The sequence below is a fragment of the Doryrhamphus excisus genome, linkage group LG4 (genome assembly GCF_037039965.1).
Source record: "Doryrhamphus excisus strain RoL-2023G ecotype Guam linkage group LG4, RoL_Dexc_Guam_v1.1, whole genome shotgun sequence".
In the NCBI taxonomy this organism is placed as follows: domain Eukaryota; kingdom Metazoa; phylum Chordata; class Actinopteri; order Syngnathiformes; family Syngnathidae; genus Doryrhamphus; species Doryrhamphus excisus.
In genome coordinates this window covers 16,773,911-17,060,801 of record NC_136360.1, presented here as the reverse complement: position 1 = coordinate 17,060,801, position 286,891 = coordinate 16,773,911, and the positions used below count along the sequence as shown (strand labels likewise).

Below are 286,891 nucleotides of genomic sequence, written 5' to 3'. Positions count from 1 at the left end.
GTAGACCGCATCCTCGGCATCATATGGTTTCTCTTTGCTCCGCATTTGTGTGCAAAACTTCCTTTTAGCGATCAACAGTAGGTGCTATACTACATTATTCACATATCTTAAATATCCCAGTTGGTTGTTCTATGTGTTGTTTCGAAATACTAATACGTTGATGTTGGCATTGAATTGAGCTTCTTTGTTTATCGTTGGCCCAAATTGTCTGGTGAGACTATTTTGTTTGCTGAAAAACCACATCAACTCAATTCTGGGCGGTGTATTAAAAAAAAAAATTAAAAAAAGAACAAAAAATACGAAAAAAAAAATCACTGAACAAAATATTTTTTTTATTTTTTTTATTTTTGCTTTGTTTGGCTTGCTGATTCTTTTTGAGTTTCTTGCTCAGCGTGGCGCGTTCGTCCAACTTAACGATGATTAGCTCTAGTTCCTTTAGTCTAGATATTTGTTTCCTGAGAAAGGCGATCTATGACTACTGTGTCTTTATTTGCTCTGTACAAATAGATGATCTATCGATATATATATATATATCTATATATACATAGTCTACATTTGTTTTACAATATCTACTGTACTTATCTGAGTTGTCACTGTTCTTTAGTTGGAGCTTGTCTTTTTCAACTTATTATGAAGTGGTGGTTCAGTTACTTAGAAAAAAAAAACTTGTGAGGAAACTGTTAAATTGTCGTCATGTTGCTTGTGGAGAAAAAAAAATAAGGTTTGGATGAACTTTTCGTTATTACCTACCGCGGCAAAAAGAAACCGAACAAAAAGCTTTGAATATAAAAAGCGTATTTGGAACCTACTTCTCTAATTTATTTACTTTCTATTTATTTCTATTTATGATCTATTTATGAAGGGGTTAATTTATCTGTGTATTTATGTATTTATTTGTTTCATTGTCTGTGTATTTGCGTGATTCTGGTACAGGGAGTGGGGGCGTTTCTGAGCAAAAGGGAACAAAGCGACTAGTGGAGAAGCTCTTCCAGTAGTCCACTGCACTGAGAGAACTTTTAGTACGTTTGTGCTTTGTACCAATATATCAAAACGATCATATAAAAAAACTCTAAAAGTCAGGAAAACTGAAAAAAAAAGTGTGTGGAGCGTCGGCGGAGAGGGGGAGGGGGACGCTCTTCCCTTATTACTAGAAACAGTTACTCGCTATGCATAACCTAGTTATTAATAGTTCAATTTGCTATTGCTTTTTTCTTGTCTTGTTCAAAAATGAAAATCTCTTTCGATCTTTTTCCAATGACGTTTAGTCTTAATAGAATGTTATAAACAGTCGTTCTGGTTCAATATAACCTGTGATAAGTTTGTGTAGTTCTCGAAAGCCACTTCGTCCACACCCTCCCTCCACTTACTACCGCTTTGTGATGAAACCTTTATGCAAAAATGTTCTTTTTCACGACACTGATTGGAACGTTCGGCTCACCGAGGCTCATCCCAGGTTGCACTGGACTAAAGATATTTTTAAAATTGCATACCAACAGATGTTTAAAAATAGAAACTCTTATTTACAAGTACTCTGGAGGGATGAAAAGAGGATTGTACCGATTCTATATTTTATATACTCTAATATGATATATATTATATATTTTGAAAGGTAAAAGGTAGAGTTCCAGAGTTTGAAATATACACAATTGGATTCTTTTGTTCACAACGAGGTGTGTGTGTGTGAGAGAGAGTTTCTTGGACTAAGGCTGCGTTCACACTTGGGGTTATGTACTCTGGTCCAGACAAAAATTTCACCAAAAGCTTCCAAACTATACTTTTAAAGAGCTTATGAAACATCATGTGGCACAATGGTCTGCTGGGTTGAATATGTAAGGTAGCCGATTAATATATTCTACTGTTTTTACCGGCTCAGATTTCGCCAAAAGCTTCTAAAATATACTTTTCAAGAGTTTATGAAACATCATGTGGCACATTGTTCTGCTGGGTTGAATATGTAAGGTACTGATTAATATATTCTACTGTTTTGCCTGCTCAGATTTCACCAAAAGCTTCTAAATTATACTTTTCAAGAGTTTATGAAACATCATGTGACACAATGTTCTGCTGGGTTGAATATGTAAGGTACTGATTAATATATTCTACTGTTTTGCCTGCTCAGATTTCAGCAAAAGCTTCTAAAATATACTTTTAAAGAGCTTATGAAACATCATGTGGCACAATGGTCTGCTGGGTTGAATATGTAAGGTAGCTGATTTATATATTCGACTGTTTTTACCGGCTCAGATTTCGCCAAAAGCTTCTAAAATATACTTTTCAAGAGTTTATGAAACATCATGTGGCACAATGGTCTGCTGGGTTGAATATGTAAAGTAGCTGATTAATATATTCTGTTTTTACCAGCTCAGATTTCACCAAAAGCTTCTAAAATATACTTTTAAAGAGCTTAAGACATATCACGTGACATAACTGAAATGTTCTAAACCTAAATGCTATCTGCTTGATGGAATAGATTGGTTACTTTTATATTCTGCTATATTTGCCATATTTATTTATTTACCATAAGCTTGTAAAATATACATTTAAAGAGTTTTTGTGACATGTTTCCTGATGTAACTCAAATATTCCAAACCAAAATACTGTCTTCTGGGTTGAATACATGGTCTACGTTTATATCCTGACATATTTATTATCTCAGATTTCACCTAAAGCTTGTAAAATATACTTTAAAAGAGTTTTTGTGACATATTTTGTGACATAACTCAAATATTTCCAACCAAGCTGATCCAGTAACCATCTCAGATTTCAGCAAAAGCTTCTAAAATATACTTTTTAAACGCTTTTGTTACACATTATGCGATGTAGTCCAAATATTACAAACCAAAATATTGTTTTCTGGGTTGAATACATGGGCTACTTCTATATCCTGCCATATTTATTGCCTCAGATTTCAGCAAAAGCTTGTAAAATATACTTTTAAAGAGCTTTTGTGACATTTTATGGGACATAACTTAAATATTTCCAAACAAGCTGATCCAAGCTGTTCTAGTAACCATCTCAGATTTCAGCAAAAGCTTGTAAAATATACTTTTAAAGAGCTTTTGTGACATTTTATGTGACATAACACAAATATTTCCAAATAAGCTGATCCAAGCTGTTCTTGTAACCATCACAGATTTCAGCAAAAGCTTGTAAAATACACTTTTAAAGAGCTTTTGTGACACATTTTGTGACATAACTCAAATATTTCCAACCAAGCTGATCCAAGCTGTTATAGTAACCATCCCAGATTTCAGCAAAAGCTTGTAAAATATACTTTTTATGGGTTTTTGTTACCCATTATGCGATGTAGTCCAAATACACCAAACAAAAATATTGTTTTCTGGGTTGAATACATGGGCTACTTCTATATTCTGCCATATTTATTGCCTCAGATTTCAGCAAAAGCTTATAAAATATACTTTTAAAGAGCTTTTGTGACATATTTTGTGACATAACTCAAATATTTCCAAATAAGCTGATCCAAGCTGTTACAGTAACCATCTCAGACTTCAGCAAAAGCTTGTAAAATATACTTTTAAAGAACTTTTGTGACATATTTTGTGCCATAACTCAAATATTTCCAAACAAGCCGTCTCAGATTTCAGCAAAAGCTTCTAAAATATACTTTTTTAAAGGCTTTGGATACACATTATGCGATGTAGGCCAAATATTCCAAACCAAAATGGCTTTTTCTGGGTCGGTTAGGAATAGGTTACTTTGATATTCTGATATTTTTACCATCTCTGATTTCACCAAAAGCTTCTGAAATGTACTTTTAAAGTGCAGTCACACACACACATGGAGGGGGGGAGGGACTTCCTGTCATTTGTGTGTCACATTTGAGCTCAAGTCAATCGAAGCGGTGCACACCAGGGTTGGGGTGGCAGCACCATAACGAGCAGAGTTGCTTTTTCCGAACCGAGTGTGAACGCACCCTAATTGAAATGCACACACAAACACCTCAGTCATCATTACCATCTGTACGCCATCACACATACACGAGCAGACCCCTCCACGCCCCCGTCAGGGGGGGGTTGGAACTTATGCAACAACCCCGGTAGAACGTTGTTCTCACGTCTGAACTCATTTCCTTCCCTCTTTGATGATGACCTTTCACCTCCCGTCATGGTTGTACGTGTGAGAAGAAGTGCATGATGGGATGCATGATTCTTTATGAGTGTGTGTGAGTCTAAGCCACCCCACCCCGGCCCCCGCAAAGGCCCCCGCCATCCCTGTAGCGCCCTCTAGTGAGTGCCAGTCGGACCCAGTAGTGGAGGAGGGAAGGTGATCAGAGGAACTCGGCTCTTCTTCTCGTTGCTTTTCTTTTTCTTTCCCCCTCCTGAGACGTGTTTGTTTACTATCCGATTTAAAAAAAAATCTATAAATCCTTAAAGACAAAAAAAGATGAAAAAATGTCGGTTGAGCCTCGTGATTGCGGCTCTCTCTCTTTCTCTCTCTCTCTCTCTTTCTCTCTTTCTCCCTCTCTCTCTCCTGCTTATGTTATTACTTAACAATTATTACGATGATGATGATTATTATTCTGGTTATTTATGCTATTATTCTTAGTATTCTTATTCTTATTATTAATCCAATTACTGCGATGAATGACTTCATGTTATCCTTGCTAGTTTAGGTCATTTCTGAAACTGGAAACAAAATAGAAATCTTGCTGTAAATGTTTGTTTTTTCTTTTTCATAAAACTGTTGTGTTTGAATTATTTGTACTTTTGAATGTTGGGACAATAAAATGAGGTGTCAAGAGCTGGGATGTCTCTAGAATTTGCTTTTTAATTTTATACACCACCAGCACGACGGATGTAAAGACGCTTATGTATATCTTATGTTTATGTTTATGTTTATTTCAGACATGAAAGGAAAACAAAACACAACCATAGCAAGATGACGCATCACCTCAATCAAACTACAACTATGAAGTAAACATTAAACATAACATAACTTTGAGCTGTTATTTCCAAATGCCCGCAAGGCATGCTGGGTAGTCCAGCAATATGAACAAATATTGGCTATAAAGAGCATGTTATAACTCCCCTTTGTTTACTTCACTGGCCGCCACCTCAAAGTATTTTTTAAATATTGGGAGGAAGCTACCCAGCATGTCTTGCGGCAGGAATATAAGGGTGGGGTTTTTAGGCATGTGTAATGTTGCGGTGGGTAGGCTACTTTGTGTGTTGCATGCCTGATGCGGCCTGCGGGCGCAGTTTGCCCACCCCTGATCTAAATCCTACATGTGTTGACTGATTTTATGTGCATCACTATTTGCTTTATATTTATTATTGTTTATTTGATCTAAATACTTGTTGACTGAAAAAATACTTTATTTATCTAAATATGATATCTAAATTATTTCTTTGATTTTATTTTTCTAAATTACTTTTTCCCAAATGAATTTTTGTTTAATTTTATTTTATTTAAGTAAAGCCTTCATATGTTGACTGTTTTTATGTCAATAATAACTGTTATTTTATTCATTTTTTATCTACATCCTTGACTGATTTTATGTCCATCACTATTTGTTTTATATTTATTATGGTTTTATTTGATCTACATACTTGACTGAAAAAATATTTTATTTAGTTTTATTTATTTAAATATATATCTAAATTATTTCTTTGATTTTATTTTTCTAAATTACTTTTCTATTTATCAAATTTACCAAATGAATTTTTGTTTAATTTTATTTAATTTTATTTTATTTGTTTTTATGTCGATAATAACTCTTATTTTATTTTTTTTTATCTACATCCTTGACTGATTTTATGTCCATAACTATTTGTTTTATATTTATTATTGTTTTATTTGATCTACATACGGGTATAAAAAAATACTTTATTTAGCTTTATTTATCTAAACATATATCTAAATTATTTATTTGATTTTATTTTTCTAAATTACTTTTCTATTCATCAAATTTCCCAAATGAATTTTTGTTTAATTTTATTTCATTTAAGTAAATCTTTCATATGTTGACTGTTTTGATGTCAATAATAACTTTTATTTTATTATTTTTTTATCTACATCCTTGACTGATTTTATGACCATCACTATTGTTTCATATTTATTATTGTTTTATTTGATCTAAATACTGCATGTTGACTGAAAAAATACTTTATTTAGTTTTATTTACCTAAATATATCATATCTAAATTATTTCTTTGATTTTATTTTTCTAAATTACTTTTCTATTAATCAAATTTCCCAAATGAATTTTTTGTTTATTTTATTTAAGTAAATCCTTCATATCTTGACTGTTTTTATGTCGATAATAACTCTTATTTTATTTAGTTTTTGTCTACATCCTTGACTGATTTTACGTCCATCACTATTTGTATTATATTTATTATTGTTTTCTTTGATCTACATATTACATGTTGACTAAATTATTACTTTATTTAGTTTTATTTACCAAAATATATATCTAAATTATTTATTTGATTTTATTTTTCTAAATTACTTTTCTATTCATCAAATTTCCCAAATGAATTTTTGTTTGATTTTATTTTATTTAAGTAAATTCTTCATATGTTGACTGTTTTAACACTTATTTTATTTATTTTTTTATCTACATCCTTGACTGATTTCATATCCATCACTATTTCTTTTATATTTATTGTTGTTTTATTTGATCTCAATACTGCATGTTGACTGAAATATTACTTTATTTAGTTTTATTTATCTTAATATATGTCTAATTATGTGTTTGATTTTTTCTAAATTACTTTTCTAGTCATCAAATTTCCCAAATGAATTTTTATTTAATTTTATTTTATTTAAGTAAATCCTTCATATGTTGACTGTTTTTATGTCAATGATAACTCTTATTTTATTTTATTTTTCTACATCCTTGACTGATTTCATATCATCACTATTTGTTTTATATTTATTGTTGTTTTATTTGATCTAAATACTGCATGTTGACTGAATCATTTTAGTTTTATTTACCTAAATATATGATATCTAAATTATTCTTTGATTTTATTTTTTTAAATTACTTTTCTATTCATCAAGTTTCCCAAATGAATTTTTGTTTAATTTTATTTTATTTAAGTAAATCCCGTATATGTTGATTGTTTTTATGTCGATAATAACTCTTATTTTATTCATTTTTTATCTACATCCTTGACTGATTTTATGTTGAGAAATCTACATCTTGCCTCCATTTCCGTTTCTCCAAAATGTACATAACAATACCTTTGCTTCTTCCCATTCCTCATGGGACATAAACCATCCCACGCCTGAGTATAAAATATACATGCAATTTCTACCACATCATCTTGTGATTTTTACCAATTTCTCTGCTTCATAAAGGAAGCGAGGAAGAGGAAAAGCATTGAAGGATCAGTATTCAAAGGAGAAATAGGAAGGTAGTAATGTCCCGTAATGGCACCTATAAAACCCAAATCACACCAGAGAGTATTACCGAGCTTGTGGAGGAAATGATGGCTGTTAGAAAATGATATGTCCCGACATGCTTCTTCGTCTTCCCTCTCGCTTTGTTAGAAACTTAATGACCTGCCACTCTCATCAAGGTCGACGTCAAAGTAGAGTCGACGCGAGTCCGCTTCCTTTAGGCTCAGACGGCCCTGGCAGGTTCACACTGATGACTTCCAAGGCCTATTTTTACTCGGCTGGTACTCAAACCCGCAAATGGAAATGAGGCACAGAAAATGTGTCTGAAAGGAAAAGATGCTCGCCTTGTTCCGTCACCTGGTCCAACCATATGATAGGCCCTCTTAGCTTCTATATAAACCACTTTTTATTATCAAATGAATTTTTGTTTAATTTTGTTTTATTTAAGTAAATCATTCATACCCGCAAATGGAAACGAGGCACAGAAAATGTGTCTGAAAGGAAAAGATGCACGCCTTGTTACGTCACCTGGTGCAACCAAATGATAGGCTCTCTCAGCTTCTATATAAACCACTATTTTATTATCAAATGAATTTTTGTTTAATTTTATTTTATTTAAGCAAATCATTCATATGTTGACTGTTTTTATGTTGATAATAACTCTTATTTTATATTTTTTTATCTACATCCTTGACTGATTTGATGGCCATCACTATTTGTTTTATATTTATTATAGTTTTATTTGATCTAAATACTACATGTTGACTGAATAATTACTTTATTTTGTTTTATTTACCTAAATATATATCTAAATTATTTCTTTGATTTTATTTTTCGAAATTACTTTTCTATTTATCAAATTTCCCAAATGAATTTTTGTTTAATTTTATTTTATTTAAGTAAATCCTTCATATGTTGACTGTTTTTGTGTGGATAATAACTCTTACTTTATTCATTTTTTATCTACATCCTTGACTGATTTTATGTTCATCACTATTTGTTTTATATTTATTACAGTTTTATTTGATCTAAATATTGCATGTTGACTGAATAATTACTTTTAGTTTTATTTAGCTAAATATATATCTAAATTATTTCTTTGATTTTATTTTTCTAAATTACTTTTCTATTTATCAAATTTCCCAAATGAATTTTTAATTTTTTATTTTATTTAAAAAAATTCACTGATGACTTCCAAGGCCTATTTTTACTCGGCTGGTACTCGAACCCGCAAATGGAAATGAGGCACAGAAAATGTGTCTGAAAGGAAAAGATGCTCGCCTTGTTCCGTCACCTGGTGCAACCATATGATAGGCCCTCTCAGCTTCTATATAAACCACTTTGCATCTGCTTTGGTGAGAGCGGATCACACTCGCGCCGTGGTGTGAATGTCAGCATCCTGCCGCGCCGTGATGCGCAAGGCGGCTCTGCCAAAATGACAAGTAAGAGGCGGCACAGGCGGAAGCATATTATTTCATAAGGAGCTACTTGTCTTTGGCAAATCTTCCCTGGTCTAAACTGCAGCAGGGGAGCTGTACTGCTAGTTACGACTTCAATGGGACACCTCTTTTCACCCTCGTGTCTGCTTTATTCATTTCATACCGTCTCATGCAGGGGTCTCAAACTCCACTTACCGGGGGGGCTTGGAGCTGGAGTCTGGCTGAGGCTTGACTGGGTAAAGCGTTCACAAAAACGGTTTTCACGTATCGAAAAAAATACAACTTTTATTGGAATCACTTGTAAGCCGTGCCAGATTTTATGATGATATTTTGGATGCTAAAACAAGCAGGCGAACGCAAGCCAAGGAAAAATTTTAGCAAAAGTGGATGTTAAATAGCGCTGCACGGTGGTCGGGTGGTTAGCATCCTCACAGCTAGGAGACCAGGGTTCAATCGCATGTGTGGGTTTTCTCCGGGTACTCAATTTTCCTCCCACATTCCAAAAACATGCTAGGTTAATTGGCGACTCCAAATTGTCCATAGGTATGAATGTGAGTGTGAATGGTTGTTTGTCTATATGTGCCCTGTGATTGGCTGGCCACCAGTCCAGTGTGAACCCCGCCTCTCACCTGAATAGGCTGGGATAGGCTCCAACACCCCTGCGACCCTCGTGAGGAAAAGTGGTAGAAAATGAATGAATGGATGTTAACCAAAAAACATTATGTTAAGCAAGGTACCACTGTATATGCAAATGAATGAATGGATGTTAACCAAAAAAACATTATGTTCAGTGAGGTACCACTGTATATGCAAATTAATGAATGGATGTTAACCAAAAAAACATTATGTTCAGTGAGGTACCACTGTATATGCAAATTAATGAATGGATGTTAACCAAAAAATGTTATGTTAAGCGAAGTACCACTGTATATGCAAATGAATGAATGGATGTTAACCAAAAAACATTATGTTAAGCGAAGTACCACTGTATATGCAAATGAATGAATGGATGTTAACCAAAAAACATTATGTTAAGCGAGGTACTACTGTATATGCAAATGAATGAATGGATGTTAACCAAAAAACATTATGTTAAGCGAGGTACCACTGTATATGCAAATGAATGAATGGATGTTAACCAAAAAACATTATGTTAAGCGAGGTACCACTGTATATGCAAATGAATGAATGGATGTTAACCAAAAAATGTTATGTTAAGCGAAGTACCACTGTATATGCAAATGAATGAATGGATGTTAACCAAAAAACATTATGTTAAGCGAAGTACCACTGTATATGCAAATGAATGAATGGATGTTAACCAAAAAACATTATGTTAAGCGAGGTACCACTGTATATGCAAATGAATGAATGGATGTTAACCAAAAAATTTTATGTTAAGCAAGGTACCACTGTATATGCAAATGAATGAATGGATGTTAACCAAAAAACATTATGTTAAGCGAAGTACCACTGTATATGCAAATGAATGAATGGATGTTAACCAAAAAACATTATGTTAAGCGAGGTACTACTGTATATGCAAATGAATGAATGGATGTTAACCAAAAAACATTATGTTAAGCGAGGTACCACTGTATATGCAAATGAATGAATGGATGTTAACCAAAATACATTGTGTTAAGCGAGGTACCACTGTATATGCAAATGAATGAATGGATGTTAACCAAGAAAACATTACGTTGCGCGAGGTCCCACTGTATATGCAACCATTCACACCTATGAACAAGTCTTTTTTGAACACACACCCCACCATGCCCAACTCCCATTTTCCCATTTCATCAAACCCCACCCAGGTGTGTTTCCCATGATTCCTTTGTGCCACGGCTGATGGATGCGCTGTCAGTGCTGGTGAATCCTGGGTAAGCAGGTGACACAAATGGCTCTAATAAGCCCTGGATCCCATTCAGGAAGTTGTGATGTGCTAACAGCACTGCTCTCCCGGGAAGTTTGCTCGTTCCAAAGCAATATTTCCAGTATTCCTGAATCACACTGTTCTTGCTCAAGGGCAACAATCTGCTGTCTTGTTGCCCGTGTTTGTGGCAACGAGCAACAACACCAGCATGGATCCAACCCTGCTTCTCTACACGTCTACAAAGTACAGATTGACTCATCTGATCATTTGACAACAGCTGAGCCTGTGGCTTGTTGACTAAGATATTATTAGCATTCCTTAACATGAAGCCTGACGGTCCCAATTTTTTAGTTTAGAGAGGCAAGACGTGAATGAAAATGCTAAATCAAGAAAAAAATCACATTTATTAAAAACACAAAATATTTTAAGCCCTTATTTCTATTGTAATTTCCGGTATATTAGCCGCTAATTTCTTTACTTCAGTACTACTACCAATCATTTAAATACTGTTCCGCTTGTGAGTCAGTGATGAAACGGTAGCTCTTTTTTTGGCAGGAGCCAATCACGAGCGAGCGGCAAACTCACAACAAGCTTGTCAACCCACTGAAGTCATCACACAGAAACTTAACATTCAAAAGGGTAGCTAAGAAATATACAAGCAATTTAACTTATGTTTACCGTATTTTCCGGACGATAAGTCACACTATTTTTCATAGGTTGGCTGTTCCTGCGACTTATACTCCAGAGCGACTTATAAATAAAAAAAGTGTTTATGTTCCATAAACACTGGACACCTTTTGTGTTCATGTTTATTTTTTGTGTAGCTTTTGTAAGCATTGTGTTAGCATATCTTACACCTATTCAGCCTGTTCTCTATTCTTTTATTGGTAGAACTTGCCTTCCAAGAGGACGTAATGTCTGTTTTGGTCAAGTAGTTTGGAAAATTAATTACCCGCAAAAAATGCCACTTATACTCTAGTGCGACTTTTGTATGGTTTTTTTTCTACGTAATTATGAATTTTTGGCCTTGTGCGACTTTTACTTTGGAGCGACTTGTAGTCCGGACTACGGAATTCCAGAATGCATAAAAAAAACAGAACCAAAATTGTGACATACAATTTTGAGGTTACCCAAAAAAAAACACGCTAACTGGGGCGGATGCTAACCAAGGTTCCACTTTATTAAGACAAAAAATACCATAAATGTTGATATATTAAAGACAAAAATATGTATTATTTTTTATCGTAACATGAGAAATAAATAAATCAAATAATGACTTCTTTTGGGAGAATTTTCGGCTAAAAAAAGTTATAAAATTATGAAAATAGTCATAATATGAGAATAAAGTCATAATACTACAGGAAAAAAAATTATCATATTTATAAAGATTTACAAAAAGTAGTATTGTATTTCCGGCCATAGTAGTTTCATAAAAAATATATATTTAGAATGAGGTCATCTTTACTTTTCGTATTTGCACGTATAAGAAGTTGAGGTTGAGATGAACGTATCTCATTTTGTGCATCATGCAGCAGAAACATGCAAGCGAACAGGACCAGCAGATGGTGTGTAAATAATGTATACGCTCACACGGGAACATCCAAGTCTGTCTGGTTTTGGTTTGATGCACCAGCCTCGACTCCCACACAAAGTGACCCTGTAATTGTAAAAGAGCAAAGCGGTATGTTCACATTCGCCAAGAACAAGATGATCCAAGGTCAAAACATGGTTAAGTTCTTCTTACCTTCCTCTAACCAGCAAAAACGACGGATTTGTGCGAGCTGGCAATTTAGCCAAAGATTCTTTAGCGAGTTATTCTTCTTGTTTTATTTACATGACGACACCTGGTGATGAATTTCTGTCTTTTCCGGAGGGAACGCGGCCGGTAGAAAAGACCGAATCACTGTTGCAGAACAGCACTCCTGCTGCCTGGAGCTGCTTGGGATTCAATATCTTTCACAAGGGCACTCCATTCTTCTCATCTCCAGGGCCTTCTCTTGTCACAGCATGATTTCACAAACTCCCCCAAAACATCCCATCACACAAGCGATACTACAATGGTAATGGTAATACTATAGTAGTAAAGGGGTATCTTGGTTTTGGAAGGAAAGTCGGTAGAAAAAGCGGTAGAAAATGAGTGGATGGATGTTAACCAAAAAATATTATGTTAAGCGAGGTACCACTGTATATGCAAATGAATGAATGGATGTAACCAAAAAACATTATGTTAAGCGAGGTACAACTGTATATGCAAATGAATGAATGGATGTTAACCAAAAAACATTATGTTAAGCGAGGTACCACTGTATATGCAAATGAATGAATGGATGTTAACCAAAAAACATTATGTTAAGCGAGGTACCACTGTATATGCAAAAGAATGAATGGATGTTAACCAAAAAACATTATGTTAAGCGAGGTACCACTGTATATGTAAATGAATGAATGGATGTTAACCAAAAAACATTATGTTAAGCGAGGTACCACTGTATATGCAAATGAATGAATGGATGTTAACCAAAAAACATTATGTTAAGCGAGGTACCACTGTATATGCAAATGAATGAATGGATGTTAACCAAAAAACATTATGTTAAGCGAGGTACCACTGTATATGTAAATGAATGAATGGATGTTAACCAAAAAACATTATGTTAAGCGAGGTACCACTGTATATGCAAATGAATGAATGGATGTAACCAAAAAACATTATGTTAAGCGAGGTACAACTGTATATGCAAATGAATGAATGGATGTTAACCAAAAAACATTATGTTAAGCGAGGTACCACTGTATATGCAAATGAATGAATGGATGTTAACCAAAAAACATTATGTTAAGCGAGGTACCACTGTATATGCAAAAGAATGAATGGATGTTAACCAAAAAACATTATGTTAAGCGAGGTACCACTGTATATGTAAATGAATGAATGGATGTTAACCAAAAAACATTATGTTAAGCGAGGTACCACTGTATATGCAAATGAATGAATGGATGTTAACCAAAAAACATTATGTTAAGCGAGGTACCACTGTATATGCAAATGAATGAATGGATGTTAACCAAAAAACATTATGTTAAGCGAGGTACCACTGTATATGTAAATGAATGAATGGATGTTAACCAAAAAACATTATGTTAAGCGAGGTACCACTGTATATGCAAATGAATGAATGGATGTTAACCAAAAAACATTATGTTAAGCGAGGTACCACTGTATATGCAAATGAATGAATGGATGTTAACCAAAAAACATTATGTTAAGCGAGGTACCACTGTATATGCAAATGAATGAATGGATGTTAACCAAAAAACATTATGTTAAGCGAGGTACCACTGTATATGCAAATGAATGAATCGATGTTAACCAAAAAACATTATGTTAAGCGAGGTACCACTGTATATGCAAATGAATGAATGGATGTTAACCAAAAAAACATTATGTTAAGCGAGGTACAACTGTATATGCAAATGAATGAATCGATGTTAACCAAAAAACATTATGTTAAGCGAGGTACCACTGTATATGCATATGAATGAATGGATGTTAACCAAAAAACATTATTCCTTCCTACTCCATTTTTGGAGATGTGGATCTTTGAATTGTAGCGCAGTGTATGACATATTCCAATGTAACCAGTATGCATGTCCAAAATAAATTGAACCAATATCATTTTGGAGCACATTAACAAAAATCGAGATACCACTGTATTCTCCCCCCAAACAGCTTTGCTTTACGACTCACACAATCGTACATCGTCTTGCAATTCCCTTGTTTATGCTGTGGTTTGGTTTTGAATACGAAAATAAAGACCAGGATGTTGCCGACCTTGGACAGCTTCACAAGCAGCAATGACAAGTATCTAAGAGGCGTGTGTTTGCACCTACAAGTGGATTGTTTACCAATAGTTGTCCAAAATGAGGTATTGTGGTGATAGCGGCTTTGGCGCCATAATGGGTTTGCAAGGATGCATCAAAGATGAATGCTGACACACATGGATTATAGCTGCTTTTGAAATACATACTATAATAATAATAATAATAATATACAGCATATCGCACAATTTCCATATTGTAATACTATTATATAAGGTGTGAGCTATACCTTCCCTATACTATGAAATGTTATTTGCCATTATTTTATGTTTTTGTGATGCAAATTTGAGCAAGAAGGGACACAGAAAAGAAGAAGAAAGAGAGAAAAAATAAACTAAAATAAAGTAAAAATAAAATAAAATAAAATAAAAAATTAATTTAATTTAAAAAGGGGAGGCAATAGAGAGAGACAAAGACAGTAGCAATAAAATAAAATAAAATAAAATAAAATAAAATAAAATAAAATAAAATAAAATAAAATAAAAATTTAATTTAAAAAAGGGGGTAATAAAGAGAGACAAAGACAGTAGCAATAAAATATAATAAAATAAAATAAAATAAAAATTTAATTTAGTTAAAAAAGGGGGGCAATAGAGAGAAACAAAGACAGTAGCAATAATAAAATAAGATAAGATAAGATAAGATAAGATAAGATAAGATAAGATAAGATAAGATAAGATAAGATAAGATAAGATAAGATAAGATAAGATAAAATAATTAAAAGGGGGTGGGACAATAGAGAGAGACAAAGACAGTAGCAACAACAATTCCCATTACAACAACAGTGACAAACAGGTCTGCATCATTTATTCATTTTGTACTGCTTATCCTCACGAGGGTCGTGTGGGGGGGGGGATGGAGCCTATCCCAGCTGTCTTCTGGCGAGACGCGGGGTACACCCTGGACTGGTGGCCAGCCAATCACAGGGCACAAAAAACCATTCACACTCACATTCATACCTATGGACAATTTGGAGTGACAAATTAACCTAGCATGTTTTTGGAATGTGGGAGGAAACCGGAGTACCCGGAGAAAACCCACGGGGAGAACATGCAAACTCCACACAGAGATTGCCGAAAGTGGGATTGAACTTGGGTCTCCTAGCTGTGAGGCGCTAACCACTCGTCCACCGTGCAGCCCAGGACTGCATCAGTTAAATGTCAATGATGGCTAAGGGTCACAATGAAGACTTACCAATGTTGTATACATCGATTGCCAACAAGAAGCAACTCCATAATGGAAGGTAGTAGTACAAGTACATCATTTTATTTCAGCATAGATCTCCTTTAAAGGCTTCTCTTCCTGCTTGGACCTGAAGAGCAGCCATAGTGTGATGGCATCCCAGGCCTGAATGGTTTCTGTTTGTGATGATCCCAGGCTGCCCCCCCCCTCCTGCCAGGATGTTTGGTTTTTGGCGTCTGCGACAGCGTCAGCCTCCGTGTCAAGCACACTGGCGCTATTTGTTGCTTCGCTGCTGATGGCTGTGATAATGGTGGCAGCAACAGGGAAAGGTGGTGGCGGTGTTGGCTGGTCTTGGCAGCACACGTCCTGCTGTTAGCTCAGGGAGACTGTTCTGGTTGCCCTGTAGTGGTTCTGGTTGCCCTATAGTGGGTTAGTATAAAAACTAGTACAATGGTTCATTGTTAACTAGAATGTCAAATCCATGGACATCATGTAAATTCAATGAATTTATATCAGGTGCCCAAAAATAGTAACAAATACGTACATTTATAGAGAAAATTGGACATGTAGAAAACATGTCACATGCATGTGTTTCCGTGTGGACAAAAACGATGAAACCATCAAATACATAAAAGCCCCTGAATCATTTTTGTTGGTTTTAGTGAAGAAATTAGTAATAAATTAATATTAATACATTTGACTATTAATAAATTAAATTTATTTTTTAATATTAATAAATTAATATTAATGAATTTGAATATTATTAATTTGAAAATTGAATAAATTAATATTAATAAATAAAAAATATAAAATTAATAATTTTGAACACATAAGTTCGTTTTAGGGGAGACATTAGTAATAACTTAATATTAATAAATACTAATATTTATAAATATTAATAAATTAGTATTGATACATTAATATTGATACATTAATATTAATAAATAAATACATTACAAACACAAGTTGTTTTTAGGGGAGAAATTAGTAATAAATTAATAATACTAATATTAATAAATTTTAATGTGTATAAATTAATATTAAATTAATTTTGATAAATTGAAAATTTAATAAATCAATAAGTTACAAACACTTAAGTTGGTTTTAGGGGAGAAATTAGTAATAAATTAATATTAATGAATACTAATATTATTAAATGTTAATGTTAAATTAATATTGATACATTGATATTAATAAATAAATAAATTACGAACATGTAAGTTGGTTTTAGGGGAGAAATTAGTAATAAATTCATAATGATGAAGAAAAATATGAATAAATTTTAATATTGATAAATTAATAAATTACGAACATGTAAGTTGGTTTTAGGGGAGAAATTAGTAATAAATAAATATTGATAAATACTAATATTAATACATTTTAATATTAATAAATTAATATTTATCAATTAATATTAATAGATTAATAAATTACGAACATGTAAGTTGGTTTTAGGTGAGTAATTAGTAATAAATTAATATTAATAAACTGTAATATTAATAAACTTTAATATTAATAAGTTAATAAATGATGTTGATAATTAATATTGATAAATTAATATAAAAAATGTAATAAATTATGAACACATAATTTATTTAACCCTTCCATCCCCACCGTAATGAATTCATCACCAACCAATAAATTCAACGCCATTTTCCAACCGTCCATCCAAAACTTGGATGATATGATATTCTTATCATGCTAACGGACTGCAGTGAAAAAAGTCCTTGAGGCATCGGAATAAAGCTGATGGATTTTTGCACACTATTTTCTGTCGGCGCACGTGTGTTGTTGTGTGCGAGCTAGCAGCACCGCTAAAGCCACATACTGTACGTGCGAGTGGGTGATTTCAGCTCGCTGAGTCCACCACCCAACCATCTGTCACGACGGGGGCCACCGCGTTCTGAAGCCAATCATCTCCTTCCAACAGCTTCTAGGATCCTCGCTCCACTTTCCAGCAATGGTCTGCCACGCCAAACACACACACACACACACACACAAACAATCGCAACGTCTGCCACATGCTGCTATCAGCAGACGCACTGACTCACACTCGCAAACTTAACTATCGCACAAAAGCGGGTCCTTTTGGAAGCGCTTGGAGAAAAATCTGGCTCTTTCTGCAAAGTTGCTGCCTGTTTGGAAGTTCACAGTGACGCCGCCTGCTTGCTCATCAGTTGGAAAATGTGCCTTAAAAGTACTTAAGACCAGTCTTTTTGTGTTTTCATTTCCCAGAAAATAATTCCCGGTGTTGACAAAAGTATTAGGACACTTGGCCACGAGTGATGAATAAAATAACACCATTATTGCTAACACACAAGACTATTTTGGGTTCGTTTGGAGCTGAAAAAAAGACAATCGCACAACAAATCCAACTGCACAAATCAGCACAAATGAAGCACTAACGACACAGTGATTATTCAATTGGGATGCAGGGAATAAATCTTGCTCCTTACGAGGGTCGCGGGGGTGCTGGAGCCTATCCCAGTTGTCTTCGTGCAAGAGGCGGAGTACACCCTGGACTGGTGGCCAACCAAACACAGGGCACATATAGACAAACAACCATTCACACTCACATTCATACCTATGGACAATTTGGAGTCGCTAATTAACCTAGCATGTTTTTGGAATGTGGGAGGAAACCGGAGTACCCGGAGAAAAGCCACGCATGCACGGGGAGAACATGCAAACTCCACACAGAGATAGAATTGAACCCTGGTCTCCTAGCTGTGAGGCCTGTGTGCTAATCACTCGACCACCGTGCAGCCTCATATTAATATTATTCATTCATTTTCTACCGCTTATCCTCATGAGGGTCAGGGGTGCTGGAGCCTATCCCAGCTGTCTTCAAGGTGAGAGGCGGGGTACACCCTGGACTGGTGGCCAGCCAATCACAGGGCACATATACAGTGAAGAAAATAAGTATTTGAACACCCTGCTATTTTGCTATTTCTCCCACTTAGAAATCATGGAGGGGTCTGAAATTTTCATCGTAGGTGCATGTCCACTGTGAGAGAGATAAACTAAAAAGAAAAATCCAGAAATCACAATGCATGATTTTTTAACAATTTATTTGTGTGATACAGCTGCAAATAAGTATTTGAACACCTGTGTATCATCTAGAATTCTGACCCTGAAAGACCTGTTAGTCTGCCCATTAGAAGTCCACCTGCACTCCATGTATCATCCTGAATCAGATGGACCTGTTTGAGGTCGTTAGCTGCATAAAGACACCTGTCCACCCCATACAATCAGTAAGACTTTAACTTGTAACATGGCGAAGACCAAAGAGCTGTCCAAAGACACCAGAGACAAAATTGTACACCTCCACAAGGCTGGAAAGGGCTACGGAGCAATTACCAAGCAGCTTGGTGAAAAAAGGTCCACTGTTGGAGCTATCATTAGGAAATGGAAGAAGCTAAACATGACGGTCAATCTCAATCGGAGTGGAGCCCCATGCAAGATATCACCTCGTGGGGTCTCAATGATTCTAAGAAAGGTGAGGAATCAGCCCAGAACTACACGACAGGACTTGGTCAATGACCTGAAAAGAGCTGGGACCACCGTTTCCAAGGTTACTGTAGGTAATACACTAAGACGTCATGATGTGAAATCATGCATGGCACGAAAGGTTCCCCTGCTTAAACCAGCACATGTCAAGGCCCGTCTTAAGTTTGCATATGACCATTTGGATGATACAGAGGAGTCATGGGAGAAAGTTTTATGGTCAGATGAGACCAAAATAGAACTTTTTGGTCATAATTCCAATAAGCGTGTTTGGAGGAAGAAGAATGAAGAGTACAATCCGAAGAACACCATCCCTACTGTGAAGCATGGGGGTGGTAGCATCATGCTTTGGGGGTGTTTTTCTGCACATGGGACAGGACGAGTGCACTGCATTAAAGAGAGGATGACTGGGGCCGTGTATTGTGAGATTTTGGGGAACAACCTCCTTCCCTCTGTCAGAGCATTGAAGATGGGTCGTGGCTGGGTCTTCCAACACGACAACGACCCGAAGCACACAGCCAGGAAAACCAAGGAGTGGCTCCGTAAGAAGCATATCAAGGTTCTAGCATGGCCCAGCCAGTCTCCAGACCTGAACCCAATCGAAAATCTTTGGAGGGAGCTCAAACTCCGTGTTTCTCAGCGACAGCCCAGAAACCTGACTGATCTAGAGAAGATCTGTGTGGAGGAGTGGGCCAAGATCCCTCCTGCAGTGTGTGCAAACCTGGTGAAAAACTACAGGAAACGTTTGACCTCTGTAATAGCAAACAAAGGCTACTGTACCAAATATTAACATTCATTTTCTCAGGTGTTCAAATACTTATTTGCAGCTGTATCACACAAATAAATTGTTAAAAAATCATGCATTGTGATTTCTGGATTTTTCTTTTTAGTTTATCTCTCTCACAGTGGACATGCACCTACGATGAAAATTTCAGACCCCTCCATGATTTCTAAGTGGGAGAAATAGCAAAATAGCAGGGTGTTCAAATACTTATTTTCTTCACTGTAGACAAACAACCATTCACACTCACATTCATACCTATGGACAATTTGGAGTCACCAATTAACCTAGCATGTTTTTGGAATGTGGGAGGAAACCGGAGTACCCGGAGAAAACCCATGCATGCACGGGGAGAACATGCAAACTCCACACAGAGATGGAATTGAACCCTGGTCTCCTAGCTGAGAGGTCTGCGCGCTAACCACTCGTCCGCCGTGTAGCCCAGTTCAAATCATAAATGCACAAACAGCACAAACAAGTTGGTAAAAAAAAAACATAGCAGCACAAACAACAATATCAACAGTGACCTCACAGCTAGGAGACCCAGGTTCAATTCCACCCTCGGCCATCTCTGTGTGGAGTTTGCATGTTCTCCCCGTGCATGCGTGGGTTTTCTCCGGGTACTCCGGTTTCCTCCCACATTCCAAAAACATGCTAGGTTAATTAGCTAGTATATGTACCCTGTGATTGGCTGGCCACCAGGACCTATCGTGATTGAGTGATTAATTCCTATACATTTCTTTCATATGCAGTCACTGAAGGTAAATGAAATAATAAATACATAATAATAAAAACATAACTCAACTAAACTGAGCATAAGGAACTTTCATGGTTTGGTTTTTCATTCCGGTATTCCGGACGTTACATATTCTGTCCACTCTCACCAGCGTTAAATAATGTAGTCTTTTCACCTCATAGTACGAGATCATATAAGACCTTGGTTTGGAGGATTGCACACACACACACACACACACACACATGTTAACAGTGCCGTGTGTGCCATTCATAAATACTGCAATTTCACTCCTGAAAAATAGATCTCCTCCCGCCTGTCACGCCATCTTTTCATGAATCTTTTCATCCTATACGTATGGAGAGCGAGGTCCTCTCTGGCGGTGGTGTTCAACTGGTGGGTCGGGACCCCAAAGTGGCTTGGAGATGGGTCGCAGACAGGAAGTAAATAGATAAATATTTGATTTTGTGATCTTTTTTATATTTCATTTTCCGTTTTTTTTGTATACAGGAGGTTTTCGTGTTCTTCCTGGTTTTCCTTGACAGGCGATAAAAAAATAATAAGAATGAGAATAATAAATGCATTTGCTTGATTTGATTGAAATAAAAGTAAAAAAAAATGTCTTATGCATCACTGCCATTGGCTGGCCACCAGTCAAGGGTGTACCCCGCCTCTCCCCAAAAAGTCAGCTGGGATAGGCTCCAGCTTTCACCCCAGACCCAAGTGAGGAGAAGCGGCTTAGAAAACTTTCAAAGTTATTAATTTTATGTTATGTTATATGTTTGTAATTCATTATTTTATTAATTTATAGATATGGAACTATTAATATCAATTAATATTAGTCCAGCTCCAAAAATGGGACCTTACATTTAATTTATTAATTTATTAACTTATATTAAAATGTATTAATATTAGTATTTAGTGATATTAATTTATTACTAATTTCTCCCCTAAAACAACTTGTGTTCGTAATTTATTAATTCATTAATATTAATTTATTAATATTAGTCCAGCTCCGAAAATGGGACCTTAGATTTAATTTGGTAATTTAGTAATTTAGTATTTATTAACATTAATTTATTACTAATTTCTCCCCTAAAACAACGTATGTGTTTGTAATTTATTAATTCATTAATATTAATTTATTAATATTAGTCCAGTGCCGAAAACGGGACCTTACATGTAATTTAGTAATTATTAATATTCATTTATTACTCATTTCTCCCCTAAAACAACTTATGTGTTGGTAATTTATTAATTCATTAATATTAATTTATTAATATTAGTCCAGCTCCGAAAACAGGACCTTTCATTTAATTTAGTAATTTAGTATTTATTAATATTCATTTATTACTCATTTCTCCCCTAAAACAACTTATGTGTTGGTAATTTATTAATTCATTAATATTAATTTATTAATATTAGTCCAGCGTCGAAAACGGGACCTTTCATTTAATTTAGTAATTTAGTATTTATTCATATTTATTTATTACTCATTTCTCCCCTAAAACAACTTATGTGTTTGTAATTTATTGATATTAGTCCAGCTCCGAAAACGGGACCTTACATGTAATTTAGTAATTATTAATATTCATTTATTACTCCTTTCTCCCCTAAAACAACGTATGTGTTGGTAATTTATTAATTCATTAATATTAATTCATTAATATTAGTCCAGTGCCAAAAACGGGACCTTACATGTAATTTAGTAATTATTAATATTCATTTATTACTCATTTCTCCCCTAAAACAACTTGTGTTGGTAATTTATTAATTCATTAATATTAATTTATTAATATTAGTCCAGCTCCGAAAACAGGACCTTTCATTTAATTTAGTAATTTAGTATTTATTAATATTCATTTATTACTAATTTCTCCCCTAAAACAACTTATGTGTCTGTAATTTATTAATATTAGTCCAGCTCCGAAAACGGGACCTTACATTTAATTTAGTAATTTAGTATTTATTAATGTTCATTTATTACTAATTTTTCCCCTAAAACAACTTATGTGTTTGTAATTTATTAATTTAATAATACTATATGTATTGTATTAATTGTATTACTATTAGTCCAGCTCTGAAAACGGGACCTTTGGTTATTTTTTCGATGTCCTTTGCGCTCCAATGCAAAAACAACAAAACCCCAAGACCCCAGCTACCAGGGGTTCCAATCTGTCCATCCACGTTTGTTGCTCGTTTCATCGAATTTACTTTCTTCTTCGACCTTTTCCATGAGAAACGTCTGTGGTGCAAATGACGGTGCATGGTATGATTCCCGCTGTCGGCAAATGTAACCATTAGCGCTTATTACTTTTCACTGGAAGGGGTCCAACTTGTCCACTCCTTTTAGCAGCGGGTTAATTAGAATTCAGCCGAGTAGTGCACTTCACCGATGGAGCACACTAAAATCTTTGACCCACCTGATTTGCACTGTGTGTCCACTAACGGTATAATGGGCTAGGAGTGCTGAACCACTCATCTGCTGTAAGTGCTGCCCATTAAAACTTACAGAGACCGCATCTAAGTCAATGTGATCCGTGAAAGACATAACAGACACTCACATTTAGATCCATTCACAACATAGTACTTTAGTCACAACCCATTTTTCCCTTTTTTTGAAGCATTCCAGAGCTTCCATGTGATGTTGAAATAGGAAAAGAGGAAGGAAATACACTTCTAATAGCATACAAAGCAGCAGTGTTCAATATCCCGCTGTAAAAGGTGATGATGATACCCGTGGCTGCGTGGATCAGACATTTTGATGAGACGGGCGCACCCCCCAGTTTGAAAACCGCTGTCTTTGTGAATTACAAAAAAAAATATGTACATAGCAGAGAAATGGTACCTTTCTTCAAAATTAAAGCATTTCAACTTCAAAATAAAACAAAAAATTAAATTGCAACAACTACATAACCAGTTAGTCTCCAATTTAGTCATAACCTATTTTTCTAGTTTTATTTTTAGAAAAACATAAATTGGACAGGGCGGCACGACGGTCTAGTGGTTAGCGCACAGACCTCACAGCTAGGAGACCAGGGATCAATTCCACCCTCGGCCATCTCTGTGTGGAGTTTGCATGTTCTCCCCGTGCATGCGTGGGCTTTCTCCGGGTACTCCGGTTTCCTCCCACATTCCGAAAACATGCTAGGTTAATTAGCGACTCCAAATTGTCCATAGGTATGAATGTGAGTGTGAATGGTTGTTTGTCTATATGTGCCATGTGATTGGCTGGCCACCAGTCCAGGGTGTACCCCGTCTCTCGCCCGAAGACAGCTGGGATAGGCTCCAGCACCCCCGCGACCCTTGTGAGGAAAAAGCGCTAGAAAATGAATGAATGAATGAATAAATTGGACATAAATTGGAGACTAACTGGTTATGTACTTGTTGCAATTTAAGTTCGCAAATTTTTGTTTTATTTTAAAGTTGAAATGCTTTAATTTTGAAGAAAGGTGCCATTTCTCTGCTACGTATTTTTTTTGTAATTCACAAAGAGAGTGGTTTTCAAACTATGAATGAATGAATAACCCTAACCTAACCCCTAAACCCACCTAGTGCCATCTGTTGGATCCTGTGTAGTAGTTGAAATGCTTTAATTTTGAAGAAAGGTACCATTTCTCTGCTACTTAATTTGTTTTGTAATTCACAAAGACAGTGGTTTTCAAACAAAAAAAAAATAATTCTAGTTTTTTTCTGTTTTTTCTAAAAAAAATTGGGTTGTGACTAAATTGGAGGATAACTGGTTATGTAGTTGTTGCAATTTAAGTTCGCAAAATTTTCGTTTTATTTTGAAGTTGAAATGCTTTAATTTTGAAGAAAGGTACCATTTCTCTGCTAGTATTATTTTTTTGTAATTCACAAAGACAGTGGTTTTCAAGCTGAAAAAAAATGTTAGTTTTTTTCTAGTTTTTTCTAAAAAAAAAAAAAACTAAAAAAATGGGTTGTGACTAAATTGGAGGCTAACTGGTTATGTAGTTGTTGCAATTGAAGTTTGATACATTTTTGTTTTATTTTGAAGTTGAAATGCTTTAATTTTGAAGAAAGGTACCATTTCTCTGCTACGTAATTTGTTTTGTAATTCACAAAGACAGTGGTTTTAAAACTAAAAAAAAATAATTCTAGTTTTTTTCTAGTTTTTTCTAAAAAAAAAAGATGGGTTGTGACTAAATTGGAGGATAACTGGTTATGTAGTTGTTGCAATTTAAGTTCGCAAAATATTCGTTTTATTTTGAAGTTGAAATGCTTTAATTTTGAAGAAAGGTACCATTTCTCTGCTAGTATTATTTTTTTGTAATTCACAAAGACAGTGGTTTTCAAGCTGAAAAAAATTTTTAGTTTTTTTCTAGTTTTTTCTAAAAAAAAAAAACTAAAAAAATGGGTTGTGACTAAATTGGAGGCTAACTGGTTATGTAGATGTTGCAATTGAAGTTTGATACATTTTTGTTTTATTTTGAAGTTGAAATGCTTTAATTTTGAAGAAAGGTACCATTTCTCTGCTACGTAATTTGTTTTGTAATTCACAAAGACAGTGGTTTTCAAACTAAAAAAAAATAATTCTAGTTTTTTTCTAAAAAAAAATGGGTTGTGACTAAATTGGAGGCTAACTGGTTATGTAGTTGTTGCAATTGAAGTTTGATACATTTTTTTTATTTTGAAGTTGAAATGCTTTAATTTTGAAAAAAGGTACCATTTCTCTGCTACGTAATTTGTTTTGTAATTCACAAAGACAGTGGTTTTAAAACAAAAAATAAATTATAGTTTTTTTTCTAGTTTTTTTTCCAATTTTTTTCTAGTTTTTTTCTAGTTTTTTCTAAAAAAAATTGGGTTGTGACTAAATTGGAGGCTAACTGGTTATGTAGTTGTTGCAATTTAAGTTCGCAAAATATTCGTTTTATTTTGAAGTTGAAATGCTTTAATTTTGAAGAAAGGTACCATTTCTCTGCTAGTATTATTTTTTTGTAATTCACAAAGACAGTGGTTTTCAAGCTGAAAAAAAATTTTAGTTTTTTTCTAGTTTTTTCTAAAAAAAAAAAAACTAAAAAAATGGGTTGTGACTAAATTGGAGGCTAACTGGTTATGTAGATGTTGCAATTGAAGTTTGATACATTTTTGTTTTATTTTGAAGTTGAAATGCTTTAATTTTGAAGAAAGGTACCATTTCTCTGCTACGTAATTTGTTTTGTAATTCACAAAGACAGTGGTTTTCAAACTAAAAAAAAATAATTCTAGTTTTTTTCTAAAAAAAAATGGGTTGTGACTAAATTGGAGGCTAACTGGTTATGTAGTTGTTGCAATTGAAGTTTGATACATTTTTTTTATTTTGAAGTTGAAATGCTTTAATTTTGAAAAAAGGTACCATTTCTCTGCTACGTAATTTGTTTTGTAATTCACAAAGACAGTGGTTTTAAAACAAAAAATAAATTATAGTTTTTTTTCTAGTTTTTTTTCCAATTTTTTTCTAGTTTTTTTCTAGTTTTTTCTAAAAAAAATTGGGTTGTGACTAAATTGGAGGCTAACTGGTTATGTAGTTGTTGCAATTTAAGTTCGATAAATTTTTGTTTTATTTTGAAGTTGAAATGCTTTAATTTTGAAGAAATGTACCATTTCTCTGCTTCGTACTTTCTTTTGTAATTCACAAAGACAGTGGTTTTCAAACTATGAATGAATGAATAACCCTAACCAAACCCCTGAACCCACCTAGTGCCATCTGTTCAAACTTGTGTAGTACTGCACAATGTAAGGATACAGTGTGATACCGGACTACCGGACTATGTTTCCAGTCAAACAACAGCAAGAACCTGAGCAGAATGCTGCACGCATGGTAGTACTGCATGGCGTACTGCACGCCGAGGTGCGAACAAGGCTGCGTCCTCCCGTCAGCACATTTGCAAAGACGAGAGCAGTCGTCTATTTGTGTCGTCCGACTTGTATCGAACTGCTATCTGATTCACTGACCTTCTGCCTGCCTCATGCCTTGCTAATGTAATCTACCGCCACCGCCACCGCTATTGCTGCCTCATGGCGATCCCTCTCAAGTGTTATTTTTCTTTGCTCTTACCACGCATGTAAACACAATACCAACACATACCAACTGGACACACAAACACACACACACACACACACACAACACAAAGGAGGATAAAGTTTGTCTTTCATAGAACATAAAGGCACATAAACACACCTAAGCAGCGTGGATTTTGTATGCATGGCTGCCCTTCCCTTAGCTGTGGCCACCGTTGCTAGGCAACCAGTCATTCCAGTTGTTGGAGCGGACCTGACATTAGGGAGAGCAAATTGACCACAGGAGGCTTTAATCTGCCGTCAAACAGCAGCTGGCACACACACACACACACACAAACGCACACACACACACACACGCGTGTGTCGGCTGAACTTTATTTCAACATTTATTCCTCACATCCGTGTCGTTCGCCGTGTGGCTGTCAGGCTCTTTATTGGCCGACATTGGATTCCTTCCTGGCTGAGGACATTCATTTTGTCCTCAGTCGACACTTGTTAGGGTACGTCCGTGGCAACAATCGCGGCCTGAGACAGATAGCTAGATAGCGGCTTCATGCAGCCATGAAGGAAACGTGGCTGTCATATCATCACTCAGGGTGGGGGGAACTTTACATTTCCAGCGAGCCTTCGCACGTTGCTGACTTTGCTCAATCAGACTGCAACACTCTGTTTCTGTGTCGTGTACGTCATTTTCCTAGTCGTCCATCTTGAATATTTGTACAGCTCCTTGATGTAAATAAAACTACAGTAGATATGACATCATGAACCATCCTGGCTAACCCAAACCCTGGTCTCTACCCACTTCCTCATTAGTTTTGCAGTAACCACTCTACTCGTTACCTCATCGTCAGCTCCTCAGTAACCACTCTACTCATTACTTCATCGTCAGTTCCATAGTAACCACTCTACTCATTAGTTCATCGTCAGTTCCACAATAACCACTCTACTCATTACTTCATCGTCAGTTCCATAGTAACCACTCTACTCATTACTTCATCGTCAGTTCCATAGTAACCACTCTACTCATTACTTCATCGTCAGTTCCATAGTAACCACTCTACTCATTACTTCATCGTCAGTTCCATAGTAACCACTCTACTCATTACCTCCCCGTCAGTTCCTCAGTAACCACTCTACTCATTACTTCATCGTCAATTCCATAGTAACCACTCGACTCATTACTTCATTGTCAGTTCCTCAGTAACCACTCTACTCATTACTTCATTGTCAGTTCCTCAGTAACCACTCTACTCATTACTTCATTGTCAGTTCCTCAGTAACCACTCTACTCATTACTTCATTGTCAGTTCCTCAGTAACCACTCTACTCATTACTTCATTGTCAGTTCCTCAGTAACCACTCTACTCATTACTTTGTCAGTTCCGCAATAACCACTCTACTCATTACCTCATCGTCAGTTCCTCAGTAACCCCTCTACTCATTACCTCATCGTCAGTTTCTCAGTAACCACTCTACTCATTACCTCCCCGTCAGTTCCTCAGTAACCACTCTACTCATTACTTCATCGTCAATTCCATAGTAACCACTCTACTCATTACTTCATCGTCAATTCCATAGTAACCACTCTACTCATTACTTCATCAGTTCCTCAGTAACCACTCTACTCATTACTTCATTGTCAGTTCCTCAGTAACCACTCTACTCATTACTTTGTCAGTTCCTCAGTAGCCACTCTACTCATTACCTCCCCGTCAGTTCCTCAGTAACCACTCTACTCATTACCTCCCCGTCAGTTCCTCAGTAACCACTACTCATTACTTCATCGTCAGTTCCGCAGTAACCACTCTACTCATTACCTCCCCGTCAGTTCCTCAGTAACCACTATTCTCATTAGTTCATTGTCAGTTCCGCAGTAACCACTCTACTCATTACCTCATTGTCAGTTCCTCAGTAACCATTCTACTCATTACCTCTTTGTCAGTTCTTCAGTAACCACTCTACTCATTGGTTCCTCAGTAACTACTCAAAATGTATGGCCCTTAGTTTCTTAGTAAGTACTTATTCGGTACTCATTAGTTCTCAGTAACTACTCTAAATTTATGAGCCTTCACTCCTCAGCAGCTCCTCTACTCGTTAATTCTTTGTTAGTTCCTCAGCAACTACTCTACTCATTACTTTATCAACAACTAATCTAAATGCATGTCTTAAATCCTCAGTAACCACTCTAAATATATGTGCCTTCTTATACCTTAGTTCCTCTGTAACTACTCCCTCCATTAGTCTCAGTAACTACTCTAAATGCAGGTGCCTCAATTACTAGTGACTCGGTGCACAGCCGCCTTCCCTTCCCTTGCTCATCCAGTCAGCTGTCAGACTGGTTGAGATGCATTCGAAGACTTGTGCTGAGTGGGACATTTCACATTCTTTAAAAATATATATATATTGTAGAAAAAAAAATCACCACTCTCGACAAAGAGAGCCGCAGGTTGCAGACTCCGGGACAAGTCCATACTTCTACCTCACATTTTGCCTCAAATTTTCAGTGATTAAAAAAAGTCACAATAAACATTTCTTTTTTAAAATCAGCCGCGAGCAACAACTGGCCCCCAGCCGCACTTTGGACACCCCTATGGACTCTCACATCGCCATGGACACAGTAGTTTTCGGAAGCGTGATAACTCGAGTAACATGTTGAATATATTCTTGGCCAGACTCCTAAATGCGCTGCAATTAGCGAGCATTTGACCGTTTGACTTCCTACCTGAACGATCCGTCTTAAATGAAGCTGCGATGCCATCTGATATCATTGTCAGCAATAACATAATAATATGAGCAATAACCCATTCACCCCTGGGATATATCAATCCTAATGCATCTATTAAAGTCTGCCCGGGACATTATTATGATTAGTCTTTTTTTTTTTTTTTTTTTTTTTTTTTTTTCAAAAAAAATGAGGCTGGAACAGAGCAAAATCTGAATATGAATAGAGAAATATTGACATGATTATCTGCTGTCAGCGCTCGTTAATCACAGCTAACTGTGCTAAATGTGGTATTAATCACAGTCCTTTTTTTCCTGGACATCCTCACCTTGATGCAAAAAGGCCTCATATTTATATCCATTAGCGTCATTGGAAGGGGGGGGGGGGGGGGTTGGCGAGTTAAACGGGGACAATTGGCATGTTGACCAAACTTGCTTTTTAATACTAATATTGTTATGTAAAAAACAAAAAAAAAAGCTCCACTATTGGCCTTTTCACCTGAAGGAAGATAACTGGACGAACACCCCCCCCAAGTGGTCAGCGCAGTTATATCAGTGCCCCCCCCCCCGTATGTTTGCTCCTGAAATAAAGCAACAATACAATTTCATTAGTGAGGAATGTTCGTTCATTAGCAGGCTGGAAGTCGACTGAAAGAGCATGGAGGAAGCCATTATGCTATTGATGAGAAGCCAAGCCACACCAAGAGGTGTGGGTGTGGTGATAAACACGTTAAACGTTAATATTAGCGTTGGCCATAATGTACATTTCTTTCAAAATGTTGATATTTGCAGAAAAAAAAATTGTGCCATTTTTATGTTTCCTCTCAAATGTGACAAATCTTATACTATATTGACAGTTACTATGGTACACATTATGTCATTGTATGGTCATATCACCTGGTACTTCGGTATGGGACAAAAAATTTTAAAAATGTAAAAATTAAAAAATAATTAAAAAATTAAAAAAAAATTTAAAAAAATAAAATAAATTAAAAACATTTTTTAAATTTTTTAAAAAAAATTTAAAGAATTTTTTTTTTTTAATGATTAAAAAAAACCTTATACTGTATTATGGAAAGCAGGAAGTGAACAAATGTAACAATTACTAGAACTACTTACTAGTAATTACTAGAATTACTAATTAGAATCACAAATGTTCAAATTGTTGAATTAACACAGGCGGCAATTGGGACGCCTAATAGAGGCATTACGGGGGGTGCAGTGGTGCGGGGGCACGCTGATTAAGTCACAGAAGCAGGTGTGGAGTGGAATGAAACATGACCTGAGCCACGCCACGGCGGCACGCAGGCCTTCGCGGGGGCTTGGATCAAGTGCCAAAAAACACACAAAAAAAACTTAAACTATATATTTGGAAAGCAAGAAGTGAACAAATGTAACAGTTACTGATTGTAAAAGTACCAGATGGAGGGGTAGGATTTAATAAGCTTTGCTTCTTCCTACTCCTTTTGGACATGTGGAACTGTGAATTATGTGATTATGGGATGCCCTCAATTGTAATCTGATGCATGTTCAAATGAAATTAAACCATTACCATAATTGATTATTTTATTAATAATGTGTTTATGGCCATTTTTTCAACAATATTTCATTCTTTTCAGCCATTAATTTACCCAGATTACTATTAAATTCTTCCACAACAGAATAAATGGACAGTAGTGGAGTTATTCAGATCATTAATTACGATTAATCACCCATTCCAACTCACGGCCAGTCCAGGTTGTACATTTTTTTGTGATATTTTAGGATAGTGACGTGTTGTATAAGTGCAATTAACTCATGTGATTAATCGTGGACTCGCATTAATCATATGTCGGTTGAGAGTAGACCAAGTGTTTGTTGAGAGCCTTGACTCCAAAACATTTTGGTACACATTTTGTACACAACTGTACACCAGGGGTGTCCAAAGTGCGCCCCAGGGGCCATCTAAGACCCATGAAACCCCCGCGGATGAATGTGTGAAACAAGTGTGTGAGGGAGTCGGGTACAGTCATGATGTGCTATACATATTGACAGTTACTATGGTATATCACCTCGTACTTCGGTATGGGACAAAAATAAAACAAAAAAAATTATTTTTTTTATTAAAAAAAATTAAACTATATTAGGAAAGCAGGAAGTGAACAAATGTAACAGTTACTGATTGTAAAAGTACCAGATGGAGAGGTAGGTGTGATTAATGGTGGACTCATATCATATCATATCATATCATATCATATGCCGGTTAACAGTAGACCACAAGTGTTGTTTGCTGAGAGCCTTGATTCCAAAATATTTTGCAAACCGTACACCATGGGTGTCCAAAGTGCGGCCCGGGGGCCATCTAAGCCCCATGACACCCCTGTGCATGGAAAGGAGATGAATGCAACACATCAACAAATGTATGAGAGGGAATTGGGTACAATGGAGGTCACAACCGGCACACAGCAGCTGCGTAATATGCCTTATTGGCCACCGGGGGCAGCGTTAAGTGGCATGTGGGGGCTGTTTTCCTTGTAGATTGTTTTTTATTAGCCCTACTTTGCATACAGCAAAAATGTATTTATTATTAATGAGATAGCTACGTTGTGTTGTGATATAGCATGTTCGATACCTGATTCATTTTCATATATGATGACTTGAATTTTCCTCGTCGAAAGTTTGTACACCCGCGGTCTCCAAGGTCATCAAACGTGCATACATCGCTGAATGCGCGTGTGAGCGCTGTGTCCTGCGGGGACTGCGGGGTTGTTAGCCTACTAATGGGGGCCATATGGTGACAAAACAAACACAAACTGTTCCCCCGCTCTGCTCCTAATAAGGTCAGGGAGAGGCTGGTCTCATTCAGCCGGATCCAGGGGCAGAAGGGAAGGTGCCCGAGGTGGCGGGATGATGACGGAAGGTCAATAACCCGCAGCCTCTCGTCTCCTCGGCAGCCTGTATCGGGATTTCTGGGATTTAGCAGAAATGATTTATTATCCTGAAGGAAATGTTTTTTTTTCTTTTTGTCTGCATTTGTTTAAAAGCTTGGAGGGAATAGAAGATGAATATGATCATCAACTCAGCTCACAACCAGATAGGACAGCTCTAGTTTGTCTAGTCTTAGACTAGAGCTGTCCTATCTAGTCTTTGCTTCATCAGATTCAATAGTTCATGTTCACAACCAGATAGGACAGCTATCATGTGTTGAGTCTAGTCTTTGACTAGAGCTGTCCTATCTAGTCTTTGCTTCATCAGATTCAATTGTTCATGTTCACAACCAGATAGGACTGCGCTAGTCCAGTTACTCTTGTCCTCGACTAGAGCTGTCCTATCTAGTCTTTACTTCATCAGCTTCAATTCTTCATGTTCACAACCAGATAGGACAGCTATCATGTGTTGAGTCTAGTCTTTGACTGGAGCTGTCCTATCTAGCCTTTGATTTATCAGCTTCAATAGTTCATTTTCATAACCAGATAGGACTGCGCTAGTCCAGTTACTCTTGTCCTCGACTAGAGCTGTCCTATCTAGTCTTTACTTCATCAGCTTCAATTCTTCATGTTCACAACCAGATAGAACAGCTATCATGTGTTTGGTAAGTCTAGTCTGAGATTAGAACTGTTCTATCTAGTATTTTCTTCATCAGATTCAATAGTTCATAACCAGATAGGACAGCTATCATGTGTTGAGTCTAGTCTTTGACTGGAGCTGTCCTATCTAGCCTTTGATTTATCAGCTTCAATAGTTCATGTTCACAACCAGACAAGACAGCTCTAGTCCAGTTAGTCTAGTCTTAGACTAGAGCTGTCCTAGTATTTTCTTCATAAGCTTCAATAGTTTGTGTTCACAACCAGATAGGACAGCTATCATGTGTTGAGTCTATTCTTTGACTAAAGCTGTCCTATCTAGTATTTTCTTCAGCAGCTTCAATAGTTTGTGTTCACAACCAGATAGGACAGCTATCATGTGTTGAGTCTAATCTTTGACTAGAGCTGTCCTATCTAGTATTTTCTTCATCAGATTCAATAGTTCATAACCAGATAGGACAGCTATCATGTGTTGAGTCTAATCTTTAACTACAGCTGTCCTATCTAGTATTTTCTTCATCAGATTCAATAGTTCCTAACCAGATAGGACAGCTGTTATGGTTTGAGTCGAGTCTGAGACAAGAGCTGGCCTATGTAGTCTTTGCTTCATCAGATCCTACTCACAAATAGATAGGACAACTCTAGCCTGTTCAGTTTTTCTGTTACGTCCCAAAGGTGTTTAGGGCCGAAATGGGGCATAACAAATGTTTTGAAAAAAAATAGCAGGCAAGAAAAAGGTAGCATACTAGCAGGTCAATGTAAATAAAGTATTTAATTCCAGGAGCAACAGAAAACAACCCCCACTAAACTGGGGACGAAAACAAAAAGCAATCTTCAACACCAAGGTGTGAAAGAAACATAAATAGTTCACACAAAAATGGCTGAGCACACAGCAAATAGCACACAACAAATAGCAACACTTCCAGGAGAGCAGCCTGGGATCTGCCTCCTATATGCCGGCTCCTCCTGATTGGCAATCAGACACACCTGGGATGGATCTTTCAGGTGTGTCACCACTCTGCATAGAAAAAACACACACACACAAAAGCATCCCACACATTTTTGATTCATCAGTTCACTCTTACAACTAGACAAGAGCTGTCCTATCTAGTCCTTTAGCATAGAAAAAGGTGAGGAATTCTTCTCAGATGAGAGGCGAACATTTTCTAAAGAGGGCGCTAATGTTCCTTTGTGGAAATACATATAAATTAGTAAAGAAGTGAAATTTTACCAAAATGTTCTGTGCAAAATGTTCCATTTTGACTTTGTGAGGCCTCCTATATGCCGGCTCCTCCTGATTGGCAATCAGGCACACCTGGGATGGACATTCCAGGTGTGTCACCTCCTACTTCGGTACGGGACAAAAATAAAACATAAAAAAATAAAAAAATAAATTGAAAAAAATTTTTTTTTTTAACTATATTAGGAAAGCAGGAAGTGAACAAATGTAACAGTTACTGATTGGAATAGTACCAGATTTAGGGGTAGGTGTGATTAATCATGGACTCGCATTAATCATATGGCAGTTAACAGTAGACCACAAGTGTTGTTTGCTGAGAGCCGTGATTCCAAAACATTTTGCAAACTGTACACCATGGGTGTCCAAAGTGCGCCCCGGGGGCCATCTAAGCCCCACTCTGCCGAGAAAAAAAAACACACACACACACAAAAGCATCCCACACACTTTTGATTCATCAGTTCACTCTTACAACTAGACAAGAGCTGTCCTATCTAGTCCTTTAGCATAGAAAAAAGTAACAAATTCTACTCAGAAGAGAGGCAAACATTTTCTAAACAGGGAGATAACGTTCCTTTGTGGAAATATACGTATGAAGTAAGAAGTGAAATTGTACCAAAATGTTCTGTGTGCGGCGGTCGAGTGGTTAGCGCGCAGACCTCACAGCTAGGAGACCAGGGTTCAATTCCACCCTCAGCCATCTCTGTGTGGAGTTTGCATGTTCTCCCCCGGTGCATGCGTGGATTTTCTCCAGGTACTCCGGTTTCCTCCCACATTCCAAAAACATGCTAGGTTAATTGGCTACTCCAAATTGTCCATAGGTATGAATGTGAGTGTGAATGGTTGTTTGTCTATATGTGCCCTGTGATTGGCTGGTCACCAGTCCAGGGTGTACCCCACCTCTTGCCCGAAGACAGCTGGGATAGGCTCCAGCACCCCCCGCGACCCTCGTGAGGAAAAAGCGGTAGAAAATGAATGAATGTTCTGTGTGAAATGTTCCATTTTGACTTTGTTGTGGAAATAATTTGGCTTTATTTTGCCTGCTTTGTTGTACATTTGAACAGCATTGATTGAGCTCAGGCTGGTAAAATTAATAAAAAAAAGGAGACCATCTCGCTTGTATGGAAGGAGAAGAGCCATTAGGAAATCTCCCCCCCAGAAGCATGGAAACGTTGGCACCAACCCAACAGCCAACATCACCAATCACACACAACTTGCTGACTCCATCAATTCAATGTAGTCTATTTCCCATTGAAGAAAAGTGACCCAGTATTATTGTAGCGTATGCTTTAGCCGTAGATAGATGACCAGCTGCTCTGCCTTTTTGATGCTCATCTTCTCTCTCATTCTTCTCTCTTTTCTCTCTTTCTCCATCAAACCCTTCTGGGTACCAATTAGAGCTCAAAGCTGCTGCAGTGTGTGTGTGTGTGTGTGTGTGTGTTTCACAACATGTGTGATACCACCAACCCAGACAACAAGCTATAGGCTACCTGTCAACAAGCACTTCAATGCTCACCATCTGCTCGTGTTGCAAAACGCTCCTCAATTACACAAGACTGGTGAAAAATTATATTTTTTTTACTGATATAATATCAAATTGCTGAGTGATAGTCAGCTGATTTTTTTTCAGCTGACTATTTGCTAATCCATAACATGAGTGACAGGGACGTGCATCTCCAATGGCCGTGTTTTGACACGACAGTAGATAGTGGGGATCATGCTTAGAGACCGTCTGCCAATGGCAAATAAACACACACAATTTAAGCGCCCATAAAAATAGAAATATACAGTCGTCCCTCATTTATAGAGATTAATTGGTTCCATACCCAATCACGATCAATATTAATAAATGCAATATTTTCATAATTAGAGACCTTCTAACAAGCACATAATAATAATTATATTATATATTATTATATATTATATAATAATAATGGGGCGGCACGGCGGTCCAGTGGTTAGCGCGCAGACCTCACAGCTAGGAGACCAGGGTTCAATTCCCACCCTCGCCGGTTTCCTCCCACATTCCAAAAACATGCTAGGTTAATTGGCGACTCCAAATTGTCCATAGGTATGAATGTGAGTGTGAATGGTTGTTTGTCTATATGTGCCCTGTGATTGGCTGGCGACCAGTCCAGGGTGTACCCCGCCTCTCGCCCGAAGACACCTGGGATAGGCTCCAGCACCCCCCGCGACCCTCGTGAGGAAAAAGCGGTAGAAAATGAATGATATTATTATTATATATATATAATATAATAATTATATAATAATAATAATAATAATAATTATTATTATTATTATTACAATTATATTATAATTACAATAATAATAATTATTATTAATAATAATAATTTTTATTAATTATTATTATTATTATTATTATTATTAATAATAATAATAATAATAATTATTATTATTATTATTATTATTATTATTATTATTATTAATAACTATTATTATTATTATTATTATTATTATTATTATTATTATTATTATTATTATTATTATTATTGGCTATTTGTTCTACAAAATGAACTTTTTGTACTGATGCACCACGGGTTGTGTAATAACAATAATAATATATATAATAATATAATAATAACGGGTTGTGTAATAATAATAATAATAATAATATATTATTATTATTATATATTGTTATGATTATTATTGTATAATATATAATAATAATATATTATATATAATAAATATAATAAAATAATTATTATTATAATTATTATAATAATAGTATAATAATATAATAATGATAATATAATAATAATTATAGTTATATTAATATATGATATATAATATATATTATATTATAATTGCAATAATAATTTTTATTATATTATATATATTATATTATATTTTCATTATTTTATTTTATTATATTATATATAATTATTGTTATTATTATTTATAACGCACTTCACATCAAATAAATGATCTCAATGTGCACATGTAGCAGATTGCATGACACTTTTACAGATCCAATAATTCCAGATGGACTGGTATGTGTAAAATATATATTCTGCCCCCCCCCCCCCGTCAATATTGTTAAATCAATGCGGCCCGCATGTCGAAAAGTTTGCCCACCCCTGAACTAGCCTAATGAAAATGCTAGAATGCAGTTTGTACTTATTGGAAGCTACACCGTATGAATATAACATAGCTTATTAATTAACTTTTTGCACTTCATTATGTCTCCCAAGTGTAAGGCAGACTCTTGTGGTGGAAATACGGCGCGGGAAATGAAAAGCCATCACGGCAGAAGTGAAAATGAACATCATAGCTCTGAGAGAGGAGAAATACTCACCGATATTGGCGCCACTTTTGCTTCAACTACCACCATCATCATCATTAAAGACAAAGAGCGATGTTAAAGCATCTGCGCTAATGAAAGGGACAATAATAACGAAGAGCAGGTGTGTTGCTATTGTTGCATTTCTTCTGCAGCTTCTTCTACTCCCCAATAAGCCACACAGAGAAGTTACGTAAGGGCTTCTACTGTTTCATTATTACTCTTTCCTTCAATTAATGAAACATAATGAATTTAATGTGTGCTGTGTTTACAGAGTGAATAGCTTAGGAGTTTAAATAGCTTCAAGAGCCAACTTCCACCAAAAACATTCCAACACTGAAGCCGTGAAACATCAGATTCAATAGTTCATAACCAGATAGGACGGCTATCATGTGTTGCGTGTAGTCTTTGACTAGAGCTGTCCTATCTAGTCTTTGCTTCATCAGATTCAATAGTTCATAACCAGATAGGACGGCTATCATGTGTTGAGGCTAGTATTTGACTAGCGCTGTCCTATCTAGTATTTTCTTCATCAGATTCAATAGTTCATAACCATATCGGACAGCTATCATGTGTTGAGTGGAGTCTTTGAATAGAGCTGTCCTATCTAGTATTTCTTTCATCAGATTCAATAGTTCATAATCAGATAGGACAGCTATCATGTGTTGAGTGGAGTCTTTGACTAGAGCTGTCCTATCTAGTATTTTTTTCATCAGATTCAATAATTCATAACCAGATAAGACAGTTTTCATGTGTTGAGTCCAGTCTTTGACTAGAGCTGTCCTATCTAGTATTTTCTTCATCAGATTCAATAGTTCATAACCAGATAGGACAGCTATCATGTGTTGAGTCGAGTCTTTGACTAGAGCTGTCCTATCTAGTATTTTCTCCATCAGATTCAATAGTTCATAACCAGATAGGACAGCTATCATGTGTTGAGGCTAGTATTTGACTAGCGCTGTCCCATCTAGTCTTTGCTTCATCGGCTTCAATGGTTCATAACCAGATAGGACAGCTATCATGTGTTGCGTGTAGTCTTTGACTAGAGCTGTCCTATCTAGTCTTTGCTTCATCAGATTCAATAGTTCATAACCAGATAGGACGGCTATCATGTGTTGAGTCTAGTCTTTGACTAGAGCTGTCCTATCTAGTATTTTCTTCATCAGATTCAATAGTTCATAACCAGATAGGACAGCTATCATGTGTTGAGTCTAGTCTTTGACTAGAGCTGTCCTATCTAGTATTTTCTTCATCAGATTCAATAGTTCATAACCAGATAGGGCAGCTATCATGTGTTGAGTCTAGTCTTTGACTAGAGCTGTTCTATCTAGTATTTTCTTCATCAGATTCAATAGTTCATAACTAGATTTGTACAGCTGTCCTATCTAGTATTTTCTTCATCAGATTCAATAGTTCATAACCAGATAGGACAGCTATCTTGTGTTGAGTCTACTCTTTGACTAGAGCTGTCCTATCTAGTATTTTCTTCATCAGCTTCAATAGTTTGTGTTCACAACCAGATAGTCCAGTCTTTGACTAGAGCTGTCCTATCTAGTATTTTCTTCATCAGCTTCAATAGTTTGTGTTCACAACCAGATAGTCCAGTCTTTGACTACAGCTGTCCTATCTAGTATTTTCTTCATCAGATTCAATAGATCATAACCTGATAGGACAGCTATCATGTGTTGAGTCTAGTCTTTGACTACAGCTGTCCTATCTAGTCTTTGCTTCTGCTGGACATAAAGGGGTTGTCAACTTAAGCGGGTTCCACTGTCCACGACCTCACAAGTTTGTCAACACAAGCAGTCCAAAGAACCTCCTCAAAGTAATCTGTCAGCATTCCAACACTTGATTCACTCCAACGACTTTGGCTCACTCCCTCGCTTGCATTTTTTTTCTCGTGTTTTTGGCTAGCCGTGCATTTTCACGCTGAGTAGGCGACACTTCCTGTCTTCTCCATCCCCACGGCGACCGCTCGCATTATGGACGCTACTCTCAGTGGAGGGTGCACTCAAAGAATGCCCTTGTTATTGGAAACCCTCTCAGGATGAATAATGACAGACATCAGGTTGCCAAATGTCCCGTGCAGGACACCGTAGGCATTTTCTCTGCTAACAGGAGAACAACATCTGGTTGGCAGATCAACGCCATGCTGAGTCGGCAGTCTAGGAAAAAAAAGGTCTTAAAGCTGCAGCTGGCTATTTTCAACATTTTTCATTTAAATATAGTGGTGGGAAATATTATGGGATAGTTAGGGATGGGATTACTATATTATTAAATATTATGTGTGTGTGTTTGTCACGCTTAAATGTTTCAAATCATCAAAAAAATATATAATAAAAAATATATAAAAATTATACAATAATATAAAAAAATTATATATATATATATTATATAAAATATATATTATATATATATATATTATATATTATATATATAATAATATAATAATAATAATAATAATATAATATTATATATATAATTAAAAAATAATATATATATAATATATTATAAATATATAAATTGTATCTATAATTATATATATATATATAATTTAGATATAAATATTGACTAATATTTAATTTTTTGATGATTGAAAACATGAATGAAACATTTTATTATCAAGCAAGAACAAGAAAGCAGCAAAACAGCCCCAGACCATCACACTACCACCACCATATTTGATATTATATATATAATGTATTATACATAAATTATATATATATATTTATATTCATATATATAAAATGTTTGTCCCACTTAAATGTTTCAAATCATCAAAAAATATTGAATATAATATATTATATATATATAAATATTGACTAATATTAAATCTATTTTGACATTGTATTATCAAGCAAGAAAAAAAGCAGCAAAACAGCCCCAGACATCACACTACCACCACTGTATATATATATATATATATATATATATATATATATATATATATATATATATATATATATATATATATATATATATATATATATATAATTTTCAAATGTTTCAAATCATCAAAAAATATATAATATATATATATATTAGATATATAAATTATATATAATTTATACATAAATATTGACTAATATAAAAAAATAATGATTGAATACATGAACGAAACATTTAATGATCAAGCCAGAAAAAAAGCAGCAAAACAGCCCCAGATCATCACACTACCACCACCATATTTTACTGTTGTTATGATTTTCTTTTTCTGGACACTTTTACACCGGATGTAATGGGACACACATCTTCCAAAAAGTTAGTTTAGTCAAACCACAGAGTATTTTCCCAAAAGTCTTGAGGATCAAGATGCCTCCTGTTCTTTTTGTTCAGCAGTGGTTTTGGTCTTGGAGCTCTGATGCAAATGAGGCCTGCATTTTTTTTTTGATGTTGTTGTGGGGTCTTTTGTAACCTCTTGGATGACTCGTCGCTGTGCTTTTGGAAGGTTCACCACTGTTCCACGTTTTCGCAATGTGTGGATAATGGCTCTTATGGTGGTTTGCTGGAGTCTCAAAGCTTTATAAATGGCTTTATAGTAACCTTTTCCAGACTAACAGATCTCAATTAAAATTAGATTTTTTTATCCTTAATAATAAAAAGTTGTAATTGACTAATATTTAAATTTGTTTAATGATCTGAAACATTTAAAGGTGACACACATATAAAAAAAAAATAAATCAGGAACGCCTTTTCACACCCCTGTAAGTAACCAAATGGTACTTTGGCTGATTTCAATAAAATGTATGGCTAGGCGGCAGCTGTGCAAGGCAGCAATACATCAAATTTTGCTGTGCATTGGAATAAAATTGTGTACACTGATTTTTTTTTTCCACTCTTCTCCATTTTGCTCTCAATGGAACCGTTAACGGCGAGTCTGTGCACTCGGAGGGACACTCAGCCTCATGCAAATTTGCCATATGAAGGCATAAAATTGCAACGCTTTCATTTTAAAGCCTCGACACTCATCAAAAAGTTTGCCGTGATGCTGAAAGTCAAGGCGAAGGAAGAGCGCGTATGACCCCGGTGTAAAAAAAAAGGCGGGCGAGACGTACCAGAAAGCTGTCACAGCTTTAATGGCTTCACTGCCAGCCTCGTTTAGTCATTGTGAGGATTAATATTAGCCTCTTTGCTACTTCACTTTGTTTATCCTCGTGTCTGACAGGTCAGGTCCGGTCGTATGTGCTAAAGGCCGCCGACGACTGACATCCTGTCTCGGCAATCTCACGCACATGAAGTCACTCTCACTAGCCCGGAAATTTAATACAAGTCAAAAGTGCAAGAGGATCGTTACGTGTTCCGTACGGCTAAGTCTTCGGGGGAAGGATTGTGTAGGGAGGAAGTGACATGAATGGAAAGGAGGCAAGGGAGGGAATAAGGGTGCAAAAGGCAAATAAGTAGAAGTCATCTGGAGCAGTATTCCATCTTTGGAAAATCATGGAAAGTCCATATTTGTGTATTACTGGCAGTGATGTCTTCTCATCAGTAAACCAGCTCTAATCCGGCTTCACTATAACTACCAATAAATGGGGGGGTCCAAAGAGCCGACATTTGTGGACCGAGGAACCCTCAAAACGTATAACTTAACTAGAAAAGTTTAGTTTTCAAAATAAATTTTTAAAATGATTAATTTTATTTATTTTACTTTAATTTAACAGTTGGAGTCTAATGCACCTAGGGAGACTCCATCGCTGCCCCCCACCCTCTGGAATTCTTTGCCCCATTCACAGCGTGCTTGCCACCACTTTCCCACCTCCAAAAAACACCTAACCCCCCCCCCTTTTTAATGAGTTTTTAATATCTAAATTTTTATTCCGCTTTTAGCCTTGATTTTTTTTAGTTCTGAATGAATTTATGAATGTTGTATTTTAATGCATCTTTTACTCTGTTTTTTACTCGACTCTATTTTTATCCACTGTAATGTGTCTAAGTATTTTGAAAAGCGCTATACAAATAAAATGTATTATTATTATTATTATTATTATTGTTCACCAGAACACAAATTTAATTTTTATAGAATAAGTTGGAAAAGACTTTAACGTTGTAAAATGATTTGCAACAAACCAAACCAAAAATAATGTTGTGATTTTTGAAAACTAGATTGGGTAAAATTTTATGATATTATGGGAATAAGTATGAGAATTTTAAGCAAAAAAAAATCAATAGCAAAAATGGAGAAAAGGAAGAGAGAGTATAATATATATATATATATATCATTCATTTTCTACCGCTTTTTCCTCACAAAGGTCGTGGGGGTGCTGGAGCCTATCCCAGCTATATATATATATATATAATATATATAATATAATATAACATAATAATGTTATGTCATAACTTAATAACATAACATGTTAGAATTATGTTACAACATAACATGTTAGAATTATGTTATAACATAATATAACAACATAACATAACATAACATAGTATAACATATAACATAACATAGCATAGCATAGCATAGCATGTTATAATTATGTTATAACATAACAACATAACATAACATAACATGTTATAATTGTTATAACATAACATAACATGTTATAATTATGTTATAACATAACACTATATAACATAACATGACATGTTATAATTATGTTATAACACAATATAACATAACATAACATGTTATAATTATGTTATAACATAACATGTTATAATGATGTTATAACATAACATTCTATGAGCAGGGCACCTAATGGTGTATGCAATGACAACAGCAGGATTTTTTTCCATTATTTTCGTCCTCCCCAAATCAAGCTCTCCCAACCCCTGCACCGCTTTGCCGCCATCTTTGCTCTAATAATCGTTGTAAACAACCGACAGCGGACAGATGATCTGCACTAAATTGAAACTCGAGTTTCCTCCAATTCCCCGTTTGCCCTGCTCAGTCTTTGTGTCCGTCCACCGTCTCCATCCACCCCCCCTAAGGCCACGATGCTGGTGTCGGGCGTACTGTTTATGAGCACCCCCACTGGAAAGCCACTGATAAATGTCACTGTCTGCAGCGAAATTAAACATTTAGTGCTGTAGTCCTTGGAAAGGGCTTAGGGACAACAGTCCACCAGCATATCCTTGGGATTTTTTATTGCCTTTGTTTTTCTTTTAATTAAGCGAGATCTAACAGAGTATTAGTATCCGTCCTGTGCTCTTGGTGTTTTTACTCTTCCTGGAGAGTTCATGAAGAGCACCAGTGGGGTGCCTTTACACTTGTCATGGTTCCTTTACTTAAAACAAACACGGCGTGTTTGGACTGTTTGGACTGTTTGTTTGTGTGAACACGATCGTCTCTCGTTTGATGCCCGTCAGTGGTGGTTTGGCAAATGGTGAACATTAAAATAAATTCAATATTTAGGATGTAGGTGTATCGTGATCCCCATGAGCAACACAGTTGAATTGTCGCAGGGATATAAACAAGGGACATTTGTGGTTGTTTGGGGGGTTTTGAGACCCCCAAAATATGGGCAAATATATTGTACAAAAAATATTTTCATAAACTCCAATTGTACAAAGAAGATTTTTATTTTTATTTTTATTTTTATTTTTATTTTTATTTTTATTTTTATTTTTATTTTTATTTTTATTTTTATTTTTATTTTTATTTTATATATATTATATTTTTTAGGTCTGCATGCTAACCACTCAACCACAGTGCAGTCCTTTATATTTTTAATTTTAATTTTAATTTTAATTTTAATTTTAATTTTAATTTTAATTTTAATTTTAATTTTAATTTTAATTTTAATTTTAATTTTAATTTTAATTTTAATTTTAATTTTAATTTTAATTTTAATTTTAATTTTAGAATGTGGGAGGAAACCGGAGTTCCCCGACATTTGTGGTTGTTTTGGGGGTTTTGGGTATTTTTATTTTTATTTTTTAGGTCTGCATGCTAACCACTCAACCGCAGTGCAGTCCTTAATTTTAATTTTAATTTTAAACCTGTTTTTGGAATGTGGGAGGATACCGGAGTTCCCGGACATTTGTGGTTGTTTGGGGGGTTTTGGGACCCCCAACATAGAGGCAAATAGATTGTACAATAAATATTTTCATAAACTCCAATTGCATGAAAGAAGACATCAACTTGACATGAGGTTTTATTACAGTTGCTCTTGCATAACATGTTTTGGTCCAAAGTAGTCATTTTACAATATATTCTCCCTTTTGGGGGTACAAAACCCCCAAAAGGCAGACACACAATGGAGGCATTGTTTCATGCTTACGGTAAATCTCATGTCGACACATTTTGACTTTGTGGCAACTGAGTGACGACTGCTACGTGATCATCAAGTCCTCCTCCGATATGAATTGGTACACCCTAAAAAAATGTCCTCTAAACGCCCATTCTCGCTAGCTTGACGTTGGCACATTGTCTGCACTGAAAGGATAACGGTCCACCGTTTCCAAATTGCCGCGGTCCCATCATCTTGAGGTTGGGTCGTTTCGCAAAATTAAAAACAACAAATTCCCGAGTTAGACAAGAAAAGTCTCAAATCTTAAACCGCTTTTAATCTCCTTATTTCTGTCCGTCCCATTCAGAGGGGGGGGGGGGGGGGGGGGTAGATTGAATGTGATTATCCTGACTGCAAAAAAAAAGTCCGGTAATTCCTCCAGAGGGCCACGAAGCTAAGAGAGTTAATTTGACAGAACAAGTAAAGAATAATCTGCGGCTTTAAGAGCATATAAGGAAGATACTCGGGATAAAGCGGGCATTACATCAGTCCTGTGAGATTCTTTAGGCATGGGGGGGGGTGACAAATAGCCATCCGTGAAGACACTGCAAAGACAGTAAAATGTCGCATTTCTCCTCTTGACTGCACAAAAAGGGAGGAAAAGACTTTATTTGTCAGCTGGAGGAGAAAAAGCCAAGAAAAAGGTCTTTCTATTGTAAAAGTTTCAGGCTATTTTCCCCTTGAAGTGTTCTGAGAAAGAATACGCCTTATTAGCTTCTGCACACAAAAAAAAGCGTTATTTGGATATGCAGTGAAGCCGAAAGCAGACTTGGCGTTTAAGGCTGCTTCATCCCTCCGTCTCACTGAGTGATTACTCCTGTCAGGACTTCAGCAGACCACACACACACACACACACACACACACACACGCCTCAACGACCGTAAAACACCTGTCCCCTCCAAAACGCCAGAGACAGCTCTCATCGTGCTTCTCCGCCGCACCTCCATATCTGTAATTCCGAGGAGAAAAGGGAGCCTCTTTAAGACGTGAGCCCATAAAAGGCCGGCGCTGACTGAACCATTAAACGACCCCCCCGGGGTGCTGGGATGCATCTGCAGACCACAGATTCTTTACAACTCGAATACAACAACCATCATGACTGCATTTCCAAATGAAAAACTGAAACTAAAACTAGACACTGCTTATATATTTATACTTTGTACATTACATACAAAACCCGAGTTCGATTCCACCCTCGGCGATCTCTGTGTGGAGTTTGCATGTTCTCCTCGTGCATGTGTGGGTTTTCTCCGGGAACTCCGGTTTCCTCCCACATTCCAAAAACAGGTAAAAAAAAATTAAAATTAAAATTAAAATTAAAATTAAAATTAAAATTTAAATTTAAATTTAAATTTAAATTTAAATTTAAATTTAAATTTAAATTTAAATTTAAATTAAAATTAAAATTAAAATTAAAATTTAAATTTAAATTTAAATTTAAATTTAAATTTAAATTTACATTTAAATTTAAATTTAAATTTAAATTTAAATTTAAATTTAAATTTAAATTTAAATTTACATTTAAATTTACATTTAAATTTAAATTTAAATTTACATTTAAATTTACATTTAAATTAATTACAGTATTATATTATTAATACTAATATGAAGAACTGCACAGCGGTTCAGTGGTTAGCACGCAGACCTAAAAAAATAAAAATAAAAATAAAAAATAATTACAGTATTATATTATTAATACTCATATGAAGAACTGCACAGCGGTTGAGTGGTTAGCACACAGATCTAAAAAAAATTAAAATAAAAATTAATTACAGTATTATATTATTAATACTAATATGAAGAACTGCACAGCGGTTGAGTGGTTAGCACGCAGACCTAAAAAAATAAAAATTAAATTACAGTATTACATTATTAATACTAATATGAAGAACTGCACAGCGGTTGAGTGGTTAGCACGCAGACCTAAAAAAATAAAAATAAAAATAAAAATTAATTACAGTATTATATTATTAATACTCATATGAAGAACTGCACAGCGGTTGAGTGGTTAGCACGCAGATCTAAAAAAAAATAAAAATAAAAATTAATTACAGTATTATATTATTAATACTAATATGAAGAACTGCACAGCGGTTGAGTGGTTAGCACGCAGATCTAAAAAAAATAAAAATAAAAATTAATTACAGTATTATATTATTAATACTAATATGAAGAACTGCACAGCGGTTGAGTGGTTAGCACGCAGACCTAAAAAAATAAAAATAAAAATAAAAATAAAAATAAAAATAAAAATAAAAATAAAAATAAAAATAAAAATAAAAATAAAAATAAAAATAAAAATAAAAATAAAAATAAAAATAAATTACAGTATTATATTACTAATACTAATATGAAGAACTGCACAGCGGTTGAGTGGTTAGCACGCAGACCTAAATAAAAATAAAAATAAAAATAAAAATAAAAATAAAAATAAAAATAAAAATAAAAATAAAAATAAAAATAAAAATAAAAATAAAAATAAAAATAAAAATAAAACAGTCCAGGGTGTACCCCGCCTCTCACCCGAAGACAGCTGGCATAGGCTCCAGCACCCCCGCAACTCTCGTGAGGATAAGCGGTAAAATGATTGTTACACAAGATGAGTTCGGAGTCCAAGATGCTCTGCCAAAATACTTAGGTCCAGTCATTAGGTCGAGACATGACCAGATAAGGACTGAATTCTGGAAATCCACGTCGTTGCTATTGTTCATGAAGCCTATATAAGTGCTGTATTAAATAAACACGAGGACCCTTTTGTTATGTTATGTTATGTTATTATCTGTAACTGTTGTGCAACTCTTATTGTGCTATGTGAGTGTATATGTCCAGAATCCTTCCAGTAGACGCTATTATCCTTAAAATGCACCAAGCTAACAGACTGAATCCAAACATGTAACAATGATAGCTAACAGGGCGAATCAAAATTTTGAATCACGGGCCGTTTCTATCATATCGTTGACATCGGCCATTCCGAGTGAGCGTGAAACGTAATATGTCAGACTGATATGTTTTCAAACCGAAAAGGCTCATCAGTCTTTCCTGCGGCATAAACGTGTTTGTTGAAGCTTTGCTAAAAGTCGGCGTGTGCATTTATCAGAGTTTTTTTTTTGTTGACTTGCAAGCAGCACAAACACAACGCCTCATCCCGGGGAGACGATGGATGCATGATGGAGTGCTCCGCTCCGCAACCTGGCACCCGTGTGAACAAATTGATTTTTGTGACAGATTAAAAAAGATCAAATCGGCCATAAGAACCAGACGGAAAGTGCTAAATAGAGCACAATAAGTTTTTATATGTATTCTTTCCGCTTATTATTCCCGCTTAGGCCATCCATCAACGCTGATGGGCCAAAGGCCACACTATCACTTTATTTTGTCAAATATCCTCCCAAAAAAAAATAAAATAAATGCATGTTTTGAGATTTTGGCCACTCTGTTATGTGAGGACACATCTTTAATCTTGTGTGTCCGATTCAAAGTGCAGCTAAAGCTAAAAGGTCAGCATGAGATGGAGAACATTGCCTTGTCATTAGCATCTATTGCTAACACAAAAAAACAACACACAAATTATATATCAAGACATTGTCTTAATGTGTGTGTTTGACCTCCACACGCCTGTATGCACTCCCTATGACGAATACAAAGATAACGAGACCTGGATCAAAGCATCATGTGGTCTTCTCTAAATTTTCCGATGGAAAATAGCGACTGTCGGATTACGATTACGTGATTCATTTCAAGCACTTTTTACTTTCTTCAATTACAGGATGGCAACACATTTGTTACAGATAACTAGGTCTGTTCAATGAGTCCAAAATTAAATCAGATTAATCACAAATTAATTCATCATAATTAATCACCATTTTCAACAATGCTCATTTTCACTTCTTTTATTAACAAAAATGATGATGTACAGTATGTTTAAAACATTCATTCATTTTCTACCACTTATCCTCACGAGGGTCGCGGGGGATGCTGGAGCCTATCCCAGCTGTCTTCAGGCGAGGTACACCCTGGACTGGTGGCCAGCCAATCACAGGGCAAATACACTACCATTTAAAAGTTTGGGATCGCTTGCAAATTTTTTAGTTTTCCAAAGAAAAACACATTTTCATGCATTTCACAAACATTTGTATCCATTTCACAAACAATTAATAGATTATTAGAAAACCCATCTAAAAAGCTCTTACCATGCTGTTAACTACTCCCTTCTGTTTTGTGGTGTGTTATTAAGTCATTCAATTCCAGCCTCCCCTCCAGTATTGGCCATTTTAGATCGCTCTTTTAAGGCACATAGAATATTGTGTTTTAGGGCTACAATACCGCTCAAAAGTTTGGGATCACTTGCAAATTTCTTTGGTTTCCAAAGAAAAATATTTTCATATATTTCACAATTTTTTTTTCCATTTCAACATACATACAACATTTGTATCCATTTCCCAAACAATGAAAATGAATGAGATGATTTTCAAAGAAGGATGTACATTTTTGCATAGAGGCCTACTATCAACAACTGTCAGTCCTCTGCATCAATCTCCTGGTATGGCTGCTAATCCAAGTTCATCATTTTATAAGGCTAATAGATGATTAGAAAAGACATCTAAAAATCATAACTAAAACTAAAATCTCTTACCATGCTATTAACTACTCCCGTCAGAGAGCAACACAAACTGGGTCTAACAAGGACAGAAAAATGCTGCACAATTGTGCAAGAAAAAAGAAACAAGAATTATTCCATATGATCAGTGTCAAAATCGATCAATTTCACTCATGGATGATTGGTATCAAAATCGGCAATATAAATCCCTCGTATTTACAAAGTCATAATCAGATTTTCCGTGCTTCAACTACAAAAAATTTCCAATTATTGACTTGGAATCCTATATCGTGGAAATTAATTTATTGCTGGCAGGTCTGTAACCAATTAATTAAACCAGGGGTGACTGTAATCATGAAAGACACAAAAATGTTAGCAATAGCAAAAACTGGGTCTAACAAGGACAGAAAAACGATGCAAAATCTATTAATAAATCATGCTGGAAAAGCCATCTAAAAATCTAAGCTAAAACTACAATTTCTTACCATGCTGTTAAGTACTCCCTTCAAAGAGCAGCACAAACTGGGTCTAACAAGGACAGAAAAACGCTGCACAAATATCTGAGTGTGTAGTTTAAGACAAAGACGCCTCACAGGTCGTCACCTGGCAGCTGCACTAAATAGTAGCCGTCAAACACCAGTGTCAGTATCAACAGTGAAGCGGCCACTTCAGGATGCTGGACTTCATAGCAGGACTGCCAAGAAAAAGCCCTAAAAATTCCCAAGTGATCCCAAACTTTTGAGCAACAAACAATCATTCTCATGAACATTCATACCTATGGGCAATTGGGAGTGGCCAATTAACCTAGCATATTTTTGGAATGTGGGCGGAAACCGGAGTCTCCGAGGGTGATGGACCCAGAGATGGCCGCGGATGGGATTGAACTCGGGTTTCCTAGCTGTGAGGCCTGTGCACTAACCACTCATCCGCCATGCTAAAACAGTGCTTCTCAAATAGTGAGGTGCCCCCCCCTAGGGGGACGTACGGGGAACTGTTGGGAACTGCTAACTGAAACTTTGGCTTTTATATATATATATATATATGTATACAGCAACTATATACTACTACTATATATACTACTACTACTATAGCAAACTATATGTCATCGCTTCCACAGATTCTTACACTTTGATTTGTACTTAGAAAAGTTTATATCAGCCCCTTCCAAACTTCCAAAGGGATAAATCTGTATTATTATTATTATTATTATTATTATTACTACATGAGTATTATGAAGCAGTCAAATCGGGATGATTAACTTCAGCAAAGCGGTTAAGGTCAGCAAAGAGGAGCTGTGTCTAAGACTATGACCCAACGTCTAACGACGTAATTAAGCAGTAATTAACCCAGGCCAGGACATGCAGCCCTTAATGACAAGTACTGCGTGGAAAGAAGTCCAAGGGATTGTGGGAGTTCACTCACTCCACGACCAATGAAAGAATGGGCGTACTTTCCCCAACGTGTCTCCACTTGATCCATCTATCAGGCTCAGCACACACACACACACCCCCCCCCCCCCCCCTTTCAGTTTGACGCATCTTCTCCTCTGATCTTTTTAACTTTGTCCGATTTTGGATGAAGTAAGAAGGGATGCAAATGGGAGCGTTTGTCGAATCTCTCAAATGCTGCTTGATGTTCTGTCACCGTTTTATCATAGGATTTAGCGAAGGAACACGCTGGACAAACGACTCTCTTGGCTTTTTGCTGTAATTGGACCATCAAACATCCGCGCTGCAGCAACACAACACACACACACACACACACATTAGAGCTTTTGTCACAAAGCAAGATGAGAGCACAATGTGTAACTGCTTGCCTTAAAGCTTTAGAAGCAATTTGGGAAGAAAACTCCAAGTCTCAAAAGTCCTCGAGTGTTTTTTTTTTTTTTTACTACAAGAGCTTCGAACATGGAGAGTCTGTGACGTCTGATCCAGACAAAGTGTGACGTGGGAGTGGAGCAGGGCAGGAAAACTAAAAACTAAACTAAAGCCTGACTATAAACTAAGCTGACACGCACTCATCATGAGCAGGTCACATTCCCGATCCCTAATGATTTATTTGATTCGTAATTAAGAAAAAGGCGTCAAATACTTGTTGAACGATTGAGAAAGAGCCGTTCCTACGACACGTTGTATGGTAAATTTTAGCATAAGTCAGAACTCATATACCATAATTGACTCTTGGGTTATCCGGTCTGTGGACAAAGACGCGAAAGACATGCAATCCAGTAATCCCAACACTAAGTACTAGAAAATAATTCCTTACTGTTATCCGAGTGTTTTGATTCTGGTCTTCCAGCCAAAGCAACGGAAACATAATAAAATCCTGCACACACAGTGTATTCATCACAGTTCTCCGATGAGTCTTGTGTTTATGGACTAAAATTCAGTTTTTAGTTCATTCATGGGCGTTCCTAAAATGGAATGTCGGAAAGCAAGGCCCACCAATACGGGAAAGTCCAAGGACCACCGGTTTACAGAAACATTGAATTAAATCTCAAGAGTGGTGCTGATGATTCCAGGACTTGTTACCGATCATAATTGACTACGTCATTGGATCGCCCAATACAGGAAAGTCCAAGGACCACCGTTTTAAAGAAACATTTACTTAAATCTTAGGAGTGGTGCTGACGATTCCAGGACTTGTTGTTAGCGATCATAATTGACTATGTCATTGGATCGCCCAATACGGGAAAGTCCAAGGACCACCGTTTTAAAGAAACATTTACTTAAATCTTAGGAGTGGTGCTGATGATACCAGGACTTGTTGTTAGCGATCATAATTGACTATGTCATTGGATCGCCCAATACGGGAAAGTCCAAGGACCACCGTTTTAAAGAAACATTTACTTAAATCTTAGGAGTGGTGCTGATGATTCCAGGACTTGTCGTTACCGATCATAATTGACTACATCATTGGATCGCCCAATACGGGAAAATCCAAGGACCACCGGTTTAAAGAAACATTTACTTAAATCTTAAAAGTGGTGCTGACGATACCAGGACTTGTTGTTAGCGATCATAATTGACTGCGTCATTGCATCGCCCAATAAGGGAAAGTCCAAGGACCAGCCAATGAAGACTATTTGATTTGATCAATTCACTGTTGTACTTATTTAATTTTATCCCAGTATTTTTTCACTCCAGAGTACTGAAACTAAGGTATTAGTTCGAATACCTCAAGTTTATATGTAGATAGCATACATTCTGGTTTTGGCAACAACAGCAACTGCTATTAAAGTACCGGCCAGCCTTCATTTAGTGGAGATAATCTCCCGTGATCATCTGCAAACCAATACATCAACACTATCAGTGTTTTCTTGGGGAACTATTTTGCTGATTTATCTTCCAGTCCAGCTGTGGGACTACGGAGTTGATCATGTGGATCGTGCAGAGACTCCCAAACGACTCTCAGCTAAAAACCCAAATAAGAATATTATACTTCCTCCCTGACATCAAAACGTACGTTTGTCCATTCGTTCCGACAAACAGATGGCTTGATAATCAATAGCTTAGAGTCTACTCTGGTTGTCAACCCGGTAAGAACTGCGACTGAATTAGTGATGGGAAGTGATCGATTTTTGAAGAAGGTCTAGGAACTGATCAAACACTGGATACAAACCGTAAATCCGCATCAAAGATCCATCAAGTTTCCATCTGTCCGTCCATTTTCTATGCCGCTTATCCTTACTCGGGTTGTAGGGGTATCCTGGAGCCAAACCCAGCTGTCCTTGCTCAAGAGGCGGGGTACACCCTGGACTGGTGGCCAGTCATAGCTATGGACAATTTAGAGTTCAATCAACCTATGAACATGCATGTTTTTTTGGGAATGTGAGAGGAAAGTACCGGGGGAAAATCGGGAGAAGTTGCCAACTCCACACGGAGATGCCCAACGGAGATTCAACCTAAGTTCCCATGAATAAAAATGTTCTGATGCTATAAAACAGCAGGCTCAGGTGTTTGTGAGGGAGGAGGTGTACTTCAATTTTCAATCCGCAACGTCCCATTTTCGATACATCTCATAAAATGCTGCACAAAGAAAGCTGCACCACGTCAGCTCGGAGAAGCGTTGCTGAGTAAACAGGAGCCAAGACGGATTAGGAAGCTTCAGGCTGATGAACAGTTTGGCCAACGACTGGGCCCGCCGCCACAGGACCTTCTCATCTGTCTTGCTGGAAATGGGACTTTGCTTTTCAGTCCTTAGCTCCTCCAATCAACGGCGGCGGGTGGGCAGATCCCCTGGAATGTACCACGCTGGTCTTGGGTGAAAATGTGACTAATCGGGCCGGCACTGTGTGTTAAGTCTTGGTTTGGTTCGGTTGGAAGGAACTTTGCTGCATTGGCAAACGTAATAACTGCCCACAAACGTAATACAAATCTGCAGTTTGAATGTAATAATTCCGCAAATGTAATAAAATTTGCCTATTGCAAACGTAATACTGAAATTAATTACATATGTGGGAAAGTGAAAATCTGTAAATGTAATAACTTCCCACAAATGTAATATGTAATACTGAATTTAAAATTGAAATTGAAATGTGAAATTATTACTTTTGTTTGTGGGCGTACATGTGCGTTTAGTTACAGTATATTATTGTATATGTAATTTTGTGTGTATATGGGGAAGAAATAATCAAAAGAAATAATATAATAGTAATAATCATTTTATTAAAACAATTGCAATTATCACAATTATGTTATCTTTTTAATTTAAAATACATTATAATTTAATAATTAAAGATTCCTTTAATTTGTACAAATGATACTCTTTGAATAATATTTTTTCCACAAAAAAAGAAAAAAGGAATTATTAAATTGCTATTAATTGCTATTAATTAAAAAAAATGTTTGTGGGCGTACATATGCGTTTAGTTACAGTATATTATTGTATGTGATTTTGTGTGTATATGGGGAAGAAATAATCAAAAGAAATAATAAAATATAATAGTATTTTTTTATTTAATTTTTTTTTATTTTTAATTTAAAATAAATTATAATTTAATAATTAAAGATTCCTTTAATGTATTCAAATTATCCTCTTTGAATAATATTTTTTCCACATTTTGTTTGTGGGCGTACATGTGTGTTTAGTTACAGTATATTGTATATGTAATTTTGTGTGTATATGGGGAAGAAATAATCAAAAAATAAATAAAATATAATAATGGTAATAATTTAAAATAAATTATAATTTAATAATTAAATATTCCTTTAATGTATTCAAATTATACTCTGAATAATATTAAATATTATTAATAATATTGAATAATAATATTAAAAGAAGAAAGAACAAACAACCACAAATATTATTTTGTCTTATATTACATTTGTGGGAAGTTATTACATTTACAGTTTTTCACTTTCCCACATATGTAATTAATTTCAGTCTTACGTTTTCAATAGGCAAATTTTATTACGTTTGTGGGAAATGTATTACATTTGCAGGATTGTTACATTCAAAGCTGCAGATTTGAATTACGTTTGTGGTTTATTATGTTTGCGGGTGTAACAGGGTGTCGATGCTAGTAAACGGAAGGAAAGACTAAGTGGCTATCAGTGTCTCGGTTAGTTGTGCTGTGTGAGTGTGTGTGTCCAGAAGCTGCAGATTTGCATTTCGTTTGTGGGAGGTTATTACGTTTGTGGGTGTAACAGGGTGTCGATGCTAGTAAACGGAAGGAAAGACTAAGTGGCTATCAGTGTCTGGGTTAGTTGTGCTGTGTGAGTGTGTGTGTCCAGAAGCTAAAGCTTATAGCTGCAGATTTGCATTTCGTTTGTGGGAGGTTATTACGTTTGTGGGTGTAACAGAGTGTCGATGCTAGTAAACGGAAGGAAAGACTAAGTGGCTAGCAGTGTCTGGGTTAGTTGTGCTGTGTGAGTGTGTGTGTGTGTCCAGAAGCTAAAGGTTATAGCTGCAGATTTCTTTTACGTTTGTGGGCAGTTATTACGTTTGCGGGTGTAACAGGGTGATGATGGTAGTAAACGGAAGGAAAGACTAAATGGCTAGCAGTGTCTGGGTTAGTTGTGCTGTGTGAGTGTGTGTGTCCAGAATCTAAAGGTTATAGCTGCAGATTTGTATTACGCTTGTGGGTGTAACAGGGTGTGGATGCTAGTAAACGGAAGGAAGGACTAAGTGGCTATCAGTGTCTGGGTTAGTTGTGCTGTGTGAGTGTGTGTGTCCAGAATCTAAAGGTGTAATAATATTATCTAACAGAATATTTGACTTACATCCCGTTATATGTGTTTTCGTTATCAGTGTTTTCGGTCCAGACCAGAGTACCAAACCCCGAATGTGAACGCCCCCCAAGAGAGAGAACTAATGTACTGTATGTTGGGCAGTGACAGCCGGAGAATGTCAGCATTGAATCCGTCCCCAGCTCCCATTTTTACCCTTTCATTTCTCCCGTCTTTCCCGACTCAGTTTGGTCAATCCCTGTTCAAGCTCCCATTCCCTTTTCAAGAGATGAAGCAGTCTGGCTTCCCAACAGACACCAAATCTGTGTTTGTTGCTTCAGCTTCTGCGGTTCTTTGCATCTCCCTCCAATTTCCAATCAGCACTGGGCAAACACAACAAAGCGCCACATCCAAGCGCGGCGCCGACGACAATATTAATGACGACGCCAGCGCATTGTGACAGACGGAAGTTGATGAAAAATGCACCAACAACGGCCGTCACCTCCGCCGCCGCAAACGCAAACATTCCCAACTGAGCCCTCGGCGGCGTCTCTGGCACGGCCACAGTGTCATCGCCGTGTGCGAGCGCCACACTCCGTCACGCTGCCTGGCAGCCGGCCTATCAAATTTCAGCAGCCCATTTCCTGGTGTGATGGAATCCCGCCTGTTTCTCCCGTTTTTTTTTGGAGCGCTGTCCCTCCGCCACGCGCAACTGCGGCAGGCACGGTCAAGATAAGTTGTAGCGGTGTTCTGGCGGACGATGCTAATACTCCTAAACACCTCGGCGGCTATTGGCACCAGTGGATTAAAAGTCATTAGAACATGTGGCGGCTTTTGTGCGTTCAGCTCATTTTTTTGGCTCACGCACATCAAAAGCTAATAGGATTTCCAGACGGCAAAATGCAAATTGTTTGCCTTTGAAGCAAAAGTTAAAAGAATTTATAGCATTGAAGCGGTAAGAGTCCGAAATAATAAGACTAGCTTGGCTCCTAGCGCATGCTAACCGTATTCCCAGTTGACTTTCATGCCATGTAAACATCACACAGATGGATGGAGCGTTAATACACACGATTCCTGTTGACCTTTTGTATCCGATTCCTTTTTTAATTGGGTTAACAACTAAATAAGTAAGTAAGGAAGTAAGTATGATGTAGCGCGGGGTGATTTTAGGGCTCTGACTAAACACCGCAAAAGAATGGTTCTTTGGGAGTCTGAACTGGTGTGAATGAGACACGGAAACAGGTGCTTGCAATGAAATCATATATTGTGAACAAAGGGAACAAAATGACAAACAAAAGTAACAGACATGGCCGGTGAAATGGAAAAGCTTACCGCAAAGTTGTTTTCTGTAGGTATGGATTTCAAAAAAAGAGGGTTGTGAGCATGCAGCTTGTTGACCAACCACAGCAGGATCCGCTGATTACCTGCACCTGCTGGCCCTTTAGTGCTTCCTTGTAGCACAGACAGCGAATCAGGGGGGGGCCTACCGTCAGCTGACCAAGTCATATGGCTGCTCCTCATTAGGGTGGTGGCAAGACATGGGTTACAATGAGTAAGGAAATCGAACAATGCACAACGATGCGTGAATTCAAGAAACAATACAAGCAGTTGATGTTTGCTAAATACAAGGATGAAGAGTCTTCAACCAGTCATGATGTGCTATATATATCACTATATTGACACTTACTATGGTACACATTATGGCATTGGATGCTCATATCACCTCCTACCTCCAGGGGTTTTTGTGTATTGGGGATTGTGTAAAAAATTAAAAAAAAATGTAATTTAAAATATTGTTTTTAATTTAAAATAAAAAATTCTAAAATATAAAACCAAAAATGTAATTATATTAGGAAAGCAGGAAGTGAACAAATGTAACAGTTACTGATTGTAAAAGTACCAGATGGAGGAGTAGGATTTAATAAGCTTTGCTTCTTCCTACTCCTTTTGGCTCCAGCATACACCCCAAGTGAAGATAAGCGGCTTAGAAAATAGATGAATGGATGAGTCTTATTAATCACTGTTTTCAAAGTTATTAATTTTAGATTAATCACCAGAAATACCTGTGAAATATTCCAATTTTTTATTGTATTTAATGAACAAAAAGATAATAAATATTATAAATAAATCTAAAAGTTAAACACTTAAATAAAAGTGTAAAAAAATAATAATAATTGAAAATAAATAAATAAACTTAAAGGGCGGCACGGCGGTATAGTGGTTAGCGCGCAGACCTCACAGCTAAGAGACCAGGGTTCAATTCCACCCTCGGCCATCTCTGTGTGGAGTTTGCATGTTCTCCCCGTGCATGCGTGGGTTTTCTCCGGGTTCTCCGGTTTCCTCCCACATTCCAAAAACATGCTAGGTTAATTGGCAACTCCAAATTGTCCATAGGTATGAATGTGAGTGTGAATGGTTGTTTGTCTATATGTGCCCTGTGATTGGCTGGCCACCAGTCCAGGGTGTACCCTGCCTCTCGCCCACAGACAGCTCGGATAGGCTCCAGCATCCCCCGCGACCCTCGTGAGGAAAAAGCGGTAGAAAATGAATGAATGAATGAATGAAAATAAACCTAAACTGTATTATGGAAAGCAGGAAGTGAACAAAAGTAACAGTTACTGATTGTAAAAGTACCAGATGGAGGGGTAGGATTTAATAAGCTTTGCTTCTTCCTACTCCTTTTGGACATGTGGAACTGGGAACTGATTATGGGATGCACTCAATTGTAATCTGATGCATGTTCAAATGAAATTAAACCATTACCATTACCATATTATTCTGCTTCCAACCGATGGTACCACCTGACTCTATCCAGGCCACCTTCGGCCGAAGGAACCTCCCCTTTTATTCTTCTTATACAGTAGCAACCATTCCTACCCACATTCATACGGACGATTTGGAGTCGCCAATGAAGCTAACATGCAAACAGAGATTCCCAAGCGGAGAATCCAACCCAGGTTCATAAATTAGAATGCTTCATTTGGATGTGACTTTTGGATGTGACTTTTCCTTGTCTGGAAAGTGGCTATACCATATTTCCTCATCACAATAGAAGCCGTATCCCATCCTCAGATGAAGTCGAATAAAAGCCGCCATTAAGAGTAGTAACTGTAATTCCCTCAGTTATAAGTCATAATCGTTATTGTTCACATTCAACTTACATAAATACATCATCAAGGACTGCACGGCGTTGAGTGGTTAGCAAGGAGACCCGAGTTCAATTCCACCCTCGGCCATCTCTGTGTGGAGTTTGCATGTTTGCATGGGTACTCCGGTTTCCTCCCACATTCCAAAAACATGCTAGGTTAATTATCCAGGGTGTACCCCGCCTCTCGCCCGAAGACAACTGGGATAGGCTCCAGCACCTTTTGAGGATAAGCGGTAGAAAATGAATGAATGAATATTATTTATTATAATATACTATACTATATTATAATATAATTATTTATTATAATAAATATAATTAATATACATATTTATATTATTTCATAATTATTTTTAATTATTATTATAATTATTATGATATATAAGATATTTTATAATATACTATAATATAATTATTCATTCATTCATTCATTTTCCTCATTCTTTTTCTCACCAGGGTCGCGGGGGTTGCTGGAGCCTATCCCAGCTGTCTTTGGGCGAGAGGCGGGGTACACCCTGGACTGGTGGCCAGCCAATCACAGGGCACATATAGACAAACAACCATTCACACTCACATTCATACCTATGGATAATTTGGAGTGGCCAATTAACCTAGCATGTTTTTGGAATGTGGGAGGAAACCGGAGTACCCGGAGAAAACCCACGCATGCACGGGGAGAACATGCAAACTCCACACAGAGATGGCCGAGAGTGGATAATATAATTATTTATTATAATAAATATAATGGGCGGCACGGCGGTCTAGTGGTTAGTGCGCAGACCTCACAGCTAGGAGACCAGGGTTCAATTCCACCCTCGGGCATCTCTGTGTGGAGTTTGCATGTTCTCCCCGTGCACGCGTGGGTTTTCTCCGGGTACTCCGGTACTATGGACAATTGTCCATAGGTATGAATGTGAGTGTGAATGGTTGTTTGTCTATATGTGCCCTGTGATTGGCTGGCGATCAGTCCAGGGTGTACCCCAAAGTGTACCCTCTCGCCCAAAGACAGCTGGGATAGGCTCCAGCACCCCCGTGACCCTCGTGAGGAAAAAGCAGTAGAAAATGAATGAATGAATAAATATAATTATTTATATAAATATATGAATGAATGAATTTATCGTCTATAAAACCAGAATCCTTTTTGTTATTGACTATGACTTGTTCAGTGGTCTTTTTTTTATTTTTATTTTCTATGCTCTCTTGGTGCGAAACGAGGTTCCGAGGTCAGTGAGTGTCGCCCGGTTCATACTGTAAAGCTCTAAAGTAAATTGACTCGAAATCAGCTCTCGTCCCACGTCTGCAGCCTCCTTGAACGTGGCCTTTACCTCCCGTAAGGCACTCCACATAATAGCATCAGCTGCAATGCCTAAAATATAAAACACAATTTGTCTCTGATGATTCCATTAATTTCTAAGTGCTAGAGATTAAATTGAATTACGTTCCTGGACTTCAGGACAGGTGCCGGTTTTACTGTAAATGGACCCCGAAGGCAGTAATGCCATTACTGGCTGATTCTGCTGGGACAAAACAGTGTTTGCCTTCGCCCTCGCTCGGCCCACAGGACCGAAATACGTCGTGTTTTTTTTTTTTTTTCAAAAGCCACGCTCATGTTGCCGTCCTTGACCCTTAAATGTTATGTTATTCCTGGGTGCTCCATCTGAGGCGATAAACAGGTGGACTGAGGACACCCGGGGATCAATTTCCTGTCAGTGCACCAGCGACACTTACTGGAAGAGCGAATCTATAACTTTATTTTCATCTCGGCGGTCTTTGAGGTGAATCGTGTCCATCAGGCGGGCCGGATTCTGCAAAGGTTGTTGAGTAAAGATAACGTTGAGCTGATATCAGTGTGCTGCATATTTTTGCAGAAATATAAGATAAGCGGATTTTAAAAGCCAAAGCAAATGCCACAAGCGTCAGTACCTTTCGCTAACTTGTGCTGTGGAACCCGTTTACTTCGACGCTGACTCATGTTGACATACCAAAACCGAAACCAGCCTTTGCTAGCACGTTTATTCGTGACTCTGTCCAGAAACATCAGGAAGATGGCTGATAGTCAAGGATTTAACAACCTATGGCCGTAAATGAACTAAATTACAGTACATACAGTACATACAGTACATACAGTACATACAGTACATACAGTACATACAGTACATACAGTACATACAGTATACAAGGCATTCAGAAGACCAACTCAAAGACACTGCCAATCATTGTTAGAATAAAATGTAAATAGAATGAATAATGTTAGTTATCACCCTTATATCCATTTGCTTATACAATACAAAGTGTTTGAATGTGCTGAAGAAGAAATGTTCCCGTGACCCTGATCAGAGACCCCCAGCGACCCCCCAGGTCCTGGAGGTGACTGGATGCACCAACAGCGACCCTGCAGATGTTCATGTTAATCCTGCAAGAATGTGTCAAGATAAGAACTCATAAAACAATAAAAGTAATTACTCTCACATATACACAAACTCATAGACAAACAAATAGCCTCACTGTAGGGATGTTATTTCATGTCAACAGGGCTCTAACAATGGTAGAAACTGTATTTATAAGGTTGTCCTGTGCGATAAATAATAAATAATAATATTTAAAAAATAATAAACGCAAAATAAAAAATAATTAAATAAATAAATAAATAAACAAAAAAATTAAAAAATTAAAAAAATTAAAAAATTAAAAAATTAAAAAATTTAAAAATTTAAAAATTTAAAAATTTAAAAATTTAAAAATTTAAAAATTTAAAAATATATTTCACAAGGAATACTACTGGAACCAATTAAGGACGTTGGTGACTATAGGGGTGTTATTTTATGTCGCGAGGGCTCTAGTAATGGTAGAAACTGCATTTAGAAGGTTGTCCTGTGCTGTAAATAATAAATAATAATATTTAAAAAATAACAAATAAAAAATAAAAAAATAAAAATAATAAATAACAAAAAAAATATTTCACAAGAAATACTACTGGAGCACGTTAAGCACGTTAAACGAGGGATTGTAGTAATAGTTGGGTATTATCGTAAGAAAAACTCCATAAATAACACCATAAAATAACACATAAGTGGCGGGGGCTAAATGGGGGTTCCACTGCATACTGGTGCTTCGCCACATGATTGCCACGGCATCCCTGCTCGATGCCCATTACACTTTGCAACCCTGGTGTTATTTCTTTATCGCAACCTTACACGACCTTGCAGTTGTTCTTGCTCTCGATGCTGGATTTCGGGCAAACGCCACTGTTTCCAAAATCCCTTTCCGAGGCAACACATACACCGGGAGGCGGCCCCGGGCGCTGGTTGCTTAATTAGCTGTTGCCTCAAGGATAGACCCATCATTTGGGCGTCTTACTGTTTACATTTGGAAGATCAAGTCAAATACTGTACACGTTTTTACGATTTACAGTATGGGAAAAAATTGCTTCAGTTTTTGGTTTTCATGACGGATTGATAACAGGAAGTGAGTATACCACCAAATGCAAATATAAGGCATTTTAAAGACACATTTAAAGATGTCAGTAATGTTACTGTAATGTTTGATGAGACACACAGGCACCAGACTTGATCGCCAGAACAACAGGCTTTTATTTCAGCTGAAATAAAATTTAAATGACCGCACAATTATCCCAAATAAAAACATACAAAACAAATAAAAATAAAAATAAAAATAAAAATAAAAATAAAAATAAAAATAAAAATAAAAATAAAAATAAAAATAAAAATAAAAATAAAAATATTATAAATATTATAAATATTATAAATATTATAAATATTTATTTATTTACTATATATAATATTTTAATAATTTAAAAATATACAAAACTAATAATTATATCAAATATAATATAATAATAAAAACACAGGCCACAATGCGACACACCTACCTACCTAATCCGCTAGGGGTTGGGTGACACCCGAAACTCTTTGTTACTAAGAGTAACACATTGGCCACTTGGTGGGACGCGTCATCTGTTCCTGACAGTTACATTAAACACAGCAGCAGGCTAATCCAGGCATCTTACTTGTTTACATGTTTCATGTTGTTGTTCTCTCTGATTTACGATTTACAGTATGAGAGAAAATTGCTTCAGTTTTTGGTTTTTGTGACGGATTAATAACAGGAAGTGAGTATACCACTGTACTTATTATGCATTAAAAGCCTATTTTGTTGTCTCTTCCGAACTTGCCTTATTCCCTGGCGGCTTTAACGGATCTCCGCACTTCCTCCTTATGGGTTCCATTTTCCTGAGGGATACCTCGCCACTTAGAAACCGACTATCTCTTATCCGACCATCTGGCAAGCCCGGTCTATACATAGATATGAATTTATTTACGCACTCGCACACACACACACACACACACACACTGGCGGACAGACATGCATTCCAACACAAAACAGAGCAACAAAAATGCCACTAAACATTCTAGTTTTGTCACACACACACTCAGACACAGACATGCTCACACACTTGCATTCAGCAGTCACGCCTTTCTGTAGGAGTCTCCTCTGGGTGCTGCGTCCAAGGTGAGCGCGCCGGCTGGCAGCTCCTGAGGAGTTGGTAGGAACAGATAGCTGAGCGAAGCTATTAAAATACGGGCAGGAATTTCCCTTATCTCTCCCACTGAGGCAGCTTGCGCCGCTTTGTGCTATTATGGAGATAAAATGCGCAGGGCTCGGAATAAGGGGGAGGCGGGGGGAGGGGTGGGGGGGCGAGGTTGGGGAAGGGGGGAGGCGTTAGAACGTCAGATTTATGGAGCTAGGGAAGCTTAAGGTTATTAAATTGGAAGATTACTGGACTGCGAAATTGTTGAAGTTTTTACGTGAAGTTGGGGGATTTAAGCGGTTTTAAACAGCACAGCATTAAGACGCCGGAAATGTACATTATTCGTAATTCATTTGTACCCTTCCATTCTTTTAACGACGGATTTATAGTCCAGCATCTTTCCTTTCCGTCGGTGGGCACAAATTCCGCATGCAAAATTATATGAATGAATAAGTCATGCTGTGTCGTTAATACGTGGCGAATACGGCCTATTATTAGTCTGAAAATTACCATATTTTTGCAAATGTCACATATTTTTGGCATAAATTACGAATTTTCAAATTGCTAAATCATTTAAAATGCAAATACAAGGCATTTTTAAAACACATTTAAAGATGTCAGTAATGTTACTGTAATGTTCGATGAGACACACAAGCACCAGACTTGAGTGTCGTTACTACGTGACGAATACGGCCTATTATTAGTCCGAAAATTGGCATATTTAAGCAAATGTCACATATTTTTGCAGAAATTACGAATTTTCAAATTGCTAAATCACCTAAAATGCAAATATAAGGCATTTTAAAAACACATTTAAAGATGTCAGTAATGTTACTGTAATGTTTGATGAGACACACAAGCACCAGACTTGAGTGTCGTTAATACGTGACGAATACGGCCTATTATTGGTCCGAAAATTGGCATATTTAAGTAAATGTCACATATTTTTGCAGAAATTACAAATTTTCAAATTGCTAAATCCCCTAAAATGAAAATAAAAGGCATTTTAAAAACACATTTAAAGATGTCAGTAATGTTACTGTAATGTTTGATGAGACACACAAGCACCAGACTTGAGTGTCGTTAATACATGACGAATACAGCCTATTATTAGTCCAAAAATTGGCATATTTAAGCAAATGTCACATATTTTTGCAGAAATTACAATTTTCAAATTGCTAAATCCCCTAAAATGAAAATTAAAGGCATTTTAAAAACACATTTAAAGATGTCAGTAATGTTACTGTAATGTTTGATGAGACACACAAGCACCAGACTTGAGTGTCGTTAATACGTGACGAATACAGCCTATTATTAGTCCAAAAATTGGGATATTGAAGCAAATGTCACATATTTTTGCAGAAATTACGAATTTTCAAATTGCTAAATCCCTTAAAATGAAAATAAAAGGCATTTTAAAGACACATTTAAAATGTCAGTAATGTTACTGTAATGTTCGATGAGACACACAAGCACCAGACTTGAGTGTCGTTAATACGTGACATATACGGCCTATTATTAGTCCGAAAATTGGGATATTTAAGCAAATGTCACATATTTTTGCAGAAATTACAAATTTTCAAATTGCTAAATCCCCTAAAATGCAAATATAAGGCATTTTAAAGACACATTTAAAGATGTCAGTAATGTTACTGTAATGTTTGATGAGACACACAAGCACCAGACTTGAGTGTCGTTAATACGTGACGAATACGGCCTATTATTGGTCCGAAAATTGGAATATTTAAGTAAATGTCACATATTTTTGCATAAATTACGAATTTTCAAATTGCTAAATCACCTAAAATGAAAATAAAAGGCATTTTAAAGACACATTTAAAATGTCAGTAATGTTACTGTAATGTTCGATGAGACACACAAGCACCAGACTTGAGTGTCGTTAATACATGATGAATACGGTGTCACGCCCTGTGCGGGTTTGTGCGTGACAGTTTGTTTGGTTTCTGTGTTGGACTTCCTCTTTTGCCTCGTTTGCCTTTGTTGCCGTGGATACCCACACCTGTCCCTAATTTGTCCTTGTATTTAGTTCAGGTGTGTGCATCTCCCCTTTGTGGGATCATTGTTTGTTGTCCGTCAGCAAGTTGTGTTGCCTTATCTTCTGCTGCTAGTATTGCCAGAATAAATATTATTTTACCTGCATTTGGTCCTGCTCTCTGCATCCTGGGGTCACACCGCAACATAGACATGCCCCGCCGTGACATACGGCCTATTATTAGTCCGAAAATTGGCATATTTAAGCAAATGTCACATATTTTTGCAGAAATTACAAATGTTCAAATTGCTAAATCCCATAAAATGAAAATAAAAGGCATTTTAAAGACACATTTAAAGATGTCAGTAATGTTACTGTAATGTTTGATGAGACACACAAGCACCAGACTTGAGTGTCGTTACTACGTGACGAATACGGCCTATTATTGGTCCAAAACTTGGCATATTTAAGTAAATGTCACATATTTTTGCAGAAATTAAGAATTTTCAAATTGCTAAATCACCTAAAATGCAAATATAAGGCATTTTAAATACACATTTAAAGATGTCAGTAATGTTACTGTAATGTTTGATGAGACACACAAGCACCAGACTTGAGTGTCGTTAATACGTGATGAATACGGCCTATTATTAGTCCAAAAATTGGCATATTTAAGCAAATGTCACATATTTTTGCAGAAATTACAAATTTTCAATTTGCTAAATCCCCTAAAATGAAAATAAAAGGCATTTTAAAGACACATTTAAAGATGTCAGTAATGTTACTGTAATGTTCGATGTGACGAATACGGCCCATTATTGGTCTGAATATTGGGCTATTCAAGCAAATGTCACATATTTTGGGATGCCGTCATCTGTTCCTGACAGTTACATTAAACACAGCAGCAGGCTAATCCCGGCATCTTACTTGTTTTCCATTATACTTTCAGCTGCCGTCAGGTTGACGTCTAAGATGCGATCGGACACTAAATACAGAAATGCCCATGCTGGTTCAGACGCTACCATTAAATAGTTTTTCTGTTATTGGTTTTTACACTGAAATGTGCGCCACACTCTGAAAAACCTGCCTGTGTGGTTTCCAATTACAAATTTACAATTTACCACCATCACAACTTTCCTCCTACCTGGTGTGTTACACTTGGCCAAAAGTCCAATGTTTTTTAAAGCAGAGCTAATGGTGATTCGAACAAACAAACAAGCCTTATTCACGACTTTTTTCACATGAACGAAAAAGGCTAAAATAAGTAAACAGGCCATTTATAGTGACTTATTATGTCTACTATATTGGGTAACATTAGTGTGAAGGTGACTATAGGGGTGTTATTTTATGTCTGGAGGGCTCTAATAATGCTAAAATCCATATTTAGGAGGTCGTAAATGTGTTTCTATTCTTGAGCTAGAAAAATATTCCATTAGTAAATAAGTGAAAATTCACTCATCAGGGTTGGAACCAATTAACCTCGATGAACGAGGGATTACTGTACTACATGCAGTACATTGAAGGCTATAAAATGTTTTAAAAAATTAAAATTATTATTTTTTTAAATATCACAATGCTAGCACTCATGCTAGGTTAGCCTATTTAATGAAAAAAAAAGGTTTCGGACCTCGACAATGCTCATAACTTCGTAACCACGAAAAAATTTCTGTCCGTTTTCTGGCAAGTCTCCCATCACTGCTATGCCTCTAACTTTTACGTGAACCTGTTTTATTTATACGAATCGATGCACTGATGCCTGGAAAATATCACCGACTTCCCATTTGTATTCTTGAATGTACCCGTTGCCTTTTCCAAAGCGAGGTACCGCATCGCACCGCCGTGCACATCAAACGCGTGCGAACATGTCTCCCGACTGCCTGTACGCCCAAAAACACACGAGCCTACAAAGTACACTTTTCATACCCTGCAAGTAACTTTAAAAGAATGTTTCACTTCAGATCCACGGCAACATGAATCACCCACATGGTTTTCATCGTTCTTCATCTTTCCTCCATGCTGGTCACATTCTGGTCAGGTGACTCTCTGGCTGGCGAGTGTCTGCAGAGATGTTGGTTGTCATGACAATAACATTTGCATTACACATGTTGTATATACTATGTGGTATGTGAGGTCAATGCGAGGTGGCAGCCCCCAATGCACTTCACAACCAATCAGGAAGCATGATAGCAGGAAGTTGTTGAAAATGATGAACTTCCTTTGCATCAGCTGAAGGGAAATGCTGGCGGAATTGTGAGTGTGGTTTTAGGGTTCTAAGATATTAGGGTGCTATTGGCCACAGGATTTTAAGATCGGCAAGGAAAAGCCTTAAAGGATGGCCCTTTAAGGATGGCCCTTTAAGGCTGACCCTCTAAGGCTGGCCCTTTATGGCTGGCCCTCTAAGACTGGCCCTCTAAGACTGGCCCTCTAAGGCTGGCCCTTTAAGGCTGGCCCTCTAAGGGTGGCCCTTTGAGCTGGCCCTTTAAGGCTGGCCCTTCAAGCTGGCCCTTTAAGGCTGGCCCTTTAAGGCTGGCCCTCTAAGGCTGGCCCTTTGAGCTGGCCCTTTAAGGCTGGCCCTTTAAGCTGGCCGTTTAAGGCTGGCCCTTTAAGGCTGGTGCTTTAAGGCTGGCCCTTTAAGCTGGCCCTTTAAGGCTGGCCCTCTAAGGCTGGCCAGTTAAGCTGGCCCTTTAAGGCTGGCCCTTTAAGCTGGCCTTTTAAGGATGGCCCTTTAAGGCTGGCCCACTAAGGCTGGCGCTCTAAGGCTGGCCCTCTAAGGCTGGCCCTTTAAGCTGGCCCTTTAAGCTGGCCCTTTATGGCTGGCCCTCTAAGGCTGACCCTTTAAGGCTGGCACTTTAAGGCTGGCCCTCTAAGGCTGACTCTTTAAGCTGGCCCTTTCAGGCTGGCACTCTAAGGCTGGCCCTCTAAGGCTGGCCCTCTAAGGCTGGCCCTCTAAGGCTGGCCCTCTAAGCTGGCGCTTTAAGGCTGGCACTCTAAGGCTGGCCCTTTAAGGCTGGAACTCTAAGGCTGGCCCTTTAAGCTGGCCCTTTAAGGCGGGCCCTTTAAGGCTGGCTCTTTAAGGCTGGCCCTTTAAGGCTGGCTCTTTAAGCTGGCCCTTTAAGGCTGGCCCTCTAAGGCTGGCCCGTTAAGCTGGCCATTTAAGGCTGGCCCTTTCAGATGGCCCTTTAAGGATGGCCCTTTAAGGCTGGCCCTCTAAGGTTGGCCCTCTAAGGCTGGCCCTTTAAGGCTGGCCCTTTAAGCTGGCCCTTTAAGGCTGGCCCTCTAAGGCTGGCCCTTTCAGATGGCCCTTTAAGGATGGCCCTTTAAGGATGGCCCTCTAAGGCTGGTCCTTTAAGCTGGCCCTTTAAGGCTGGCCCTTTAAGGCTGGCAATTTAAGGCTGGCCCTCTAAGGTTGGCCCTCTAAGGCTGGCCCTTTAAGCTGGCCCTTTAAGGCTGGCCATCTAAGGCTGGCCCTTTAAGGCTGGCCCTCTAAGGCTGGCCCTGTAAGCTGGCCTTTTAAGGCTGGCCCTCTAAGGCTGGCCAGTTAAGCTGGCCCTTTAAGGCTGGCCCTTTAAGCTGGCCTTTTAAGGATGGCCCTTTAAGGCTGGCCCTCTAAGGCTGACTCTTTAAACTGGCCCTTTAAGGCTGGCACTCTAAGGCTGGCCCTCTAAGGCTGGCCCTCTAAGGCTGGCCCTCTAAGCTGGCGCTTTAAGGCTGGCACTCTAAGGCTGGCCATTTAAGGCTGGAACTCTAAGGCTGGCCCTTTAAGCTGGCCCTTTAAGGCTGGCCCTTTAAGGCTGGCTCTTTAAGGCTGGCCCTTTAAGGCTGGCCCTCTAAGGCTGGCCCGTTAAGCTGGCCATTTAAGGCTGGCCCTTTCAGATGGCCCTTTAAGGATGGCCCTTTAAGCTGGCCCTTTAAGGCTGACCCTCTAAGGCTGGCCCTTTAAGCTGGCCCTTTAAGGCTGGCCCTTTAAGGCTGGCCCTTTAAGGCTGGCCCTCTAAGGTTGGTCCTCTAAGGCTGGCCCTTTAAGATGGCCCTTTAAGGCTGGCCCTCTAAGGCTGGCCCTTTAAGGCTGGCCCTCTAAGGCTAGCCCTGTAAGCTGGCCCTTTAAGGCTGGCCCTCTAAGGCTGGCCCATTAAGCTGGCCCTTGATGGCTGGCCCTTTATGGCTGGCCCTTTAAGCTGGCCCTTTAAGGCTGGCCCTTTAAGGCTGGAGCTTTAAGGCTGGACCTCTAAGGCTTGCCCTCTAAGGCTGGCCCTTTAAGGCTGGAGCTTTAAGGCTGACCATTTAAGGCTGGCTCTTTAAGGCTGGCCCTCTAAGGTTGGCCCTCTAAGGCTGGCCCTTTAAGCTGGCCCTTTAAGGCTGACCATCTAAGGCTGGCCCTCTAAGGTTGGCCCTCTAAGGGTGGCCCTTTAAGCTGGCCCTTTAAGGCTGACCATCTAAGAGCTTTAAGGCTGACCCTTTAAGAGTGGCCCTTTAAGGCTGGCCTTCTAAGGCTGGCCCTTTAAGCTGGCCCTTTAAGGCTGGCCCTCTAAGGCTGGCCCTTTATACTGGCCGTTTAAGGATGGCCCTTTAAGGCTGGCCCTCTAAGGCTGGCCCTCTAAGGTTGGCCCTCTAAGGCTGGCCCTATAAGGCTGGCCCTTTTAACCTGGCCCTCTAAGGCTGGCCCTCTAAGGCTGGCTCTTTAACCTGGCCCTTTAAGGCTGGCCCTCTAAGGCTGGCCCTTTGAGGCTGGCCCTCCGAGGCTGGCCCTCTAAGGCTGGCCCTTTACGCTGGCCCTTTAAGGCTGGAGCTTTAAGGCTGACCCTGTAAGGCTGGCACTCTAAGGCTGGCCCTTTATCTGGCCCTTTAAGGATGGCTCTTTATGGCTGGCCCTCTAGGGCTTGCCCTCTAAGGCTGGCCCTTTAAAGCTGGAGCTTTAAGGCTGACCCTTTAAGGCTGGCCCTCTAAGGTTGGCCCTCTAAGGCTGGCCCTTTAAGGCTGGAGCTTTAGGCTGGCCCTTTAAGGCTAGCCCTTTAAGGCTGACCCTCTAAGGCTGGCCCTCTAAGGCTGGCCCTTTAAGCTGGCACTTTAAGGCTGGCGCTTTAAGGCTGGCCCTCTAAGGCTGGCCCTCTAAGGCTGGCCGTCTAAGGCTGGCCCTTTAAGGCTGGCCCTTTAAGGCTGGCCCTCTAAGGCTGGCCCTCTAAAGCTGGCCCTCTAAGGCTGGCCCTCTAAGGCTGGCCCTTTAAGCTGGCCCTTTATGGCTGGTGCTTTAATGCTGAACCTTTAAGGCTGGCCCTTTAAGGCTGGCCCATTAAGGCTGGCCCTTGAAGGCTGGCCCTTTAAGCTGGCCCTTTAAGGCTGGCCCTCTAAGGCTGGCCCTCTAAGGCTGGCCCTCTAAGGCTGGCCCTCTAAGCTGGCGCTTTAAGGCTGGCCCTCTAAGGCTGGCCCTTTAAGGCTGGCCCTCTAAGGCTGGCCCTTTAAGCTGGCCCTTTAAGGCTGGCCCTTTAAGAACGGCCCTTTAAGAATGGCCCTTTAAGCTGGCCCTTTATGGCTGGAGCTTTAGGGCTGACCCTTTAAGGCTGGCCCTTTAAGGTTGGCCCTCTAAGACTGACCCTCTAAGGCTGGCCATTTAAGCTGGCCCTTTAAGCTGGCCCTTTAAGGGTGGCCCTCTAAGGCTGGCCCTTTAAGCTGGCCCTCTAAGGCTGGCCCTTTAAGGCTGGCCCTCTAAGGCTGGCCCTCTAAAGCTGGCCCTCTAAGGCTGGCCCTTTAAGCTGGCCCTTTATGGCTGGTGCTTTAATGCTGAACCTTTAAGGCTGGCCCTTTAAGGCTGGCCCATTAAGGCTGGCCCTTGAAGGCTGGCCCTTTAAGCTGGCCCTTTAAGGCTGGCCCTCTAAGGCTGGCCCTCTAAGGCTGGCCCTCTAAGCTGGCGCTTTAAGGCTGGCCCTCTAAGGCTGGCCCTTTAAGGCTGGCCCTCTAAGGCTGGCCCTTTAAGCTGGCCCGTTATGGCTGAACCTTTAAGGCTGGTCCTTTAAGGCTGGCCCTCTAAGGCTGGCCCTCTAAGGCTGGCCCTTTAAACTGGCCCTTTAAGGCTGGCCCTCTAAGGCTGGCCCTTTAAACTGGCCCTTTAAGGCTGGCCCTTTAAGGCTGGCCCATTAAGGCTGGCCCTCGAAGGCTGGCCCTTTAAGCTGGCCCTTTAAGGCTGGCCCTCTAAGGCTGGCCCTCTAAGGCTGGCCCTCTAAGCTGGCGCTTTAAGGCTGGCCCTCTAAGGCTGGCCCTTTAAGGCTGGCCCTCTAAGGCTGGCCCTTTAAGCTGGCCCTTTAAGGCTGGCCCTTTAAGGCTGGCCCTTTAAGAACGGCCCTTTAAGAATGGCCCTCTAAGGCTGGCCCTTTAAGCTGGCCCTTTATGGCTGGAGCTTTAGGGCTGACCCTTTAAGGCTGGCCCTTTAAGGTTGGCCCTCTAAGACTGACCCTCTAAGGCTGGCCATTTAAGCTGGCCCTTTAAGCTGGCCCTTTAAGGGTGGCCCTCTAAGGCTGGCCCTTTAAGCTGGCCCTCTAAGGCTGGCCCTCTAAGGCTGGCCCTCTAAGGCTGGCCCTTTAAGGCTGGCCCTCTAAGGCTGGCCCTCTAAGGCTGGAGCTTTAGGCTGGCCCTTTAAGGCTAGCCCTTTAAGGCTGACCCTCTAAGGCTGGCCTTCTAAGGCTGGCCCTTTAAGCTGGCACTTTAAGGCTGGCCCTTTAAGGCTGGCCCTCTAAGGCTGGCCCTCTAAGGCTGGCCGTCTAAGGCTGGCCCTTTAAGGCTGGCCCTTTAAGGCTGGCCCTCTAAAGCTGGCCCTCTAAGGCTGGCCCTCTAAGGCTGGCCCTTTAAGCAGGCCCGTTATGGCTGAACCTTCAAGGCTGGCCCTTTAAGGCTGGCCCTTTAAGGCTGGCCCTTTAAGGCTGGCCCTTTAAGCTGGCCCTTTAAGCTGGCCCTTTAAGGCTGGCCCTCTAAGGCTGGCCCTCTAAGGCTGGCCCTCTAAGGCTGGCCCTCTAAGCTGGCGCTTTAAGGCTGGCCCTCTAAGGCTGGCCCTTTAAGGCTGGCCCTCTAAGGCTGGCCCTTTAAACTGGCCCTTTAAGGCTGGCCCTTTAAGGCTGGCCCTTTAAGAATGGCCCTTTAAGAATGGCCCTTTAAGGCTGGCCCTCTAAGGCTGGCCCTTTAAGCTGGCCTCTTTATGGCTGGAGCTTTAAGGCTGACCCTCTAAGGCTGGCCATTTAAGCTGGCCCTTTAAGCTGGCCCTTTAAGGTTGGCCCTCTAAGGCTGGCCCTTTAAGCTGACCCTCTAAGGCTGGCCCTCTAAGGCTGGCCCTCTAAGGCTGGCCCTTTAAGGCTGGCCCTCTAAGGCTGGCCCTCTAAGGCTGGCCCTTTAAGCTGGCCCTTTAAGGCTGGCCATCTAAGGCTGGCCCTTTAAGGTTGGCCGTCTAAGGCTGGCCCTCTAAGGCTGCCCCTTTAAGCTGGCCCTTTAAGGCTGGCCCTTTAAGCTGGCCCTCTAAGGCTGGCCCTTTAAGCTGGCCCTTTAAGGCTGGCCCTCTAAGGCTGGCCCTCTAAGCTGGCGCTTTAAGGCTGGCCCTCTAAGGCTGGCCCTTTAAGGCTGGCCCTCTAAGGCTGGCCCTTTAAGCTGGCCCTTTAAGGCTGGCCCTTTAAGGCTGGCCCTTTAAGCTGCCCCTTTAAGGCTGGCCCTTTAAGGCTGGCCTTCTAAGGCTGGCCCTTTAAGCTGGCCCTTTAAGGCTGGCCCTTTAAACTGGCTCTTTATGCATGGCCCTTTAAGCTGGCCCTTTAAGGATGGCCCTTTAAGGCTGGCCCTCTAAGGCTGGCCCTCTAAGGTTGGCCGTCTAAGGCAGGCCCTTTAAGGCTGGCCCTTTAAGGTTGGCCCTTTAAGGATGGCCCTTTAAGCTGGCCTTTTAAGGCTGACCCTCTAAGGCTGGCCCTCTAAGGCTGGACCTTTAAGCTGGCCCTTTAAGGCTGGCCCTTCAAGCTGGCCCTTTAAGCTGGCCCTTTAAGGCTGGCCCTCTAAGGCTGACCCTCTAAGGCTAGCCCTTCAAGCTGGCCTTTTAAGGCTGGCCCTCGAAGGCTGGCCCTCTAAGGCTGGCCCTCTAAGGCTGGCCCTCTAAGGCTGGCCCTCTAAGCTTGCGCTTTAAGGCTGGCCCTCTAAGGCTGGCCCTTTAAGGCTGGCCCTCTAAGGCTGGCCAATAAAGCTGGCCCTTTATGGCTGGCTCTTTAAGGCTGGCCCTTTAAGGATGGCTCTTTAAGCTGGCCCTTTAAGGCTGGCCCTTTAAGGCAGGCCCTTTAAGGCTGGCCCTTTAAGGCTGGCCCTTTAAGCTGGCCCTTTAAGGCTGGCCCTTTCAGGCTGGCCTTCTAAGGCTGGCCCTTTAAGCTGGCCCTTTAAGGCTGGCCCTTTAAGCTGGCTCTTTAAGGCTGGCCCTCTAAGGCTGACCCTCTAAGGCTAGCCCTTTAAGCTGGCCCTTTATGGCTGGAGCTTTGAGGCTGACCCTTTAAGGCTGGCCCTTTAAGGTTGGCCCTCTAAGGCTGACCCTCTAAGCTTGCGCTTTAAGGCTGGCCCTCTAAGGCTGGCCCTTTAAGGCTGGCCCTCTAAGGCTGGCCAATAAAGCTGGCCCTTTATGGCTGGCTCTTTAAGGCTGGCCCTTTAAGAATGGCTCTTTAAGCTGGCCCTTTAAGGCTGGCCCTTTAAGGCAGGCCCTTTAAGGCTGGCCCTTTAAGGCTGGCCCTTTAAGCTGGCCCTTTAAGGCTGGCCCTTTCAGGCTGGCCTTCTAAGGCTGGCCCTTTAAGCTGGCCCTTTAAGGCTGGCCCTTTAAGGCTGACCCTCTAAGGCTTGCCCTCTAAGGCTGGCCCTTTAAGCTGGCCCTTTAAGGCTGGCCCTCTAAGGCTGACCCTCTAAGGCTAGCCCTTTAAGCTGGCCCTTTATGGCTGGAGCTTTGAGGCTGACCCTTTAAGGCTGGCCCTTTAAGGTTGGCCCTCTAAGGCTGACCCTCTAAGGCTGGCCACTTAAGCTGGCCCTTTAAGCTGGCCCTTTAAGGGTGGCCCTCTAAGGCTGGCCCTTTAATGTGGCCCTCTAAGGCTAGCCCTCTAAGGCTGGCCCTTTAAGGCTGGCCCTTTAAGCTGGCCCTCTAAGGCTGGCTTTTTAAGTTGGCCCTTTAAGGCTGGCCCTCTAAGGCTGGCCCTTTACGCTGGCCCTTTAAGGCTGGCCCTTTAAGGCTGGCCCTTTAAGCTGGCCCTCTAAGGCTGGCTTTTTAAGTTGGCCCTTTAAGGCTGGCCCTCTAAGGCTGGCCCTTTACGCTGGCCCTTTAAGGCTGGCCCTCTAAGGCTGGCCCTTTAAGCTGGCCCTTTAAGGCTGGCCGTCTAAGGCTGGCCCTCTAAGGCTGCCCCTTTAAGCTGGCCCTTTAAGGCTGGCCCTTTAAGGCTGGCCCTTTAAGCTGGCCCTCTAAGGCTGGCTTTTTAAGTTGGCCCTCTAAGGGTGGCGTTCTAAGGCTGGCCCTTTAAGCTGGCCCTTTAAGGGTGGCCTTCTAAGGCTGGCCCTTTAAGCTGGCCCTTTAAGGCTGGAGCTTTAAGGCTGGCCCTCTAAGGCTGGAACTCTAAGGCTGGCCCTTTAACCTGGCCCTTTAAGGCTGGCCCTTTAAGGCTGGCCCTTTAAGGCTGGCCCCCTAAGGCTGGCCCTTTAAGGCTGGCTCTCTAAGGCTGGCCCTCGAAGGCTGGCCCTCTAAGGCTGACCCTGTAAGGCTGGCACTCTAAGGCTGGCCCTTTATCTGGCCCTTTAAGGATGGCTCTTTATGGCTGGCCCTCTAGGGCTTGCCCTCTAAGGCTGGCCCTTTAAGGCTGGCCCTTTAAGGCTGGCCCTCTAAGGCTGGCCCTTTAAGGCTGGCCCTCTAAGGCTGGCCCTTTAAGGCTGGCCCACTAAGGCTGGCCCTCTAAGGCTGGAGCTTTAAGGATGTCCCTCTAAGGCTGGCCCTTTAAGGCTGGCCCACTAAGGCTGGCCCTCTAAGGCTGGCCCTCTAAGGTTGGAGCTTTAAGGCTGGCCCTCTAAGGCTGGCCCTCTACGGCTGGCCCTCTAAGGCTGGCCCTCTATGGCTGGCCCTTCAAGGCTGGCCCTTTAAGGCTGACCCTTTAAGGCTGACCCTTTAAGGCTGGCCCTTTAAGCTGGCCCTTTAAGGATGGCTCTTTATGGCTGGCCCTCTAGGGCTTGCCCTCTAAGGCTGGCCCTTTAAAGCTGGAGCTTTAAGGCTGACCCTTTAAGGCTGGCCCTCTAAGGTTGGCCCTCTAAGGCTGGCCCTTTAAGCTGGCCCGTTAAGGCTGGCCCTCTAAGGCTGGCACTCTAAGGCTGGCCCTTTAAGGGTGGCCCTCTAAGGCTGGCCCTTTAAGGCTGGCCCTCTAAGGCTGGCCCTTTAAGCTGGCCCTTTATGGCTGGCCCTTTAAACTGGCCTTTCAGGCTGGCCCTTTAAGGCTGGAGCTTTAAGCTGGCCCTTTAAGGCTGGCCCCCTTTAAGCTATCCCTTTATGGCTGGAGCTTTAAGGCTGGCCCTCTAAGGCTGGCCCTCTATGGCTGGCCCTTTAAGGCTGGAGCTTTAAGGCTGGCCCTCTAAGGCTGACCCTTTAAGGCTGGCCCTTTAAGCTGGCCCTTTAAGTCTGGCGCTTTAAGGCTGACCCTTTAAGGCTGGCTGTCTAAGGCTGGCCCTCTAAGGCTGGCCCTCTAAGGCTGGCCCTTTAAGGCTTGCTCTCCAAGGCTGGCCTTCTAAGGCTGGCCCTTTGAGGCTGGCCCTTTAAGGCTGGCCCTCTAAGGGTGGCCCTTTAAGCTGGCCCTTTAAGGCTGGCTCTCTAAGACTGGCCCTTTAAGGCTGGCCCTTTAAGCTGGCCCTTTAAGGCTGGCCCTTTAAGGCTGGCCCTTTAAGGCTCGAGCTTTAAGGCTGGCCCTCTAAGGCTGGCCATCTAAGCCTGGCCCTCTAAGGCTGGTCCTCTAAGGTTGGCCCTCTAAGACTGACCCTTTAAGGCTGGCCCTTTAAGCTGGCCCTTTAAGGCTGGCCCTTTAAGGCTGGCCCTTTAAGGCTGGGTCTCAAAGGCTGGATCTCTAAGGCTGGCCCTCTTAGGATGGCCCTTTAAGGCTGGCCCTTTGAGGCTGGCCCTTTAAGGCTGGCCTTCTAAGGGTGGCCCTTTAAGCTGGCCCTTTAAGGCTGGCACTCTAAGACTGGCCCTTTAAGGCTGGCCCTTTAAGCTGGCCCTTTAAGGCTGGCCCTTTAAGGCTGGCCCTTTAAGGCTCGAGCTTTAAGGCTGGCCCTTTAAGGCTCGAGCTTTAAGGCTGGCCCTCTAAGGCTGGCCATCTAAGCCTGGCCCTCTAAGGCTGGTCCTCTAAGGCTGGCCCTTTAAGGCTGGCCCTCTAAGGCTGGCCCTCTATGGCTGGCCCTTTAAGGTTGGCCCTGTAAGGCTGACCCTTTAAGGCTGGCCCTTTAAGCTGGCCCTTTAAGGCTGGCGCTTTAAGGCTGGTCCTCTAAGGCTGGCCCTCTAAGAATGGCCCTTTAAGGCTGGCCCTTTAAGCTGGCCCTTTAAGGCTGGCCCTTTAAGGCTGGCCCTTTAAGGCTGGCCCTTTAAGGCTGGCCCTCTAAGGCTGGCCCTTTAAGGCTGGGTCTCAAAGGCTGGGTCTCTAAGGCTGGCCCTCTTAGGGTGGCCCTCTAAGGCTGGCCCTTTAAGCTGTCCCTTTCTGGCTGGAGCTTTAAGGCTGGCCCTCCAAGGCTGGCCCTCTAAGGTTGGCCCTTTAAGCTGGCCCTTTAAGCTGGCCCTTTAAGCTGTCCCTTTCTGGCTGGAGCTTTAAGGCTGGCCCTCCAAGGCTGGCCCTCTAAGGTTGGCCCTTTAAGCTGGCCCTTTAAGGCTGGCCCTCTAAGGCTGGAGCTTTAAGGCTGGCCCTTTAAGGTTGGCCCTCTAAGGCTGACCCTCTAAGGCTGGCCATTTAAGCTGGCCCTTTAAGCTGGCCCTTTAAGGGTGGCCTTCTAAGGCTGTCCCTTTAAGCTGGCCCTTTAAGGCTGGAGCTTTAAGGCTGGCCCTCTAAGGCTGGCCCTCTAAGGCTGGCCCTTTAAGGCTGGCCCTCTAAGGCTGGCCCTCTATGGCTGGCCTTTTAAAGCTGGAGCTTTAAGGCTGGCCCTCTAAGGCTGGCCCTCTAAGGCTGACCCTTTAAGAGTGGCCCTTTAAGCTGGCCCTTTAAGGCTGGCGCTTTAAGGCTGACCCTTTAAGGCTGGCCCTTTAAGGCTGGCTCTCTAAGGCTGGCTCTCTAAGGCTGGCCCTCTAAGGCTGGACCTTTAAGGCTTGCTCTCTAAGGCTTGCCCTCTAAGGCTGGCCCTTTAAGGCTGGCCCTCTAAGGGTGGCCCTTTAAGCTGGCCCTTTAAGGCTGGCCATCGAAGGCTGGCCCTTTAAGGTTGACCCTCTAACGCTGGCCCTCTAAGGCTGCCCCTTTAAGCTGGCCCTTTAAGGCTGGCCCTTTAAGGCTGGCGCTTTTAGCTGGCCTTTTAAGGGTGGCCCTCTAAGGCTGGCCCTTTAAGCTGGCCCTTTAAGGCTGGCCCTCTAAGGCTGGCCCTTTAAGCTGGCCCTTTAAGGCTGGCCTTCTAAGGCTGGCCCTTTAAGGCTGGCCCTTTAAGGCTGGCCCTTTAAGGCTGGCTCTCTAAGGCTGGCCCTCGAAGGCTGGCCCTCGAAGGCTGGCCCTTTAAGGCTGGCCCTTTAAGGCTGACCTTTTAAGGCTGGCCCTTTAAGCTGGCCCTTTTAGGCTGGCGCTTTAAGGCTGGCCCTCTAAGGCTGGCCCTTTAAGGCTGGCCCTGTAAGCTGGTCCTTTAAGGCTGGCGCTTTAAGGCGGGTCCTCTAAAGCTGGCACTCTAAGACTGGCCCTTTAAGGCTTGTCCTTTAAGCTGGCCCTTTAAGGCTGGCCCTTTAAGGCTGACCTTTTAAGGCTGGCCCTTTAAGCTGGCCCTTTTAGGCTGTCGCTTTAAGGCTGGCCCTCTAAGGCTGGCCCTTTAAGGCTGGCCCTGTAAGCTGGTCCTTTAAGGCTGGCGCTTTAAGGCTGGCGCTTTAAGGCTGGCCCTTTAAGGCTGGCCCTTTAAGGCTGGCTCTCTAAGGCTGGCCCTCGAAGGCTGGCCCTCTAAGGCTGACCCTGTAAGGCTGGCCCTCTAAGGCTGGCCCTTTAAGGCTGGCTCTCTAAGGCTGGCCCTCGAAGGCTGGCCCTCTAAGGCTGACCCTGTAAGGCTGGCACTCTAAGGCTGGCCCTTTATCTGGCCCTTTAAGGATGGCCTTTTAAGGCTGGCCCTTTAAGCTGGCCCTTTTAGGGTGTCGCTTTAAGGCTGGCCCTCTAAGGCTGGCCCTTTAAGGCTGGCCCTGTAAGCTGGTCCTTTAAGGCTGGCGCTTTAAGGCTGGCGCTTTAAGGCTGGCCCTTTAAGGCTGGCCCTTTAAGGCTGGCTCTCTAAGGCTGGCCCTCGAAGGTTGGCCCTCTAAGGCTGGCGCTTTAAGGCTGACCCTTTAAGGCTGGCCCTTTAAGGCTGGCTCTCTAAGGCTGGCTCTCTAAGGCTGGCCCTCTAAGGCTGGCCCTTTAAGGCTTGCTCTCTAAGGCTTGCCCTCTAAGGCTGGCCCTTTAAGGCTGGCCCTCTAAGGGTGGCCCTTTAAGCTGGCCCTTTAAGGCTGGCCATCTAAGGCTGGCCCTTTAAGGTTGACCCTCTAACGCTGGCCCTCTAAGGCTGCCCCTTTAAGCTGGCCCTTTAAGGCTGGCCCTTTAAGGCTGGCGCTTTTAGCTGGCCTTTTAAGGGTGGCCCTCTAAGGCTGGCCCTTTAAGCTGGCCCTTTAAGGCTGGCCCTCTAAGGCTGGCCCTTTAAGCTGGCCCTTTAAGGCTGGCCTTCTAAGGCTGGCCCTTTAAGGCTGGCCCTTTGAGGCTGGCCCTTTAAGGCTGGCTCTCTAAGGCTGGCCCTCGAAGGCTGGCCCTTTAAGGCTGGCCCTTTAAGGCTGACCTTTTAAGGCTGGCCCTTTAAGCTGGCCCTTTTAGGCTGGCGCTTTAAGGCTGGCCCTCTAAGGCTGGCCCTTTAAGGCTGGCCCTGTAAGCTGGTCCTTTAAGGCTGGCGCTTTAAGGCGGGTCCTCTAAAGCTGGCACTCTAAGACTGGCCCTTTAAGGCTTGTCCTTTAAGCTGGCCCTTTAAGGCTGGCCCTTTAAGGCTGACCTTTTAAGGCTGGCCCTTTAAGCTGGCCCTTTTAGGCTGTCGCTTTAAGGCTGGCCCTCTAAGGCTGGCCCTTTAAGGCTGGCCCTGTAAGCTGGTCCTTTAAGGCTGGCGCTTTAAGGCTGGCGCTTTAAGGCTGGCCCTTTAAGGCTGGCCCTTTAAGGCTGGCTCTCTAAGGCTGGCCCTCGAAGGCTGGCCCTCTAAGGCTGACCCTGTAAGGCTGGCCCTCTAAGGCTGGCCCTTTAAGGCTGGCTCTCTAAGGCTGGCCCTCGAAGGCTGGCCCTCTAAGGCTGACCCTGTAAGGCTGGCACTCTAAGGCTGGCCCTTTATCTGGCCCTTTAAGGATGGCCTTTTAAGGCTGGCCCTTTAAGCTGGCCCTTTTAGGGTGTCGCTTTAAGGCTGGCCCTCTAAGGCTGGCCCTTTAAGGCTGGCCCTGTAAGCTGGTCCTTTAAGGCTGGCGCTTTAAGGCTGGCGCTTTAAGGCTGGCCCTTTAAGGCTGGCCCTTTAAGGCTGGCTCTCTAAGGCTGGCCCTCGAAGGCTGGCCCTCTAAGGCTGACCCTGTAAGGCTGGCCATCTAAGGCTGGCCCTTTAAGGCTGGCTCTCTAAGGCTGGCCCTCGAAGGCTGGCCCTCTAAGGCTGACCCTGTAAGGCTGGCACTCTAAGGCTGGCCCTTTATCTGGCCCTTTAAGGATGGCTCTTTATGGCTGGCCCTCTAGGGCTTGCCCTCTAAGGCTGGCCCTTTAAAGCTGGAGCTTTAAGGCTGACCCTTTAAGGCTGGCCCTCTAAGGTTGGCCCTCTAAGGCTGGCCCTTTAAGCTGGCCCGTTAAGGCTGGCCCTCTAAGGCTGGCACTCTAAGGCTGGCCCTTTAAGGGTGGCCTGTAAGGCTGGCCCTTTAAGGCTGGCCCTCTAAGGCTGGCCCTTTAAGCTGGCCCTTTATGGCTGGCCCTTTAAGCTGGCCTTTCAGGCTGGCCCTTTAAGCTGGCCCTTTATGGCTAGCCCTTTAAGCTGGCCTTTCAGGCTGGCGCCTTAAGGCTGACCCTTTAAGGCTGGCTGTCTAAGGCTGGCCCTCTAAGGCTGGCCCTCTAAGGCTGGCCCTTTAAGGCTTGCTCTCCAAAGCTGGCCTTCTAAGGCTGGCCCTTTGAGGCTGGCCCTTTAAGGCTGGCACTCTAAGACTGGCCCTTTAAGGCTGGCCCTTTAAGCTGGCCCTTTAAGGCTGGCCCTTTAAGGCTGGCCCTTTAAGGCTCAAGCTTTAAGGCTGGCCCTCTAAGGCTGGCCATCTAAGCCTGGCCCTCTAAGGCTGGTCCTCTAAGGCTGGCCCTTTAAGGCTGGCCCTCTAAGGCTGGCCCTCTATGGCTGGCCCTTAAGGTTGGCCCTGTAAGGCTGACCCTTTAAGGCTGGCCCTTTAAGCTGGCCCTTTAAGGCTGGCGCTTTAAGGCTGGTCCTCTAAGGCTGGCCCTCTAAGACTGGCCCTTTAAGCTGGCCCTTCAAGGCTGGCCCTTTAAGGCTGGCCCTTTAAGGCTGGGTCTCAAAGGCTGGATCTCTAAGGCTGGCCCTCTTAGGGTGGCCCTCTAAGGCTGGCCCTTTGAGGCTGGCCCATTAAGGCTGGCCCTCTAAGGGTGGCCCTTTAAGCTGGCCCTTTAAGGCTGGCACTCTAAGACTGGCCCTTTAAGGCTGGCCCTTTAAGCTGGCCCTTTAAGGCTGGCCTTTTAAGGCTGGCCCTTTAAGGCTCGAGCTTTAAGGCTGGCCCTTTAAGGCTCGAGCTTTAAGGCTGGCCCTCTAAGGCTGGCCATCTAAGCCTGGCCCTCTAAGGCTGGTCCTCTAAGGCTGGCCCTTTAAGGCTGGCCCTCTAAGGCTGGCCCTCTATGGCTGGCCCTTTAAGGTTGGCCCTGTAAGGCTGACCCTTTAAGGCTGGCCCTTTAAGCTGGCCCTTTAAGGCTGGCGCTTTAAGGCTGGTCCTCTAAGGCTGGCCCTCTAAGACTGGCCCTTTAAGGCTGGCCCTTTAAGCTGGCCCTTTAAGGCTGGCCCTTTAAGGCTGGCCCTTTAAGGCTGGCCCTCTAAGGCTGGCCCTTTAAGGCTGGGTCTCAAAGGCTGGGTCTCTAAGGCTGGCCCTCTTAGGGTGGCCCTCTAAGGCTGGCCCTTTAAGCTGTCCCTTTCTGGCTGGAGCTTTAAGGCTGGCCCTCCAAGGCTGGCCCTCCAAGGTTGGCCCTTTAAGCTGGCCCTTTAAGCTGGCCCTTTAAGGCTGGCCCTCTAAGGCTGGAGCTTTAAGGCTGGCCCTTTAAGGTTGGCCCTCTAAGGCTGACCCTCTAAGGCTGGCCATTTAAGCTGGCCCTTTAAGCTGGCCCTTTAAGGGTGGCCTTCTAAGGCTGTCCCTTTAAGCTGGCCCTTTAAGGCTGGAGCTTTAAGGCTGGCCCTCTAAGGCTGGCCCTCTAAGGCTGGCCCTTTAAGGCTGGAGCTTTAAGGCTGGCCCTCTAAGGCTGGCCCTCTATGGCTGGCCTTTTAAAGCTGGAGCTTTAAGGCTGGCCCTCTAAGGCTGGACCTCTAAGGCTGACCCTTTAAGAGTGGCCCTTTAAGCTGGCCCTTTAAGGCTGGCCCTCTAAGGCTGGCCCTCTAAGGCTGGCCCTTTAAGGCTTGCTCTCTAAGGCTGGCCCTCTAAGGCTGGCCCTTTAAGGCTGGCCCTCTAAGGGTGGCCCTTTAAGCTGGCCCTTTAAGGCTGGCCATCTAAGGCTGGCCCTTTAAGGTTGACCCTCTAACGCTGGCCCTCTAAGGCTGCCCCTTTAAGCTGGCCCTTTAAGGCTGGCCCTTTAAGGCTGGCGCTTTTAGCTGGCCTTTTAAGGGTGGCCCTCTAAGGCTGGCCCTTTAAGCTGGCCCTTTAAGGCTGGCCCTCTAAGGCTGTCCCTTTAAGCTGGCCCTTTAAGGCTGGCCTTCTAAGGCTGGCCCTCTAAGGCTGTCCCTTTAAGCTGGCCCTTTAAGGCTGGCCTTCTAAGGCTGGCCCTTTAAGGCTGGCCCTTTAAGGCTGGCTCTCTAAGGCTGGCCCTCGAAGGCTGGCCCTCGAAGGCTGGCCCTTTAAGGCTGGCCCTTTAAGGCTGACCTTTTAAGGCTGGCCCTTTAAGCTGGCCCTTTTAGGCTGGCGCTTTAAGGCTGGCCCTCTAAGGCTGGCCCTTTAAGGCTGGCCCTGTAAGCTGGTCCTTTAAGGCTGGCGCTTTAAGGCGGGTCCTCTAAAGCTGGCACTCTAAGACTGGCCCTTTAAGGCTTGTCCTTTAAGCTGGCCCTTTAAGGCTGGCCCTTTAAGGCTGACCTTTTAAGGCTGGCCCTTTAAGCTGGCCCTTTTAGGCTGGCGCTTTAAGGCGGGTCCTCTAAAGCTGGCACTCTAAGACTGGCCCTTTAAGGCTTGTCCTTTAAGCTGGCCCTTTAAGGCTGGCCCTTTAAGGCTGGCCCTTTAAGGCTGGAGCTTTAAGGCTGGCCATCTAAGGCTGGCCCTCTAAGGCTGGCCCTTTAAGGCTGGCCCTCTAAGGCTGGCCCTCTGAGGCTGGCCCTCTATGGCTGGCCCTCTATGGCTGGAGCTTTAAGGCTGGCCCTTTAAGGTTGGCCCTGTAAGGCTGACCCTCTAAGGCTGGCCCTTTAAGCTGGCCCTTTAAGGCTGGCGCTTTAAGGCTGGTCCACTAAGGCTGGCCCTCTAAGGCTGGCCCTCTAAGGCTGGAGCTTCAAGGCTGGCCCTCTAAGGCTGGCCCTCTAAGGCTGGCCCTTTAAGGCTGGCCCTCTAGGGCTGGCACTCTAAGGCTGGCCCTCTATGGCTGGCCCTCTATGGCTGGCCCTCTAAGATTGGCCCTTTAAGGCGTGCCCTTTAAGCCTGGGTTTCTAAGGCTTGCCCTCCAAGGCTGGCCCTTTAAGCTGGCCCTTTAAGATGGCCCTTTAAGGGTGTCCCTCTAAGGCTGGCCCTTTAAGCTGGCCCTTTAAGGCTTGACCTTTAAGGCTGGCCCTCTAAGGCTGGCCCTCTAAGGCTGGCCCTCTAAGGCTGGCCCTTTAAGGCTGGCCCTCTAAGGCTGGCCCTCTAAGGCTGGCCCTCTAAGGCTGGCTCTTTAAGCCTGGCCCTCTAAGGCTGGCCCTTTAATGCTGGCCCTCTATGGCTGGCCCTTTAAGGCTGAAGCTTTAAGGCTGGCCCTTTAAGGTTGGCCCTCTAAGGCTGACCCTTTAAGGCTGGCCCTTTAAGCTGGCCCTCTAAGGCTGGCCCTCTAAGGCTGGCCCTCTAAGGCTGGCCCTTTAAGGCTGGCCCTCTAAGGCTGGCCCTCTAAGGCTGGCCCTCTAAGGCTGGCTCTTTAAGCCTGGCCCTCTAAGGCTGGCCCTTTAAGGCTGGCCCTCTATGGCTGGCCCTTTAAGGCTGAAGCTTTAAGGCTGGCCCTTTAAGGTTGGCCCTCTAAGGCTGACCCTTTAAGGCTGGCCCTTTAAGCTGGCCCTTTAAGGCTGGCGCTTTAAGGCTGGCCATTTAAGCTGGCCCTTTAAGGCTGGCCCTTTAAGGCTGGCCCTCTAAGGCTGGCCCTCTAAGGCTGCCCCTTTAAGCTGGCCCTTTAAGGCTGGCCCTTTAAGGCTGGCCCTTTAAGCTGGCCCTCTAAGGCTGGCCCTCTAAGGCTGGCCCTCTAAGGCTGGCCCTCTACGGCTGGCCCTCTACGGCTGGCCCTCTAAGGCTGGCCCTCTATGGCTGGCCCTTTAAGGCTGGAGCTTTAAGGCTGGCCCTTTAAGGTTGGCCCTCTAAGGCTGACCCTCTAAGGCTGGCCCTTTAAGCTGGCCCTTTAAGGCTGGCCCTCTATGGCTGGCCCTTTAAGGTTGGCCCTCTAAGGCTGCCCCTTTAAGCTGGCCCTTTAAGGCTGGCCCTCTATGGCTGGCCCTTTAAGGTTGGCCCTCTAAGGCTGCCCCTTTAAGCTGGCCCTTTAAGGCTGGCCCTTTAAGGCTGGCCCTTTAAGAATGGCCCTCTAAGGCTGGCCCTTTAAGCTCGCCCTTTAAGGCTGACCCTTTAAGCTGGCCCTTTAAGGCTTGACCTTTAAGGCTGGCCCTCTAAGGCTGGCCCTCTAAGGCTGGCCCTCTAAGGCTGGTCCTCTAAGGCTGGCCCTCTAAAGCTGGCCCTTTAAGGCTGGCCCTCTAAGGCTGGCCCTCTAAGGCTGGCCCTTTAAGCTGGCCCTTTAAGGCTGGCCCTTTAAGCTGGCCCTCTAAGGCTGGCCCTCTAAGGCTGGCCCTCTACGGCTGGCCCTCTAAGGCTGGCCCTCTAAGGCTGGCCCTTTAAGGCTGGCCCTCTATGGCTGGCCCTTTAAGGCTGGAGCTTTAAGGCTGGCCCTTTAAGGTTGGCCCTCTAAGGCTGACCCTTTAAGGCTGGCCCTTTAAGCTGGCCCTTTAAGGCTGGCGCCTTAAGGCTGGCCCTTTAAGCTGGCCCTTTGAGGGTGGCCCTCTAAGGCTGGCCCTTTAAGCTGGCCCTTTAAGGCTTGACCTTTAAGGCTGGCCCTCTAAGGCTGGCCCTTTAAGGTTGGCCCTCTAAGGCTGGCCCTCTAAGGCTGGCCTTCTAAGGCTGGCCCTTTAAGGCTGGAACTTTAAGGCTGGCCCTCTAAGGCTGGCCCTTTTAGCTGGCCCTTTAAGGCTGGCGCTTTAAGGCTGACCCTTTAAGCCTGGCCCTTTAAGGCTGGCTCTTTAAGGCTGGCCCTCTAAAGCTGGCTCTCTAAGGCTGGCAGTTTAAGGCTGTCCCTTTAAGGCTGGGCCTTTAAGGCTGACCCTCTAAGGATGGCCCTTTAAGCTGGCCCTTTAAGGCTGGCCCTCTATGGCTGGCCCTTTAAGGTTGGCCCTCTATGGCTGGCCCTTTAAGGTTGGCCCTCTAAGGCTGGCCCTCTAAGGCTGCCCCTTTAAGCTGGCCCTTTAAGGCTGGCCCTTTAAGGCTGGCCCTCTAAGGCTGGCCCTTTAAGCTTGCCCTTTAAGGGTGGCCCTCTAAGGCTGGCCCTCTAAGGCTGACCCTTTAAGCTGGCCCTTTAAGGCTTGACCTTTAAGGCTGGCCCTCTAAGGCTGGCCCTCTAAGGCTGGCCCTTTAAGCTGGCCCTGTAAGGCTGGCCCTCTAAGGCTGGCCCTTTAAGGCTGTCCCTTTAAGGCTGGCCCTTTAAGGCTGGCCCTCTAAGGCTGGCCCCTTAAGGCTGGCCTTCTATGTCTGGCCCTTTAAGCTGGCCCTTTAAGGCCTGCCCTTTAAGGCTGGCCTTTTAAGGCTGGCCCTCTAAGGCTGGCCCTCTAAGACTGGCCCTTTAAGGCTGGACCTTTAAGCTTGCCCTTTAAGGCTGGCCCTTTAAGGCTGGCCTTTTAAGGCTGGCTTTTTAAGGCTGGCCCTTTAAGGCTGGGTCTCTAAGGCTGGCCCTCTAAGCGTGGCCCTTTAAGCTGGCCCTTTAAGGCTGGCCCTTTAAGCTGGCCCTTTAAGGCTGCCCCTCTAAGGCTGGCCCTCTAAGGGTGGCCCTCTAAGGCTGGCCCTTTAAGCTGGTCCTTTATGACTGGAGCTTTAAGGCTGGCCCTCTAAGGCTGGACCTTTAAGCTGGCCCTTTAAGGCTGGCCCTTTAAGCTGGCCCTTTAAGACTGGCCCTTTAAGGCTGGCCCTTTAAGCTGGCCCTTTAAGGCTGGCCCTTTAAGGTTGGCCCTTTAAGGCTGGCCCTTTAAGGCTGGCCCTCTAAGGCTGGCCCTCTAAGGCTGGCCCTCTATGGCTGGCCCTCTAAGGCTGGCCCTCTATGGCTGGCCCTTTAAGGCTGGAGCTTTAAGGCTGGCCCTTTAAGGTTGGCCCTCTATTGCTGACCCTTTAAGGCTGGCCTTTTAAGCTGTCCCTTTAAGGCTGGCGCTTTAAGGCTGACCCTTTAAGGCTGGCCCTTTAAGGCTGGCTCTCTAAGGCTGGCCCTCTAAGGCTGGCCCTTTAAGGCTGGCCCTTTAAGCTGGCCCTTTAAGGCTGGCACTTTAAGGCTGGACCTTTAAGGCTGGCCCTCTAAGGCTGGCCCTTTAAGGCTGGGTCTCTAAGGCTGGCCCTTTAAGGCGGGGTCTCTAAGGCTGACCCTCTAAGGGTGGCCCTCTAAGGCTGGCCCTTTAAGCTGTCCCGTCCAGCCATTGGGGCAGATAGTATTGTTGATCTAAATGCCCTTACATGCTAGACAGGTTTGCTCTGTGTCAGGAAAGGTGTTGGCTACAACTTCCCTGTACCATGAAATTTTATTTGCCGTTATTTGATGTTTTTTTATGCCATTTGGAGCGACTGGACCGGAGCAAGAAGAAGAACAGAAAAGAAGAGGAGAGAAGAGAAAGGTGGGGTCGGGGGGGGCAGTAGAGGGAGAGACAAAAACAGCAGCAACAAGAATTCCCAAAACAACAACAGTGACAAACAGAACAGTTAAATGTCAATGATGGCTAAGGGTCACACTGGAGATGATATCAGTGAAATGAAACAGTCCAACTTACCAGTAGCAATAGTAACGATGAAGACATGACCCATGATAGTAAACACAATTGCAACCATACGGTTACAGTAATTAAAATCTCACTGCTTGACATCATTATTACTGTAATAATAGCATACAAATACTATATAAACATCAGGGATAAGATAGTAGATTGTATAGAGAAGCACCCATGTGCTGTGAGTGCCCATATGGAGGTGTGTTGTGTATGTGAATGCGAGTGTGTGAATGTGTAATTGTCACTGAGAATGACAAAAGGAGAGAGACTGCCTTCTACCACCCAGCAAACCCCGCCCCGCGCAGCCAGGTCAAGCCCCCACCGCCAGAGATCCTCCGGCCCCGTGGGTGTGGGCAAAGCCAGGGCCGACTCCCCAAGACCCGCCCCCGAAGCAACTCCCCGAAGAGACCAGCAAGAGGCCATGGAGGAGCAATCCCAACCGGCAACAGGGCGCCAGCAGGCCGGAGGAGAGCCGCACCCCCGAGACCAGCGGGAGACCATACCCCACTAGGGCAGAAGGGCATCGAAGGCCACACACCCGTGGGCACAGGGGCGCCCCCGCCGGCCGGAAGGGAGCCCGTCCACGGCCGGAGGGACCGCCCCCCACACACCCCCAGGAAGCAGAACCAGGCCCGCCCCAGGCAACCCCAGGCCTGACCACCGACATAGGACCGCCCCGGCCAGGACAGAAGAGGCCCGGGCACACTGCCCCATGGAGGACCGGGCGGTAGAGATGGAATGCCCTACGCCAGACCCCCGCAGAGCCCCCCCCCCCGTATATCTATATGGCCATATACCCACATACACACCCACACACACATATACATATATATATATATATATAATTAATATAATAATAATATAATATAATATAATTATAATAAAACTAATCATTATTTAAGTATTTAAAACAATAAATACATAAAATAAACTCAAACACATGCACACCCCATCCACTCAATACACACACATGCAAGCACATGCTGTGGACGTCCCCGGGTGGGGCGTCCGGGGCATCACAGGGCGGGGGACCCAGGGGTCCCAGACCCACAACCAGGCCCCGAGCCCAGGGAGGTACGAACCGCCAAGGCATAGCACCCCCAGACTCCCCTCGACCACGGCATCAGGGCTACGGCAGTGTGGCAGACAAAGGAGCGGGTGAGGGGAGGAGGCCCGCATATGAGCAAGCGGAGGGGGCGAGCAGGCGAGTGGTGAGGCGCTCCACTGGGCCGGCCGACACCCGCCGGGCAGCTCACCCCCGTGAGGGAGAGCCATAGCTCCAAGTCACGGGGAGGCCAAGCACCAGAGCCGAGGAGTTAAGACCAGCGCAAGGCCACCGACGGACCCCACCATCCACCGGGAGGGCCAGCCCCCCCCCGCCCCCAGAACCAGCAGCGCTCCACCCACGTACCAGAGAACCATCCCCGACGAGCCCTAAGGCAAGACTGGGGATGGGCAAAGACAGGGACAGCGATGCGGCAGAGCATAGGACCAGTGGCAGCAGACACCCAAACGCCCGGAAGAGCACCGCCCCCCCAGCAGGCCCCACCCCAAGGAGCATGCTCCCCATCCCCACACGCCACCCAGGCCCCCGTCCCCATGAGCAGGATCAGGCCCCCTCCCAACACACAGCCCGGTCCCCGCAGCAGCCACCACAGCGCAACAACCCCAAGCCACCACCGTAGACTTCCGGCTACCAGCAGCGCGGACCCCACCGCCTGGAGGCCGGTGAATGCCCCCCCCAAGGGCACGTTGGCGCCCGCGACCCAGGACAGACCCAGGGAGGTAGCGCCAACCATGACACCAGGGCAAGCCCCGGCGTCAGCTGGTTCCAGCGGGACCCCCAGGAAGGCCAGGCAGACCAGACCAAAATATCCTGCAGCCCAGGGCACCCCGAGCGAGCCGCCAAGCCCCAGCAGCCAGCGGGCCAATTGTGGGGGTAGGCAGTAGGCTCTCCGGTCCAGCCCGCTACACCTGTATGTGTGTAGATGGTATTGTGTAGATTGTGTAGATTGTGTGTTAAAAATAGGCCTGCCCCGTATGGCTGACCTATGTGTGTGGTGTATGTGTATGTGTGTGTGTGTGTGTGTGTGTGGAGGGAAGCTGAGCAATGGTGGGTCCCATGCCTGCCCAGATCCCCCCCAGAACTGAGTGTCTAAGGTGCGGTTAAAATTGAAGGGTGACCAAGCCAGAGGAATGCCGAGGACAAAAGGGCATCCGCAAGGAAACCCTTCGCCCCCGGCAAAACCAGTTGCAGGCCACCCCCCAAAGTCCTACATGTATGTGAGGTGGTGCAGTGCAGCAGGGAGGATCGGGACCCCACACACGCCCACCCCGCACTACCGGCCAACCGAGCTGGGCAAGCCAGCCGCCCGGAGCAAGCTCCGGGCCACAGGACCAACCACGAGCCCCACCCAGCCCTCTAAGGCTGGCCCTTTAAGGCTGGCCCTTTAAGCTGGCCCCTTAAGCTGGCCCTCTCAGGCTGGCCCTCTAAGGCTGGCCCTCTAAGGCTGGCCCTCTAAGGCTGGCCCTCTAAGGCTGGCCCTCTAAGGCTGGCCCTCTAAGGCTGGCCCTTTAAGCTGGCCCTCTAAGGCTGGCCCTCTAAGGCCGGCCCTTTAGGCCGGCCCTATAGGCCGGCCCTCTAAGGCTGGCCCTCTAAGCTGGCCCTCTAAGGCTGGCCCTCTAAGGCTGGCCCTCTAAGGCTGGCCCTCTAAGGCTGGCCCTTTAAGGCTGGCCCTCTAAGTCTGGCCCTTTAAGCTGGCCCTTTAAGGCTGGCCCTCTAAGGCTGGCCCTTTAGTCTGGCCCTTTAAATCTGGCCCTTTAAGGCTTGCCCCATAAGGCTGGCCCTCTAAGGCTGGCCCTCTAAGGCTGGCCCTCTAAGGCTGGCCATCTAAGGCTGGCCATCTAAGGCTGGCCGTCTAAGGCTGGCGCTTTCAGGCTGGCGCTTTCAGGCTGGCGCTTTCAGGCTGGAGCTTTCAGGTTGGCGCTTTCAGGTTGGCGCTTTCAGGTTGGCGCTTTCAGGCTGGAGCTTTAAGGCTGGCCCTTTAAGGCTGGCCCTCTAAGGCTGGCCCTCTAAGGCTGGCCCCCTAAGGCCGGCCCTTTAAGCCTGGCCCTTTAAGGATGCAGCTTTAAGACTGGAGCTTTCAGGATGGAGCTTTAAGTCTGGAGCTTTAAGGCTGGAGCTTTAAGGCTCCAAAAAAGCACTGGCAACATAAAAACACACGAAAAATTTTGCACCAGCAGCTGATAATGGACTGTGTGGATAAGTGTCACATTCTGCCTATTTTGGGTCCTGCAGGGACCCCTGGTGAGGGTGTGGGAGGTTTCCCGCACCTCCTGGACCTGAAAAGTGTCATTGAAGCAACCTGAAAAAATGAATTCCCAACAGGACATGGAAAAATAAACCCCTGGGAGAAGTGTGGTTTATGACATTTTGGGGTAAGAAAGAAGGTTATCATTTTAGATTCTGTGACCCACAACTCAACACAGAATGCACATTTAAAGTATTTTCCCACATGTACTACATAGTGTACACAGTATACTTATTGAAGTCGACTGACTGATTGAAGTATTTGATGTAGTATTTAATGGTCTTCATTGATTTCCATAAATTCTCAACTATTTTACAAGCCACGTCTCTGAGTGAGCTCGCATGGCTCATTAACCATAGGGATCCTGGTTCGAATCCTGCATCCTTCAGTCCTAGTTACTGCTGTTTCCTTGAATACCGGATCTGGTTGGGCACCCCACGTGTCAATGTACATGTATGTAAAAGAAAATGAAAAATAAAGAACATTATAGAGAACATTTTCAAGTGTTTGAACGTTAAGATCTGTAGACCTCGAGGATATTTGACTATTACTTTGTACTTGTATTCTGCTTATCCTCTCTACGCACTCATTTGCACAATCTCCTTCCATCCACCATTGAGTGGAAGGAGACGCCGCACACCCCCAGCTGGGATCTGAGGCTTGGAGAAGGTTTTTTTTTCTCTCAGCTGGCCAGCCGACTTACTGGTCTGCATTTATTTGGTAGGTTTATGTATATCTGCATTGATGTGTTTTGCGCCGCTAAAACCACTTCAGGAATGTTAATGCATGAATTTGCATTTACCAGCTTCTTTTTAAACAAACTCTTTTATTAAGTGTATTCACTGACATTTGTGGTGCCCCCTGCGGTACGATACCTGAAGTTTTATAACCTTTGGACAAATAGTCAATGACTCTGAGACAGTTTGTTGCAAAGACGTTTTGATTCATGGTGGCCATATTTGTCAACCAATCTTGCATAGGCTTTACACATACGTGCTTGTCAGTGTCCTAAAAGTGTGTACTAAATTTCACAGTAATTCGACTAAACCACACAAAGTTTTGTTTCGTAAAGTGCAATTTGAGGTCAATACGACTTATGGACGATTTGAAGTTTTGCTTCATGGTAGCCATGTTTTTCAACCAATCTGGTGCAAATTTGACACACGTGTGCTCATTAGTGCCCTAAAGTGTACCAAATTTCACAGTAATTCAACTAAACCTCCCAAAGTTTTGTTTCATAAAGGGCAATTTGAGGTCAATCCAATTTATGGACAATTAGACGTTTTGCTTCATGGTGGCCATGTTTTTCGACCGATCTTGTGCAAATTTGACACACGTGTGCTCATTAGTGCCCTAAAGAGGTGTACTAAATTTCACAGTAATTCAACAAAACCACCCAAAGTTTTGTTTCGTAAAGGGCAATTTGAGGTCAATCCGATTTATAGAGAATTAGACGTTTTGCTTCATAGTAGCCATATTTGTGAACCAATCTTGCACAAATTTGACACACACATGCTTGTCAGTGTCCTAAAGGTGTGTACCAAATTTCACAGTAATTTGACTAAACCACCCAAAGTTTTGTTTCGTAAAGGGCAAATTGAGGTCAATCCGACTTGTGGACAATTAGACGTTTTGATTCATGGTGGCCATGTTTGTCAACCAATCTTGCGTAAATTTTACACACATGTGCTTGTTAGAATCCTGAAGGTGTGTACCAAATTTTACGGTAATTTGAATAAACGACCCAAAGTTTTGTTTTGTAAAGGGTAATTTGAGATCAATCTGACTTATGGACAATTAGAAGTTTTGCTTCATGGTAGCCATGTTTTTCAACCAATCTGGTGCTAATTTGACACACATGTGCTTGTTAGTGCCCTAAAGACGTGTACCAAATTTCACAGTAATTCAACTAAACCTCCAAAAGTTTTGTTTCATAAATGGCAATTTGAGGTCAACCCAACTTATGGACAATTAGACGGTTTGCTTCATGGTGGCCATGTTTTTCAACCGATCTTGTGCAAATTTGACACACATGTGCTCATTAGTGCCCTAAAGAGGTGAACTAAATTTCACAGTAATTCGACTAAACCACCCAAAGTTTTGTTTCGTAAAAGGCAAATTGAGGTCAATACGACTTTTGGACAATTGGACGTTTTGCTTCATGGTGGCCATGTTTTTCGACCAATCTTGTGTAAATTTTACACACACATGCTTGTCAGTGTTCTAAAAGTGTGTACCAAATTTCACAGTAATTCGACTAAACCACCCAAAGTTTTGTTTCGTGAAGGGCAATTTGAGGTCAATCCGACTTATGGACAATTCGACATTTTGCTTCATGGTAGCCATGTTTTTCAACCAATCGTGTGAAAATTTTACACACACATGCTTGTCAGTGTTCTGAGCGTGTGTACCAAATTTTACAGTACTTCGACTAAACCACACAAAGTTTTGTTTCGTAAAGTGCAATATGAGGTCAATACGACTTATGGACGATTTGAAGTTTTGCTTCATGGTAGCCATGTTTTTCAACCAATCTGGTGCAAATTTGACACAAATGTGCTCATTAGTGCCCTAAAGTGTACCAAATTTCACAGTAATTCAACTAAACCTCCCAAAGTTTTGTTTCATAAAGGGCAATTTGAGGTCAATCCAATTTATGGACAATTAGACGTTTTGCTTCATGGTGGCCATGTTTTTCGACCGATCTTGTGCAAATTTGACACACGTGTGCTCATTAGTGCCCTAAAGAGGTGTAGTAAATTTCACAGTAATTCGAAAAAACCACCCAAAGTTTTGTTTCGTAAAGGGCAATTTGAGGTCAATCGGATTTATGGAGAATTAGACGTTTTGCTTCATAGTAGCCATATTTGTGAACCAATCTTGCGTAAATTTTACACACATGCGCTTGTTAGAATCCTGAAGGTGTGTACCAAATTTCACAGTAATTCAACTAAAACTCCAAAAGTTTTGTTTCATAAATGGCAATTTGAAGTCAACCCAACTTATGGACAATTAGACGGTTTGCTTCATGGTGGCCATGTTTTTCATCCGATCTTGTGCAAATTTGACACACATGTGCTCATTAGTGCCCTAAAGAGGTGAACTAAATTTCACAGTAATTCGACTAAACCACCCAAAGTTTTGTTTCGTAAAAGGCAAATTGAGGTCAATACGACTTTTGGACAATTGGACGTTTTGCTTCATGGTGGCCATGTTTTTCGACCAATCTTGTGTAAATTTTACACACACATGCTTGTCAGTGTTCTAAAGGTTTGTACCAAATCTCACAGTAATTTGAATAAACCACCCAAAGTTTTGTTTCGTAAAGGGCAATTAGAGGTCAATCCAACTTATGGACAATTAGACGTTTTGATTCATGGCGGCCATGTTTGTTAACCAATCTTGCATAAATTTTACACACACACGTGCTTGTCAGTGTCCTAAAAGTGTGTACCAAATTTCACAGTAATTCGACCAAACCACCCAAAGTTTTGTTTCGTAAAGGGCAAATTGAGGTCAATCTGACTTATGGACAATTAGAAGTTTTGCTTCATGGTGGCCATGTTTTTCGACCGATCTTGTGCAAATTTGACACACATGTGCTCATGAGTGCCCTAAAGACGTGTACCAAATTTCACAGTAATTCAACTAAACCACCCAAAGTTACAGTGGGTGTTTTGTAAAGTACATTGAGTTCAATTGAGAAATTTCAAGTCAATAGGACGTATTGAGGTCAAACAGTGCTACTGCGTGGTGTTGTCATAAGAATAATAGCACAGGCAATACAGTAGGGCACATGTTTTGAAAAACAAGAGTAAAAAAGCTGAAGCTTTCATGATCAACAAAAAAGTTCTGGGAGATACGCTGCTTACTGACTTGTTTTTATGAAGAAATAGTATATTATTACGAATGTAGCAGTTCCATAACTTCATCCATGCAGTACCCCACTGAGGATGGCTCCTCTTGAGATACACCCACTGTGTGGGGGGGTGAGGTATATACAGTATAGGGAACATATGCGAGCGCCCGGGGGCCCTGAATGAACTCACAGCGTCTTCATAACAAATTGTTTTTGATAATTACCCCAAAAAGCAGAATATAATCATTATGGCTAACAAATGACTTTGGTAGGACACACAGGCAGGAGTTGCCATCCGCGATGGCGCCCAGCGTACGCTCTGTGCTGGGACTCTGCCTGCATGTCATTTATTTCCTGCAGTATCTGCTTCCAGCACACTCATGCGTACCAGCCAACGGGCTCCTTCTGTTCCTTTATCAAGCACGCTGATATTCACTCACTGCCGTGCAAAGGGAGTAAACAAGCGCACACGTGCACGCGCTCGCTAATGCTCACAAAGACCGCGGCAGGTAGAAAAAGTCAAAGGAGTGAAACGTGTGGAAATTGCAGTTCGAGCTCTTGGCTCCCCCATTTTAAAGCAGCAGCGACTCCCTGGAGCTTTGCTGATAGCCATCTGTCTGTCAGCAATGCTGACATTACTGAAGTACAACAGTAACCGATGGTGTTTTTATCATTACTATTATTATTTTTCCTGTTGTCACTAGGTAAAATAATAATAATAATAATAACTATTATTATTAATAGACTGAAATAACACCCCTACAGTCACCTTAAACTCCTATTATTTTTTATTTACAGTAAATTGCGCAACTCTAATGCACAGGCTACGGGATCAATGCACCACCGCTAGCATAGCAAGCTACCAAGCTAACTAGTTCTTCTAGTTCTTCCACTTCTCCCGATTTACATTCTCTCAATTTGAATTACAATTGTGGAAGTGGTAAAAATTCTACAGAAAATTTGCAGTTACGTCGGAACACAGGCTGCACGGTGGTCGTGTGGTTAGCACGCAGAGCTCACAGCAAGGAGACCCGAGTTCAATTCCACCCTCAGCCATCTCTGTGTAGAGTTAGCATGTTCTTCCTGTGCATGCGTGGGTTTTCTCCGGGTACCGCCGACATTTCTAAAACATGCTAGGTTAATTAGCGACTCCAAATTGTCCATAGGTATGAATGTGAGTGTGAATGGTTGTTTGTCTATATGTGCCCTGTGATTGGCTGGCCACCAGTCCAGGGTGTACCCCGCCTCTCACCTGAAGACAGCCGGGATAGGCTCCAGCATCCCCCGCAACCCTCGTGAGGATAAGCGGTAGAAAATGAATGAATGAATAATAATAATAACACATTTTATTTATAGGCGCCTTTCAGGACACTCAAGGTCAAATCTGTCTGAATAAATAAGTTTTAAGCTGGGATTTAAAGGTGGTAACCGAGTCTGAAGTTTTTATATGTTCTGGGAGGGCATTCCGGAAAGCTCTGAATCCCAGACTGGATTGCCGGAAAAACAGGCTTTTGTTGAAGATAATGCAACAAACGTAAGGATCCACTGTACATTATAGTACGGCTACGTCGGTGTCGCCTATCCTGTTCTTAACCCCGTCCCAAACACGAACACATTTGATGGTGAAGTCAATAGCTCCCTCTTAAGGTGACGGCTTCCCAGCAACCACCCCCCCCCCCCTTCAGTACCCGAGGTGCCATCATTCAAGCCCACTTTTAAGAGATAAATTTCTGTAAAATCCTCTCACTTCTGCACCTCTGCCTCCACTTTCAGCCCTCAATCCATCACCGTCCCCCTGATCAATAATCAATCTGCAGGGGCCGAGGCCAGTGGCCCGGTGCCATCCGTCTCCATCGCCAAACACGGAGGTGAGAGGCGGGGAAGGCACCGGAGTTGGGGGCGAGGGACAAAAGAGATGGGAGAGGAGGAGACAGAGTTCAATTCATCCCCAATCCGTGGTCAAGTCTGGTCTGCTCGTATGGATCATCATTTGGAGAGGTGTAATTGCTGGTCAAGGGTGGGGGGGTGCTGCATCAATAATGTTTCTACAGGACACTTCAGCGCGCCGCCCAACCCCCAGGAAATCCAATCCAACCATGGAAAAGTGGCTTTTTAGGACATTTTTAGATTCGATTTTGGGCCCCCAATAAGAATTTCTCACACTTCCTGGCCTAAAAAACGACTGGCAACCTAAAAAAAAACACAAAAAAAATATTTAGCGCCAGCTAAATGGACTGTGTGGATAAGTGTCACATTCTGCCTATTTTGGGTCCTGCAGGGACCCCCTGGTGAGGGTGTGGGAGGTTTCCCGCACCTCATGGACCTGAAAAGTGTCATTGAAGCAACCTGAAAAAATTTATTCCCCAACAGGACCTGGAAAAATAAACCCCTGGGAGAAGTGTGGTTTATGACATTTTGGGGTAAGAAATAAAGTGCTCATTTTCGATTCTGTGACCCACAACTCAACACAGAATGCACCTTTAAAATCATTTTCCCACACAGGGCCATGTACGTTTGGATTTTTTATCTCCTTTAAAATAATATAAATAATTACATTTATTATAATAAATCTTTATATTATAATATATTAAAATATACTTTATATAATATAATATATTATAATACCTATAATAATAATTAAATAATATATAATTAAATTAAAATAATAATTAAATTATATAATTATGTATCTCCTTTAAAATAATATGAATAATTATATTTATTACAATAAATCATTATATTATAGTATATTAAAATATACTTTATATATTATAATATATTATAATACTTATAATATACTTAAATAATATAATAATAATTTAAAATAATAATTGAATAATATAATTATGTATTTAATTATATTTATTATAATATTAATTCTAACATATTATTAGATAATATATTATAATAATTATTATTACAATCAATAATAAACATAATATAATTTTTGTATAATAAAAAATTATATTATAGTTTTGCTTGGTTTGACTTCAAAGTTGAAAATATATTAAATAATTAAAATACTTAATAATGACTGAAATAAGTGTACAAAATAAAACTAAATCAAAATGTAACAATGACTTTAAAGTATAAAAAAATAATAAAAATACAAAAATAAAAATGACTAAAAATACATAAATAAATATAAGAGTAAAAAAATACTGACAAAAAACAAGTAAAAATCTGCTGGAGCCTATCCCAGCTGTCTTCGTGGTACACCCTGGACTGGTGACCAGCCAATTACAGGGCACATACAGACAAACAACCATTCACACTCACAGTAATAAATATTATAATAAATAATATATAATAATGTAATAAATATTATATTATATAAATAATATATTATAATAATTATTATTACGAATAATATAAATAATAAAAATAAAAAGTTTCATTTAAAAACTGCATTTTGTGTACAGGTGTGTTGTCACTGCCTAATATTTACATGTCTTTGATGATCTGAACGTGTGCCAAACCCCAAAATAAGAAACCAGGAACGGGGCCCAGCACTGTTTATAAAGCAGAAAAGCCACTGCAGATAGAAATGCATTGCGTTGCATTGCAAGTAAGATCATGTGATTTGACTACGAAGCCACATCTACTGCATAAAACATGTTGTGTATGTGTCTTTTTTTTTTGCAGTAGAAAAGAGATGTCTAAAGTTTGCACATCGTTGACCCGTAGGTCCTACTGTATGGTAATATGCACCTTAATCACCCCCCCCCCCGGCCCCCCGCCTCGTCCCTCTCCATATAATATACATACACTTTACAATATGTGGTATGCAAATGAAGTCTTAACACACATTAAAATCATTCCGGCCTCCCCCGAAGCCCGGCGTTCCCAGTGTTCCTCATCAATGCTTTCTGCTGAAACATACCATTTGCAATATGCACTTAATGACTTGTTGAAGGCTGAGAATGAATCCCATTCTACACATAATTGTGTGAAGGCTTCCTGGGGGAGCTGGAGCGTGTGTGTGTGTGTGTGTGTGTGTTTGCAAGTGTGGGCGAGCGAGAGAGGGAGCGAGTGAGTGAGTGAAGGCTCTTTAATCTTCATTTGATGACTCTGGAAGAGAAGGGATGCTGGAAGCGCTGCGAGATGAGGAAAAATGGCAGAAGGAAAGATGAAGGAGGAGATGGCGGTGGCGTAAAAGAGTGAGAACAAGAGAAAACACACTGTGGGGGGGGGGGGGTATAGCATGGAGAGACCGGTGCACGGATGGGAGGGTGAGGTAACCGATGGCGACCGTATGTTGGTTCTGGTTACTCGTTACTTTCCCCAAAACTAACTCAATTAGTAACAGAATGACTAACTCGCTGACTACTTACCCTAATCCCTCCAATAGTAATATTGCACTTCCCAGCTTCACTCTATCATGGTTCTTAAAAAATGTATAAATTCATAAATCAGGCTGTTTCGTGGTTGAATATGTCCAATTATTACTATAACTATTACAATCATTATAATAATTATTATATTTTTATTTTTATTCAAATATGCATATTAAGCAAATTTTACACCACTTTTACCTAAATTAACTCATTTGCTACCCAAAACCTATTTCTATGTTTTTATATGTTTTTTTCAACCCATGGCCTTGTGCGATTTATACTCCGGAGCGACTTATGTATGTTTTTTTCTACCAAATTATGCATTTTTGGCCTTGTGCGACTTATACTCCGGAGCGACTTATGTATGTTTTTTTTCTACCTAATTATGCATTTTTGTCCTTGTGTGACTTATGTATGTTATTTTTCTACCTAAGTATGCATTTTTGGCCTTGTGTGACTTATGTATGGTTTTTTTTCGACCTAATTATGCATTTTTGGCCTTGTGCGACTTATACTCCGGAGCAACTTATATATGTTTTTTTCTACCTAATTATGCATTTTTGGCCTTGTGCGACTTATACTCCGGAACAACTTATAGTCCAGAAAATACGGTAAATTACATGCAAAAAATGTGACTTATACTCCAGTGCGACTTATGTATGTTTTTTTTACCTAATTATGCATTTTTGGCCTTGTGCGACTTATACTCCGGAGCGACTTATGTATGTTTTTTTCGACCTAATTATGCATTTTTGGCCTTGTGTGACGTATGTATGTTTTTTTTTTCTACCTTGTGCGACTTATACTCTGGAGCAACTTATAGTCCAGAAAATACGGTAAATATGGCTAAGTTTGTGTCAAAGGTGCATATTACCATACTACTGATTACTACAGAGGAGAAAAAGCTAGAAACAAAGTGATAGAGTCAAATCTTTCTTTGACCTCACTGAAGGTCCACAAGAAAACAGTAGTTACTGAGGAACTAATGAAGAACTAATGAGAAGGTAATGATGAACTAATGACTAAGGCGCATCACTGTAGAGTAGTTACTGAGGATCTAATGATAAAACCTAATGAGGAAGTCATGAGTAAAGTAGTTCATGAGGAACTAATAAGGAACCAATGAGTGGTTAGGGTTAGCCAGGTTTGTTCCGCAATAGCTACTGCAATGTTGCCTTGCTAGTGTTACCTTTTCTTTTTGGTATGTACTATGTTTTTACAGTCCTAGACCACAATTTTTTTGTGTGCCTTGAAAAATGAATGAAAATCCTAAAAATATGTAGTATTCTACACTGGACGCTACGTCTCAGTGATCATACTGGAATGGTCGATGAGATACACAAGCAGCAGACTGTTTGAATGACCTCAAGACAGGCACTAACACGGGTGATGTGTTCACACACGAGTATGTACATATGCGTATTTTGTGTTATTATACTACTGTATTGGGTAATAGGAGTATAAAGGTGGCTATATGGGTGTTATGTCATGTCTAAAGGGCTCCAAATTCATGGCACTAGAAGCAGTTACCCGCGATAAACGAGGGATTTTTGCAGCGCTTCAAGCCTGATTAAGTGTCAAAGGTGGGGAGTACTGTCGCGCCCCCCATGCAATTTAACTATTGAGTGAAGGTTTCTAATCACTGACTCGAAATTCACGGCCCTAGAAGCAGTTACCTGCGTTAAACGAGGGATGTTTGTAGTGCTTCAAGCCTGATTTAGTGTCAGAGGTGGAGAGTACTGTCGCGCTCCCCATGCAATTTAACTATTGAGTGAAGGTTTCTAATCACTGACTTGAAATTCACGGCCCTAGAAGCAGTTACCTGCGTTAAACGAGGGATTTTTGCAGCACTTCAAGCCTGATTAAGTGTCAAAGGTGGGGAGTACTGTCGCGCTCCCCATGCAATTTAACTATTGAGTGAAGGTTTCTAATCACTGACTCGAAATTCACGGCCCTAGAAGCAGTTACCTGCGTTAAACGAGGGATGTTTGTAGTGCTTCAAGCCTGATTCAGTGTCAGAGGTGGAGAGTACTGTCGTGCTCCCCATGCAATTTAACTATTGAGTGAAGGTTTCTAATCACTGACTCGAAATTCACGGCCCTAGAAGCAGTTACCTGCGTTAAACGAGGGATGTTTGTAGTGCTTCAAGCCTGATTCAGTGTCAGAGGTGGAGAGTACTGTCACACTCCCCATGCAATTTAACTATTGAGTGAAGGTTTCTAATCACTGACTCGAAATTCACGGCCCTAGAAGCAGTTACCTGCGTTAAACGAGGGATGTTTATAGTGCTTCAAGCCTGATTCAGTGTCAGAGGTGGAGAGTACTGTCGCACTCCCCATGTAATTTAACTATTGAGTGAAGGTCACATCACTGACTCGAAATTCACGGCCCTAGAAGCAGTTACCCGCGATAAACAAGGGATTTTTGCAGTGCTTCAAGCCTGATCAAGTGTCAAAGGTAGGGAGTACTGTCGCACTCCCCATGCAATTTAACTATTGAGTGAAGGTTTCTAATCACTGTGACTCCAGTCATGATAAATATGTTGTTATAAGCTGACAGAAAGTTGGTTGATGAGCAAGTAGAAACTTCTAGAAGTCGCAGAGTGGTTGGACAACACGCGAGACGTTGTGGAACAGTTTTGGGAAGGCCCTCCCTTGTCGTCAGAACCATAAACAGCACGCTTGGAGCGGTTTGGCACGGAAGAAGCGCATCAAACAACCCTCCGACCCCCCCCACTCCGACACGCTCCAACATCGTGTACAAAGTTGTCCCCGAAGAGTGGAGGCATTCCAACTGTGAGTGTTGCACACTGTCACATTGCTGCACACTGACTGACACTGGAGGAGATGAAAATGTGCTCACGCTGTGTCGGCACAGCTTGACGTCCATTATTCCATAAGACTCATTTGAAGCCGGGAGCACGCACGTGCACGCACCGCCGGCCGTACACAACACCGGGCAATATTTGCCGTCACGGCGTGAAATAAAGCAGTGGAAAGTAGGATTGCACTCGTCTTTCAGTCGTCCTCCACTGACGTTCCCGAAACTAAAAACCCACTTGGGTGACTTTTCCTACGCTAGATGATTCATGTCGGCGACTAAAACGCGTATTTAACATATGATGGCGGGGATGTGTGAGCGGCTGACAGCAAGGGGGCGATGATAGGTGGCGGTTAAATGGAGGTGGGGGGGGGGGGTGAGTGGGTGAAGGGCGCTCCAGAACCAGAATGATGAAGGGACCCTTCGAAGGACAGATGGGAATGAGATTGGCCAATCAATACCATCCAAGGGTGTTTTGTTATTAACGCATACAGAGAGGAGACCCCATTTAACACTCATACACACACACACACACACTCATATACACACACACATTCACACGCACCATTACTCATAATGACACTAAAGTGCCTTGAATTAATGTCCTGGTGACCTTTATACCAGGTATGACTTGACTACACCTAACCTTACCCTAACCTTTGCTCTTCCCCCTCATGGCTTTATTTACTGGGGTCCTGTAGGTCCTGTATATGCTATATGCTATATGCTGTATGTTATATGCTGTATGCTATATGCTATATGCTAATTGCTATATGCTATATGTTAATTGCTATATGCTATATGTTATATGTTATTTGCTATATGTTATATGTTATATATTATTTTCTATGTTATATGTTATATGCAATGTTATTTGCTATATGCTAATGCGATATGGTATGTTATTTGCTATATGCTATATGCGATATGGTATGTTATATGCTATATGTTGTGTGTTATATGCTATATGCGATATGTTATATGCTATATGTTGTGTTATGTGGTATATGTTATGTTATATGTTATATGTTATATGTTATATGTTATATGTTATATGCTATATGCAATATGTTATATGTTATATGTTATATGTTATATGCTATATGCTATATGTTATGTGTACAGTGGAACCTCAGTTTTCAGTATTTCGTATAGGAAACTCGTATAGGAAACTATGTAAATCCCATTAATCTAAATAAAAAACCCAAAATATTAACAGAAAAATACATTTAAGAGAATAATTATAATCTTGCATGCAAACAAAGAAAAACAATGCAATATACCATATTTTCTGGACTATAAGTCGCTCCAGAGTATAAGTCCCACAAGGCCAAAAATGCATAATTAGGTCGAAAAAAACATACATAAGTCGCACTGGAGTATAAGTGGCATTTTTTGCGGGTAATTTATTTTATAAACTACTTGACCAAAACAGACATTACGTCCTCTTGGAAGGCAAGTTCTAACAATAAAAGAATCAAGAACAGGCTGAATAGGTGTAAGATATGCTAACACAATGCTTATTCAGATACACAAAAAATAAACACAAAAGGTGTCCATTGTTTATGTAACATAAACACTTTTTTCATTTATAAGTCGCTCTGGAGTATAAGTCACAGGAACAGCCAACCTATGAAAAACAGACCATAGTCAACCACAACTATCTTTAATATTATATTTGTATGCCTACTCATTATTTTGTGTATATATCGAGCTTGACGTTGGGGTTGTTTTTGTTCCTTTTGTTAATTAATTTTTTTTAATAATAGGAATAGGAAATAAACGTCCCCAGACCACGGTCGGATGAAATGTGACGAGCATTAGTCGACATTTTCACTTCTGTGGGTTACGATGAATTCTAGCGTGTTTTCGAGCAATAAGCATGCACGAGCGGAGTTGAGGAAGTAAATGAATTCATCTGTTAATTAGAGTTGATGGTCTTTCCAACACCTGAAGCGTTATTATTCACGCAAGTGGCTCTGTCCGGGAGCCGAGAAAGCTGTAAAATCACGGCCGTGACCGTGGACTTTGTTCATTTATATTCATCCCCTTCCTCTTCTCTGTGGGTTTAAGTGAGACGCAAAAGCCGAGACTCTAAATTCAGTCCAGAGTAAGCGCCATTGTTTTCTTTTGAGCTGTTATCTATTTGTTATTCTGACCGTAAACCAAATTGTGGCTGTGAAAATGAAAATGGGTTTTATGTATGGAGTAATAATCCAAATGGATTTCTCTCGTTCTGCCTGGCAGCAGCCTGTGGCTATTTATCTGGCCCGGTCTAATTATTCATCAGTGGACGGAGAAACCAGCAAAGCCTCTTCTGGCGCATTCGCCGCCGTTGCGGTTGTTCTGTCCCGACACCGTGTCCATATCGGTCAGTACGGGGGTGTCCAAAGGGCGGTCTCAGCGCCATTTATGGTCTGTAGCTGTTCTTTTGTTGTGCTGCGGCATATTCTAAAAATTTACTTTGTAATACAAAAGAAAAAAATCAGCTTTTAGGGGCAAAATTATGTAATCTAACGAGGAAAATGCATATTTTTACAAGAATAGTTCTGCCATATTATGAGGAAAAATAATTGTAACGTTATGTTTTAAGTGGTAATATTGGGAAAAGATTTTTGGAAAATTAATTTACAGAAAATATTTATACATTTTTTTAATACCTTTAATGAAGTCAAAATAACATGGGAATAAAATCATAATTACCAGAGGAAAATAAAGAAAAAAATGTTAAATTGTTGGAAAATAAAAAAAAAAAATAGCTGCAAATTTCAGAGAATAAAAATCAAAAAAGTTTCAATTTTAGGAGAATAAGTCTGGAAATCTTTGTTACCACATACAAACAAGATAAGTTAGAGCTGCAACTTTTGGAAAATTTGAATTTTTAATATACGGCAATAAAGTCATAACGTTATGAGAAGAAAATTTACAAGAAGAAAGTTGAAATGGTTGGAAAATGGAAGAAAAAAAACAAGAAAAAAACATTTACATGAATCAAATTAGTTATTTTGGATGTATTTTTTGGTTGCAAAAATTATTACATCTACATTTTTTATTAGTTATTCTAAAGTCAAAATATTATAGAAATAAATTCATAATTACAAGAAGAAAATTCACAAGAAAAAAAGTTGAAATAGTTGGAAAATTTGAAAAAAAAGAAATGGAAAAATAGCTGCAAATTTCAGAGAATCAAGTAAAAAAAAAGTAGAAATTTTAGGAGAATAAATCTGGAAATCTGTTTTTTTTTCAGCTGAATATTACCACATAAAAAATTAACGTTGTAACTTTTGGAAATTTTGAATTTTTAATATACGGCAATAAAGTCATAACATTATGAGAAGAAAATTTACAATACAATAAAAGAGTTGAAAAGGTTGGAAAATGGAAGAATTTTTTTTTTACATGAATCAAATTAGTAATTTTGGATGTATTTTTGGGGTTGCAAAAATTATTACATATACATTTTTTATTAGTTATACTAAAGTCTAAATATTATGGAAATAAGTTCATAATTACAAGAAGAAAATTCAAAAGAAGAAATTGGAAGTAGTTGGAAAATTTTGACTAAAAATTCAAATTGCATGTTGAGTGTGACAGGGGGTACTGTCATACTCAAAAAGAATGACAGGGGGTACTGTCATACTCAACAAGCACCATCAAATATTTTAATAGTTAGGGCATAAAAAAACCTGTTTCAGACCTTCTGAATGCAGGTTTTAAGAGCCCCATAGACATTAAATAATATGAATAAACTCAAAATATTAAGAGAAAAAATTCAGTCAGTAACAAAAGTTACAAAATATGTAATATTATGAAAAACAAAAAACAAAAAAATAAATAAAGTAGTAAATATTTTTGGGTGGCAGAAAACATATATAAATTTCATATAAGTTATAATTAAGTCAAAATATTATAGGAATAAAATTATCGTTACAAGAAGAAAATTCACATGCAAAAAGTTGAATTAGTTGAAAAATATAAATAAACCAACAGCACAAATGGAAAAATCTACAGTAATTTTACAAGAATAAAGTCAATAATATTATACAAGAATAAATTTAATATATGTCATGTTATTTTACAATAATGAAGTCAAAATATGAAGAGAACCTTAACCCTAACCGTAGTATTATGAGAAACAAACAAAACAAATTGAACGTATCATTTTTGGAGAATTGGAATGAAGTCGTAATGTTAGAAGACAATTTTCAAACATTATTGAAAATGAAAGGGGGAGGAGGGAAAATAATAATTACATTTTTTCACCTTCATCACAAAGTTTTACCTTAATCCTAATTATCTAATATCTAATAAACAATCTACAATTAATAATACTAATATTATAATATATTATATAATAAAACTAACATAATACTCTACATAATAAACAATCTAATAAGTCTAATAATAATACTATCTAAGTGTAAGTGCCTTCATTTGTTTACTGAGGAGGGAACAGGGTGACAAATGGCAGTCTATGAGTAAGTAATAGAGAAATAGTAGTTTCTGTAGGAAGCAGGACTAATCACTGCACCAATGTGGGAGTCGCCTTAGCCGACAAGGACGTCATTTGTGAGACAACACTGACACCTATCGGTGTACACACGCAACTACAGCAACATTAAAGTAACGCGTTTGGTGATTGGCAGTTAAAGGACACGTGCGGTCATATGCTTTTCAACGGCACAATCCTGATATAAGTATATAAGTATATAGACTTATTTAGAGATTTATTATTGTTTACCCTTCTTCCACAATGACCATTAAAACTGGAAAGCTGCGTGAATTCGGTACTCGATTCACTCATCACACAGCACATGCGCAGAAACTCGCACGTGTGCCTCAATTGTACCCGGAACCAGTACAGCACACGTGACTGTCAACACAAAGCGGAAGTACTGCGTGTTTTCTTTCCAGCCAGGTGATTTAATTGACCAAAGGAGGATTAATCATTAAAATCACCTGCTTTAGTGACCGGCTGGTCACGTCACATGATAACTTTTTTGGTTTTAGCTAGCGATAGCAGCAGTAAGTGAAGGAGTTAGCAAAGACAAGTGATTTTTGAACAGTTCGTTCATGACTCACACATCTGTACAATAAAGACCAAACTACAATAGAGTATTAGACCACATTGGGGGGGCGTGAGAAAGGCATTGCCTGTAACATAAAGTAGCCAGTTTTTCTACTACATACATTTACCACTCTGTTGTGGTACTTTTCTGTAATTTACAACATTATTATTCAAAATGTGCAACTTAAATGTCCCAACTTTTTTCTCATAAATGTACAACTATGTTCTCATAGACAAATAGCTAAGATGATCCTAATCATGGGATTGTTCCCCTGCATCACAAAGATGTTTTTTTCTTGAAATATGGTGATAATGGTAATGGTTTAATTTCATTTGAACATGCATCAGATTACAATTGAGTGCATCCCATAATCAGTTCCCAGTTCCACATGTCCAAAAGGAGTAGGAAGAAGCAAAGCTTATTAAATCCTACCCCTCCATCTGGTACTTTTACAATCAGTAACTGTTATATTTGTTCACTTCCTGCTTTCCTAATATAATTTAAGTTTTTGTTTTTGATTTTATTAATTTTTTTAATTAAAAATCTGTTTTTAATTTTTTTAATTTATATATTTTTTATTATTTTTTTAATTTATTATTTTTAGACCCGCAAAAATGCCACTTATACTCCAGTGCGACTTATATATGTTTTTTTCTACCTAATTATGCATTTCTAGCCTTGTGCGACTTATACTCTGGAGTGACTTATAGTCCAGAAAATACGGTAAATTACCTGCAAAAATGTGACTTATACTCCAGTGCAACTTATATATGTTTTTTTTACCTATGCATTTTTGGCTTTGTGCGACTTATACTCTGGAGCGACTTATGTATGTTTTTTTTCTACCAAATTATGCATTTTTGGCCTTGTGCGGCTTATACTCTGGAGCGACTTATGTATGTTTTTTTCTAATTATGCATTTTTGGCCTTGTGCGACTTATACTCCGGAGCGACTTATGTATGTTTTTTTTCTAATTATGCATTTTTGCACCTGTGCAACAGAAAATATGATATTTGTGATGTATAAATAAGGAGTTAGTATGTTCTCTGTAGGCGGCATTATGAATTATCCTTACTGGCCTTTTTTTGCAGTACATTTAGCCAGTGAAATCTGACTTCTGACTTCTACTTACAAAATATAAACCTGTCAAAGTTGTTTTCAGAGTTTGTACAAGTATTAGCCGTTACTTTCTCTTGAGTTCTACGTTGTTTTGAAAGTTCATAGACCAGAATGACGCAAGATCAGAAGCTAGTTAACATCAAACCCTTTAACCCCCCCCCCCCAAAAAAAAAAAGTTAAATGTATATGCATATATTTTATTATGCAGGAAATAAAAATCTCTTCTGTATTCAACAATAAAAAATATATAAAAATTAAAAATAAATACATAAAAATAATTCCCAGGTTATCAAACGCACCGGGTACCTGCAGGGGTCAGTGCGTCCACCCAGACTTCCTCTCAAGGTCCGACTGAAAACACCCACTGTCTGTCACCTGTATTCCCTTTGACCACACCTCATTTCTATTATCTTCCACGAGCACTCGGATTTCTAATCCCCACCCAAGATTGTAGCAATAGCGTTTGGATACTTGCGGAGGGAAGTATTGTGTACTGGCTTTGTCCCCGTAACCAGCTGGAGATACAAGCCTGGGTTTTCTTTGAGTACCATCTCACGTAAGGTCAGACAAAGCAGACTTCAAAAACAACCCCAAAGGTAGGCTTTATAAGTCTTTTTATGTGTTTTTTTTAGTGGAAATTATTATTATTATGCTAATGTGCTAATGATTATTATTTCTCATACCAGATTAAAATGGGTTGCTTCACCTTTGTCAAAATGATGATGGTCTTCTTCAACTTGCTTATCCTGGTGAGGAATTCTCTCCATCGCCTCTTTTGTTGTCAACAAATGACTTTTGGGCAGAAACGCTCCACGCCAATGCTATCCAAAGTGTGGCCCAGGGGCCATTTGTTGCCTGTGGCACATTCTCACAGTGGCACATTAACAAGAAAACCTAAAAAAAAAAACAGTAACATAAAAAAATTAGCAGTGAAAATATTAAGAAATAATGTTGCAATATTATAAGGATTTTAGTATTATGAAGTTGAAAATTATTGGAGTATTAGAGTCATCAATCAAAATTTATTTTAAAAAAACAGCAGAAAAGGAAAAAAATCTGTAACTTTACAAAAATATGAAGAGGAAAAAGTTGTAATTTGGTGGCAATATTGTGAGGATTTTAGTATTATGAAGTTGAAATATTAATAATAAAACAGAAATTTTTGTGATATAATGAATAACGAAACAAAATAAATACATTTGGGGAAAATTGGGTAAGGGAAAAAGTTGTAAAATTATTGTAATAAAGTTATAAAACAAAATTTATTTTTTAAAAACAGCAGAAAAGGAAAAAAATCTGTAATTTTAGGAAAAAGTTGTAATTTGGTGGCAATATTGTGAGGATTTTAGTATTATGAAGTTGAAATATTGATGATTGATTGAAATAATGATGAAAAAACAGAAATGTTTGTGATATAATGAATAACGAAAAAATAAATAAATTTGGGGAAAATTGGTTCAGGGAAAAAAGTTATAAAATTATTGGAGTATTAGAGTCAAAATCTATTTTTAAAAAACAGCAGAAAAGGGAAAAAAATCTGTAATTTTACAAAAAAAATATGAAGAGGAAAAAGTTGTAATTTGTTGGTCATAACATAATTTTAGTAGCGTAAATTTTAAATGTTAAAGAAAACAAACATTCATTTTCTCAAGTTGTAATATGATAAAAACAAAAAAAATTAAAATGGAAGAAAACTGCTGTAATTTTCTGAGAAAAAAGTCAAAAATATTAGGAGAAACAAAACAAAATAAATACATTTGGGGGGGAATTGGTTGGGGAAAAAAGTTATACAATTATTGGAATAAAGTCATAAAACAAAATTTATTTAAAAAAAAAAAACAACAGCAGAAAAGGGAAAAAAATGCGTAAATTTGAAATGTTAAAGAAAATATTGAGAAACCAAACAAAATAAAGTAAAATTTGGGGGAAAAATAGGTAGGGAAACTGTAATATTATAGGAAAAAGGTCTGAGTGAAAAAAAATTAAACGTAAAAAATGGAAGAAAACTGCTGCAATTTTCTGAGTTCAAAGTTTGGACCCGTGGGGACAACCGCTGGGGGGGGGCACATTATCAGCGAGGCTCCGCCCCTGGCGTGCTGTCCTCAGTTGCCCTGATATTTTTATTCTGGTTATTATTATGGTGGACGTGAATGAAAGCGGGTGTCCATTTCATAAAGACGTGGAAAGGAGGTCAGGTTGTATCGCTGAGCCTGTTGACTCATAAAAGGAAGCCCGGGGGCCTCCTTGGGAACGCGGCCCTGGGAGGGGTATTCATGACATGCTGGGGTATAAATTTATGGGTGGGTTGGTAATGTAAGATGGCATTTCTAAAACCTTTGACACTTCTGGGCAAAAGCGCTTTTGTCCTCAGCTGCTTGTTGTCCGTGTCCCGCAGCTAAGTGGCCTGACCTTGCTGGCGATGGGAATCTGGGCCAGCGTGGACGCCACTTCCTTTATACAGCTTCTGGGACCTTTCGCCAGCAAAGGCATGCAGCACGTCACCGTTGCCTGCTTCTGCCTCGCCATCGGGTCCGCCCTGGTCCTGCTGGGACTCCTGGGCTGCTGCGGCGCCCACAAGGAAAGCAAATGTCTGCTGCTCACAGTAGGTGGACCCAGACGAGCGGATGATCGGACAAATGATGGAGACCAGGGGCGTCACTAGGTTCTGAGGACGGGGGGGGGGGCTTAGCGATGAAGTAGACAGTCCCCCTAAATTTTTTTAGGGACTGAAGTCCCCCTAAAATTTTCCAAAATTCTTCTTCTTCTAATTATTACTACTACTACTAGTAGTTGGAGTAGGCTAGTATTAGCCTGCTTATTGGTTTGCTTATTAGCCTGCTTTTGCCCTATTATATGAAATTTGTCAGAAAAAAATGTTTGTAAAAAAAAATGAAAAAATCAATTAATAAATAAATAAATAAAAAATATCAAATTATTTAGGGGGACTTAAGAAGCCCTCCTCAATTTTTTTAGGGGGTCTTCAACCTGCTAAATTTTTTTTAGGTGACTGAAGCCCCCCTAAAAAAATGTTTAGGGGGTTGAAGACACCCTAAAATTTTCTAAAATTGTTCTTCTTCTGATTATTACTACTACTACTAGCAGTAGTAGTAGTAATAATTAGTAGTAGTATTAGCCTGCTTATTGGCTTGCTTATTAGCCTGCTTTTGCCCTATTATATGAAACTTGTCAGAACCTTTTTTCTGTAAAAAATTAATTTAAAAAAATAAAATAAATAAATAGAAAATATCAAATTATTTAGGGGGACTTAAGAAGCCCTCCTAATTTTTTTTAGGGGGGTTGAAGACCCCCTAAAAAAATTTAGGCAAGTGAAGCCCCTCTAAAAAAAAATAAGGGGATGAAGACCCCTTAAATTTGTCAGAGATTTTTTTTGTAAAAAAAAAAAATCAATAAGAAAAGATAAATAGAAAATATCCAATTATTTAGGGGGACTTAACAAGCCCTCCTAAACATTTTTTAGGCGGTTGAAGACCCCCTCAAATTTTCTAAAATGATACTTCTGATTATTATTATTAAAAATTTTATGCGGCTGAAACCTCCTAAAAAAATTTTAGGGGAATGAAGACCCCCTAAAAATTTTTAGGATAGGCCTAATGACGCCACTGGTGGAAACATTCATGATGGATAGTAAAAGCCATAATGGACACCACAATGTTTTTGTGTGCTAGACATTGCTTGTGACGTTATTCCACAAGCACAGACTTCAAACTCTCTCTCCTCTCTATTCCCGCAGTTCTTCTCCATCGTCCTCATTATTTTCATTGCTGAAGTGGCAGCTGCCGTTGTAGCGCTGACCTACTCATCGTTTGTAAGTTGGCTAACTTTTCCTTAACCGTTGCGGCAGAAAGTCAACTTCTAGAAAGTGAAAGCTAAGCCTATGTGCACATCTATTGCTTGTCTGTCTTAAGGCTTTCGCAGCTCTGATTGTGCTAGGTGAGTGTCTGTGTGTCTTGACGGCCGCCATGACAGGTTATTAGACTGACAATGAATTTTTCTGACTTGAGCATTTTTGCTATTGTGACAAATAAACAAATTAATTGGAGGCCCAGATGAAGCCCAAGTACTGTACTAGGAACGGGACTAATATTGAAGATGACATCATATGGACGACAAGGAAATGAACGACAACAGTCTACGATCATAAAGATTATGCCAAATTAAGAAAGACCTTTCATCCGATATCAACTACAAACTACGGCATGATTACAGAGTACTCTGAGTACTTGGGTATTCCACTCAATTTGACGGTCCCATTATTTGGTTTTTCCACAGGCTGAGGGGATCCTCCGAGCGTGGGCTACTCCTGCTTTACAGAAGGATTACGGTACCGATCCTGCGGTCACCAACATCTGGAACACCACCATGACGGAGGTGAACTCAGCCTTCTTGTTTGCATCTGAGAATATTCTCATTCATCCAAGTCACCGTAATCCCACAGCGCTGAACGGATTAGAACTGGACTGTTCAGCCAGTGTTGCCTATCTAGTCTTTGAGCATGAACCGACGAAGTTGGATCAGATGGAATGTCTTGGAAAGCTGAGGTCGCAACCAGTCGTACGGAGTCCTAGGTTCTCTGTCATGTCAACCAAACTCTACGAGTTGTAAGGTTTCGTGAAAAACACAAACTGTACGTAACGAGCGCAGTCAACTCACGTTTCGAGTAAATCGGTCGTGCATCAATTAATCCAAATAATCCGACAGATCAGATGGAATGTCTTGGAAAGCTGAGGTCGCAAACGGTCGTACGGAGTCCTAGGTTCTCTGTCATGTCAACCAAACTCTACGAGTTCTAAGGTTTTGTGAAAACCACATACTGTAGGTAACGAGCGGAGTCAACTCACGTTCCGAGTAAGTCGGTTGTGCATCAATTAATCCAAATAATCCCACAGATCAGATGGAATGTCTTGGAAAGCTGAGGTCGTAACCGGTCGTACGGAATCCTAGGTTCTCTGTCATGTCAACCAAACTCTACGGGTACTAAGGTTTCGTGAAAACCGCATTCTGTACGTAACGAGCGCAGTCAACTCACGTTCCGAGTAAGTTGGTCGTGCATCAATTAATCCAAATAATCCGACAGATCAGGTCGAATGTCTTGGAAAGCTGAGGTCGCAATCGGTCGTATGGAGTCCTAGGTTCTCCTGTCATGTCAACCAAACTCTACGAGTTCTAAGGTTACGTGAAAACCACATACTGTAGGTAACGAGCGGAGTCAACTCACATTCCAAGTAAGTCGGTCGTACATCAATTAAATAAATAATAATCCGACATCCGCTTGCGACTTCGGCTTCAGACAACCCGAAAAGTGGACCTCAAGGCAGCACAGTGACTTAGTGGTTCACGATAATAACATTCTTCTTCATTTCCCAGATGAAGTGCTGTGGTTTCAGCAACTACACAGACTTTGTGGGATCCAACTTTGAGAAGGAGAACGGAGGATTACCGCAGAGCTGCTGCCTGGCTAACATTGCCGCCTGCAGTCCGGAGGCAGCAGGCCAAAGCGCTGTTCAGGTGACCATGCCGTCTGATGCATGAAGACCCGGGATAGCGTTCGGGGTGTCTAACCTTTTTCTACCGAGGGCCACATAGTGGAAAAATGAAAGAATTCACGGGTAACTTTGTTCGATATATTTCAAGAAAAATCATCAGCGGGTAAAAAAAGTGTATTATTAGTATGAACTCTTTTTTATTCCAATTTTTTGCTTAATTTTCCAAATATTTCAACTATTTTCTTTAAAAATGTTGTCCAATTTCTTCTTCTATTATTCAGGCTTTATCCCCATATTATACCTTTTTCTACTACTTTATGCTACTAAACGTTTTTATCATATTATATTATTCTTGTAATTCTTGTAATAACAACTTTTTGTACTAATATTTTGAATTTATTCTTGTAAAATTACTGCTAATTACCATATTTTCTGGACTATAAGTCGCTCCGGAGTATAAGTCGCACAAGGCCAAAAATGCATAATTAGGTAGGAAAAAACATACATAAGTCGCACTGGAGTATAAGTGGCATTTTTTGCGGGTAATTAATTTTCCAAACTATTTGACCAAAACAGTGTTTGTGCTACTTTTTGTAAATTTTTATAAATATGATAATTTTTGTTCCTGTAGTATTATGACTTTATTCTCATATTATGACTATTTTCATAATTTTATAACTTTTTTTCTAACCAAAAATTCCCCCATAAGATGTCATTATTTGATTTGTTTGTTTCTCATATTATATATCAACATTTATATATATATCAACATTTATGATATTTTTTGTCTTAATAAAGTCGAACCTTGGTTAGCACCCGCCCCAGCTAGCATGTTTTTTTTTTGGTAACCTCAAAATTGTATGCTACAATTTTGGTTCTGTTTTTTTTATGCATAAACACTTTTTTTATTTATAAGTCGCTCTGGAGTATAAGTCGCAGGAACAGCCAACCTATGAAAAAAAAGTGCCACTTATAGTCCAGAAAATACAGTAGTTTTTTTGGGGGGTGAGATTTCCTGTTAAAGTCCATCTATTTTAGTCAAAGTACACAGGCTCTAAGTACAGCGTGTACTTGTGTATTATTTGTCATCTCTTTCTCTCAGGGCTGTTTTGAACAAATCCTGGCGTCTCTTAAAAAGCATGCAAACATTGTGGGAGGCATTGCGGCAGGCATTGGTGTCCTAGAGGTAAGCATGCACGAGATTAGGGAATATTTTTGGAAAACTGGGAACCGTGAGCTTGTCATGGTTTTGGTTCTCACACCTTTTGATCGATTTTACTTATGAAAATTTTTTTTTTTTGTCCCCAGATTTCGGCCATGGTCGTGTCTATATATTTGTATTGTCACCTGGACAAGAGAGCCAGCTGAGATGGTAACATAATAAACATCATCACTCCGAATTTATTCAATACATATATACAGTACACTGGGGGAATAAGTATTTGATCCCCTGTTGATTTAATTCTTATTATTCTCTTACAAATTTTTACAGTAGGCTTAGAGTGATGATAGAATATCGACAAAAAAAATCTGTGTTAAAGTATACCTACAATTACTACATTGTCATTTAGCAACGTAATGTCTTATTGTCTATGACTTGACCATGTTTTTTTTTTAGAACTGGGCTGACAACTCCCACATGATTGTGTTCTATGCAGTACATCTTTTCTATTTACTGTCTACAGATTATACAAATAAAAATGATTCTAGGATAATACTACACTTGAGTTGAATTACCATTTCATTGTGTCGGTATTGAAATCCTTTACCAGCTTGTACTATATGACTTTTAGACTGGTCTGAGCATGGATCCCTGTGGGACACCATCACAAAGTAGCATGTTAACTGTACATGAATAGTACTGGTTCAAGGACGGATCCCTGTGGGACACCACGGCTAACTCACAAGTCCAGAGTCTTCACATGAAGAATGATTTGTTTCTTTTTTGACAACATTTTTTTTGGACTAGAATTTATGTAACTGGAGTTTTGCAATCAATTGTTGGAATCAAAGTAAGCCAAAAAAAATTATATGCAGTTTAAATGTGTTTTTTAATTTTTTTCCAGAAATTAATTTGATAAAAATTCTGTGTTTAAAATTCTTCATTCCAGGAAGTGTGTTTTAACACATTCAAATATTTTTACTGCTGGTAGGAGCAAATGTAAATACTGAAAAGTACCGGTCTGAGCATGGATCCCTGTGGGACACCATCACAAACTAGCATGTAACTGTACATGAATAGCACTGGTTCAAGGGTGGATCCCTGTGGGACACCACGGCTAACTCACAAGTTCAGAGTCTTCACATGAAGAATGATTTGTTTCTTTTTTGCCAACATTTTTTTTTCGGACTAGAATTTATGTAACTGGAGTTTTGCAATCAATTGTTAGAATCAAAGTATGCCATAATATGCGGTTTAAATGTGTTAAAATGTTTTTTTTTAATTGTTTCCAAAAATTAATTTGATAAAAATTCTGTGTCAAAAATTCTTTATTGCTGGAAGTTTGTTTTAACATATTCAAATAATTTTACTGCTGGTACTATGTGACTTTTAGACTGAAAAATAAGAAGTAAATGTAAATACTGAAAAGTACTGGTGTGAGTATGGATCCCTGTGGGACGCCATCACTAACTTTCCCAAAGTATCATTTAAATAAAGACTGAAGAGTACTGGTTCAAGGGTGGATCCCTGTGGGACAACATTGCTAATTCACAAGCACAGAGTCTTCACATGAAGATTAATTTGTTTCTTTATTGCCAACATTTAGACTGGATTTATTTAATTGGGTTTTTGCAATTCAATTGTGTGAACAGATTTATTTTTTTTGTACATCCAAAAATGCAAAAAATTCATATGCTGTTCAGAATATTTGGTTTGCTAAAATACGGTGTTTTTAAAATCAGTTTCCAAAAAAATAAATTTTATAAAAATTTGGTGTAAAAAAAATTGTTTTCAAGGGCAGGTATGTGTGTTTTGCAGCAATTATTCTTTTATAAGCCCAAAAAAAAACATTTTAAACCCCATCTTTGAAGGAACTGAATTTCAAAACACACATAATTTCTTACAGTGAAAATTGTGTAAAAAAAAATAAATCGTCATACTTCATTAGGATATTTACAAACTGTAATGACTTTGAAAAATTAATTTTAAGTCGTATTAAGGCCAAGCTTTGTCATTTTGGGTTAAACATGAGTGGAATTAATACAGTATATCCTCATCAATTTTTATCAACCTATTTTTAACTTTCTATTTGGGTTTCCAGGCCATGTTACTGTGACTGAGATGCTAACTGAAGGTATTTAAAGGTATTTAAAAGCTAAAACAAACACATAGTCTCTCAAAGTACGATACTCATACGCTTACACTCTTACACAATCTTGAGTGTATAAAATGCCAGGCAGGGAAAGGGAGGGTGCTTTTTGCAGCTGCGCTGTAATAAGACCCGCTTACTTGTAGTCATACAGGGACTTCAGATAAGCCCGGATGTCTGTATTCGGTATTGTTGTGCGAAATAAACAATCTGGTTCTCATTCTATGATTTGGTTCTTTAAGATTCTCTTATCCTCTATTTCGAAACCCACTTTAGAGTCCTCAGAGGGAGGATTTCTACATAATCCTGAATTTTATTGATGAAAGTAGTTTTGGGAAGTTTCCTGGAAGCATTGCAGGTTATGAAAGGGAAGCCTCGGTTCAAGCAAGGCCAGTGGCAAAAGCTGATTGGTCCAGGACTCAAGCCTCTTACACAATCTTGAGTGTATAAAAGGCCGGGCAGGGAAAGGAAGGCTGCTTTTTGCAGCTGTACTGTAATAAGACTCGCTTACTTGTAGTCATACAGGGACTTCAGATAAGCCCGGATGTCTGTATTAGGTATTAAATAAATAAATAAATAATCTGGTTCTCATTCTATGATTTGGTTCTTTAAGATTCCCTTATCCTCGAGTCCTCAGGAGGGAGGATTTCTACATAATCCTGAATTTTATTGATGAAAGTAGTTTTGGGAAGATTCCCGGAAGCATTGCAGGTTATGAAAGGGAAGCCTCGGTTGTCCTTGGTTAACCTCAGAAGCCAAAGAACCTCAACAATTTGCATGCATTTCCCTAACCATGTACCTCCCGAGGTCTGAAGGTCCACTGGTCACACTGATGATCAAGATGTGTGCCAAAGTTCAGCGCGGACCAGACCACACTCGCAGTGGGCAAAGCACGTATGACTGATTCATATTCAGTGACAATAAATGAATAATAATTTAGATATAGAGCGGTCATGAGCTTTGGGTAGTGACTGAAGACTGAAGGTATTTGCAATTTTGCTAGCTAAAAGATAAAAGCAAACACATAGTCTCACAAATACAAAGGATACACGCACCCACACAAAAAAAGAGGACTAACGTGACATCTGACAGTTAAGGTGGAAACATCGAGTACGCATATGACACTTTGCTTTGCAACAAAGGAAAAGTGCAATGTTCCAGACGCAAAGGAAAGATGCCTTGATGCCTCTGCAAAGGAAAGAAACGAAAGGAGAAACACCATGAAAGCGGTTCAAGGAAGGGCAGTGGCGAAAGCTGATTGGTCCAGGACTCCAGCCTCGAGTGTATAAAAGACCGGGCAGGGAAAAGAAGGGTGCTTTTTGCAGCTGTGCTGTAATAACACCCGCTTACTTGTAGGCATACAGGGACTGCAGATAAGCCTGGACGTCTGTTTTAGATATTGTTGTCAGGAATAAATAATCTGGTTCTCATTCTATAATTTGGTTCTTTAAGATTCCCTTATCCTCTATTTTGAAACCCACTTAGAGTCCTCTGGGGGAGGATTTCTACAAGACAAGAACTGTCATATGGGAGAAAACAGGAGTAGAACCGAGGTTTATGAAAAAAATCAAAATCTCTGAAAATATCTTTATTCATTTTCATGAAAACCACCAAAAGTATCAAACTCACTTTCACAAATCATCACTCTCCTTGCACCGACAGTATGTACCTCTAGAACTTTTTTTTTCAAGTCAGTCATTTCTAATTAAGTCAGTCACTGGTAAGTACAAGTTGTCAGACAGAAAATAAACAAAAGGAAACAAATAAACAAAAAATACTAGTTCTGCTTTCATGTTAAGATAACTGGAGATAAAAGTCGATAAAAACACTCAAACGCAGCAATTTGAGCTAGCCTCTAGTCCCTATTTGGAGTATGAAGTCCAATTAAGTGTATTTCAATTTTTAAAAATGCAACCTCTATGATAACTTGTGTCATGGAGGGAATTATACTTTTTAATTTCCTGTATCGTATACATTTCCATATTTACGTATTTCGTACTCGTTTTTTTTGTTTGGTTTTTTTTTTGCTAAGCCTCATTTCGACAAGTAAGGAAGCATCAAATCCCAGATGACCGAGTTGTTGCTTGAAACGTGTATCTGCGTTTGTAACTCGTGACAAAAATTTTAATGTCTTGGTGGATTATTTCCAATCTGATTTGGAGTCTTCGGGACGCTCTCGGCCATGATTCTTGGATTATTTGGAGTTTTACGTATTCAAGTACGGTACGATTGGCCTAGCGTGAGTACACGCTCCATTTCTAGAATCCAAAAATATGCAGACTGTCTATGCTATTGAAAATATAGGTATGTTGTATGTATTTACATTATATCAATATTTTGTTCACGTCTATTAAAAATGCACTCATCCAGATATTAGGTGATTTTTCAAAAAAAGCAAAGGGTCTGGATTGATATGGGCAAATAAATAGAGATAAGTTAAACAGAGTATGTACAATCAGTAGGTTTTAAATTCAGACATTCAGAACCAAACAGGAAATAGAAAAAGTCGTTTGGTACCAAAAGTCATTTCCTGTGTCATCGTTCCTCCTTCTAAACTTATGAGTTGGTTGGATTGTGTTTTACCATCTTTTATCCTAGAAAGTCCTGGGCTGGTTCAGGAGGTCTACATCGGGTCGGCTGGGGCACCCTCTTCTTTGGGGAGGGGCTCCAAGTGGATGGGGGTGACATTGGCAGGTTTCTTCACTCTGAAGAAAAAAGAGAAAGAAAAGAAAATGAAATGTTGACATATTTCGTCATGGTTTATAGAACGTTAGTCCGTTTATAGTCCGTTAAAAAACTAAAATTCACGTTCATTAGTGAATCCGATGAGTCGGATTGGTGAATAGCTTCATCCAGATGGCAACGGATCACTACAAACATAAGATACTTTGGCGGTTTGACCTGAAAACCTTTGAATAGGAATGAGATCGGGAGCTCGGTGAACTTACCAGTGACTTAGTATGTTATTGTGGAGCTAGATAAGTGAACATATGTAGACGTTAACATATTGGAACCCTGTTGGGACTATTTTTCTGTGTGCTTTTGTTAGTTGAATAACTTTCCAGATTTTTGGGGCGTGGGGGTAATGTGGAAAGACATCACCAATGTTGGGAGAGACCATGGTTCAGAGAAAAAAATTCCGCAAGTTAGCAACAAACGGAAGACCACTAATTAGCTCATGGCAGCCCCTGGAGCATGAGATCGGGAGCTCGGTGAACTTGCTTACCAGTGACTTAGTTGGACTCAATGGCTCGGTATGTTAATTAGCCTGTACAGCAAAGGTCTCAAACACGCGGCCCGCGGGCCAAATATGACCCGCAGGACACTGACCATGGTTCAGAGAAAAAAATCAGAGTTCTGCAAGTTAGCAACAAAAGGAAAACCACTAATTAGCTCATGGCAGCCCCTGGAGCATCTGGAGAATGAGATCGGGAGCTCGGTGAACTTGCTTACCAGTGACTTAGTTGGACTCAATGGCTTGGTATGTTAATTAGCCTGTACAGCGTCCCAGCCACAGTATATCCGTTATGTTATTGTGTAGCTGAATAAGTGAACATATGTAGACATTAACATATTGGAACCCTGTTGGGACTATTTTTCTGTGTGCTTTTGTTAGTTGAATAACTTTCCAGATTCTTGGGGGGTGGGGGTAATGTGGAAAGACATCAATGTTGGGAGAGACCAAGGTTCAGAGAAAAAAATCAGAGTTCCGCAAGTTAGCAACAAACGAAAGACCACTAATTAGCTCATGGCAGCCCCTGGAGCATCTGGAGAATGAGATCGGGAGCTCTGTGAACTTGCTTACCAGTGACTTAGTTGGATTCAATGGCTCGGTATGTTAATTAGCCTGTACAGCAGGGGTCTCAAACACGTGGCCCGCGGGCCAAATGTGACCTGCAGGACACTGACCATGGTTCAGAGAAAAAAATCAGAGTTCTGCAAGTTAGCAACAAACGGAAGACCACTAATTAGTTCATGGCAGCATCTCCATCCCCGGATGCCGTCCGAGGGCTACCAACGAGGTCAAAGGTCGGGTTTAGCAGAATTAGCTCTAAGCTACTACGGCAGCCAAGTGTCACGAATGAAGGGACTTAACCCCCGATCAATCCAAGGTCATCAGGGGTCAGAGGCTATTGGTATTGGACGGAGATATGGAGTGGTTGGAGCATCTCGGCGGTCAGTAGAGAGAACCGTACAGAAACAGTCGATATTAACTTACGAGTACGGCGAGATTGGCACGGCCACCACCAGGACGTGACTCCTTTTTCTAAAGAGTCGCCACAGGCCTCTGTGATTCCCTCGGACGTCTAAATCCCAAACATGAAGGCACTGGGTCAAAGATGAAAGGACAGTATTAGTGGCACCAACGGTTACGCCTCTTCGGTCATGGCGTACCTTAGCAAGTTCAGTCCAAGTGGAGGTGTCCGTCTCCGATGTCATCTTAATGAACATGACGTAGACTTTCCCCTCGGAGTCCGGTAGTATCGAGTCCTCACACGGGTTCTTGGTGTGGTCCAGCACCTCTGCCTCCCTGCAATCGAATAGTGGAACACACATCTCGTAAAGGTTGACCCATTTCTTTCATCTATCCTCAGATCGACGTACTGGCGTCCACGTAATATAGCTATTGATGAAGTTACTAATATATGAAGTATCATCCCCACGGTGCTGACAGGCAGAATCCAAGTCTTTGAGTTCTTATGTTGTAAAGTGTGCCTATGTTGGTCTACCCCCCCATAGGGGCTGTTGCTACTGAATCCAAGAAATGACTTGATGCTGAGTGACTCCCGCTGCCACATCACCATCAACCATCATGTCTTCAATTCGGGGAAAAGTGCCCTTAAATGTTACTTTATCCTGTTTAATTGTCATTTACATTCATTTACTTGTTTGCATGTAAAACTACTATTACAAGATAATGAAACATATTATGTCATTGTATGGTCATATCAACTCGTACTTCGGTACGTGACAAATAATTTAATTTAAAAATAAATTTAATTTAAAAATTAATTTAATTTAATGTGATTTAATGTAATGTAATGTAATTTAATGTAATTTAATGTAATTTAATTTAATTTAATTTAAACAAACCAGGGTTCAATTCCACCCTCGGCCATCTCTGTGTGGAGTTTGCATGTTCTCCCCGTGCATGCGTGGGTTTTCTCCGGGTACTCCGGTTTCCTCCCACATTCCAAAAACATGCTAGGTTAATTAGCCACTCCAAATTGTCCATAGGTATGAATGTGAGTGTGAATGGTTGTTTGTCTATATGTGCCCTGTGATTGGCTGGCCACCAGTCCAGGGTGTACCCCGCCTCTCGCCCAATGACAGCTGGGATAGGCTCCAGCAGCCCCCCCCCCCCGCAACCCTCGTGAGGAAAAAGCGGTAGAAAATGAATGAATGAATAAATTAAATTAAAAAATACAAAAATAAAAATAAAAAAAATTAAATTGTATTAGGAAAGCAGGAAGTGAACAAATGTAACAGTTACTGATTGTAAAAGTACCAGATGGAGGGGTAGGATTTAATAAGCTTTGCTTCTTCCTACTCCTTTTGGACATGTGGAACTGGGAACTGATTATGGGATGCACTCAATTGTAATCTGATGCATGTTCAAATGAAATTAAACCATTACCATTTTGTGAAAAAAGTATTTGGTTAGAGTAGTAGAACCTTCTGCTATGTATGAATGATGCAACCAATGTTCACTACTGTCGGATCTCACTCACTTCAGCAGGTTTTGGATTTCCACTTCATAGGCGTCCTTCTTTAAGCTTAGGGAACGTAGACAAAAAGTACTTCAGTATTCAATATTCAAGTTTTCTGCATGAATGTGTCATCAGGCTGCACAAACCTGTCCACGTTCTTCAGGTGCACGTGAGGCACCGTGTTGAACTTGTGTTTTTTGAAATACACCTCCTATACGTCAAATGAAAGAAAAAAAAGACCTCAAAAAAGACTGAATGCAATAATTATATTATTTTTAACTTGCTCACATGGAAATAGCCGTTCATGTTGAGGCCGATGATGCCAAAGTGGTAGGAGCGGGACACGTCGGGGATGATGCACTCCCTGCCTTTCCTCTGCTCTGGCATCCGCATCCACATGTCCCAGTCCCACAGCTACGTCAACACACACGTGTTATCACTATGCCAATCATGAGTTTGACACACCAAACTTGTTTGCATGGAGTAGAATAAAATAAAAACTAGAAAATTCCCGCAGAAATTTTGATGGGCTTGCCACCTGTGCTGTGAACCTCGGGCCCGGTGTGCCAATGGCTACCATGCTAGCACCTAGCAAGAAAGCCTCAAGTACTGAAAAGGTTGATGCAGTCCCATAGTGTCCCCACATCTTGCCATGTGTCTATTTGCATTTAGACATGAGTAAATTAGCTTAAATGCTAACATGCTAACGGCTACATGCTAGCACCTTGCAAGACAGCCTCAGGTCCCGAAAAGTTTGGGGCAGTCTCACAGTGTCCCCACATCATGCCATGTGTGTATTTGCCTTTAGACATGAGTAAATTAGCTAAAATGCTAACATGCTAACAATCACCATGCTAACACCTAGCAAGACAGACTCAAGTCCAAAAAGTGTCCAGGCAGTCCGATAGTGTCCCCACATCATACCATGTGTGTATTTGCCTTTATATATGAGTAAATTAGCTAAAATGCTAACATGCTAACAGTCATCATGCTAGCACCTAGCAAGAGGGCCTCAAGTTTAGAAAGTGCCAAGGTTGTCCTATAACCTCCCTACATCATGCCATGTGTGTATTTGCCTTTAGACATGAGTAAATTAGCTTAAATGCTAACATGCTAGCATCCTCAAAATGGGAAGATATAATAATAGCTAAACATCACAAGAAATAACAATATGGGCTTGCTCAGTAATGCAAGCCCCATAGACAGCTGCAGTCTATGGGGCTTGCATTACTGAGCAAGCCCATAATAAGGATCCCGGCACCTTCTCGGGTGTGGGCCATTTAGGCTCCAGTTCATCCTTGTAGAGACTCCTTTTCAGGACCCAGCCCAGGCCAGGCATGCTCTCCACTCGGTACAGCAAGGCGGCATCCTCAGCCGTGTGTTCATAGCCCTGTGGAACACAAATATAATATAATAGAACAGGTGACAAATGAAACAGTGGTGTTGTTATTGTACAGTAAATTAGTTAGAAATATAGAAATAATTACGTTTCATGATTTAAAAAAAAAAAACATTACAACTGTTTTTTTTGCTCACTTGGTCGTTCCAGGCTGAGATGCAATAAAGGCTGTCATCCTCATCCAGCAGGTGGATGGTTTGACTCAGAAAACTGTCAAAATAACAAAAACACAGGCATGAAGCAACCTGCCTCGGTTTTAATCTGTGATTTTAGACCGGGGATTATAAAACACAAGATAGACCAATGACAACAAAGGAAATCATTCAGCGGGGGGAATAAGTCTTGCAGGAACGGAATTCAACCAAAAACACAGCAAAAATGGGGAGAATAGATCAAAAAGGAAAAAAATGGCTGACATGATGACACTAAGAACTAATAATAAAACTAAACATTGTCTTTCAATTAACCTTCCTCTTGTGTTAGCTTTCTGGTATCATGTCTTATGTTAACGGGTGGGTTTTGATCCATGTATTAAATCAGCTATAAAATACACTAAAAACAATAAGTTACCATCAAATTTGGTTCTCATGTCTTGGTTACCTTCTTAGGCTTCCTCATCCATGAAAATGTTGCTTTTAATACTTTTGGTGTGGGCATGGAGGACTTTTTTTGTCACTATACCCCTCCATTTCTATTTCCAAAAATGGTCAAATGAACCTCAAAAGAATCATATTCATAAATTGAATTATTTTGTTACCTGGCTATTACTGAGGGATATAGAACATATCTCTTAAATCAATTAGTTTGATTTATTTTCTCATTTTAGTATTAATCACTAAAGAAACTAAAACTAAAGAAACTATGGTGTTCGGGGGAATTTTGACCCATATATATTCATGTCAAGAAAAGTTATTGTTTTCAGCAACAGAAATGTAGTATAAACTGAAATCAAAAAACAGAACAGGTCCAGATCTTGGTTCACTCTACTTCTTGTCATTCTTTCCATAATCCAAAGTGTTCTTTCCGCGGTCCAAAGTGTTCTTTCCGCGGTCCAAAGTGTTCTTTCCGCGATCCAAAGTGTTCTTTCCGCGATCCAAAGTGTTCTTTCCATGATCCAAATTGTAAATGTGAAATCAGCCATCAGTCAAATGAGTGAATTCCCCTCACATGTCTGGACCTTGTTTTTCTGCTGGTATACTGGAAAAGCGGTCAAAATGAGAATCCCCTGAAGCTTCCATGATGAGAAGAGGAGCTGGTTGTCATTGTGTTGGCTAATTGTACACTTATGATTTCAGTTGTGGCTCAAAATATTGCTTTATAGTCATATTATTATAACCGGGTCCAAACCGACCCTAACAATACAGTGGTCATAATTTCAACCAGACCATTTTAAAATGTAGTAAAAATTATTTTTTTGGTTTAGAGTTTCCTGACAAAGTCAAAAAGCCTTGATGCAATAAACAAATGTTATGTGATTCTTTTTATGCATTAAAATGTAAAACAGGTCGGTGCCGGCCCTAACACAAGAGGAGAGTTAAGTAAAAAAATTTTTAAAAAAATTGCCTTTTTACTAAAATTTAAAAAAAACACAGAAACACAGAAACACACAAAGTGCCCCCCTGCATCATTTGATTGATGTAAAAAGTTTGGACACCCCTGATTGAACCAAACAGAGAGCGACACAACGCCGCCCTCTAGTGGTGATTATTTCCATGGCAAGATGTTACAAGTTAGCATTAAAAAGCTTTTCATTTTGATTCTAAGCGCACCTGAAGAAGTCAATGGAGATGTCCAGATCTTCTTCCAGCACTATAGCATAATTAGCCTCCTGCAGGGAATGATGAACATTAAATAAAGACAAATACACACTGAAAATAAATTACCGCAGATGCAGTACAAATGGCGGATGTACTCACTGGGTGAAGATTGAATGTTGCAGTCAGACTTGCCTTGTAGTGCTGTGACAGAGCAGAGAAAGAGCCCACTCAAAACTACCTCGTGGGTACATGTTCATGGTACAGTTCTACTAGTTTCTATTTTATTTTAATGCAGGCGTTATTTATAGACGTGCAGTTATTATGTTCTTCCTCATTTCCTTGACAAAATGCCTTAATAAATTCCTCGAAAATGCACTTTGGACACATAATTATGTGTATTCATGTTTCAAAAGGTGACCTCTGATTTAAAAGGTTTTGCTTGGTTTGACTTCAAAGTTGGAAATATATTAAATAATTAAAATACTTAATAATGACTGAAATAAGCGTACAAAATAAAACTGATAAAAAATGCAAAAAATGACTTTAAAGTATAAAAAATAATAAAAATACAAAATAAAAATGGCTAAAAAATACATAACAATGAAATAAATATTTAAAGCGTAAAAATATTCACAATAAATAAAAACAATGACAAATAAAAATAAAGATGATTAAAATAATAAAAATAAATGAAAATTACTTTAGATTAAAAACAATGAATGAAAATACATTTGTCATTTGCCATTAAATAATGTTGCAAAAATTGTAAAATATATATATACAAGCAAATCTATTTTTTGTCACTTTTATTTTGTATTTATATTATTTTATATACATTTTTATTTGTTTGTATATTTTTTACACTTTTATTTAATGACATTTAATTTTTTTTAAATGTATTTTCATTCATTGTTTTTAATCTTAAGTAATTTTCATTTATTTTTATTATTTTAATCAGCTTTATTTTTATTTGTCATTTTTGTTTTATTTATTTTGAATATTTTTTATGCTTTAAATATTTATTTCATTTTTATGTATTTTTAGTCATTTGTATTTTTATTATTTTTTATACTTTAGTCATTTTTACATTTTTAATTGCTTGTATATTTTTTACACTGTTATTACTGACATTTAATTTTTTTAAATGTATTTTCATTCATTGTTTTTAATCTTAAATAATTTTCATTTATTTTTATTATTTTAATCAGCTTTATTTTTATTTGTCATTTTTGTTTTTATTTATTTTTAATTTTTTTTACGCTTTAAATATTTATTTCATTTTCATGTATTTTTTGTCATTTTTATTTTGTATTTTTTTTTATTTTATACTTTAGTCATTTTTACATTTTTATTTGCCTGTATATTTTTTGACACTTTTATTTAATAAATAAAAATGAAAAATGACCTCAATCAAAGTGGGTAGCTTCCGAATGACCACTGGGTCATTAAGGGTCATTAATGAGGGTCCCGGGATGGGACCTCCAAGGATGTATTGTGGAAGTTCTCTCGAGTTCTCACCTGGGATACCCGCGCATTCTTGATGCTGATGGGCGTGTGCTGAACTCCCTTCAGTCCAAAGAGCTCCACCACATCCATCGGCTCCTGGGGTGTTCAAAAACACAGAGATGGACCTATTGATGTCTACTTCTACGGTCAAATCTGAAGGTTGGATACCTCATAGTATCCATCGATGAAGACCGTGATCATCTGCGGGTTAACACCGTGAGCTGAAAGGAGGGACCTGAGCATCCTGGACACAGAAGACAAGAATGAACATTGACTTGCGCTCATGGGCTTGTGAGATCTTACCGGTAGAGATAGTTGGGTCTGTTCCCTGCGATGACCGCGACTGGTACATGGAAGACGTGATTAGTGGGCAGCTAAAGGGAAGAAACAAAACATGTACTTTTCAGATTCATCATTTTTACGTTCTTGTTTTGCAATTTTTTCTCAGCGTAATTTCCCCCAAAAGTGCAACTTTACTTCTTTTCCATTATAAAAAATATAATAAATAAATATTTAAATTTATTTCTTTATTATTTAAATTTATATTTATTTATTTTTAAATTTAAATATTTACTAAATATTTTTATTTTACTCACAGTATATTGACGTATTGTATATTTTTGTATATTTTTCTGTTATTGTTTTTCAATTTGTCCAAATATTTGAAACATCGTCTAGTCCATAAAATTTGGACTTTATTTCTTGTAATATCTCAACTTTTTCCCGATCTAATTTCCCCCAAAATTGCAACTTAATTATTTTCTATTGTAAAAATTATGATGGACATTAATTTTTTTTGTCATAGTGTATCAATATTATGCTTGTATGTATAATTTTTGTATAATTTTAATTGTTTAATTTAATTGTATAATTTTTTTGTCCAAATATTTCAACCATCGTCTAGTCCATAACATTTGGACTTTATTTCTTGTAATTTCACAACTTTTTCCCCAATCTAATTTCCCCCAAAATTACAAGTTAATTATTTTCTAGTGTAAAAATTACTACGGACATTAATTCTTTTTCTCATAGTGTATCAATATTATGTTTGTATAATTTTAATTTAATTTAATTGTAGAATTTTTTGTCCAAATATTTCAACCATTGTCTAGTCCATAAAATTTGGACTTTATTTCTTGTAATATCTCAACTTTTTCCCGATCTAATTTCCCCCAAAATTGCAACTTAATTATTTTCTATTGTAAAAATTATGATGGACATTAATTCTTTTTGTCATAGTGTATCAATATTATGCTTGCATGTATAATTTTTGTATAATTTTAATTGTTTAATTTAATTGTATAATTTTTTTGTCCAAATATTTCAACCATCGTCTAGTCCATAACATTTGGACTTTATTTCTTGTAATTTCACAACTTTTTCCCCAATCTAATTTCCCCCAAAATTACAAGTTAATTATTTTCTAGTGTAAAAATTACTACGGACATTAATTCTTTTTCTCATAGTGTATCAATATTATGTTTGTATAATTTTAATTTAATTTAATTGTAGAATTTTTTGTCCAAATATTTCAACCATTGTCTAGTCCATAACATTTGGACTTTATTTCTTGTAATATAACAACTTTTTCCCAATCTAATTTCCCCCAAAATTACAAGTTAATTATTTTCTAGTGTAAAAATTACTACGGACATTAATTCTTTTTCTCATAGTGTATCAATATTATGTTTGTATAATTTTAATTTAATTTAATTGTAGAATTTTTTGTCCAAATATTTCAACCATTGTCTAGTCCGTAACATTTGGACTTTATTTCTTGTAATATAACAACTTCTTCCCGATTTAATTTCCCCCAAAATTGCAACTTAATTATTTTCTATTGTAAAAATTATGAAGGACATTAATTCTTTTTCTCAAAATTCTTGTTTTGCAATTTCACAATTTTTTTTTCAACGTAATTTCCCCCAAAATTGCAACTTTACTTCTTTTCCATTGTAAAAAAAATGATTGCGGAAATTGTCTAAATATTTTTATTTTCTCATTGTATATTTATGTCATGTTTGTATATTTTTTGTTAACATTTTTCAATTTGTCCAAATATTTCAAACTTAGTCTAGTCATTTTAGAATTTTAATTGTTTAATTTAATTTAATAGTAGAATTTTTTGTCCAAATATTTCAACCATCGTCTAGTCCATAACATTTGGACTTTATTTCTTGTAATATAACAACTTTTTCCCAATCTAATTTCCCCCAAAATTACAAGTTAATTATTTTCTAGTGTAAAGATTACTAAGGACATTAATTCTTTTTCTCATAGTGTATCAATATTATGTTTGTATAAATTAAATTGAATTTAATTTAATTTTTTGTCCAAATATTTCAACCATCGTCTAGTCCATAACATTTGGACTTTATTTCTTGTAATATCACAACTTTTTCCTGATCTAATTTCCCCCAAAATTACAAGTTAATTATTTTGTAGTGTAAAAATGACTAAGAACATTAATTATTTTTCTCATAGCGTATCAACATTATGCTTGTAAAAAAAATATTAATTTCAATTAGTGTTACAATTTTCATGTCAACATTATGACTTCATTCCAGTACTTCTACTTTATAAATATAATTTTTCCAGACACCCAAACAAAGTAAAAAAAAATATATATATAGAAAAGACTGAAATTTGCGTCTTACGGGTTCTGGGTTAAATTCAATGGGTGCTGGGTCTTTGCAGCTGCAGATGCTGCCGTATCCTTCCACTTTGCTGCAGAAGAGCTTCCTGCGCCGGTTCCACTCCGTGTCTGCCCAGTGGCACTCTGCCTCTGCGGACAAGGCCGTCCAAACGGAACCTGTTACTACCCTGCTCATGATAGAGAGGCGTTTAAGTGATTACCTTCAGAGGCGGTGAGCTGCACCTCCGTTTTAAGAAGCACTGGATCACCCCAGGTGGAAAGAGCAGGAGACTTTGAATGCTTTTCCCCGTACACCTGACCTACACAACCAAAACACACAGAAATACTCACCAGGCCACTCAAAATAGGAAACGCACCCCCATTTGAGTATTTATGTTTGCACACTACCTCCTTTCTTTACCACCAGAGTCCACATGTCCCTCCAGCTGAGGTTGAGAGACACCTGACTGCCCAGACCTTTCAGCAGGTTCTTAGCGGCGTCCTTCAGGTGGAACGTGCCCTCGTCCTGCATGGAAAAAAAACGTACCGCCATCCATCACACATTAATTTTTATATTCAGTATAGTTACTCCAGACTCCATTTTATATCCAATTAAGGCTCTAAATGCAATATATTAAATTCTATGTGAAGTATTTCTATAATGCCTCATATTAACTCACTAGCAAGATCTTATGGTGTATAGACTGGTCATATATTTCATCTCATTTCATATTATCTACATCAGGGTTCTCAAACACGCGGAACAAGACACATAGCTGTGCCAAGAAAAAACTATTTTCATATATTTGCAAAAGTTTTTCTTGTAATAGTCTGACTTTTAATATTTCTCAAAAAATAATTGGAATAAAAATAATATTTAAAAATTATTTTTCTTTAATATTTAAATGTAATAATAATAATAATATTATAACAGTGGAATGTTTAATCAGAGCTTTTATTGTAAAAAATCGGAACCAAAACACTGAAAAAGTTTGTATATTTTTCTGTTTTTAATAAATGTGTTTTTTTTAAACCTGATGCGGCCCAGCCTTGCCCAGACCCTAGCTCCAGTGACCCCCAGGTAAATTGAGTTTGAGACCCCTGATCTACATACTGTATTTGTATATAACTCTGGGTAAAATTGTTGATTTGTTAATACTTGGGATGTTTATATTGTTTATTTTTCTATATTGTGTATTTTGTACTGCTTAACTGATTCTGTACTCTTGCTGCTGTGCAATGTAAATTTCCCCACTGAGGGACGAATAAAGGCATATCTTATCTTATCTTAAGTGACCCGACCTTAATGGTAAAGATGAGAACTCGCCCTCGGGTCACCATGTTGAGGAAGAGGATCATGGCTTCATCTTCATGGGGGGAGTAGGTGTCAAATATCCTCTTGGCCATCACATGACCCTAAAAGAAAGGAAAAGGAAAGCACAGGGAATGTCATGACCTTAAAAAGGCGCTCCATGCTGGAAAAAGGCTGCAATGTGGCGGAATGACAACATGTTGTCACTGACTAATATTGACAATAGTTTGATGATCGGGCTGCACGGTGGTCGAGTGGTTAGCGCGCAGACCTCACAGCGAGGAGACCAGGGTTCAATTCCACCCTCGGCCATCTTTGTGTGGAGTTTGCATGTTCTCCCCGTGCATGCGTGGGTACGCCGGTTTCCTCCCACATTCCAAAAACATGCTAGGTTAATTGGCGACTCCAAATTGGTATGAATGTGAGTGTGAATGGTTGTTTGTCTATATGTGCCCTGTGATTGGCTGGCCACCAGTCCAGGGTGTACCCCGCCTCTCGCCCGAAGACAGCTGGGATAGGCTCCAGCACCCCCCGCGACCCTCGTGAGGAAAAGCGGTAGAAAATGAATGAATGAATTCTTACTGTAGCTTGGTTGAGAACAATTACATGAATGCCTCGGCCTTGCTCACGCATATCATCCTCCAACACCTAAGAAAAGAAATCAAACACAAAAGTATATCATTAGTCATATCAATGGTTTAACCTTCCTCTTGTGTTAGCTTTCTGGTATCATGTCTTATGTTAACGGGTGGGTTTTGATCCATGTATTAAATCAGCTATAAAATACACTAAAAACAATAAGTTACCATCAAATTTGCTTCTCATGTCTTGTTTACCTTCTTAGGCTTCCTCATCCATGAAAATGTTGCTTTTAATACTTTTGGTGTGGGCATGGAGGCCTTTTTTTGTCACTATACCCCTCCATTTCTATTTCCAAAAATGGTCAAATGAACCTCAAAAGAATCATATTCATAAATTGAATTCTTTTGTTACCTGGCTATTACTGAGGGATATAGAACATATCTCTTAAATCAATTAGTTTGATTTATTTTATCATTTTAGTATTAATCACTAAAGAAACATCTATGGTGTTGGGGTCAATTTTGACCCATATATATTCATGTCAAGAAAAGGTAGAAAAAGTTATTGTTTTCAGCAACACAACTTTAGTAGAAACTGAAATCAAAAAGCAGAACAGGTCCAGATCTTGGTTCACTCTACTTCTTGTCATTCTTTCCATGGTCCGAATTGTTCTTTCCGCGATCCAAAGTGTTCTTTCCGCGATCCACATTGTTCTTTCCGCGATCCACATTGTTCTTTCCGCGATCCACATTGTTCTTTCCGCGATCCAAAGTGTTCTTTCCGCCATCCAAAGTGTTCTTTCCGCCATCCAAAGTGTTCTTTCCGCCATCCAAAGTGTTCTTTCCGCCATCCAAAGTGTTCTTTCCGCCATCCAAAGTGTTCTTTCCGACATCCAAAGTGTTCTTTCCGTCATCCAAAGTGTTCTTTCCGTCATCCAAAGTGTTCTTTCCGTCATCCAAAGTGTTCTTTCCGTCATCCAAAGTGTTCTTTCCGTCATCCAAAGTGTTCTTTCCGTCATCCAAAGTGTTCTTTCCGTCATCCAAAGTGTTCTTTCCGTCATCCAAAGTGTTCTTTCCGTCATCCAAAGTGTTCTTTCCGTCATCCAAAGTGTTCTTTCCGTCATCCAAAGTGTTCTTTCCGTCATCCAAAGTGTTCTTTCCGTGATCCAAAGTGTTCTTTCCGTGATCCAAAGTGTTCTTTCCGTGATCCAAAGTGTTCTTTCCGTGATCCAAAGTGTTCTTTCCGTGATCCAAAGTGTTCTTTCCGTGATCCAAAGTGTTCTTTCCGTGATCCAAAGTGTTCTTTCCATGATCCAAATTGTAAATGTGAAATCAGCCATCAGTCAAATGAGTGAATTCCCATCACATGTCTGGACCTTGTTTTTCTGCTGGTATACTGGAAAAGCGGTCAAAATGAGAATCCCCTGAAGCTTCCATGATGAGAAGAGGAGCTGGTTGTCATGCTAATGCTGCTTGTACAATTGCTAATTGTACACTTATGATTTCAGTTATGTCTCAAAATATTGCTTTATAGTCATATTATTATAACCGTGTCGAAAACCAATACAGTGGTCATAATTTCAACCAGACCATTTTAAAATGTAGTAAAAATGATTTTTTGGTTTTATTTTGTTGAAATAGAGTTTCCTGACAAAGTCAAAAAGCCTTGATGCAATAAACAAATGTTATGTGATTCTTGATATGCATTAAAATGTAAAACGGGTCGGTGCCGACCCTAACACAAGAGGAGGGTTAATCAGCCAATGAGCATACGTCCCCTTTGAACTCACAGTGGTCCCGTCCACCGCCACATACACTTTGGAGCGACTGGAGTACGCCTCAATGTCCAGAACCTTGCGCCCATTAGCCGGTCTGCGAGGCGTCGCCATGTTTGGCATCGCATCCTCTAAAAGTACAACAGATCGTTTTTTAATCCCAAGTTACACATCGGTAGAACCATATTCTCCCATACCGTATTCCTGGGATGCAGCATCTTCGTTGACTACTCTTCGTGTGTCCAAGATGAGTTTGATGTTGACTAAGACAGTCACCAGGAGAAACAGCACAGCACCAGCCTGTGGAAGGGAAAAATAAATATAAAATGATTTTTCTTTCACATCAGAATTGTGGATGATGGGTGAAATCCCCAGTTTCCCTTTAAGCTCTGCTTCTTCCTACTGCTTTTCAGACGTGCTGTGATGTGCAACTGTTCTTTCATGTAACTTGCAACGCATGTCTGAAACGTATAAACATACCATACTGCTGACACATACCATACTGCACAGCCCCCCAACACCCATGTGGCGTTTCGGTTGTTTCGCTGTGTTTGACTTATCAATAAAACTTTATTGATGGACTAATATTACACAAAATAAAGGGGGTATTGGTTCGTATTTTGGTTTTAAGGTCCCGTTTCAGTACATTTAGGGCACAAACAGTGGCGTCATTAGGCCTATTTTAGGGGGACTTCAGCCCCCCTAAAATGTTCTTAAGCCCGCCCTAAATATTTTGATATTTTTTATTGATTTTTTTTAAAATTGATTAAAATGTTTTAACTAAAATCTCTTGACAAATTGTGTTAGTAGAGATTAGTAATAATCAGAAGAAGAAGACGAATTTTAAAGAATTTTAGGGGGTCTTCATCCCCCTAAAAAAATGTTTAGGGGGACTTCAGCCCCCTGAAAAAATTTAGGCTAAATAATTTGATATTTTCTATTGATTTTTTTTTTTTTTTACAAAAAAAATCACATTTCATATAATAGGGCAAAAGCAGGCTAATAAGCAAGCCAATAAGCAGGCTAATACTAGCCTAGTAATAATCAGAAGAAGAATAATGATGACAGTAATAATAGTAGGCTAATGAATAATATAATAATGATTATTATATCATTGATGAATGGTTGCAGAGCTTGAGCAGCGTTTTTGCAGTGTAGATTGTGTGTACTTGTGTGCTAATAAGCAAGCCAATAAGCAGGCTAATACTAGCCCACTACTACTACTACTAGTAGTAGTAGTAATAATCACAAGAAGAATAATTTTAGAGAATTTTAGGGGGTCTTCATCCCCCTAAAAAAATTTTAAGGCAGCTTCAGCCCCCTGAAAAAATTTAGGGAGGCTTGTTAAGTCCCCCTAAATAATTTGATATTTTGTACTACTAGTAGAAGTAGTAATAATAATCAGAAGAAGAATAATTTTAGAGAATTTTAGGGGGTCTTCAGCCCCCTGAAAAATGTAGGGGGGCTTGTTAAGTCCCCGTAAATAATTTGATATTTTCTACTACTAGTAGTAGTAGTAATAATCAGAAAAAGAAGAATTTTAGGGAATTTTAGGGGGTCTTCATTCCCCTAAAAAATGTTTAGGGGGGCTTCAGCCCCCTGAAAAATTTAGGGGGCTTGATAAGTCCCCCTAAATAATTTTACATTTTCTACTACTCGTAGTAGTAGTAATAATCAGAAGAAGAACTTTAGAGAATTTTAGGGGGTCTTGATCCCCCTAAAAAATGTTCAGCCCCCTGAAAAGAATTAGGCTAAATAATTTGATATTTTCTATTTTTTTTTTTATTGATTTTTTTTTTTTTTTTTTACAAAAAAAATCTCAAAGCCCCCCCTGTCATCAGAACCTAGTGACGCACCTGGGCACAATCAAGGCCAAACTGCACTGTATTGTACTGTACTGTACTGTACTACGTCTTACCTGGCAACAGCGGCGAATCGTCCTCTTATTGGTAAGTTTGTATTTCCAGGTGAGGTAAAGGCTTCTTTGTTGGCGGGGAATGAAAGGCTTAGCCCGGGGGTTTGGAGTCCAAGTTTCCATCCCGCTGGAAATGCCAGACATTTAGCTTGTCGTTCCTCCTCCTCCTTCTCCTCCTCCTCGTCCCGCAAAATCACAAACCCAAAAATCACATCCTCTTCTGCAAAGCAACACAACACCGACGATGCTTCTTCTCATCAACGAGCGTCAAACTCAAATTGAGCTGTATTTTTACACAAAACCCCACCGACCCACATTACAAACACTGTGTATGTATCAGCTTTTGTATAGTTATATTCGTGATAAGCAAAAGAACCTAATTAAGTGAAGCTATTAGTTCTGCAAAATGATAAAAAAGAAGAGATTGTCGCAGATTAAATGACGTCACTGACTTCTTCTCCGGTTTACTGGCGGGAAGCAAACAGTTTTAGTCGTATACTGCCTCTTACTGGCCATTAATATATGAAATAAATACACCGAGCATTCTGTATAAGTGTTCTCGGCATAACTCGTGTTTAAATTTGTTATTAAAAAATAAATAACTACTTATTTCACACTCATTTATCTTATTTGGTCTTATTTCCTCTGTTATGAGATAAATTCACCCAACGATGGCGACACTGCACACTCTCGGACGAACACTGCCCCTAGCGTTTTGGAAGAGAATTGCACCATATTTATCAGGATTTAAAAACAAAATGCATTAATTATTGTTTCTGGTCACAAATTACATTTTTTAACGACTCATTTTGTTACTAATTCAATTACGCTGAAACTAAAGTAAATATAACTCTTGTTTTTTTTTTCAAATAATTTGCCCAACATTGCCACCCTGGTAAAGAAAGTCCACAGAGTCCAACAACAATCGTCATGTTGACTGTTTTACAGCACCGTAAAAGCTAGAAGGGTCACGTACCACACCCAAAACAGCAGGTTGCATAGTGTACAAGTGTTTTTTTACACAAAGCTGCATGATGAGGTGAGTGTTTCTGCATTTGTGATCAGTTTGCATATACATAATTTACGTTGTGTTTAGTGTAGGCTTTACTATAGTTGTCAAATCCGAGTCATTGTCGGTTGAATGTTTATTGGAAGTGACAGCAAAATGGCAAAGACAGCATTTCTTTAAGCATTTCAGCATTTCAAATACAGGGCCAATACTGATACTTTTTATTTCATCATCATTATTATTTCAGTCAAACAGCCCTCGAAACCAACCTGGAGGACCTTCAGTGTCACTTCACCTGGAACCTAAACACCAGCAGATCCAGACTGTTCCATCTCAAGGACAAGGTAGAAGACATCGGTGCCGTGGAGGGATACAACTGGCTGGGACACATATACAACCTGCAGGGTTACATACACTTCCGGCTGGGCTTCACACAAGATGCTTTGCGTTACTTCTGCAGGGCTGCAGAGGCTTTACGTCAAATGAGAAACACCATCTCAGAAGAAGGTCCTTGGCTGGTAATAAACTACGGGAACCTGGCTTGGCTGCACTACCACATGGGAGAACAGGCAGAAAGTCAAACGTACTTGAAGAAGATTTATATTCTTCTGAATGAATATCAGTTTGCATACCAGGAGGAACTCCACCCGGAAATCTGTGCTGAAAAGGCCTGGACTCTAATGACTTTTGGAAAAGACCATATCCTTCCCGCAGTGGAATACTTCTACAGAGCAATCAGGATGCAGCCAGACATGGTGGAATGGCACTCCAGTCATGTCGTAGCATTAGCGAGTACTTCTAAGATCTACAAAAATGGCCTACAAGCCAACATTTTCGAGAAAATGGAGATCGCCGTGAAACATGATCCAGACAACCTCTACCTGGCAGCACTTTACCTTACCGCCTGTGCTGCTAACGGACGGAAAATTGAACGTGAGGCATGCCAACTGGCAAAGAAGGTTTTGAGAAAGCCTGCCAGCAGCTACAGCGGAATCAAACCGCTACTTAAGCTATACAGACTCCACCTATCGATGCAGGAAGCTCTTGATTTGGCCGAGGAAGCCATAGAAAGACACCCGGGTGAGCGTTACCTGAAAAGATGTGCCGCGATCTGCTACAAAAAGAGAATACTTCTCCACGGGGACATTCCACTAGAACAAAACACCATAGACAGGGCCATCAGTTTACACCAGGAAGTGATTTCTCTTTACCCTCAATCATCACTAAAAAGACAAATAACTCTCGCAAACATTTACGCAAAGTCGGCTCACCACCAAGCTGAAGCCGACCAGATATTTGAGGAACTACTGGAGAGCAGTCAGGAACCTGCGGACAGACAGATGTTGTACAACCGCTATGCTAAACATCTACACTTCACCAAAAAGCAGAGCTACAAGTCCATCGAGTATTTCATGAAGGCAGCGGCTATACGGTATCCGTCTGTCTATCGGGAAAGAAGCACTCATATTCTGCAGAAAATTAAAGCAAGGAATAGAAACAGAATGTGTCCAGAAATAGACGAGTTTTTGGCCAACCTACAGGACTGAAAAACTTCATACTATTTTTCATGGTTTGTTTGGTCCTGTGACTTGTCCTCCGAAGAGACTTGTGCTATGTTGTGTTTATTCGGTTATACTTATCGGAGTAACTCTTACAATGTTACGTTAACATATATATGTTAACATACTACGTTTTTCTTCGTTTATTGTTATTACTATAACTGCCATAAGCGCATAATCATTAATTTCAGATTTTATTTAATTTATTTACATTTATTTTATTTTTTTTACCTGTTCAATTTGTGTTATTTTGTGAAAATATATATGCAATTAAAAACAAAGGAGATTTTTAAAATATTGACTCTTTTTCTTAAAATGTGTTTTACATAATAGTAATAATGTAATAATCATTGTCGTCGGCTTCTGGTTGCTATGGACTGGTTGCTGTGTGCACAGAAAGTGGCTTCCGCCCACTCAGCACAGCAGTGGGCGGTAACCACGATGTTAATTCGTCGTCGAGGATGACGAACACTCTTATTAACCAATTGAATATCGCTAAATTGACCGTGGCCAATCAGAATTAAGCAATGGCAGTTTGCTAGGTAGAGAAATCAAATAGTGCAGCTGTGTTCATTTGAAACACAAATTACAAGCTGCAAGTGAACTAGATATGTTATGTTTTTTCCGTTGTAGTTATCGGAATAACTGTTACGTAATCATATATATGTTAACACACTACGTTGTTCCTCGTTTATTGTTATTACTATAACTGCCATAAGAGCACAATCATTAATTTCAGATTTTATTTAATTTACATTTATTTAATTTTTTGTTTTACCTGTTCAATTTGTGTTATTTTTGTGAAAACATATTTGCAATTAAAATCAAAATCTTGACTCTTTTTCTTGAAATGTGTTTTACATAATAATGTAATAATTGTCGTCGGCTTCTGGTTGCTATGGACTGGTTGCTATGTGCACAGAGCGTGGCTGCCGCCACTCAGCACGGCAGTGGGCGGCAACCTCAATGTTAATTCGCCATCGAGGATGACGAACACTCATATTAACCAATTGAATATCGCTAAATTGACCGTGGCCAATCAGAATGAAGCAATGACAGTTTGCTAGGTAGAGAAATCAAATAGGGCAGCTGTGTTCATTTGAAACACTAGAGTCGATGGGAGACAGCACTTCGACGGAATAGCTAATGGTAAACACATTTTTATCAGTTATATAACAAGAATTGAAGTGTGGTATGAATTATGTTATATTCTATTGATGTCTACTTTCAAAAGTGCTGCGTTTGCGTGTAAGGGCAAGGCGACGGGGACGTCTTTTGCTCCATCCTCGTGAAGCTAACCTGTAAGCTTTAGCTGTAAGTGACATTAGCTACATTGCTATTACTTCAATTTAGGTTACGTTTATTTTAAATTACTTAAGTTAGAATGTCTTTTCTACATGTAGTTATCGTTGTTTCGTGTTCACATGTCAAAATGATGCCACTCTGTATCAATTCATGCATGTGTTTTAAGTTGTTTTGTTTTGGAATTTTTTGTTAAGTTTTAGAACGAATATCACCTGCCAATCATTCCACTAACATGGACAAGTATGTCAAAGTGAAGAAAATCGGGGAAGGTTCGTTTGGAAAGGCTGCCTTGGTCAAATCCAAGGAGGATGGTCACCAATATGTCATTAAGGAGATCAGCATATCTGGGGTACACCTTTTTATATGATATTCTATGATATTCTATATATATATTCACCGTTTTATATGTTGTTTCTATTCATCCATAATAAACAGATGTCAGCGAAGGAGAGGCAAGAATCTCGAAAAGAAGTTGCAGTTCTTGCAAACATGAGCCACCCTAACATTGTCCAGTATAAGGAGTCTTTTGAAGGTACGCTTGGTTGCAAATGTGAAAGTATTCCCAGTAGTATTTTTGATGCCATGTAAACTAATCGGTAGAGGGTGGCTGCCTGTATATTGTGATGGACTACTGTGAGGGTGGAGACCTCTTCAAGAAGATCAACTCTCAGAGAGGAATTCTTTTCCCAGAAGAGCAAGTAAGCTGCTACATTTTTAATGTGGTCCGTCATGGATGGAATACCTAATGAAACATGTGACCGCGCCCTTCTACATGTGACCTCAAGCATGTTTTCTATCTAGATCCTGGATTGGTTTGTGCAGATCTGCTTGGCAATAAAGCACATCCACGACAGAAAAATCCTGCACAGGGACATCAAATCACAGGTTTTTCTTGTGCCGTGTTTTTATTGTGCCATGTTTTTATGTGCTTATTTTCATTTCTGCTTTCTTTCACAGAACATATTTTTGACAAAAGATGGGACTGTGCAACTAGGGGACTTTGGGATTGCAAGGGTTCTTAACAGGTACGTAAAACATCAACATAAATGGAAGCCATCATGGGCGTATAATAAAGCATGCCTCTTATGTTTGTCAGCACCGTAGAACTTGCGAGAACCTGCATTGGGACCCCTTACTACCTTTCGCCGGAGATCTGTGAAAATAAACCTTACAACAACAAAAGGTAACGGATCACCACTGCATGTTGGTGCATTGTTCTTGTCATCACCGGTAACCAAGTACTTCCTTTACTGCACTGAGTCGAGCAGCAGCAGATTACGTTATGACTGTTGATAGATGAATATGTGTCTTATTATTGATCTCGCTGGTCTTCACAACATCTACAGGAAGCTGCTGAAAGGAAAACCCTCATATTGATTAGCATGTAAAACATTGAATGTGTATACATAGCCATGGCCTAAGACTGTACGGTAACTTTGTTTTTAATGACCTATGTATTGACGATATTCATATTGAAGGGAAAATAACACAAAGGAGTACATAATGTTGTGCTCTAAGGGTTTGCATCAAACTGATTTTCGTTTTACACTAAGATACACAAAAATACAGTAGTTAGTTACTGAGGAACTAATGAGTAGAGTAGTTACTGAGGAACTAAGGCACATACATTTAGAGTAGTTACTGATGAACTAATGGCTAAAGCACATAGTCTATTGAGGGTGGTTACTTATGAACTAATGAGATAAGTGGTTACTGAGGAAGTAAGGCACTCATATTTAGAAATTAACAGATGAACTCATGACTAAGGCGCATACAGTCTATGTAGAGTGGTTACTGATGAACTAATGAGTAGAGTCGTTACTGAGGAAGTAAGGCACATATATTTAGAGTAGTTACTGATGAACTAATGAGTAGAGTCGTAACTGAGGAACTAAAGCACATACATGTAGTTACCGATGAACTAGTGACTAAGGCACAGTCTATTTAGAGTGGTTACTGATTAACTAATGAGTAGAGTAGTTACTAAGGAACTAAGGCACATGTATTTAGTGTAGTTATTGAGGAACTAATGACTAAGGCACATACAGTCTGTTTAGAGTGGATACTGATGAACTAATGAGTAAGGTAGTTACTGTGGAACTAAGGCACATATTTAGAGTAGTTACTGATGAACTCATGACTAAGGTGCATACAGCCTATTTAGAGTGGTTACTGATGAACTAATGAGTAAGGTAGTTACTGAGGAACTCAGGCACATACATTTCGAGTAGTTACTGATGAACTAATGACTAAGGCACATACAGTCTATTTAGAGTGGTTACTGATGAACTAATGAGTAAGGTAGTTACTGAGGAACTAAGGCACATACATTTAGGGTAGTTACTGATGAACTAATGACTAAGGCACATGCAGTCTATTTAGAGTAGTTACTGATGAACTAATTACTAAGGCACATACAGTCTATTTAGAGTGGTTACTGATGAACTAATTAGTAAGGTAGTTACTGAGAAAACGAAGGCACATACATTTAGAGTAGTTACTGATGAACTAATGACTAAGGCACATACAGTCTATTTAGAGTGGTTACTGATGAACTAATGGGTAGAGTAGTTACTGAGGAGCTAAGGCACATATATTTGGAGTAGTTACTGGTGAACTAATGACTAAGGTGCATACAGTTTATTTAGAGTGATTACTGTGGAACTAATGAGTAGAGTAGTTACTGAGGAAGTAAGTCACACAAATATAGAGTAGGTACTGCGGAACCAATGAGTAGTGCTTAGCAATTTGTGGCCTAATATTTTAGCCCCGTAGCGTAAATATAATAAAACCTTGTTCAATATCTGTAACATTCCTCCTCACTTTCCTTTGCTCTGCAGCGATATTTGGGCTCTCGGCTGTGTCCTGTATGAAATGTGCACCCTTAAACACGCAGTAAGTATTCTAACTTGCCGCGTTAATGCATCACACACACACATGCATTTGAGAAAAGGAATCTAACGCCGTTGCCGATGTGTCTCCCACTCAGTTTGAGGCCGGAAATATGAAGAACCTGGTTCTGAAGATCATCCGCGGCTCGTATCCTCCTGTGTCCGTTCACTACTCCCAAGAACTGCACTCCCTTTTGGCACAACTTTTTAAACACAACCCCAGAGAAAGGCCTTCAGTCAGCAGCATACTGGGCAAACCTTTCCTTTCTTGCAGGATCCAAAGGTTCCTCACACCACAGGTAGAACACACAGCCGGTTGACTTTGGAGACACTGTTCACACTCACAAAGTATATTTATTCCGGTCACATTTCAGGTCATTGCTCAGGAATTTCACCATACTTTTATTCACAAGCACCACAACGTTTGTGCACATCAGGGGTCATCAGGTAAGCTGCCGATTGAAGATATAGTTGGAGAAATGAGTCACAGGTCAGGTGGCATTTTGGTCAGAGAAACACCCCCAAAGGAGCTTCTGACCGCATTGCATCCCAACTCATTATCTTGTCTCATTTTATTACATTTAATACATTTTGTAGTATAACCTACGCATCATAAATAGTATCTGTTTATTTTGTTGTTGTTTTTTCCACTTGTGACTAGCTAAGCGCCCTGCCCATGGTTCCATACCATCTTCCGCAGCCAAGATCACCAAACCAGCATGCAAATACGGAGTGCCTTTAACTGCAAGAAAGGGGTCCGATGTAACCAAAAAACCCGCAGACAGGAAACCGTCCGTTAAACATAAACCGGTAAGAAAGCCGCAATGGTCTGACTCCGTTACCTTAGGTCTTGCCCTGTTGGCGTCCTTTTAACATACAGCCTGTGTTATGCTACCATTGGCATGTCCAGGCCCCCCACAGAAGAGTCAGTCAAGGAGAAGAAGAGAGGAGAAAACAGGTACACTGCTGACAGTGCCATGTTGGTTTATAGTCAATAGTACAGTAATACTTTATTGCCATTCACAAATACGCACCAAGACAAATATCTTTGCAGTGACTCAAGTAGTAAAAGTAACACTTTGCAATAAGGTACACAAAATGACAGTAATTAATGAGGAACGAACCTACCTAACCCTAAACACTACTCAGTAGTTCTTTCTCAGACACTACTCTAAATGTATGTACCTTAGTTCCACAGTAACCACTCTACTCATTCATTCCTCCTTAGCTACTCTAAACATATGCCTTTGTCATTAGTTCATTGGTAACGACTGTAAATGTAGGTGCCTTAGTTCCATGGTAACTGCTCTACTCATTAGTTCCTCATTTGCTACTCTAAATGTAGGTCCCTTAGTTTCACGGTAACTACTCTTCTCATTAGTTCCTCATTTACTACTCTAAACATATGCCTTTGTCATTATTTCATTGGTAACTACTCTAAATGTAGGTGCATTAGTTCCTCATGAACTACTCTAAATGCATGTGCTCTAGTTATTAGTTCATTAGTAACTACTCTAAATACACACGCCTTAATTTTTATTTCATTGGTAACTACTCTAAATGTAGGTGCCTTAGTTCCATGGTAGCTACTCTACTCATTAGTTCCTCACTTACTACTCTAAACATATGCCTTTGTCATTAGTTCATTGGTAACTACTCTAAATGTAGGTACCTTTAGTTCCATGGTAACTACTCTACTCATTCATTCCTCCTTAGCTACTCTAAATGTAGGTCCCTTAGTTTCACGGTAACTACTCTACTCATTAGTTCCTCATTTGCTACTCTAAACATATGCCTTTGTCATTATTTCATTGGTAACTACTCTAAAAGTAGGTGCCTTAGTTCCATGGTAACTACTCTATGCATTAGTTCCTCATTAACTACTCTAAAGGCACGTGCCCTAGTTATTAGTTAATTAGTAACTACTCTAAATGCATGCGCCTTAGTTTTTATTTAATTGGTAACTACTCTAAATGTAGGTGCCTTAGTTCCATGGTCGCTACTCTACTCATTAGTTCCTCATTTACTACTCTAAACATATGCCTTTGTCATTAGTTCATTGGTAACTACTCTAAATGTAGGTACCTTAGTTCCATGGTAACTACTCTACTCATTAGTTTGTCATTTGCTACTCTAAATGTAGGTCCCTTAGTTCCACGTTAACTACTCTTCTCATTAGTTCCTCATTTACTACTCTAAATGCACATGCCTTCGTTATTAGTTCATTGTTAACTACTCTAAATGCATGCGCCTTAGTTATTAGTTCCTTGGTAACTACTCTTAATGTCGGTGCCTTAATTCCACAGTAACCACTCATTAGTTCCTCATTAACTACTGTAAAGGCATGCGCCTTAGTTATTAGTTCCTTTGTACTACTCTAAATGTAGGCGCCTTAATTCCACAGTAACCACTCTACTCATCAGTTCCTCAATAACTACTCTAAATGTAGGTGCCTTAGTTCCATAGTAACCACTCTACTCATTAGTTCGTCATTAACTACTCTAAATGCATGCACCTTAGTTATTAGTTCCTTGGTAACTTCTCTAAATTACAGTGTGCGCCTTAGTCATTAGCTCTCCAGTAACTGCTCTAAATGTACTGTATGTCTTAATCATTATTTCCTCCGTAACTACTCTAAATGTACAGTATGTGTCTTTAGTTATTACTTCCTCATAGGTTCTTTGTTAGTTCGTCAGTAACTACTCTAAATGTAAGTGCCATAGTCATTAGTTCCTTACTACTTCTTCATTGGTTCCTCAGTAAGTGCTGTATTATTGTGTACCTCATAGTAAAGTGAGAGCAAAGTAAATACAGTAAATATGGTCTAAAGTGCATCATTAAAATATAACTAGCTACAATTTTGTGGGGAAATAGTTCTGCTTGTTGCCGCCACACTTTATCCACCAGGGTCTTTTGGAGTGCCAAATCTTTAATGGTAATTTTAGGTAACCAAACATTACCTCTGAGCTCCTTGTAGCTTTATGATGTCTGATGATGATGTCTTCCCTCGTGTAGCAAGAGACTATCAAAAAAGGAAAGATGGAGCTGACCGAGAATGAAAAGAAGCAGAAAGAACCGGTGAGCACCAAATATAATCACACAATAAATATGATAATAACATATTTGCGTCCGTCTCAGATGTTGCTGTTGAAAGCAGAACAAATAAAGCGGTATGAAAAGGAAAAGGTGGGTGGCAAATAGGCATTTTTTTTTCTCAAAACTGAAATAAATTGATTTTGAATTTATGAAAAACGATATGTTACAGATTAGTCGCATAAACCATGCCAGAGAGCAAGGATGGAAAAATGTCTTGATCTCAAGTGTTGGCAGCCCAGAGAGGAAGGTACTGTGAATTTTTCTTAATTCTTAATATCAATATTGTAATATCACGCCCTACATATCAGTTATATATACCATAACAGATTTTCCTGGACAATAATACTTGTCCTGCAAAGTATGCAGTCGTCTTTTTGTGGTTCCGACATCGCTCCTTCACTCTTTTTAGTTCAGAACAATAAATATTTAAGCAAATATTGCATATTCCTGGCCTAAAATAATAATTCAAGCATACAAATGTTGTAAATGAGCTAAAATACAAATACAGTGTAAGGAAGTACAAGTCTACACAAGGCCACTAGATGTCACTATTAACACACACCAGACTTGATCTACAGCGAAATGCTTTTATTATTTTGTAATTATTTATCTCAACAGGCACAATAGTAATAATAGTCATCATAATAACACTACTGTTGTGGCCATACTCCAGCCACAAAAGTCAACTCTGAATCCCTAACATCACTTCCTGTTTACTCATCTGGAAGAAACGCATAAAGTTTTACTTATGTCTTAAATGGCTTATTTTCTGTATCTACTATATTTGATGTAAAGGTGAATATAGGGGTGTTATTTTATTTAAAAAATGTCGTGTGGTTAGCGCGCAGACCTCACAGCGAGTCGACCAGGGTTGAATTCCACCCTCGACCATCTCTGTGTGGAGTTTGCATGTTCTCCCCGTGCATGCGTTTTCTCCGGGTACTCTGGTTTCCTCCCACATTCCAAAAACATGCTAGGCTAACATGCTAATTGGCGACTCCAAATTGTTCATAGGTATGTATGTGAGTGTGAATGGTTGTTTGTCTATATGTGCCCTGTGATTGGCTGGCCACCAGTCTAGGGTGTACCCTGCCTCTCACCCGAAGACAGCTGGGATAGGCTCCAGCACCCCGTCCCAAAGACAGCTGGGATAGGCTCCAGCACCCCCGCCTCTCGCCCAAAGACAGCTGGGATAGGCTCCAGCACCCCGCCTCTCGCCCAAAGACAGCTGGGATAGGCTCCAGCACCCCCGCCTCTCGCCCAAAGACAGCTGGGATAGGCTCCAGCACCCCCGCAACCCTCATGAGGATAAGCGGTAGAAAATGAATGAATGAATTATTATTTTTATTTATTTTCATTTATATATTATTAGTATTTTTAGTATTTAAAAAGTCAAACAGGCATTTTCCTATGCTGTAACCATGAAAATATTATAATAAATATTGAATTCACTGACTGCAGTCAGGTCTGGAACCGATTAACCTTGTTAAACGGGAGACGGTGCACAGCATGTATAGCGGTATAGATTTACTATTTATACGTTTATAAATCTATTTATAGATTTATTCATCTTCCACACCTCTTCCCAGTGTTATTTTGGTGGTGGAAAAAGAGCCGCGGGTGATCCCGAGGCAGAAACCTACCACAGCGCTCTCGAGCAAATGGCTAAACCACCATCAGTCGACAGAGGGATCAACAGGGAGGGACCGGCCATGCCCACACGGTAATTTCTTAATGTCGCCTGTCTCTTGTACTGCAGTTGTATTGAATAAGTATTCAAAGCGTGGCGCGTGTGCTAAGCAATGTGCCAGCCGCTGCTGGCCCAGTGCTCCCCAATGGTCGTGCCCAACCCGTCAACCCCGAAGCGGTCAAGAGACGACTGGAGAGGCTACAGCACACTTCTAAACAAAGCCATATCAGCAGGTAGGTTACACGGCTTCATTGAGGAATCACACTCACGCATTGCTTGTTAAATTGTACTTGTCCTCTTTGCGATGATCAGGCAGCGTCACTTTGCGGTCGAACGAGCCTATCAAGTTGAGGAGTTTCTACAACGTAAAAAAGAAGCCATGCTTTACAAAGTCCGGGCTGAAGGACAGCTGGTATGTTATTGTTTTTGTTGTCTTTATGGTTTTACTTTACATTAGATGTGTACAAAATGTGCCCCCCCCCCACCACCCCACATTCATCAGTTTTTATGTACGCAGCACTCGCTTTACACCAGGGGTCTCAAACTCAATTTACTCGGGGGCCACTGGAGCTAGGGTCTGGGTGAGACTGGGCCACATCAGGTTTTCCAAAAAAAAAGAAACCGTATTTATTAAAAACAGAAAAATATACAAACTTTTTCAGTGTTTGGGTTCCGATTTTCTACAATAAAAGCTCTGATAAAACATTCCACTGTTCTCAAATATCTTAATTTTTATTTTTCTGCACAAAATAAGATGAAAAATAAACAAATCAAGAATAAAGAAAATCAATCAATCAGTAATAAATAAATGTAATAATAATAATAATAAAACGGCAAATAATAAAAACTTAAGAAACCACATATAGTTGGAGGGTAGACAAATTATTTTTTTCAGATTAAAATGAACAAAGCATTAATAGAGCCTTGTAGACATGACAAAACACGACTATAGTCACATTTATACTCTTTTTATTTACAACATATTGCGCAACTGCAGGGTCTTGAGACACATGCTAACTCGCAAACTAGAGAGCGAGCGACCTAAACGGTAGCCTTCACGTTATCCTTTAAACTTAAATAGCCAAAAACTTACCACTTCCACACGGATAGGGAGGATAACTATTAACAGTTATTTAACCTTTAACATGAACATTAATCAAACGTAATAATTTTTTCTGGGTACATGATACCATACAGCATCCCTATCAAACTTGCGCGGGCCGCACTAACATTAAACTTTCATATCAAGGCGGGGGCGTCAAACTAGTGTCCTGCGGGCCACGTGTTTGAGACCCCTGCTTTACACCATTTGTGGAATATCCAACTACTAATGTCACCCTGCAATAAATCCCAAGACAAGGCGTCTAATATTATATGCATGTAGTATAACGTGAAAACGACTTCTTTGTGAATCTGTAGTTTTGAGTTCATACTTTGGCGACGGGCAGATCTTGTTTAAAAGTTCAATTTTCTTCAAAATGTGGCACTTATTAAAAGGGCTGCATCAGCCTAAATTGTGGTTGACTTGAATGATAAACAGGGGACTCGCCAAAACCTGGCTGCAATCTATGGAGGCCATGTTGCTTCGGCTCGGTTCACAAGACCCAAAGTCAACAAAGAGGAGGAGGTAGGAGCACGGATGGCTCATCGTACGGCTGGCTACCTCACAGCACAGCTGCCACTGCTTGTCTTCCATCCTTCCATCCTCACAATCATGCCTGCGACTCGCCAATATGTCAGCCAAGCCTTGCTGCTCAAATGCACGCTTATTCCACCACAAAATGGTCCTATGCTCATTTTGTCATGTACCGTGCACTTTTTTTTTTGCTTGGAATGTTATTCACAAATGCATCCTGTACTTTGTTAATTATTGTGCCTGAATGCCTAATTACATTCAGTTGTTAATAATATAATATGCCTATGCACATACTGTTTTTAACATTTCTACGTATGTTCTTAGGAATATCTAGCAAGACTCAAACAAATCCGCTTGCAGAACTTCAACGAGCGACAGCAGATCAAAGCCCGACTCAGAGGGGAAAAGGCGCGTCATTCCTCCAGATCATTTTAAACCGTTATTGAGGCAAGTATTTGACATCATATTTTTACTTTTTTTGTTTCTAGTATGACAGTGACGGGTCAGACAGCCAGGAGTCGAGTGACGAGGCTCAGCTGAGGAGGAAGAAGTTAGCGGCTTTGAAAGTGAGTGCTCGGGGACCTTATCAAAACTGCCGTGTTGTTCTTGTTGTAGTACTCATTGCGTAATATACAGTGAGAAGAAATTCAAATGTCATTCCAGGCTCAAGCAAACGTCCGTGCTGCTGTGCTGAAAGAGCAATTAGAGAAGAAGCGGAGAGAGGCGCACGAGAGAGAGAAAAAGGCATGGGATGACCATGTATGTGATGTACGGCGTTTTCTTCCTCCAGTCTGTGCCTAGCTTAGTGATGTATAGCATTTAATAAAGGCGCTGGTTCTATTGCGCCGTGGTAGATCGCAGCTCGGGAAGGGAAAGCGTGCATGGCAGCAGGAGACATGGCTTCGGCAGGAGCAGTTTCTGCAAGCTCTCAACCCTCCACGGCTGCCAAAGCGTCAACCCAACCAGAGTCTGAGCCCTCCAATCCGGTTATATCCATGACCGCTGCTCTGAAGAACGTTGGCGCTGTTAGTACACCTGCTTCACAATGTGTTTCCTGTTTGGTTCTACTATTTTTGTCTGATTTGCAATTTATCTTGCAGATTACTCCGGTAAAAGAGACCCCGCCTGCCACCGAGGCTGTCATCGTCATTCAGGTGTGCCATAATGAATCCTCCATAAGTGTAACATCTAGCAGTTTGCAGCTTTTTAACAGTGCTCGGTGCTTTTACTTGCGTTAGTGTGAGAAGAAGCAGATCCTGAACAGGCTTAATCTGAACCTAAAAGTCCAGAGCACCGTGGATGAAGCGGAGGAGTCGGCAACCAGCCCTGAAGAGCAGATCTCTGCTTCCCAACACAAGCAGCCTGACGCGGAGAACCCGCCTTCTGGCGAAGATCAGAAGGGGGATCCAGCAGAACCCTCTGAGAACGTCTGCGTGATGACAACCGGTTAGTGAAGTCTCAGCAGAAGCAATATTACAATAGACTTTTCCTCTTACTTCCTGTGATGTTTGATTTTAATGGTAATGGTTTAATTTAATTTGAACATGCCTCAGATTCCAATTGAGTGCATCCCATAATCAGTTCACAGTTCCACATGTCCAAAAGGAGTAGGAAGAAGCAAAGCTTATTAAATCCTACCCCTGCATCTGGTACTTTTACAATCAGTAACTGTTACATTTGTTCACTTCCTGCTTTCCATAATGCAGTTTATGGTTAATTTTTTTTTTTTTTTTAAATAATGTACCTTGTACCGAAGTAGGAGGTGATATGAGCATCCAGTGCCATAATGGGTACCATAGTAAGTGTCAATATAGTGATATATATAGCACATCATGACTGGTTCAAGACTCTTCATCCTTGTATTTAGCAAACTTATTTTATTTATTAATTTATTTTATTAATTTTTATAAAAAAAAAATTAGTTTTTAATGTTTTTTTTTTTTTTTTTGTCTCGTGCCAAAGTAGGAGGTGATATGAGCATCCAATGCCATAATGGGTACCATATTAAGTGTCAATATAGTGATATATATAGCACATCATGACTGGTTCAAGGCTCTTCATCCTTGTATTTAGCAAACATCAACTGCTTGTATTGTTTCTTGAATTGGCTCATCGTTGTGCATTGTTTGATTTCCTTACTCAATCCATTCCATAGTTTGATTCCACGTACTGAAATGCTATGGCTAGCATAACGTAGTCCTAGCATAGAAGTGTTTCAAATGTACTTCTTCCCTGAGATCATATTTCTCCTCTCTTGTAGAGAAGTATTGGAGGACATTTTTAGCTAATTGCTTATTTTTAGCCTTATGCATTATTTTAGCTGTTTGAAGATGAACTATATCAGCAAGTTGAAGTATTTGTCATTTTACAAATAAGGAGTTATTATGTTCTCTGTAGGCGGCATTATGAATTAACCTTAATTTTAAATGTTTTTTTTTCCCTTGATATTTCCTCAGCAGCTGCCTCAGAGGCTCCAGAAGATCGTCCAGCTTCTGGTGGAGACAGGAAAAAGTGGGAGGCAGTTGCTCCATTTATCCTACCGATAGCCCAACAAACCCTGGAGGAGACATGCTTACCAACTATAGGCGAGTTATATGATATTGTCATGTTGCTTCTCAGCATGAGTCAGAGACAGCCGACCAATGACGGATGCACACACCTCTGTTAGTCTGGTACGGGGGACCACTTGGCGCCACACATCACTTGCTTCAGTAATTAAGCACAGAACGAGAGACAGAGTGCTGTCATTGGTGTTATGGCCTATGGTTGTTTAGCTACATTTGAGTTTGTGATGTGTAAGCGCTGAATTTAGATCCAGCCTAAAATAGCCACAGACTTTATTTGACAAATGTATCTGTTTGTGTGTATCTCCCCAAGTCACCTGGGATAGGCTCCAGCATACCCGCAACCCTAAAAATGGATGGATGGATCTGTTTGTGTATGTTTTCAGAACAAACAGTGGGTGAGGTAATACAGATGGGCGTGCTGTCAGAAGAAGCTCAAAGGAAGGTATGGGGACCGAGTCCTGACTCTCAGGTGCTGAAAGTACTTCAGGAGGCCGAAGTTCAGCCACTCACTCAGCTGTTGGAGACGGTCAGCGTGTGCGAAGAGGCCTTCCCTGGCACTGGTTAGTGTTCTTTTCCTGCAATGGCCTGCAACACATTCTAAATCAGGGGTCTCAAACTCAATTTACCTGGGGGCCACTGGAGCTAGTGTCTAGGCAAGGCTGGGCCACATCAGGTTTTCCAAAAAAAACCCCAAAACGCATTTATTAAAAACAGAAAAATATACAAACTTTTTCAGTGCTTTGGTTCCGATTTTCTACAATAAAAGCTCTGATAAAACATTCCACTGTTCTTAAATATCTTAATTTTTATTTTTCTGCACAAAATAAGATGAAAATAAACAAATCAAGAATAAAGAAAATCAATCAATCAGTAATAAATAAATATAATAATAATAATAAAACGGCAAATAATAAAAACTTAAGAAACCACATATAGTTGGTGGGTAGACAAATTATTTTTTTCAGATTAAAATTAACAAAGCATTAATAGAGCCCTGTAGACATGACAAAACACGACTATAGTCACATTTATACTCTCTTTATTTACAACATATTGCGCAACTGCAGGGTCTTGAGACACATGCTAACTCGCAAACTAGAGAGCTAGCGACCTAAATGGTAGCCTTCAAGTTATTTCTTTTAAACTTACTAAATAGCCAAAAACTTAGATATTCTATCATGAGGAAAAATTATTATTATATTATTATTATTACATTTAAATATTAAAGAAAAATATTTTTTAAATATTATTTTTATTCCAATTATTTTTTTTTTAGAAATATTAAAAGTCAGACTATTACAAGAAAAACATTTGCAAATATATGAAAATATTTTTTTTCTTGGCACAGCTATGTGTGTTGTTTCCAGTATGTTCCCCTGGGCATAATAACACGAGAAAACAAGTTAATATAAGCTAGCTAACAATGCACGTCATTGGGTTATACACATATTTCCGCTGTGAAGCCCTCTAAAGAAACCTCTAAAAACGTTGTACATATGTGTATACATGCTGTGATCATGCATTAACGCGTATACTAATGATAACATGTAATTTTGATGACTTAAATCACTACCGAAGGATGTGCAATATGAACTATATCAGCAAGTTGAAGTATTTGTGATTTTAGAAATAAGGAGTTAGTATGTTCTCTGTAGGCGGCATTATGAATTAACCTTACTGGCCTTTTTTGCAGTACATTTAGCCAGTGAAGATTGCTTCTATAGTTATTAGCCCATATTTCCACACAATAAGTAAGATATGGTAGAGTGCAGTTCCCCTTTAAGTAAACATCCGGCCACAGAAAAACACATAGACCAGCTGTCATTCACATTTTGGCCAATGAGAAGTCTGAAAAATCTACCACATCTTTGGATCAATATTAACTTATAGTTATATGTTTGTTGTTTTCATCCTGAACGCCTGATCCCAAAGAAGACCCCTGACCCCTCTGACGTACCTGATTTATCGATAAAATAAAAATCTAACTTAAAAAAAAATCGAATTCAGCTATAGTTGCTGCAATGGCGGTTTTTGTAATTCTCTGCTTTGTTTTTGTATGACTACAACAGTATGTGCTTCTTCCTGTTTCCAGATAAGTCCAACCAGATAGTCGCAGTGGAAGCGGCGAGTCCGTCTACAGAGATGGCGAGCCCAAAGAGCAGGACAGCTACGCTTCTTCAAAGCGCCGCGGTGCCACTGGAAAGTGCTGCCCCCACAGAGGCCTCACAAACAGAAAATGCAAGTGGGCTGGAAGGATGCACTTCTCCACAAAGGCTCACAGACATCCAAGGTGAATCAATCACACCCATCAGACGTCCCAGCTTCTCATGCAACATAGAATTCCGGTGCAAATACAGTCTGCTTTTCCTTAGAGCCAACTGATGTGGAATCCATGGTTTTGGAAGATGTCCCTAAAGCCTCACAGCCTACAACGGGCCTGCATCATGCATGGGAGAAGGAAGCTCAAGAGCCAATGTAGATATCCATCCTATATTTAGAATAATGCATATTGATTATGTCTCTTTTGGTTACATCTGCGAGGTCATCTATTTACATTTTGTAGCATTCCAAGTAACCATGGCGATGTAATTTGTAAATATGTTTTTTTTAATGCATAAGATTAGACACATGCAATCCAGAAAATGATATGTAAATATTACACTTGGTGGGGAAAAAGTGGGCTAATAAATTGACAATAAAAGCACAAATACTGCGGATTTCAGAAAACAGATGGAATGACACAGCACTCTACAAGAAGCGATGAAGTCTGTAAAATTAAATAATAAAAAAAAATCAAAAAACTGTTACAGCTATAATGATGAAAATGGTAATATTAATGATGATTATAATACTGGTGATAATAATAACAATAATAATGGTAATAAATAAAGATATAACAAAAATGATAATAATATTAATATTATTAATTATTAATGTATTATTTATTAAAATTATTAATGTATTTATAATATTTATAAGTTAAGTAAATAAGTTTTTGCTTCAGCCTACTCCTTTTGGGCTTGTGATCAGATAGTTGAATACAAATGTAAATAATGGAAAGTTATATTTTGATCGATGTAAAAATGCACTGTAATGTTTCATATATTTACCCAAATAAAATAAAAATTTAAAAAAATGCTAATGGTAGTTTTTCTTCCAGGCCACCAGAGGGCGATACAAGCCAAGGAGAAGCAGGAACAGGGAAAGTGGACGGTGAGACTTACATTTTTTTTTTTTTTTTCAAAAACAAATGATCATCAATGTTCATATGTCTTAGCACTATGGGAGAGCTTTCAGCCGCTCTGCTCCCCAACTCTGGAACTCATTGCCACCAGACCTCCGTAACTCTGCCACCCTTCCCATCTTCCAATCCAAACTCAAAACTCATCTGTTCAAACTTGCCTATTCCCTTTAACTGCTTCACATGGTCCCCCCTCCCCCTATTTCTTGTATGTTCTTATTTATTGTATGTTGTCTTTTATCTTGTATTTTATATTGGCATTTTTTATCTTCTGTACAGCGAGCGACCTTGGGTGTCCTGAAAGGCGCTTTTAAATAAAATTTATTATTATTATTATATTCAAATCCGCAAAATCTTCTCCATCCCTGCCGCAGGTCCATCACAGGGCGAAGAACCCTTGTTTACAAAGTTGCGTTCTCCAGCTCACAGACGCACCTCTGCTCTCGCCCTCCTCTCGGCTCAGTCCTCGGTGGATGACTCCTCCTCCTCTATAGCGTCTCGCTCACGCTCCGTCTCGCCTCTGCGCTCCAAGCAGCACAACGCTCTCCTCATTGGCCTCTCTACGGGCATGTTTGACTCCAACAACCCCAAGGTACACCCCTGGATAATAATTCATTCATTCATTTTCTACCGCTTATCCTCACGAGGGTCGCGGGGGTGCTGGAGCCTATCCCAGCTGTCTTCGGGCGAGAGGCGGGGTCCACCCTGGACTGGTGGCCAGCCAATCACAGGGCACATATAGACAAACAACCATTCACACTCACATTCATACCTATGGACAATTTGGAGTTGCCAATTAACCTAGCATGTTTTTGGAATGTGGGAGGAATTTGGAGTACCCGGAGAAAATCTACGCATGCACGGGGAGAACATGCAAACTCCACACAGAGATGGCCGAGGGTGGAATTGAGAGGTCTGTGCGCTAACCACTCGCCCACCGTGCCGATAATAATAATAGTCTGGACACACAGGTTCAAGAAATGACATTTTTAAAACCATTTTCTTCAGTCTGAATACAATCATATCTCAGTTTTCATGGGATTTGTTTTTGTGGACATAATTAATTCGTATACTGTCTTGGTTATCGTACACGGGGCTCGACTGTAACGATGTACCGATGGCCCGGGGCAAGTTAAAACAACATTGAGGCAAGTAAATCCAATCAGTGATATTCCCGTCGGGCAAGTGCACTTTGGCATGCCATACTGCCAAGAGTTTTTTTTAAAAGCGGTTCTTGTTGGGCAGGGGTCTCAAACTCAATTTACCTGGGGGGTACTGGAGCTAGGGTCTGGGCAAGGCTGGGCCGCATCAGGTTTTCCAAAAAAAAACCCAAAACGCATTTATTAAAAACAGAAAAATATACTAACTTTTCAGTGCTTTTGTTCCGATTTTCTGAAAAATAAATTAACAAATCAAGAATAAAGGAAATCAATCAATCAGTAATAAATAAATATAATAATAATAATAAAATGGCAAATAATAAAAACTTAAGAAACCACATATAGTTGGTGGGTAGACAAATTATTTTTTTTCAGATTGAAATGAACAAAGCATTATTAGAGCCCTGTAGACATGACAAAACACGACTATAGTCACATTTATACTCTTTTTATTTACAAGATATTGCGCAACTGCAGGGTCTTGAGACACATGCTAACTCGCAAACTAGAGAGCTAGCGACCTAAACGGTAGCCTTCAAGTTATTTCCTTTCAACTTAAATAGCCAAAAACTTTACACGGATAGGGAGGATAACTATTAACAGTTATTTAACCTTTAACATGAACATTAATCAAACGTAATAATTTTTTCTGGGTACATGATACCATACAGCAGCCATATCAAACTTGCGCGGGCCGCACTAACATTAAACTTTCATATCAAGGCGGGGGCCCGCGGGCCGCATGTTTTAGACCCCTGTTGTAGGATTTGTTTTTTGTAGACATTTTTTTGTATACTGTCTTGGTTGTAAAGGTCACTTGACCGTTTACAGTAGAAGGTACATAAGTAATGTCACTTACTTTTGCAGGAATGTAACTCCATTCATCCATTTTCTATGCCGCTTATCCTCCTCCCAGCTGTCTTCGGGCAAGAGGCGGGGTACACCCTGGACTGGTGGCCAGCCAATCACAGGGCACATATAGACAAACAACCATTCACACTCACATTCATACCTATGGACAATTTGGAGTGGCCAATTAACCTAGCATGTTTTTGGAATGTGGGAGGAAACCGGAGTACCCGGAGACATAACATGCAAACTCCACACAGAGTTGGAGTCAAATTGTGATCATGTTGGATTGTGGTGATCCATAGAATACTTAGTACTGTAGTATACTGTCGTACATAGTATAGAATATATCCCATTCAAGTCCTCTGCATCTTATTGTCAGATGCTGCGAACATGCTCCCTTCCGGACCTCAGCCGAGTCTTCAGCTCTCAGCAGGACTCCGTCATGACCACTGACGACAACGCTGCTCCAGACAGTGTCCTGGAGAACGAGGACCAGGATGAAGTCAAAGACGACGACCAGTCTGAGACAGAGGAGTAAGACAACCACACACAAAAGAAACAAAAGCAAACACGGTCATTCCGTGTGGCGCCTCATTAAGTAGGATTACATAATACTACAATATTCTTTGTCCCTCAGCGTGTACGAGGATGAAGACCTCCAGGAGATTCGAGCATCCATGGAACGACTCCTGCACGAGGAGAGCGACCTCATAAGGAACCCGGGACACGATGGGAGAGGAGACTTTAATGGAAACGCTCCCGACGGCCAAGAACAAGAACTTTTCAACAGGATGGCCGCGGAGCTTGAGCAGGACGACAATCCGATGGCTGTCGGTGATGATGATGATGAGGAAGACGATGACGAGGATGAAGATCGCTCAAATGGGAGTCCTGGTGATGAGGAGGCAGGGGAGCTACTCAGCAACGGTGTGGGGGAAGACATCAATAGCCAACTTAATGAAGAATGGCATTCAGGTAAGATGGCAGCTCACATTTATGGATTCATAGGAATAATGATGATGATGAAAATAAAAACTGCATATAGTCACCTTTTTTGTAAACATGCAAAAGAGCTTGCTCATTTCCAAAAGATTGTCCTTGAACTTAAGTAAAACTAAAATCATGCTGTTTGCTAACAGCAGAAAGGACACGCACCAGCAAATACAAATAGACAGTGTGGACATTGAAAAGGTGAACAAAATTTTTATTTTAATTATTTTTTTGTCACGTACCGAAGTAGGAGGCGATATGACCATCAAGATTTTAATTTTAACTTTAACTTTAACTTTAATTAAAAAATAAATTTTTAAATTACATTTGAAAAAATAAATGATGTTTGGAAAGCAGGAAGTGAACAAATGTAACAGTTACTGATTGTAAAAGTACCAGATGGAGGGGTAGGATTTAATAAGCTTTGCTTCTTCCTACTCCTTTTGGACATGTGGAACTGGGAACTGATTATGGGATGCACTCAATTGTAATCTGATGCATGTTCAAATGAAATGAAACCATTACCATTACCAAAAGCTTTGAGCTCATTTTAAAGCCATTTCCACCTGCAACGCCAGCGTGCCTACCATGTTCTTCTGTGTATAGACAGCAGCGAAGAGGAGCAGGAGGGAGAAGCTGAACTTTACGACAGCATCTTCAGTCGCTTGGAAGAGCATCGCTTTAACTTGGAGCAGCAGATGGGATTCGAGAAGTTCATTGAGGCCTACAATAAGATAAAGGTCTGAAACGTTCAAGTCATCTACTCAGCCTTGTATTCACGTGCGAGTAACCGTACACCATACCATTCAGGCGATACGGGACGACGAGGACGATAATATCGACCTGGGCTCCGGTTTGGCGTTTAGCATTTTGGGAACCGAGCACCAGCATCTGTATCCCAACATCCTGCACCTGGTGATGGCAGATGGAGCTTACCAAGAAGGTCAGGGAGAAGAACACGCTTGTTCTTTTCACGATGCATTTGCTTTCCGTTATGGGTCTTCTTGCCAAAGCGGTCATAGTGTCTAATACTGCAAATGAGCAATAGAGGCTACTGCAGTAATTGGCTAGCAATACAAACATCTTTTTTTCTGGCATGCCACTGATAGCAAACTGTTAAGGAGTTTCCCCAAAGTGCTGCACAGACTAGTAAAGATAAAATACAATAAATAAAGGTACAAATTGAATTTAATCCAAAACTAAAAGATCAAATCAGAAATAAAATAGTAAAATAGATATTAAAATATTAACACGCATACATGGGGAGAACATGCAAACTCCATACAGAGATGGCCGAGGGTGGGATTGAACTCGGGTCTTCTAGCCGTGAGGTCTGCGCGCTAACCACTCGACCGCCGTGCAGCAATATTTATGCATCTCATCCAAAATTTGTGACTTCTTGAATTTATTTCTTTGAAATTGAGGAAGCCAAAAATTTACCACTTCCACACAGAGTCGGAGGAGATTTTTTTTCCACCCCCAAACTCCACACACAAAGGGTGGAATTGAACTCAGGTCTCCTAGCTGTGAGGTCTGCGCGCTAACCACTCATCCACTGTGCCGCCTGATTATAATCATGATCAAAAAAAGTATTTACTCGGCATCTGATATCTTAATGTTTATTTTTCTGCACAAAATAATAATAATAATAATAATAATAATAATAACACACCAAATCAAGAATAAAGAAAATCAATCAATCAGTAATAAATAAATATAATAATAATAAAACGGCAAATAATAAAAACTTAAGAAACCACATATAGTTGGTGGGTAGACAAATAATTTATTTCAGATTAAAATGAACAAAGCATTTTTAGAGCCCTGTAGACAAAACATGACTATAGTCACATTTATACTCTTTTTATTTGCAACATATTGCGCAACTGCAGGGTCTTGAGACACATGCTAACTCGCAAACTAGAGAGCTAGCGACCTAAACGGTAGCCTTCAAGTTATTTCCTTTCAACTTACATAGCCAAAAACCAAAACCACTTCCACACGGACAGGGAGGATAACTATAAACAGTTATTTAACCTTTAACATGAACATTAATCAAACGTGAGTACATGATACCATACAGCATCCATATCAAACTTGCGCGGGCCGCACTAACATTAAACTTTCATATCAAGGCGGGGGCCTCAAACTAGTGTCTTGCGGGCCACATTTGGCCCGCGGGCAGCGTGTTTGAGACCCCTGCTATATAGTACCTTCCATCTTTAATATATGCATTTGTTTCCTCGATCATCCTAACAAGCGTTTCTCTTGTCTTTTAGGCAATGATAAGTGTTTATCGCAGTGGAGCAACTGGCAACAATGACAATCTACGTCCTATCTGATGTCTTCCTCCATTAGAAAATGAAGCTTGCTTTATAAATACTGAAACAGCAGCCTTTTTAGGTTTTTGGTCAATTGGTGTAGAGTTACATTTGCACTATTTATGACATGTGACATGTTCTTGTTTACCTAAATGTTTTGTGTCTTTTTCTAATGGAAAAATATGTGATGTCGGCTATTATATCATGAGTTCTTCTGTGTTCCTCTTCAACCTCTCTGACATTTCTCTGGGTAAAAGCTCTTGTGCTCTCAGGTGCTCTCTCTCTCTCCATTCAACTCTGGATTTCCGATGTGATCCTTGCTCCACACAGCCAAACTCACCTTCAGCTTTAATGTAGCAAGAATCCAGTGGAACTCTTTTCTAAGATAATTTTTTAATCACACACACACACACACACACACAAAATATTGCAGAATGTTTTTTTTTTAGAACGCAAACAAGGCTGCCTCATGATGCTGAGGTACTGTAGCTGTCACGTTGAAGTCATCTTCGGATGATATAAGCAATGGTATGATTATGAATCATGAATGTTTCTATAAAATAAAGAATAACGGTTTAATTTCTGTTTGTTGTTTAGATTGTCATGTCCGACTGCGGTCACATCCCTGGGAAAGGCTACATTTTGTATTGGAGAGCAAGCTAATTTTGTAAGTTGACCCTCTTACAAAGACATGAACAGGTTATTAATTATGATGCTGCACATTGATATCTTGCCAAAACTGGTTTGAAGTATCAGAGAAAGTTTTTTTTACAATGTGTACCTTGAATTCCGATGTGTACTGTAAGTCACGTGTCTGTCAAAGTGGCATATTATGGCGCTCACGAGTCTGTGAGGAAAAAGTCACATCTTTGATCATGAGCTGTGGAAACATCACAACAGGCCTGTCAACCCAATGGAAATTGCAGGAGGTCATTACTCTATATAGACAATAACAGTCTCAGGGTTTCATCCAACAAACAACATTAAACACATCACACAGCAACTTAACACTCACACATTATGCCTCGGCAATACAGAAGCCGGTATCAATACGACGGGAGTTTTATTTATTTTAAAGTCATATTGGGATGTGTTTGTATATTTGCACCTAGGTTGCTGTGTGATGAATTAAGTTTTTCAGTAAAGTTTTGTTTGTTTCTTTTGAAACATGTCATGGCGAGTCGGACTGTTACGTCGTTATAACAGTCTCAGGGTTTCATCCAACAAACAACATTACACACATCACACAGCAACTTAACACTCACACATTATGCCTCGGCAATACAGAAAGTATCAGTACGACTTTAGTATGAAAATAACTCGACGTTAAGCATTCACATTTTCGTTGAGAACCATAGAAAATGGTACTGCAATGTTGCATCTGTCCACCAGACAGAGCCAGAGCACCAAAGCCCAAAGGGAACTTTGAAATGTTGGGAGTTTTATTTTCAATTCATTCATTCATTTTCTACTGCTTTTTCCTCACGAGGGTCGCGGGGGGTGCTGGAGCCTATCCCAGTTGTCTTTGGGTGAGAGGCGGGGTACACCCTGGACTGGTGGCCAGCCAATCACAGGGCACATAACCTAGCATGTTTTTGGAATGTGGGAGGAAACCGGAGTACCCGGAGAAAACCCACGCATGCACGGGGAGAACATGCAAACTCCACACAGAGATGGCCGAGGGTGGAATTGAACCCTGGTCTCCTAGGTGTGAGGTCTGTGCGCTAACCACACGACCGCCGTGCCGCCCCATTTTAAAGTCATATTGGAGAAAAAAAAAAGGAGTCATATTGGGATATGTTTGTATATTTGCACCTAGGTTGCTGTGTGATGAATTAAGTTTGTCAGTAAAGTTTTGTTGTTTCTTTTGGCTTTTTTCCCAAGTGTTCTTGAAACATGACATGGTGAGTCAGACTGTTATGTAGTTATACTGGCATATCGATATACTGTACACTGAACTCCAATGAGTAGGGATTAGCAAAGCGTCATGTTAATCCATGAGATAAAAATTATTTTTCATGTTAGCCGCAATAATAAATATATCTTGTAGCTTTGTTAATATACAAGTCAGTTTTGTAAATGGAACTTGTTTTTTTTTAGGGCTTTAGCGTCAAAATAGGTACTGTATTTCCCATGACGTCCATTGTTGGCTAGCTCATATTAACTCGTTTTCTCACACTAGAATGCACAAAAAAAGGGAAAGAAATATGTGTTCATGTTTCACATAAGGACAGGGAATGATGGGCAAAATTCCCCCAAAGAGTACTTACAGTTCCCCTTTAATATAAGTCAGTTAAAACTGACAAAGGCTAAAAAAAAAATAAATCTTTGACTCCTGAGTATTTCTTGAATACATTAAATGTTCAGCCAAGCCTGCCAAAAACACATTTATTTCACATTTCAAAATGAATACTACTAAATGAATACTAAACCAAAACACTCCAAAAAAAGTATCAATTCTTGGAAGTGTAAAATTGAAGTGAAAACATGGCTAATTCATCAGTGCTTTGTGGAGGACTTAAGTTTGGTGCTGTTATTATTTGTTTCCTAAATTCATGCCAAATAGACATCACAGCTCGTCTTTCTTCTTTATGATTATTTCCCGCACCATGTCGGCTATTTTTGGACGGATTTCATCCACAGAAACCCGCGGTCCCCATGCATCCACCACTTTTCCATTGACATCAATGAGATACTTCCAGAAATTCCAGTCAGGCTCCTTGCCAGAGGATTCTGGAGGGGGGGAAAAAAAAGACCAAATCCAGTTAACTGCTCTGCAGAATTGTCCAAATTAGACCAAAAATACCCCTCGTATTTCGCCGTTCCACTCACCAAAGAGGTACTTGTAGATGTTGTTGGCTCCGGTTCCGACAACAGCGATTTTACTAAACAAGGGGAAGGAGACGCCGTAGACTCGGCGTACAAAGCTGTCGATCTCCTTGTCGCTGCCAGGTTCCTGTTGCCCAAACTGGTTGCAGGGGAACGCCAGCACGTTGAAGTGGTACGGCCCAAAGTCCCGTTGGAGTTTCTGAAGGGCTTTGTAGTGCTCCTCGGTGAAGCCGCATTCGCTGGCGACGTTTACCACCAGGGACACCTGAAGTAACACAACCACCACGTCAATATTCAGGGATGTCCAAAGTGTGGTCTGGGTGCCCTTTGCGGGCCACTGCTGTATTTTTTTTTATTTGGCCTGTGGCACATTCTCAAAATATAACATTAGAGAGAAAATGTGCAGCAATTTTCCAAGAACAAAGTCAAAATATTAGAAACACATGTAGGATGAAGAAAATAACAATTTTAGTTGCATAAAGTTGAAATATTAAAGTTATTTATTAATCCAATAAAACTAAAATAAAGCAAAAAGTTTAGTTGGAAAATTAAAAAAAAAAAAACAAATGGGATGGGGGGGGCGCTGTCATACCAAAATAAAGTCAAAATATTAACCAAAAAAACCTTATATTCTAATGAGACAAAAGTGGCAATTTTACAAGACTACACTCGATTAATTAAAGCAAATTTGTATTCTTAAAAATAAAAAAACAAAGTCAAAATATTTACCAAAAAAAAGTAATATTCTAATGAGACAAAAGTGGCAATTTTACAAGACTACACTCAATTAATTCAAGAAAAATTGTATTCTTAAAAATAAAAAACCCAAATAAAGTAGAAATTATGGGAATAAAGTCATAATATTACAAGACGAAAATGTTTAAAATTTATTCAAGAAATTAGTTTAAATATTTGAAATTTCCTTAAAAAACAGCAAAAATGGGGCAAAAAAAGTATTACAAGAAGAACATTTTTGAAATTTATTCAAGAAATGAGTTCAAATATTTGGTATTTCCTTAAAAAAAACAACAAAAATGGGGCAAAAAAAAAGTATTACAAGAACATTTTTGAAATTTATTCACGAAATTAGTTCAAATATTTGGAATTTCCTTTAAGAAACAGCAAACATGGGGCAAAAAAAGTATTACAAGAAGAACATTTTTGAAATTTATTCACGAAATTAGTTCAAATATTTGGAATTTCCTTAAAAAAACAGCAAAAATGGGGCAAAAAAAGTATTACAAGAAGAACATTTTTGAAATTTATTCAAGAAATTAGTTCAAATATTTGGTATTTCCTTAAAAAAAACAACAAAAATGGGGCAAAAAAAAGTATTACAAGAAGAACATTTTTGAAATTTATTCACGAAATTAGTTCAAATATTTGGAATTTCCTTTAAGAAACAGCAAACATGGGAAACATGGGGCAAAAAAAGAGCAACGTTCACCACCACTACCAAAAAATTTAACTTTTTAGTTGTCTTGGAAGATGAGTCGCCTCTCATCCCAGCAGGTTTTATTGCAGGCTCTCCAAAGTGTGGCCTGGGTGCCCTTTGCGGGCCACTGCTGTTTTTTTTTTTTTTATTGGCCTGTGGCACATTCTCAAAATGTAACATTAGAGAGAAAATGTGCAGCAATTTTACAAGAATAAAGTCAAAATATTAGAAACACATGCAGGATGAGGAAAAATAACAATTTTAGTCGCATAAAGTTGAAATAGTAAAGTTATTTATTAGTCCAATAAAACTAAAATAAAGCAAAAAGTTTAGTTGGAAAATAAAAAAACAACAATAAATGGGATGGGGGGGGCACTGTCATACCAAAATAAATTTAAAATATTTACAAAAAAAAGTTATATTCTAATGAGACAAAATGGCAATTTTACAAGACTACACTCAATTAATTAAAGAAAATTTGTATTCTTAAAAATAAAAAAACCCAAAATAAAGTCAAAATATTTACAAAAAAAAAGTTATATTCTAATGAGACAAAATGGCAATTTTACAAGACTACACTCGATTAATTAAAGAAAATTTGTATTCTTAAAAATAAAAAAAACCCAAAATAAAGTCAAAATATTTACAAAAAAAAGTTATATTCTAATGAGACAAACGTGGCAATTTTACAAGACTACACTCGATTAATTCAAGAAAAATTGTATTCGTAAAAATAAAAAAACAAAATAAAGTAGTAATTATGGGAATAAAGTCATAATATTACAAGAAGAATTTTTTTATTTATTTAAAAAATGAGTTTAAACATTTGGGATTTTCTTTAAAAAACAAAAATAGGGCAAAAAATAGCAATATTAAGCATATTAAGAAAAGGCTTTTCACCTCCAGTATACCCCCCCCCCCCAATTTTTTTTTTTTACTTTTTAGCATGTCTACATGTGTTGCTTTACAAAATATTTTGTGGCCCTTGCATCCTTTCATTTTTCACAATGTGGCCATCAGTTTTATGACTGGATAGGACAGCCCTAGTCAGATCATTGGGTCCGCAGGGGTGAAATGTGCGTGTTTATTTGTAGAATAGAGGGTGAAACATCATACATACCAAACAAAAAAAAAACATTAAATTACACTATCTTCCAATTTGAGTAGAGGATAAAATTAGACTTTAATTAGCTCTGCAGTTAAAAACTTCAAATCTGCGGATTACAACAACAAAGCAGTGTTTATTTGTGTGTATTGACACAATGTAAAATACACAATGGCCACTTGATTGTAAAGATTGTAAGAAAAGTGGTGAAAGATCCGTCGGGTTAAGTTGCCACGTAAGACATGGGCGTTCTCAGCACAGTAGTAACGTTACACTCCGTGTTCGCTGTGTGAAAATATCACAAACTCATCTTTGATGGACATCCATGCATACATGCATACACTTAATCCAACAATCAAACAATACAAGTACACGTCATAAATGACTTATCTGCCTGTCGACCTACCGAGCCCCGGTATTTTTCCAGTGATATCAATTTTCCTCTGCTGTTGACAACTTTGAAAGTATAAAAGTCCTTTTGTTTGCTCTCTGACACGATCAGTAAACTCAACAGCGCAGTAACAGCCCACCAAAGCATCTTTCCAATGAATACAACTTCACTGCTTTACTGATAAGCTGCCACTAACACTGCAACGTAGGATAAGGGTCGATACAAATGTCGAAACCACGGATGGTATCAGTACCGGGTCGATGGTGGTGTGATAAAATAATGAGTGTGTGAAGGATTTCAATGAGAGCTATTAGAATAGTTTTTGCATTTCTGTAATTTATTTTGCTCAATAAACGGTATTATTTTGATCTCACTAGTTATAAACCACTATGAAATTTGACTGCTATTGTTATGTATTTGTCGTCCGTGTGTCCCGGAACCAATGTAAATAAAAGCGGTTTCTCATCGGGGTGTTATAGATGTCGGACAAAAGCGATGGAAAGATGGCGGCGGCCCTGGTCCAAATGACATGTACGTACAGAGGAATGATAGCCGTCAAGGCGACCGGTATCAGGCCGCTGATTCCTGGCGTGGTCGCCCCGAGGTTCCGAGCCTTCTCGGTGCGGAAAGAAGAAAACTTGGAAGAGAATCCTTTCTACCGGAAGTACCAGGACAAGATTCAGAACATGCGCAGGTTAGCTAGCTTGGTTGGCTACACAACATCGGAGCAATGTAGCTTTGAATATTACGTGAGGAAAAGCGGTAGAAAATGAATGAATGAATGATTATGATTTTCTATTTTATGTTTAAACGTTGGACAATTACGTTGCAGGTTGACTACGTAACATTACCGGTGTAAATTATGACAAAATATACAGTTCGTAAATATATATGCAGTTCGTGCACTTACCGTACTTGGTCTTTTTAGTGCGTACGGCTGGGTCTCCAATCGAATACTGTACTTCCATCAGTACACTTCAGTACGTTGTTCTTGAGGGTGCTAATTTTGACTGTAAGTCCTGTCCTAATTTCATTAATGTTCTTGTGCATTTTCCGGAAACAACAATCGTAATTTTTAACAGCACGTTCACTCATTTTGTGTGTTTTTAGTGAGTGCAACACCCCAAATGTGCATTAAATAAGATGAATCCTCTCCTACTTTTATTTTGAAAATGTATAAATTTTTATAGTAGCCATGTTGGGAAATGCACTCTTATCATCTGATAAGTCTTTTCTGATTTTTTGTATCTTCTTGATTTCAGTTCCAACCCTCAAGAGATGAAGGCTCGGCTGGAAAAACGTCACGAGGCAAAGAAGGAAGTGCTGGGACACTCCAAGCAAGCGGAGTTTGTGAGGCTGATGGAACAGGAGGTGGAGTATGTTGCAATATAATCGACGCAAAAACGTGTCACACATGGAAAATGATCATGATATATGTAGGCGACACAAATCTTATTTGTGAAAATGACTTTATTTTCTGCAATTTTTTGCAGTTTGAGAAGCGGAACAAGACGGCAGCCAGTGGTGGAACATCAGGGGGGTTCACCAAAAACAAGGTGAGGCTGGTGCTTTTCTGGATGAGGAAGATGGCGATGATGAAATGTTGTTCTTCAGATGCTGGGATCCATCCTCAATCTGGAGATGATCCAGGACAAGACGGGTGAGGAGATTTCCAAGGTGAGTTGGAAAAGGTAGGAACCAGGAAACGATCTTGTTTTTAGCATGCGTTGTCTCAAACTTTTAAACCCAACATTTTCCAGTGGGAATGTGCGGGTGAATAACGGCCCCCGGGCCGCACCCCAGGCCAAACGACGAGTAGAAAACATGACATGAAGATTGTCAACTGTAATATTAACAATAAAATAATGGCAAGAAGAAAGTTATTAAATGATATATAACAAAATTATATATATGTTACATTATTATACTTATTTAAATATTTACTTAAGGATTTATAATTTCTAATTTAATATTTTTATAATATTTTAATATCATAATATATTATATGTAATATATATTGAATTTATATATATATATATTTTATAATATATATTTAATATTATAACTATTTTTATATAATATTTATTTTTAAAAATATTTATAATAATTTATATTCATAATTATACATATTTATAAGGGCCCCGCCCCGCTTTTACTCATGTTTTAACTGTGTATTAACAAATAAATGTTGTATTTTAAAGTATAGGGTTAGTATTTTAATGTAATATTAACAATAAAATAATGGCAAGAAAAAAGTTATTAAATGATATATAACAAAATTATATATATTTTATATTAACTTATAAATACATATTTACTTATTTAAATGTTTACTTATAAGGATTTATAATTTATTTAATATTTTTACAATATTTTAATATTATAATATATTATATATAATATATTTAATTTTTATATATTTATAATAATATAATATATGTTTAATATTATAATATTTTTTATTTTTTATTTAATATTTAATTTATTTTAATATGTATAATAACTTATGATTGTAAATATTTTTAATATTTATAAGTGCCCCGCCCCCGCTTTTACTCATGTTTTACTCACGTATTAACGAATGAATGTTGTATTTTTATGTATCTTTTACTCTGTTTACTTGCTTTTATTCAACGCCATTCTTCTGTGAAGTGTCTTTGAGTATTTTGAAAAGCGCTATGCAAATAAAATGTATTATTATTATTATTATTATTATTATTATAACAGTTGTACTTATCATGGGTAAGAAATTCACAAATAATGAATAAAAACTACATGTCAGGTGCTTGCTTAGATAAAGTTTTAGAACCAGGGTGATTACACAAAGTACATCTTCACTTGTTTAATGTACACATGATGAAAATTACCGTATTTTCTGGACTATAAGTCGCTCCAGAGTATAAGTCACACAAGGCCAAAAATGCATAATTAGGTAGAAAAAAACATACATAAGTCACACTGGAGTATAAGTGGCATTTTTTGCGGGTAATTAATTTTCCAAACTACTTGATCAAAACAGACATTACGTCCTCTTGGAAGGCAAGTTCTAACAATAAAAGAATCGAGAACAGGCTGAATAGGTGTAAGATATGCTAACACAATGCTTATTCAGCTACACAAAAAATAAACATGAACACAAAAGGTGTCCAGTGTTTATGGAACATAAACACTTTTTTCATTTATAAGTCGCTCTGGAGTATAAGTCGCAGGAACAGCCAACCTATGAAAAAAAAAAAAGTTTCACTTATAGTCCGGAAAATACGGTATTAGCCTGAACTTACTTATTCGTGCTACTTTTTGTCAATGTTTATAAATATGATCATTTTTTTTCCTGTAGTATTATGACTTTATTCTCATATTATGACTATTTTCATAATTTTTTCTAACCAAAAATTCCCCTAAAAGAAGGCATTATTTGATTTGTTTGTTTCTCATATTACGATAAAAAATAATACATATTTTTGTTTTTAATATATCAACATTTATGGTATTTTTTGTCTTAATAAAGTGGAACCTTGGTTAGCAACCGCCCCAGTTAGCGTGTGTTTTTTTGTAACCTCAAAATTGTATGCTACAATTTAGTTTCTGTTTCAATTCAATTCAATTGTTCCTGTTTTCTCGACTGGTCTCAGCTTTGGATGACGTATTACGCCGCCAAGGACACGATCAGCGCCGTCATCCCAGTGAGTGCATAATTCCCATTCATGTCTGTCAGTTGCATACTATTAGCTAGCTGGCTAGCCACAGTGTGTCTACGCATGCAAGAGAAGATCCATTCCATCACATGTTGATTGATGGGTGAACTAGATTGACGTTTCCCGTGACTCGTTACATTTTCGTCTTGTCTTTGCAGAGCCAGACGTACGATGTGATTCACACCCGAGCCAAATCCTGCCCCATGGTAAGGTTAGCGTTCTAAAATGCTAATGACTTGACATTCCAATGCACACCGTTAAACCTTTTTATCACCTTCGAGATATGGTTAACGTTTAGAGCCCTCCAGACATGACATAACACCCCTATAGTCACCTTTAAGCTCATATTACCCAATATAGCCGACATGCTAACAGAAAATACGCGGTGTAAGACACAAGACTCATACTCGTGTGTTGCTGCAGATGTGTTCCGGCGTCGGACAGGAAGTGACGTTGAGTTTTAGCTTGGCGTGGCTTACAGCTGCAACAGCAGCCCCTGTTTTTATTAGGGATTATTATTGTGCCTATTGGGAGATCATTTAAACCTGCAATAAAAGCCTCTTGTTCCAGCGATCAAGTCTGGTGCTTGTGTGTCTCAAGCAAGGGACTAACCCTAACCCTACTACATGTCATGACAACATCTTTTAATTTTTAATACTCAGAAATGTAGGCAATAGTTGCTTAAATGTGGATGTTTTTAAGGGATAAGAGGCCGTATTCAACCAAAATTTTTAAATTATTATTATAAAATGTATTTAAATTATTTATTAAAAGATTTATTCATATAGTTTTGAAAAAACGTGATGTGGGAAATGGCCAAATTTGAAGTGCAAAGTGTCAAGCAAAAAGTGCACACTCGCTATTCCTCAAATTTGTGATTTTTTTTTGTCAAATACATACATTTTACTTTATTTTCATATATTTTTTTAATTCATATTTTTATGAATATATTTTAGTAATTCAATCATTTGGTTGCGGTGTAAGTTTATAAATACCTGATGTCAAATGTACACCATCAGCTGTCTTTATGGTAGCCATTATGTCATTGGATTGTCATATCACCTTGTACTTTGGTACGTGACTAAAAATAAAATAAGATAAAATACAACAAAATCAAATACAATAAAATAAAATACAACAAAATCAAATAAAATACAGCAAAATCAAATAAAATACAACAAAATCAAATACAACAAAACAAAATACAACACAACAAAATAAAACAAAACAATATTAGGAAAGCAGGATGTGAACAACAGTTACTGGTTGTAAAAGTACCAGATGGAGGGGTAGGATTTAATAAGCTTTGCTTCTTCCTACTCCTTTTGGACATGTGGAACTGGGAACTGATGGGATGCACTCTATTGGAATCTGATGCATGTTCAAATAAAATTAAACCATTACTATTGTGCATCACTGATAATGTTTTTCCTCAGGCATTGAAATTTCACACTTTTTCCCGGTGGTCCTTGAAAGCACCATAATTGCTACATAAATATTCAATTTATTGACATTGAATCCTATATTGTGGGAATCCATTTATCGCAGTCAGGTCTGGAAACAATTGTAAGCGAGGGACGACTGTATAAGTTTTCATTTTAATGTTTACTCTGCCCTTCTTTGTCCCCAGTTCCTGTTTGCGTTGCCGCAGACGGAGGGCTACGAGTTCTTTGTGGGCCAGTGGTCCGGCCATGAGCTCCATTTCACGTCACTCATCAACATCCAGGTGAATGAAAACACGCGGTCGTCATGCTGCCTGGCGGTCAGCGTGTGGCATCATGGCTGAACTTCTGTGCTTAGACGTTGGGTGAGAACGCTCCCAGCCAGCTGATCCTGTACCACTACCCAGACTTGAAGGAGGACAAGGGCATCGTGCTCATGACGGCGGAGTTGGATCCCAAGTTTATTGTAAGTTTTACTTTGCCGTACATCAGGATGTTGTCACTAAGGATCGACCGATATTTGTGTTTTTTTCCTTGAATCGGTATCGGCTGATACGGGCGTGGGTTCGGCGATATATATTTTTCCGCTGCATGATTTACAGTCGGGCATCCGCAGGGGCAGCAGAGGACCCCGCAACACACGCAGTCGCGGTACCCTGCCCCCCACTGTTGAACCACATCAGGGGCGCATTTTCACAAGTACTAGAATTAGCTTGTTTTTTACACCTTACAGCAGGGGTCTTAAACTCAATTTACCTGGGGGGCACTGGAGCTAGGGTCTGGGCAAGGCTGGGCCGCATCAGGTTTTCCAAAAAAAAAAAAAAACACATTTATTAAAAACAGAAAAATATACAAACTTTTTCAGTACTTTGGTTCTGATTTTCTGAATAATAAATAAACAAATCAAGAATAAAGAAAATCAATCAGTAATAAATAAATATAATAATAATAATAAATTGGCAAATAATAAAAACCACATATAGTTGGTTGGTAGACAAATTATTTTTTTCAGATTAAAATGAACAAAGCATTATTAGAGCCCTGTAGACATGACAAAACACGACTATAGTCACATTTATACTCTTTTTATTTACAACATATTGCGCAACTGCAGGGTCTTGAGACACATGCTATTCGCAAACTAGAGAGCTAGCGACCTAAACGGTAGCCTTCAAGTTATTTCCTTTCAACTTAAATAGCCAAAAACTTACCACTTCCACACGGATAGGGAGGATAACTATTAACAGTTATTTAACCTTTAACATGAACATTAATCAAACGTAATAATTTTTTCTGGGTACATGATACCATACAGCATCCATATCAAACTTGCGCGGGCCGCACTAACATTAAACTTTCATATTAAGGCGCACATTCGGCCCGCGTGTTTGAGACCCCTGCCTTACAGTCATCACATCGATGCTGGATAAATTTACGATAAATGTCTTGCACATGGTTGAATATTTATAATTATTTATCATAAGTAATTATATTAATATTTATAATTTATATAATTTATAATTATAATTTATAATTAGTTGATAATGCCATATAAATGTGTGTTTAAGAAAGCTGAATCCTTCTGTGTTCAGTGTTTACATTTCAATAAATATTTGTTTAAACATGAGACCTGTAATATATTATGTAATATAATAATTCATGTAAATTGAGGGCTCAAAAGCAGTATCGGCCACAAATATCGGCCCAAGCAAAATCGGCCATCGGCTAAGCGTGATGGGGAAAAAAATCGGTATCTGCATTGCCCCCCCCAAAAAAAACCCATATCGGTCGATCCCTAGTTGTCACAAAGTCTCTAAACCCGATCGCTTCCTCTCGTCCTGCCAGACGGTCCACCAGGCCCAGTGCTTGGCCAATCAGGTGCAGCTCTTCTACGGCACGCAGAGGCAGGAGACGCACCGATTGGTGGAGACCTTCAACCACCACCCCGCCGAGTTTAAACACATGTCTGTGATAGCCGAGCTGGAACAGAGCGGCATCAGCCCCGCGTTCACGCCCGCCTCCAAATAGAACAAGCTGACGGGGTGGACCGCAGCATCGTGTGACGTTCAGGTACTGCAAGAAAAAAACACGTTTGTTCTCAGACTTATTTGAAGCGGCGTGCTGAAGGAGCACCGTCACGCCTTTTCTCAGACGGCTCGAGGATACGATTGGACTCGTGGGTTAGAGCCCTCCAGACATGACATAACACCCCTATAGTCACCTTTAAGCTCATATTACCCAATATAGCCGACATGCTAACAGAAAATACGCGGTTTAAGACACAAGACTCGTACTCGTGTGTTCCTGCAGATGTGTTCCGGCGTCGGACAGGAAGTGACGTTGAGTTTTAGCTCGGCGTGGCTTACAGCCGCAACAACAGCAGCCTCTGTTGTTATTTGGGATTAATCATTTAAACCTGCAATAAAAGCCTCTTGTTTCGAGCGATCAAGTCTGGTGCTCGTGTGTCTCAAGCCAAGGGACTAACCGTAACCCTACTACACGTCATGACAACATCCTTGAATTTTTAATACTCGGAAATGCTTAATTTAGGCAATAATTGCTTAAATGAGGATATTTTTAAAGGATAAAAGGCCGTATTCAACCCAAAAAAATGTATTATTATAAAATGTATTTAAATTATTTATTAAAAGATTTATTCATATAGTTTTGAAAAAACGTGATGTGAGAAATGGCTAAATTGGAAGTGCAAAGTGTCAAGCAAAAAGTGCACACTCGCTATTCCTCAAATTTGTGATTTTTTTTGTCAAATATATAAATGTAAATATAAATATATAAATAAATATATGTATATTTAAAATATATATATATATATATATATATATATACACTTGGGGGCCACTGGAGCTCGGGTCTGGGTGAGACTGGGCCGCATCAGGTTTTCCAAAAAAAAAAAAACAAAAAAAAAACACATTCATTAAAAACAAAAAAAATTTAAAAACTTTGCTTTGGTTCCAATTTTCTACAAGAAAAGTTCTGACAAAACATTCCACTGTTCTCAAATATCTTACATTTTATTTTTCTACACAAAATATGAAAAATAAATAAACAAATCAAGAATAAAGAAAATCAATCAATCAGTAATAAATAAACATAATAATAATAAAACAGCAAATAATAAAAACTTAAGAAACCACATATAGTTGGTGGGTAGACAAATTATGTTTTTCAGATTAAAATGAACAAAGCATTATTAGAGCCCTGTAGACATGACAAAACACAACTATAGTCACATTTATACTCTTTTTATTTACAACATATTGCGCAACTGCAGGGTCTTGAGACACATGCTAACTCGCAAACTAGAGAGCTAGCGACCTAAACGGTAGCCTTCAAGTTATTTCCTTTAAACTTAAATAGCCAAAAACTTACCACTTCCACACGGATAGGGAGGATAACTATTAACAGTTATTTAACCTTTAACATGAACATTAATCAAACGTAATAATTTTCTGGGTACATGATACCATACAGCATCCATATCAAACTTGCGCGGGCCGCACTAACATTAAACTTTCATATCAAGACGGGGGCCTCAAACTAGTGTCCTGCGGGCCCCATTTGGCCCGCGGGCCGCGTGTTTGAGACCACTGTTCTAAATGTTGTCCAATCAGGTGACTTACCTTCACTGGATTCCAATGAATCTGCTGAAACAGGATACCCGTAATTTCCATTTTCCATTGATTAACAAAAGCTGTAGTTTGCATGTGATTGAATTGTGTAGTTTTTTTGTTTTTTTTTTTACTACCATAACATAAGGTGTATAAAAACACAGCAAAATGTGGAGAAAGTGAAGCACTTTTATTGGACGATACAAGAAAACATCCAAGAGGGGATGGATGTGAACATTTCACAGTTTCAAAAATATGCAAAAAGTAAAAATAATTTTCATCGAACAACTCGTCCCCTCAGCATCCTATGATTATTACTACTGTCATTTCATAAGTACTTGTGTACTAGTACTAGGCTTGACTCAAATCAACTGAAGCAAATCAGGTTTTTTTTCCCTCTCCTAATTCAAACATTAAAATAAAACATGTTTGCAATATTATGGTTCTAAAGCAGGGGTCTCAAACACGCGGCCCGCAGGCCCCTGCCTTGATATGAAAGTTTAATGTTAGTGCGGCCTGCGCAAGTTTGATATGGATGCTGTATGGTATCATGTACCCAGAAAAAATTATTACGTTTGATTAATGTTCATGTTAAAGGTTAAATAACTGTTAATAGTTATCCTCCCTATCCGTGTGGAAGTGGTAAGTTTTTGCCTATTTAAGTTTAAAGGAAATAACTTGAAGGCTACCGTTTAGGTCGCTAACTCTCTAGTTTGCGAGTTAGCATGTGTCTCAAGACCCTGCAGTTGCGCAATATGTTGTAAATTAAAAAAAGTATAAATGTGACTATAGTCGTGTTTTGTCATGTCTACAGGGCTCTAATAATGCTTTGTTCATTTTAATCTGAAAAAAATAATTTGTCTACCCACCAACTATATGTGGTTTCTTAAGTTTTTATTATTTGCCGTTTTATTATTATTATTATATTTATTTATTACTGATTGATTTTCTTTATTCCTGATTTGTTTATTTATTTTTTATCTTATTTTGTGCAGAACAATAAAAATTAAGATATTTGAGAACAGTGGAATGTTTTATCAGAGCTTTTATTGTAGAAAATCGGAACCAAAGCACTGTATATTGTATATTTTTCTGTTTTTAATAAATGCTTTTTGGGGGGGGGGGGGGCACCTGATGTGGCCCAGTCTCACCCAGACCCTAGCTCCAGTGGCCGCCCAAGTAAATTGAGTTTGAGACCCCTGTTCTAAAGGTTCTTAGTCGTTGGCTCTAAAAAGTGGCAGGAAAAATTTCCATATTTATTATAACATAAGAATGATGACTTTGTGACACGACTGCCATATTTCGTCTTCATATTTCCCGACAATGCCACACCAACATCACCGCCATGTCTCCTAGGGGCGTGTACTTGGACTCGGATTGTCTACTTGGATCCGAGTGTGCCAACGTAGTCCTGTCCCAAATTAGTGCTCTTCTTCCTCTCCTTTTTTAATCGAAATCACATGTGTTAGTCCCGCCCCCTCTGCTATCTAGCCAAGATGCCATCAGAGTGTCCATCAAGTTCCAGCATCTGGGTACTTGTCAGTGTGTAGGCACTTATGCACTCAAGTGTAAGTAAGTACGCAAGTGCACCAGTTGAGACACACTGATTACTCATGAAATATTGCCACAAATATCCTGTATTTTGGGGCGGGCCACCATAGAAATATGAATTATGACAGCATAAGATAAATGCGCCGGTAGAGTTGACATCCTAATACATTCCCTCCGCGTCTCGGAGGCTCCCGAAAGACAAACTGAAAGTGCCTCCCGGTCTCTTGGAGGTCCCGCTGCCTTCCCGCTTCTTCTTCCTGTTCCAGTTCAGTAAGGAGGCGGAGCTCTGTCCTTTAGCCACACCCCAAACCCTCTGCCGAGAGTTTTCTTTATCGCTGCTGTGCGACGCCATAAAGGCCCTTTTTGCAACCTGTTCACAAACACACACACACGGTTAGCTTCCTGTGTTGCAAATGAACAATTGCAATTAAAGAGACACATGGTAGGTTATTTGGAGCCGACTCAAATCTAATAATGAATTAAATTGTGAAAATAATATAATAAAACTAATATAAAAAATCTTAATAAAATATATTATATATTAAATAATTAATATTATACATTATTATATAATATATTATATTATAATTATATAGTAATAAATAATTAATAATATAAATACAATGAATTAAATTGTGAAAATATAATAAAACTAATATAAAAATATAAATAAAATATAAATAATTAATATTATACATTATTATATAATATATTATATTATAATTATATAGTAATAAATAATTAATAATATAAATACAATGAATTAAATTGTGAAAATATAATAAAACTAATATAAAAATATAAATAAAATATAAATAATTAATATTATATATTAATTATAATTATATATTAATAAATAATTAATAAATAATATAAATACAATGAATTAAATTGTGAAAATAATATAAAACTAATGTATATAAAACAAAAATATAAATAAAATATATTATATATTAATAAATAATTAATTAATAATATAAATTAAATTTTTAAAAATGTAGAATTACATTAGAGCTGCACGGAGACCTCACACCTAGGAGACCAGGGTTCAATTCCACCCTCGGACATCTCGTTGTGGAGTTTGCATGTTCTCCTCGTGGGTTTTCTCCGGGTACTCCGGTTTCCTCCCACATTCCAAAAACATGCTAGGTTAATTAGCCACTCCAAATTGTCCATAGGTATGAATGTGAGTGTGAATGGTTGTTTGTCTATATGTGCCCTGTGATTGGCTGGCCACCAGTCCAGGGTGTACCCCGCCCCTCGCCCGAAGACAGCTGGGATAGGCTCCAGCAACCCCGCGAACCTCGTGAAGATAAGTGGTAGAAAATGAATGAATGAAAATAAGTTATTGCAAATGTTGATCAAAAACCAGAACGTCAAGCTCGCAGAAGGGCTTTGAGAGGGAGGAGCTTACGGTGGCACCTTCATGCAGCAGCATAATCCTGCATAATTTTGGGCGTTCCCCAAGTGACCGTTTTCTTTTGTTTGAGGAGAACGTTGTCGTGGTGATCATGATGGAGTAACATCTCAACGTTCTTTGGCCGCACTAATTACATACGTGTGGCGCATGACTCACTGGAGTATTTTTGAAGTGTACATATACATATATATATATATATATATATATATATATTAGCTTTGACTACAACATAACGTGTAGTGCAGACCATAGATACTACAACAGATGACAAATACACAAAGACTCACTTGAGCGTCATGCAAATGGAAGGTAACCACGCTAAGCTCCACCCCTTTGTCGCCGCAGTTCTTCAGCATGGTCACCACTTCACCGTGTTTGGCCCACTTACAGTCCCTCCCATCCACGGCCACGATGTAGTCTCCTTCCTTCAGGCCTGCCTCCTTGACAAACAAGTGGATACATATTATTTGGGTTGCACAAATAGTTCAAGACTTACGGTAGTTTAAAAACCTTATTTATTTTCAAGAAACATGTCGAGTGGTTAGCGTGCAGACCTCACAGCAATGAGGACGAGGGTTCATTTCCACCCTCGGCCATCTCTGTGTGGAGTTTGCATGTTCTCCTCGTGGGTTTTCTGCGGGTACTCCGGTTTCCTCCCACATTCCAAAAACATGCTAGGTTAATTAGCCACTCCAAATTGTCCATAGGTATGAATGTGAGTGTGAATGGTTGTTTGTCTATATGTGCCCTGTGATTGGCTGGTGTACCCCGCCTCTCGCCCCAAGACAGCTGGGATAGGCTCCAGCACCCCCCGCGACCCTTGTGAGGAAAGAGCGGTAGAGAATGAATGAATGAATAATAATAATAATAATAGACAGAAATAACACCCCTACAGTCACCTTAAACTCTTATTATTTTTTATTTAACATTTTTGGCTTCCTCAATTTAGAAGAAATAAATTCAAGAACCTGAGTTCAATTCCACCCTTTGTGGGGAGTTTGGGGGTGAAAAAAAATCTCCTCCGACTGTGTGGAAGTGGTACATTTTTGGCTTCCTCAATTTAGAAGAAATAAATTCAAGAACCTGAGTTCAATTCCACCCTTTGTGTGGAGTTTGGGGGTGAAAAAAAAATCTCCTCCGACTCTGTGTGGAAGTGGTACATTTTTGGCTTCCTCAATTTCGAAGAAATAAATTCAAGAACCTGAGTTCAATTCCACCCTTTGTGTGGAGTTTTGGGGTGAAAAAAAAATCTCCTCCGACTGTGTGGAAGTGGTACATTTTTGGCTTCCTCAATTTACAATAAATAAATTCAAGAAGTCAAATTTTGGATGAGGTATGTCCATAGGTATGAATGTGAGTGTGAATGGTTGTCTATATGTGCCCTGTGATTGGCTGGCCACCAGTCCAGGGTGTACCCCGCCTCTCGCCCGAAGACAGCTGGGATAGGCTCCAGCACCCCCGCGACCCTCGTGAGGAAAAAGCGGTAAAAAATGAATGAATGTCGTATCTTACCGCCGCACAGCCTCCAGGGACGACCCCGGCCACCAACACAGGGGAGTCTCCTCTGAGCGTGAGTCCTAATCCACCTTCTCTCCTCTGGAGACAAATCCGACGAGCCGGACCCCAGCGAGCTCGAGCGCAGAACACTGACAAAGGCCCCTGAAGCACAAGGAAGCCTTGATTTACAAAACGTCATTTCCAGAAGAAACACTTCAGGCATCGATGACTCACCAATTTTTGGAAGATATCTGTGACTTGGACAGCGGAGAAGTTGGCTGGGATGATGTCGGGCTTCTGAGGGCTTTGAGCTGACAACACAAGAAGACGCCACACGCGGTTGAACAATGGAACCGAACCAAATATTCCTGATTCAAGTGTCGCTTTTCCACTTACATCGTATCTCCGGTGCCTCTGCCGTTTCATCGAAGTCATCCTCCCGGTCCATTTCAGAGTACTTGTCCAAAGAACGCTTGTGTGCCACTGATAGGATGTCCTGCAAGATGTCCATCTTCCTTAAGATCTTACACAGACCGTGGATACGCATGGCCTCCTCGTGTCTCATCACCGCAAGGCGCAAGTGGGCTTTACCTTCATTAACACAAATAACAAACATATGAATTTACTGCATATACATAAGGAGCATTATATTATATTATATTTTATATAATTTATATTTTATATAAATTAGTAAGATTTATTGTGTGTAAGTGTTTATTTTGATGCCCACATTGTTCTCTTCCACATGTGCTACATATGTTTGTGTAACCAGCGAACAAAGCCCGTGTATCCTTATTTCTGCCAATTTGCCGCTGTCGCAAATCGCGCGATATTTTGTGTGACGTCATTTCTCGCGCACCTGTCAAATATGGCGTCTCTTATCAGTATATGTTCGGCAGTGGCAGAAACATTACACACGAGTGAACCTTTTCAAGTATCTATTGTACAATTCTGCTTTTTATGGTTCGTATTGAACTCGTAGGAGCCTCCTACCGCGAACCGAACTGGGGAAAGACAAAAAATACACGTCGCGATAGACCGCGGAATTGGTAAGTAACTAATTGTTTGTAGCATTAGCTAGCCGCAGCCATTAGTTTCAATGGACGCGGTTAGCCACCTAGCAACCTCCATTCATTTGTATGGACGCTGTTAGCTAACCGAGCAACCTCCATTCATTTGTACGGACGCTGTTAGCCACCTAGCAACCTCCATTCATTTGTATGGACACTTAGCTTGACTCAGAATGGTGCCTTATTTCACCAAAATGCAACAAAGTGTATGAGCATTTAGGAAATGTTTTGACTAATTTGAATGCTTGTTACTCGAATCATATACCTGTTGAACATTGTATATATGAATTATAACAATTGCAAACGGTATGTATTATGTATATTGTTGAACTGTTAATATTTCAGCCTGTAATTCAGACTACATTGTATTAGTAGTGCTGTTTTGTTATTGTACGTGCACACAAAGCTAATATCCGCAGCTGTCACTTTTTGAAACACATGGAAATGCTATTTATAAGCTATGAATTAGTTGTCAATACCCCACTGTATGATTATTGAACATTTGGCCCTATTACGCAGGCCGGGTTTTCCACAATGGCGAGCTACTGGAGCCACAGATTGGAGCCCAGAAGAGGATTGAACCATACCACTCCTGCCGGCTGGTAGGGGGCTCTCTTTTTCGGCCCACAAGATTTCCACACACATTGAATAGTTTTCTGGTTGCAAGCCTTTTATGTTATTTAACCCTCCTCTTGTGTTAGGGTCGGCACCGACCCGTTTTACATTTTAATGCATAAAAAGAATCACATAACATTTGTTTATTGCATCAAGGCTTTTTGACTTTGTCAGGAAACTATTTCAACAAAAATAAAACCAAAAAAATCATTTTTACTACACTTTAAAATGGTCTGGTTGAAATTATGACCACTGTATTGTTAGGGTCGGTTTCGACGCGGTTATAATAATATGACTATAAAGCAATATTTTGAGCCACAACTGAAATCATAAGTGTACAATTAGCCAACACAATGACAACCAGCTCCTCTTCTCATCATGGAAGCTTCAGGGGATTCTCATTTTGACCGCTTTTCCAGTATACCAGCAGAAAAACAAGGTCCAGACATGTGAGGGGAATTCACTCATTTGACTGATGGCTGATTTTACATTTACAATTTGGATCATGGAAAGAGCACTTTGGATCACGGAAAGAACACTTTGGATCACGGAAAGAATGACAAGAAGTAGAGTGAACCAAGATCTGGACCTGTTCTGCTTTTTGATTTCAGTTTCTACTAAAGTTGCGTTGCTGAAAACAATAACTTTTTCTACCTTTTCTTGACATGAATATATATGGGTCAAAATTGACCCCAACACCATAGATGTTTCTTTAGTGATTAATACTAAAATGATAAAATAAATCAAACTAATTGATTTAAGAGATATGTTCTATATCCCTCAGTAATAGTCAGGTAACAAAAGAATTCAATTCATTAATATGATTATTTTGAGGTTCATTTTACCATTTTTGGAAATTAAAATTGATGTGTATAGTGACAAAAAAAGGCCTCCATGCCCACACCAAAAGTATTAAAAGCAACATTTTCATGGATGAGGAAGCCTAAGAAGGTAAACAAGACATGAGAAGCAAATTTGATGGTAACTTATTGTTTTTAGTGTATTTTATAGCTGATTTAATACATGGGTCAAAACCCACCCGTTAACATAAGACATGATACCAGAAAGCTAACAAAAGAGGAAGGTTATACTCCATTATCAATCCCACATTTAAATTTATGTAAACAGGTGATAATTTGTGGTTGCACTGTGAGTGGGGGAGACGTTAGTCCTCTTTTGTGTTGTCGAAACACATTTTATGGGTGTCTCATTTACTTGTGTGTGTAAATAGTAAATAACAATGAAGTAATTGAACTCACTCAGCTTGCGTCTTTGCTCTGGGTCTCTCAAAAGCTGGTGCCAATGCGGCCCTGCAGGCGTGCTGACGTAGAACTGGAGAAAGGCGTTTTCTGCCTCCTCTTCACAGTTGACTTCTTCTTCGGACACTATCAAAACATCAATGCTAATATTTTAGCATTTTATAGGCAGCGTTATTAGGCCATTAAATCACTGAAATGTCATCGAAAGTGGATACTAGATGGTGGTTGGTTAGAAGGTAACATGGTGTGTGTGTGTGTGTGTGGGTGGGTGGTACTTACACATCTGGTCACAGAAGGCGACGGCAGCAAAGTAGTGCGAGAGCGCCCGGAAGTGTTCCGCCTTGACCTGAACCATGGACGCCCACGAGAAAGGCACGTAGTCCTTCATCAGCGGCTGCGACACGGCCTGCTGCACCAACACATAGCAGTCTGACACCTGCGGGAACAAGGCCGCGTGCGTAATGGGGTTACTCGAGTCCCGTGATATACCGACACCCGCGCCGAGGTTTGTGCGCTCACCCGTGCGGCCTCCTGCGCCAGGCACAGCAGAGACGTGAAGTGTGTGTCCTGCGCGGTGAGCAGAGTGCGCTCAAAGACGCACTCCTGCAGCTGGGCCGCCATCAGATGCACCAGCATGCACAGCGACGGTCCACTCATGTCGAGACTCGGTGCGTTGGAGAAGTTCTCTTTCAGGTAATGAAATGTACCTGAACGGGTATGATTAATCAATTATTCTTTGCAAATATAGACACATTTATATGAATTGTACGTAACAAAGACAGAAGTTGATTGACATGATTACTACATGTGTTGACGGACACTCATCCATTTTTCATAGGAATGACCTCCATTTTATACATATTACGCACTAACGATGGATCGGCGCCATCGATCGATAGCGCTGCGCCCGAGACTGCTCCGTCGTCGCCGCGCAAATCTCGATCGATTTCTGCGCCCGAGACGGCTCCGTCGTCACCACGCAAATATCGATCGATTTCTGCGCCCAAGACGGATCCTTCGTCGCCGCGCAAATCTCGATCGATTTCTGCGCCCGAGACGGATCCGTCGTCGCCGCGCAAATCTCGATCGATTTCTGCGCCCGAGACGGATCCGTCGTCGCCGCGCAAATCTCGATCGATTTCTGCGCCCGCGACGGATCCGTCGTCGCCGCGCAAATCTCGATCGATTTCTGCGCCCGCGACGGATCCGTCGTCGCCGCGCAAATCTCGATCGATTTCTGCGCCCGAGACGGATCCGTCGTCGCCGCGCAAATCTCGATCGATTTCTGCGCCCGAGACGGATCCGTCATTGGCGCAGCGCTATCGATTGATTGCGCAGATCCATCGTTAGCGTATCGCATATCGACGGCAATTTAATGGGGCGCCTTTTAGTGCTAGAGGGCTTCCGTAGAGTCGAGTATATACGTGTGTGTGTGTGTGTGTGTGTGTGTTCGTACCTGCAGCTCTCTGAAAAGCCTCAATAGCTCGGTCGATCCCGGATGCGGCGGAGCGATCTTGCCGCGCGCCGATTTGCGTGTACAAAGCGCCGATGTTGAACACCACACTTCCCTTCTCGAAGGCTAAAGCTCGCTGACAGGACGGAACGCCGGTCAGAGAGTCGTACCTGAGAGACAGTAGAGTACCAAGACGTTCACCTTGCGGGTTTTATGTCTAACATGGACCTTCAGGAGATGGTCTCCAGAAGCCGGGGAGACATACTGGACGACCAAGATCATACTAAAACCTGATTTATGCGTGGAAGGCGCTTTGCGTCTTACCAGTGGAAGTGCACACCCAGGGTGCGGTGTGGGGGGAAGAAGCGTTGATCCACGTAGTACAGTTGGTTGTAGTACTCCATCAGCAACTCCAAGCCAGTCTGGTCCCGACTGGGCGTGCGCATGGCCTAAACCACAACCACAGTACTGGCTTAAGTTGGGGTCCTTTTTAAAAGTCAACGTCTTAACTTGTTGTTGTATGCTTGAAGCTAAATAATGGTAATGGTTTAATTTGATTTGAACATGCATCAGATTCCAATTGAGTGCATCCCATAATCAGTTCCCAGTTCCACATGTCCAAAAGGAGTAGGAAGAAGCAAAGCTTGTTAAATCCTACCCCTCCATCTGGTACTTTTAAAATGAGTAACTGTTACATTTGTTCACTTCCTGCTTTCTTAATATAATTTAAGTACTTTTTATTATTTTTTAATTATTAAAAAATGTTTATTTAAAAAAATATTTAATATTTTTTTTAATTTTTATTATTTTATTTTTTATTTGTTGTCCCGTACCAAAGTAGGAGGTGATATGAGCATCCAATGCCATAATGTGTACCATAGTAAGTGTCAATATAGTGATATACGTATATAGCACATCATGACTGGTTCAAGACTCTTCATCCTTGTATTTAGCAAACATCAACTGCTTGTATTGTTTCTTGAATTGGCTCATCGTTGTGCATTGTTTGATTTCCTTACTCAATCCATTCCATAGTTTGATTCCACATACTGAAATGCTATGGCTAGCATAACGTCGTCCTAGCATAGAAGTGTTTCAAATGTACTTCTTCCCTGAGATCATATTTCTCCTCTCTTGTAGAGAAGTATTGGATGACATTTTTAGCTAATTGCTTATTTTTAGCCTTATGCATTATTTTAGCTGTTTGAAGATGAACTATATCAGCAAGTTGAAGTATTTGTCATTTTAGAAATAAGGAGTTAGTATGTTCTCTGTAGGCGGCATTATCCTTACTGGCCTTTTTTGCAGTACATTTAGCGAGTGAAGATTTAAAAAAAAAAAAGCATTTGAACATTTAGAAAAATTTGAAGTCACTAAGATAGAGGAACCTGTCTAAGCTCCGTAAGCTCCTTTATCTCCTGGTTGTACAGCAAGCCGTCTTCTCCATAGTGTTCACTGATGAAGTCCTGGAGGAGGAAACACGCACAGACAAGCTTGATGTGTACTGTATTGTCAAATATAATGTAAGAGTACATTGAATAGAGTACAGTGTAGGATTAGCATTTGTCAGTAGTCAGTTCAATTCCACCCTTTGTGTGGAGTTTGGGGGTGAAAAAAAATTATCCTCCTACTGTGTGGAAGTGGTACATTTTTGGCTTCCTCAATTTTGAATAAATAAATTCAAGAACCCGAGTTCAATTCCACCCTTTGTGTGGAGTTTGGGGATGGGGAAAAAAATCTCCAACTCTGTGTGGAAGTGGTAAATTTTTGGCTTCCTCAGTTTAGAAGAAATAAATTCAAGAAGTCATACATTTTTGATGAGATGCATAAATATCGCTGCACGGCGGTCGAGTGGAGTTTGCATGTTCTCCCCGTGCATGTGTGGGTTTTCTCCGGGTACTCCGGTTTCCTCCCACATTCCAAAAACGTGCTAGGTTAATTAGCCACTCCAAATTATCCATAGGTATGAATGTGAGTGTGAATGGTTGTTTGTCTATATGTGCCCTGTGATTGGCTGGCCACCAGTCCAGAGTGTACCTTGCCTCTCGCCTGAAGACAGCTGGGATAGGCTCCAGCACCCCCGCGACCGTCGTGAGGATAAGCAGTACAAAATGGATGGATAGGTTTATAGCCCACCTTTGGATTTTGGATCAACATTTGCAATAACACTCCCCTTTTCTCTTTAATTGACCGTTTTAGTGAACGAGTGTACATGCTCACCTGGATAGGGATGGTGAAGTCCACTTCCTTGGTTTCTTTTAACCCCAGTGGGATCATGGGAACGTTGACCGCCTCGCTGCAGGGGGGAGAGGAAAAGGCTCAATTTACACAGAAGCGTGGAAGAGTTGGGCCAGCAGCTTTATCAGGGGTGCACCCCCCGTCTGTTGGTCACAGGAAGTGATTACAGCGCTCTGTGCTTCATCCTGTTTAAATGTAAAGTATTAAACCCACGGCGCCACATCACTGATTAGCATCACTTTTACACGTCAATCATTGATTTAAATGTAGTGTGGGTCACATGATCTTAACTGTGTACCTATCAGTCTGGTAGACTTCCATGTTGCTGTTCAGGTCCTCCAGTTCTTCTTTCAGCAGTTGGAGGTTGGAGTTGACGTAGCTGAGTTCCAGCGCCACCGTCTCTTTCACCTTGTTGTTTGTCGTTGCCCTGCAAATATATTACGTATTTGGGAAGCCATTACATACATTAGCCCCCCCCAAAATATTCACCAAATTCACTGCATGTTTCCCCGTCAAGACCAATAATACCATGTGAAATACTTGGTGCTGATTGGACACGTTGTGGCTTTTAATGGCTACATTTGTCACTTTGGTAATGGTTTAATTTCATTTGAACATGCATCAGATTCCAATTGAGTGCATCCCATAATCAGTTCACAGTTCCATATGTCCAAAAGGAGTAGGAAGAAGCAAAGCTTATTAAATCCTACCCCTCCATCTGGTACTTTTACAATCAGTAACTGTTACATTTGTTCACTTCCTGCTTTCCTAATATAATTAAAGTTTTTGTTTTTAATTTAATGTTATTAATTTTTTAATTTATATTTTTGGCGGGGAAATGACCATCCAATGCCATAATGTGTACCATAGTAAGTGTCAATATAGTGATATATATAGCACATCATGACTGGTTCAAGACTCTTCATCCTTGTATTTAGCAAACATCAACTGCTTGTATTGTTTCTTGAATTGGCTCATCGTTGTGCATTGTTTGATTTCCTTACTCAATCCATTCCATAGTTTGATTCCACATACTGAAATGCTATGGCTAGCATAACGTAGTCCTAGCATAGAAGTGTTTCAAATGTACTTCTTCCCTGAGATCATATTTCTCCTCTCTTGTAGAGAAGTATTGGATGACATTTTTAGCTAATTGCTTATTTTTAGCCTTATGCATTATTTTAGCTGTTTGAAGATGAACTATATCAGCAAGTTGAAGTATTTGTCATTTTAGAAATACGGAGTTAGTATGTTCTCTGTAGGCGGCATTATGAATTATCCTTACTGGCCTTTTTTGCAGTACATTTAGCGAGTGAAGATTGCTTTTATAGTTATTACCCCATATTTCCACACAATAAGTAAGATATGGTAGATTCATAGAGCAATAGTGTAGAGTGATTTCTGATTGAGAACAAATTTTGCTTTGTTCAATATTGAAATATTTCTGGCCACCTTATGTTGTATATTTGTAATATGAGGTTTCCAGCTCATATTTTCATCTATTGTGATTCCCAGAAATGTATTTTCGTTCACGCTTTCAATGTCCACATTGTGTATTTGTATTTGCTGGTGCGTGTCCTTTCTGCTGTTAAATATTGAGTTCTTTGTCAGAAAATTAGTTTTTTTCCCTGAATAGATGGTTTCCCTTTTGATATTTTGACTTTATTCTTATTACATCTCACCCTATTTCTTTAGTTTTTTACTTTATAAATTTTTCTGCAAAAAACAAAACATCTATTAGCTATTTTAACTGTCAGCTTTACGTTCCTAAAATTACCATGTTGTTCAAATACACAATCATCCCAACTCTGGAGGTAAAATCAGGCCTTGTGACCCCACCTGAAGAGGTTCTCCGCTCCGGCTCTCATACGCATCTCCTTGTTTATTTGCTGGTTGATGCGAGCTCGCCGGTGCTGCAGTTTACTGCGTTGAGATTGAGCGAAAGGATCGCACCCCTGCGGAGGAGAGCACAGTGAATACCTTTTTTTTAGTAAACAGGACCGGGACTTTATGAGTGGGTTCCGCTGCGTCTGGGCCGGAATATGTTCTGAAATTGTTTGTACAGCGTGCGTGCAGTAATCCTGCAATGCGGATTAGGATTGTGGCCCAGCTAACTACCTATTAAGCGGGAGTCAGGAGGTCACTAGGGAAGCTACCGGACATCTGTTCCGATGCGGTCCCAAAAGGAAAAGTATGCCATATGACAGGGGTCTCAAACTCAATTTACTTGGGGGGCCACTGGAGCTAGGGTCTGGGTGAGACTGGGCCACATCGACTATAGTCACATTTATAATCTTTTTATTTAAAACATATTGCGCAACTGCAGGGTCTTGAGACACATGCTAACTCGCAAACTAGAGAGCTAGCGACCTAAACGGTAGCCTTCAAGTTATTTCCTTTAAACTTAAATAGCCAAAAACTTACCACTTCCACATGGATAGGGAGGATAACTATTAAGTTATTTAACCTTTAACATGAACATTAATCAAACGTAATAATTTTTTCTGGGTATATGATACCATACAGCATCCATATCAAACTTGCGCGGGCCGCACTAACATTAAACTTTCATATCAAGGCGGGGGCCTCAAACTAGTGTCCTGCGGGCCACATTTGGCCCGCGGGCCGCGTGTTTGAGACCCCTGCCGTATGTGGTTCCTGAGCCACTATGATGCAGAGATGTGCTCAGACCATGGTGGTATCATAAAAACACTTAGTTGTATACTGCTGATTAACATTTTTCATTGGTAGATGTATTTAATTACATATACTGCATATGTGTATATATGCATTGTAGGGATAATACATGTATTTAGTGCCTTGCCTTTCTGATGCTGCCATTGTCACTGCTGTCTTCTCCTGGATGCAAGTCCTCCTCTGACGTGTGATGTTCTCTACAACATAACGACCTTTAGTAACAAACTACAACAATGGCGTCACACAAACAAAACATGACAAAAAAGTAGCTGGAATGAATAGTACAACAATGTAGTAGTTAACAAGCGGTACTTGCCTCGTCGCGGGTTCCTCCATCGTGAAGCAACAACCACCGACGAGCAAACGTTACATTTCTTCACCTATTTTACAACTTTTACCCGGTGAACAAAGTAGCAAGTCGTCGTAAAATCAAACATTTCTTCTTTGCAAACCGTCACTCTTTTTTTTTTCTTGCTCGCTTCTTTCCAACTTCACTACAAGCTAAGGGGCTTTATTCGCAGAGGCGGGTCCGTACACGCAACTAGCCAATCATCGTCAAGCGTTTACGAACGACAACACTTTGAGCGAATCGGATTGAGGATAATACCATCGACGACAGCGTGCTAACCAATCATAAACTGCTCTAGGCGTCCCCCCTCCCACCTCGTGCGGCCGTTGTTATGGTAACAGCAGGGTTTTAGGCTTATCTTGACGACGATGCCCGGAAGTGAAAGCATGGTATTTTCTGTGTTAAGACTGGACACTGGACAAGTACAAAGAGTAGTCTAATGTGGCCCCAGCATCACAAATTAAACAAAACGCTAACTAATGTGCAGGTAAATATTACTTTTTTTTTCTAAAGAAAAAGAAACTTAGCAGCAAAAGGTTCCGCTAATGACGAAAAATGGCTGAAGGACAGCTCGGCACAAACAGGGCGACTGTATGGAACAAATGCGTCGATAATATGACGGTGCAAGGAAACTTGGCCGTAGAAAAACAGGACAACGTGAAAGATAGAAAACGTCCTGAAAGACCTCGAAGAGGTTAACTCCCAGCTGCCGTCAATCATGTAAGTACGTAGCAACCGTCCGCTAATCGATAGCAGGTGTGCCCTGTTGTCCCGCCTCTAACCGGAAGTCAGGCACGTGAGCAGGACACAAGTAAGAGTCTACAAAATAAGACACAGGAAGCGGAAACGTGGAACGTGACAAGACTTGTTTTAAAATCAAACATCTATTTAAAGCCTTCATCATCTTAGCAAGCACAGAAGCTAATAAAAATACATTTACTCCCCCCCTGCCCCCTCATTTTATACACAAAATAAAAAATAAAACACTTTTGGACCCCCTCAAAAATGGGGTTATTAATAGTTTACATTTGTATCACAGGTCAATATCATGACACCAAAAAAATACAATAAAACTGTACAAAAATGATACAAATCCTTTTTTAAAAAAGAAAACCTTGGGTTAAAATGATGCAAAGGGTACATAATTGGACTTTGTCGTCGCTGATTTAAAAAAAAAATGAAAAGAATAGATGCTTGTTTATTTCTTCTGCTGGATGAAATTGAGATTGAGCGGGAGTCGAACATGGGGAGCCATGGGCAGGTTGGGATTGGGATGCGCCATGGAGCCTGAGGAAAGATGGGGGGCGGGGGGGTCCACAAGAGCAAATTAATAATACATTCATGCTGCAATTTACATACAAAAGTGCATTGTTTTTAATAATTGCATATATTTTAGATCAGGGGTCTCAAACTCAATTTACTTGGGGGCCACTGGAGCTAGGGTCTGGGTGAGACTGGGCCACATCAGGTTTTCCAAAAAAAACCAAAACGCATTTATTAAAAACAGAAAAATATACAAACTTTTGCAGTGCTTTGGTTCCGATTTTCTACAAGAAAAGCTCTGATAAAACATTCCACTGTTCTCAAATATCTTAATTTTTATTTTTCTGCACAAAATAAGTTGAAAAATAAACAAATCAAGAATAAAGAAAATCAATCAGTAATAAATAAATATAATAATAATAATAAAACGGCAAATAATAAAAACTTAAGAAACCACATAGTTGGTGGGTAGACAAATTATTTTTTTCAGATTAAAATGAACAAAGCATTATTAGAGCCCTGTAGACATGACAAAACACGACTATAGTCACATACTCTTTTTATTACAACATATTGCGCAACTGCAGGGTCTTGAGACACATGCTAACTCGCAAACTAGAGAGCTAGCGCCCTATACGGTAGCCTCCAAGTTATTTCCTTTAAACTTAAATAGCCAAAAACTTACCACTTCCACACGGATAGGGAGGATAACTATTAACATTTATTATTTAACCTTCAACATGAACATTAATCAAACGTAATAATTTTTTCTGGGTACATGACACCATACAGTATCCATATCAAACTTGCGCGGGCCGCACTAACATTAAACTTTCATATCAAGGCGGGGGCCTCAAACTAGTGTCCTGCGGGCCACATTTGGCCCGCGGGCCGCGTGTTTGAGACCCCTGTTTTAGATTGTACTTAGTTGCTGGAAGCTTCGTTCCCTTGAGCGCACACCCCCAAAGGGGGTCAATAACATGCGAGTTTGAGTCCCTTTCTAAATAATATGTAGTTTGTCTTGCCACAAGGATATGGCTTACCCGGTTGGTAGCGACCGTTGCCCTGCTGGATGAAATTCTGGGGCATTCGGTACGACCAGGAAGGAGACAGCGTGTACTGGGGTGTTTTATTGTGCTCCCATGGGTGAGATCCTTGGTTCACGCCCACAAACTGGCCTGGGTGGGCTAATTCTAGAAAGAGAAAAATGGAAATCTTTTAACCGATAGAATTATGATGAATCATAAAGTGTTGTCATAGCAACAGGTGACGTGAGAGAGATCACCCGGCGAATACCTGACTTGACTACGGTGCCGTTGCCCAGAAGCGAGCCCGTTTGTGCCAGGTGGTTGAGCCAGTGTCCTTCACGTCCCGGGCCACTCATGCCCAGCGGCATGGCGGCCGGCTGAGCGAAAATGATACTGGGGTCGTTAAGGTTCACGGGGTTGGGGCCGCCCCCTGGAGTCGTGGCGAATTTCAAGCCGGGTGGCGAGGGGGCATTGGGCGCAGATGTGCCGAGGACGGGTCCGTGGATGGGCCAGGAGGCGGACGGGATGTTGGGCGGGTGCTGGTGGGAGGGGAGGGGCCCCAGTGCGGACAGGGTCCCGAGGCGATACTGGCCCGGGTGTGACGAAGGGAAGGTGAAGAGAGAGAGCGGGACCTGCGGGTGGGCGGCTTGCTTCTGAGGGCTTGAAGGCATGGGTTTGTTCTGGGAGGGCTGGGGGGAGCTTTGGGACGCGGCCGGGGGCTGTGGAGAAAAGGGCGGAGTCTGGCGACTGTTTGACTAGAGAAGGAAAAAGAATCACACGTCAACAACGAACCTGCAGGACTACAATGATTATTAGCTATTATGCTAATATGCTAACGTGCTAATGTTCAGGTACCGTTACGATACAGATTTCAGCGGTATTTCCGGGATGAATTGTGAATTACAAACAAAGAGTCCAGTGTAACGGTCGTCGGTACTCACGCTGTCCGAGGGTAGCCGGGCCCTTCCGGGGCATTCCGGTGCACCCTGGGGGGCGCTGATGGACTGGGACCCGGCGGTAGGACGTACCACGTGGGGAGCTGAGGAGGAACAAAAGACGTGGGCCTGTTAGGGACTGGTTTTTAACCCCCGGGTGTGTTCAAGGGTACCTGGTGCCCCGGGTGTCCTGTGCTTCAAATGGCGGTACTCGGGACAGTCCCTCCTTACGTGACCCGGGTCCCCACATTGGAAACAACGGCGATCTTTTTGCTCTCGCTCTTCTTCTTTCACATCCTCGTCTTTGTCGTTGTCTTTCTTTTTCATTCTGATAAAAAAAAAAAACGACAACATCTTGGTGGTTAGGATCTGAAAGTACGGCGGCGCGGAAAAGTGGGAACAATGCCAACCTGCGTCTCTTGGGACAATCCTTCATGTAATGTCCGATCTTCCCGCAGATCCTGCAGCAGCGGTCGTTGGGAGCCAACTCGCCGTCCGTTAGAACGTTGGGGTTGAAGAAATAGTCCTGTGTAAGATTCCAAACAAGGAATGTGAATGTCATTAAGACGGGAATGACATCCCGTCAGCCATGTTTGCACGTACCACTTCAGTGCCAGGGATCGGGTAGAACGGATTCCCGAACAGGTTCCTCCCGTTTATAAAGGCCTTCATGATGAAGTTGGTCACTGCGTGAGGAGAGAACGTGTTCACGTGTCAAAAATAATGATGTTTTTTTTTTTTAGTGGAATTAATCATGACAAGCCACGCCCCTCTCCCTTGTGACCACAGGCACTCAACAGCAGTTCAATTCCATCACAAACGCATCCCCACTAAGTATTTTTTTTTAGGGTATTTTTTTCCATGAACCTTATTCTCATGAACTGATATTTGGGAAAAATACTTACTTTTGCGTGAAACTCCAGCACCCAGATTATGATTCAAATCAAAGGGATCTGAAGGGAAGAAGACAAGCAGCGTTGCATTATGGGACATTGAGGAGGCTAAACCAGCATTCCGGTAAGTAAGCACCTTCGATAGCGATGCATTTGCTCGTCCACTGTTTTTCAAACGTGGTGAGACGTTTCTTCTGGCGGATGCTGATGACGTGCTCCTTGAAGTCAAACTCCTCCGTGTAGAAGCGCAGGAGGCCCAGCCACAGCTCCCCCACGGACTCGGTGTTGGGCTCCAGCTCTGCCAGACGCCGACGCTGCGTGGACAGACGCCCCCGGTTGGGAAACAATTCCATACACGCGGAGAAGGTCTGATTCGTCTCACCAAATCATCGATGTCGTCAAAGAAGAAGGCGTTCCAGCCGTCTACAATTCGCTGGGGGACGCTTGGACCATCAAAGATCTAAAACAAATCAAATCAATCTCCATTGTTTTGGGATGCTAATGGCCGCCACGGGTACGGGTACTGGTACGGGTACCTCCTGCAGGACTGGTATGACCGGAGGCTGCCTCTGCTGCAGAAAGTAAAGCACCATCAGGATGTACGCGTAGGATGATAGACTTCCTCTGGACGCATCTCCAATGTCACAGCGCTGGGAACACAAACCGCTTATTGCACAAACCAACCATGCTAATTCCTTTTCCTTACCTTGGCAAAGACCTTCATCATGTATCCGAGGAACTGCACGCGTGGATCCAGGGCTGCATACAGAGCCAGCATTCTGGTGTTATGTTGAGCCTATCATCAGATCATCACGGACACGTTCAATTCCAGGCATTTGTCCACAAATTACACCGACAGGGTGAACGTGTCACTTACTAAGGTGTTGTAGAGGCTGATGTCGCCCTCCAAACCGCTTTGTCTGTGTTCAAACTTGACGATAGGCACTTTTGCTGTCGTGATCGGCAATATGTTGCGGAGACCTTCCGTAAAATGGGAGAGAATCGGATAATTACATGACGTCAGGATCCCGGCTATCCATTGTCACACGTGCATTCACCTGTATGCTTCTTTAGCACTTTAGCAAGGCCTTCAATGATCTCCTTGCAGTTCAGCTTCTGTACAAACACAACAATTCAGCAGGAATATGAAACTCTCCAAAGTGGATTTGTTGTAAGCGTGCCTACCTCCGCCGTCTCATGACCTTCAAGAGTCATGCAAATGTCAAGGTCGCTGTCGTGGAAACCGAAGCCGTTCTTGGAGGATCCAAACAAACACAACTGGGCTTTATCTGCACGTTCACACGCAAGAGAAAACAAAGTCAAATGAGGAAAAGCGGCAGTAACAAACGTGGTTGGGTGGTGTAGTAGTAGAAGAACTACAACTACTTGTTGGAGTACAACATTGGATTGCGTATTTGGGGCCCTGTATACTGCCTATGTCAGTCAAATATGCTGCAGGATAAGCTAACGTCTAAGTTTTTCAATGCCGTGCAATCAACCCACACTACCTTTGCAATCCACCCATTGGTAGAGGAATTAGTACTAGCGTGTGTATTCATGCCATATTACTCTGTGTGTACTGCACCTACTCGTAGGAAGTAGTATATCCCATTAAACACTCACCATTGTACTCCTTCCTTATGAACCTTTCCAAACTGGCTAGGATCTGCTCCCTCTTCTGTTGCTCAGCATGCGTAGGCGCCAGTTCATCTGCCATACGACACAACAGATGTATGATTTTTATAATATAGGCAGGTGTTTATGTAAAAAAAAACCAACCTATATTATGAGAAAATCCCAAGGATATCGTAGAATTATTTGAGCAAAAACGAGCAAGTAACTAAAAGGTCCGTATGAACGACACACATTCTACCAGGGAAAAAAAAAAAATTATATATATATATATATATATGGCTTGGTTTAAAAATGTTACATCTAAAAATAATTTTACGCTATGGAGTCATTTGTATTTAATTGAGGAAAATACGTATACGTAAGGATTAGCATTAGCATGACTTACTCCGGTTTCCTCCCACATTCCAAAAACATGCTAGGTTAATTGGCTAACTCCAAATTGTCCATAGGTATGAATGTGAGTGTGAATGGTTGTTTGTCTATATGTGCCCTGTGATTGGCCGGCAACCAGTCCAGGGTGTACCCTGCCTCTCGCCCGAAGACAGCTGGGATAGGTTCCAGCACCCCCGCGACCCTTGTGAGGAAAAGCGGTAGAAAATGAATGAATGAATATATATATATATATAACATGGCTTGGTTTAAAAATGTTCCATCTAAAAATAATATGACGCTATGGAGTCATTTGTATTTGATTGAGGAAAATACGTATAAGGATTAGCATTAGAATGACTTATGTTGACATCAAACTAAAGCTAAAGACACAAAAATGGCAGAATTTGGACATTTATTCTTTTTAGCTGGGGGGGCGCATTGGGCTATCGTTTGAAGCTTAGGCTGTAATATTAATAATTCATTCATTCATTCATTTTCTACCGCTTATCCTCATGAGGGTTGTGGGGGTGCTGGAGCCTATCCCAGCTGTCTTCGGGCGAGAGGCGGGGTACACCCTGGACTGGTGGCCAGCCAATCACAGGGCACATATAGACAAACAACCATTCACACTCACATTCATAGCTATGGACAATTTGGAGTGGCTAATTAACCTAGCATGTTTTTGGAATGTGGGAGGAAACCGGAGTACCCGGAGAAAACCCACACATGCAAACTCCACACAGCGATGGGTGGGATTGAACTCCGGTCTCGTAGCTGTGAGGTCTATGTTCCAACATAATTCCGCAAATTATCTGTGAGAATTTTTACCACTTCCACACTTGTCAACTAATTCCTTCATTTTCTAGTGCTTATCCTCACGAGGGTCGCAGGGGTGCTGGAGCCTATCCCAGCTGTCTTGGGGCGAGAGGCGGGGTACACCCTGGACTGGTGGCCAGCCAATCCCAGGGCACATATAAACAAACAACCATTCACACTCACATTCATACCTATGGACAATTTGGAATCGCTACTTAACCTAGCATGTTTTTGGAATGTGGGAGGAAACCGGAGTACCCGGAGAAAAACCCACGCATGCACGGGGAGAACATGCAAACTCCACACAGAGATGTCTGCGCACTAACCACTCATCCACCGTGCAGCCCAATATTAACAATAATAACGATCAACATTGTAGTTACAGTGGCAGAGTTTGCAGAGCCCATCCAGGATCTCCCTGAAACGGTCGTTCATCGGCGGGAGCGTCGTCAACTCCATCTTTTTAAAGTCTTCCGGACACTCATCCTTGAGGTGACCATCTCGTTTGCAGATGCTGCACACCACGTTTGGCGGCTAAAAACACAAAACACTCAACATAAGTTGAATTTTCGGTGAACGCGGTCCAACTTTCTTACCTTCCCGCCGGTGAAAATCATTTTATCAAAGACATAGTGAAGATCTTCCGACGATACGGTCCCATCTCTTTCGGAATTATTGCTTTCTTCTTCTTCGTCAGTGTCCAATACCCCGTTGGCAGACAGGGACGGGATTGACTGTTGGGAAGGTTTGTCCCCTTCGCTGAGGACTAGGTCCATGAGGCTGCCGTCCAACGTCTTCTCATCGTTCTTGACGGACTGATCGTCATGGTCGTCATCCTTCGACCCCGGGAACGCCGTCCGACTAGCTCCGTCGCGTTTCATTACATTTTTCTTCATCTTCTTCAAACATGAGGCCTCCTTCTTGTCCACTGGGTACAACTTGGAGCCCTGCTTGGTGGGAACCTTGCTTTTCTGTTGCTCCGGCGTACTTTTTCTCTGCGGGCACGCAAAGTACTTGTAAGCCGTACGGAAGCGCTCCTGGATGTACTCGAACACCATCTGACTGTTCAAGCTCCGTGCGACGTTCCTCTTCAACGCAAAGGGATCTTTGTAGGAGAGAGCGAGAGTACGAGTCAGCTTCTGCCTTTCACCAACATCTTATGAGGATCCACAGACCAAGATCATGGACTTGAACACGGGTACCTTCTATCGCGAGCCTGCGACGAGGCCAGTTCTTCATTTCCCGAGAGAGCAGCTCTTTCAGTCGGATGCTGATGATGTATTCTTCCAGCGCAAACTCCAGCGTGTAGAAGCGCAGGAGTTCGAACCACAATTGTCCCAGCGACGCATCCTTACACGGTTCAAAGGTCAACTGGGCCTTGAAAGGAGATCCATTTGCAAATCAGTTTAAGGACCCTCCAGAACCGGCGTGAATTTACTCACCAAGCCGTTGGAATGATTCGTTTCATTGGGCTCTGATTTGGGTCTGACTTCCCCAGCCGCCTCGTTCGGATTCTCTCCGTGTGCATCCGTGGAACTCGGAGGTCTGTACTCCCATCGGACAAACAAGTCCAATAGAACTCCTGTCAGGTGATACTCGTCCACGCGTTTCACGTCAAAGCCGGCAATCTGAAACAGGAGCCAAGCAAATCAAGATGTTTCGTCACGATTATTAGATGAGCATTTATTGTGAAGAAAGAACACGGAGCAGGGAATGATGTGTGATGCTGAGAGGATTCCTGATTTCTTGGCAAATGGGCAGTAATAGCTCAGACAGGAGCGCCGGTATCTCGGTCCGAAATGCTCATCTTGACATTTCTGTTCATTTAACCCTCCTCTTGTGTTCGGGTCGGCACCGACCTGTTTTACATTTTAATGCATAAAAAGAATCACATAACATTTGTTTATTGCATCAAGGCTTTTTGACTTTGTCAGGAAACTCTATTTCAACAAAATAAAACCAAAAAAATAATTTTTACTACATTTTAAAATGGTCTGGTTGAAATTATGACCGACCTGGTTATATTAATATGACTATAAAGCAATATTTTGAGCCACAACTGAAATCATAAGTGTACAATTAGCCAACACAATGACAACCAGCTCCTCTTCTCATCATGGAAGCTTCAGGGGATTCTCATTTTGACCGCTTTTCCAGTATACCAGCAGAAAAACAATGTCCAGACATGTGAGGGGAATTCACTCATTTGACTGATGGCTGATTTCACATTTACAATTTGGATCATGGAAAGAACACTTTGGATCACGGAAAGAACAATTTGGATCACGGAAAGAACAATTTGGTTCGTGGAAAGAACACTTTGGATCACGGAAAGAACAATTTGGATCACAGAAAGAACAATTTGGATCGTGGAAAGAACACTTTGGATCGTGGAGAGAACAATTTGAATCACGGACAGAACACTTTGGATCACGGAAAGAACACTTTTGATCACAGAAAGACCACTTTGGACCGTGGACAGAACAATCTGGATCACGGAAAGAACACTGGATCACAGAAAGAACAATTTGGATCACAGAAAGAACAATTTGGATCGTGGAGAGAACACTTTTGATCACAGAAAGACCACTTTGGACCGTGGAGAGAACAATCTGAATCACAGAAAGAACACTTTTGATCACGGAAAGAACACTTTGGATCGCAGGAAGAACACTTTGGATCATGGAAAGAATGACAAGAAGTAGAGCGAACCAAGATCTGGACCTGTTCTGCTTTTTGATTTCAGTTTCTACTAAAGTTGCGTTGCTGAAAACAATAACTTTTTCTACCTTTTCTTGACATGAATATATATGGGTCAAAATTGACCCCAACACCATAGATGTTTCTTTAGTGATTAATACTAAAATGATAAAATAAATCAAAGTAATTGATTTAAGAGATATGTTCTAAAGCCCTCAGTAATAGCCAGGTAACAAAAGAATTCAATTTATGAATATGATTCTTTTGAGGTTCATTTGACCTTTTTTGGAAATAGAAATGGAGGGGTATAGTGACAAAAAAAGGCCTCCATGCCCACACCAAAAGTATTAAAAGCAACATTTTCATGGATGAGGAAGCCTAAGAAGGTAACCAAGACATGAGAAGCAAATTTGATGGTAACTTATTGTTTTTAGTGTATTTTATAGCTGATTTAATACATGGGTCAAAACCCACCCGTTAACATAAGACATGATACCAGAAAGCTAACACAAGAGGAAGGTTAAACAAGTACAGAGTGTGGCTAAATAGCTTGATGTTTAACTTTATGGTAGGCCTACTGTAAACCCAGAAAAGAACCGCTCGTTTGAGGTCATTTTCCACTCCGTATAGAAATGTAACATTCTTATTTATGAGAATGTGACACTTTCCTTACCCAAGCACCCAAATAGACGGGGAGGATTGGCTCTTTTCTCTGCTGCAAGAAGAAAATGACCATGAGGGCGAAGGAATATGAGGGGATGCCACCCTCCGCCTGGCAGTCAATGTGACACAGCTGCACAAGTAAAAGAAAAAGCAATGAATCAGTACACGACTGAGGTTAGACACTATTACTGTCAGTCTAATAACTCAACGCAATGATCCGCAGATGGGATTTTTTTTTTTAAAAACTCAAAAGTACAGTTTGTCACTCCACACTCTTTATTGCTCTCTGGTTCTACCATATCTTACTTATTGTGTGGAAATATGGGCTAATAACTATAAAAGCAATCTTCACTGGCTAAATGTACTGCAAAAAAGGTCAGTAAGGATAATTCATAACGCCGCCTACAGAGAACATACTAACTCCTTATTTCTAAAATGAAAATAATTAAAAAAATAAAATCAAAAATAAAATACATTAAAATAAATTAATAAAATAACATTATTCATTCATGAATGAAATGAAAATAAAATATTAAAATAAATTAATAAAATAACAAATTATTCATTCATTAATTCATAAATGAATAATTTTTCATCTTATAATTAATTTTAATAAAATTAATTAATATAATAAAAACATATTCATTCATAAATGAATAATTTTTCATCTTAAATTGATTTTAATAAAATAAATTAATATAATAAAAAATATTCATTCATTCATTCATAAATGAATAATTTTTCATCTTATAAATTTTAGTAAAATTTATTTTAAGTTTAATAAAATAAATTAATAAAATAATAATTATTCATTCATTTATAAATGAATAATTTTTCATCTTATAAATTTATTTTAATTTAACTAAAGATTTAATTCATTCATATTATTCATATTAATTTATTAATTTTTGTATTTTAATATTTTTGTTCGGGGTGATATGACCATACAATGACATAATGGGTATATCACCTATATATATATATATATATATATATATATATATATATATACACACAACAAAGAAAAAAATAAATAATAAAAATTAAAAAAATATTTTTTAAAAAATTAAATATTTTTTTTAATAAAAACATTTTTTAATAATTAAAAATAATAAAAAATACTTAAATTATATTAAGAAAGCAGGAAGTGAACAAATGTAACAGTTACTCATTTTAAAAGTACCAGATGGAGGGGTAGGATTTAATAAGCTTTGCTTCTTCCTACTCCTTTTGGACATGTGGAACTGGGAACTGATTATGGGATGCACTCCATTGTAATCTGATGCATGTTCAAATGAAATTAAACCATTACCATTACCAATCAACATAACCAAGGAGGCCTACAACCCCAGGAGAGTCGATTTTTAGGATGTTTCATTTGCACACTCACCCTTGCCCAGTAGCGGAAAGCCAACACCAGGGGAACCAACCTGGGCTCCCTTTTAGCCAAGGCTGCCAGGTGACACGTGGTGAGATAAGCAACATCGTTGCCTGCACTCACTTTGCATGTCAGGCCACTGTAGGGGAAAGAAACACTCAAGTTGTAACATTTCTTTATCGAATGTTGCTACTTTAATACTTCCAACAATGCAGGGTTGTTTAATTGGACAAGCAGGGCCTTTTGCATGGACACGGATATGTATGTGCTATTTTTGGCTGCACCGCTAGATCATGCACTTTTTTTTTTTGCACATAGATAGCAAGTTCGAAACCGGCTTGAAGCATCACTGACCTGCTGACATCACGGCAGATGATAGCGGGAACTTTGGCATGGAAGTCTGACACCACGTCTGAAAATACAGCTGGAAAAGAGAGCGAGACTTCGATCAGCAACTTTCCCAAAAGGTGACAAGCTAACTCAAAAATACTGAGTACCGTATTTTCCGGACTATAAGTGGCACTTTTTTTTCATAGGTTGGCTGTTCCTGCGACTTATACTCCAGAGCGACTTATAAATGAAAAATGTGTTTATGTTCCATAAACACTGGACACCTTTTCTGTTCATGTTTATTTTTTGTGTAGCTGAATAAGCATTGTGTTAGCATATCTTACACCTATTCAGCCTGTTCTCTATTCTTTTATTGGTAGAACTTGCCTTCCAAGAGGACGTAATGTCTGTTTTGGGTAAGTAGTTTGGAAAATTAATTACCCGCAAAAAATGCCACTTATACTCCAGTGCGACTTATGTATGTTTTTTTCTACCTAAATATGCATTTTTGGCCTTGTGCGACTTATACTCCGGAGCAACTTATAGTCCAGAAAATACGGTAAATTACCCGCAAAAAATGTGACTTATACTCCAGTGTGACTTATGTTCGTTTTTTTCTACCAAATTATACATTTTTGGCCTTGTGCGACTTATACTCCTGAGCGACTTGTTTGTTTTTTTTCTCCCTAATTATGCATTTTTGGCCTTGTGCGACTTATACTCCGGAGCGACTTATAGTCCAGAAAATTAAGTAAATTACCCCCCAAAAATGTGACTTATACTCCAGTGTGACTTATGTTCGGTTTTTTCTACCAAATTATACATTTTTGGCCTTGTGCGACTTATACTCCTGAGCGACTTGTTTGTTTTTTTTCTACCTAATTATGCATTTTTGGCCTTGTGCGACTTATACTCCGGAGCGACTTATAGTCCAGAAAATTAAGTAAATTACCCCCAAAAAATGTGACTTATACTCCAGTGCGACTTATGTATGGGTTTTTTTTCTACCCAATTATGCATTTTTGGCCTTTGACTTATACTCTTGAGCAACTTATGTTTGTTTTTTTCTACCTAATTATGCATTTTTGGCCTTGTGCGACTTATACTCCGGAGCGACTTATGTATGTTTTTTTTCTACCTAATTATGCATTTTTGGCCTTGTGCGACTTATACTCCTGAGCGACTTATGTTTGTTTTTTTCTAATGTCAAATGGTCTTGTTTTACCACTAAAACGAGCAGTACAGGTAGTGAACCAACAATTGGTAATTGCAGAAACACAAAGTCCTTTTCAGACATGTTGAAATGTGTACTGCAAACGTGATGTGTATTTTGTATGCTACTGTGTGTTTACATGACAACTAAGGAGAGTTTGACTCCAGACTTACTGCTGTTTTTGAGGATTTCCAGCGCTTGAATCAGCACTTCAGGTTGTGTCATCTGGATGTGCAAAAGCAATACAAAAAAATGTCAGTCAGGACTCTGGACTGCGACTAAACTGTCGCATTTTGTAACTAAAACGGACGATGCCGTGAGTAAAACTGTTATGTACTTGCACAGTTGATTGACGACAGCCTGTCACAGTGTAAACTTCTGCAAGCATGAGATCCCTCACGCACTTTTCCACCATCTTTGTTTACACATTTTGCCGAGCTCTTATTTCTTCTGTCACTCTGGCAGCAGCTAGCTAACTAACTAGCTGGCTAGTTAGCTGTTAGCCTCTGATCCACAAACTCCCTTGGCATTTAGCGTGTCACAGGCTCACTGCACAAACTAGCCTACATCCCAGTTCCTTTGCTCAGCCAATCAGAACACAGTAAAGATGCCTTCACGGACATTTCCCATACTTTGGTGTTAAAAAAAGCATGGTTCCAGTCAAGTCCACCGAGCACCTTTGGAACTTCTATTATGGAAATTATAATTCACATTGACTCACTGTTGAAGGGTAGACGATATCGATGTTGATATCGCTCGTCTTGAAGGCAAATCGGGAAAGACAAGAACCATAAAGACGCAGCGAACAAGCTGGAGAAGAAAGTAGTAGACATTGAATGCACCACCAATATCCAGTGCTTTTCAGACACACAGTAAGCGTTCCAAGTCAAACCTGAGATGTCTTTCTTAATGATATCCTCCATCCTAACGACGACACTCTTCCGAATCTCCAAGTCCTCCTCTGAAATTCCATGTTGTTTGGCTGCTTCCAGGACGGCCGCGTCGATGGCCCTTAGCTGTGAAGCAGAGGGAGGCGGGAGGGCACGTAGTTCATTCTCCTCCTGTTTTTCCTGCAACAGCACAACATGTTTGCAACATTTGTTCAAGGAAAAAAAAAAACAAGTAACGGACGTGATAACGGCATTCATTCCCGTACCAGGATGTTCTTTTTGTGTCTCTTCTCCTTGATGTGCTTGTGGGCTCCTTGAATGTGCTCGATATGCACGGAACAGAGCTTGCATATGTACTGGTAGTTTGGGTACTCCGGGGACTGCTGTGAAAAAAAATACAAAACACACTACAGCAGGGGTCTCAAACACGCGGCCCGTGGGTCAAATGTGGCCCGCAGGACACTAGTTTGAGGCCCCCGCCTTGATATGAAAGTTTAATGTTTTGATATGGATGCTGTATGGTATCATGTACCCAGAAAAAATTATTACGTTTGATTAATGTTCATGTTAAAGGTTAAATAACTGTTAATAGTTATCCTCCCTATCCGTGTGGAAGTGGTTTTTGGCTTTTTTAAGTTTAAAGGAAATAACTTGAAGGCTACCGTTTAGGTCGCTAGCTTTCGAGTTTGCGAGTTAGCATGTGTCTCAAGACCCTGCAGTTGCGCAATATGTTGTAAATAAAAAAAGTATAAATGTGACTATAGTCGTGTTTTGTCATGTCTACAGGGCTCTAATAATGCTTTGTTCATTTTAATCTGAAAAAAATAATTTGTCTACCCACCAATTATATGTGGTTTCTTAAGTTTTTATTATTTGCCGTTTTATTATTATTATATTTATTTATTACTGATTGATTTATTTTTTTTTATTCTTGATTTGTTTATTTTTCATCTTATTTTGTGCAGAAAAATAAAAATTAAGATATTTGAGAACAGTGGAATGTTTTATCAGAGCTTTTCTTGTAGAAAATCGGAACCAAAGCACTGAAAAAGTTTGTATATTTTTCTGTTTTTAAAAAATGCGTTGTTTTTTTTGAAAACCTGATGTGGCCCAGTCTCACCCAGACCCTAGCTCCAGTGGCCCCCAAGTAAATTGAGTTTGAGACCCTTGCCCTACAGTATATCAGGCATGTCGAAACTTTTGAAAATCAAAGGATATTTGGATGTATTTTTTTATTTTGTAAAGACATAATAAAATGTATATACATTTAAAGGCTAATCTTAGCAACACATTAGCATCTTCTCTTCTATTTTACCCATTCCTACTGTTTTTTGGGGTTTAATTTTATTCCTACAGTGTGCCACGGGCCATTAGATACGCCACCTGCCGTATATGCCGTAATTGGCACCCATTAAATTTGGAGAAAAAGAGATTTTTTAATATATAAGCCCTACATGTCCACGTCATATTGCCTGTGAGGACCAGGTAGCTCTTGTTGCTATGAAAAAAACTCAGAGCTTGTCAGCCCATTGGAAAAGCCAGAAAGTCATTACTCATCACAATTTGACTCGTGGTGTCATCTTACAACGCTAAACTCATCACACAGCAGCTTAACATTAAAGAATGACAGTGTACAAAAGGCTACTTGTTATACTGTGTTCTGGTTTAATTAGGCTGATGTGTGTGCGGGCGTGGCTCGGAAGCACTATGGTGGTCGGGTACCTGAACGCGCCACGGTAGCTGGTGTCACTGTAACTGTTCAGCCCCGGTTGCTATAAACGTGAGTAACATTTATTATCACTCATTTAATGTTAAGACGCCGCCGATTTATATCGCTATTGTATCGTTTTTGTGCCGTTATGTTCAGCTTGTCATACTTTTAAGAGTCTGTGGATGTAGTCTCGGCAAAGGCGCTCCTCCGCCTGTCGGAGGCCAAGCTGCTGCTCCGTGAGCGGTCCTTCCATTGGAACCGGACCCGCAGCTGTGCAGCCTTCACCGGCGTGATGATGCGTCACTACTGCAGCGTTCAAACCTGAAATAAATCTGTTTTAACAGAGCTGTATTTAAAATGAGGAAAAAGTCGACCCACCATGACATTTTTCGCTTTCCGATTGCTCTGTCGGGAGTTTGTCGGGTTGAACAGGAGTGTTTGTCTCTCTGTTGTCTGTGGAAAAACAAACCCCCAAAGTTACGCAGCAATGTCATTCACTGTGATTTTTGGGTCATCAATGGCGTTGTTACCTCTCTCCCCAGAGCTTGTTCTTCCGGTTAGTCTCTTTAACCTCGACGAGCGTTCCTGCTTTCCGTCCGATGATCCTTTCCCTGGGCCGTGACTTACAATTACGATGGCGTCATCCTTGGGAGCGGTGAGGGTTTCTTTGCAGCACTTGGAAGAGTCTGCGGCCTCTCGTTTTGTTGCTTCCTGATTTGAGTTTTGCAAAGATTTTGATGCTTTAGGCAGAGATTGCTTGTTTGACTTGACAGACGCTCGAGACGCATCCATCCCTCCGGTGATGCCGTTTGTGTTCTTGATGGCGTGGACACCATGAAGAGACAACAGGAAGGTACAATACTGACAGTCTATGTAAACAAAACAAAGCAAAAATCACATGCACTGATAACCACAATGTGACTCTATGTGAATCACGGCGTCACTCAATCACATTTTTTTTGTATTAAACATGTTTCATGTTTGAATACAGCCTATTAATAGACAAAAAATATGCACATTTTACCAGGATTTTGCCCAAATTAAGTAAAAAAAAAATTAAAAAAATTAAGGCTTTCAGAAGACTCATTCAAATATGTTATAACATGTAGTATTCTACACTGGTCACTGGGTGTCAGTGATGTTACTGTCGTGTTCGGTGAGACACACAAGCACCAGACAACAGGATTTTTTCATGCTTGAATCGTCTTTCAACCACTATGTGAATCACGGCTTCACCCAATCACATTTTTTTGTATTAAACATGTTTCATGTTTGAATACAGCCTATTAATAGACAAAAAATATGCACATTTTACCAGGATTTTGCCCAAATTAAGTAAAAAAAAAATTAAAAAATGTAAGGCTTTCAGAAGACGCATTCAAATATGTTATAATATGTAGTATTCTACACTGGTCACTGGGTGTCAGTGATGTTACTGTAGTGTTCGGTGAGACACACAAGCACCAGACAACAGGACTTTTTCATGCTTGAATCGTCTTTCAACCACAATGTGACTCTATGTGAATCACGGCTTCACTCAATCACATTTTTTTGTATTAAACATGTTTCATGTTTGAATACAGCCTATTAATAGACAAAAAATATGCACATTTTGCCCAAATAAAGTAAAATTAAAAAAAAAATTAAGGCTTTCAGAAGACACATTCAAATATGTTATAATATGTAGTATTCTACACTGGTCACTAGATGTCAGTGATGTTACTGTAGTGTTCGGTGAGACACACAAGCACCAGACAACAGGATTTTTTTCATGCTTGAATCGTCTTTCAACAGACGCATTAATCCCTGACACCGATGTCACTTCCTGCCCGCCCTCTACTCTCACATTTACAATCAACAAATGAGCACAATTCTTATTTATGTCTTAGATGACCTTTCTTCTCTTATTATGTCGACTATATTGGCTAATACAAGTGTGAACGTGACTGTGGTGCTGTTATTTCATGTCGAGAGGGCTCTAATAATGTTAAACTTATCTAAAAGGTTGTAAAAAAGTTTTCCAGGATCTAACTATAATATTCCATTTATAAATAAGGAATGCTACTTTGCGGAAATTCACATATCACAGTCGGGTCTGGAACTAATTAACTGTGATTAAAAGGGGGAAATTGTTTTTTTTTATGATAAAAAATAATGCTAGTCCAAATATGTCTGGACCTTACGGTAGCCTGACTTAAATTAAAAAAAATATTATTATTATAGTTTTTATATATTTGAGTATCATATTTATTTATTATTGAGTGATTAATGCGCAGACCGGGGTTCAATTCCATCCTTGGCCATCTCTGTGTGGAGTTTGCATGTTCTCCCCGTGCATGCGTGGGTTTTCTCCGGGTACTCCGGTTTCCTCCCACATTCCAAAAACATGCTAGGTTAATTAGCCACTCCAAATTTCCCATAGATATGAATGTGAGTGTGAATGGTTGTTTGTCTATATGTGCTCTGTGATTGGCTGGCCACCAGTCCAGGGTGTACCCCGCCTCTCGCCCAAAGAGAGCTGGGATAGGCTCCAGCACCCCCGCGACCCTCGTGAGGAAAAGCGGTAGAAAATGAATGAATTTATTATTATTATTAAATTATTACATACAACAAATACGCAGTTTTCTATGAACAAACAATTACACAAAATTACTTCCGATAATATCCCCACCTTGTCACAAACCGGGCTGGGGATATTAATGTATGCTAATAACAGTACTGTTTACATATGAAAATATGCTTCCTTTTCTGTTCCAGCTACAAGAATGGAATAAACAAAAAATAAAAATACTGACTGAGCCTCCCAGTGGTGCCCGCATTGCCGGATATGGTGAAAGTAAGAAAAAGCACCTGTTGCCTTATTTGCATTAAAGTAATGTGATCCCAAAAGATTGCAACAATGGGATCCTCTGTGTAGTACAGTGTAGTACATCAAAACCCTGCACGACCCACTCAAGACATGTACAGTAACTGATGTGATGCATCATTTACCCTTTGACTGCGCACAGTCGCACATAAAGCTCATTAAAAAAATCACGGAAAAGCGTTTGCGAAGCTCCCATTTGTGGTCGAGTTTTAAAGTTGCGATGAGGAAGTGAGGTTCGTGATCAAAACATCATCATGCGGTTCAATTAGCATAAGTTTCAAAACGTAAACACGAGCGAACACCAAGTACACTATTCTAAACTTCCACAAAAGAGAACTTACATTATTATGGCAAAAGCTCTTTTTTTTGTTCAAATAAGTGGTTCGAGTTGTGAATGTTATGTTGTCTACGTAAGCGAAAGAAAAAACAAAAGCCTGTGCTGATTACCTCACTGAAGAAGCTAACGGGAAATAAACAATGCTAACAACCATTAGCATAGCAACGTCAACCTGCACGACAATTGGCTGTGACGTAAACAATAAATATAGGTTTGAGACTTACTTTGTAACTTTAAAGTTGACTTGTGATTATCGTTTGGTGGCCCTACATGTTTTTCAGCTCCTGTGGCCTGCTCACAGCAGCAGCCTTGGCCGCCATGTTCCTACGTCACACCGCTGCATTGTGGGAGGGCTCGTGACGAAAAAAGAGGGGCGTGTCTCCTGATGCGTTCATGTCCGCGGTAACGTGGTAATTCTTGGAATGGGGCGTTCCATGAGTACTTCCAGTTTCGTTTTAGCGCGTGGAAAATTTGGTTTTATGTAGGGGTGTATTGCAGCGCCCCGGCGGCGACACACACGCCATTTTAAACCTGTTCAGTTCCGACGCGAGCGCGCAGTCGCGGATCGAACATGCACTGTATACAGAAGGTTATTGATATCAAGTGTAGAATCAATATCGGATCGATATTTTTAGTTTTCTCATACGTATGTTATTTTTCACAAGCTTTGTCGTTCATAATGTTACATTATATTTATATGATTTACAAAGGCCTTGGACACAGGACACAGCGAATAGTTTATTTGGAAAAATATACTTTTCCTGATTATAATCATTTTCTACCAACCAATCACAGAGCACATATAGACAAACAACCATTCACACTCTCATTCATACCTATGGACAATTTGGAGTGGCCAATTAACCTAGCATGTTTTTGGAATGTGGGAGGAAACCGGAGTACCCGGAGAAAACCCACACATGCACTGGGAGAACATGCAAACTCCACACAGAGATGGCCGAGGGTAGGATTGAACTCAGGTCTCCTAGCCGTGAGGTCTGTGCGCTAACCACTAGACCGCCATGCAGCGATATTTATGCATCTCATCCAAAATTTATGACTTCTTGAATTTATTTCTTCTAAATTGAGGAAGCCAAAAATGTACCACTTCCACACATTGAGATTTTTTTTTTCTCACCCCCAAACTCCACACAAAGGGTGGAATTGAACTCAGGTTCTTGAATTTATTTCTTCGAAATTGAGGAAGCCAAACATGTACCACTTCCACACAGTAGGAGATTTTTTTTCACCCCCAAACTCCACACAAAGGGTGGAATTGAAGTCTACTAGCTGTGAGGTCTGTGCGCTAACCACTTGTCCGCCATGCCGCCTGATTATAATCATGATCAAAAAAACAAAAAAAAAAAAGTATTTTCAAGTATTTACTCGGCATCTGATCGAGACCAAAATGAGCCCCCCCCCAATAGAGTGAAAGAATGGAAATTGTTTTGCATTTATTAAGACATTCCATGGATTAAAAAAAATTAAATCTGTATTAAATATAAAATTGCTCCTTGCAAGGCGTACACTTCAGGAGAAAAAGGAAGTGGTGTTGCCACCTTCGTGGACCCGGCAGTATTCCTGCCCAAGCTGCGCTCTCTTCTTACACGCCTTCCCGGTCTTTGTGATTGCGTTGCAGAGTTGACGTGATGACACAGAGCTGCAAAGAGTTGTTTTCTTTTAGAGAGAGAGACAGAGCTGGGTTAAGTTGCTGGAAAAGAACACAAAGACTCACCTATTAACCGAGGGAGTCGGACTTGCACTCCTTGAATCGTTGACTAAATCGCGAGAGTCGTTCAACAAGTCAAAAACACTTCCAGGGTTCCTGAGAGGAATATCGTCAATGAACGCCTACAAAAGACAACAAAAAGTCATCATTCATTTTTTTTTTTTTAAATAAAACATTGTTATTGTTCTCACTGGTTGGGGTACAAGTCTGGAAGGGGTACTGCAGGGCACAGGTCTTCTGTGAGGGGGAGACACCACACCTGCATATTATAAAAAAAACAAAAAAAACAACATTAATCTGTCCTTTAATGCAGGGGTCTCAAACACGCGGCCCGCGGGCCAAATGTGACCCGCAGGACGGTAGTTTGAGGCCCCCGCCTTGATATGAAAGTTTAATGTTAGTGCGGCCCGCGCAGGTTTGATATGGATGCTGTATGGTATCATGTACCCAGAAAAAATTATTACGTTTGATTAATGTTCATGTTAAAGGTTAAATAACTGTTAATAGTTATCCTCCCTATCCGTGTGGAAGTGGTAAGTTTTTGGCTATTTAAGTTGAAAGGAAATAACTTAAAGGCTACCGTTTAGGTCGCTAGCGCTCTAGTTTACGAGTTAGCATGTGTCTCGAGACGAATGCAGTTGCGCAATATGTTGTAAATAAAAAGAGTATAAATGTGACTATAGTCATGTTTTGTCATGTCTACAGGGCTCTAATAATGCTTTGTTCATTTTAATCAAAAAAATAATTTGTCTACCCACCAACTATATGTGGTTTCTTAAGTTTTTATTATTTGCCGTTTTATTATTATTGTTATTTTATTTATTTATTTATTACTGATTGATTTTATTTATTCGTGATTTGATTATTTATTTTTCATCTTGTGTATAAAAATAAAAATTAAGATATTTGAGAACAGTGAAATGTTTTATCAGCGCTTTTATTGTAGAAAATCGGAACCAAAGCAAAGTTTACTTATTTTTCTGTTTTTAATAAATGAGTTTTTTGTTGTTCTTTGTTGATGTGGCCCTGCCTCGCCCAGACCCTAGCTCCAGTGGCCCACAGGTAAATTGAGTTTGAGACCCCTGCTTTAATGTATTTAATATTTTTCAAAGACTGACCTGATGTGTTGGTGTCTTGTGTCAGCAGGTTTTCCCGCTCGCTGCTGCTCTGTCCGCCTCTGCCGGACAAGAGAAAAAAAAAAAACATGTTACTCGACGACCATCCACGACAAGAAACCCGTTGGAACAACAAGAGTCGACCACACTAACTTCTGCGGCGTCGAGCATCGCGGATACGAGTTAGAGGACGAAACTGACTTCTGCAGCCCCTCTAATTCCCGAGGCCAAGCGGGAATCTTCTTCCCTCTGCTCTGAAAACAAGCCCACAACTTACTCACAAAGAAGTGTCCTGAGGATGTCACAAGAAGGTGAGAAGTATGAGAAGCAGGTCACGACTCACATGTGGTGCACGTTTGGGGGGGGGTGTAACGGTACGCCATCGTCACTGTTGGGTACCGAACTCGGATTTAAAAAAGGTCACGGTTGGCTGCTCCGTACCCGACCGTCCAGTCAATTTCCATGAAGTAGGATTCAATATGAATACATGGAATATTTCATAGTTATGTCAGAGAAAATCTGTTTTAACATTATTACAGTCCTCTAGATGTGAAATAACACCCCTATAGTCACCTTTACTTTTGTATTATCCAATATAGTACAATATAGTCCAGCATCCTGGACTTCATAAGTCCAGCATCCTGGACTTCATAAGTCCAGCATCCTGGACTTCATAAGTCCAGCATCCTGGACTTCATAAGTCCAGCATCCTGAAGTCGCCGCTTCACTGTTGATACTGACACTGGTGTTTGACGGCTACTATTTAGTGCAGCTGCCAGGTGACGACCTGTGAGGCGTCTTTGTCTTAAACTACACACTCTCATATTTGTGCCGCGTTTTTCTGTCCTTGTTAGACCCAGTTTGTGCTATTGCTAAGGATTTTTGTGTCTTTCATGATTACAGTCACCCCTGGTTTAATTAATTGGTTACAGACCTGCCAGCGATAAATTAATTTCCACGATATAGGATTCCAAGTCAATAAATGGAATATTTTTATAGTTGGAGCACGGAAAGTCTGTTTATGACTTTGTAAATACGAGGGATTTACGTTGCAGATTTTGATACCAATTATCCAGGAGTGAAATTGACTGATTTTGACACAGATCATATGGAATAATTCTTGTTTGTTTATTCTTGCACAGTTGTGCAGCGTTTTTCTGTCCTTGTTAGACCCAGTTTGTGCTGCAAATATTGGGCCTGAATGCTTGAAATGAGATGAATGTTGTGAATGAGTGTTGGAATGGGTTAAGAGGAAAAAACGCAAGGGTTGTCAAAATAGTTGGGAACGAGGTGGATGCTTTCATACTGGTTTGAGAAATCTGGGGAAAATGGCACCCGTTTCAATGATTATTTTTAGGGCAGGAAAATGTGGAATTCTGAGAAAATTTTGACATTTTAGAAATGTTTAAAATTCATGTCTTGTGCAGGAGCTGGTTAAGATGGAGAAGCACTTTAGAATTTCGGTAACCTTTCTCCTGCCTGTGACGTTCACGGCCTGTCCAAGTGTTCCTGAACTCACCGGTAAACAAACAAACATTAACTTTAAGAGAAAGCACGTTGTACCCATCCAACCAACAAAAAAAGCCATATCAGCGTTTAAAAAAAGGTTGGCTAGCGACATCGATGGCATCACACTGACTGCTTTGATCGCGTGCCCAAATTCAGTGCACCTTTCCGGGCCACAGCAGGCGCCCCCCTCTGCTCTATACTCAGATTGTAGTGGTTGTGTTATTTGATTGGGACTAACAGGTCCACTTGGTCAAATCCTAATTTGTTCAAGTCCTTTAGGTGTGAACAAACATCAGCATTGGTTTCGGTTTGAAAAAACCTTAAAAAGGAATTGTGTGGTCTGCTTTGGTCGTATTCACGGTACCAAAAAAAGACGAGTATGTGTAGCGTTACACCCCTAGCACAGAGAACAGAAATCTTGTACCTAGTGAGAGCGTGAAGAGCAGCACGCTGAGGCTGGTGAGGTCAAGCGCCGGCTCTTGGTTGACCTCCGCCAGGGCGTTGAGCGGCACGGTGAGCAACAGCACGGCGCGGGAAAACACCGGACAACGCAGGAAGGACTGCAGGACGGCCACCAGTACGAAATAGCTGGCGTGTGCCACGCACGTCCACATGGCGGCGAGGCTCAAACCTGAAACGCCAAGACCGCCGCAGTGAGTCTCTCGGGAAGACGCCGTGACGGCATCGCCGAGGGCGGTTCACCTGTCCAGGTGAGGTAACCCTGGATGACGCGAAGCCTTTCCTCCATATGAGCTTGCATGTTATCCAGGTAGTGCAGCATGAAGCCCAGACTGCTGTTCATGCGTTCCAGCTTGCCCATGAGATCGGCGTAGTACTGGGAAGTCTGGTCTTGGTAGCGGAGGAACTCTGACATGCCGTCATCTGAAAGACAATCCATGGGTGGAATAAATCAAAAGAGCATTTGGAAATTCAAGGAATAGGTGCAGATTTTGGAAGATCTAGAAAGCTTCCTGTGCGGGTTATGGTGTGTAGCTGCTCTGTAGGAGTCCCCGACTTGAGGAGAAAAGAGTTGAATGTTTTGGTGGTGGAATGGGTTAAGACAGGGGTGGGCAAACTACAGCCCGGGGGCCACATGCGGCCCATCAAGGGTTTGAATCCGGCCCGCCAGTTGCTTTCTAAGTATTTCAACTTTTAACATACAAACTGGCAACATGACTTGTAAGTCGGATGTCTTTAGTAAAAAAAAATTGTTTTTTTTTTTTAAAGTAAAATTAAATAAAAGTTTGATGTGGTCTGATGTTTAAAGTGCTCCTGAAAACATACAGCTGATAGTATAACACAGATAAAATTCCAAAAATAATTCAAGCAAAATTATAAGTATAAAGACAATTTTGTTAACTTGATGCGACCCAAGGCTGCACGGCGGTTGAGTGGTTAGCGTGCAGACCTCACAGCTACGAGACCAGGGTTCAATTCCACCCTCAGCCATCTCTGTGTGGAGTTTGCATGTTCTCCCCGTGCATGCGTGGGTTTTCTCCAAGTACTCCGGTTTCCTCCCACATTCCAAAAACATGCTAGGTTAATTGGCTAACTCCAAATTGTCCATAGGTATGAATGAGAGTGTGCGCAGACCTCACAGCTAGGAGACCTGAGTTCAATTCCACCCTTTGTGTGGAGTTTGGGGGTGAAAAAAAATTCTCCTCCTACTCTGTGTGGAAGTGGTACATTTTTGGCTTCCTCAATTTCGAAGAAATAAATTCAAGAACCTGAGTTCAATTCCACCCTTTGTGTGGAGTTTGGGGGTGAAAAAAAATCTCTTCCGACTTTGTGTGGAAGTGGTACATTTTTGGCTTCCTCAATTTAGAAGAAATAAATTCAAGAAGTCATAAATTTTGGATGAGATGCATAAATATGGCTGCAGCTGCACGGTGGTCGAGTGGTTAGCGCGCAGACCTCACGGCTAGGAGACCCGAGTTCAATCCCACCCTCGGCCCTCTCCAGGTACTCCGGTTTCCTCCCACATTCCAAAAACATGCTAGGTTAATTAGCCATTCCAAATTGTCCACAGGTATGAATGTGAGTGTGAATGGTTGTTTGTCTATATGTGCCCTGTGATTGGCTGGCCACCAGTCCAGGGTGGACCCCGCCTCTCACCCGAAGACAGCTGGGATAAGCTCCAGCACCCTGCCGCGACCCTCGTGAGGATAAGCGGTAGAAAATGAACGAATGATGCGGCCCACGAGTCAAAATATTTGCCCACTCCTGGGTTAAGAATTGGGACATATCAAAAATTGGGAAAAAAAACTTACCAATTTTTTGGTAGATGTCCTGAGCTTGATGTCTGACATCAGCGAGGTCTTGCACGATGGCTTTGTGACCGTCTTGTACCTTTGAGCCGTGGAGCTGCACATTCTCGCTAACAATTTCTGAATACAAGCAGAGAGATTAAAAAACAAACAAAAAAATATATGATCTTAAATTTCAAACCCACCCATTCGTTCCGTAATGCCCTGGATGAGCTGCGCCACGAGTTGTTGTCCAGAGGCGATGAGCGCTTTCTCCTGCCCTAAACGCTGCAGGTTGTCCCTCAGGGAACTTTCCATGTGCTCCTGGCCCTCGTGCAGTTTGACCTGATGAGCCTGCAGAGCACCGTGGCCCTGCAGGAGCTCGTCCAATGACGCTGCCGTCATCTGCCGCAGCTCCAATTGGCCGTCCTGTCAGGAAACACGAACCAAGCTGTGGTTGAACTGAAAGATTGACTGTGCATCTCCATATCAGACGGCGGCCATTTGGGAGGGGTGAAACCACAAGTGTCAGAATTTTTAGGATGGAAAATGACAAACATATGAATGACGAATAACCGCACCTTCAGGTCTTCCATGGCGGAAAGTTGACTGGCCGCAGTTGAAATGAGTGTATTTACTGTGTGCTCTGCTCTGCGTCGAAAGAGCTGCTGGCGAGTGGCGTAGCATACAGAGCGTGCTCTGTTGCTCACGATGTGATAGGCGTTCCATGTGTCCGAATCCATGTTGGCTGTACAGTCTTTTATAGCCTGAAATGATGGTAATGGAAACTTTCATTTGAACATGCATCAGATTCCAATTGAGTGCATCCCATAATCAGTTCCCAGTTCCACATGTCCAAAAGGAGTAGGAAGAAGCAAAGCTTATTAAATCCTACCCCTCCATCTGGTACTTTTACAATCAGTAACTGTTACATTTGTTCACTTCCTGCTTTCCTAATATAATTTAAGTTTTGGTTTTTAATTTCATTTGATTAATTTTTTAAGTAAAAATTTGTTTTAACATTTTTCAATTAGTAAGTGTCAATATAGTGATATATATAGCACATCATGACTGGTTCAAGACTCTTCATCCTTGTATTTAGCAAATTTATTTTATTCATTAATTTATTTTTAAAAAAAATTTAATTTTTTTTTTTTGGTCCCGTACCGAAGTACGTGGTGATATGAGCATCCAATGCCATAATGGGTACCATAGTAAGTTTCAACATAGTGATATATATAGCACATCATGACTGGTTCAAGACTCTTCATCCTTGTATTTAGCAAACATCAACTGCTTGTATTGTTTCTTGAATTGGCTCATTGTTGTGCATTGTTTGATTTCTTTACTCAATCCATTCCATAGTTTGATTCCACATACTGAAATGCTATGGCTAGCATAACGTAGTCCTAGCATAGAAGTGTTTCAAATGTACTTCTTCCCTGAGATCATATTTCTCCTCTCTTGTAGAGAAGTATTGGATGACATTTTTAGTTAATTGCTTATTTTTAGCCTTATGCATTATTTTAGCTGTTTGAAGATGAACTATATCAGCAAGTTGAAGTATTTGTCATTTTACAAATAAGGAGTTAGTATGTTCTCTGTAGGCGGCATTATGAAGTATCCTTACTGGCCTTTTTTTGCAGTACATTTAGCCAGTGAAGATTGCTTTTATAGTTATTAGCCCATATTTCCACACAATAAGTAAGATATGGTAGAACCAGAGAGCAATAAAGAGTGTGGAGTGATTTCAGATTGAGAACAAATTTTGCTTTGTTCAATACTGAAATATTTCTGGCCACTTTATGTTGTATATTTGTAATATGAGGTTTCCAGGTCATATTTTCATCTATTGTGATCCCCAGAAATGTATTTTCGTTCACCAATACCAGCTCAGTGAGGCAAAAATTAAAAATAACTGACATTTTCACAATAAAATAAAGCCCCGTCACGTTTACCATGTCGTCTGTGCACGGGTAAGTCATGCGACCCTCAATCTGTGCTTGACAGTTGAACAAAACCACGCCAAGCTTGGCAAGCTCTTCTTCTGAGAGGCTTTGACAGCTCGCCTTCAGCCGGGCCACCACCTAAGCCAGAACATAACACCATTTGTATGATGTTAGAAAGAAATAGGAAGCAAAGAAATTCGCAAATTGATGACATTGCATCAGTACATGCAGAAATATATTTACATTATTATTATTATTATTATTATTATTATTATTAGCCACAAAAGGGTGTTGCAATGAGGTCTACTTACCCTCTGATGGCAACTGTCTAAAGGACTGAGCGCCATCTGTTTGGCCTCAGCCATAAACTTCTCATCAACCGTTGCCATTTCAAACTGAGCATCTTTTGCCAGAACCACTGGGAATTCTTCCGGGGGAGGAAGCGGTGCTGATGCTGCTGCTGGAGGTTGCTGCGTTTGCCTCAGCCACTCAAAGAGCCCCTGTGCTGCAGGACACCGGTTGGCAAGGATGCAAAGCAGCAGCATACACTTCACGTGGTCCATGTCTGGAATAATCACACGGTAAGTAAGTATCAAAAGATCTGGTGGTGGGTGTGTAGTCCAAAATGGCTGAACAAACAAACAATGCTGGTGTATTAGCCGTACACACCTTAACACCACAAGAGTTAGTATGCCAAATATACAGAAATGAAGCATTAAATACAGTGGGAAATCATTGAAACAGTGACATTCATTGGGGTGTCTTATTAGCATTTTTTGCTATTGTGACAAAGGTTAGCAATTTTAAGGCTAAAAGCAGCTCTACAATGTAGCTTTCCTAGCTTTCCATGTTTTCTATGAATTCATTAAATAAATCAAGTAGGAATAGTTAGATTCTAATATGCAACCTAATTTTTAAACATTGTCTTAGAAATGTCCTTTCATGACAAAAAAATGCGCTTTTGGAAATTACCTAGCTTACACGACTGAGCGCCATTTTGTTTATTAAGGCTAAAAGCAGCTCTACAACGTAGTTTTCCTCGCTTGTTTTTGATGAATTCATTAAAAGAATCAAGTAGGAATAGTTAGATTCTAATATGCAACATAATTTTTGAACAATGTCTTAGAAATGTCCTTTCATGACAAAAAAAATGTGCTTTTAGCGTACACGACAGAGCGCCATTTTGTTTATTAAGGCTAAAAGCAGCTCTACAACATAGCTTTCCTAGCTTGTTTTCTACGAATTCATTAAAAGAATCAAGTAGGAATAGTTAGATTCTAATATGCAACATAAGTTTTAAACATTGTCTTTGAAATGTCCTTTCATGACAAAAAAAATGCGTTTATGAAAATGAACTAGCTTATACGACAGAGCGCCATTTTGTTTATTCAGGCTAAAAACAGCTCTACAATTTAGCTTTACTAGCTTGTTTTCTATGAATTCATTAAAATAATCAAGTAGGAATAGTTGGATTCTAATATGCAACATAATTTTAAAACATCATCTTAGAAATGTCCTTTCATGACAAAAAAAAGCGCTTTTGAAAATGACCTAGCTTACACGACAGAGTGCCATTTTGTCTATTAAGGCTAAAAGCAGCTCTACAACATGGCTTTCCTAGCTTGTTTTCTATGAATTCATAGAATTAGAATAGAATTCATAGAATTCATAGAAATAGAATAGAGTCTTTGAAATGTTATTTTATGGCAAAAACATTTGCTTTTGGAAAATTACCTAGCTTACACGACAGAGCGCCATTTTATTTACAGTTTGTCTTCTTTTTTGGTAAGTGTTGGCCATTATCGAAGCAGCTATTGGGTGAATTACCGCCGCTTACTGGACGTAGTCAGTATAACATCACGTTACGCCCGTATAGGACACATTTTAGCACGTTTAAGTGTTGGGTCCTTTTGAGTATGGAGCTAAACATTATTACTTTTTTATATAATGACTATTGTTAGGGTGCCAGAGGATGTCGGACACATTAATCAAGTGATTTGCTTCGTATGATATCACGGAGGCTTTGCCCAGACATGTCTGCTGCTTAGCCTGCTGTTTAGCAGCTCATATCGCAAAATAGCCTTTAGCATCGCCAACACTCTGATAAATGACACTAAATCTTTACACACACTAACACACATATATACATATAATGTAAACAAATGACACTAATGTTACATGGCGACTCTCCAAAGTTACAATGCGATAAACGTAATGAAGGGTTAAACGCATACCTGTTATTTAATTTCGCCGGACGATGTGCAAAAAGTGAAAGTGAGCATCAGAGATATAACACAGCTGACTGCGATGCCGGTTAATTGTTTAGTTCAATAAACCAGCACCTTCACTATATAGCCAATGGAGGCATTGTATCTCCAGAATGGGTGGGCTAAGGGTGCACTCGATTTAATGTCCTGCTTGACGCGAAATTACATTTCATCTTAAATCCAACTCTTATAGTTCTTTCTTCTCAACTACGAACAATAACTACCCCGTTAAATATTTCGTGTTTATGTATATTTGGTTTACTAATAGTTATTATTGAGTTTTCCATATTACCCGCACTGTTTGGGTGCCGCCCACCTCGTGTATCGGTACAAAAGTGTATTTAAATTAAGCCAACCTTTCCGGACAGCCAGCTCAGCAGCAGATATTGATTTCTTAGTGGGAATTCCGGCCTCTACAAAAGAGCCGATTCGGATGGTTCGACTCTTAAGTGTTTACTTACAATATTGTGTTCCTCACATTTCCAATACGTTGTCTCTAACACCCCCACATTAAAATTACATAATGTACATGTTTTATTGGGCAATTATGCCTGCGTTAACTTTTATTAAAGTTTTAAACTGTTGTTAATGTGATGTTATATTTGCTCTTGCTAGGCTACGCCCTTCGTCTTCTTTTGGTTTAATGGCAAGTTGCAAACATGACTTTAAAAGGTGCATACCGCTACCGGCAATGAGAACGAGAGTGGGTGGGCGGGCTCTACGTGGGCTACAGACCTTTACATTGGACACAACAATTATGTAGTCGACCAATCAGTGCGCAGGTCGTTCACTGTAAAGAATCGCCTCGAAGATCCGTTTCGTTCGCGACCGACGCACCGGGAGGTTGCTCGGTAAAACGTATGGAATCAACTTTGTAAGGTTGGTAGTTGTAAATTGAAGTTTCGACGTGTTACTGTGACAAGTACAGTTACAAGTAACGCATATCAGCTTCATTATCGATGTCATCTACGCAAAACGTTTGGTTTGACTGCCGTGATTGCCGGCTTCATTTGTGTATTTCAATTGTGATTCCGTCTTCCGGGATGCTAATCGTGTTTTTGCTAGGCTATGCGTTATGTTGTATGTTTTATAGTCAAACATGAGATTGAATGATTTAGTTGACTCTTCATTATGTTGACTAAACACAGCCTCTGGTCATGCTAGCGACAGCCTGCTAAAGCAACATGCTAGCAGCTACTAGCCCTGTGTTTATTCACGTCTGCATCCTATTTATGTGTTTACTTTTGGGTTTGACATCAAACGATGAGTAGGCGCTTTTACTTCCGGGTATTTACCACCACGTGTTGCGTTTGAGTCCATTCCTCTTTCATGTGAGCAAAATGAAGAATGTCCATGTACATTATTTAGAGGTGAAAACAATATGAAAAGCAGATATTTCTGTATGATCACTTGGAATGTCCTGAAGATGGACGTCTTTTGGTGATTCTGATTGGATTACATTTGAACACACAGTCCGCACGTGACGTTTCGGTGGGAGACCTGCGATTACGGATGCTCTGGTGTGATTCTGGCAGGACGGAATGGACGCTGAGACGGACTCACCGAGAATCGGCTTCATTGGTGCGGGGAATATGGCGTTTGGCATCGCAAAGGGCATCTTATCAGGTCGGTATGCTGGTTGCTAATCGTTCCTAGCACACCTTCTTGTTTTGCTATTATTTGATGTTTATGGAAAGTATTTTCCAAGGCAAATGTCTAAGATTGTTGTCCGCTGTTAACAATGCTGGTTTATAATGATCATGTGACAACTTGGCCAGCAGTACAAGAGCCTATTTTATTTTTTGTTTGTCATTAAAGGGAATATTAGACCTGAAAATGTCAAAGTAAGCGCACCATCTCTCAGGAACCTGGGACGCTTTCAGGTAATCCTACTAAGTCTCTCCTTGAATACTACAATATTACATATTCATTCTTTCTTTCTTGTTGAATATAACTTTTTGCTCTTAATATTTTGACTTTATTTTTTTTACTTTTCTGACTTTTTCAGCTGTCTTTAAAAAAAAGTTTCTCAGAATTATGAGTTTGTTCCCTTTGTATTTAGACTATATTATAACTTTTTACGCAACCTAATTTTCCAAAAATTCAAATGTTATCTTATTTGTTTTTCAAGATATTACAGCTTAAAAAATTCTTTAATATTTCAACTCCATGCTACAAAATAATTTTTTTCCCTGCTAATATTACAAATGTATATATATTTATTTATTGTGTACTTTTTTCTCTTAATATTTTCACTTGATCACTATTTTTTTTTAATATTTGCAAATATTTCAGCTTTTTTGGGCACATTTTCTTCTCATATTTATGACTTTATTGGCATAGTATTTAGACTTTATTGTAACATTTTCCGCAACCCAATTTTCCCAAAATTCCAACTGTTTTTTTTGTCTTTCATAATATTGCAACTTTTAAAAAAAAACTTTTTTTCTTTAATATTTCAACTCCATGCTACTAAATAATTTTTTTCCTGGTAATATTACAAATGTATATGTATTTTTTTTTCTCGTTTACCTTTTTCTCTTAATATTTTCATTTTATTCCCATAAAAAAATTTATTTCAATTTTTGCAGTTTTTTAATTTGCAAATATTTCAGCTTTTTTGTGCACATTTTTTAATATTTTCATTTTATTCCCATAAAATTACAGCAGTTTTTTTATACATTTTTGCAGTTTTTTAAATGTGCAAATATTTCAGCTTTTTTGGTGCACGTTTTCTTCTCATATTTATGACTTTATTAGCATAGTATTTAGACTTTATTGTAACCTTTTCCGCAACCCAATTTTCCCAAAATTCCAACTCTGTTTTTTGTCTTTCATAATATTACAACTTAAAAAAAATGTTCTTTAATATTTCAACTCCATGATACTATATTACCTTATTTGTACTGATAATATTACAAATGTGTATAATAATATATTTTTTCCTCATTGGAAGGACTTTTTTTTTCTCTTAATATTGTGATTTTATTCTCAGAAAATTGCAGCTGTTTTCTTCCCATTTTTGCAGTTATTAAAATATCTCAGCTTTTTTCTTGCAAATTGTGCATATCCTCTAGTTTTTCTATAGAATAATAGCAAATGTTATCTTCCATTTGGCACTTATCTGTTGTGCAGTAACATCTTTCAGTCTTTTGGTTTCAGGAGCTAAACATCACCACCACTCATTCCAACACCGAGGTCGTGTGCGGATCAGATATAATCTTCCTGGCGGTCAAACCTCACGTCGTTCCACTCGTCCTCCATGAAATCTCGCCGCACGTCACTCACGGGCACATGATTGTGTCTGTTGCGGCGGGAGTCACCGTGGCGACATTGGAGGAAGTGAGTTATTTTATTCTTTTTAAATTTTATTTGGGCAAATATATGAAACATTAGAGTACATTTCTTACATCAATCAAAATATAACTTTCCATTATTTACATTTATATTCAACTATCTGATCACAAGCCCAAAAGGAGTAGGCTGAAGCAAAAACATATAAATGCCTAGCCCTTTTTGCAAGATATAATCATGTTCATGCCACAGTCTTGTTTTCCCCCGTTATTATTATCATTGTAATATTATTATTGTTATAATCTTCACCATTATTACCGTTATTATTGTTATTATTCATTCAAATGAATGAATGAGTTGTAACAATTTTTTGATTTTTTTCGACAAAAAAAATGTTGTTGTAAAGAAAATATGAATGAGTTGTAACAATTTTTTGTTTTTTTTTTTTTACAACATTTTAGTTGTGACAAAAAAAATCCAAAAAATGTTACAACTCATTCATATTTTTTTTTACAACTTTTTAGTTGTTTTGAATGAATGAGTTGTAACAATTTTTTTTTTCAACTATAATGATGAAAATGGTAATTAATGATGATTATCATAATGGTGATAATAACAATAATAATGGTAATAATGATAAAGATTATAACAATAATGATAATGATCATAACAATAATATTAATATTACAATGATAATAATAACAGGGGAAAACAAGACTGTGGCATGAACATCTTGCAAAAATGTTTTGATTTTTTTTTTAAACAAACATTTTTTTTATTTGCTTTGGGGTCATAAATCAGATTTTTGAGAATTAAAACAAAACAAAAAAACAAGTAATTATATTACATTTTTCCACATTCTTTTCAAGTTGCTGCCATTGGGTTCGGTTGTCATCCGGCTGATGCCAAACCTTCCATGCGTGGTTCTGGAAGGCGCCCTCTTATTTGCCCGGGGGACTTGTGCGACACAAGACCACGGCGCCATGTTGCGCTCCTTGTTGCATCGCTGTGGTTTGGTAGAGGAAGGACCCGAGGCCTGGATCGACATCCATACCGGACTGAGCGGGAGCGGCGTTGCCTTTGTGGGTGTCTGAAAAATCCTTAGAGAACCAAGTTGGTGTTTTTCCATGCATGTGGTTCCCCTCGAAAAAGACAAACTAGATCCTACTGTATATTATTGGGTTTCTGATTTTTCTCCGTAGGTATACCTGTTTGCAGAGGCGCTGGCTGAAGGGGCTGTGAAAATGGGCATGCCCAGCGCTTTGGCCCACAGCATTGCGTCTCAAACCGTCCTGGTGAGTTTCATGGCGCCAAACCGGCAGCATCTTCACCCATTACTCGAGGTCTAGCGCAGGGGTCTCAAACACGCGGCCCGCGGGCCAAATGTGGACGGCAGGACACTAGTTTGAGGCCCCCGCCTTGATATGAAAGTTTAATGTTAGTGCGGCCCGCGCAAGTTTGATATGGATGCTGTATGGTATCATGTACCCAGAAAAAATTATTACGTTTGATTAATGTTCATGTTAAAGGTTAAATAACTGTTAATAGTTATCCTCCCTATCCGTGTGGAAGTGGTAAGTTTTTGGCTATTTAAGTTTAAAGGAAATAACTTGGAGGCTACCGTTTAGGTCGCTAGCTCTCTAGTTTGCGAGTTAGCATGTGTCTCAAGACCCTGCAGTTGCGCAATATGTTGTAAATAAAAAGTATAAATGTGACTATAGTCGTGTTTTGTCATGTCTACAGGGCTCTAATAATGCTTTGTTCATTTTAATCTGAAAAAAATAATTTGTCTACCCACCAACTATATGTGGTTTAAGTTTTTATTATTTGCCCTTTTATTATTATATTTATTTATTTATGACTGATTTTTTTAAATTCTTGATTTGTTTATTTATTTTTCATCTTATTTTGTGTAGAAAAATAAAAAGTAAGATATTTGAGAACAGTGGAAGGTTTTATCAGAGCTTTTATTGTAGAAAATTGGAACCAAAGCAAAGTTTTTTTTTTTTAAAAATTTTTTGTTTTTAATAAATGCGTTTTTTTTTTTTTTTTTTGGAAAACCTGATGCAGCCCAGTCTCACCCAGACCCGAGCTCCAGTGGCCCCCAAGTAAATTGAGTTTGAGACCCCTGGTCTAGCGCGTCAGGGAAGACGGGCACTTTGAATTCAGGCTCAGCATCTGCGGCTCCTTTTTTTTTTTAGTTCTGCGCCGTTATTTCCCCAGAATCTGATTATTCTAACCGTCCTCGTTTGCAGGGCGCCGGGCGATTATTACGAGAGTCCGACAAGCATCCGGCTCAGCTTCGTTCAGAGGTGTGCACCCCAGGCGGGACGACAATCTACGGGCTTCACGCTCTGGAGCAAGGAGGATTAAGGGCATCGACCATGGGCGCCGTGGAGTCGGCCACCGAGAGAGCGCGGGAGCTTGGCCGGGTATCCGCAGCGACCCGAAACGGGAAATAACGACCTCTGACTGCCGTTTGGACTCATTCAAAAAGACTACGAACACTAATTTTAAAACTTTTCTTGGAACAACTTAATTTATCATGAACATTATTAAATAACTTTATAATTAACTGAATGAAACAAAACCATAACATAATAATAATCAAACAGAATTACAGTTTGAGAAGCCACTTTCAAAAAGCAGGTTTATTAAAAATGGACCAAGAGTGATTAAAAAAAACATACACATAAACAAAAGTAGCTTTAAAACGCGAAATAGACAATGATTATATAAAAAGTATATATATATAAAAAAAAATTCCGTTGGTTTTAGAACGTTTGACGAATCAGAAATCCCATACATGATTCCGTTATGCAATGGCGCCCTCTGCTGCACAAAAGCGGTACTGGCTAGTAAAGTGGTACTAAAACGCTGAGCCTACACTGAAATATAATCCAATTGTATATGTTTTTAAGTACACTTTATAAAAAAAAATTACAAAAGGAGTCTAACAGATGGTTTATAGAGGAAAAACATTAAAAAATAGTCTATTTTCTCGAGCGAGTCATTTATTTCGTTATGTTTACAATACAGTTGGTAATTACGGCACTACTACGCAGAAGCTCCCAAAAGACCAGGCTTCGTAATATAACATAAATAACCCAAATATTTTTTTTACTACATCATATAAGTAAAAAAGGACGCTTTAGTCCCCTTCCCCCATCTTGAGGGACACTCCTTGCTTCCTCCTCCTCCTCCTCTTCCTCTTCCCTGTTGGACCTTCTTGGCTAAACGTGTCTCCTCCACCGGCTTGACTCCCACGACGGCACTCGAACACTCAGCAGTAAGTCTCCCTGGCCTGGATTTACACTTTGGAAATGAATTGTTTATTGCTATTGGCCGATAAACACGATAGAAGGAATAAATGCCATGAAATGTCATTCAGCGTTTCTGGACATGTTAAGCTAATGATGCTAGCTAACGGCTACCGACCACGCAGGACACCGTCTTCAAAGACTTTTATACGTTATTGCTGGGATTTAAACAACAATGAGATAACATCACAAAAGCACCCGAATCTCGCATCGTTATGTTTGTAAAAAGCGACATTAATTTGTATCGTTTTCCTTTCGTGACAATGACAGCACCAGTGAGGCGTTCACGTGCATCAATGGCGGCCTCGTTTGTTTCCATTCATTTATTTCGTTGCGACGTTTTCACTGTGTCCCACGTGTCCTTCCTGCCTGGGTACGAACGAGTCTTTGGCAGTTCAATGAGGTATGAAAGCGAGTCAATCTGAACTGTTTCATCGATCACAACTCACCACAGTAATCAAGACTCCTCTTAAGGATGAATACATGCGGCAGGAGAGACCAAATGTGGGCCAGTACTTTGACAAGTCCAAAGATCAGGATTTAATTATATTACTTATCACTACCTGGTAGGGCACTAAAATGCACAAATTTAGTTTAAACCGGCTTTTAAAAATTTTGTCATATTTTTAAAATCATATTTACACTTTGATGGATTCGTCGTTGGCGCGCAAATCGATCGATTTCTGCGACCGAGATGGATCCGTCGTTGGCGCGCAAATCGATCGATTTCTGCGCCCGAGATGGATCCGTCTTTAATGCGCAAATCGATCGATTTCTGGATCCATCGTCGGCGCGCAAATCGATCGATTTCTGCACCCGAGATGGATCCGTCGTCGGCGCGCAAATCGATCGATTTCTGCGCTCAAGATGGATTCATCGTTGGCGCGCAAATCGGATCGATTTCTGCGACCGAGATGGAAATGTTGTCGGCGCGCAAATCGATCGATTTCTGCGCCCGAGATGGATCCGTCATTGGCGCGCAAATCGATCGATTTTTGCGCCTGAAATGGATCCGTCGTCTGCGCGCAAATCGATCGATTTCTGCGACCGAGACGGATCCGTTGTCGGCGCGCAAATGGATCGATTTCTGCGCCCGAGGTGGATCCGTCGTTGGCGCGCAAATTGGATCGATTTCTGCGACCGAGATGGATCCGTCGTCGGCGCGCAAATGGATCGATTTCTGCGCCTGAGATGGATCCGTTGTTGGTGCGCAAATCGATCCGTCGATGCCGCGCAAATCGAATCGATCGATTTCTGCGCCCGAGATGGATCCGTTGTTGCCGTGCAAATAAATCGATCGATTTCTGCGACCGAGATGGATCCGTTGTTGGCGTGCAAATCGATCGATTTCTGCGCCTGAGACGGATCCGTCGTTACCGCACAAATCGATCGATTTCTGCACTCACGATGGATATAACTGCCTTGCGCTGGAGACCGATGCTTTGACACTGCGCTGACGATATAATGGCAATCGTTGATCTGCTAATTAATTAATTTATCAATTAATCAAAGATTTGAAATTTGCACGCATCGACTTAATTGTTGATTCTTGTAAGCAACACTCAGCGCTACCATCTGTTGGCATCTAAACAAACTACATCCATCCATCCCGGGCGCAGTAATATACCATCGATCGTGAGCGCAGAAATCGATCGATTTGTGCGCTAACACAAATCGCACAGATCCATCGTTAGCGCATAACATATGCATTAGTATTGCTGTGATTGGGTTGTGTATTTTGACAGTGATTGTTATATTTCCACTTCCAAACGCTTGCCTTCAACTGGATGAAAAGTTTGATTTGTCACTTTGAGACTTGAGACTTGACCCTTTACCCGGACGGTGAGTCGAGGCATTTTTATCGCAGCAGGAAATGGCTTCTCAAATACTGTCTAAATGCATTTTGTTTATTTTTTTGGTTTCATTTCATGAATTGGTCGTGTTGTGAAACAGGAACTGGAAGGCATTTGCTGCGTTAACCGCTACATTAATCTCATCAAAACTTGCATGGCGTGCATGGTGTAATGAATGGGAACCGCAGTTGGTCAGAATGTGTTTTAACTGTACATCCATATTTTGCAACATTGTCGCGCTTGTACAATCTCATTAGAACCCATACAGCTCAGTTTTGATTGGCAAACATGGTATTAATTTATCAATAATGTTAATTGCTGTCAAACTACATATAGTAAATAGTGTGGCTACTACTTCCTGAAGAAGGAACAGCACCACCCAGTGGTGGCAAGAACTCATTATTTAGTGCAGCTGCCAGGTGACGACCTGTGAGGCGTCTTTGTCTTAAACTACACACTCTCAGATATTTGTGCAGCGTTTTTCTGTCCTTGTTAGACCCAGTTTGTGCTGCTCTCTGAAGGGAGTAATTAACAGCATGGTAAGAGATTTTAGTTTTAGGTTAGATTTTTAGATGGCTTTTCCAGCATGATTAATAGATTTTGCATCGTTTTTCTGTCCTTGTTAGACCCAGTTTGTGCTATTGCTAACATTTTTGTGTCTTTCATGATTACAGTCACCCCTGGTTTAATTAATTGGTTACAGACCTGCCAGCGATAAATTAACTTAAATTAAATTAATCCACGATATAGGATTCCAAGTCAATAAATAGAATATTTTTGTAGTTGAAGCACGGAAAATCTGTTTCTGACTTTGTAAATACGAGGGATTTATGTTGCTGATTTTGATACCAATCATCCATGAGTGAAATTGACCGATTTTGACACCGATCATATGGAATAATTCTTGTTTGTTTCTTTTTGCACAGTTGTGCATCATTTTTCTGTCCTTGTTAGACCCAGTTTGTGCTGCTCTCTGAAGGGAGTAGTTAACAGCATGGTAAGAGATTTTAGTTTTAGTTACGATTTTTAGATGGCTTTTTCTAATGACAAATGTTTGACAAAGACATTTTCAAGTGACCCCAAACTTTTGAGTGGTAGTGTAAATGCTGTTAGAAGGTTGTATTCCCATGGTAAACGATGCCCAGGTTAAAGATAATTAGGTTTCTGCGTTGTGGAATGGCTCTGAATGCTCTGTTTCAGAGTTTTTTTTTCTAACCCTGGCTCCCAGTGACATCACAGTGACCCGGATGTCCTTATAAGGTCGTGCTAGGCTACCCCTGCCACTCTCCCCACTCTGAAGCACTCTTTTGTGGGAGATTTCACCACAGGGAGCGTCTGAGGCTGCACGGTAGTCGAGTGGTTAGTACGCAGACCTCACAGCTAGGAGACCCAGGTTCAATTTCACCCTCGGCCATCTCTGTGTGGAGTTTGCATGTTCTCCCTGTGCAAGCGTGGGTTTTCTCCGGGTACTTCGGTTTCCTCCCACATTCCAAAAACATGCTAGGTTAATTGGCTAACTCCAAATTGTCCATAGGTATGAATGTGAGTGTGAATGGTTGTTTGTCTATATGTGCCCTGTGATTGGCTGGCCACCAGTCCAGGGTGTACCCCGCCTCTCGACCGAAGACATGCTTTGGTTCTGCTGCTTATGGTGACGAAAGACAGATGAGAAATATGGTCTGCTACTTTTTACTTTTAATTTTCAATACAAAAATGATGTTTTGGTAATAAAATCCGACTGTTTGACATGCATGTCATGGGACTTAAGGGGTGGACAGTTTAGTTTTGTCAAGCCTAACATAAGTAGACTTACTCTTAGGGTGATCAACATCATCATCATTCATCATCATGGCCATATTCATCTGCATGTTCATCTGTCATTCCTTTGCATGCTGCAACGCTATGCTGTTCCCATTTCATTTCTAACAATAGCGATTACCCGTCATTTCCAACCATGACTAACATCAAACATGGCCGGCATGAGCTCAGGCAGTGTCGCCCTTTCACACGTATATTTGCGTTACACTTCATTCCTCATAGATATTATATCTACTGTAAAGTTTGGATCTGTTTGGATTTGAGGTTATGCAAAGTAACAGTGTTTTAGTAACAATGTTTTTACATACAACCCAAAATAATTTCAACAAAAAATGTCTGGAAAGATTTCCATTTTTTAGTTGATTACTTATAGTAAAATACGCTTCAGAATAAAAGCACAAGATTAAAACCATTTGAGAATCACTGCTTTGTTGACAGTCATTAATTTCACTGTTGATTACGTATAGTAAAATACCCTTCAAAATAAAAGCACACAATTAAGACAATTTGAGAATCACTGCTTTGTTGACAGTCACTATTAATCTCACTGTTGATTACTTATAGTAAAATACCCTTCAGAATAAAAGCGCAAAATTAAAACATTTGCGAATCACTGCTTTGTTGACAGTCATCATTAATCTCACTGTTGGTTAATTATAGTGAACTACCTTTCAAAATAAAAGCGCAAGATTAAGACCATTTGCGAATCACTGCTTTGTTTAGTCATTAATTTCACTGTTGATTAGTTATAGTAAAATGCCCTTCAGAATAAAAGCGCAAGATTAAGACCATTTGCGAATCACTGCTTTGTTGACAGTCATCATTAATCTCACTGTTGATTAGTTATAGTAAAATACCCTTCAGAATAAAAGTGCGAGATTAAGACCATTTGCGAATCACTGCTTTGTTGACAGTCATCATTAATCTCACTGTTGGTTACTTATAGTGAAATACCTTTCAGAATAAAAGCGCAAGATTAAGACCATTTGAGAATCTGCATTGTTGACAGTCATCATTAATCTCACTGTTGGTTACTTAGAGTAAAATACCCTTCAGAATAAAAGCGCAAGATTAAGACTATTTGACAATCACTGCTTTGTTGACTGTCATCGTTAATCTCACTGTTGATTACGTATAGTAAAATGCCCTTCAAAGTAAAAGCACAAGATTAAGACCATTTGAGAATGACTGCTTTGTTGACAGTCATAATTAATCTCACTGTTAATTACTTATTCCAAATGAGACGGTAGTTTTTAGAATATCCCATTCCTAATTGCAAGTTGTACCAAGTTGACTGGCGCAGATCGACCTTTCGACCTCAACGACCTTTCTCAGTGCATGTGTGAAAGAGCTTTAATGATCCCTTTTTGCCTGAATTCCTTGTGCTTTTACTCCCAACTAATCCACAAGCCTGTACTTTTCTTTTTCCTCTAACCGAACCAAGATGTCTAAGAAGACCCCACGGTGCACTGCAGCGGATCTGTCTGCTCATATGACTTCCACCCAGAGTCAGGTGGACTGTTCAGCTAGCTCGGTGGCCGAGCGTAGAGCCGAGGCCAACTCCAACCATTCAACATCGTCCTCTCCGGAGAGTGGAAGTGTGAACGGAAACGGGAAGCGAAACGGGAAACGACGTCGCAGCAAGAAGCGTCCGTCTAAAACGGAGAGCGACGCAGAGGGGAAGGTCAACAGCAATGAAGCGACATCCGAGACGACCGCCCGGCGACTGATTGGCCTGCGGTCGGAGTGCGCCAACGTGTGGTTTGAACGCGGCATCTACGAGCAAGCGGAGAGCCTCAACCAGTGCTGGCTGGCGAACTCGTCCAAAAGAACCTCCGACCTCAACCCGGAGAAAAAGGCCCCACGTCCCGGCAAAAAGAAAGCAGACCACCATATTGAAAAACCCGTGCAGCCGACTGATTCCTCGGAGCACTCGTCCCAAATCCCCATCACATCCAGAACTCGGTCTCAAGCGCCAGACGGCCAGCAGACGGCGGCGGTCGCGCCGGCTGCTCGCCAGTCGGTCAACGGTCTGTCCCCGGTTCTGGCCGAACTGTTCCGAAATGTCTGGCTGGAGAAGCCGCAGTACGATCGCGCCGAAGCTAGCTTCTACCAAAATCTGCACGGCAACAATTCATCCGCCCCGAGAAGCAGCGACCGCCCTCAAAGTAGCGACCGCCCTCAAAGCCTCGTCGAAGAAGACGAGGAGGAAGTAAAACGAGTTGTCCCGCAGGCAAAAGCCGAGGTCTTCCACGCCCTGCACCCCATCCAGGAAGAGGAGGAGCCCGTTGAGGTGCCCGAGAAGGACGAGCGCCAGGATCCGGGAATCTGCTACCTCCTTCATCCCGACAGCGAGCGCGTGTGGTCGGACAAGTGGCGCTTTGACGCAGCGGAGAGCCGCTTCCACGCGGGAACGAAAAGTTGGAGGCCCAAAACGACCGACTCCACTGTCCACCCGACGGAAAAGTATGATTCAACCCGGAGAATGGATCCACTTGGCATTTCTCTTCTTTTCATCCCCTTTTTCCTTTTAGTTGGGAGCAATCCATCATCTTTTTTCTCCATTTTGTATTTTTTTCTTTGTGGTTCTTGCTTTAGTTTTCCATTTTGTTTTTTGACTGATGGTATGAATTGACCATTGTTTTCACGTCAACACATTTGTGTTTTATTTGTTTGGGGTTGACCAGTTAATAGCTTAAATCAGGGGTGTCCAAAGCCCGGCCTGGGGTCCAGCTGTTTTCATTGGCCGTGGACGTATTTGAACATGAATATATTATTACTCTAATTAAACTTTGTGAACTACAATACAAGGCTAATTTAGCATCCATCAGCTCGGTTCTAGCATAGACCCCCGCATCCATCCGAAACGTTTGGACACGCCTGGTTTAACTGTTTGAAAAAAACTTTATTGCCAGTACAACCTAACGTAGCAGGAGCCATCTGTCCAAGTCACACCTTCAAATCTCGTTCACACTTCCCGCTCTCCTTTTTTTTTTTTTTTCTTCTCCAGCAACATGAGCACCGTCAACTTCCTGCTCCAGGAGAAGATCTGGTTTGACAAAACGCGCTACGATGAGGCAGAGAGGCGTTTCTTCGAGAGTGTGAACAGCTCCTCGCGTCATCCAGCCCAGGCGGTCCGCGTGAGTGGCGACTGGAACATCAGCACATCTTAAATGCGTCGGGCTTGTTTTTGGAATGTCATTTTGTTATCTTCCTCAAGGATGCGGGCGCTAACAGCATCCTTCAAGACATAGCTCGGGCCCGGGAGAACATCCAGAAGTCGCTAGCAGGAGTAAGTACAGTCAAATTGTCTTGGAGGGCCTAGCTTGAATTCATTATTAGTAATAAATAAAAAGAAATAATGTGCATATTAAAGCGATCTTACATATGTTTGGCCTAAATTGAGCATTTCCAAGCATGAGATAGTTAAATGAACTAACAGAGAAGGAATTAAGAGGTCGAATTAACATTGTGAATGTAGTATTCTACATTGGTCACTAGGTGTCAGTAATTGCCAAAGACTTGATTGCCAAAACGGGTTTTTTATGATGGTTTAAATTGAACCAATGTAATTGCGATGAATGAGGAATTTTGCCTTATTAATTATTAATTAATTTTATATTAATATTGATATTAATATAAAATCAACGTTTTTATAATTTATATTATTAATATAAAATAAATATATTATAAATAAAATAATATATAATTTAATTATTAATTATTCTGTATAAAATGTATTGGTATTTTTGGCTGTCTGGAATGGATAAATCATATTTAAATTACATTGGGTTAAAGTTACCCAATGTAATTGCGGTAAATGAGGAATTTTGCCTTATTAATTAATTTATTTTATATTAAAATAAAATCTATATTTTTTTATTCATAATTATAAAATATATTATAATTTATACTAATATTTTATGTTAATATTATTAATGTTATATTAATGTTATAATATAATATATACTAATATTTTATATTACTAATATTAATAGAAAATATCAGTATAAATTATAATATATTTTATAATTATGAATAAAAAATATTGATTTTATATTTATAATAACATATTATTAATATAAAATAAATATATTATAAATAAAATAATATATAATGTATTTAATTATTAATCATTCTGTATAAAATTTATTTTTTGGTATTTTTGGCTGTCTGGAACGGATAAATCAAATTGTAACAGTTGCGTGGGTTTTTCATACGTTTTGGTTTTTGTCTGCCATTTTGAAATGAAAGCTAAGGGACCGGGGTGCAATGGTGCTTTTTAATCATATAACATAAAATCCAAGAGATGCAGGCCGCAAATTGAATGTTGGTGTTTACTGCGGCATAACCGCCACCTTTCAACTGTAGAACCACTGTGCTATTATAAATGACACATGACTCCATGGGTCTTTCATCCATTGTTTATTGCAGAACGCCTGCAGCAGCAACACTGATCAAGAACTCGTCTGTAGAATAAAGAGCCTGGAAGTGGAAAACCAGAGCTTACATAAAGGTAGGTTATTTTCATTTTTAATGTTTTTTTTTCACGCACTTAAAAACGATGAGATTTCAACTCTGGTTCTCTCTCTCTTAGTGGTACACGACCTAAGGGCCGCACTGCTCAAGCTGGAAAGTCGGGTAGCAGTACTGGAAAAATCTCCTGTAGCTGTAGCATCAGCTCCGTCAGTCGTCTACACAAATGTAAATATAATTTTTTGTCATTTGTCATTGTGGGGTATTTTGTGAATTTGAATAATTGACTCCAGTTTGTAATAAAGGTGAAACATAAAATGTAGAAAAAGAATACTTTGCTGATGCTCTGTACTGTACTTTATACTGTCTTAAGGGTACTACACTCCAGCAAAAGGCTAGCGCACCCGCAAAAGAGGAGACAGATGACGATTTGGACTTGTTTGGTAGCGACGACGACGACAACGAAGAGGCGGAGAAACTCAAAGAGCAGAGATTGAAAGAATACGCCGAGAGAAAAGCCAAGAAGCCGGCTGTCATCGCCAAGTCCTCCATCTTACTGGACGTCAAACCTGTAAGAAAGGGGTCTCAAACTCAATTTACTTGGGGGCCACTGGAGTTCGGGTCTGGGTGAGACTGGGTTGCATCAGGTTTTCCAAAAAAAAAAAAAAAACGCATTTGTTAAAAACAAAAAACACACAAAAAAAAATTCTACACAAAATAAGATGAAAAATAAATAAACAAATCAAGAATAAAGAAAACCAATCAGTCAGTAATAAATAAATAAATATAATAATAAAACGGCAAATAATAAAAACTTAAGAAACCATATAGTTGGTGGGTAGACAAATTATTTTTTTCAGATTAAAATGAATAAAGCATTATTAGAGCCCTACTCTTTATTTACAACATATTGCGCAACTGCAGGGTCTTGAGACACATGCTAACTTGCAAACTAGAGAGCTAGCGACCTAAACGGTAGCCTTCAAGTTATTTCCTTTAAACTTAAATAGCCCAAAACTTACCACTTCCACACGGATAGGGAGGATAACTATTAACAGTTATTTAACCTTTAACATGAACATTAATCAAACGTAATAATTTTTTCTGGGTACATGATACCATACAGCATCCATATCAAACTTGCGCGGGCCGCACTAACATTAAACTTTCATATCAAGGCGGGGGCCTCAAACTAGTGTCCTGCGGGCCAAATGTGGCCGCGTGTTTGAGACCCCTGCTGTAAGACATTGTGTGGTTCCGTCTTTAGATGAAGACTAAGGATGAAATGTGTTCCACGGGTGACCGTCTGCCTCATTGTGTCCCTTCAGTGGGATGATGAAACGGACATGGCCAAGCTGGAGGAGTGCGTGCGCTCGGTGCAAGCCGACGGCCTCTTATGGGGCGTGTCCAAACTGGTTCCCGTGGGTTACGGCATCAAGAAGCTCCAGATCTCATGTGTGGTGGAGGACGACAAGGTGGGAACGGACCTGTTGGAAGAGGAGATCACAAAGTTTGAAGATTATGTAAGTAGACTTATTTTTTTAGTGCTATACTTTTAAAAAGGACACAAAGGAGTTCATCCTATGGACCCAAGGGCAGTGGAAACATTGAAAGCAACACAATCTGGAAAGTCACAGTTCACTTTTTCACTAACCTTTTTGGTCCAATCTTTCTTTATCAAGTTGGCTCACATGCTAAAACTCTAGAATCTAGAAGCAAAACAAAAGCTACTGTATGTTTTGTTAAACAGAAAAAAACAAATATGTCCTTTCATTATGTGGAAATATGGACTAATAACTATAAAAGCAATCTTCACTGGCTAAATGTACTGCAAAAAAGGCCAGTAAGGATAATTCATAATGCCGCCTACAGAGAACATACTAACTCCTTATTTGTAAAATGACAAATACTTCAACTTGCTGATATAGTTCATCTTCAAACAGCTAAAATAATGCATAAGGCTAAAAATAACCAATTAGCTAAAAAATGTCATCCAATACTTCTCTACAAGAGAGGAGAAATATGATCTCAGGGAAAAAGTACATTTGAAACACTTCTATGCTAGGACTACGTTATGCTAGCCATAGCATTTCAGTATGTGGAATCAAACTATGGAATGGATTGAGTAAGGAAATCAAACAATGCACAACGATGAGCCAATTCAAGAAACAATACAAGCAGTTGATGTTTGCTAAATACAAGGATGAAGAGTCTTGAACCAGTCATGATGTGCTATATATATCACTATATTGACACTTACTATGGTACCCATTATGGCATTGGATGCTCATATCACCTTGTACTTCGGTACCTAAAAATAATAATAAAAAATATATAAATTAAAAAATATAAGTAAAAAAATTGTAAACAAATTTTTAATTTGAAAAAAATTATAAAATTAAATTAAAAACAAAAACTTAAATTATATTTGGAAAGCAGGAAGTGAACAAATGTAACAATTACTGATTGTAAAAGTACCAGATAGAGGGGTAGGATTTAATAAGCTTTGCTTCTTCCTACTCCTTTTGGACATGTGGAACTGGGAACTGATTATGGGATGCACTCAATTGGAATCTGATGCACGTTTAAATGAAATTATACCATTACCATTGTTGTTTACATACAATATAATATCTGTATCAAGACTAATCCAAGTGTTTTGCTGTGGTTGTCTTTCAGGTTCAAAGTGTGGACGTCGCAGCGTTCAATAAGATTTAAATGCAGTCTGTCTCGTACCGTCACCACACCGTTTGTTTGTGTTCATTAATAAAATCCTCTTGCACTGAAACATGTCTTGTGGGGGGGTATATTTCAAAATAACAGCACAGGCACATCACTTAGTGTTAAGATCATGGTTGGGTTTATTTTGGGGACATTAAGGGAAGAAAGGGAAGTCAGTGAGTACTTTTAATGTAGTGTTATGAAAGTTAAGGCACTAAATAGTTAATTTCTAATCAGGGATATGTTGGCATGCAAGTACAGACAGTGATAATGGATTATGTGGCGTATACTCCCATGTCAGTCAACACAGCTGAGGTTGACCGTGGCACGGGCCCCGAGCCACACGGCCGGGTACAGAGGCTGGTCAAATGTGGTCTTCATCTGGTGCAGCAGCTGGATTCCTCCCGGGGTCACCGCATAGAAGCGGAGCACTCCCGCATCGTGGTCCAGGAAGACGCCGATTCTGTGGGATATTGCGGTGATGGCGGCGGTGGGAAAGCTGACGGTCTCATTGTTGTGGATGAAGTCCAAGGCTGAAGGACTGCATCGGAGACTCCATGATAGACTGTTGTGTCCCAGCCTGCTCTCGTTGGATGTCCCCTGAATGCAAAGAAACTCATGTTCACGCGGATGCTGGAGCCTACACAAGCCCACCTGGGGTGAGATACCCTTTTTATATTTATTGTAAAACAGGGGTCTCAAACACGCGGCCCCCGCCTTGATATGAAAGTTTAATGTTAGTGCGGCCCGCGCAAGTTTGATATGGATGCTGTATGGTATCATGTACCCAGAAAAAATTATTACGTTTGATTAATGTTCATGTTAAAGGTTAAATAACTGTTAATAGTTATCCTCCCTATCCATGTGGAAGTGGTAAGTTTTTGTTTATTTTTCATATTTTGTGTAGAAATATAAAAAGTAAGATATTTGAGAACAGTGGAATGTTTTATCAGAGCTTTTCTTGTAGAAAATTGGAACCAAAGCGAAGTTTTTTAAATTTTTGTTTTTAATAAATGCGTTTTTTGTTTTTTTTTTTTGGAAAACCTGATGCGGCCCAGTCTCACCCAGAATCCTAGCTCAAGTGGCCCCCCAAGTAAATTGAGTTTGAGACCCCTGTTGTAAAAGCATTACCTTTCTCTTGATGCTCTCATAGGTGACTCCCAGCGCCACCTGTTGGCCGCCCCACGCCGCTTCCCAGTAACAAACTCCTTTCAGACCTTCACGGCACATGACCTGAACCCAGCCGTCAAAGCGGTCTGGGTGGTCCGGGTAGGAGTGCAGTTCTCCTGTTCGACTGACCATGCGGTTCCCTTCAGTCAGCGACAGCTCCTTGTGTGCAGTAAAGGGGTCCAACGAAAGAGGGCGGAAGTCTGGAGACAAGGAGCGTACGGATAATGCGTGTGTATGTGGAGCGACTGATACTGGTAAGAAATCACTACTACTCACACTGAAGGAGATCACTTCTGGTGTCCAATGCTGGAACGCCGGGAATGTCGCACTTTATCACTAGCATACAATTTAAAAAATGTATCAAAAATAAAAATATATATTTATATAGCTCGATAAAGACATTTTTGTGAGATGCTCACCTTGAGTTGGCTTTTCCAGCTCCAGAATGGTGACATTTTTTACTGCGAAAATACAACAAACAGGTTTTTTTTCCATGTGTCAGTGGGAGGACTGGTTGGAATGTGATGACCAGACTAAGGAGCGACCGATACATCGGCCAGCCGATATATCGGGCCGATATTTGCGGTTTTTCCTTGAATCGGTATCGGCCGATACGCGCGTGAATTTACCGATATATTTTCCGTCACATGATTTACAGTCAGGCATCTGCCGGGGCAGCTTTGCATAACAGTTTAAGTCAGGGGTCTCAAACTCAATTTACCTGGGGGCCACCGGAGCTAGGTTCTGGGTGAAGCCGGGCCGCATCAGGTTTTCAAAAAAAAAAAAAAAAAACCTTAACGCATTTATTAAAAACTGGAGAAAAAATAAATCAATTAAAAAAAATCTTCAATGCTTTTGCTTCTGCTATACCCTACACTTTTTCAGTACGTTGGTTCCGGTTTTCCACACCAAAATATCTAATAAAACATTCCACTGTTCTCAAATATCTTAGTTTTTATTTTTCTATACATAAAATAAGATAAAAAAATAAACAAATTAAGAATAAAGACAATAAATCAGTCAGTAATAAATAAGTAAAATAATAATAAAACAGCAAGTAAGAAACCACATACAGTTGGTAGAGAAATGATTTTTTTCAGATTCAAATGTACAGTATTAACAGTTATTTAACCTTTAACATGAACATTAATGAAACTTAATAATTTGACCCAATTAGCAAGTTAGCATCGTACTCAGTTCCATCTGGGAGCAGCGTCGTAACTTTAACAACATGTTTGATATTTGAGATGCTTTATCTTGACGTGTATTTTCCGTTTTATTCCAAATCATTTCCTGCATTTATTTTGTACCCAGCGTCATAAGCCTTTAGCTTCATTGCTAATCCAAAGCAAAACAGGGTGGGGTAACAGGGTAGGGTAACAGTATGGGCGGGGCAAAATCATGTTAATTGTGTCCGGTGTGCACACGGCTTTAAGCTGTCATTTCAACATTAAACTTTGGTATCAAGGTGGGGGCCTCAAACTAGTGTCTCCGCGCGTTTGAGACCCCTGTACTAAATTGTGTCAGTGTGATGTGTTTGGGTTATCATGGTCATTTTTTCATGTAAATTGAGGGATCCAAAGCAGTATCGGCCACAAATATCGGCTCAAGCAAAATTGGCCATCGGCTAAGGGTGATGGAAAAAAAATCGGCATCGGCCCCAAAAAAAACCATATCGGTCGATCCCTAGTGTTTACATTTCAATAAATATTTGTTTAAACATAAGACCTGTAATATTTGTTATCATGGTCATTTTTTCATGTAAATTGAGGGATCAAAAGCAGTATCGGCCACAAATATCGGCTCAAGCAAAATTGGCCTTCGGCTAAGGGTGATGGAAAAAAATCGGTATCGGCCCCAAAAACACATATCGGTTGATCCCTAGTGTTTACATTTCAATAAATATTTGTTATCATGGTCATTTTTTCATGTAAATTGAGGGATCAAAAGCAATATCGGCCACAAATATCGGCTCAAGCAAAATCGGCCATCAGCTAAGGGTGATGGAAAAAAATCGGCATCGGCCCCCCAAAAAAACATCAGTCGATCCCTAGTGTTTACATTTCAATAAATATTTGTTTAAACATAAGACCTGTAATATTTGTTATCATGGTCATTTTTTAATGTAAATTGAGGGATATCGGCTCAAGCAAAATTGGCCTTCGGCTAAGGGTGATGGAAAAAAATCGGTATCGGCCCCAAAAAAAACATATCGGTCGATCCCTAGACCAGACGCACCTGCAGTGGTGATGTTGACAAACTGCGTGTGGTAGAAACCCTGGAGCTGCTCCTTCATGTCAGAGATGGCGCCCCTCACAACCCCGAATGAGACGTGGGGACTGACAACCAGGGAAGTGTTTTCTCCCGCTTGGATTGGACTCCCGAACGACTCACACATGGACTGCAGACAAAATGTTTGTATTCCATACATCAAACCAAATGTGTCCAAAGTGTGGCCCGGGGCCATTAGTGTACCGTCAGTTTTCTCTTCACCTGTACGATGAGGTGTTGATCCTGCGACCGTGACACCCCTTGGAGCGTGGCGTCTCGCTTCTTCAGCTCCGAGATTTGCCGCTCCAGTCGATGCAGCTGGTTCTCGGATCGGGTGACCTCGGCGTTCTCCTGAGCCCTGATGAGCGCCTTCACCTCCACCCGACGGCACTCCAAAAACTCTTGCAACTCCTCGAAGATCCTGCTGGCATCCTTGACTGCTTCCTTGGCGAGACGCTTGAGAATAAGGTAAGAATGAATGGAAACGGAAGAAAAAAAAATATCCTCCTACTCTGTGTGGAAGTGGTAAATTTTTGCCTTCCTCGATTTAGAAGAAATAAATTCAAGAACCTGAGTTCAATTCCACCCTTTGTGTGGCGTTTGGGGGTGAAAAAAAAAATCTCCTCCTACACTGTGTGGAAGTGGTACATTTTTGGCTTCCTCAATTTAGATTAAATAAATTCAAGAACCTGAGTTCAATTCCACCCTTTGTGTGGAGTTTGCGGGTGGAAAAAAAAATCTCCTCCGACTCTGTGTGGAAGTGGTACATTTTTGGCTTCCTCAATTTAGATTAAATAAATTCAAGAACCTGAGTTCAATTCCACCCTTTGTGTGGAGTTTGGGGGTGAAAAAAATTCTCCTACTCTGTGTGGAAGTGGTACATTTTTGGCTTCCTCAATTTAGAAGAAATAAATTCAAGAACCTGAGTTCAATTCCACCCTTTGTGTGGAGGTTGGGGGTGAACAAAAAATCTCTTCCGACTGTGTGGAAGTGGTACATTTTTGGCTTCCTCAATTTAGAAGAAATAAATTCAAGAACCTGAGTTCAATTCCACCCTTTGTGTGTGGAATTTGGGGGTGAAAAAAATCTCCTCCTACTCTGTGTGGAAGTGGTACATTTTTGGCTTCCTCAATTTAGAAGAAATAAATTCAAGAACCTGAGTTCAATTCCACCCTTTGTGTGGAGTTTGGGGGTGAAAAAAATCTCCTACTCTGTGTGGAAGTGGTACATTTTTGCTTCCTCAATTTAGGAGAAATAAATTCAATTGTGTGTCGTTTGGGGGTGAAAAAAAAATCTCCTACTCTGTGTGGAAGTGGTACATTTTTGGCTTCCTATACTGTGCAATGTAAAATACACTGGATGATATCAGTACTTACAGAGAAAGACTTCAAGTTTTGTTTCAGCTGCTGCACCTCGGATTCTTTCTTGGTGATTTGCTCGGAGAGATTTCTCCGCAATTCTTGTAAATGTTTCTGCGGAAGCAAGAAACTGTAATGAAGCCGCTATTTTGACAACACTTTTCATTCTAACTTTTCAGTCTAATCACGCATTTGATATTTTCATGTCTAAAAACACATTTCAAATGATGCAGTTTTATGGTCTGTGTAAACGTGCGCACCTCTCCAACAGTCCTCCCCGCATGGACTGAGGACACATCAAAGGTGGTATGTGCAAAGCCTTGGCTCCTCGATGGCGCCATGTCCTGGTAGAGGGGAGGCGCGGACGGACCCTGACTTAACTGCATCACCCCCAGCCTTTGGATCATCTCGGTCAGCAAGGTGTTCCTGCCCAGCGTGGGTCTGGGACTGAAGATGGCTCTGCAGTGTGGACAGCTGCAGACCACTTGACTGTCCCAGTAGCTCGTCAGGCAGGCCAGGCAGAAGCTGTGACCACATGTGATGGTGACCGGGTCCTTGAGCAGCTCCAGACATATTGAACAGCTGAACTGGGTTTTATCCAAGCCGAGGTAAGCCTGGGCCATTGTGGCGGGGACACGATGAAATACCAACAAGGTCACCTGGTACAGAGGGGGAAAGAAGTATTAGTATTAGTATTGTGTAAGTTAACCCCCAACCCCATTCCACCAATTTAGCCAATCTGAGTGGTCAAATAGGCAGGAAGTCCGGCTCATGTGAAACTTCCTACAGGACATTTAAGTATGCCTGTTTAAATATATGATGTAGTGCTAGGTTGCTGGTACATAATTCACCCCGGAACGATTAATAGGGGAGTGGTTGCCACCCGGAGGGGCTTTGTTATTGCTGCTGAAAGTGGGCTGCGATTTCTCACGGAGCCAGGAGTGTAAGTTAATGTTGTAAAAAAAAGAATAACGTTCTCTCCCGAGTTCGACACAAATTCTGATTACCTTCCATTATTTTTCCTGTACCAGTTTGACAACACAATATCATTTTAATGCTTTATTTCCCGTGTAGAAACAAGTTATTTGTTATGAAGGAGCTATCGTTCTTCCGGAGAGCAGATGATTCACCGTGTAGCTAGCCCCCAGTTAGCATTAGTTTTGACACAACTCGGTGCTAATACGTTCACTGACGACATGATGCGAGGTGAGTAAATGAGATAATAACTCACCAGTTTCCACCGTCGCGCTTTGAGTACTCGCTGACAAGCAATGCCAATGCAGTGCACTGGCAGTACCCGGATGTTGCATTCAAATCCGTCAATATTTTGAGTGCCCACTGACCGACAGACATTTGTCCAAGGACACTAGAATTGAATAGAACACGTAATATAGCGGAATGAACAGAAGCGTAGTACGCCATGATGGGGGGCGGGGCTAGGCACACAACTACATACTTCACTAGCTCTTCATTTGATGAAATTGACGAATGTTATTTACCGAACACAATACATTTATAAGCATGTATTTTTTTGTTTGTTTCGGATTTTTCCTGATTTCGGAGTCACATTTTTCCTCCATTCCAGTGTTACCAACACAGCGCCGGGCAAAGTCAAACTACGGAAGTGGAAGCTAACATGACTTCTCTATCGAATGTCCTTGTTCACCAATCCCAATGGCCGCAATCTTAAAAAGGAGGGACCAACTTTGAATAACGGCGGCTTTCCACCACACGTAAAAATGAGAAGAAGCCAACAGAAGGGGGGGTGTAAGGATGAATTTGGGACAGCGCTACATTGTAGCTACATTTTTCGAAATTTTCTACTGCTGACGGAAGTATTTCCATTTGACACGCAACCATTGGCTGCAGCACCGGAAAAGGAAACATGACCTTATTGGGGAAATGGGCGGTACCGATTCCGATATCAAGTAAAAGTGACATACAAAAGACAGTGTTGCCGCTACCGAGATTTATACGTTTAAATTAGGGTTTCATCATTCAATAATCACGATTATTGTACGAATTAAGCCCAAGGCAAGTATTTAGGCAAATAAATATTTACACGTGACTCAAAAGTGCTGTGTTTGAACAGGAAACGAGACAAACCACATTGTAGTGTGTACATAAGAATGTTCGCCAAGTTTTAACCCCTTTTTGCGTGAAGAATAGCGAACTTCATGTCCCAGAAACCCCGGCTTCATTGGACCCGGCTGGCTGGACTCCCGAGTGTCAGTCATGGCAGCGCCTTCCAGAGACACATGTGGGACCAGGGAGAGGTCCGTTCTGGATCGGGTCCCGCCGCTGCTGACGGACTTGTACCAGTTCACCATGGCGTACGCGTACTGGCGGGCCGGGCGGCACCGGGACTCTGCGGTTTTCGAGTTGTTCTTCAGAGAAAACCCTTTTTGTGGAAGTTTCTCGCTGTTTGTGGGACTCAACGACTGTCTGACCTTCCTCAGGACTTTTCACTTCACGGACGAAGGTGAGGCAATTAAAAAAAAATACAAAAACTGTTAATTTGAAACTTCGGGAATGTTCGGGTGCATTCGGGTTCGATGTTGCGCAACCTCGGCGAGAGGCTCAATGGTCGAACTTGATCTCTCTTTAGTGTCATGTAGTGGATTAGCAAAGCAATATCTGCCTAAAAAGATGGCAGAAAATAAGGAGTTGATCCCCTGCTGGTTTTCTTAAAAGTATCCCACTTTTTAGAGAGGCGTCCATTTTTCTTGTAAAAATAAATAAATGATGCTTACAAATTAATTTTCATGATATTGAGTGAGATAATTATTAAATATCTCACCAACCAGCAAGCATTCTGACCCCCACAGTCCATGAAACACTAATTAGTCCTGTCTCTCCACTACCATGGGCAAGACCAAAGAGCTGTCAAAGGACCTCAGGTACAAGATTGCAAGTTACAAGTGCGTTTTGGGGTGTTTCTCTGCTAAAGGGGCCATGTCACCCTTCCGGGGGCTTTCAGCAGGAACACCGAAGACGGGCCGTGGAGGGGGTCTTGACCACGACCCAAAACACGAAGAAGGAATCCACTTCCTGGATTCAAGGTTCCCAACAACAGTCTTAACTGACAAGAGTTTAGATTGAGCTCCACACGAGACCCCCCCCCCAACCCCCGCCCCCACCTCATAAACCAACACATGACTCTATTGTTAGCTTCTTAGTCTTAAACGTTTGCCCGGGACTCGTTTTCAGATGGTTCTTTTTGTGCTTCTTGAACTTAGATGTGGACTTCCTGCGTTCCGTCCTACCGCCAGCGACCGATCCGGCCTTCTTCCAGTTCCTGCGGGGTCTCGACTGTTCTGATGTTACACTCCGTTCTGTCCCAGAGGGCATGGTGGTCTTTGCCCGGGTAAGGGTTCCGGCTTAAGGGTGACCCCTTTTTCCAAGGGGGGGCTGCATAGTGAAAAATGAAAGGATGCAAGGGACACTTATATTTTGACGTTATACATTTTTTTAAAAATTCCAAATATTTTGTGCTCTTCAGCATTAATTTTTGTACATTTTCTTAATATTATAATTTATAATATTAATATTTTGAATTTATTCGCATGAAACAACCTTTTCCCCAACCTAGTTTAGGAATAGCTCACAACAGTAATGTAATATTAAAGTATGGCTTATATAAAAAAACATATATATTTTTAAAAATATTTCAGCTATATGCTACCAAAATACCATTATCTTCACTCATAATATTACAAGTTTATTCATGTAGAATTGTGTCTTTTTCCTTATTAGAATGCGGCTATTTTTCTTTATTACATACATTTTCTGCTGTTTTTAAATTTTACAACTATTGCAACTTTTTTTACTTTATTGCCATAATAGTTTGACTTTATTCTTCAATTAGAATATGACTATTTTTCTTTATTACATACATTTTCTGCTGTTTTTAAATTTTACAACTATTTCAACTTTTTTTTTTTAACTTTATTGCCATAATATTTTGACTTTATTCTCCAATTAGAATACAGCTATTTTTCTTTATTACATAAATATTCTGCTGTTTTTAAATTTTACAACTATTTCAACTTTTTTTTACTTAATACCATAATATTTTGACTTTATTCTCCAAATATTCAAAATTTTTCTGCAACCTACTTTTCCAAAGTTTACAGCGTAATTTGTTTTGTTTATCACAATATTACATTATAAAATATCCTCTAATATTTCAACTGTATGCCACTAAATATTATTTTTCCTTTTAATATTACATTATTCTCTTCAAATTGTATTTGTCTTAATATTTTGATTGTATTTTTTGTGTTAAATTACTGTATATTTTTCGACTGTGCGATGAGGCCATGTAACACAAATGGCCCCCGGCCTGCACTTTGGAGAGCCTCGGCCTAAGTGGTGTTCTTGGCAATGTGTGCAGGAGCCTGTGATGGAAGTGGCAGGTCCGCTGGCCGTGGTCCAGTTGCTGGAGACCAGTTTGCTTTGTCTGGTGAACTACGCCAGGTAACACTGACTCGCACGGCGACATGATGCACCAGTTTGAGTCCACGAGAACGTTAAAACCGTCAATTTTAGACATTTCAATTTTGCATATAGTTAGCATCTTCGGGACTAAATTTTTTTGTGATTTTTGCTAACCAGCATCGTTTTTTTTAGCATCATTTATGGATCATCTGTCGTCAGACTCCATAATACCAACTGCTGGTCTTGCGGGTTTTGTGCCTGCATAGCGGCGAGGCTTAAGGGTGTAGTCAGTGCCTGACGAAAGTCTTGAGTGGCGTCCTCCTCCCATTTTACTTCACACTTCACGTTAAAAAACAAAAACAAACATGGCCGCCGTGTTGAACGTACCTGCCAACACATGCCATGAAAACAATGTTGTGGGGTTAGCATGTTAGCAAGCGGCACAAACACTTATTGGCCAATACTTCTAAAAGTGTATTTTGTTTTGTGTCTTGTAGTCTAGTCTGCAGTAACGCCGCCCGCTTCCGCCTGGCATGTGGTCACAGGAGAAAACTGCTGGAGATGGGTCTCAGAAGGGCTCAGGGTCCAGATGGAGGCCTGACTGCGTCCAGATACTCGTATATCGGAGGTGATGGTCATGTGATGGCCGATGACGGACTATTACTGTATTTTGTTCTCATGGTGCTGTCATTCAGGGTTCGATCTGACCAGTAATGTTCAGGCTGGACTGCTGTTTGGAGTCCCTGTTGCAGGGACCATGGCTCACTCCTACGTCACCTCTTTTACCTCTCTGGAGGAGGTCTGGCCACGAGTGAGTATCTGAACTCGACCAATGATCTTTACATTGGTAGAACCTGTATACATGGACAGGATTTCTAGGCAGAGCCAAGACATTGAGGGTGTCCAGTTTGGGGGCCTTTTTGTGGATGATGTGGTCCGTGTCACATTTGTTTACTTATCCTATACCCTTCCTAACACAACCTTTTAATCATCCAAGCGAGATTCCAATGGTTCCAATAGTTGCTATGGCTCCCATGGTTCTGATGCTTCCAATGGTCCCAATAGTTCCAATGGCCCCAATGGCCCCAATGGTTCCAATAGTTCCAATAGTTCCAATGGTTTCAATGGCCCCAATAATTCCAATGGGCCCCAATGGGCCCCAATGGGCCCCAATGGTTCCAATATTTCCATTGGTTCCAATGTCCCCAATAGTTCCAATGGCCCCAATAGTTCCAATATTTCCAATGGTTCCAATGGTTCCAATGGTTCCAATGGCCCCAATGGCCCCAATGGTTCCAATCGCCCCAATAGTTCCAATGGTTCCAATGTCCCCAATGGTTCCAATGTCCCTAATGGTTCCAATGGCCCCAATGTCCCTAATGGTTCCAATGGCCCCAATGTCCTCAATGGTTCCAATGTCCCCAATGGTTCCATTGGCCCCAATGGTTCCAATGGGCCCAATGGCTCCAATGGCTCCAATGGGCCCAATGGCCCCAATGGCCCCAATGGTTCCAATAGCCCCAATGGTTCCAATGTCCCCAATGGTTCCAATGGCTCCAGTGGCCCCAATGTCCCCAATAATTCCAATAGTTCCATTGGTTCTGATGTCCCCAAATAGCCCCAATGGTTTCAATGGCCGCAATAATTCCAATAGTTCCAATGGTTCCGAAGGCAACTAGCCGTTAGCACGTGCTCTCTCACTAATCTGCTGCTCCTCTCCAATCAGACGCTTGTCACTGTGAATGGTGACCATGATCCGGTAGATTTGATCTCTCTGACCAAGGGTTGGTTGGGTCGGGTGTGTGAGCTTCTGGGGGCGGAGCCCGGGAAGATCCACGAGGGAGAACTGGCTGCCTTCCTGTCATACGCCATCGCCTACCCCCAGAATTTCCTCCCGGTGATTGACAGCTACAGTGTTACCTGGTAATTTGGATATGTTGCCACATGAAAGTACATGAAATAATGATATTGTGTAATAAATACGGTAAGTTGATGTGTGGTGAGCTTTGCTTTGCTTTGCTCTGCTTTGCTTTGCTTCAGCAGTGGCCTGTTGAACTTCTGCGCTGTGGCCTTGGCGCTTTGTGAGCTGGGCTACAGACCGATGGGAGTTCGATTAGACAGCGGGGATCTCTGCAAGCAATCCGTGGACGTACGTGGTGTCCTAAGACTCTGCAGTGAGCAGTGAGTGAGGTGCCACGATGCTCATCTCAACCAAAACCTGATAGAAGTACCGTCGATTTTATTATCTCACGCTTACTGTTCTAGTTTCTCCGTCTCGGCCTTTGATTCCCTCATCATTGTTGGCACCAACAACATCTCAGAGCAATCCATGGTGGAACTCAACACCAAGGTAGCATCTATCATCTATAATCTATCCCCTTGGCTTTCCTATCTACTCACATTTCCATCTCTCAGGAGAACGAGATCGACGTGGTTGGCGTTGGAACGCATCTGGTCACCTGCACCAAACAGCCCTCGCTGGGTTGTGTGTATAAGGTGATTAAGAAACCAGTTCTGAGTATTGTGGTTTTGTTGTGTTGACATTGTACTTTTATTTGTGTGGGAGCTGGTGGAGGCTCGGGGCCGGCCCAGGATGAAGATCAGCGAGGATCCGGAGAAGAGCACTGTTCCAGGAAGGAAAGCTGTCTACCGGCTAGTTGATGCTGATGGTAAGAAGACTAGGGGGGTTTGAAGCTGTGGTTGTGGGCCGTATACGGGGGCGATCTTCTGGGGCAATCTTATTTGCGATTCATTGAACTTTTTAACTAGCAGAACACGAGCCGAGGACTGAACGGTGAGCGAGTGGTTAGCACGCAGACCTCACAGCTAGTAGACCTTAGTTCAATTCCACCAAAAAATAAATAAATCTCCTCCTACTCTGTGTGGAAGTGGTCCATTTTTGGCTTCCTCAATTTAGAAGAAATAAATTCAAGAACCTGAGTTCAATTCCACCCTTTGTGTGGAGTTTGGGGGTGAAAAAAAAACCTCAGACTCTGTGTGGAAGTGGTACATTTTTTGCTTCCTCAATTTAGAAGAAATAAATTCAAGAACCTGAGTGCAATTCCACCCTTTGTGTGTAGTTTGGGGGTGAAAAAAAAATCTCAGACTCTGTGTGGAAGTGGTACATTGTTGGCTTCCTCAATTTAGAAGAAATAAATTCAAGAACCTGAGTTCAATTCCTCCTACTCTGTGCGGAAGTGGTACATTTTTGGCTTTCTCAATTTAGAAGAAATAAATTCAAGAACCTGAGTTCAATTCCACCCTTTGTGTGGAGTTTGCGGGTGAAAAAAAGTGTCCTCCGATTCTGTGTGGAAGTGGTACATTTTTTGCTTCCTCAATTTAGAAGAAATAAATTCAAGAACCTGAGTTCAGTTCCACCTTTTGAGGGGAGTTTGGGGGTGAAAAAAAATCTCCTCCTACTCTGTGTGGAAGTGGTACATTTTTGGCTTCCTCAATTTAGAAGAAATAAATTCAAGAACCTGAGTTCAATTCCACCCTTTGTGTGGAGTTTGCGGGTGAAAAAAAAATCTCCTCCTACTCTGTGTGGAAGTGGTACATTTTTGGCTTCCTCAATTTAGAAGAAATAAATTCAAGAACCTGAGTTCAATTCCACCCTTTGTGTGGAATACAAAATTCCAGGTAAATAGGGGGCAGCACCCTGTGTCGGTCACCTGCAGGAGTAGGAAGGACAATCCGAACATGGATCCTGTGGTGTTGAGTCGTGATGATACCCTTTACCTTTGGGCAGGACATCCTTTTCTGGATCTTCTGTGTCTGGCAGTAGAGTCCCCACCAGAGGCGGGACGTCCTCTGAGCTGCCATCCCCTGGGCGGGGGTGACACTTCTCTATCTGTCACTCCAGCTCAGGTCACCCGTCTTCGCCAGGAAATGTTTACAAAAGGACAGGTGAGTATTATTACACAGCGGACTACTACAAATGTACCTGAACGCAGCATCCACACGTTGGTGCACGTTTTGGACTTGACCTAAATGTGTTTCTAGGTCACACGGCCTTTGAGCAGCACTGCAGAAACCAAAGCTCAAGTCCAGGACTCACTCCAGAGCCTGCACCCTCGACATAAGAGGCTGCAGGAGCCCGACTCTTACACGGTGAGTCTGTCAAACGCAGAAATCAGTTAACCTTCCTCTTGTGTTAGCTTTCTGGTATCATGTCTTATGTTAACGGATGGGTTTTGATCCATGTATTAAATCAGCTATAAAATACACTAAAAACAATAAGTTACCATCAAATTTGCTTCTCATGTCTTGTTTACCTTCTTAGGCTTCCTCATCCATGAAAATGTTGCTTTTAATACTTTTGGTGTGGCCATGGAGGCCTTTTTTTGTCACTATACCCCTCCATTTCTATTTCCAAAAATGGTCAAATGAACCTCAAAAAATAAAATTCATAAATTGAATTATTTTGTTACCTGGCTAATACTGAGAGCTATAGAACATATCTGTTAAATCAATTACTTTGATTTATTTTATCATTTTAGTATTAATCACTAAAGAAACATCTATTGTGTTGGGGTCAATTTTGACCCATATATATTCATGTCAAGAAAAGGTAGAAAAAGTTATTGTTTTCAGCAACACAACTTTAGTAGAAACTGAAATCAAAAAGCAGAACAGGTCCAGATCTTGGTTCACTCTACTTCTTGTCATTCTTTCCATGATCCAAAGTGTTCTTTCCACGATCCAAAGTGTTCTTTCCGCGATCCCAATTGTTCTTTCCGCGATCCAAAGTGTTCTTTCCATGATCCAAAGTGTTCTTTCCGCGATCCCAATTGTTCTTTCCGCGATCCCAATTGTTCTTTCCGTGATCCAAAGTGTTCTTTCCGCGATCCAAAGTGTTCTTTCCGCGATCCAAAGTGTTCTTTCCGCGGCCCAAAGTGTTCTTTCCGTGACCCAAAGTGTTCTTTCCGCAATCCAAAGTGTTCTTTCCGCGATCCAAAGTGTTCTTTCCGCGATCCCAATTGTTCTTTCCGCGATCCAAAGTGTTCTTTCCGCGATCCAAAGTGTTCTTTCCGCGATCCAAAGTGTTCTTTCCGCGATCCAAAGTGTTTTTTCCATGATCCAAATTGTAAATGTGAAATCAGCCATCAGTCAAATGAGTGAATTCCCCTCAAATGTCTGGACCTTGTTTTTCTGCTGGTATACTGGAAAAGCGGTCAAAATGAGAATCCCCTGAAGCTTCCATGATGAGAAGAGGAGCTGGTTGTCATTGTGTTGGCTAATTGTACACTTATGATTTCAGTTGTGTCTCAAAATATTGCTTTATAATCATATTATTATAACCGTGTCGAAAACCAATACAGTGGTCATAATTTCAACCAGACCATTTTAAAATGCAGTAAAAATTATCGTAATTAAAAAAAATCATAATTAAAAAGAAAATTTAAATTAAAAAATGTAAAGAAATTAAAACATTTTTAATTAAAAAATACAAAAAATAATAATAAAAAATAATTTCAACCAGACCATTTTAAAATGTAGTAAAAATGATTTTTTTGGTTTTATTTTATTGAAATAGAGTTTCCTAACAAAGTCAAAAAGCCTTGATGCAATAAACAAATGTTATGTTATTATTTTTATGCATTAAAATGTGAAACGGGTCTGTGCCGACCCTAACACAAGAGGAGGGTTAAGTGAACTCCCCCCACACAAAAGACAACCTCATTCTGTCCTTCCTCTTCCCCCCACCAGGTGGCGCTATCGGAGAGCCTACACACCTTGGTTACAGATCTCAGGAGAGACAGCACAAATAAGAATAATGTTGTTTTGGCTAACTGAAGAAAATGTTTTGTTCTGAAACCTGTCACGTGTGTTTATTATTAAGACACTGCATAATTATATTTGACCCCCCCCCCCTCTTGTCTTTGGACTGAGTGAAATGAATGAGCAGCCCAGGAAGGCGTTATGGATTACTTATCAAACACGAGCACAGGTTGTCTTAACTTCTGTTTGGCCGTCACAGAAAAAAAGCTCACTGCTAAAAAAAAAATAGTGGGAAGAAAAGCAAGCGAATATATCGGACAAAGAATGAACGGCCTGGAAGGTGTGAATCCCAACGTGAGAGGGATTGCCGTCTCGCCACTCATGCATCTCCAACACTTGGCAGGTCACATCACTCGACAGATCAACCTCGTAAGTACCTCCAAGTATTCTCTTGGTAAAATGGAACTGAAAAGTAACATTATTAGAGCCCTCTTTACATGAAATAACACCCCTATGTTCACGTTTACATTCCAATTATATGTCAGTTGCGATTGACAATATTTTAGAATGTATTACTTTTGAAATCTGTAAAGCAAAAACCTGTTAATGTTTATACAGAACTCCACATTCAAGGATGGAAATATTCGTAGGTTGGGTCAAAATAACCTTTTTTGGATACTAATCAAATACAATTTTCATATATAGAGACTTCAATATTGATCTTCTAAATTGACGATTTTATCGACACAATTTTCAGCTTGGGTTTATTTCCCAAAATGACCAGACCGAGTAGAATAACAGATCACTGTGCTGCCTTCATGGACATTCTGTTCAACAATGACTTTGATAACAAAACCACTAGTGGCCTGCTAATTGAAGACATCAGTGATCATCTTCCAATGTTCAACATGTATTATTTATTTATTAGTTGTTTATTTAGTTATTGATTTATTGTTTATTATTTTTCATTTTAATTTTAATCAGTGATCATCTTCCAGTGTTCAACATTTATGTATTAGTTATTTATTTAGTTATTGATTTGTTTTTTTATTTTAATCAATGATCATCTTCCAGTGTTCACCATTTATTTATTAGTTATTTATTTAGTTATTGATTTATTGTTTTTTTTATTTTAATCAGTGATCATCTTCCAGTATTCACCATTTATTATGTATTTGTATTATTTATTTATTGATTATTATTGTCTATTATTTTGTATTGATTATTATCATTTTTTTTAAATCAGTGATCATCTTCCAGTGTTCACCATTTATTATTTATTTGTATTACTTATTTATTTATTTATCTGTTCATTTATTGTTTATTTATTATTTTTTTATTTTAATTTTAATCAGTGATCATTTTCCAATTCACCATTTATTATTTATTTGTATTATTTATTATTTATGTATTATTTATTTCTTTATTTAGTTGATTTGTTTATTATTTATTTTGTATTGATTATTATTATTTTAATTTTAATCAGTGATCATTTTCCAGTGTTCACCATTTATTTATTTGTATTATTTAATTATTATTTATTTATTTAGTTTTTAATTTTAATTTTAATTTTAATTTTAATTTTAATTTTAATTTTAATTTTAATTTTAATTTTAATTTTAATTTTAATTTTAATTTTAATTTTAACCATCATCACAACAAACAACCGACGGAGGCTACAAAGACGGTCCAAGGACTACGTTCAGAGGATATCTGTCAACACTTTCAAGAAGGATCCAGAAGAACCAAAATGGGAGTGTGTGTCCATTTCCAAAGACGTGGATGAAACATTTTTTTTTAAACTCTTAACCTGAACGTTCCCAAGCTAGAACAAAGGCATCATCATCATCATCCCATGACACATCGTAGCCAATTGGAATGTCTTCAGTTGACCTGCACGTCTTCTCTGGCAGGGCGTCAAGAAACCTTTCAAAGAGGTCCTTGACATCAGCTCAGGGGATCCACATAAATCCGGCATGAAGCCCATCACATTTGTCCGACAGGTCGATACCGGTTTTCATTTTTGCTACGGTTGGTCTTCCTGTTGTTAAACATCTCCATCACCTTTGGGTCTTCAGGTCTTGGCAGGTTGTTTGTACCCTCAGCTGCTGAAGGACAATCATCTGCCTCTGGATGTCAGCGTGAGAGTCCAGAAGCTCCTGGAGGTTTGTGATGGTAACAGCGTAGGTAAGAACTTCCTACATTTTAGCTTCACGTTCCAATGAGGAGCATTCCCAGTTTCAAAATAATCCAACTCGGATTAGAATCCACAATAATAGTGCAAAAACTACAGATCCCAATATGGGCTTCCCAATGCAGATCCCAAGCCAGGATAAAAGGAATCTGGCAAAATAAAAACCAAGCCTAACAAATCTAGCAATAAGGTTTTAATCCCTAATCTGACTTTCCAGGATCCTACACTGCTTCTTCTGGCCTTTTCCATGTCAAGAAAAGCATTGCCGAGTTCATCGAAAGACGAGACGGAATTCCCGCCCAACCCAATCACGTCTTTATTTCTGCTGGTTCTCAGAAGGCCTTGATGGTAACTTCCACGCTAAGGTTGACATCGGGGGGCTTAGCACCCTGGAGATGTACAAGATATGAATGAATGTTGTAGACATTCCGAAAAAAAATCCCAAAACCAAATAAGGAACAAGAATCGGGATATAACTTTCCCACTTTTGAACAGATTTTAGGCCACCATTAAATGTACACAAGTACACACAATACACTGCAAAACCGCTGCTCAAGCTCTGCAACCATTCTGTCCAGTGGACAGTCATTAATGATATAATAATCATTATTATATTATTCATTAGCCTGTTATTATTACTATCATTATTATTCTTCTTTTGATTATTACTACAACTACTAGTAGTAGGCTAGTATTAGCCTGCTTATTGGCTTGCTTGCTTATTAGCCTGCTTTTTCCCGATCATATAAAATGTGTCAGATTTTTTTTGTAAAAAAAAAAAAAATAAAAAAAAAATTTTTTTTTAAATATCAAATTATTTAGGGGGGCTTAAGAACATTTTAGGCGGACTACTACTAGTAGACACTTGTATTAGCCTGCTTATTGGCTTGCTTGCTTTTTAGCTTGCTTTTTTCCGATCATATAAAATTTGTCAAAGATATTTTTTTGTAAAAAAAAAAATTTTGAAATCAAGGAAAAATATCAAATTATTTAGGGGGTCTACTACTACTACTACTAGTAGGCTAGTATTAGCCTAGTATTAGCCGACAATTTGTCAAAGATATTTCTTGAAAAAAAAAAATTCTATCAATAAAAAAAAAAATCTAATTATTTAGGGGGGCTTAAGAACATTTTAGGGGGGCTACTACTAGTAGTAGTGGTAGGCTAGTATTAGCCTGCTTATTGGCTTGCTTGCTTATTAGCCTGCTTTTTCCCGATCACATAAAATTTGTCAGGGATTTTTCTTTTGTAAAAAAAAAAATCAATAAAAAATATCAAGTTATTTAGTGGGACTTCAGAACATTTTAGGGGGGCTACTAGTAGTAGTTGTAGGCTAGTATTAGCCTGCTTATTGGCTTGCTTGCTTGCTTTTTAGCCTGCTTTTTCCTGATCATATAAAATTTGTCAGAGATTTTTTTTGGTAAAAAAAAATCAATAAAAGATATCAAATTATTTAGGGGGGCTTAAGAACATTTTAGGGGGACTACTAGTAGTAGTAGTAGTAGTAGTAGTAGTAGTAGGCTGGTATTAGCCTGCTTATTGGCTTGCTTGCTTATTAGCCTGCTTTTTCACAATCATATAAAATTTGTCAAAGATTTTTTTGTAAAAAAAAAAAACAATAATTTTTTTTGAATCAATAAAAAATATATTTTTTTCAAATACGAGGACTGCGATACCCCGACTAAGTAAAACCCTTTTTTGCCGGGGAACACAACGAGAACCAAAGGAGACCTCCGTCCGAGACTGACTATACGGTTTGCGTTCAGGTGGTCGTGAAGCTTCTGGCGAGTGGCGAGCGAGAGACCCCGACAGGGGTCTTGACCCCCGTACCCTGTCCTCACACACTCCCCATGGTATTGGAAGACGCGGGGGTGATGCTGGTGCCTTACCAGCTTACAGAGGACGCCGGCTGGGCTATTGACCCGGAAGAGCTGAATTTTGCCTTGAAAACTCATCGGGGGGGATGCCAGCCCAGAGCTATTTACGTCAGCAACCCTGGGAACCCCACTGGTACAGTTCCACGTCAGTCCGATCCGCACGTCGCTGGTATAATTTTACCTCTACCGTTTCACGTCACAGGTAACGTGCAGGACAGGAAATCGATAGAAGAAGTGATCGGTTTTGCTGTGCGGGAGAAACTACTACTGCTGGTTGATGAGGTGAGCGCATACGATGGCAATCTAATATGTGGTGTTTACTGATACCCTGTTTCCTGTGGTTGCCAGGTGTACCAAGATAGCGTCTATGAAAACGGAAGACCGTTTATTTCCTATAAGAAAGTCTTGTTTGAGATGGGCGAAGAGTACTCTGAGATGGTGGAATTGATCTCCTTCAACTCACTGTCCACAGCCTGCCTGGGAGAGTGAGTCCCAAACGCACCGTTCAATAGAAATGTATTGTTTGTGAACCCTAACCGTGGGATCACAATGAATCCATCGCGGTTCTGTTGCGGTCTATGGAAACATTCTGCAAGATTGCAGATCCAGATTCTGGGATGTTTCTCCGACCAAAACCAACCCCGGAACCCAACTGCAAGAAACATCTTCCCAGAAACCCTTGTTGGGAAGATGTTTCTTGGTTTTTCACAGATGTGAACCCTAACTGCGGGATCACACTGAATCCATTGCGGTTCTGTTGCGGTCTATGGAAACATTCTGGAAGATTGCAGATCCAGATCCGTCTTTGGCGGCCGGACTGAATACGGATTCAGTGTGAGGCCGGGGTACACCAACATCTCAACAAGGATTAGTACCAACCCTGGAACCCAACTACAAGAAACATTTTCCCAACAAGGGTTTCTGGGAAGATGTTTCTTGAATCCATCACGGTTCTGTTGCGGTCTATGGAAGCATTCTGCAATATTGCAGATCCAGATCCGTCTCTGGCAGCCAGACTGAATACGGGTTCAGTGTGAAACCAGGGTACACCAACATCTCAACATGGATTAGTACCAACCCTGGAACCCAACTACAAGAAACATTTTCCCAACAAGGGTTTTTGGGAAGATGTTTCTTGGGTTCCAGGGTTCCAGGGATTATGCCGGCGTACACCAACATCTGAACATGGATTAGTACCAACCCTGGAACCCAACTACAACAAACATTTTCCCAACAAGGGTTTCTGGGGAGATGTTTCTTGTAGTTGGGTTCCAGGGTTGGTACTAATTCATGTTGAGATGTTGGTGTACCCCAGCATAATCCCTGGAACCCTGGAACCCAACGACAAGAAACATTTTCCCAACAAGGGTTTCTGGGAAGATGTTTCTTGTAGTTGGGTTCCAGGGTTGGTACTAATCCATGTTGAGATGTTGTTGAGATATTGAGATGTTGATGGTGTTCCCCGGCCTCACACTGAATCCGTATTCAGTCCGGCCGTCAGAGACGGATCTGGATCTGCAATCTTGCAGAATGCTTCCATAGACCGCAACAGATCCACGATGGATTCATCGTGATCCCGCGGTTATGGATTTATTTAGGGAAACATTTTCCCAACAAGGGTTTCTGGGAAGATGTTTCTTGTAGTTGGGTTCCAGGGTTGCTACTGTTGAGATGTTGGTGTACCCCAGCCTCACACTGAATCCGTTTGCAACCGTTTCTGCAATCTTGCAGAATGTTTCCGTAGACCGCAACAGAACCGCGATGGATTCAGCGTGATCCCGCAGTTAGGGTTCACATCTGTGAGAAACCAACCCCGGAACCCAACTACAAGAAACATCTTCCCACCAAGGGTTTCTGGGAAGATGTTTCTTGTAGTTGGGTTCCAGGGTTGGTTTTAGTTGGAGAAACATCCCAGATCAGAATACCTCTACTTCCGTTTTTAACGGTACGGATGGCGTTATCGGTCGTTCTGTGTCTGTCCCAGATGTGGTTTGAGAGCAGGTTACATGGAGGCGGTCAACATCGACCCGCAGATCATGCAGGTGTTTGATACCGTTCTGTGTACTGACATCAGTACTCCAGTCACGGGACAACTTGCTCTGGATCTCATGGTCAAGCCACCAGAACCCACGGACGCTTCCTTTGATGTCTACACAAAGGTGACACAGTTCAAGCTCTCTGGGTTTTCGGTCCCAACTGACAGCAAGATTCTGTTCATGAAAGGAGATGTCCTCCAGTCGGTGTACTTTGTCCCAGAATGCTCAGTGGGCGCACGAGTACCTGAATAATCTCCCAGGGATAACCTGTCAGCCGGCGATGGGGGGAATTTACCTTTATCCCCGTCTTGAATCGCCCTCGCAGTTGGTACATCAGGCTAAGGTGAGATTATATCGCAAAGATTGTCTCTCCGATATACAACATTTGTAGCATCCCGACGTGTTCCCTTAGATGCCGGAAGTGGATGAAGACGTCATTTACTGCCAGACGTTGCTGGAGGAAGAAGGAGTGTTAGTCGGGCCTGGAGGTTTGAATCCGAGGAACAAAGCAGACCGCTACATCAGGTAAGAGTTTGTCGTACAGTTGCTGGTCGGGGTCGGCATTTTACGTTATTGTCAACGTTTGTGCTGCCAGAGTGTGTATCCTTGTCCCCCCTGACGTACTGAAAGATGCCCTGGCTCGCCTTGCCGCTTTTCACCATCGTCTTTGGGACAACACCAGTAGCCATTTGTGTCGGAAGCTAACATAAATAAACCTGGATTTTGTTAGGCTAACTATTATATTCATGGATGCTTAGCAATGCCACACAAAAGTACAATAAAAAGTACAACAAAAAGACTCGTACTTTTTCCCATTGTGGGAAAATTAACTTAAAAAATGACATTGGAAAATCTGATCCTTGGCTACGGAAAAGATGTTGAACACAAAGGGAAGGGGCTAGCATTTTCATTCATTCATTAATTTTCTACCGCTTATCCTCACAAGGGTCGCGGGGGGTGCTGGAGCCTATCCCAGCTTCTTCGGGCAAGAGGTGTACACCCTGGACTGGTGGCCAGCCAATCACAGGGCACATATGGACAATTTGGAGATGTGGAAAACCGGAGTACCCGGAGAAAACCAATGCAAGCACAGGGAGAACTAACCCTAACCCTAACCACCCCCGACGCTCTACGACTTCCGGTTCCCGAGATATGAACGTAGGGTTAACTCCACACAGAGTTGTTCCCAGGTGGGATTGAACTCGGGTCTCCTAGCTGTGAGGTCTGCGCGCTAACCACTTATCCCCACCAGCATTTTCTCTTGCAAAATACCCAAAACCTAAAAACCAGAGTCCACGCCTTTATGATGTTCAGTCCCGGGTCCTAATTCTTCCAACTGTAACAATGTACAGTAAAACCTCGACTGACAAAAAACTCATCATATGAAAAATTCTGATTATGAAACAGACTTTGAAGAAATGTACGTCCCATTTCACAAAAACAAATTCGGAAAAATCGGAAAACTGGTCCTCCCAGAATTCACTTGGTCACATCACATGAAGGCTTTGTTGGGTCCTCCCATTGGCTATCTCAGTTACCTCCCAGAATCCTCAGCAATTCCACATCACGGCAATACCTAGCGGAGTGTTGTTCTGGAATACCGTACCCAAATCTACTATTTATTGTCTTGAGTTTTAGTGCTGGGAATTTTGAGGGAAAAGAACCATGTGTCCTACAAATGTTAAGACGGTAAAAAAAGTAGAAAGGTGATTTGAACTTGTGTATGATTTCTGCCGTCTGTCCAAATCTGTCCTCCTCCATCAAGATCATCCATCAAGCTCACCTGCAAAGGTAAAGTCTTATTTGTCATTCATATTCATATTTTATGGATTATTTTCACATTGTTTTTAACATTTGGAATTGATTATGTTGTCATTAAAGTGGTAACAGTATTTATTAGGGATGTTTGATATGTTATTGTCCACCTCTCAATGCCCGATACTGATACCAGCCGACGAGCATTTTTTTTAATATTGGTTTTCATGATCAGGAAAAAATCTGATATCAAATTTTTATGCTGATTCCGGGTCAATAATTATCGGAAATCCCAAATATTTATACTTGATATGACTTTTGGGCTGGAAGTAATTATGCCATTTATTTAAAATCTTCCATTCTCGGCCATCTCTGTGTGGAGTTTGCATGTTCTCCCCGTGCATGCGTGGGTTTTCTCCGGGTACTCCGGTTTCCTCCCACATTCCAAAAACATGCTAGGTTAATTAGCCACTCCAAATTGTCCATAGGTATGAATGTGAGTGTGAATGGTTGTTTGTCTATATGTGCCCTGTGATTGGCTGGCCACCAGTCCAGGGTGTACCACATTTCCAGCACCCCCGCAACCCTCGTGAGGATAAGCAGTAAATCTTGTCTCATAATAGAATAATTCCAAGATATGAACAAGTATGAATTTAGTATGTGGTCACATAAAGGCAAGCAGGGGCCATGCATGATGGTTGCTATCCTCATAGGACAATGACTGTTATTGGTTAAGTGGACTGTGGACATGTGCTGTACATAAACCGGAGTCAGTGGTCACTTATTGTTTTCTCATTCATCCCCCAATCTACGTACTCTGTGTCCCTCTGCTCTAGTCCTGTATAGACTCTATAGACTCTTTCCCTATTGGATGGCACTCAGCTGCTTCTGTGAATTGCATAAACAAGCTGAGCATTTTGTAAATGTTTAATACAAATGAGGTTTTCTATGAGGAGACGCTTGGCGGGGGCTGTAAGAAACTGCCTGAGGCTGTGGTTTTGATCATTTGTAGTCTGTATGCTATGAGCTGATTATCGATGTCAAAGAAGTTGGGAGCCCAGTCACCAAAAGAGAAAGAAACCACTATTGTTGCAGTAATTAATACATGGAGAAAATACAATGTGCAAGATTTCACCAGGTGGGGTGTGGATGATTGTGTAATAATGAGGGACGATGATGATGTCACGGGAGTTGGGAGCCCAGTTAATACATTGAAAAAATACAATGTGCGAGATTTCACCACATGGGGTGTGGATGATTGTGTAATAATGAGGGACGATGATGATGTCAACGGAGTTGGGAGCCCAGTCACCAAAAGAGAAAGAAACCACTATTGTTGCAGTAATTAATACATGGAGAAAATACAATTTGCCGGATTTCACAAAGTTGGGTGTGAATGATTGTGTAATAATGAGGGACAATGATGATGTCAAGGGAGTTGGGAGCCCAGTCACCAAAAGAGAAAGAAACAACTATTGTTGCAGTAATTAAAACATGGAGAAAATACAATGTGCAAGATTTCACCAGGTGGGATGTGGATGATTGCGTAATAATGAGGGGCGATGATGATGTCAAGGGAGTTGGGAGCCCAGGTAATACATGGAGAAAATACAATGTGCAAGATTTCAACAGGTGGGGTGTAGATGATTGTGTAATAATGAGGGATGATGATGATGTCAAGGGAGTTGGGAGCCCAGTCACCAAAAGAGAAATAAACCACTATTGGTGCAGTAATTAATACATGGACAAAATACAATGTGCAAGATTTCACCATGATCATCATACATCTTTGTTTCATACATCTTTGTTTCTACATCAGTGCAACACAAGACGTTACAACACGCACTAGTCAAAGCATATGCCAACACTGCCCTAACGCCAATTTAGCAGCGTTTGAAAGCTAACACGAGGATCTTCCCTCGATTGCTAACAGTCACTGAACCAGCAGCTTCATTTATTAAGATGTGTACATAGTCACTGTTTTACCATCAAAGTCTTTACTTCATCATCCATGCACACTCCAGTATCATTTATTTTGTCTTTTTTTGAGCAACGTGGAAGCAAGAACAAAAGGTTCCACGTAAAAAAACAAAAACGCTTGGCTCAGCCATGTGAGCTGACCAGTGGGAATATTAGTGGTACCTGCCACACACACGTAAATACACACGTGAACACTCCTCCACTCCAGCACACGCGTTTGAACATGCCGTCCCCTGCAGCGCCTCCGGTTCACTAATCACCATGGCAACCAACCACCGTAGGTCCACTTTTCTTCATCTGTATTTGGCCCAACAACCATTTTTATCTGTACCCGTTCCTGCTTATGAAAACTTAGACATGCTATGTTTGATATGAGATGGCTAGTTGGGCAATACCACTTTCTGTTGCGGGTTGGGGTATACCAAATGTCATGCTGTGGTGTCAAACGCATGACAGAAGTACGATGGTAAAGCTGTGAGACAACAAGTTCAGGCTTTTAGCTTGTTGGCTAACGTTGCTCAACCTGGTGGATAGTCTCTCCGACATGTCCTGAGTCTTCCCCGAGGCCTCCTAGTGGTCGGACGTGGGTCCCCAAGGAGGCATCCGGGAGGCATCCTAACCAGAGGCCCGAGCCACCACATCTGGCTCTTCTCAACGTGGAGAAGCAGCAGTTATACTCAAGAGGTTCTCCCAGGATGACCTGCGGAGAAAACCGATTTCAGTCACGATCGCATCATGGCAGACGCTGTCCATCCTTTCTTCAACTCGTGAAAGAGTACTGAACTCCACTTGGGGCAGGATCTCATCTCTCATCCCTGAGATGGCACGCCGCCCTTTTTTCTAGCGAGAACTCTGGACTTGGACTTGAGGTGCTGATTCTCATCCCGGCTGCGAATGGATGCAATGAGAGTTGAAGGTCGCGGCTGGATGAAACCAACAGGAACACATCATCTGCAAAGACCGGAGACCCAAACCTGCATCTGCCGCCTGGAACCCTCATGTCGTTCATGCAGTCCAACAAAATAGTATTTGTGTAGTATTTCTTTTGTTATCATTACATTTTCTCACCTTTTTTATCAAATTATATATTTTTTGTTTTAGTACAGAGTAAACGGACAAGGTGTTGCAGTTTTACAGCATGATAACCAAGACAGTGTACAAAAACCGAGGCAAAACGTGGGTAATGTTTTCCTAAAAAAATCGTAAACCCTAGGTTTATGAAATGTTGATCCCAAAGCAGCATCTGATCTGCCGTGTCAGTGTCACTGCCATCAAGTCTCCCAGGGAAAAATGCAGGCGGGTCAGCAGGCAGATGGCCGAGCAAACAGACAATCTATGGGGGCAGGGATTGGATTAACACGACTATCTAATTGCATTGGAGAAGTCAGAGAACGCGCATCAGGGAAAATGAAAAGTGGCATGGTGGTGATACCTCATGAAGGACAAACCATGTTTAAAACTGATTCACTTCAGCATTGATCATTGCAAAGACGATAGGATCGGATAAGAAATGTATTTTTGTAAAGATGCACATGACTGACAGCTTTTCATAATATTCATTAACAATGAAAGGAAGGAACCTACAGGAGTTCTGATGGCCCCGCCCTAACCCTAAACACTAACCCTAAACACTAACCCTAACCCTAACCCTAAACCCTAAACCCTAAACCCTAACCCTAACCCTAACCCTTACCCTTACCCTTACCCTTACCCTAAAACCTAAACCCTAAACCCTAACCATAATCCCTAAACCCTAAGCCTAACCGTAAACCCTAAACCCTAAACCCTAACCCCCTAACCCCCTAACCCCCAACCCCCTAACCCCCTAACCCTAACCCTAAACCCTATCCCTAAACCCTTACCCTTACCCTTACCATAAACCATAAACCTTAAATCCTAAACCCTAAGCCCTAAGCCTAACCGTAAACCCTAACCCTATCCCTATCCCTAAACCCTAACCCTAACCCCTAACCATAAACCCTAAACCCTAACCCTAAACCCTATCCCTAAATCCTAAATCCTAAATCCTAAACCCTAAACCCTAACCGTAAACCCTATACCCTATACCCTAAACCCTAACCCTTTGTTTCCATCAATAGCAAGCTATGGAGCTAACTAGTTAGCCTCTGCAATTTAATGAAAAAAATTCATGAAAAGATGAGTTTCACAGCAACTACACTGCGTTCAAGGACCATCAAACCATGTGAAATTTCAACTCTAGGTTAAAAAAACATCGCGAGTGAAGCACAAGTGCAAAAACATGTACAAATGTTGTACATTTTACCGGGATTATCACATCTTTATGGAATATTCTTGCCCAAAGTGTCAGGTTCAAACTCCTGTGACACTTTTAAAAACACTTAAATACAGAAATACAGAAGAGACAGATAACAATATTCAAAGTTACTCACAGCGAGGAGAGTGAAACCACATACCCAGTGATATTTTCGGGGGTCCCTACTACATGGTCGTGCAGCTCTAAGGCGGGGGGGCAGTTGCACAAGCTGTATTTGTTTATCTATGTGTGCTATGTGTGTATATGTGAGAGTCATTACTTTTATTGTTTTATGAGTTCTTATCTTGACACATTCTTGCAGGATTAACATGAACATCTGCAAGGTTGCTGTTGGCACATCCAGGCACCCCCAGGAACATTTCTTCTTCAGCACATTCAAACACTTTTTCTATTGTCTAAACAAATGGATATAAGGGTGATAACTAACATTATTCATTCTATCTAAATTTTATTCTAACACAAAGGGGAACATTCCCAGGACCATGAATGTTGGAATATTGGAACACATCCCTGTTGAAGTTTGTGGGAAGACCCCACCCTTCTTCTCGAAATGGAGATTTCTATCGGATATTCACAGGAATACTTTATGTACAATAGTATTTTTCACCTATTTATATGATGGTGTGCATGGTGAAGTTCCTTCCCGTACACGCTACCATATTCTCAGCTTACCTTTTCTTCCCACCCTCCCTGCTCCATCCGCCTCCATCTCTCGTCCTTTCCCTCCCCAGGGAGCAGTGTGCTTTGCAGGCGTGTGCGTGTGTGATCTGAATTTCAACATCAGTGTCTGTCTTCCCAGCAAACTCATGGGATGTTCCTGCCCACGTTTGTACTCGTGTCAACTCCGACCTCAGCCCTTGTCAGTTGTTACACGACAGAGTAACGTATAAGTCCATCGAATGTTTTTGGAACACCTTTTTATACCAACAATTCTTACACAGATAGTGGGGACAATAAGAATTTGATCCCCTGCTGGTTTGGTAGGCACACACCCTTCTAAATGTATGACGGTTTATGGTAAGTTTATTCAAGTATAGACAGATAGACGCAAAGTAGGAGGAGTTGGGAGCGCAGTCACCAAAAGTGAATGAAACTACTATTGATGCAATAATTCATAAATGGAAGTAATTCAATGTGCAAGATTTCACTTAGTGGGCTGAGGGATCAGCTGAAAATTACAAGAGAATACCTAGGTATCAATGTCGGGAGTTGGGAGTACAAGTACCAAAAGAGAAAGACACACTTTTGGTGCAGTAATTCATAAATACAAGAAATATAATATGGAACATCTCACCAGTGCTGAAAGGTGAGGGACCGGTTGGAAATTACAAGGAAAAAGCTGGTTAATGATGTCAAAGGAGTTGGGAGCCCAGTCACCAAAAGAGAAAGAGACCACTTGTGGTGCAGTAATTCATAAATACAAGAAATACAATGTGCAACATCTCACCAGTGCTGAAAGGTTAGGGACCACTCAAAAATTACAAGGGAAGAGCTGGTTATTGATGTTAAAGAAGTTGGGAGCCCAGTCACCAAAAGAGAAAAAAAACACTATTGTTGCAGTAATTAATACAAGGAGAAAATACAATGTGCCAGATTTCACCAGGTGGGGTGTGGATGATTGTGTAATAATGAGGGACAATGATGATGTCAAGGGAGTTGGGAGCCCAGTCACCAAAAGAGAAAGAAACCACTATTGTTGCAGAAATTATTACATGGACAAAATACAATATGCAAGATTTCACTAGGTGGGGTGTGGATGATGATGTCAAGGGAGTTGGGAGCACAGTCAGAGAGATTAGCAGGAGTAAATTAAATGGGAGAAATATAAAATATCAATCGCCCAGACTCGGATTCAATGAAAAATTGAAAACGAACTTTATTTCTGGACATGAAATAAGACGCCCCTTGATCCTCTTTTTTGCATTGTGTATTAAGATACCAGCGAGTTAACATGCATCCCCTGACATTTCCATTGGCCCGTTCAATAGTAAGAGGCTACAAGCAGAAGTCAGCGGGATCATCTTACATGCGAAGTGGCTGCACCGACACCAGAAGGAAAAGCCAAACTCTTGAATATGTAAAGTGCATCCTTTGGAGAGAATTCCGAGGAGAGAATTCCTACCATAGATCAGAATGTTCAGTCGTTGTTTCAGAAGTTGAGCACATTTTGAGATAACATCATTGGTCTCTCAAAGAACATAAAGTACTATAAACTAGGACGTTGGTTCCCAGGACCGCCAACCACAACAAAACCACAAACACCCAGCTAACACTCACATAGCTTTAAAGCGGTATGTAGTTCCCGTTACATTGGAGTACTTCGGGTGAACCGCACCATTCACTTATCATTACTGTAAATGGAGAGCCCAACTCTGATTGTGCTACGTGAGTGTCTATGTCAAAAATGCCTTGTAGGAGAAAAATAATTGTAATAATAATCAAAACAGTTTAAGAAAAAGTTAATCACTCTTATGGTTTGGATTTTATTCCCTTACTCGATCCAAAATGTATCAACCATGACTGACCAGCTGTCTTCGGGCAAGAGGCGGGGTACACTCTGGACTGGTGGCCAGCCAATCACAGGGCACATATAGACAAACAACCATTCACACTCACATTCATACCTATGGACAATTTGGAGTTAGCTTATTAACCTAGCATGTTTTTTTGGAATGTGGGAGGAAACCGGAGTACCCGCAGAAAACCCACACATCCACGGGGAGAACATGCAAACTCCACACAGAGATGGCCGAGGGTGGGATTAAACTCGGGTCTCCTAGCTGTGAGGTCTGCGCGTTAACCACTCCACCGCCGTGCAGACATAATTCCGCAAATTTTCTGTGAGAACTTTTACCACTTCCACATTGTCAACTAAATTGAGAGAATGTAAATTGTGAGGAGCTAGCGAGTTAGCTTGGTTGCTTGCTATGCTAGCGGTGGTGCCCTTGCATTGATCCCGTAGTCTGTGCGTTAGAGTTGAGTAATGTACTGTAAATAAAAAAATAAGCAAACTCCACACAGAGATGGCCGAGGGTGGGATTGAACTCTAACCACTCCACCACCATGCCGCCTGACACATTTTATGAATATTGGAAATAAATTGAGAGAATTCCCTGTCATTAGACGTCTGGATAATCTGGGTGATGTAATCATCCCAGCAGGACTGCATCAGTACTAAAATGAATGGAAAGCCCTTTTTGTTCCAAAAAAGGCAGGTAATCGGGCAAGGCACTAAATCACACCCTTGCTTTAATCAAACAATTCCTCTCCGACTCGGAGAGCCTCTTCTCACCCATCGGGGAAGAAATGAAAAATCTTTAGTGTTCTCACCTCGCCTCCGCCCGAGATTGATTTATGTAGCATTTCAAGCGCGCAGCAGGCTAATGAGATCACAGCATGCATTTTTCATGGAAAGGATCAAAGTGGAAGAGACACAAATCTACATTTGAAATCATGTGCAGCTCATGTTCCTGCTCAAAGAACCGAAGGAAATGAACTCATCCTTCACTCTCCTGCAGGCCCTCAACTACCGGAGACGGCCGAGGGGAAGAAATTTGGGTAGAAATAATGGGAAAAAACTATGGACGGAAAGGTGTTGGATTCTAGGAAAACTGGTCATTTTGGGAATGTTGACAATAGGCCGTTGGAATGTCATGTTCATGTTTCAAGTGGTTGTGGAAGTGGTAAGAATTCTTAAGATCAACCAGAATTTGTGTTTGGAAAATGCGTCATTGCAGGAAAGGGTGGAATATTTTGAATGTGGAAAATAAATAGTCTGGATGTTTTTGAAGGAGCTGAATGTTTTGGAACATTAATTTTCAAAGGGAATGTTATTGTGGAAAATCCGGCATTTTGAAAAATGAGGGTTAGGGTTTGATTTCGGGAAAAAATGAGAATTTAGCCTGTTTTATGTTTGGAGTAGTTCGAATTGGAATGCGGAAGTGGGGAAAATCCTTAAGGTCAAATTGAATTTGTGCTTGGAAATTTCATGTTTTGGATAAAAGTGGGAATTTGGAATCTTTTAAATCGGTTAAGAAATGTGAAGAATGTGGAACTTGTAAAGATTCTGTATTAATTTTCAAAGGGAATGTTATCGTGGAAAATCCGGAATTATGAAAAATGAGGGAAACTATTTGGGTTGAAAAGTGCTGATTTTGGGGAAAACTGGGAATTTAGCCTGTTTTATGTTTGGAATGGTTTGAACTGGAATGCGGAAGTGGGAAAAAATCCTTAAGGTCAAATTGAATTTGTGTTTGGAAAACTCATATTTTGGATAAAAGTGGGAATTTTTGAAATGTGGAAAATAGATAGCCTGATTGTTTTGAATGATCTGAAGGTTTTCATGTTGGAATGTTTTAAATCGGTTCAGAAATGTGAAGAACATAGAACTTGCAAAGATTCTTCATTCATTTTCAAAGGGAATGTTATTGTGGAAAATCTGGAATTATGAAAAATGCGGGAACTATTTTGTTTGGAAAGTGTGTATTCCTAGGAAAAATGGAAATGTTTAGAATATTGACAGTAGCCTGATTGTTTTGTCTTTGGAATGATTTGAATTGGTTGAGAAATGTGGAAGTAATAAGAATTCTTGAGATCAAATGGAATTTGTGTTTGGAAAATCGATATTTTGTGGAAAAATTGGGAATTTTTGAAATGTGAAAATAGATACCCTGGTTGTTTTTAAAGAAGCTGAATGTTTTAATGTTGGAATGGTCTGAATTTTGAGAAATGTGGAAAATTGTACAATTGTTTGTGGAAAAGTGGGAATTTATTGGAATGTATCAATAGCAAGCCTCCTTAGTGCTCTGACTGAGTGGAACATTTTGATGTCGGAATGGGTTTACAAATGTGTCCGTACACTCGGATGCTCACTCCGGAGACGATTTCTGTGATTTCTGTGATTTTTGTGATTTTTGCGATTTCTGCGATTTCTGTTTGATTATTTTGACCAGCAGGGGTTCCGTGTTTGCATGAGAACTCTGAAGAACCGCTTCAAGAATTTGATATTTTCCATAGTCAACCGGGAGTGGTGCAATGGTACACCATCATTCCGGTTCAGTTCATACTTTGGTTTTACCATCATGGCTTAGTTTATGATCTGTAATTTGTGGTTTACTAAAGCATTCTGTGTGTCCCTCACTTTTAATGTTTAATGAGTACGAATTTGTACTGAACCAAATATTCTCTAGTAAAAAATCTGATGACCGATCCATGTACCGCTACACATCTGGTAATTGGTCATAATTTATATGACTCAGCTAATCTTGACAGTATAGATGTCGGCAAGAAAAAAGACCTTCCCAAAATAGACGTAAGTCAGAGATTCACCTAACCCGATAACGACGACTGCGGGAGCTCGACAGCAATTCCCAGTCGTGACGCTGGCTGGGAGACGGTGGAAGGACGTGACAGCCTAATTACGGTGATTGCATTCTGATAAAGATGGTAATTTCATTGCGGTAGGAAGCAACAGCGAGGAGAACAACTCACTGAATTTTACCATCCAGAAGTCTCGATAATCTTTGTTTTGCCTTTAACGTCCTGATTGGTCAAGAGTTTTATTGGTTTTCCTTTCTAAAAAACATAATATGCAATTTTTTTACAAATTAAAAAACACTTCCAGAATTGACACACAATTTCTCCTGTTTACAATTCTCAGGGTGTGTTCAAAGACAATATGTTTTTTGGACGGTGATGTCCACAAAACGTATACCGCAACAGAGAGACAGATTTATGTGCTGGATCGCATTTCACAGTTGAAAACCTGACCAGAACCAACCAAATGAATCATTGGAAAACATCCATGAAAAACATCCATGAAAAGACTTGCTTTGATTGACAGCTCTTCCACAAAATACGTTGTAGTTGTGTGCTGCAGTGAAATGCGACCAAGTGGAAACGGCGGTTAGGCTGAAGAAAAAATTGTCCCCCTGAATGTTTTGCAACATGTAAAGATCCTACATTCATTTTCAAAGGGAATGTTATTGTGGAAAATCCGGCATTTAAAAAAATACGGGAACTATTTTGTTTGGAAAATGTGTATTCCGAGGAAAAATGGAAATGTTTAGAATATTGACAGTAGCCTGAATGTTTTGTCTTTGGAATGATTTGAGAAATGTGGAAGTAGTAAGAATTCCTGAGATCAACTGGAATTTGTGTAAAGATCCTACATTCATTTTCAAAGGGAATGTTATTGTGGAAAATCCGGAATTTTGAAAAATGAGGGGAAACTATTTTGGTGGGAAAGCGTTCATTTCGGGGAAAATTAGGAATTTAGCCTGTTTTATGTTCGGAATGGTTCGAATTGGAATGCGAAAGCCGGGAAAATCCTGAAGGTCAAATTGAATTTGTAGTTGGAAAATTCATATTTTGGATAAAAGTGGGAACTTTTGAAAAGTGGAAAATAGATAGCCTGATTTGTTTTGAATGATCTGAAGATTTTCATGTTGGAATGTTTTAAATTGGTTCAGGAATGTGAAGAAGGTGGAACTTGTAACGATCCTACATTCATTTTCAAAGGGAATGTTATTGTGGAAAATCCGGTATTTTGAAAAATGAGGGAAAACTATTTTGGTTGGAAAGTGTTGATTTCAGGGAAAATTGGGAATTTAGCCTGTTTTATGTTCGGAATGGTTTGAAATGGAATGTGAAAGCTGGGAAAATCCTGAAGGTCAAATTGAATTTGTAGTTGGAAAATTCATATTTTGGATAAAAGTGGGAATTTTTGAAATGTGGAAAATAGATTTTGAATGATCTGAATGTTTTCACGTTGGAATGTTTTAAATCGGTTCAGAAATGTGAAGAACATGGAACTTGTAAAGATTCATCATTCATTTTCAAAAGGAATGTTATTGTGGAAAATCCGCTATTTTGAAAAATGAGGGAAAGCTATTTTGGTTGGAAAGTGTTGATTTCGGGGAAAAATTGGAATTTAGCCTGTTTTATGTTCGGAATGGTTCGAAATTGAATGCGAAAGCCGGGAAAATCCTGAAGGTCAAATTGAATTTGTAGTTGGAAAATTCATATTTTGGATAAAAGTGGGAATTTTTTAAATGTGGAAAATAGATGATTTGCCAGAGTGGCCAGACGAAAGCCACTCCTTAGTAAAAGGAACATGGCAGCCCGTCTGGAATTTGCCAAAAAGCACCTGAATGACTCTCAGACCATGAGAAACAAAATTCTCTGGTCTGATGGCTTTCGTCTGGCCACTCTACCATACAGGCCTGATTGGTGGATTGCTGCAGAGATGGTTGTCCTTCTGGAAGGCTCTCCTCTCTCCACAGAGGAACGCTGGAGCTCTGACAGAGTGACCATCGGGGCCTTGGTCACCTCCCTGACTAAGGCCCTTCTTCCCCGATCGCTCAGTTTAGAAGGCCGGCCAGCTCTAGGAAGAGTCCTGGTGGTTCCAAACGTCTTCCATTTACCAATAATGGAGGCCACTGTGCTCATTGGGACCTTCAAAGCAGCAGAAATTTTTCTGTATCCTTCCCCAGATTTGTGCCTCAAGACAATCCTGTCTCGCAGGTCTACAGACAGTTCTTTTGACTTCATGCTTGGTGTTTGTGCTCTGACATGCACAGTCAACTGTGGGACCTTATATAGACAGTTATTATATTTCCAAATCATGTCCAATCAACTGAATTTACTGCAGGTGGACTCCAATTAAGCTGTAGAAAGATCTCAAGGATGATCAGTGGAAAAAAGATGCACCTGAGATCAATTTTGAGCTTCATGGCAAAGGCTGTGAATACTTATGTAAATGTGATTTTTTTGTTTTCTATTTTTAATAAATTCAAAACATGTCAAAAAACCCTTTTTTCACATTGTCATAATGGAGTATTTTGTGTAGAATTTTGAGGTAAGAGATTAATTTAATACAGTTTGGAATGAGGCTGTAACATGACAAAATGTAGAAAAAGTGAAGCGCTGTGAATACTTTCCGGATGCACTGTACCGCTCCAGATCAAGACCCAGCGATGTAGCTTCACCTTGGGGACAAAAACGTTCACATTCCGGGTAGTTTGGATTCTGGTTGCTATGTTTTTGCCGTGCAACAAAGCCCTTGCCTGGTGAATGGTTTGAGTCCCGCGTCGGCTCATCAAGCCCTGGTGGGCGTTAAATGGTAAAGACGCGCTCATGACGCCAACAGCTGTATGAGAGGGCATCTCGTCGGTTCATTAACCGAGCCTTTGTGTGCCTGTGGAAACCACAAGGAAGCTATTGACCAATCCCACCTTGTAGCTCGGCTGAGTCTCCATGGCGATGGAAGAATGAGGACGAAGAGCGAGGTGGTGGTTGAGAACTCATGTGGAGAGCGCCATTGATCGGAAACTGTAGAGGATGATTCACGCACTCAAGGAAAGGAACGTCGACGTGAGGAAGACTGGGTTTCAAATGTACTCTTTGAGTGGAAGGATTTCACAGTAATTGACACAATAACAGGATTATATTTCATAGTTTCATAGTTCTAGTTCATAGTGCCAGATTGTTCCTCTTCCGCATCTTCCATCCATGCCGTTACCATGCCAACAACTGTCTTCCAGTTTCTTCAATTCTTTGTCATTGCGTCATTACGGGAAAAAGTGGAATACTTTCAATGTGGAAAATAAATAGCCTGGATGTTTTGAAGGAGCTGAATGTTTTCATGTTGGAGGACCGTGAAAAGATCCTACATTCATTTTCAAAGGGAATGTTATTGGAGAAAATCCGATATTTTAAAAAAACTATTTTGGTTGAAAAGAGTTGATTTGGGGGAAAACTGGGAATTTAGCCTGTTTTAATGTTGGGAATAGTTTGAATTGGAAGAAAAGAAATCCTTCATTCATTAATTCATTCATTCATTCATTGTGTTACATGAGTGTCGAGAATACCTTGTAGAAGAATAATTCATTCATTCATTCATTCATTCATTGTGCTATGTGAGTGTCGAGAATGCCTTGTAGGAGAATTCATTCATTCATTCATTCATTCATTGTGCTACGTGAGTGTCGAGAATGCCTTGTAGAAGAATAATTCATTCATTCATTCATTCATTGTGCTATGTGAGTGTCGAGAATGCCTTGTAGAAGAATGATTAATTAATTCATTCATTCATTGTGCTATGTGAGTTTCAAGAATGCCTTGTAGAAGAATATTCATTTATTCATTCATTGTGCTACATGAGTGTTGAGAATACCTTGTAGAAGAATAATTCATTCATTCATTCATTGTGCTACGTGAGTGTCGAGAATGCCTTGTAGAAGAATAATTCATTCATTCATTCATTCATTGTGCTACTTGAGTGTCGAGAATGCCTTGTAGAAGAATAATTCATTCATTCATTCATTCATTCATTGTGCTACATGAGTTGAGAATGCCTTGTAGAAAAATAATTCATTCATTCATTCATTGTGCTACGTGAGTGTCGAGAATGCCTTGTAAAAGAATAATTCATTCATTCATTCATTTTCTACCGAGGGTCGTGGAAGTTGCTGGAGCCTATCCCAGCTGTCTTCGGGCGAGAAGACAATCACAGGGCACATAGTATAGACAAACAACCATTCACACTCACATTCATACCTATGGACAATTTGGAGTCGCCAATTAACCTAGCATGTTTTTGGAATGTGGGAGGAAACCGGAGTACCCGGAGAAAACCCACGCATGCACGGGGAGAACATGCAAACTCCACACAGAGATGGCTGAGGGTGGGATTGAACTCTAGCTTTGAGGTCTGCATACTAACCACTCGTCCGCCGTGCAGCCCGGGATAGAAACCTTGACAATAAAATGGCAGATAAGTGGATGCTTTTTAGGTCATGAGGGAGTTCCACGTATGTCTGATTGGCCCCAACCCCCCTCCCCCTTCTCCTCCTTCCCCCTCAGCTTTTTTTGCAGCCTCACATTCAGGTAGAATCATTCATCTCTGTTGCCATGGTAATTTCAATTGCTCCGGCATGACGAGGAGGGCCTGCGGACTGGGATGGCGGTATGTGCTACATGTTACGTTTACATTCCCTAACAATGAACAATGGTCACCCTTGCCGATGCTCATCTGTCGGACCCCCACCCCACGCCTGCTTTTGTGTATTTAGTCATTTACATAATCCCTCTAATATACATAATAATAGGAAATATTATTATTATTGTTTTTTATTATAATAATAATACACAACAATATTAATACATGTTATTTGTATAGCGCAGAGCTAAAACAAGGCTAAAAGCAGCTAATAGAGGCTAATAGAGAACAGGCTGAATAGGTGTAACATATGCTAACACAATGCTTATTCAGCTACACAAAACATAAACATGAACACAAAAGGTGTCTAGTGTTTATGGAACATAAACAATTTTTTCATTTATAAGTCGCTCTGGAGTATAAGTCGCAGGAACAGCCAACCTATGAAAAAAAGTGCCACTTATAGTCCGGAAAATACGGTATTAGCCTGAACTTACTTATTCGTGCTACTTTTTGTCAATTTTTATAAATATGATAAATTTTTTTTCCCTGTAGTATTATGACTTTATTCTCATATTATGACTATTTTCATAATTTTATAACTTTTTTCTAACCAAAAATTCCCCTAAAAGAAGTCATTATTTGATTTGTTTGTTTCTCATATTACGATAAAAAATAATACATATTTTTGTCTTTAATATATCAACATTTATGGTATTTTTTGTCTTAATAAAGTGGAACCTTGGTTAGCATCCGCCCCAGTTAGTGTGTGTTTTTTTTTGTAACCTCAAAATTGTATGCTACAATTTTGGTTCTGTTTTTTTATGCATTCCAGAATTCCATAGTCCGGACTACAAGTCGCTCTGGAGTATAAGTCGCACAACTCCAAAAATGCATAAATACGTACAAAAAAAAAAACATACATAAGTCGCACTGGAGTATAAGTGGCTTTTTTTGCGGGTAATTAATTTTCCAAACTACTTGACCAAAACAGACATTACGTCCTCTTGGAAGGCAAGTTCTAACAATAAAAGAATCGAGAACAGGCTGAATAGGTGTAAGATATGCTAACACAATGCTTATTCAGCTACACAAAAAATAAACATGAACAGAAAAGGTGTCCAGTGTTTATGTAACATAAACACTTTTTTCATTTATAAGTCGCTCTGGAGTATAAGTTGCAGGAACAGCCAACCTATGAAAAAAAGTGCCACTTATAGTCCGGAAAATATGGTAAACGTAAATTAAATCGCTTATATATTTCTTAGCTACCCTTTTGAATGTTAAGTTTCTGTGTGATGACTTCAGCGGGTTGACAAGCTTGTTGTGAGTTGTGATTGGCTCCTGCCAAAGAAACAGCTACCGTTTCATCACTGACTCACAAGCGGTACAGTATTTAAACGATTTGGAGTAGTACTGAAGTAAAGAAATTAGCGGCTAATACACCCGAAATTACAATAGAAATAAGGGCTTCAAATATTTTTGTGTTTTTAATAAATGTGATTTTTTTTCTTGTTTTTAGCATTTTCATTCACGTCTTGCCTCTCTAAACTGACAAATTTCCCTCCAAAGGAGCAAATGGGACAAGGGCAGCATCAAACTTGCATTGGTCTTCCTGTAAATTCCACACCAAGACATCAAAAGTGGAACAATTATTTCTTCTCACGTGATTTTTAAAATCGCCATCAACCCTAACTGAGTTGTTTCCACGATGCATCGTACCTCATTGATGGCCGTTTTGATGTCTGAGAGCATAGTGGCATGCTACTGTATGTGTTGCCATAGCAACTGCACCATTTGGCTGCGACGACATGCAGCATGGAGTGCTGCTGGAAACCGGGAATCATTTGGGAGATTCTGACATGGGACTGGGCAATGTTGTGTGTGTGTGTGTGTGGTGGGGCAAAGAAACATACGGCGAACAAAGACCACATCCACAGTGGACCTAGATCCACAGTATACATAAGTCCTGATCATGAGCATGACTTCAGTTTTTATTTTGAATCTACACAATGATCGGTTATAAATCTGATCTGAGTTCAGTCTGCATATTTGGGTAGCATGAACTGATTGAAAAATAGGGGACCCAGGATTGACCCCTGGGGAACACCACAGCTGTGACACAGACCAAATGCCCATGTTTTGAGGTCAGTTTATGGTTTGATAAAGTTGGCTGTAGAAGCTAGCGATTCGGTAGCCACACATGATTGATGTGTTTTCTGTGAAAAAAAACATGACATAAACTAAATAAAACATAAACCTTTTCCAGCACTGTGCTGGAAAAGGTCGTGAAAGACGTAAACCTTTCACAGCACAGTGCTGTAAAAAGCCATAAAGGACGTAAACCTTTTCCAGCACAGTGCTGGAAAAGGTCGTAAAGGACGTAAACCTTTCACAGGACAGTGCTGGAAAAGGTCGTAAAGGACGTAAACCTTTTCTAGCACAGTTCTGGAAAAGGTTTACGTGGAAAAGGTCGTAAAGGACGTAAACCTTTCACAGCACAGTGCTGGAAAAGGTTGTAAAGGACGTAAACCTTTTCCAGCACAGTGCTGGAAAAAGTCGTGAAGGACATAAACGTTTTCCAGCACAGTGCTGGAAAAGGTAGTAAAGGACGTAAACCTTTCACAGCACTGTGCTGGAAAAGGTCATAAAGGACAGTGCTGGAAAAGATCGTAAATAACGCAAACCTTTTCCAGCACAGTGCTGGAAAAGGTTGTAAAGGATGTAAACCTTTTCTAGCACAGTTCTGGAAAAGGTTTACGTGGAAAAGGGTCGTAAAGGACGTAAACCTTTTCCAGCACTGTGCTAGAAAAGGTTTACCTCCTTTACGACCTTTTCCAGCACTGTGCTGGAAAAGGTCATAAAGGACGTAAACCTTTTCCAGCACAGTGCTGGAAAAGGTAGTAAAGGACGTAAACCTTTCACAGCAATGTGCTGGAAAAGGTCATAAAGGACAGTGCTGGAAAAGATCGTAAATAACGCAAACCTTTTCCAGCACAGTGCTGGAAAAGGTCGTAAAGAATGTAAACCTTTTCTAGCACAGTTCTGGAAAAGGTTTACGTGGAAAAGGGTCGTAAAGGACGTAAACCTTTTCCAGCACTGTGCTGGAAAAGGTCATAAAGGACGTAAACCTTTTCCAGCACAGTGCTGGAAAAGGTCGTAAAGGACGTAAACCTTTCACAGCACAGTGCTGGAAAAGGTCGTAAAGGACGTAAACCTTTTCCAGCACAGTGTTGGAAAAAGTCGTGAAGGACGTAAACGTTTTCCAGCACAGTGCTGGAAAAGGTAGTAGAGGACGTAAACCTTTCACAGCACTGTGCTGGAAAAGGTCATAAAGGACAGTGCTGGAAAAGATCGTAAATAACGCAAACCTTTTCCAGCACAGTGCTGGAAAAGGTCGTAAAGGATGTAAAACTTTTCTAGCACAGTTCTGGAAAAGGTTTACGTGGAAAAGGGTCGTAATGGACGTAAACCTCTTCCAGCACTGTGCTGGAAAAGGTTTACGTGGAAAAGGTCGTAAAAGACGTAAACCTTTTCCAGCACTGTGCTGGAAAAGGTTTACCTGATGTAGTAGAGTGAAAGCGTGATGGTCGCTCTCCAAGGTCCTGAGCTCTATTAAGAAATATAAACATGACAATGTTACCCTTACTTTGAATGTTCTTTCTTCCTTTTTTTTTCTCAAGTGTGTATCCTTCACACATCGGTCGCGCACAATTGGATTTGGGCTTCCTGGTGTGTGTGTGTGTGTGAGCGAGAGAGAGCGAGAGAGAGAGAGAGCGAGAGAGAGAGTGTGTTGAGGCAAAGCCAGCGTCAATCCTCTGCGTGGTGTTGCTGGACATACTAATAACCGTAACCACTGCAGCAACAACACACATCATCCCCCCCTCCGAAAAAAAACACCCGCCTTTGCTGTTGGACCCCATCGTCTCATCCCGACCGCTTCCCGTCTTGGAGTTTTTCTCCTCCAGAAGGGAGACTTCATCATCAGCATTCATGGAAGCGGCGTTGGAGTTTTATTAGGGAAAGACAACACAACCGTAAAATGGTAAGACAGGAAATAACATTGTGATGTTATTCCTTATTTTCCCACATCGGGCTTCAATTATGGAAGATCATGCCGGGATCTTGCGGCATGCATGTCTGCCGAGTTGAGAAAAAAGGTCCCCCCCTTCCCCACCCACCCTCTGTTAGCGCGCCGTTTTCTTGTCTGATTGTGCAGCAGGAATATTGAATGCGTGGAATGAATGCATATATTATCTTCACCCCCCCCCCCCACTTAGGGGGGACATTTATCCTTTATTCTTCTCTCTCAACCTCATTTAGAGCCTCATTTTTCTCAAGGTCATGTTACATTATTTTAAAAAGTGGTTGTGTTGATGCTTAAATGTGTTGGATGAGTTAAGCCGCCGCCCCAAAAATGCACTGATACTATTTACTCAATTGTAGGCCACCATGCTTGTTTTAAAATCTGTGACAACTCAGCGCTAATTCACAGCTTTGTCTAAATGTATTTCATACACGAGGCAGGTTGGGAATCGTACGATTTAACCATGTCAAACTCTTCTTCTTCCGAAATTTCTTCAATTAATTCCCACTCACTTTGAATCAACTGGGAATTCACAGCAAAAATGCAGCAAAACATTCATTCATTCACTTTCTACCGCTTATCCTCATGAGGGTCACATGGGGTGCTGGAGCCTATCCCAGCTTTCTTCAGGTTAGAGGCGGGGTACACCCTGGACTGGTGGCCAGCCAATCACAGGGCACATATAGACAAACAACCATTCACACTCACATTCATACCTATGGACAATTTGGAGTGGCCAATTAACCTAGCATGTTTTTGGAATGTGGGAGGAAACCGGAGTACCCGGAGAAAACCCACGCATGCACGGGGAGAACAGGCCGAGGGTGGTAATTTGATATTTTTTATTGATTTTTTTTTTTTTTTTTTACAAAAAAAATCTCTGAAAAAAAAAAGTCTGTGAAATTGTTGAATCCTGAATGTTTTGATTGTGGGTTGTTTGAAAGGTTTGAGAAATATGGAAAACCTACTTTCATCTCAATTGGAATTTTGGGTCGGAAAATGTGGAATTCCTTAAAAAACCAGGAAATGTTTAACCTGACTGTTTTGATATTGGAATCTGTTGAGAAATGTGGAATTTCTGTCAAACTGGGGAAATGTTGTCCTGAATCTGGGGTGGTTTGAATGGTTTGGAAAATGTGAAAGTATGACATACATATCAATGGGAATTTTTGGGCTGGAAAATGTGGAATTCCAGAAAAATTGGGAAATTGTTATCCTGAACATGTTGATGTTGGAATATAGTGAATGGTTTTAAGATATGTGGGAAAATAAGATTCATTCTAGTGGGAATTGTTGGGTCAGAAAATCTTAGGGGTCCACCCTGGACTGGTGGCCAGCCAATCACACAGCCGAGGGCGGAACCGAACCCCGGTCTCCCAGCTATGAGGCCCGCGCGCCAACCACTCGACCGCCATGCCGCATCTGTGAAATTGTTGTCCTGAATGTTTTGATTGTGGGGTGCTTGAATGGGTTGAGAAATGAGGAAAACCTACTTTCATCTCAATTGGAATTTTGGGTCGTAAAATGTGGAATTCCTAGAAAACCAGGAAATTGTTAACCTGACTGTTTTGATATTGGAATGGGTTGAGAAATGTGGAAAAATGACATTCATTGCAGTGGGTAATTTTGAGCAGGAAAATGTGGAATTTCGGGATGTCTGTGAAATTGTTATCCTGAATGTTTTGACTGTTGGGGTGTTGGAATGGGTTGAGAAATGTGGAAAACCTACTTTCATCTCAATTGGAATTTTGGGTCGGAAAATGTGGAATTCCTAGAAAAATGTGGAAAACCTCCTTTCACCTGAATTGGAATTTTGGGTTGGAAAATGTGAAATTTCGGGATGTCTGTGAAATTGTTATCCCAAATGTTTTGATTGTGGAGTGTTTCAATGGGTTGAGAAAAATGAGGAAAACCTACTTTCATCTCAATTGGAATTTTGGGTCGGAAAATGTGGAATTCCTAGAAAAACAGGAAATTGTTAACCTGACTGTTTTGATATTGGAATGGGTTGAGAAATATGGAAAAATGACATTCATCACAGTGGGTAATTTTGAGCAGGAAAATGTGGAATTTTGGGATGTCTGTGAAATTGTTATCCTGAATGTTTTGATTGCTGGGGTGTTGGAATGGGTTGAGAAATGTGGAAAACCTCATTTCATCTCAATTGGAATTTTGGGTCGGAAAATCTGAAATTTCGGGATGTTATCCTGAATGTTTTGATTGTTGGGGTGTTGGAATGGGTTGTTAGGGTTAGAGTTAATCAACCCTCTTTCTACTGTAGTCCTTTGCCTTACAATATGATCTGACATTTTTGTCAGCAATATGAAACATAACCACGTACTTCGGTACGTGACACAAAATAATAAAAAAAATAAATACAATTAAATTAAAAACAAAAACTTATAATATATACTTATAAAATACTTATAATAATATACGTATACAAATTTTTTTTTAATGTTAATAAAAAACATTTTTATTTTATTTTTATAATTTTTAAATATTTTTTATTAAATTCAATAAAAAAAACTTAAATTATATTAGGAAAGCAGGAAGTGATCAAATGTAACAGTTAGTGATTGTAAAAGTACCAGATGGAGGGGTAGGATTTAATAAGCTTTGCTTCTTCCTACTCCTTTTGGACATGTGGAACTGGGAACTGATTATGGGACGCACTCAATTGGAATCTGATGCATGTTCAAATGAAATTAAACCATTAACATTACCATTACCATAACGAGGACAAGAACTGGAGATCTGTCTCATTCGCCTCCTCTTTTCATTCATAGGCTCCTCCCTTTGCCATCCCAAAATAGTCAAGACAATGTCATGTGTGTATATATTCATTCCTGTCATCATTCCTCAGGCTGAATATAGAGCAGCCGACCTGAGCCGTCCACAGCGACGCTAGATTAACATGAGCTGATGATACTTTGGATTCCAAACGGGGGGGCCTTTTAAAGCCTTTCCGAGGAAGGCATAGCGACGGAAGACGGAAAGAAGAACGGGATTTGATGTGATGACCAGCACTGGGGCATGGAGTTGGACTACACAAGTCATAAATGATAAACCAGAGCAAGAAAACGTGGAATTTCGGGATGTCTGTGAAATTATTATCCTCAGTCTTTTGATTATTGGGTTTTGAATGGGTTGAGAAATGTGGAAAACCTCCTTTCATCTCAAATGGAATTTGGGGTCGGAAAATGGAATTTCGGGATGTCTGTGAAATTTTTATCCTGAATCTTTTGATTGTGGGGTGTTTGAATGGGTTGAGAAATGTGGAAAACCTACTTTTTCTCAATTGGAATTTTGGGTCGGAAGAAGTGGAATTCCTAGAAAACCAGGAAGTTGTTAACCTGAATGTTTTGATATTGGAATGGATTGAGAAATGTGGAAAACCTACTTTCATCTCAATTGGAATTTTGGGTCGTAAAATGTGGAATTCCTAGAAAAATGTGGGAAAACCTCCTTTCACCTGAATGGGAATTTTGGGTTGGAAAATGTGAAATTTCGGGATGTCTGTGAAATTGTTATCCCGAATGTTTTGATTGTGGGGTGTTTCAATGGGTTGAGAAAAATGAGGAAAACCTACTTTCATCTCAATTGGAATTTTGGGTCGGAAAATGTGGAATTTCGGGATGTCTGTGAAATTGTTGTCCTGAATGTTTTGATTGTTGGGGTGTTGGAATGGGTTGATAAATGTGGAAAACCTTCTTTCATCTCAATTGGAATTTTGGGTCAGAAAATGTGGAATTCATAGAAAACCAGGAAGTTGTTAACCTGAATGTTTTGATATTGGAATGGGTTGAGAAATGTGGAAAACTTACTTTCATCTCAATTGGAATTTTGGCTCGGAAAATGGAATTTCGGGATGTCTGTGAAATTTTTATCCTGAATCTTTTGATTGTGGGGTGTTTGAATGGGTTGAGAAATGTGGAAAACCTACTTTCATCTCAATTGGAATTTTGGGTCGGAAAATGTGGAATTCCTAGAAAACCAGGAAGTTGTTAACCTGAATGTTTTGATATTGGAATGGGTTGAGAAATGTGGAAAAATGATATTCATTGCAGTGAGTAATTTTGAGCAGGGAAATGTGGAATTTCGGGATGTCTGTGAAGTTGTTGTCCTGAATGTTTTGATTGTTGGGTGTTTGAATGGGTTGAGAAATGTGGAAAACCTCCTTTCATCTCAGTTGCAATTTTGGGTCGGAAAATATGGAATTTCGGGATGCCTGTGAAATTGTTATCCTGAATGTTTAGATTGTTGGGGTGTTGGAAAGAGTTGAGAAATGTGGAAAACCTCCTTTCATCTCAATTGGAACGTTGGGTTGGAAATGTGGAATTCCTAGAAAACCAGGAAATTGTTAACCTGACTGTTTTTATATTGGAATGGGTTGTGAAATGTGGAAAAAATATGAAATGTTGTCCTGAATCTGGAGTGGTTTGAATGGGTTGGGAAATGTGAAAGTATGACATACGTATATATCAATGGGAATTTTTGGGTTGGAAAATGTGGAATTCGTGAAAATTGGGAAATTGTTATCCTGAAGGTGTTGATGTTGGAATATAGTGAATAGTTTTAAGATATGTTGGAAAATAAGATTCATTCTAGTGGGAATTGTTGGGTCACAAAATGCAGAATTCCGGGAAAAGCAGGAAATAGTTTGGATGTTTTGATACTGGAATGGGTTGGGAAATGTGGAAGAATGAGATTCATTTCAATGGGAATTTTTGGGCTGGAAAATTCCAGAAAAATTGGGAAATTGTTATCCTGAATGTGTTGATGTTGGAATATAGTGAATAGTTTTAAGAAATGTGGGGAAATAATATTTATTCTAGTAGGAATTGTTGGGTCAGAAAATGCAGAATTCCGAACAAAGCAGGAAATAGTTTAGATGTTTTGATGCTAGAATGGGTTTGGAAATGTGGAATAATGATATTAATTTCAATTGGAATTTTTGGGGCTGGAAAATTAGGAATTCTGGAAAAAAACAGGAAATTGTTATCCTGAAGGGTTTATTGCTGCATGATGCAGGGTTGAGAAATGTATGGAAAATGTGTGGAAAAGGCCAGAATTTCAATGGGAATTTTGGGGTAGGAAATTGAGAATTCTAGAAAATTCTGAATGTTTTCACGCTGGGAATGAGTTGAGAATTGTGCATTCAGGAGTTTGGGGCTTTCCCAGAAAATGCAAAATTCCAGGAAAAATTGAATATTTTGGGAATGCCAAAGATAATGTGGCTGCTTTGAATCAATTGAGAAACATGGAACATAAAAATGATCCTTGTGTTATTCATTTTCTGTGGAAATTTTGCCATTAAAAAATGTGGGAATTCTTAGAACTGTGTGTGGAATAATCATACCACCCAACTCTCCCTTTCTTACTCCTGCTTTATCCCAAACATCCAATTGAACTCCCACGGGAGCCACTGAGTCTTCCTGGTATTTGTCTCCCACTGGCCTCTGAAGGTGATACGAGGTGAAGAAATTCCCGTGTTTCCGTGCTGCCTTCTTGTTTGGAATATCATGTGATGAGCAAACATGCTTGTGTGTATGTTACAATTTGGTCCATTAACACATCCATGCTCCCACACACGTACCGACAGCGTGGAAGATGAAAGGCGTTGTTACTCATTAAGACGCTGATTACGGCCCATGGAGAATATTCCTGAACAGCTGCTGCTCACACAAGGAACTTCCTATCCGTGTTTGACGTTTCTGGTTGTGTCTGTGAACACATTCAGTACCCAAAACTGGTCCATATGTGACCTTAGTAAAACGCCCCCCAAGGAACGTTTGAGCATCTGACAAACGCTATTGATAGAACGACACACTTGAGTTTTTAAAGATTCTATTTAAAGGCCGGCAGAAGACTAAGCAGGAGGGGCTTCCCGATCCATGAGGTCCAATCTGAACTCGGCCCATCTCTCAGCTGTTGCTGTTGACAACGGGCAAGGGGAGGAGCCTGTTTCTGGCAGGGCTATAGTCGAGTAGGGGGCCCCTGAGCTGCCAAGTTCTCCTTGGGGGATGAGGCCTGAATACTTGTTCCTGCGTGACGCCCCACCAGGCCTGCGAGTTCGACTGCAACCGGAAGGACGGCAGGATAAACATTCATCATCACGCACACTACAGGCTTCCGGGTTCATAATCATATTCATATTCAGATTCATACTGGTGATGGACAACATGTCCGCTTCTATCCCAGCTGACAAAATATTATTATTTTTTAACATTATTAGAGCCCTGTAGACTGAAATAACACCCCTACAGTCACCTTATAATGCTATTATTATTTTCTATTTACAGAACATTGCTCAACTCTAATGCACAGACTACGGGATCAATGCAAGGGCACCACTGCTAGCATAGCAAGCTAGCAAGCTAACTAGTTAGCTCCTCACAATTTAGTACATTCTCTTAATTTGAATTAGTTGACAAATGTGGAAGTGGTAAAAAATTCTCACAGAAAATTTGCAGAATTATGTCGGAACACAGGCTGCACAGCGGACGAGTGGTTAGCGCTCAGAGCTCACAACTAGGAGACCCGAGTTCCAATTCCAATTGATTATGTTGTCATTAAAGTGGTAACAGTATTTATTAGGGATGTTTGATATGTTCTTGTCCACCTCTCAATGCCCGATACTGATACCAGCCGACGAGCGGTTTTCATGATCAGGAAAAAATCTGATATCAAATTTTTATGCTGATTCCGGGCCAATAATTATCGGAAATATTTATACTTGATATGACTTTTGGGCTGGAAGTAATTATGCCATTTATTCAAAATCTTCCACCCTCGGCCATCTCTGTGTGGAGTTTGCATGTTCTCCCCGTGCATGCGTGGGTTTTCTCCGGGTACTCCGGTTTCCTCCCACATTCCAAAAACATGCTAGGTTAATTAGCCACTCCAAATTGTCCATAGGTATGAATGTGAGTGTGAATGGTTGTTTGTCTATATGTGCCCTGTGGTTGGCTGGCCACCAGTCCAGGGTGTACCCCGCCTCTCGCCCAAAGACAGCTGGGATAGGCTCCAGCACCCCCGTGACCCTTGTCAGAATAAGAAAATAAATGAATTAATTTGAAATTAATGATTAATTAATGGAATTAACCAAATGGTAAGAAGCAAAGCTTATTAAATCCTACCCGTCCATCTAGTACTTTTACAATCAGTAACTGTTACATTTGTTCACTTCCTGCTTTCCTAATATAGTTTAAGTTTTTTTATTGGATTTAAGTAAAAAAATATATTTTTTAATTCATTAAAAATGTTTTATTCCATTAATATTTTTTTATTTAAAAATTTTTTATGATGTTTTATTTTTAATTATTATTTTAAATTTTTTTGTCATGTACCAAAGTAGGAGGTGATATGAGCATCCAATGCCATAATGGGTACCATAGTAAGTGTCAATATAGTGATATATATAGCACATCATGACTGGTTCAAGACTCTTCATCCTTGTATTTAGCAAATTTATTTTATTCATTAATTTATTTTATTAATTTTTATTAATTTTTTTTTAGTTTTTAATAATTTTTTTTTTTTTTTTTTTTTTTGTCCCGTACCAAAGTAGGCGGTGATATGAGCATCCAATGCCATAATGGGTACCATAGTAAGTGTCAATATAGTGATATATATAGCACATCATGACTGGTTCAAGACTCTTCATCCTTGTATTTAGCAAATTTATTTTATTCATTAATTTATTTTATTAATTTTTATTAATTTTTTTTTGTTTTTAATAATTTTTTTATTTTTATTTTTATTTTTTGTCCCGTACCAAAGTAGGCGGTGAAATGAGCATCCAATGCCATAATGGGTACCATAGTAAGTGTCAATATAGTGATATACTATATAGCACATCATGACTAGTTCAAGACTCTTCATCCTTGTATTGTTTCTTGAATTGGCTCATGGTTGTGCATTGGGACTGGACGTGGGACTGGAAATCATCTGATCAGAATGTCAACATTTGGATCTTCTTTTTCTTGTCTGCTTCAGATCCCAAGGTGAGCTGACCTGCTGCTGTCGTCATCCGTCGAGTCACGCTGGCAAGGAAAGTACCGGAAAACAACCACAAAATGTCAACTCCTCCCTTTGACCTGTTGTTCTTCACCTTCTTTCTTCTCTTGCCGCTGGTAAGCCCAACAATACTTTGGTATCTCCTTGTCTCATTGGTTATAGATTTGTTTGCATGATGACCACTAAATGAAGAACATAATGAGGGTGTCTAAGTGTAGCATGAAGATGGTATGATCTCTTTGGTTGGACGTCCTAAAGAACAAAACCTCTAAGGTCCAACACAATCTATCCTACAGCCAACATTGAATTGAAGACTTAAAGTCTAGACTCTGATCCAAGGCTACGTGCACATTAATGTTCATGTAAGCACGCAAGTCTCGAAAGTTTCACGGCGACTCAGCAGGCGTCTGCGCTGTCTAACGTCCTGTGACTAATTGAATCATATCTGTCGTATATGACATCATTTCTAGACATCTAATTGGGTCACAGATCACAAGGCAGTGTGTACAGTAGATCCTGGATGTACAGTTGTGTACATGTACATATACATGTATGTACTGTACAGTAATGTTCAATATGTTTATATAATATAATGTGTAATGTTCAATAATCCCACAACAGGCATAAAAAATAATAATATTATTATATAATATGTAAATATTATATAATATAATAATGTATTATATAATATAATATATTATATTATTATATTAATATAATATAAAAAAAATATTAACCTTACTACTACTACTACTACTACTACTACTACTACTACTACTACTACTAATAATAATAATAATAATAATAATAATAATAATAATAATAATAATAATAATAATTATTATTATTATTATTATTATTATTATTATTATTATTATTATTATAATATCAGAGTTACTGTTGCAACGACACATCATCAGTAGGGTAAAACTGACCTGTCTCACGACAGTCTAAACCAGGGGTGGGCAAACTACGGCCCGGGGGCCACATCCGGCCCGCCAAGTGTTTGAATACGGCCCGCCCAATCTTTCCAAAGTATTTCATTTAAACTCAACATACAACCTGGCATCATGGCCTGAGCCAACCTTTTGATGGTTTTATCAATTTCGTTTTTTGACATGGTCTGTTGTTTACAAAGTGCTCCTGAAAAAAGGGACACAAGCACATAATAATAATAATTATTATTATTATTAGATTATTATAATTATTATTAGAACTATTATGATTATTATAATTATTATATTAATGCTAATTATTATATTAATTATGTATAATATTATTGTTACATTTGCATATTTTACATAATAATAATATAATAATTATTATTTTAATTTTATTGTAATTATTATAATATTTTATTATTTTTAAAATATTTAAATATAAATATAAAATAATAAATAATAATAGCAGATTGCATGACAATTTTACAGATACAATAATACCAGGTGGACTGTTACGTGTAAAATATATAGTCTGCCCCCCCCCTCGTAAATTTTGTCATATCAATGCGGCCCGCGAGTCAAAAAGTTTGCCCACCCCTGATCTAAACCCAGCTCACGTTCCCTATTAGTGGGTGAACAATCCAACGCTGGGTGAATTCTGCTTCACAATTATTATATTACTATTATATAATAGTAGTTAATAATAACAATAGTTTATTTTTTATGAGGGATTATTATTATTATATAATATTATTATTGTTATATAATAATAATAATATAATAATATAATAATAATAATAATAATATAATAATAATAATAATAATAATAATAATAATAATAATAATCCCTCATAAAAAATAAACTCGGAATCCCTGGCATCACTTTCCGTCTGGGAACACATTTATGTCAACACACATCATCTTTATCAGGAGTATTTATGTCTTATAATGTCTACTATATTGAGTAATAGTAAGTGTGTAAAGGTGACTATAGGGCTGTTATTTCATGTCTAGAGGGCTCTAATAATGTTACAAATGACATTTTAGAAGGTCGTGAATAGTTTTGCAATTGTCTTTGCTCTAACTGCAAAAATATTATCATTTATCATGACTGGGACTAGAATGGATTAACCGTGATAACTGAGGAATTATGTACATTACCGCTTTTTTTGTTTTCCAAAGAAAAACACATTTTAATGGGTTTTACAAACAATGTTTTTAAATTTTATTTCTAATTTATTTATTTATTTTATTATTGATTTCATTTAGTTTATTTTTTTTAATCTTATTTTGTGTAGTAAATAAAAATTAATATATTTTGAGAAGAGTGGAATGTTTTATCAGAGCTTTTCTTGTGGATAACCGGAACCAAAGCACTGAAAGAGTGTAGGGCATAGCAGAAGCAAAAGCACTGAAGACCGTTATTTATTTATTTATTATTATTATATTTTTTTGTACCTGATGTGGCCCAGCTTCACCCAGACCCTAGCTCTAGTGGCCCCCAGGTAAATTGAGTTTGAGACCTCTGCTCTCTTCTCTTGTTTTCTTTCCACACACCAGCCATTGCTCGCCCCCCCACTCTGAGTCCCGATGTCAATCCACCATAACACAGCTGTGATGAGGTCCAAC

The 286,891-nt window shown here is 40.0% G+C and overlaps 16 protein-coding genes and 1 long non-coding RNA gene across 37 annotated transcripts in view; 11 read left to right on the top strand and 6 right to left on the bottom strand.

The window, feature by feature from the left end:
* The window catches only part of elavl4 (ELAV like neuron-specific RNA binding protein 4), a 127,558-nt gene extending 122,797 nt beyond the window's left edge, over window positions 1-4,761 (top strand). For all 6 annotated transcript variants that reach the window (XM_078790305.1, XM_058074395.2, XM_058074393.2 and 3 more), the window contains one exon: window positions 1-4,761. This exon is cut by the window's left edge and continues 1,619 nt beyond it. The gene's annotated coding sequence lies outside the window, so the exon portion shown is untranslated.
* Window positions 4,762-107,898: 103,137 nt separating this feature from the next.
* Window positions 107,899-114,546, top strand: tspan1 (tetraspanin 1). The gene is made up of 8 exons (XM_058073613.2): window positions 107,899-108,045; window positions 108,136-108,198; window positions 109,845-110,051; window positions 111,201-111,275; window positions 111,740-111,838; window positions 112,835-112,975; window positions 114,056-114,139; window positions 114,262-114,546. The coding sequence occupies exons 2-8, from the start codon at window positions 108,142-108,144 to the stop codon at window positions 114,319-114,321; spliced, it is 723 nt and encodes a 240-aa protein (XP_057929596.2). The 5' UTR covers window positions 107,899-108,045; window positions 108,136-108,141; the 3' UTR covers window positions 114,322-114,546.
* A 3,291-nt stretch (window positions 114,547-117,837) lies between these two features.
* On the bottom strand, window positions 117,838-135,289 carry pomgnt1 (protein O-linked mannose N-acetylglucosaminyltransferase 1 (beta 1,2-)). The gene is made up of 21 exons (XM_058073813.2): window positions 134,859-135,289; window positions 133,138-133,240; window positions 132,956-133,071; window positions 131,167-131,232; window positions 130,575-130,688; window positions 129,681-129,798; window positions 129,494-129,592; window positions 129,295-129,422; window positions 126,941-127,011; window positions 126,806-126,881; window positions 126,650-126,733; window positions 125,291-125,332; window positions 125,144-125,202; window positions 123,512-123,584; window positions 123,237-123,365; window positions 122,264-122,389; window positions 122,122-122,186; window positions 121,997-122,041; window positions 120,660-120,795; window positions 120,484-120,593; window positions 117,838-118,969 (listed from the first exon to the last, which is right to left on the bottom strand). The coding sequence occupies exons 1-21, from the start codon at window positions 134,997-134,999 to the stop codon at window positions 118,888-118,890; spliced, it is 1,983 nt and encodes a 660-aa protein (XP_057929796.2). The 5' UTR covers window positions 135,000-135,289; the 3' UTR covers window positions 117,838-118,887.
* Window positions 133,188-137,411, top strand: LOC131129880 (antiviral innate immune response effector IFIT1-like). Its single transcript, XM_058073814.2, has 2 exons — window positions 133,188-133,198; window positions 136,112-137,411. The coding sequence occupies exons 1-2, from the start codon at window positions 133,188-133,190 to the stop codon at window positions 137,409-137,411; spliced, it is 1,311 nt and encodes a 436-aa protein (XP_057929797.2).
* Window positions 137,412-138,477: 1,066 nt separating this feature from the next.
* Window positions 138,478-160,683, top strand: nek1 (NIMA-related kinase 1). 10 transcript variants are annotated; one of them, XR_013627302.1, is made up of 36 exons: window positions 138,478-138,572; window positions 138,923-139,077; window positions 139,164-139,260; window positions 139,329-139,426; window positions 139,530-139,753; window positions 139,825-139,911; window positions 141,569-141,623; window positions 141,718-141,918; window positions 141,994-142,066; window positions 142,281-142,429; window positions 142,530-142,577; window positions 144,635-144,697; window positions 144,758-144,805; window positions 144,885-144,962; window positions 146,305-146,438; window positions 146,516-146,638; window positions 146,718-146,817; window positions 147,946-148,032; window positions 148,366-148,449; window positions 148,530-148,607; window positions 148,705-148,809; window positions 148,896-149,066; window positions 149,142-149,195; window positions 149,280-149,487; window positions 150,498-150,626; window positions 150,992-151,168; window positions 152,701-152,898; window positions 152,981-153,083; window positions 153,769-153,821; window positions 154,224-154,441; window positions 156,241-156,395; window positions 156,499-156,836; window positions 157,458-157,591; window positions 157,662-157,794; window positions 159,131-159,700; window positions 159,770-160,683. XR_013627302.1 is itself a non-coding variant. In XM_058073846.2 (36 exons), the coding sequence occupies exons 2-36, from the start codon at window positions 138,961-138,963 to the stop codon at window positions 159,172-159,174; spliced, it is 4,083 nt and encodes a 1,360-aa protein (XP_057929829.2). In that variant the 5' UTR covers window positions 138,478-138,572; window positions 138,923-138,960; the 3' UTR covers window positions 159,175-159,749. The 10 variants fall into 10 exon arrangements, 9 of the variants coding, with proteins under 9 accessions (XP_057929829.2, XP_078646423.1, XP_078646425.1 ...); XM_058073846.2 differs by lacking the exon at window positions 159,770-160,683 and having other exon boundaries at window positions 139,530-139,613; window positions 139,686-139,753; window positions 148,705-148,800; window positions 159,131-159,749; XM_078790297.1 differs by lacking the exon at window positions 159,770-160,683 and having other exon boundaries at window positions 139,530-139,613; window positions 139,686-139,753; window positions 159,131-159,749.
* A 103-nt stretch (window positions 160,684-160,786) lies between these two features.
* gpx7 (glutathione peroxidase 7) lies at window positions 160,787-165,122 on the bottom strand. The gene is made up of 3 exons (XM_058073541.2): window positions 164,948-165,122; window positions 162,005-162,266; window positions 160,787-161,905 (listed from the first exon to the last, which is right to left on the bottom strand). The coding sequence occupies exons 1-3, from the start codon at window positions 165,077-165,079 to the stop codon at window positions 161,742-161,744; spliced, it is 558 nt and encodes a 185-aa protein (XP_057929524.2). The 5' UTR covers window positions 165,080-165,122; the 3' UTR covers window positions 160,787-161,741.
* A 274-nt stretch (window positions 165,123-165,396) lies between these two features.
* On the top strand, window positions 165,397-172,752 carry atpaf1 (ATP synthase mitochondrial F1 complex assembly factor 1). Of its 2 annotated transcripts, none has more exons than XM_078790300.1 (9): window positions 165,397-165,626; window positions 166,195-166,308; window positions 166,426-166,488; window positions 166,547-166,609; window positions 168,565-168,615; window positions 168,786-168,833; window positions 170,258-170,353; window positions 170,428-170,535; window positions 171,915-172,752. In XM_078790300.1, the coding sequence occupies exons 1-9, from the start codon at window positions 165,462-165,464 to the stop codon at window positions 172,095-172,097; spliced, it is 891 nt and encodes a 296-aa protein (XP_078646426.1). In that variant the 5' UTR covers window positions 165,397-165,461; the 3' UTR covers window positions 172,098-172,752. The 2 variants fall into 2 exon arrangements, with proteins under 2 accessions (XP_078646426.1, XP_057929520.2); XM_058073537.2 differs by having other exon boundaries at window positions 166,195-166,303; window positions 171,915-172,748.
* Window positions 172,753-173,851: 1,099 nt separating this feature from the next.
* On the bottom strand, window positions 173,852-188,321 carry rhpn1 (rhophilin, Rho GTPase binding protein 1). 2 transcript variants are annotated; one of them, XM_058073524.2, is made up of 16 exons: window positions 187,815-188,321; window positions 187,626-187,695; window positions 186,641-186,756; window positions 185,100-185,228; window positions 184,784-184,859; window positions 183,952-184,029; window positions 182,888-183,012; window positions 182,567-182,733; window positions 181,630-181,817; window positions 181,390-181,546; window positions 181,111-181,236; window positions 178,563-178,757; window positions 178,401-178,477; window positions 178,182-178,328; window positions 176,957-177,109; window positions 173,852-175,619 (listed from the first exon to the last, which is right to left on the bottom strand). In XM_058073524.2, the coding sequence occupies exons 1-16, from the start codon at window positions 187,832-187,834 to the stop codon at window positions 175,410-175,412; spliced, it is 2,034 nt and encodes a 677-aa protein (XP_057929507.2). In that variant the 5' UTR covers window positions 187,835-188,321; the 3' UTR covers window positions 173,852-175,409. The 2 variants fall into 2 exon arrangements, with proteins under 2 accessions (XP_057929507.2, XP_078646417.1); XM_078790291.1 differs by lacking the exon at window positions 173,852-175,619 and adding an exon at window positions 176,266-176,824 and having other exon boundaries at window positions 176,926-177,109.
* LOC131129729 (uncharacterized) lies at window positions 178,167-200,116 on the top strand. The gene is made up of 3 exons (XR_009129876.2): window positions 178,167-179,215; window positions 179,756-179,838; window positions 199,849-200,116. It is a non-coding gene; the product is annotated as an uncharacterized LOC131129729 (long non-coding RNA).
* On the bottom strand, window positions 188,324-207,244 carry tut4 (terminal uridylyl transferase 4). The gene is made up of 31 exons (XM_058073523.2): window positions 207,102-207,244; window positions 204,205-204,543; window positions 204,053-204,127; window positions 203,841-203,995; window positions 202,230-202,346; window positions 201,966-202,143; window positions 201,795-201,883; window positions 201,247-201,298; window positions 199,885-199,954; window positions 199,543-199,669; window positions 198,163-198,282; window positions 196,232-196,417; window positions 195,992-196,166; window positions 195,386-195,894; window positions 195,173-195,323; window positions 193,590-193,676; window positions 193,152-193,255; window positions 193,025-193,082; window positions 192,844-192,947; window positions 192,673-192,762; window positions 192,503-192,616; window positions 192,349-192,426; window positions 192,103-192,280; window positions 191,979-192,026; window positions 191,677-191,759; window positions 191,484-191,599; window positions 191,247-191,401; window positions 191,080-191,177; window positions 190,407-190,893; window positions 190,154-190,303; window positions 188,324-189,134 (listed from the first exon to the last, which is right to left on the bottom strand). Exons 2-31 carry the CDS (start codon window positions 204,464-204,466, stop codon window positions 189,046-189,048), a joined length of 4,305 nt encoding a protein of 1,434 aa, XP_057929506.2. The 5' UTR covers window positions 204,467-204,543; window positions 207,102-207,244; the 3' UTR covers window positions 188,324-189,045.
* A 1,111-nt stretch (window positions 207,245-208,355) lies between these two features.
* On the bottom strand, window positions 208,356-217,794 carry bmb (brambleberry). Its single transcript, XM_058073532.2, has 13 exons — window positions 217,660-217,794; window positions 215,737-215,990; window positions 215,435-215,563; window positions 214,058-214,243; window positions 213,683-213,905; window positions 213,501-213,617; window positions 211,933-212,112; window positions 211,655-211,861; window positions 209,875-210,013; window positions 209,725-209,783; window positions 208,798-208,865; window positions 208,613-208,728; window positions 208,356-208,537 (listed from the first exon to the last, which is right to left on the bottom strand). Exons 2-13 carry the CDS (start codon window positions 215,986-215,988, stop codon window positions 208,408-208,410), a joined length of 1,806 nt encoding a protein of 601 aa, XP_057929515.2. The 5' UTR covers window positions 215,989-215,990; window positions 217,660-217,794; the 3' UTR covers window positions 208,356-208,407.
* Window positions 217,795-218,428: 634 nt separating this feature from the next.
* pycr3 (pyrroline-5-carboxylate reductase 3) lies at window positions 218,429-223,461 on the top strand. Its single transcript, XM_058073539.2, has 7 exons — window positions 218,429-218,571; window positions 219,166-219,318; window positions 219,511-219,575; window positions 220,855-221,034; window positions 221,856-222,068; window positions 222,189-222,281; window positions 223,242-223,461. The coding sequence occupies exons 2-7, from the start codon at window positions 219,234-219,236 to the stop codon at window positions 223,446-223,448; spliced, it is 843 nt and encodes a 280-aa protein (XP_057929522.2). The 5' UTR covers window positions 218,429-218,571; window positions 219,166-219,233; the 3' UTR covers window positions 223,449-223,461.
* Window positions 223,462-224,122: 661 nt separating this feature from the next.
* Window positions 224,123-235,241, top strand: eef1db (eukaryotic translation elongation factor 1 delta b (guanine nucleotide exchange protein)). Of its 4 annotated transcripts, XM_058073526.2 has the most exons (10): window positions 224,179-224,275; window positions 226,102-226,148; window positions 229,422-230,443; window positions 230,988-231,117; window positions 231,198-231,269; window positions 232,412-232,493; window positions 232,575-232,681; window positions 232,827-233,024; window positions 233,782-233,976; window positions 235,133-235,241. In XM_058073526.2, the coding sequence occupies exons 3-10, from the start codon at window positions 229,422-229,424 to the stop codon at window positions 235,169-235,171; spliced, it is 1,845 nt and encodes a 614-aa protein (XP_057929509.2). In that variant the 5' UTR covers window positions 224,179-224,275; window positions 226,102-226,148; the 3' UTR covers window positions 235,172-235,241. The 4 variants fall into 4 exon arrangements, with proteins under 4 accessions (XP_057929511.2, XP_057929509.2, XP_057929512.2 ...); XM_058073529.2 differs by lacking the exon at window positions 229,422-230,443 and having other exon boundaries at window positions 224,183-224,275; XM_058073527.2 differs by lacking the exon at window positions 226,102-226,148 and having other exon boundaries at window positions 224,206-224,275.
* Window positions 235,242-235,301: 60 nt separating this feature from the next.
* On the bottom strand, window positions 235,302-241,324 carry LOC131129723 (E3 ubiquitin-protein ligase TRIM65-like). The gene is made up of 9 exons (XM_058073536.2): window positions 241,205-241,324; window positions 240,234-240,632; window positions 239,992-240,087; window positions 238,838-239,071; window positions 238,583-238,745; window positions 236,764-236,805; window positions 236,621-236,680; window positions 236,306-236,544; window positions 235,302-235,774 (listed from the first exon to the last, which is right to left on the bottom strand). The coding sequence occupies exons 2-9, from the start codon at window positions 240,594-240,596 to the stop codon at window positions 235,472-235,474; spliced, it is 1,500 nt and encodes a 499-aa protein (XP_057929519.2). The 5' UTR covers window positions 240,597-240,632; window positions 241,205-241,324; the 3' UTR covers window positions 235,302-235,471.
* On the top strand, window positions 240,898-250,309 carry naprt (nicotinate phosphoribosyltransferase). 2 transcript variants are annotated; one of them, XM_078790289.1, is made up of 14 exons: window positions 240,898-240,916; window positions 242,138-242,455; window positions 243,213-243,340; window positions 244,370-244,452; window positions 244,911-245,041; window positions 245,109-245,224; window positions 246,140-246,336; window positions 246,454-246,594; window positions 246,679-246,763; window positions 246,829-246,909; window positions 246,980-247,082; window positions 248,162-248,319; window positions 248,416-248,523; window positions 250,123-250,309. In XM_078790289.1, exons 2-14 carry the CDS (start codon window positions 242,209-242,211, stop codon window positions 250,207-250,209), a joined length of 1,665 nt encoding a protein of 554 aa, XP_078646415.1. In that variant the 5' UTR covers window positions 240,898-240,916; window positions 242,138-242,208; the 3' UTR covers window positions 250,210-250,309. The 2 variants fall into 2 exon arrangements, with proteins under 2 accessions (XP_078646415.1, XP_057929514.2); XM_058073531.2 differs by lacking the exon at window positions 240,898-240,916 and having other exon boundaries at window positions 241,685-242,455.
* Window positions 250,310-250,335: 26 nt separating this feature from the next.
* On the top strand, window positions 250,336-256,989 carry LOC131129727 (alanine aminotransferase 1). Its single transcript, XM_078790290.1, has 11 exons — window positions 250,336-250,563; window positions 252,048-252,137; window positions 252,213-252,321; window positions 252,546-252,676; window positions 254,095-254,338; window positions 254,408-254,487; window positions 254,554-254,690; window positions 256,190-256,364; window positions 256,429-256,584; window positions 256,654-256,766; window positions 256,837-256,989. Exons 1-11 carry the CDS (start codon window positions 250,336-250,338, stop codon window positions 256,949-256,951), a joined length of 1,578 nt encoding a protein of 525 aa, XP_078646416.1. The 3' UTR covers window positions 256,952-256,989.
* A 29,863-nt stretch (window positions 256,990-286,852) lies between these two features.
* The window catches only part of adcyap1r1b (adenylate cyclase activating polypeptide 1b (pituitary) receptor type I), a 10,842-nt gene continuing 10,803 nt past the window's right edge, over window positions 286,853-286,891 (top strand). The window contains exon 1 of the mRNA XM_078789926.1: window positions 286,853-286,891. This exon is cut by the window's right edge and continues 54 nt beyond it. Coding sequence (XP_078646052.1) covers window positions 286,853-286,891 — 39 coding nt within the window.

Excerpts from the sequence above, each read along its gene's own strand:
- atpaf1 (XM_058073537.2), top strand. The coding sequence starts at position 165,412 with ATGTCGGACAAAAGCGATGGAAAGATGGCGGCGGCCCTGGTCCAAATG. Across the intron at positions 166,304-166,425 it reads TGAGGCTGATGGAACAGGAG|TTTGAGAAGCGGAACAAGAC; the intron begins GTGGAGTATGTT and ends AATTTTTTGCAG. Across the intron at positions 168,834-170,257 it reads GAGCCAAATCCTGCCCCATG|TTCCTGTTTGCGTTGCCGCA; the intron begins GTAAGGTTAGCG and ends CTTTGTCCCCAG.
- pycr3 (XM_058073539.2), top strand. The coding sequence starts at position 219,234 with ATGGACGCTGAGACGGACTCACCGAGAATCGGCTTCATTGGTGCGGGG. Across the intron at positions 219,319-219,510 it reads CGCAAAGGGCATCTTATCAG|GGAATATTAGACCTGAAAAT; the intron begins GTCGGTATGCTG and ends TTGTCATTAAAG. Across the intron at positions 221,035-221,855 it reads CCGTGGCGACATTGGAGGAA|TTGCTGCCATTGGGTTCGGT; the intron begins GTGAGTTATTTT and ends ATTCTTTTCAAG.
- tut4 (XM_058073523.2), bottom strand. The coding sequence starts at position 204,466 with ATGGATGCGTCTCGAGCGTCTGTCAAGTCAAACAAGCAATCTCTGCCT. Across the intron at positions 203,996-204,052 it reads GGAAAGCGAAAAATGTCATG|GTTTGAACGCTGCAGTAGTG; the intron begins GTGGGTCGACTT and ends GATTTATTTCAG. Across the intron at positions 191,760-191,978 it reads TGCTGGAGTTTCACGCAAAA|TGACCAACTTCATCATGAAG; the intron begins GTAAGTATTTTT and ends CTCCTCACGCAG.
- gpx7 (XM_058073541.2), bottom strand. The coding sequence starts at position 165,079 with ATGCTTTGGTGGGCTGTTACTGCGCTGTTGAGTTTACTGATCGTGTCA. Across the intron at positions 162,267-164,947 it reads TGGAAAAATACCGGGGCTCG|GTGTCCCTGGTGGTAAACGT; the intron begins GTAGGTCGACAG and ends GTGTTACTTCAG. Across the intron at positions 161,906-162,004 it reads CATCTACAAGTACCTCTTTG|AATCCTCTGGCAAGGAGCCT; the intron begins GTGAGTGGAACG and ends CCCCCCCTCCAG.
- nek1 (XM_078790292.1), top strand. The coding sequence starts at position 138,961 with ATGGACAAGTATGTCAAAGTGAAGAAAATCGGGGAAGGTTCGTTTGGA. Across the intron at positions 139,912-141,568 it reads AAACCTTACAACAACAAAAG|CGATATTTGGGCTCTCGGCT; the intron begins GTAACGGATCAC and ends TTTGCTCTGCAG. Across the intron at positions 144,963-146,304 it reads TTGGCAGCCCAGAGAGGAAG|TGTTATTTTGGTGGTGGAAA; the intron begins GTACTGTGAATT and ends ACCTCTTCCCAG.
- bmb (XM_058073532.2), bottom strand. The coding sequence starts at position 215,988 with ATGGACCACGTGAAGTGTATGCTGCTGCTTTGCATCCTTGCCAACCGG. Across the intron at positions 212,113-213,500 it reads GGACATCTACCAAAAAATTG|ATGACGGCATGTCAGAGTTC; the intron begins GTAAGTTTTTTT and ends ATTGTCTTTCAG. Across the intron at positions 208,729-208,797 it reads CCAGACTTGTACCCCAACCA|GCGTTCATTGACGATATTCC; the intron begins GTGAGAACAATA and ends TGTCTTTTGTAG.
- rhpn1 (XM_058073524.2), bottom strand. The coding sequence starts at position 187,834 with ATGGAGGAACCCGCGACGAG. Across the intron at positions 184,030-184,783 it reads ACTTCACCATCCCTATCCAG|GACTTCATCAGTGAACACTA; the intron begins GTGAGCATGTAC and ends TTCCTCCTCCAG. Across the intron at positions 181,237-181,389 it reads CGCCTTCTGTGACCAGATGT|TGTCCGAAGAAGAAGTCAAC; the intron begins GTAAGTACCACC and ends ATGTTTTGATAG.
- tspan1 (XM_058073613.2), top strand. The coding sequence starts at position 108,142 with ATGGGTTGCTTCACCTTTGTCAAAATGATGATGGTCTTCTTCAACTTG. Across the intron at positions 110,052-111,200 it reads GCAAATGTCTGCTGCTCACA|TTCTTCTCCATCGTCCTCAT; the intron begins GTAGGTGGACCC and ends CTATTCCCGCAG. Across the intron at positions 112,976-114,055 it reads CAGGCCAAAGCGCTGTTCAG|GGCTGTTTTGAACAAATCCT; the intron begins GTGACCATGCCG and ends TCTTTCTCTCAG.
- eef1db (XM_058073526.2), top strand. The coding sequence starts at position 229,422 with ATGTCTAAGAAGACCCCACGGTGCACTGCAGCGGATCTGTCTGCTCAT. Across the intron at positions 232,494-232,574 it reads AAACCAGAGCTTACATAAAG|TGGTACACGACCTAAGGGCC; the intron begins GTAGGTTATTTT and ends TCTCTCTCTTAG. Across the intron at positions 233,025-233,781 it reads TCTTACTGGACGTCAAACCT|TGGGATGATGAAACGGACAT; the intron begins GTAAGAAAGGGG and ends GTGTCCCTTCAG.
- LOC131129727 (XM_078790290.1), top strand. The coding sequence starts at position 250,336 with ATGGATTACTTATCAAACACGAGCACAGGTTGTCTTAACTTCTGTTTG. Across the intron at positions 254,339-254,407 it reads CAACCCTGGGAACCCCACTG|GTAACGTGCAGGACAGGAAA; the intron begins GTACAGTTCCAC and ends TTCACGTCACAG. Across the intron at positions 254,488-254,553 it reads TACTACTGCTGGTTGATGAG|GTGTACCAAGATAGCGTCTA; the intron begins GTGAGCGCATAC and ends TGTGGTTGCCAG.
- LOC131129723 (XM_058073536.2), bottom strand. The coding sequence starts at position 240,596 with ATGGCCCAGGCTTACCTCGGCTTGGATAAAACCCAGTTCAGCTGTTCA. Across the intron at positions 240,088-240,233 it reads CGGGGAGGACTGTTGGAGAG|AAACATTTACAAGAATTGCG; the intron begins GTGCGCACGTTT and ends TTGCTTCCGCAG. Across the intron at positions 236,806-238,582 it reads TGTCAACATCACCACTGCAG|TAAAAAATGTCACCATTCTG; the intron begins GTGCGTCTGGTC and ends GTATTTTCGCAG.
- pomgnt1 (XM_058073813.2), bottom strand. The coding sequence starts at position 134,999 with ATGTCTGGCATTTCCAGCGGGATGGAAACTTGGACTCCAAACCCCCGG. Across the intron at positions 133,072-133,137 it reads TGCTGCATCCCAGGAATACG|AGGATGCGATGCCAAACATG; the intron begins GTATGGGAGAAT and ends TTGTACTTTTAG. Across the intron at positions 127,012-129,294 it reads TTGAATTTAACCCAGAACCC|CTGCCCACTAATCACGTCTT; the intron begins GTAAGACGCAAA and ends TCTTCCCTTTAG.
- naprt (XM_078790289.1), top strand. The coding sequence starts at position 242,209 with ATGGCAGCGCCTTCCAGAGACACATGTGGGACCAGGGAGAGGTCCGTT. Across the intron at positions 245,225-246,139 it reads TGGAGGAGGTCTGGCCACGA|ACGCTTGTCACTGTGAATGG; the intron begins GTGAGTATCTGA and ends CTCTCCAATCAG. Across the intron at positions 248,524-250,122 it reads AGGAGCCCGACTCTTACACG|GTGGCGCTATCGGAGAGCCT; the intron begins GTGAGTCTGTCA and ends TCCCCCCACCAG.